Raw genomic sequence first — 247462 nt, 5'->3', positions numbered from 1 at the left:
ATTTCCCAAAAATGTTGAACTGTTGCTTTAAACATTTCCTTCATGCATCGTCCATGTTTAATGGATGTTAAATGTTCTGGAGCTTCGACACAAAGTTTTGCTTTGTTTTCTATATCATGAAGACTTTCTTCTTTCTGTCTGACATACCGTCCATTTTCAGGGCTGTGTGATAGAATACCAGATTTCAGCTGTTCACATAAAACTTTCTGATTCTTAGATACACGATATACATAATTCTCTTTTCCACCGCCCATGTTAATCTTTTCATTATTAAAAAACACCTCAGCAAACCCAGAGCTATAAAACTAATCGCATATGTCTCTCGACAACGATAAACATCCCTCTTGTCAGCATCTCTTGGCTTTAATTATCAGAGCAAGAACAAATATTCAACCAGCGGAGCAGGGATGGGATGAGGAAGATAAAGAGATGAGGGTATACAAGTAGTTCAGTATCATCTTACAGATCATGTTGACTCCCGTGAACCTGGAGTGGACGTGGCTTGTTGTTGCCCCTGTGGAGGAAAACGCAGCATCGCTCCCGAACCCAGCTCTCCCTGTCACCCCTCTCAGCCATCTCTGCCTTTGCCCTTTCCTCTGTGGAGCCAAAAACAGGCACCAGCCACAGGTGGTCTCTGTGCTTTATTGGTTCTGACACACATCTCTTGCCTTAAGAGCTTAGAGAGACAATTAAAAATTCATTAGGACAATGAAACGAGAGAGGATAAAAAGGAAATAGGACAGACAACAATACATAACCTTGCTGAGGCTCCAAAGTGCTCTGACCTATCGTCTACAATGTCTCTTGCCGGAGGCATTGTTGTGTGTGTGTGTGTTTTTTTGTGTGTTTCTGTGTGTGCGTGTGTGTGTGTGTGGTTGTGTTGTGGTGTAACTATAGAGATAGAGAGTCTGTCTAATATAGAAAACAAGGCTGCCCTGCTGTTACCCTGAAAATCACACGACAGAGGGACATTTATTTATGTCCTGGTTTGTTGTTCGGAGCCCTGGCACCACATCCACTTCAGTGCCAAACTACAAATAAGTTTGTTCTTATGCTCCTCAAAGCAGCTGGTTTGCTCTCTTCAAGTCATTTGACCATATGTAAATGATTCTGACTAACAAATAATCACCGTCCCCGTGTTTGGTTGCTTGCAAATTAGTCTTTACTGTCCATCTGTAGCTCATTTTTCCAAGACTGAATTTGTATTTTCCTTGTTCAATCTTTGTTACACTGCAAAACACCTGTGATCAGATCCCCACAAGTGTTTTCTGTCACCGACTGTTGCACATGACATTTTATTAACTAGTTTCATGGCCGTTTTTCTCTATACAACAGAGCTGTGGCAGCTATTTTTTGTTCCCCGAGTGCATTCAGTATGAAATGTGGCTTTCTAATGCCTTTGAAGTGGCTGTGTGAGTGGTTAACTGGGTTGGATGTCCTATTCTTTATCCCCTACCCACAAAACCTCTGTCATATTATCCCTGGAAAAGATTTCCTTATTGTTTAATTACTGTGTTGGAACCATACACACCAGGTCCTGTGATGTAAGGGGATCTGGTTTTCAGGTTGGGATCGGCGACCCTTAATCCCAGAATCCTTTTAGAGGTGTCAGCAAGATCTTCAGGTCTTCAATGCAAGCAACCCTGTCTTGTACAAGTTACCTTCATATGTTACCAATTTGTTTTACAGAAACATTATTACTGTGTAGGTTATGTTAAGGGCACCCTGTGGAGTTTGTGTGGAGCAATGTTTTCATGAACAGGTCCTCATTCTGTCTGTATCACACGTGAGCACCGGAGCACCTGGGCTGCATGAATCACATCCTGCTACTGCTTTTGTGCTACTCTGCTGGTTGATATTTGGTCACGTTTGGTCAAGGGCCAGCAAACATTGCAATGGGCCACAACAAAGACAGTAAAAAAGAAGACTAAAAACTGGCAAACGTGGACGTAAGTAGTGCATATTGTAGTGAAAACAACCGAAATGCATTTTCAGTGGACATTATGCTTATAAGTTCAGTAGTTCTTTCATTTCTCTAACACTTCATTCATAATGGTGGTTGAAAACATAATTCAAATGGTATATCTGTATAAATGTGTATTTGCTTTATCATTTCTAGGACATATTGCCAAGTCTGACCAAAATGTGCAATCACCTTGAGGCTGGAGAAAGCCCTGTTCATAGGACCTTACAATGACTCACTGGTCATATAGGAATGATACAGTAAGTGAAGCAACTTGGCAAAGACATCAGTTGACATTTCATCATCTTTGTCATTTTAGCTGTTTTTGTGAGACTCGTGCAGCTTAAAACAGGCTATATAGCTTGTTAGACAGTAACAAAATATTAAAAAAAACAACATTAATTGCAAACAGGCTTTGAGGCTTTAATACAAATCTCCAGATGTGCAACAGGTCAGCCTGCAATAAGATGTATTTTGGAAAGTTGCCGCCTCCCTGCAGCAAATTTAGTGATGTCACTATGATCCCATCATTCAGAGCTCAGGAAGTGATAACAAGGACTTTGAAGTGAATTCTGAAATCAACAAAGGGCCAAAAGCTGGTGCAATTTAGAAAATCTCAGACCTGGTGGCATGTGTGGCAGATGGTTGATGGATGAGGGACAGTCTACTACCACAGTAGCTGTGCATGAAAGCCTCTGGACAGTGATCAGCGCTGTCAGCCAGTAGCTTCCACAGCCACACAAGGGACACGACTCATAGGACTGTTGATGTGAGGATGTAATGGACGTTCTCATGCATGTGTGAATGTACTGCAAATGTATATCAGGCTGTTCAGATGAATATTCATTAAGTCATGACATGTTGTATAAGTGACACAAAAGCTTGGTGGTCATATACATCCATACTAGGAGCCATGATTTAGTCTCTTTCTTTCATTGCCTCTGCCTGTCTTCCCTTCTGTCTTCCTGACAGTCTCTTGTATCTCATTCTTGGTCTCGGTCACATGAGCAGGCAAACGTCAGATCATTTATTTCTTGGTGGGACTGGAGGTTGCAGTACGCTTTTATCACATCACTGCTGATGTTAATCATCAGCCTCTCGCCCATTCCACCACGCTCTCTAATGTCTTCTCAAATTGCAAGATCACTCTCAAACGGAGTAATTGTTTAATACGAACTCTTTCCTCGTCTCCGCAAGCGCACACTGCACAAATTACGATGTGGGTCACTCAGTTTCAAGATCCTGTCTTCTGCGTCCTTAGGCCTTTAAAGCAGTTCTGTGTTTGATGTTTCACTGTAGAGATGAGAACATGTGAGACCTCAATCTGCTTTCTTACCTTCACACTATCAAAGATTACCTCATGCTGGGTGTGCAGGTATCCTGCGGTGTTACTGTAGCATCTTTTCCACATTACATAATGTGATGAATATGATCCTGGTGGGATCCAGCCAGTGATACCCCGGAGTAAATGGAGAAACGCTGAGGTGGTTTTCCAGCAGCTTGTGTAACTGCTGAGGCTATGAATATTACAGCAGTGAGCAGAGTGCATCACTGTCACACTCAATCCCATTAAACACACAAATGTTCCCAAACACATTTATTTTTAGCAAATCTGTTGAAATCACCATTGATTAATTACGCACTACTGATACAACTCTGTACAGTGATTCGATATCAGCACAATAATGATCATTTGTTTTCTTACACAGACCCAACGACGATCAGGATGTTGTAGATTTCAAACTTTTCTGTGATTGTGACAGATTTTTATAAGATAGAAAAATAACAACAGTTTTTGCTGGAATGCTGAAAATGCCTGTAAGTTTGTACATGTAAAATATTCATTCACTCAGTGAAGTTCTCACATGACATGTTAACAGATTTATTTTCTTTTAGTTGACCATTAAATTCCCTGATGTTTGTTATTGGGTCAACTTGTGTTACATCACAGCACCCTTGTATTAAAAAAAATAAATCTTCCATGAACATGCAATAGATTGTCCATCAGTTGGCTTTAAAGGAAGAGTTAAACATATTGGGAAATGTGCTTATTCATATTCTTGCTGAGAGTTGAATGACAAAATTGATCACTTTCATGTCTGTATGCTAAATATGAAGCTGCAGCCAGGAGGTGGTTAGCTTTGCTTAGCACAAAGAATGGATGTCCATAGATAACAAAACCCACCAGCATTTCCAAAGCCCACTAATTAACACATTATATGTTTTTTTAATCTGTACAAAACAAAAAAAGTTAGTCACTTCAATACATTTAATTTTTTGTGCAAATTTAACAAATGAGATATCATTTATTAGTGATATTTGCTGGTAGGTGGACAGAACCAAGCTAGCTATTATCCCCTGTTTCCATTCTTTGTGTTAAGCTAAGCTAACAATCTCGTGGCTGCCCTGTCCTGGCCAGTCCTAAACTAAGATAATTGTCTCCTGGCTGTATCTTCATGTCATCTAACTCTCAGCAAGAGACCTAATAAGCACATTTTCTACAGTGTCTAAATGTACCTTTAATGGGCACTTCATGGTAAACAGGACAAAATTTTTTCACTTTCACTATCATGTTGACTGAGATTTAGGGACAGCGTTTGTAGAATCATAAAGTAAATCCGAAAACAATTTAGAGCGAATAATGGCAAGAAAAAATCCCTTTTATTGTGTTCATTACTTTTTCCTTTTTCTGTTGATTTTGTTGTTTAAATCAAAGGCTTGTTAATGATGACAGAATTACATGAAATACAACCTTTTATCATGACTGAATATCGAGTCATTTTATGCTGCCAAATGCACTCCAATCTCATTTATATATATTATTACTGTATATTGTCAAATATACAATAAAGTACAATACAGACTTCCAAACAAAACACAAGACTTCTAGCTGACACATCGATGAGATCATTTTATGTCACAAATACATTATACCCTGAAAAGATAGGCCGGCACAGTATGAGGGTCTGCTATAATGATAATGCTTTTCATACTAAATCTCTGTGGTTGGCATACCATTCATTTAGTCTATACTGATTGAATAAATACACACATCATTCTTTTCATTCACATTTGCTTAGAGAAAAATAATCAATATTATAAAACGCTAGAAATGAACCTTTACAAAATTAACATTGTCTGACACATAGCACAATGCAAATGACTCACATAATAACTGATAAAGTGCATTTCTGATACTTGAGGCAGATCATAATCGCAATAGATTGAAACTAGATGCTCAAAAATAAATGTACACAACGCCACAGAGTCAAATCTGTGGTATGAACTTTTCCCTTAACCGGCGCATATGTCCAAAGAGGAGGCAGTAGCAAGACTTCTAAACACAGAAACGACACCTCTTGTAAATGAATAGATGATAAACCCGCCAATGACATATGAAACACATTAACTGTGCGGTTATTGTGGCTGTCAGTGCAGATCCTGGAGATGCAGAAGGTCTGGTTCCTGAAGGTTTGGAAGGCTCATAGAAGCCCTCTAATGTAAAGCTTCAGGAAAGAGGTTTGATGATAGAGGAGGGAGAGACACGGAGACCAGAGGAGAGGATGTGGATCGCTGTGGCAGCAGAATGACCTTTTCCCTCAAAACCTACAGTAGGTGTTTTTGGTCCAAACCTGAAAACTGTTTCATCATGCAATGCATAGATATGGGTTTGTTTGTCCAAAATACAAATGTGGATAGAGTCAAAAATTGTAATGTGGCTTCCATTCACAATTCTCTGTAACAAAGACCTTCAGTGCTTTTACGTTTGCATTTAAAATTAAAGGAATAGCTCAAAAGTTTGGGACATGTGCTTATTCACTTTGTTGCTGAGAGTTAGATGAGACGATTGATACCACTCTTGCAGATGTACTGTAAATATGAAACATGAGCCAGGAAACAGATACCTTAGCTTAGCATAAAGACAGGAAACAGGAGCAAACAGCTAGCCTTGCTGTGTCTAAATATAACAAAATCTGTCTACCAGCACCTCTAAAACTGACTAATTAGCACAGTAGATTGCGTTTGTTTAATTTATATCCAAAGTACAATGACAGGTGGTGATGCAGCCGAGAAACAGACCAGCATATTTTTTACAAAATAAACGAGCTATAACATACTAAATACTCAGCTTTAGAGGTGCTGGTAGGTGGCTATGGTACCTTTGGTCAGAGCCAGGCTGCTGTTTTGGCTTATTTCCAGTCTTTATGCTAAGCTAAGCTAACAGACTACATATTTACCATTTACCATTTGTCGTCTCAGCAACAAAATATATGTTTCCTAAATTGTTCAACTATTCCCTAAAATCAGTCAGCCACAAACCACATGCTTGTTCACGTGTCTCTCAGGTCTTCTCGCCATGTGGGGGTGACTGGTCTCGCTGAAAAAGCAGGGTCACACCTTTCCTGAAGCGGTGGTCCCTGACACTGTAGATAATTACATTACAGCAACTGTTTCCTGTCAGGATCCAGAAGGCAAAAAAGGAAAAGTTACACCAGGTGTATCCCACCACATTCCCGAGCACAAACACTGCGATGGGAGAGAAAGATGCTGTGAAGGCAAATGTTAGTATGCCAATGGTCTTGGCAGCTTTGATGTCTGAAAAGGAGGGCCTGTGAGGACACCCTCCTCCTCCTCCTCCCCCTCCATCAGTCAGACTCCCCTCTGAGAGCAGTTTGCGTTTTCGGGTGTACCGTCTGATGCTAGTGAAAGACACAATGTTAACTGCTAATGTGCCACCCAGCAGTGTGAAGTCAAAGGCTGGGAATAAGAGCAAAATGTTGGCATCAGGTGGCAGCTGGCTTCCAAACAATAGTGGGGTGTAGTTGCACATACGACTGCACTCATTGTACTCCAAAGTGAAGTTGCCGCTGAAGATGAGGGGTGCAAGAGCCAGCAGGAAGCTGGCAGCCCAGGAAAGCAGGATGAGGAGCAGAGTTCGTCTCCGGGTCACCAAGGCGTCCTTGTGGAGTGGCCGTAGGATGGCCACACTTCGCTCCAGTGTCATGAGGAAGATGGTGCTGATGGAGACAAAGGTGCATCCAGCAAACACTGGGCCAATCAGCATGCAGGGCTGCCAAGGGCTCACAAGTTCCCCGAGAGAAGAGGAGGTGGCCAGGGAAGTGGAACTACCTTGGTACCAAATGGGGGGAGCGCTGGTTACCATCAGCGAGATCTCAGTGTAGACAGAGAAAGGGACCACGAGGACACCGACCATCATGTCTGCTATGGCCAGAGACACTGTCAAAGAGAGACAACAAGAAGAGGAGGGCAAGTTTTCTTGTCATTCACTTCCAGTTCTTTCTGTTAAAATTCCACTATCATATGGAAAAGTTCAGTGTTCTGAGTATTTTATGAAGCAGTGATGAGCAGTGCTTTTTTCAGCATATTAAATAAACTAGTGTTTTTGAATAAAATAGTGTGTGATAAACGAAATTAGAATTATATCTGGTATGCACAATATGGAAGCCATTTTAGCTAGACAATGCATTGTAATAAATCACCAAGACCTTCTTAGACATTTGTAATTAGACCCGAGAAGGTCTTTGGTGTTGGCAGATTGATAAATTGTTAGTTTTTCGTGTGAGTATTGAATTTCTGCTGCAAGGAACCCTCCCTATTGATTAGCATTGTGGAATGCATAAGCATTTACATATTGGTTAGTCTAATAACTCTCTAAAATGAACAACTTTCTGCACTAGTGGTAAGATGGTAAACAACACTTACCTTTCAGGTATCCCTGTGGTGTTCGGGACTGCCTCGTTTGCACAAAGACAGTCAGGGTAACCACATTTCCAACTACAATGGCAAAAGCCAAGCTGACCATGAACACCACTGCCAAGGTGCGATTGAGAAATCCACAGCAGCAGAGGGTACAGAGAGGGGCCAGAGACTGGCTTGAACCAAGTCCTGCCTGAGCAGCTGCAGTCAGGTTAAACAGAGAGTCTGCAGCCGGCAGCAGAACAGCTGTACTCCCGGGTACACTGACGTTGGGAGGCAGAGCAGTCATGGCCCAGGATAGACTGGTTTTACCCTTTGTAATGTGTAGGTGGAAGGGCTGCTCAGGAAACCATGCCCTGGACTGGGAAACTATCCTGATGAAAGAGATAATATATATTAATGGATGCAGTGAAATCATCCAATCTGATGAAAAGCAGCATGAAGTTATTAATCTGCATGCCATGCACATTCAGTCATAGGACCACAAGCTACTCTCGCCACAGAGTACAGCCACTAAATTTGCCAATTTAAAATCCTGCTGGGCTGCATTCAAATGACATCCCTCCAACTGCATTAATGTTATAATTATTCCTGAATGATTAATGACATTGCAAGTATAAATTTCACCTGAGCACACTTGCTATACGCAAATGTTACCAGATACCAGATAAGTGCTCCATTGGTTTGGTCTTTGGGCTCAGTCTTTCTAACTAATGAAAATGAACCCACAATCTGTTATCTTGGGTTTTCATTACTGAAAGAGACAAAACCAACGTTATCAATCAACAAAAATGTCCCTTTAAGCTTCTTGTTTATTTGGAGTGACCAGTTTGTAAAGAAACATCTGCATCATCTGCATAACAATGATCAGGTATGTTTAGTGATTATTAGCAAAAGCCACCTCAATTAGGACACCATGAAGAATATCTCACTTTCTTTGAATATCCATCTCTATCATACATTGATCATCTCTATAAAATACCTTTCATTTATAGTATAGTATATTAAGCCAAGCACATACTCCAATAATATATAGAGGGTTTGGAGAGCTCTCTGTGTGTTATCCTATGAAAAGTCTTGAAAACACTACACTGTTTGCAATGTTTTAAGGTGAGCAGGTGGTGTGTTTATGCACAGTTTACTCTACAAATGAGATAGAAGGCATAAAATAAAAAAGAGGAAGGCATATGAATGCTAGGTAGTGTTTTATCTAAGATTTCCAAACAGAGTACAGACAGTGCTTTTTTTAACTTGTGTGTTCTGGTTACATGCTGGTTTTTGTGCCCTAACACTGTCGGGAGCACCTCGACGCTGTCAGTACCCATGCAGAAACTCTAAGTTCAGTACCAAATGTCTTTCTCAGCTGACAACCAAATACAAGGGCCCTTCAATCATTTATGCTGTTCACTGGGCTGGAGAGCAGGAAGGTACAAACATCCAAGAAAACAAAGAGTAACAGGAATGGACATAATCAGACCAGAGCAAAACTAAACCAAATCCCATGTTCTCACTCTGGCTTTGGGTGCAGAAACACAGTCCACTTAAAACCCTGTGAATAGCATCAGCAGTAAATTAGACTCCAAATAATGAGATGTTCTTGAGATGCAAAGAAAAAAAAAAAACACTTGTGGGTGTGTGTTCCATGTTCAGCATGCTGTTGTGATGATTTAATGAAGAGTCAGATGAATTGTATACGATACAAAGTTCCTTGATTACGTTCAATTTGAGTATCGTCTTCCCTTCACAAATTAAATTTAAAGACACTAATGGTAAATGCACATGGGAGTTAACGCAACAGAAAGCCTACTCGACTACTCTACTAAGATTTAACATTATTTGACAGAGCTTTCTTGTTTTTCCATCATGTTCACATGCAGTGCTGACACCAAACAAAATTAAACAGATACAGAAAGTTGAAATTGTTCAAATGCAATCTCAATTTGCATGTACTTATTTGCATAATATATACAGTACAGTATATAGTACATCCTTTGAAGTTTTAATGAAAAGTCCTGTTAACATGGTGTATGTAAAGTATTTTTCTGGATATTCATTCATGCATCCATGCACAGAGAGTCCTCCTCCACAACCTAAAACTTGCTCTTTCATAGTGATTCCTCATTAATTAAACTGATTGAACTGAACAAGGTGTGTATTTCTCTCTTCCTGCATGCTTAACCATGTGCTGCTGCAGCCTGTAGTCATGAGTCCTACATGTGAAATTGCCATCAGATTAATGTAACAGGGTTCATGTCTGGAAGAGGCTCAACATAAAATCCAAAACACATGTTTGCACAGGCACTGCACCCCTCCAAGTGATTATTTAGTAGATGCACCTTTGGCAGCAATTACAGCCTTGAGTCTGTGTGGATGAACTTTGCACATCTGGACACATGTACATGGTAAAAATGTTTCAATGTCCATATACTGTGGTTGGAAAACACGTTTCACATTCTGTTGATGTTGGTTAGGCACGTTGGGTTACACGAGATGACAACATGACATTCAGTCTTTTCACTTCAGTGACTTATGAATTAATTTGTCATTGTCTGGGTTTGTACATACACTGTGACTGCTATCTGGTCAGTCGGTGACATTTTTGCTGCTTCCTGATAACAAGAAGGTGAAAAACAACCTCACAATAATAACACGAGCTTACAGCCACATCTCTTTCATGTTCAAATCTTTCAGGGGTCTTTCAGATTACAGCTCCAATAGAAATCAGCTGCCTTGTCCAATGGGGGCTTTCAGTCATTTCTGAGGAAGATTATTCTAACGCCTTCAAGAGTTGCTCTCTCAGTAATTTTATCTTGTTTAACATTTTAAACTATTGATGCTCACCAATTCAGTCAGATCACAAAACCAAATTATGCTTCACTGGTAAAATGGAAATCCTGCTTATTGATTGACTTGAATGCCTTCAGAGACATGGCAACCTGGCTTCTCCTCACCTGAGCCCACAAAAAGCAGGAAACATCCAGCAAGGCAGCGTTGTCATGAATAAACTCAAGAACCCACCTGAGGCAATGTGCCTCCTGCATGGCCCGATGTATGAACTGCACCTGGAGCACTGACGTGCATCAAAACATTTTAACTTTATTCAACAAGTGACGTTGAAGCTGGTCATGACAAGGTGTTTCCAAATAGGAAGAATTTTAGGATGGAAATACATCAATTGCATGCTATTATTACTGTATTATGATATTATTAGTGTGTGTGTCACCCACAAACAATGTGTCATAACATTTTACTGCACTGTGTGTTTATTGGTGAGAAACTTTTGAGTTTTTTCACATATTCAATTTAAATGAATGATGAACACCACGAAATGAAACTGGAAAATCTTGTAACTTAAAATGCTGACATCAATAGTTGGGCAAAAAGATGATTCTATATCAGACATGAGGTACAAAGAGTCCAAATTTTAGTGTATTGAACTTCTGGGCTATTAGCATTCATGTCAATTTTATCAATTACTTAAATCAACTCCACTGATAATAAATATCTGCTTATTCTGAATTTGATGCAGCAGCACGTTTCAAACAAGTCAGGACAGGAGCAACAAAAGACTGGGAAAGTTGTGGAACGCTCCAAAAACACCTGTTTGGATCATTCCACTGGTAAACAGGTTGATTGGTGACAGGTGATTGTATCATGATTGGATATGAAAGGAGCATCCTGGAAAGGCTCATTCATAAGCAAGGATGGAGCGAGGTTCACCACTTTGTGAACACATGATTGTATAAAGGATGGTACTACACAGGCTCGAGAACATGTAAAAATGTTGTCACTGTTTATTTGGAAATTATTGCATCCTGTTTCTAGTTTTGTTTAATACAGCATCCCATTTTTTTTTATTTTTATTTTTTTTCTGGAATCAGGGTGCCGTTTATTAAGCATATGCTGCTCAAACATGCTGAACTAAAAGCACAGCTGAGGCTCCCCAGGAATTCATCGTTGTGTTGAGAATGGCTTAACCTCCTCATCATGACAATGACAACTGCTACACATGTAAGAAATGATAGCAATAATTACTAAATCAATTGTATTTTTCCTTGCAAATTTGATGTAGGTGACATTATTTGTGTTTGGGGTCAGTTAGACCCCAGAGAGGTGTAACATCTGTCCTGTCCTAATCCCAAAAAACTAATTTTATCTAGAAGAAGGCTAATGCTGCATAGATAGTACTGTCAACACAATCACAGATGAACAGCATGTGAGAATCCACTATATTTAACCATGTTTTCCAGCTGGTGTGTCTGAAACATGTTATCAGTTCAAAAATAAAATTTCACAAGGAAAGGTCATGAAGCATTGAAATGATGACACAATTTTAAGTATGTTTTTTGAGCCAGTAAAGAGCTTAGAGCTAAGAAATCAGTTAGCTGTTGGCTTTTGTGTCTCAAAACAACAATTAATACCGCTTTTTTCTAAACAAAGGTGACAACAAGATCTTTCAAGTAATTTTAGTTGCCTAACCTTAACCGTACATTAACCACACTGCAGGCGCCATGCAAACATTCATTTAACACTTTAATATTCAGACATGCTGTAAATAAAAACTGGGTTTTGCAGAATCGTATTCTGTCGGTCTGTTTGGTGAAAGCAAGATTGTGAGAAAATCCATCTGTGACAGTAACACTCAGCTGCAGCAGCAAAGCTAAAATATAATGTCTTGAAGAAATCAAGGTCAAGATTTACAAAACAGTGTTTTCAGTGTTAACACTATGAAAGACTGTAAAAACCTGCAATAATTAGAATGGGTGGGAGGTAATGGCAAGATATCTTGACGTCAATCATAGCTTGCCCTTTGACTCTGCTTCAGCTTTTTATATTATCTATGAATCATTCAACTACATAGATAATTAAGTTAGCTCGATATCGTCAAACAATTGTCTCAATTCTACACATTCAGTGCCACTGGCTTGTAAAATGATGGGATTTTTAACAGCTTTAGGGAATTATTTTCACATCATAGCTGAGCAATTCCTTTACTTTTAATTTGCCTGATGGTACTGGTACTAAAACAAAAGAAAATGTATTTTTGGGAGGACAGAGGATGAAGCTCATTAAGGGGCTTTTTAGCTTTACCTTGAGTGAGGATGACAGGCGGAAGTATTCCCTGCGGCAAGACCTTGGGCGCAGTGAGACAAGCAGCTGACAGCAACGACAACATGCAAACACACACACACACACACACACACACACACACACACAGTTTTACTGTTAGAGAGATACAACAGCTTCAAAATCATTACAAATTGAGAGTTCTGCCTGTGTTTTGGGCAAGGGGAAAAATGCTAAATACTACACAGTCTAACATCTACTACATCTATCTGTTGACATTTGTTGAACAACAAGAAAAAGAAAATGCTGAAAGCTGGTTCATTATTGTGTGTACGTGTGTGTGTTCGCTTTTGTACACTGTGTTCCCATTTTCACCGCAATTTTCAATGTCAGGATAGCAGTGTTCATGTTTAACAGTATCAGCTCTGAATTATAAACAGTAAACCAGAGGTCTTCAAAGTCTGACACTGTGCCCCCCTCAGAAATAAATGAGAAAGCTGAGTCTTTCCAGCACCCCACGCCTACTCTAATGTCCAAAAAATATTGATAGTGCAACATAAAAAAAGTTCATATCAATGGATTTTGTCCTTCCTTTTAATATGATTTGTCTTACTTTGATTTGAGGGACAATCGTACTCTAAATTTTGAAATACTGGTTCCCATAATGCTCTGGGAGATGGAAACAGGAAGTGTGATGTTGCCATGGCGTTATCCGCGGGCCACAAGTTGAGCCCTGTTTTTTGCTTGCTTGTTTGTTTGTTTTAGCCTACATTGGCACCATTGAAAGTATGCCGTATAAGCTATTAGCAGTCTCTGTTTGCAGAGTACACATGGATATGCACACAACTACCACTGGACTACTTTGATACTGAGGAAAACTTCAAAACGTGATGATTCTCGGGCAAGATCTTGAGTTATGCGGAGCGGCTTTTTTATGCTTTCTAGAAGGAAATATGGACGTTTATTCACGATTTACATCGGAGATAATGGCATCCTCGGAACGTGTAAGTACACTGAATCTAAAAATATGTATGACATGTGTATGGGTTCATATTTGACTGAGGTATGACTCAGAGGAGTGTGAATTTTGACGGAAATCGCGATAATCCTGAAATCACTAAGCCGTGAGTTTTAAATTTTCCACACTGAGACGTTTTAATGGCGTTGTTTGACAAACGTTTAAGATAATATTGATATTATTAATCACAATAACTTGTGAGGTGTGTTGATAATATTGTAACATGCAGTTAAGGTGCAGCTGATTAGCTCATCACTGTTGAGAGGCACAATTACTTCCATTGAACGGAGACACCACTGCGTTTCACATAAATGCGCATAAATTGATTGGGAGGAGGTGGCTAATAGTGGCTAATCAACACTACACACAAGGTAAAAGTATTGCTATCATTATTTATGTAGGTTTAGTGTTGGATAAAAATAAATTTGATTTAAATTTGATTAGATGGTGGCACTAGAAAATACATCAAGTCATCTAGTGACCATTATTCTCTTTTTTGAAAATTTCATGGCAGTCAATCCAAATGTTATTGAGAGAAATGTCAGCCCTGCGGGGACTCAAGAGGAAAAGTCAGACCACCACCAAAGTCATTGAAATACATCCTCTTTGAATCGTGAATGTTTTTGTGCCAATCCATCCAGTACATTATTAGATATTTCACTGAAGAAGTGACAACTGATGGTGGTGCTATAGAGGAAAAGTCATTAAAAGTTACCCTTTAAGGATCTTGAATATCTGTAGCAGGTTTCATGGCATTCTGTTCAATAGTTGTGAAGATATTTTATTGTGAAGCACAAATGTCAGCCTTGTTGTAGCACTAGAGGAAAAGCTGGGGGGTCCTCGAAGTCAGGATTTATCCACTTGGGACCAAAGATACTTGTGCAAACTTTCATGGCAATACATCCAATATTAAATACTTAGTCTGATAACTGATTTTGCGCAAACAAGTGTTCATTGACTATATTTGACCTCCTGTGCACATATAAACCTGATATTGAATGGGGCCCCTTTACAGTCTGTCGTTCTCTGGAGACCATTGTGGTGGAATAGCTGCATTTAAGTTTAGGTTGTTGTTCATGCATGCAGTGAATTTCCTTTGACAGGGCTGTGTCCCTGAGGGACAGGTCAGACATATGTAGGAAGACCGTGGGGGCTTGGTCAGGGCTCTCAGGCCAGGTCGCTCGATGCACAGAAGGGTCGTGTGCAGTAATAATGGACAGGCTGGCTCAGAGTCGCCTGAGGCCGACTGCCACAGCACATGAGCGGAAAGACGAGTTTCTCTTCACATCTTGGCCTGTCATTCTGTCTTGACTTCTGTCATCCTTGTGTTTGTCAGATAAGTGCACAAGCAGCACATTCATACACACACACACACACACACACACACACACACAAAAACACAGATACAAACACATAACCAGTGTTACTTTCTTGTCATCGTTGTTTGATCTTTCCCTGTGTTAGTGTCTCGCTTACATCTGTGAGAATAGTTTAGTTCAAGTTTTTCTTTAAACTTTTCTCTGGTAGCATTTATTCTTCCTAAGCTTCTGCTTTCCAACAATAACTAGTTTTGCAGTTGATTGTAACTTCATCCAGTAAATATAGCATTGATGAAGTTCCCTGACTTAACTATTCCAGTTAAAATAGTTTCTACTTCAAGAGATATGAACCGTCAAAGGAATTATTTTCAGTATTTTCAAATGTCTTTCTAAAATTGAAGGTTATGCTTTGGATTACAGCCTGAATTAAATACCAATTAAATACTTACTGGGTACCTTTAAGTATGCATAAAGAAGCATAGGTAGCAAATTTGCACTTGGGGACCTAGAACTTAATTCCTCTGTAAGTGCTTTTCAAATTATGCTGAACATATTGATTAATAAGTGTACAAACAGGGTAACAGCAGACTTAGCATACAGGTGGCACAAAGAATGTCAGAATAAACTGTAATATACCATGCAAACTCACTGTCATTACAGTGAAAAAAGGGTGAGTAATGTAGCAATATTTATTAGCCCAGTATTTAACAATGCAATGGTTAATAGCTATAAAGGCACATGCTTCTTCCCAGGATAAGACCAATATTTTGTTCCCCAGACACAAAAATAATGTAAAAACAATAATTGAAACTATATTCAGAAGAAGTTTTCTCTCTCTCTCTCTCTCTCTATATATATATATATATATATATATATATTCATATATCAATATTTACATTGCAGTTTCTCACTGTCAATTTTTGTAAACGTATCATAAATAAATAATACAATAAAAATAAATAAATACATTCATTTTGATATTAAAACTGTTACCCCATTGTTCTGGTCTTGCTCCCTAGTAATATTATTATTTAATTAATACAGTAATAGTATAGTCCCTCTTAAATACAAAGTTGTAAATCCCTTATTTCCTAAACTTTTGTCTTCTTCCTGTGTGCTAACATAAAAGTATCCAATAAGTATTTATTTGATGCCCTGTATATGCTAAATAACTACAGTAACTTTCAGGCCGTAATCTAAACTGTCACAAAATTGAACAGATAACTGTTGAATTGATTGCTGAAACACATGCACTTCTTGCACATTCGTGTGTGTCCGTCTTGTCTGTGAGTCCCAGTCTAAATTACACACTGCTAATAGACGTCATAGCCACCTCACTTTACTCAGTCGACAGCTGCTGCATGCCTGAATGATCAAACACTCGACAGGGGTCCACCTGACGGTTTAATTCTCAATAAATGCAATTAACTGATTTATGGCTTGGAAATAAGAATTTGAAATTTGAAGGTTGAAATTTGACATTTCTTCTCATGGAATCTCTTATGAAATAAGTTTAATGAGAAGCATTTCCCCAAACTGCAATTTTAAACTTTGAATCTTAACAGTTATATTGACCGATTTTCTCCAATCCCTCCTATTGAAATTTGTGTATTGAAATGCAAAAACAACAACAAATGCAAAAAGTGTGATTCAAATTCAACACGACCGAACGAAGCATGTCTGTGTGTCTGCATGTGTCAGTCAGTGCATGTGTGCGTCAAGAGACAGCAAATGAAAAAGTGTTATTATAACATCTTCATGTTGTATGTACTGACTTTTCCAGGGATTTATTTTGGCCTATAAATGTGTCTCTTAGGAAAGCATTGCTCATTATTAGTCACTTAATTAAAGTATTTTGGCAACCAGCAGTGCTGTGCTTAGCAATAAGTACATTTGTTTAATACACCTGGAAGAAATCAGTCAATATAAAGTATTAATATAGAAACTATTTACTTCACAGATGAATAGTACTTAGTTTTTAAAATGTCACATACTGCAAATTTATATAATTCAAGAGCACTAACACTTGAGCATTCTAAGCAAAATGCAAATGCATATGTGCCGCCTGACACACATCCATTTTCAATCAATCCTCAAACTAAAGTTTGGCAAAAAAAAAAAAAAACAAGTGTAGAAATTAAATTTCTTGTGTGGTATTTACTATGGAAAACAGCTGCTACGTGATACCACACATAAACACATACAAAAAGAAGCAGAAGCAAAAATATATAATCTTACCGGCATTTTTGCTGTTATGGACCATAGAGCAGTTGTGCAGACAGAGGTTGATATATGGAAAACAATCCAGTATTAAAGTGCCATCTTAGTGGAAGTAAAATCCAGTTAAAAATCCTCCAATGAAGAAGAAAGTGGAGCTGTAGTCCTCTCATCATTCATTCTCCTGAGAGGCACACATTAAGCACAAAGCCTCTCACACACTCCAGCTCTCTGTCCCTGTGATTCAGCCTCCTCCCCTCTCCCTCCTCCGCCTTTCTCTCGCTCTGCGCAGCGCTCAACCTCCAGTCCCCATTTCACTGCCTCCGCCTCCCCTCTCCTCCCCTCACCCTCTGCATGGCTTTCAGTCCTTATCACATGCACACGCTCTTCCCCAAGAGCTTCAAGGTGAAGTCCACGGCAGCGGTTTACTCTCATTTGTCATCCTTTCCTTCCGCGTTCCTCCATGTGTGCCACCACCCACCCACCCCTCTCTCACCTTCTCCCCCTTGTTCCTTACAACTTCAAACATCGCTCATGCTTAAATCTCACAGCCTCCATCACTGTTGAACTCTTGCTTTCAGTCCTTTATCATAATCATTTAACTGTTTCATTAACTTAGGCTGTTTGTCTTCAAGCGTATTTTAGCATCCGTTTATTTTCTTTTGCTGTACACATTCACTCTTCACTCTTTGTAGCTTTCCTCTGTCCAAAGTGCTTTCAATGCTCTCTAGTTCTGTATGCTCCTATGCCTTGAATGCTGTAAAAAAAAAAAAAGGCACACAGAATGAATGAGAGAGACAGAGATGGAAATAGAGTCGGAGAGAGATACTACATTGCACTAATGAGAGGTGACCCTGATATAGTATCAGAGGGGGTAAAATGCATCCATCCTCTCGTGGGCATTTGTCCAGCTTTGCCCCCAATGGCCTTGGCCTGTGTGCATGGCTTTGACGGTGCCTGGCACACGGGTCATGTCCCATCTTCTTTGTTGCCCCCAGGGAGCAGGGACTACAGCACTCAAGTGAGACCCCCTGCTCTCAGATATGATTGGAAACACTGGACATCGCGTCACAGGACACATCACTGATTTGCCCTTGCCTTGAAGCTACCGTACAGAAATCTCCCTGAGACAGGCTGAAGTTATTCAATGGCAAAGACATTGAAATGAAATGGAAATTGAAGCTCACATTCTGATCTATAAATGCTGAAGAAAAGTTGATGAGGCCAGAGTGAAGGAATAAACAGAGATGTGTATGCTGGGCTGTATTATGTAATTTAATCCTCAAGGGTATTGTAAACCAAATAAATATATCAAATATGTTGGGTTATGTTGTAGGCTACGTCTAATTCTCCTTTCCAATGAGATATAATCTGTCCTCTGGTTGATTACACATGGGGTCGCAGTAGCCTGAGTGACTGGTCTGTAATACTACACTATGTAATAATAAACATGGCCCACTGCCGAAAAGTATAGACAAGCTTGAGTAGAGGTCATGCAATGAAAAATACAACACAAGCTAAGCAGCATTTGTATACCTGTATGGATTCTCCCTCAGGTAACAGTGGTGGTGTTTCATTTATCATGTAGACTGTAACTTATTTCCCTCTATGAAATCATTTCTGCAAGGGACTTACTTTATGTTAGGCTAAATTGTTTTTATTTGAATGCTACTTTTAGCAGGGGGCCCTGGTGGTCTAGGGGCCTAGCACAACTAATTATTGAAATGCAATTATGTCGAATAGAGGTTCTCAAAAAATGTTTTAAGACTTCTGCTTTTGAGGTAACCAAGACTTCTATAGCCATGCTACCTGCTCTGCGAGGCTCTACTTAGAGGTACAGCAGTGCTTTTAGCTAAATGGTCATCATGCTAACATGCTGATGTTTAGCACGTATGATGTTTACCTCATTATTACATTTAGAATGTTAACTTGATAACATTTGCTAATTAGCATGTTAACCTTAGCTGATTGGTACTAAAGACCAAGTACAGATTCATTGTGTAGGTCTTTGACTTGGGTGCTGCTAAATGGAAGTGGGACTAACAAAGTCATTATGATTTATCCTGAGGGAGACATGAATGTGTGTCCCAAATTTAATGGCAATCCATCCAATAGTTCTTGAGACATCTCACTCAAAACCCCATATGTCAATGCAACAGTGGCACTAGAAGAAAAGTCAGAGGATCACAGAAGTCACAAGAATTCGTCCTATAGGGACCAAGAATGCCTGCATACGTTTTCATGGTAATCCACCGAGTAGTTATCCAGTAGATATTTCTGTCTGGAAATGTGTTGAACCAACCAAGTGACAGACTTCGCCTTTCAGAGCCATTCTGCTGGGACATACTATTAAAAAAGTTATTTATGAAACTCTTGCACTGTTTCTAAAATACCTGTGTGTGATCTGTGTAGTCTGTACCTTCTGAAGTTATTATTTTTATTCTGGCTTTGTGTTCCAGCTCTGTGGATTCAAAATTAAATGACAACCATGAGGTTAGAATGCTGACTTTCAGAGAAGTGCTTCCTAAATAATTATCTTCTGTGTCTGATCCAGTAAAGAGTGCTCTTGCCACTAGGCACTGAGAACTTTAAAGCTTTTAGTAATATGCCACCATGAAATTACTTCATTTGAAATTAACCTTTGATTTTCAGGAATTTCATATCCAATTACATGCTTAAACTGATAACCGTCAGGAAATCGCTTCCTAAGGCGCTGAAGAACTCATGTGAAATCATGTCATACAATTAAACCAAACTCCAAGATACGAATCTGCAGTGCATGTAGTCATGCTTTTTACATGTGGGAACATGTGTTCTGCACACATTTTTACATGCGATATGTGTGCGTGTAAGAGGATTTTTTTTTAATTAAAATTAATAACGGAACACTGGTTTTCGTGTTAACCTGTAGTTTCTTTATCTGTTACACCGTGTGCTCAGTCATTCACTGTGGCATGAAGTTGATGATTTCAATCACTATGAACTGTTTCAGTACACTTACTTTGTCTTGTAATAAAGCTGGAAACGAGGAGTGAAAATTGTGTTTGCAAAATCAGCAAAAAACTGACTTCAGGCAAAACACATTAATGTGTGCATAATACTGTACCTTGTGGTAACACTAACCACTGTGTTTATCTTGACAGTTGCAGCTTTTTTAGATAATGGAAAAATATTAAGATGCCAAATTGATCAAGGCTGCAAACTCTGAAATTAAATCACAATTACAAACCACTGTAACCTCTCTGTTTGCAAATACCCAAGGCAGTAATGCTGGACTTTCCTCCCTGAAGCACATATCTGACTTAGCGCTGTCACAGTTAACTGTTAACTGCCAGGAATTTACTGAAATATTGTGTTTCTGTTCTCTGCAGAGAAATCTAATGAGGCAATATGTGCCTTAGTTTCTGTAATAACAAATGAATCAGCACAGTATTGCAAAAACATTACTTTATCATCCACAGATAGAGATAAAATGTTAGCGGCTGTCAGTCTTGTTTACTTTTAGTCAACTGTGATCCAACATTATGATGCAAACAGTACAAACAGTTAGTGACTCTCTTGCTTTGCAAAATTATGAAACACTGACTAGTGAAATAGTTTTATTTTGCAAAAGCTCCAATCCTATTACAATCACCACAGGATCCACAACTGAGCTACACAGTTCAAAATATCTGAAATTAATCATTAAAACGCGAACAGGATGTTTCATACTGCATGATCAAACTGCTGAAAACAGTCACAAGAAATCTCTTAAATGTTGTGCTGTGGTATCTTTCACTTTGACTTTACAGCGTAATTTTGCAGACTGAGCTGAATTCCAATCACCACTCAAGATGTTACGTATTATTTGTCCTGAATCCAGACTGTGGAGACTCTCCCAACTGTTTGAAAGTGAGATTTCACAACAATTTATTTCAGATTCCAGGAATCAATGTTTTTGTGCCATGCAGAAATTTCCAGGGCAGAGTCTCTGTCTGACAGCAGATATAAATACCTCCCGGCTCCAAAATGCTCAGTGCACTCAAGAGGAGAGAATATAACCATCACTGCACAGGATGGATATTATCAACAAAATGTGGTGAGTTGTTATTATATATATATATATCTATGAATATAATAATATTCTTTTCTTTGCCCTTTTTGAATTTCTTTAAATATATCTGAAAATAAAACTGTGTTCCAGTACCAAATATAATGTATAATGTACTTACTTTAGCTGTGCGTTATTACTTGTAACAAAAGTTTTCAATCTCTAAATCTAAACATATTTTTCCTTTTAAAAAAGCTGTCTATCTTAATTTTCCAACAATTATCAAGTAATGTTTTGTGAGCTGTTGTAAATCAGAGGCTTAATTATCTAACTCTGTTATTAAATAACTGATTTGTTAACAATTTGTCATTCTCAGTCCTTTAATGGGCCCAGTTTGTATTGATCCAGAGAGTTTGAATGTGTGTTTATCGTGTGACTCTGTTGCTGTTTGAAGGTTTTCTTTGACTTTGCTCCTCCTGGCTGCATGGGCCTGTCTGGCAGATGTGACTCACGCTGAAGACAAGATGAAACGCTCTGTGTCGGGTAACACACGCAGACACACACTAACACACACAAACACAAACAGTCAGTACTGATAAACGCATCGTCGTAATTCAAAGCCAATTTCTAGTTTTTGCATCAACATTTTTTAAATTTATAGTAAAAACCTAAAATACAATATATGTATATGGTTCTGTATCGATCAGTGAGAAGAAAGCATGACTAGAACAAACTTTGCTTTGGGATAAATGCTAATTAACACTATGCTAACATACTCAGTTGCCAGCATGCTGATGATGATCTTTAGAAAGATGTTAGAAAGCTAGCATTTGCTTATTAGCACTAATCACAGAGCACAGCTGAGGCTGATGGGAATGTCTTTAATTTTGCAGGTGTTTTGTTAAAATAACGCAACGATGAATGCAGTATAGTTTAAAAAATAGGATTAAAGGAATGAAAAGCAAATAAAATCCAAAAAGTAAAAGATTAATCAAGATCAAATAATTAAAAGAAACTTCAACACAATATATCAGTTAAGAGTAAGCCACAAGATAAATATTAGAGAATTGACATGTGATACTCTAGTTGGCCTGCATGAAATTCTCAGGCAGGAAGTTTCACAGCTATAATTCAATGTAGTGGTTGAATTGAAACTGTGACCTGATGATGGCGCTAGATGAAAAGTGCAGATGCATTTTACTCAATATCATCACTCCCAACTTCAATGTGGTGCAAGAGGAAAAGCCAGGAGATCATCAGTCTTGGTATCTTGTCTACACCATATTTCATGGCAATCCATCTGACAGTTGTTGAAATGCAGCATTTCAGTCTGGACCAAAGTGCTGCGTAGACCGACCAAAAGATAGCAAATTGGCTGATATTTGGTCCTTTACGGTCGGAATATGACCTCACATTTGACCATGATGACTGATCCCGAGATCTGAACAGCAGCCTTTAACTTCTGAATACATTCAAGTGGGTCCAAGCGACCACAGGCTCCAATTCTCCGAAGCTCCTGTTTTACACTAAAACCTCTTTGACAGCTGCTGCTCAGATAGATAACTCTGGCATGAAATGACATGGGCTTCCCTGTGGGATCTGAAGGCTGGGCTATTACTGCTCATTTCAGATATTGCTCTTCATTTGGCTGTAACGCTGCCATATCTGACAGGGAAATTGCCTGCTTCCCTGCTTCTCTTCAAACAATCCTTAAAAAACAACAATAAATCCAGGAATCAGAGTCCAGCGAGAGATTTGACTAAACTGCCTGGAGACTAAAAAAATTAAGGAGAAAAAGAGCTTATTTTCAGTAAAAAAGGTGAAATGTTTTTAAGCCATTGTTTACTGTGCTCAAGGCGCTTGAAATCATTGTTGGTAAATCACCCCTGTTGTGATGTAGAACCACAGCAGCCGTCATCTCAGTCACATGAAGGACACATTGATTTAAGCGCACAGAGTAGATGGATTCCCTTCTCCCTTCTGGGTGAAGCCCTCAGAGCTTGAAAGCATCACATGCCGACAACGAAGCTCCATTTAACAGAGCTCTCAGAAAGTGATAACAATATGCTTTAATGACTGTAGTGCATATGCTGCAATGAGATAACCCTGGTGTCGAGGAGGTCATATTTTATTAAGTATGTTTAAGTTCTCCTACAGGGGAAACAGGGAAGAACAAAAATGCTGTCAGCAGTGTTTAACACACAGAGGTAAACTACTCAAACTGGTGAAGCATTCTTAATATCTGGCCTCAACAGACATCTTGCAGAGGATTTAGTTAGCTGTGTCTTCATTTATTCAACTTATGTCTCATTGCGATCAAGAGAAATTTGATTTGAACATTAGATATGAACCAGAGGGAAACAAGACAGTTACACAAAAAATACAGTATCTGAAAAAATCCAGCAAATAAACCTTCAAAATATAGGAACATCAGAGGTTTGTGTGTTTGTAAAATGTATACATGTGCTCTTTTCCAAATTTACAACAAGCTTTAGATTAATAATGGATGTCATAAAAGAGCAGAGCATCATCTGGAGGAAGTCTGGTTTGCTGTGGAGTCAGTGACACATAAAATGGTATCAGCATAAAAACAGAGATGGAAGAGCACCAGAATATTTTACTGAAGTAAAGAAAGAAAAGTAAAATCACTTAAGTACAGAGATATAAGTGAAAAGTAGCTGAGTTAAAATGTATTCTGATAAACGCCTACAGCCAAGCCAACAATAAATCCCTTTTGTAGATGGACAACAACCTGTGCATATAACTGGTCATCAATCATGCAATCGCGCTCCTCAGTATAACCTTGACGACAAAACTCCGACAATTAAACAAAAACTATGAGAGCTACAGACAGCAAGAAACAAGCAATATTAGGCTGCACAAGATAAGTTGCCAAGAGCTAAACAAAACATCAACAAGGCAGAGACACAACACAGAGATGTAGAGACGATATAAAGAATGTAGAAGAGAGAGTTACATCCAGTGCTGTCCCCCTATAACCAGTCCACTCAGCCTCTCTGTCCCACTTTAACCAGTCCACTCAGTCTCTGTGTCCCACTATAATTGGAAATCATCAGCAACAACAGCCTGAATTTTAACAGAAAGACGTGACTTGAACCAGCTGCAAGCAGATCAAAACCCACTTAAAGTATCTTATTTAACAAAGTGCGTTCAATGGTTTCAAAAACGTTTCTAAATTTACATTGTTGGCCATAAGAGAACAATATGTGATGTAAAACACATAAAAAAAACAGAATATCCTTCACATACAAAACAGAAAAACACCTTATGTCTATGTTTATGTCTCAGCCTCCAGGTTAGCATCGCTCCGTTCAAGGCGAATGGTTGGGGGGAAGTTGGCTCCTCATGTGCCCTGGCAGGTCATGGTCTACATCGCTGACAGCGTGCTGGACGGAGGCTATGCAGGTGGTGCTCTCATCTCCGACCGCTGGGTTTTGACTGCTGGCAGGAACCTTTTTGTCAGGAAAAGTCGACAGGACATCCAGGGAAAAGATCCCGTCATTCCTAAAGTGTACTTGGGAATCTCACGACGGGCAGAAGCAGATGCCTCCAAAGAGGCTGCTGTGGAGAGGGTGAGCAGAAAGAATGCTTAATGTCGGTTAACAACACACCTTTACCTCGTCAACCATGTTCAACACCCCTGCAGCCGCTATGCAAATGCATGTTAGAACATAGAACCTCATAACGCAGAATTACAGGAAAAATAGTCTTGATTTAAGTCTTCATGATGATGAGACTTGTGGGAGTGGTGGGAGGACTTTCTCAAAGCATAAAGGTAATCATGTAATGTAGGTAATCATCAGCATGTAATCCTTGAAAGAATAATGCCACACCATGCAACAATGTTTACCTCAGCACCTCAGTAATCGCCAGACTTATCTAAAAGCATAAAAATCTCCAAACATACAGGTCAATGATTTGTACTGAACAGTGACAAGATATTTATACAGCTATTTATTTTATGCAATATGTTTATTTTGTGCTACTGCTTTACAATTGAAAGAAAATTGAAAGATTAAAGAGCAAACACTCAATCAGACATCCTCTCTCTGGTTTTTTGCCTTCCCCTTCTGCAGATTGTTCTCCATCCAGGCTTCCAGAACCAGTCTGACTGGGACAACGACCTCGCTCTGATCCAGCTCAAGGAGCCAGTGGTTATGAGCCATAAAGTGACCCCCATCCCCCTGCCAGAGGGAGGCCAGGACCTGGCAGACATCGTGAGAGGGTCAGGGGTCATCACCGGCTGGGGCTGGGGGATCCTCCTCAGCCCTGCTACATCACTCAAACACCTCGTTCTGCCCCTGGCCAATCACTCTCTCTGTAAGGCAGAATACAAACAGATTCCGCTCACACCGACCGTAGACGACAACATGTTCTGCACCGGACCTACTGAGTATCAAGAAAATGTTTGCTTCGGTGATGCAGGAGGCGCTCTGGCTGTCACAGATGCTGAAACTGGGGACATTTACGCTGCAGGGATCCTTTCCTATGACAAGTCCTGCAACAGGTACAACTACGGAGTCTATATGAAGATTTCCTCATATTTACCCTGGATCCACAGTGTGATCAGAGGAGATACAGAGAAATCCTCTGCTTTGCGCTCTGATGCAATGTCTAAGATGTACTCAAGGTAGCTGTAGAGCTTCAGGCTCTGTTCTTTTGTTTTTGTAGAGAAATAATTGTAATATATTAATCAGTGAATTGTAATGTAATGTAACCACATCAGTGTCACTTCATTGTTGTGATTAGAAAGGACAAAATACACTTATTGGATGGATTCTAGTCAATAAATCCAGTATTTGTTAACCTCGTTTTGAAACGTTATTATCTTTTGTTTCAGCAGATGGCTTTTGACTTGTCTGACAGAAATAATAGCAGACATGGTGTGTCATTATAGAGCAGGCTCTCTTTTCCATTCTTCCCATAATTATTTCTGTCACGTTTCATGTGTACAAACGAGACCAACACTATAAAAGCCTTCCAGGAAAGGCAGACAGCATGTGCTTGTTATTCCCATATTGAAACAATTACTGCGCCTCGCCTCTCTCCGCCGGTGTGTGGCTGTTTGGAACATCTCACAAACTAGTTATTTTTGAGCATACGATTAGATTAGATTACATTTAGTCCACAAAAGTTTGGTGTTTATCGGTCAACAAAGTTTCTTTGACACATGAATTTGCAGTTTGCGTCCCAACATCGACTGACTAACAATGGTGGTTTCTTTTAACCATGACTGTGATCTTTCCCTAACCTTCACAAAGTACTTTAATCCAAATCATGTTTTTTCCTGTGACTCTAAGCAAGGCCTAGAATCGTATTCATTTTTTTCTGAACCATTAGTTTTAAGATAGCTGTTCTGGAGGAAGCCTTTTAAAAATAATGCATTTTGTGGTTTAATTTGGATAACATCGATTTTAAAGAAAACTGCTGTGCACACATGTCACTGTTACCCTGAAAAAACGAGCTTCAAAGGTTGAGACGACATTTTATGATGAGCAAAAGTTGACAATAGAATAAAAGTGAATGACACAACTCAGAATTTGTGGTTTTCGAGTGTTGCCCGGAGATGTTTTTTCCCACCAATAGCAGCAGGACTTAAAAGATATTTTCGTCTGGTCAGTGTGTCCACACTGCCACAAATCATAACTGTCTCAACCACAAATGCTTTTTCTCCATGCCAGAAAAGTGCGATGATGACTGCTGCCTGTCCAGCCAGTACAATATGAAAGGGAAAGATAAGATGGAAGGAAAAATCAAAGTGCAAGACAGAGATGGCTGGTTTTATTTCTCTGGGTCTTTTTAAGTGGAATGTGAGGATATATACAGGCTTGGGCTGAGGGGATTGGAACATAGAGGCCGATATTCTTCATTATCTAAGTCATCATATCTAAGTCATGTAATTAGAGCTATGAAGATTCAACCCATAAAGAAAACCACAGCTGACATAAATCAATAAACCTGCTGCAAAGATGTAATCTCTTGATTCCCTTCAGCAGACAAGATTAATGTTTCATGCATTTACTCCTCTGATCAGCTGTTGCTGACTTCCCATGACCATCACATGCTGAATAGTGACCCTCACATATGGTGATTTTCATTAATTACTTGATCTTTCTTATAAATGTACACTATGACTTATAGATAGATAGATAGATAGATAGATAGATGGATTTTTTTCCACAGAGAAGTCCACACTCAAGTCCCGCAGAACAAGAACAACAAGAACAAGTAATGATGCTTTGCCTCCAGTTTGGCAAACACTTGCAAAACTCATCTGGTGTAGACACTTACACTTTAATGAATATCTTTTTCTGGACGAACAGAAGAGCAACTTGCATATGTGTGCTCAGCCCAGTCTTACTCCGAGGCGTGTAACAGACCTGCCAAACCACTAGAGGATAAAGTGTTGGTGTTACATTATGTCTTGTCAGGCGTGAAAAGTGCAATGCGTGTTTAAATGTGCAGTACCAGCAGGGGGCGATAATGTTCGGAGCAAATGACAAATGTAGTGTAGGGTGGGTGAAGGTCAACTTTCACTCAGGAGACCAGGACACGGCCGGTTGACACACTGGTGTGGTAATGTGATACTGGGTTGGATTGCATCATTCAAAGGTAAAGCAGCTGTAAACTGACAAAAAAAAAGAGATGGATCTCAAGAAGGTACAGTTAGTTAAAATTATTGCTGGGAAGCAAGGCTACCACTACGCATAACATGTATCTTTAGGTAGGTATGAAGTTGAAACTGGTTATGTGTAGGTCGTGATCAGAGATTGTTGGAATTAATAAAAAGCTTTGGTGTTGTTAAGGCTGGGAATGTAGGCATGACATGCGGTGTCTCGTAACTGCAGCGAGATCAAAAAGAAGAAGGGATGAGAGATGACGAACTAAAGGGAACTCCTGAATAAATTAATGGAGAATAACTCATGAATGCAAATGCTTTGATAATGGGCCTGAGGGGTTAAGTAACAAATGAGGTCAATCACATGCTATAGTCTTAGCGTTCACTACATCTCATCCCAATTGAGCATCTATGGAAGATTTTGGATTGGCGTGTTAGACAGTGCTCTCCATGGCAAAAGAAGGAATATCTTTTGGAAGAACAGTATTTATGTCGAGTCAGTTTTAAATCACAAATTTGTCTTTACAATTTGTGCAGCGTTTTATCCAGATGAGGAAAAACTCCTGGGAGAGTTCGAGACTTGTAGAATATATGACACGGTTCATATGCACTGGATATTATCGGTTTTGACACCTTGCAGCCAGGCTTGTTGGCTGTTTTTTGTTGACTCTCCTGCATCTTCAGCAGAGGTTGGTGAACCCTAACCACGCCAAAAATCTGTTTCATGTGGACACAAATAAGAGGGGCACCCTGGACCCAGACCATCATGGGCCTGCGCATGAATGTGTCTTACAGTCAGTGATATCATATTGGCAGAAGAACGAGAGACTCTGAGACAAAATATCTCTTTAGCCTCTTACTGAAGTGTACCCAATATCGTCTGATGACATTTTTGGGTAAAACAAAAATGGAGCTGTTGAAGGAAGTGCAGGTTACTTTTTAGCAGGTCTACAGCCGGGTGCAGGAGGTTTCCCCTCTCTCCTCTAAAATATTAATATCCCTGTCAAGGGCCATTACTCTCTACCAGTCTCAGAGTGTACTCTCTCTGGCTCCATCACTCCTGCAGAGCACTGACTGACGTCACAACACATACAGTCCCTTAAACTGCACTTTCAACCAGAATTAGCATAGAATAATGAATATTGTGTTATCATGTTGTATATGCACCCAGATTCATTTTTAGTTGAGTAAGGCTGTATGTGTTTATTTAGGCTTAATTACTAAGTGAGACAAAAAGGAAAATAAAACCATGTCAGGCAGTCACTAAATTTACATGTAACTTGTTGATTCAGTGCTAATGTTAATTATTATTATTATATGATTATTATTGTAGGCCTCAGTGCTTTATGTTTTATTGCATTAAATCAATGACATGTCCAGTAGTGAATATATATATATATATATATATTCCTGTATCAACAGATGAAGTTGGCCACGATGTTTAATGTGGAAATACTATATCCAGTCTGTGTTAATGTTTACTAGGCCCAATGGGAGCCCTGCATCTGTACTGTAACTTTTGTAGTTCTTTTATTTTACATTTGTCACATTTAAAAAACTGTGTGTATGTATGTGATGTACTCAGTGCAGTATTCAAACAGAAACTCAGCGTTGAGGCGAAAGCACTGCTGGTAGTGGCCGTCTGTAGATTCATCAAACACGAGAATGAGGCTTTGAGGCAGAAATGATACAAATTAATGGTATTTTCTGAACCAGTCTGCTGGTGCGCGCATGTTGTGTACTCAGCTGCCAGGTTATATAGTCTGTCTGTACTCACGTGTAACTGGGAAACTGAAGCTTCCTGAGCGTCATCACCCGCCTTTATATTTACTGTACTTACCACACACACACACACACACACACACACACACACATATACACACAGACCATGCTTTTCACAAAGAATCAATAAAAAAAAACATGGTGAACTGCATCACCTTAAGAACCATTTTCCAGTGCTTGCTAAAACAGAATTTACTGTGTCTTTTATTAGTCATAGATAAGCAAATATTAAACAGATAAGCTTAGGAACACAGATGGAGAATCAAGCATCGAAACAGTCATGAACTCAAAATATTAGGACATGCTGTCCTCCATCTTTTTTTATCAGGACCATTAAAGGAAGTTGAGCAATCTTTGTATCCACCCTCCTCATGAGCGTGTCATGTTCAGGCTCAGCTCTGTCAGATGTGCATGTGTTTATTGTGTTGATGAGAAGAGTCTATAGACTGTATGTCTATATGAATATGTACAGCACTGACGTTTGGAGAATGAAAAAAAAAATCATTTAACCATTTGTGAAAGGACACGGATGGGTCAGTTGCCTAGCAACAGGTGTCTCACCAGTCTAACCATGTGAATTAGCCTGGTCCACCGAATAGACATCTTATTAACATTTGCTTATTCAGTCTTTCAGACCTCTTTCTGTGGTGGAAAGTAACTCAGTACATTTGGTACTACTCTTTTGCAATTTTTACAAAACTTAAATTTTTCAGGTACTTACTTCTTCTACCTCTGCCTTCTTGTTGAGCATTTTCTCTTGTGGTAGGACTTGATTTTAACTGATCAAAGTGACAAAACATTTCAGTCTCCACTGAGGCCCTCAGCCCCTCATACAGCAATCAGTGTTCAGAATGCATGTTGTTCAGGCAACAACAATTTGCTGATTAAATAAGATATAATGTGCAATGTGATGTCATGATAGTTCCCTTTGAGTCCATTGTTGAGGGCACTATCAGTGTCACATGGACATGCACCAATATGATAAACTTCTCTTATGAAGGATCACAAAAATGCTACATTTGTATTTATTGGTTGCATGCAGTCGCATAACTAATGTAGAACAGTGGTTAAACCGTTGACTCTAACTATCGCGAAGATGTCCCATTTTATAGGGAATATTGTGTTTAGTCTCACCAATAAAGGATCTGATTGGCTCAGATGTTGCTCTAGCAAAAAAAAAACAGGACTTTGTGAGAGCAGTGCACACCTTTTTGATCTGATTAACAAAATTAGCGATGTGTGCTGCAATTCAGAGTTGTGGAAGCTGTCAGTATTTAATGCTACGCTTACATTTTGTCCAACTTCCCATATCAAAGAAAGTAGGATGCCCATCTAAGAGCTTGCTCTAACTAACTAACAGCAGCTCCAAAATGTATGTGCTGTCCTGCTGTGGCAACATGAAATGTCCTGTGTTTTACCACACAGGCACGGCTGTTAAAGCTTTAATGAAAAAGAGAAATAAAGAAGAGGTACAAATGATTCAAGGACGGACAAACAATAAAAGAACATTTTCAGGTTATCCAAACATTTTCATGTCAATGATCAGAGTACAAGGTTTTCTTTTCCGTCTCACACTTCACCTCACAAACGTACAGTCAGTCTCATCTGTGCAGTCCTGCAGTCCTCTCCAAATGTGGTGCAGTGTGTTCTTCTTTGATACCCGTGTGTTTGTGATGAAACTCAACTCCAACTCACTCCTCTGCCGCTGTTTGGTGCCTCCTCAAGTTCTGACACAGTGGGGAAGGATGATGGAGCTGGCAGGGATTAAATGCCACACAAATGCCACGACTGTCACACCTTCTCCTGCTTGGGGTACAAACTCCTGCCACGACTCCTTCCAGATCTCCTGGTCCCATTGCGAGCCTCTCATCGGGGAGGAACAACAGTTGCTAAAGCTGATCAGAGTAGATATGACTCAGATTTTTAGCAGATTTCAAGTTTTGATTTTTGTTGTACTGGGAGGAATAAAATCTCCAAACTAAAACATGCAAAAAAATAACTTACATGCTTAAGCACATTGCCAACATATTATATTATACAAATCACTGAATAAAATGCAAGCAGTTGCAATTCTAAAGTCGCTCAATAATAAATAAGGCATTGAATGTGTCAAAATAAAACTGACCAGATGAAAAGCATTGGTAGTTTGTATTTACAGTTTCAGAAGCTATGTAAGCAGTGTGTTCAGGTGCCTTATAAATAAAAAGATAGGTGCTGTTCCTTAGTTTAGACGCTCTGCTCTGTGATTTTGTGAAACTGTCCTGCAAACATGAGAATATAAATTCTGTGCTGTCATGTCAATTCCGGTGTCATCAATCGATGTAACAGTGAGAAGTTTACGGTGGGCACAACCCTCTCCAACAGTACCTTCTCATGGGTTGTCGTGTTACCACACCGCCGCAGCCTAGAAAAGGTCAGCACGCTTTGTAGAGCAGCTCTGTAGAAATGCACCCCTCCCTCCTCCTTCTTCTTCAGCAATAACAACAAGGGGACTGATGCAGCTTTGAGAGCTGCTTTTTCTCACATTAAACCAAAATTTATTACACAGGAGCCTCACTCTGAATTTGTAAAATAATTCAAATGTAAATCTGCAGAATGTGGCAGGATTCACCCTAAAACAAAAGATTTAAGGTCAGTAAAATCTAAGGGTTATTGTGCCTTTTGTAGTGTTGTCCTAACACTGGCTAACATGCTACATCTCTAAACATGTATTCCTAAAAATCCAACTCGTAGCATGTCACCCACCAGCAGGAGCGTTTAGTAGTCCGGTGTGGCCCAGTGCGTCTTGGTTATTGTTGGCTTTCTACCTTTTGAGCAAAATGGAATACCACAGCCCTTTTTCTCCATTTTCTCTTGTCATGGAGCACCGGTTTCAAAAAAATTTGCATCTCGTACCCTAGACAATCCAGTTTTCTGAAAAGAAAATCTTTCCAGCAATGAAATACTTCTTTAACAAAGCTCCCTCCAGAGCCGGAGAACAGGCTGAGCTGTACTCCCCATGATGAGTAAACTGACCTTCAAGAGTAAAATTGGCAGTCCACCTTTAAGACCCATTTTAGCCTACATAAAGGGTGATGCATCTGGACAGGTCAAGAAAACCTTGAACATTTTAACAACAGGGTGTCTTTTTCAATGACTTCAGCCTGCTAGAGAGATACGTGCTGGTGAAATGAGGCCACCTTGTGGCCAGAAGAGTCATAAGGTATGAAACCCACTAGTTACCCTCTTAGTCATGTCATTAACAATCAACAGAGAAGCTGTGAATATGTGATGATGCTGAACACATGCAGCCGTACAGTCCGTGTTCATGTTTGATGTCCTTACATTGTCTTTTGAAAGCTTGCTGGTAGTTTGTCCCAGTAATTGTGGAGGAAATATCGTAAATTGATTGATTGTGTTATTGATTTAAAGTTGCATGGCAGAAGCAGTTTAAATGTAAGTGTTACAAGGTAAAAAACAATCTGCAATATGACTTCAGTCCCATTAGAAATGTTGGCCCTGTCACTTTTATTTTTTTATTCTTATTGGTTCATAATGCTTCCATCTGAACCTGAGCAGAGGTTTGATTAGCATTGATTAGCAAAAGTAGAAGACACCTGTGTGGGTTTCTACCATATTTAAAGAACCTACATAACATTTAACTCATGATGGATGGTTTCTTTCAATCATTTAACAATACGAATAAAACTCACACTCAAAGTGTGTGGACTAAATTAACAACGGGATCTCATTCTTTGAGCATCAAATATCTATGCTTTGGCACACACCGCCCTTTCAGATGACTCCAATTGGCATTGGCATTTAAAGCTCTAGGAATGAGACCAGGCTGAATTAACAGTTAGTAACATCTGAAAATTTCCTCCCTGATTAAAGTAGGCTAACAACGCTAATAATAGTAATTTGAAAAATGTAAAAAGATCTCCATATTTGAACTTTTTTTTCTGTATTTTGTTTGAACTCTCGTGATCTGAGGCAATTAACACCGACACCAGCTTTACCCTTCAACCTCCTTCCCCTCAGCAGTCTGAAGCTGGATATATAGAGAGGTGTGAAGAGGCTTCTCACATGGCTGAAAAGTGTGAGGGTGTGTGTACGACAAAGAGCTCCAATGCTGCAATCGTGTGTGTGTCTGTGTGTGTGTGTGTGTGTGTGTGTGTGAGAAGCCATGCGTGGACTTTATTAGCAGCTGATACAGCAGCACATCGGAGCCCTTGTCAGCTTGATTATTCAATACACGTTTAACAAAAATCAAACAGATCGGTGACAGAAGGTGAAAGACGAGAAAGGGACAAACCACTTTTATAAGAAAGAGGTAACTGCGCATCATTGAAAAAAGAAAAAAATGTGCCTCAATTTGGTTTTACCGCGCTGTAACATGAATTTGCTTCACAGATCCAAATCCAAAATAAGAGCAATGCTGGTCAGACAGCAGAGGGAAGTAGGAAAATGAAGAAAGAATGTTTTCTTCCCATAAAAATTGTATTATCATATTGACAACGATTACAGGAAACATGCTGATTTTAACACAAAGCTGAATCATAATTGGTGGCTTCCAGATGAAAAAAACTGTTTGTTATCCTTTGAGAAACGATAGGAAAACATGAATTTGCGTGAAACCTCCAAAGTACTTTTAAATCCAGAGGTAAAAAAAAAAAGAAAAAGGTCTCAGCATAACAATCATTGAGTACAATGAACTTCAGTGCTCTTTACGCCAGCAATGCCCACATATGAATGATTGCAGCTGGTAGGAGAATTCATCTGTTTTGACCTCTGAATAACAGAAGTGAATTCTACAGACTGTCTCCATTGTGGGATTTGAGTTATATCATATAAGCGTGAATGTGTCCCATCAATCAGATGTCAGCTATGAGCCTCTGAGGATTAACGCTCATGTCAGCCTTTACCAGACCAGTGCCTTTCCAACAGTTCTCAGAGTGCATCCTTGCAGTCACAGAGTACAGTGTGTTCAGTACACTCTGTACCGTATGTTCACTTGCACACACACACACACACACACACACGCGACAGGATTTGATCAAAGCACTCCAGCGATGGAAACTGGAGGGGGAGCAACACCTTTCTTTGTGTGTGTGAAATGACAGGAAGGACGGCGCAGCCCTCTGGACGAGGAGCTTTATATTAAAACCTTTGACCTGTCCTTCCCCTTCTGCTTACTGTTGTGCTGCTTACATAACTCTCTTTATTTGCTTTGTTTGTACCGCACATTAGCAACCTTAAGTGCTGCTTGTTCTGCACCGAACAGCAAATAAGAGGAAATGATCCAATTTTTATTCATTAATTTATCCCGTCAAAACATTGCAATACATCATCATCAGTACCACGCCATGCACAGACACAGCGGTATACATAAGAGGCGATGAAGGGTGCTGAACATTGCATGTCACAAAGTGCCCCCTGGACTGTAGCTCTGCACATGGTATTAAAGTTTTACATCATGACTGTATTTACTGCAAGAAGGATTTAAACATTGAATATCATTTAAACTACAACCTCAAGAAAACCATCCATTAATATTCTGTCTCACAGGATACAACATGATTCTATCTTCATTTAGCTTTGGTCATTAGCCGTGTGTCTCCTCTTTATCTCGCTCCTCCCACACAAACTCTAAAGTGCAGTTGTGCATCTTGGACTTGAAGACGCTCGTGAAATATTGATTCTGCTCATCTGTGAACATGTTTTTCCAATCTCCAACCTTACCTGAATTGGAGGAAGGGAACAAGGAGTGAAGCAAAAAGGATGATATTTAATTTAAAGGCAAATAAGTCAGTTTTAAAACTATATCAACTACAAGTAAATGTACATGTATAATGAAAGCACAAAAACTTTTTTTTCTTCAGTCGTGATTTTGAATATCGGTCTGTTGATTCCTTTGTAGACATTTCAGATGTTAACAAACCTTTTAAAAGAATAGTCTGACGTTTTGGGAAATACCTGCCAAGGGTTAGATGAGGAGATTGATACCACTCATTGTCTGTATGGTAAATTTGAAGCTAGAGGAAGCAGCCAGCTAGCTTAGCTTAACACAAAAACTAGAGACAAGGGGAAACAGCTAGCATGGGTCTGTCTAACTGAAACAAAATTTGACTCTGGCTCACCAACCCCCAGTAAAAACCAAAGCTTATCTCATGTTTACACTTTAGCTGTTGAATGGATTGAACACGCTGCTGGTAGGTTGAATGTGTTACCTTTGGACAGGCCAGCGGTTTCCCCGTTTCCAGTTTTTATGCTAAGCTAAAGCTAACTGGCTGCTAGCAGTAGCTTCCTATTTGATATACAGCTATGTATATCAATATAAGTGGATGTTGCCACAAAAACCTATTGTTTCTAGTGGACTATCACCATCTTGGTTTTTGGAGCCAAAAGTGACCATATTTGGACGAGTGATTGTCAATCACCAGGCAGCCATGACCCACCTGTTTTACTCCAAATCGCACAATAATTAAGAAACATGACCATCATGCTGCATTAAAGAAGACTTAAACCTGGTGATCAACTACAGAAACCCATCAGAAAACCGTTTACTGAGCTAATAAATCAAGTGAGAAGTAGTGTCAGTTTCTCATAGACTCATATACAATCCGACTTCTTTTTGCAACCAGTGGAGTTTCCCCCTGCTGGCCATTAGAAAGAATGCAGGTTTACGACAATCCACATCGGCTTCACTTTTCAGACCCAGAGGCTCTGTCCATTTCTAGACGTGCAGTCTATGTGAAAGCATCAATCTTCTCAGTTACTTCTTGGCAGGAAGTGAATAAGCTTGTTCCCCAAAATGTGAAACTATTCCTTTAATTTATTAACATTTCTAACAGGCTCAGAAAGCACTAATGACTTCAATTCTGCAGTTGTTGATGTGTAGTCATAATTTTGTGCATTAAACCAATAGTTCCCAATGCATTGATTTATTTTGTGACTCGTTGAAATGAAACAGTGTTTACTTGTGACCCCCTCTTCATGGCCTTAATGTGGACATGAACTGTGAGCAGTTTAGCCAAACTAGAGGCCTGAAGAGATGAAAGTATCCACTATTTCATAAGAATTGTTTAATCTCTTTAATTCTCTTGTGACCCCTCAGGTTCATCGCCGAACCCTTTTGGAGGCCTGGCCCACAGGTTGGGAACCATTGTACTAAAAGACCTGTAAGTAATTCTTCTTTACATTTGGATTGCATATTGTGAGATATAGAGGCACAGTTGATCAATCAAGATTGATTTATCTGCATATAATAGAACAGAGCCCCACCTTTTCTCATGAAGGAGCCTTTGCTATGGTCCATTATCTCCTCTGCGATCAGGGTGTAGTTGACCATCTTGTTGTCCTTCATGCTGCTGAAGCTGCAGTGTTTCACACAGTTGTAGAGCTCGTCCTCCGCCAGAGGCCATTGGAGGAAAGAGCTTACCCTCTTTATGGTGCCCTGTAGGTCCTGGCAGCAGGATAAAGACAATAATGATATTAAAATAATCATAAAACAAAATTTGCAACAGTGAAAGGGCTTGCAGGTAAGCAGTGTATAATTGTTTTCTTAAAATACTAAATAAATCATCATTTCCTCTGATGTGAGATTGTGGTAGTTTGAAGAAGTGACAGCAAAGTACACAACAATTTACATCATGAACTTTGACTCAGACTAAACACAAGAAATTGTCTGCTCACCTGTCTATTTAAGAATATACATTAGTGGACATTTATTGTGATGAGAATGAGGAATCAATCCTCACTCACCAGTGACATCTCTTCATAGGTGATGTGAAGCAGATTGTTCATAGTTGCTGTCTGACTGGTCCAGTCTTTAACATGATCAAACCAGGAGCCGTAGGACACTGAAACACACAAGTGTGACAAAATACTGTACATCTGAACAAATTATACTTTTGGCCGCAGAGCTAAAGTCAGCATCTCGTCACAAAACGGTTAACATTTTGTCCTGACGTCAACTCACGTGTGCCCTCCAAGAACTGATTTAAAAACTCTGGAAATGTGCTGGGCTCAGGGAGGAAGTTGGCCATTTTGTGGAAGTGGTAAAAGGACACCACCACATCTTTAGGGTTTCTGCTCACATAGATGACCTGTGGGAGGACACAGAGCAACAGCGTCAGAATGTTTGTACTTGTACTACTATTGATATTTGGGATCTTAAAAAATTCTGATATCAATATTTTTGACCAATTGTAGTTTTATTTTAAGATAACGTATTTGGATCCCTTAGATAGATTTCATTTTATTCATCATTTATTTTAAAGAATTAGAACCAAGACACATACAGAGTGGGACATTTTACAGTCGAAAAATCAACTTTAGCGCTCTCTGGTGGACAAACTATGTAATGGTGGCACTCAAAATTATCTCAATCCCAGTTTGGCATTTCTATGCTGTAGTTTCTTGACACTTATCTGCCAACATGCGTTGTGTTAACATGCTCACTAGCATCCTGGTTTTAATAATGATAATAAACTGTATTAGTATAGCGCTTTTCATACAAGAAATACAGCCCAAAGTGCTTTACAACAAAGAAATTACATGCAAGTGCTTCACATAAAGAAGACAAAATGAACATAAAATCAGTGAGAGAAAATTAATGGAAAATATGATAAAAAATAAGCATGAAAATAGAATGAAGAGAATGTTTTGATGTCTTATCCCCATATGTATCCCTATATGTATACAGTTGTGCTCAGACGTTTACATACCCTGGCAGAATTTAGGATTTCTCGGCCATTTTTCAGACAATATAAATGATCACACAAAAACCTTTCTTTCACTCATGGTTAGTGTTGTGCTATAGTTATTTATTGTCAAACAACTGTGTTTATTCTTTTTAAATTATAATGCCGATAGAAAGTACCCAAATGGCCCTGATCAAAAGTTTACATACCCTGGAGGTTTGGCCTGATAACAGGCACACAAGTTGACACAAACGGGTTTGAATGGCTACTAAAGGTAACCATCCTCACCTGTGATCTATTTGCTTGTAATCAGTGTGTGTGTATAAAAGGTCACTGAGTTTCTGGGCTCTTGACAGACCCTTCATCTTTCATCCAGTGCTGCACTGACATTTCTGGCTTCTAAATCATGGGGAAAGAAAAATAATTGTCAAAGGATCTGCAGGAAAAGGTAATTTAACTGTATAAAACAGGAAAGGGATATAAAAAGATATCCAAGGATCTGAAAATGCCTATCAGCATTGTTCAAACATTAATTAAGAAGTGGAAACTGAGGGGTTCTGTTGAAACCAAACCACGGTCAGGTCGACCAACAAGAATTTCAGCCACAGCTGCCAGAAAAATTGCTCGGGATGCAAAGAAAAGCCCTCAAATAACTTCATCTGAAATACAGGAGTCTCTGAAAAAAAACTGGCGTGGCTGTTTCAAGACGCACAATAAGGAGGCACTTGAACAAAAATGGGCTCCATGGTCGAGTCGCCAGAAGAAAGCCCTTTCTACGCAAATGCCACAAAGCATCCCGCTTACAATATGCCAAACAGCACAGAGACAAGTCTCAAAATGTCTGGAACAAAGTCATTTGGAGTGATGAGACCAAAATTGAACTTTTTGACCACAACCATAAACGCTACATTGTGAGAGGATTAAACAAGGCCTATAATGAGAAGTACACAATCCCTACTGTGATTCATGGAGGTGGATCGCTGATGTTTTGGGGATGTGTGAGCTACAGAGGCACAGGAAACTCGGTAAAAATGATGGCAAGATGAATGCAGCATGTTATCAGAAAATACTGGAGGAAAACTTGGATGTACTTGGACGTTCCAACACGCCAACGATCCAAAGCACAAGGCCAAGTCTACCTGTCGGTGGCTACAACAGAATAAAGTAAAGGTTCTGGAGTGGCCATCTCAGTCTCCTGACCTCAATATCATTGAGCCACTCTGGGGAGATCTCAAACGTGCAGTTCATGCAGGGCAGCCCAAGAATTTACAGGAGCTGGAGGCTTTTTGCCAAGAAGAATGGGCAGCTTTACCATCTGACAAAATAAAGACCCTCGTCTACAACTACCACAAAAGACTTCAAGCTGTCATTGATGTTAAAAGGGGGAATACATGGTATTAAGAACTGAGGTATGTAAACTTTTGATCAGGGTCATTTGAGTAGTTTCTGTTGTCAATATGATTTAAAAAGAGTAAATACACTTGTTTGATAATAAATGGCTTCACCCAACCACTTACCATGCGTGAAAGAAAAGTTTTTGTGTTATCATTCATATTCTATGAAAAATGACCAAGAAATCATAAATTCTGCCAGGGTATGTAAACTTATGAGCACAACTGTACATGATTCTCACACTATCTGACTATCTGCTGCAGGTGTTTTTTGATTTCTCAGCATCTCAGCCTCAATGTTCTGTAGAAAGAAAGAATGTTCAGAAACCTGGATCAGGTGTTTATGTGCCACAATATCCTGGTTTCTATAGGAGGACTAGGAGGATATCCAGGTTTCTTAAAAAACAGAATAAGGTGTTTACATGCAGAACATGTAAGACATTTGATCATAACTAGCATACTCGTATAAACACAGTGGCCTTTATATAGGCCTGACCCATTTATTGGCCTATCTCTATCCTTAAAGGACCTCTATTGTCCAAATGCTTGTTAAACATGTACATTTTACCTTTGCCTTGGAGCCCCGGAGGGCGGGACCCAGCAGGTGATGAGGCAGGTGTGTGGTGATGACTCGAGGTGTGGTGGATGAGGCTTCCAGTACCGCAGCAAAATAATGTTGCTCCAGCCAGGGAGCCCGAGCCCAGTTTGGGACAGTTTGGGACAAGTGCTGGTCCCCTCTGCTGGATATGAGGGTCACAATTTCCTGCATCCATGTGGTGCCTGTTGAGAGAAGCAAAAGAAGCATGTATGACATTGACTTTCAGTAAATCCATTCGTAAAACCTTGACTGCAAAGCCATAGTATTACATGAACTTAAATGAAAAGCAGCATTTCGTCTGCACTGTGTTACTCTACATGCTCGTGTGGTTGGGTGTGTTACTCTTTAAGACACTGCAGGAGCTTTGTACCCGGACCAGTTTGTCCTCTCCTCTTACCTGACTTTGGATAGGAGACAATGAGGACATCCGTGTCCTGAAATGGAAATTTCAGAGCAAGTTGCAAGGAATCTTGAGTGTGCAGGTGTCCAGGAAACAAAATACCATGAAACATCTCTGTGACATCCAACCTGGCCATATCCAGCTTTGATATATATACGTATTTGTTGGCCTCTCTCTCTTTTAGCTGCCTCTTGACTAGTTTTCCTTTTGTGCTTTACCTTTTTGGAGCTCTGTGTCTGTGAGAGACACTGAGTGATGATCACACTGGCTTTAAGAGGAAATGCAACTGTGACACCTCAGATGGGTGTAAGTCAGTGGGTGTTTCTCAAAATAATTGCCAAATATGAGACTTCCGTTAAAAGGTTTGGAATCACCTGCCACAAAAGCTTGATTCAAGAAGGATGACTGAGAGGACCACTTGAGATTTTAGAAAGTTCTCTTTGCAAATAAGGGTTATTTTGAACTAAATTCTGTGTAATGGTTCAAACAGACTGGCAATTGAAAGAGCAGAAATAGTGGTCAGTTGAAATGATTGTTGTAACTAATAAATGCAGATAGATAAATAAATAATACATTTTTCATAGCTTTTTTTCTGATATATGTTTGTCAGATCTAAGTGTACAGTGCTCAAAATGAAGGCACTCAGTTCACTTGATTTCAAAGCTAAGTGTGAAATTTCTAATCTTTATTTCATACAAATGGAAAACACTATGTGGTCTATGGGGTCTGAAACTCATCTTATAGCACTCATCAGTAATAGTCAACCATATTCACTGAAATCTGAAGATCTGAATAATTCTCTTGTTAACGCAATGTGGGCCAGTCCCTCTGTGGAAATAATTGTACATAGAAGTTATCTTACATTTGCTTATACTGATTCAGTTGAGAGTTATGTGTGTGTGTGTGTGTGTGTATGTGTTAGTATGCAGGATGTTGTGCAAACTATTTTTCAGCCTCATATGCAGATTCAAGGACGAGACGCAGAAGTGAAATTACAGTGAAGAGGTCACAGAAACCTCAGACAAAGAGGAAAAAGAGGCACCTCACAGAAGACCATCTCATCTCATCTGCTGTTCTGTATGTTCTAGTGAAGATAAATAAGCTTCTCGCATATACGTTCAGGCATGAAAGATGTAATGATCATGTAGTAGTGTTCATTACACAAAGGTTTTATTATTTAATTATTATCCAGTGAAGTCAGCAGTGACTCTTTCCTGTAAAGTGCAGATTTTTTCTCTGATTGAGTTGATGTTCTTTGTCATATTGGGCAGTTTGATCTGTACACTCGAGGAAACATTAAAAATCACTGGTCAGTTCACCACCAGGTCAATTATGGTCCTACTATCAGCTGGAGCACATTGTGACAACAACTCAGCAACCGATAATATTATCAGTCCTTAAATCCCATTAGGTTAATACTTAACTGTAACCACCATCTGCCTCTGGTTGTTATATAACTTTCTCTTATTAACTATTATTAGAGAAGCAAATGGGAAAAAATGAAGTTTGCTATCACTACAGTATCCTGCACCAATAATATACCCAAAATAGAGACAAAAAAACAAACAAACAAACAGCTGAAATCATTAGTCTATTCATCAATTAATTGATTTACAGGAAGTTAATCTACAACAATCTTGATGGATCATTTAATTGTTTTGTTTCCGAGCAAAAATGGCAAAAAATTAACTCCAGTTTCAGATTCTCAAATGTGAAATCTTCATATATTTATTTATATATCTTTGTCTTTTATCATCACAAAACAATTTACACATTTCAGTTATAAAGACCCCTTTGTCTTCTGTCTCCTGAGATTCTATACAACAAAGAAATAATTTAGAAACTAGTTTGCAGTTTAATCTATGTATGTATTTGTATTGTATTGCATCAAATTTCCAGTATATCGTACGCTATTATTACCTCCAGATCTACTTTAAAGTAGATTGATTTGTGTGTGTCTGAAGTTTATGACAAGCTCTTACTTCACCCCCTGCAGTGATGGTGTGGCTCTCAGACAAACACACTCCACTACTGAATTAGTTTATTCAACTGTGAATTTACAGTAAAACACCTGTCAGATTACTGCGATGGAGCTGTATGTTGCTGTAGAATTACAGAGTGAGTGCAGTAAACTTCCACGTAATTTACTGTAAACACAGTAAACACAAATAATCATCATCATCAAAAAACAAACTTATAGTTAAGTATCAAAGTAAAAGTACTCTAATTTTGTATGAAGCCCACAATCATTCTTCTTCAGTGCTCCTGGCTGTTGTGCTGGTGCTGCTCAGCAGTTCGGAAAATGATTTTTTCCACGGTCACTGAAATGACACATGTGAAACTGAGAGACGTGGTTTTCCAAATCATATATGCTGAACTTTAGAAAAAGCAGTCAAAAGGTATATTATTCATTAACCTTACACGCATTTGCTAACAAGTACAGAGACTGTAGGAATGTTCAAGCTACCATTGCTGCTTTTATGACCCTGTAATGAGAAACAGACTCTCTCTGGAGAGGAGGAGCGATGAGCAGAGTTAAAAGTAAAAGCATCATCGAATGGACAGACAGAAAAACCGGAGTGAGGTCCTAACATTAAACTAAAAGATTGTTAGTTACCTAACCGAACAGAAATCTGTCCCAGCAGCAGTTGGTAGAATCAGGCTCACTCACAGGTTAAAGTAGGGTTAAGTGGTATAATCTTGAGATTGGGTTTAGGGACACAAAGACAAAGAAGAGAAACCCACATAACTGTGTAAAAGTTGAAGAAATGCTGTCTAAGCTTATCTCAGCTGTGTGTTCGGTGCTGTGGGTCTTCTCCTGTGCCGTCACCGCAGCCCAGGATCAACACCTGACCAAAGCTCTGAAGCTGATGTCTGAGACCCCGCTCATTGATGGGTAAGTGGTAACGTCTTTTGCATGAGGGATAACGTGTTTGAATGATGGCACCCTGTTTACCATATGAGCAACAGCAGCAGTGAACTTTAAACAGAATATTTTGAAGTAAAAGCTCATTTCTCATGCTGAACAAGCAGTTTTCCTCCCTGCTTATAAAGCCACAATTCAAGTTGAAAGGGGCTCTGTGTACGTGTGACCGTTTACTCTCCGATCTTTCAGCCATAATGACCTGCCGTGGCAACTTCGAAAGCAATTCAACAATGAGCTCAACAAAGTGGATCTTAACACCCTTAATACAACACACACCAACATCCCTAAGATCAAGGAGGGACATCTGGGAGCTCAGGTACGTACAGAACAGAATGCACTGGGAGATTAAAGGAAACTGTTCTTCCAAGGTCAAGGGGTTCTTTATCTGCTGGCCCCCATGTTGTGCTCACAGATAGCATTTCACAAATTTTCTTAAGACAAAGACAACAAAAATCAGGCCATATCACTGTGAGCTCTGAGGCACATCTCTCTGATCATGTTTTGACCAGTTCATCGTGCCTCGCAAGTAACAGCATCCTCATTTTCAAGCTGTACTGAGCAGCTCCGAGGGGCAAAGCAGAGAGTAACAAAAGGCGTAACAAAAGGTTTTAGCACGTGTTTGTTCTCCATGTTATTAAACACGACTGGATGAAACTTCTAGGGAGCAAAGATTAACTTGTATGTAAAGGACACAGTTATATTACCTGCCACACCTCAGCATGTCAGTCCAAATGAGGTCTTTATTTTGAATCCAGGAGATACTTTCCTCATGCAGCCAAAAGAAGTAATGGAAAGTAAATAAGTACATTTACTTGAGTAAATTCTGAGATATTTGTACTACCTGAGTATATCCTTTCCGTGATCGTGTATACCTCTGCTTCTGTGCATTTTAGAGGGTAATATTGTACTTCTCACTACAATACATTACAAAAGTAAAATGTTGAATAGAGATTATTGTGGACTTTTACCTCTAACAGTATATTTGCCCCCAGCTCACCAATGATTACTTAAGAATGACTCAAATCAGCTCTCTACAGTGAAGTATACACATTTAAAATAAGAGGAAAAGAGCACTTGGTATCGCACTGGTATTCTGAGGTGTGGCACTGGGATAGGGCGAGAAAGGTTGGATTGGTGCATCCCTGCACATGTCTTCATCAGATTCAGGGCTGTGACACTGTCTAACATTCATGTCTGTTTTATTTTGATACTGAATCATGCACTCCTCGCTGTGAATTATACGCAATGAATGGACGGACTTCGCTGAGAACACAGAGAAAGAGTCATCCAGTGCCAGTCTCAGTGAACTTTCCGCCTACCTCTATAAAGGTTTTCCTTCTGGCATTTAAGCACCACGTTGAAAAAAAATCTTTATATTGAATTAAATTGCTTAAAATGTGCAAGACAATGATCTCCCATGTCTTATTTGATGTGTTATGCATTTTTGAGAATTGCCCACATGTTATTCCATTTTAATTGTTTTTATGCAGCCATTTTCCAGGTCTATCTTATAAAAGATTTACTGGGTGTCACACGCCATCTTATTAAGCAATAAAGGGCGACAGAGTTCATTCATTTGCAAACAAACTGTGTTTGCAGGTGTTTTTAGAGCATTGCACAACTTTCCCAGGCTTTTCTTGCCGCTGTGCCAGCTTGAAATGTGTTAAATTCAGAATAAGCATATTTACAAAAATCAATTAAGTTGATGAGGTAAAACATTACATTATTGTCTTTGTACTGTACTTTGTACTTGTACTTTCAATTGAGTAGATGGCAAAACAAGATTAGGTAAATACTCACTTTCTCTTTATGTTTTACACAGCGTCCCAGGTTTTTTGGAATCGGGGTTGTAATTAGGAAGATGGCACCAGCTCCTTAAACTGTCCCTGGATACACAGCGGTGCTGGTCATTCATACATTATCCTCTGTCCCTCTTTCAGTTCTGGTCAGCCTACGTTCCCTGTGACACCCAGTACAAAGATGCTGTCCGACAGACACTGGAGCAGATAGATGTGGTTCACAGGATGTGTCAAAAATACCCAGAAACCTTCATGTTTGCCGCCAGTAGCCAAGGTGAGACTGTGCTGGTGATTCCAAAGACATTTAAGTGTCACCTCCACTCTCTTCATACCTGCTTCTGCTTTCTGGCTGAATCACCCATCATCTCTCATGTCTGTGCTGCACAGACATCATGACGGCCTTCAAAGCGAAGAAGACAGCCAGTCTTATCGGGGTGGAGGGGGGTCACTCCATCGACAGCAGCCTGGGCACCCTGCGCAACATGTACCACCTGGGGGTCCGCTACCTCACACTCACACACTCCTGCAACACACCCTGGTAAGAGCAAGCAGCGCTGCAGATTTATGACATCACACACACAAAGAAAAATACACACACATGACTTTACAACAGTCATACAAGCGTCACACAAGTGTGTGTAGGTGTGTGTGTAGATCTGTGTCCGTGGGCCAGTGGTGGAGGAAGTATCCAAAAGTAAGAATACCACACTGTAAAACAAGTGAAAGTCACAGTATGATCACAGGAGTTATATCATCATTTCTCATGCATTAATGTGCAAACAGCATTTCATTGTTGTAGCTGATTGAGCTCATTTTAAACTATATTGTATCAGGCTGCAGCTAATGATCATTTTCATTATCAATTCGTCTGCTGACTACTTGATTGATCGATTGATTCAGAAAATAATGACGAATGGCGATCACAGTCACCAAGAGCAGAAAGAAAAAGCTGCAGATCTTCACTTGAAGCTGGAACTATGAAATGTTTAGTGTTTTTGCATGAAAAAGGACCTAAAACGATTAATCTGTGAGCAAAATAGTTTTCATTTCATGTTAATCAACTAATTGATTGATCGACTACTAATTTCTAAAGCTATATACTGTTGGGTAAGTTAATCTATAATATGGCAGCGCATTCTAGAAGCTCTTCATATGTTTGGTATGCAAAATCGTCATTTGTGAAGTCACTATTGCTGCCAAATATGACATTTAAAACCACTGCCGCCCTGAGCACATAAATGCACATGCACACGTCCATGTAACACCTAAACAACATAAACAAGCTGTCCTGCATATTCAGTAACTTCATTTGACATAAAGGTTCGTTCAGTTGCACTGTTCATGGTAGCTACTACACCTGCAGACAGTTAAAAGACAAACAGAAAGAATACAAGCTTGACTGTTTCTCTGTATTACCAACCTCGGTAAGGCTCAGGTGTATCTGTGTGGTGTTCTACGATCAGGGATCATGGTCGCTTTAGGTTGTGTTGTGGGGAGTACGGGGGTTTCCTGCAGGCCTCCAGGCAGCAGGATCGGATTCTCTGGAAGAGCCGGTTTGGCATTGAATGTTTTCCCTGAGGACTTTAGCTGACTACATTTACTGAAGCTGTAGGCGGTAGAGAGGAAAACTGCACCTAAAGAAATAAAAAATATCTGACTGTAGTTTACTCCTTTGTTCAGTCTAAGTTCAGAACACTTAATGTATATTTGTAATAACATCCCATTGCAAAGTGCAGCATGTTGCCTTTGAGTCCTTACAGAGTTATTAAATGCAGTTTCCAGGCTAGAAATGTGATCCCTGCTTATTCTTTAGTACATCCAAGGAATCAAATCTCATTTTCTTAACTGACTTGGTTTCTTCCATTGTTGTTGGAACTGTGTTTTTTCCGGTCAGGGCGGATAACTGGCTTGTCGACACAGGATCAGAGCCATCTCAGCATAATGGCCTGTCTCCATTTGGCAAGGTCAGTGTACTGGCAGCGATGAGCACATGCCATCTGTAATAAGTTACGTATTAGCGTGTTAAAATCACTTTACTCCCGATGTGTTTTATTCAACCTCAGTTTATTACAGGCATAACCTAACATTACCTCTCAGATGTGAAATTATGCCTTTTTATAGTACAAATGTGCCTCAGTGATCAAAATAACGACATAGTGCTCCTGAAATATGAATATAACAAATACCTATATGTAAACACACTTGATAAAGTAATATTTTCCTTTCCATTCGTCCTGCTAGATACTGTGAACAAAAAGACAAATGATATCTGTGACCCTGGTCAGGTGAATCAGCAGTTTAGTGCCTGATAAATGTCTTTTTTCAAGATAAAACGTCACATTTCAGAGTGGCCTGTTACTGTGTTCAGCCCCAGGCACACCTGTGTAATAATCACGCTGTACATCTTGATATGCCACGTCTGTCAGGTGGATGAATTATCTTGTCAAAGGACAAGTGCTCACTAGCACTTTTTCAAATACATTTCAGAGAAATAAGGCTTGTGTGTACATACAAAAAGATATTTTATTTCAAAGGGAGCAAAAGCAAAAGTGTTTCGTTATTGTTTTTGTGTAGATTGAGGGCCTCTAAAAAGTGTTCAGCTCTCATGTTTTATTTTCTTACAACACTGAATCAAAAAAGATTTAATTTGGCTTTTTTCAAGCTGATCAACAGAAAAAGACTCTTAAATGTCAAAATACATAAAGTCTCTTAAGCAGGACTGACTGTTGCTACATGAAGGAGGTAAACTATTGACAGTGACGCTAGAAATGAAGTAAAGAATGCTTTTAGCAAGGTCATGTGTAGATCATGTAATGATCATAGTGCTTGCCTACAACAGCAAGTCATAGCTGAAATGAACCGTCTGGGGATGCTCATCGACCTGGCCCACGTGACTGTCGATGTGATGAACCAGGTGCTGGACATATCTCAAGCTCCGGTCATCTTCAGCCACTCCTCTGCCTACAGCGTCTGTCCACACAAGAGGAACGTCCCCAATGAAGTTCTCAAGAGAGTGGTGAGTGTGTGTGTGTGTGTGTGTGTGTGTGTGTGTGTGTGTGTGTGTGTTAGAGGTTCAAGCCCCGAAAGTGAAAGATGCAGAAGAAGGAGGTGTATGATGTAAGAATGGACACTCGTGGTGGAAGTAAGATCCTTCAGTTAGGTGAACGTGCCAAAACCATGAAATACAACTACTCCATTACAAGTAAAACAATGTGGCTTCAGTGAAAGTATTATCAGCAAAATGTATACAAAGTATATAAAAGTAAAGGTACTGCATGTAGACAAGTGGCCCCTGTGAGCTTTATGTGATTATATATGATGTTATTAGATAGTTAATATTGATCATTCGTATCTAAGCAGCAGTTGGCTGAGCTATTTTAACTGCTTTGTCTACAGTGGTGTGGTTTGGTCCAGTGGTTCCCAACATTTACAAACCAGTAAAATCATCATCCTGTTGAAGCTGTTAAGAACTTAGACAATACATCCAGCCTTTACTGCTCATTATCTCAGACAGAACGCAGCCATAAATGCTCTTTATTGCACCAAAGGGTTGAAATTGGTAAATCAACACCTACAGTTCAGTTCTACTGATACCTGCATAGTGGCAGCTTGCCGGTTTCAGGCAATAAAACAGTAAACATGGGAGTTATTGTGCAGCACTGTACAATAACAATGCAGATTAAAAACAGGCAATTTAAGATAAGATAATCTGATAAGAAAGCAGAGGTCAATATCCTTGTGTACTTTGTTATGCATCTCTTGGCCCAGGACATGTCTCTCTCTGTTGCTGCTCTGCACCTTCTGTCACTATAGACTGTCTCCCGCCTAACAGACTACAAGTGTCTCATTCCATCCTTTTGATCAGAGTTTCTAGTTTCACTGTCATGTAACATCCTGTCTATGTTTCCAGAAAGAAACCAGAGGAATCGTCATGGTGAACTTCTACAACGACTATGTGACCTGCAAACACACCGCCAACCTCTCAGACGTAGCTGGTAAGCTATTGTTATAACCAAGACAACTACAGTAAAGCTGGTTAAATATTAACATTTATCTTTTTCTGTGCCCATCTGTTTATTCTCATGTTTACTTTCATCGTAGCGCACTTTGACCATATAAAGACAGTGGCCGGGGCGGACATCATTGGTTTCGGTGGAGATTACGACGGGGTTACAAGGTGAGTACGTAACGTTCAAACCTTGACTTTAAGATAAGCTTCTGGAAAGCTGGGATGAAACAGTTAAAGACCCATTTCATAGAAAATGAACCATGACGTAAAATCTCTCTCAGACTTCCAGAGGGTCTGGAGGACGTGTCCAAGGTGCCCAAACTGGTGGCTGAACTGCTGCGGAGAGGATGGACTGATGACGAGGTCAAAGCTGCTCTTGGAAACAACCTGATTCGTGTCCTGAAAGAGGCTGAGGAGGTGAGGCACGCACACACGCACGCACACACGTTAGGTTTCCATCACTTTTGGGGACACAGACTTACATTAATTTCCTGAAAACTTACCCTAACCACAACCATAACCACTACTTGCCTGGCCTGACCCTAACCCTTACCTTAATCTCAATCTAACCTTAACCAAAGTCTTCACCCTAAAATTAAACGATTTACATTACGGAGACTTGCATTTTGTCCTCACAAGTAAGGCGAGTCCCTGCAATGTGACTGTGTAAACAGATTAATGTCCCCACAACATGAGTAATACATAGCCACACACACACACACACATTCCACTGAGTTTACATAACTCAGTGGTGTGTGTGTGTGTTGCAAACTGAGTGGTGTAAAGTTTGAAAGATGTGGGTGTTAACCAGGCAGGGAGGGTCTAATGCTCCACATATGTCATCTGGGATGGATTGTAGTGAACAGAAAGATTCCTATCGGGAAAATGAAGGCAGCTGTGTGATGGTCATGCAAGGATTTAAACACGGTCTCTTCATGAGTCATCAGTGTTTGTTCAGTTTTCTGGCCCTGGCAGTCATAAAAGGAGTAGTTTTGGTAAAACACCCTTATGTGCTTTCTTGACACCTTGCTAATGTCTGTTTGATAAATATGAAGCTACAGCCAGCAGCTTCTTAGGTTAGCTGAGCATAAAGTCTGGAAACATAAGTAACGAAAACACCTCTAAAACTCACTACTAAAAATGCTATATGTCTTTTGTTTAACTCGTACAAAAACTAGTTTACAACCCAGGTTTCCCAAAACTTAATGACAAAACAGAATGTGATAACATGCTAATCCTTTTTGACAGATCAGATACTCAGTATGCTCAGGAACACTCTAAAACTGTCAGTAAACACAGTTTGATAGTTTGTTCTGTTATCTACATTTTACACAGAGTTCAAACAGGGGGTGTGTGAATAAAAATTAAATGGTGGTTTGAGGGGTTATGTGACTTCTTGGCTGGGAGCATTTCGCTGATGATACTTCTATACTTTTACTTGTAAAGATGTATTTCTATATTACAGTATTTGACAGGAAGGATCTGAATACTTCTTCCACTGCAGCTAACAGCTAATTCAGCATTATGTTCTCATGGTGAAGACTGACCAAAATGTAAAGAACGTGCCAACAGCATGGTTATTTGAACCCTGACATTCTCCTCTATCCATGCACACGGTCTACAGATATTAATGGACATGAAGCAAAATGTCCAGATATTTTCCAGTTGTGCAAGACTTATCCTGACAATAGTGGTATATGGCACAAGTTGCTCACTTTTCAGTAAACAGCTCATTGTAGTTCTCCTGCACTTTCTGTACACGGTGGCCACAGTGATGACACACACCTGTCACAGTGCCTTTCTGTCCACCACCTGACCGTCTTTATCTCTGTGCGTCAGGTCCGTGATAAGATGGCTGCCACCCGTCCAGATGATGTGCCTATTCCGTATGATGCGGTGCAGAACCCATGTAGGACGAGCCACGGCTACCCCAACGCCGGAGTCGCTCATTCCCTCAGCACACTGGGCCTTCTGCTCACTCTGGCTCTCCAGGCTCTTATTGCATTAGCAGCTTTATAGGCTGCCTGCCAATGCAGCTGAGTGCATATACATCAAGAGATTGACCATAAATTCCAATAAAATCTGAAAATCTCTTAATAGTTTTACCGTTTAAATGTTTTTTTACAGCTTGTTTTTTTGTCCAGTTTTAAAGGTTTTTTGCAGGTTAAGTTAAAAATTGACCAAAAACCAGTTACTTACAACAGTGTTAAGGTAACAAAGACGGCAACACAGTGACCATCATGACAAACTGAGTTGAGTTTATTGAACTCATCTGGCTGTTTTTTCCACCCAGAAGACTGTCAGAAGGGACTTCCGTTGGTAAATATCACACAAGTGTAATCTGAACGCACATACACACAAAAATACTCCTCAACATCAGTATACTGACATTTTGACAGGAAGTACTACAGTACGTGTCCATATTTCTTGCAGAAGAGCTCCATCTAGTGTTGTGGGAGGGTAACACCTGAGCAATACAAAACATTCCTGTGGCTTCTTTACTTCAATTATGGTGATTTGCATGTTCTGAATTTAATTTACTTTGGGGTAGATAACTGCAGCTGATTGAGACAATGTCAATATTTCTTACTTACTAATGTTTTCACTTGACAACAACAACAGCTTACGTAAAGAGAGTTACGACACAAAAACAAATGGTAACAGGAGTTTCTCTGATAAACTGTGGGACCTTCAACTAACACAAAAGCACCTTTCTTTGCTCGCTGGAGGTGAAATTCCAAGTTGACTATTACACAATGGCACCTCCTGAAGGCCAATCAAGTAGTGTTTATCTCCTGTCAAACACGCACGCACACCAACCTTGAAGAGTTCAACATCCTTTCAGCAACAATGTTAAGATGTTAGCAGGCAGAATGTCCTCACTGTTTAACATGAAATATCAATTATGAAACAACATAAAGGAAGAAGACTCATATCAGGGAAACGTATCGAGTGCCCTCCAGTTAAATTCTGAAGCACTGAAAGCACAGTTTCATTTTGACATCTGTCTGCTACCTACAGTGGTTAGTACATCTGCAAATCCATCAGCTACTTTATTTAAAAAATAGCACCTTTAAATAATAACTTGTGACCTAACAGTGGTTTATAGAGAAGAGAAGCTTGTCAGCAACAGACTTCACCATCATCTGCTGTTAATTTCACATCCCAACATTTGGCCAAATACTTCTATATGAAATATTTGCAATGACAAGGTTCGGCAGAGGAGTATCCATCATCATATTCAATGACCAGTGCGTCATTTAGCGCCCTCTTGTGTGCTTCACAAGTGTAACACAGGACTCCACAACAACAGCATGAAACCAGTCTTGTGTGTCCCGCTGCTCCTCGGGATCCTCTCGGCACCAACACACTGCGAGTGAATCAGATGGACAGACTTAATGAAAAGTGCATGAGTTACTAATAAAAGGACGAAAGGCCGCTGCTCACATGATCGACAGACGCTGCACAGTTGAGCGAGCTTCTCTGGTCAAACTCGTGTCTGACGATGCGGCTCCACACAAACCTCTGAGCAGTGTGATCTTTTTAAAGGGAACAAAGCATACAACAAATAAAAATACAATTTTACAGCTCAAGGGGGACTTTTCTAGCCCTCGTAAAGTTCTAGATGACAAAAAAAGTTACTTAAATAAGGCCACTGCTGAAAAAACGCACAGTAACGACTTCATGTGTAAAACATAACAAGAAGAGATCCATTGTTAGAAAGTAGAGCGATTAGAGCCATCGCTGTTAACTGCGCAGCATCCAAACCGAGGTTCTTCGGCCAGTCGAGTTATGACCAACCAGACAATAATTAAATAAAGGATGTTGTAAACCGTCTGTAGAGGTATGTCTAGAAGCTGGAGGAGGAGGGATAATCCAAGTCTGTTCAGAGGGGGGTGAGGAAGCGTTAAGACACGACCTCTCTCAGTGTCTCATTCTCTTGTCCCTGTGTTTCACTGTCTGACAGCAGAGGGGGGTGAACAGCGATCCTGTAAGGCAAATTATCTTTAGTCAACATCTTCCTGGTGGCAGAGACCAAGCGGGAATAGTTATCGGGGTTGTACTCCGACAACGGGGGCCGGGTGCACAGCAACGGCAGGTTGTCCCTGTCGGGCCGGGACAGGAAGAGAGGAGGCCGGCGCTGGCTCTCGCCCTCCTTCAGGGAGTCTGGGAGCGGCTTACGTTTGCTTTCAGGGAGGAGCATTATACAGAGGACAGACAGGACAGCGAAGGAGGCGAAGATGACGTGGTGGAGGAAGTAGCCGCCGTTATTCTGGAGCTCCATCAGGGAGGAGGCGGCCATGCCAACGCAACCCGCTGCCAACACCAGGCCGAGGCAGCCGCCCCTGACAGAGAGAAGAGCAAAAATCATCTTGTGTTGGCGCATTTTCTGTATCTCTTTTCTTTCAAACCTCCCTACCCAGTCTGTAGCTCTTAGCGCTCAGGCTATTTGCTCACATAGAATAAATCTTAAAAAATGGCTAGCTGGGTATCCCAGTTTTTAACACACATTACACAAACAGGAGTTTGTAGGGAACTATTTTTAGCAGCGGACTAATACATATTCAAAATTAGCTATAACATGCTTTAGCTACACAGTTAACACTTCTCAGCGGGATTAATTAATTGATCCTTTTGGTCTTTTCATGGGACTTTGCTGACAATCAGAAAAATCTATCGACAGCCTCGTCACACTTACCGAACCACGGTCGGCATCACCTCACAGGCGAAGAAGATGCTGAGCATGGCGAGAGCCTGAGAGAAGAGCAGACCCACGACAGAGAGCACCAGAACCAGGCCACCACGCAGGTCTGACACATAACAAGATAACTTTTTAATGTTCTGTGCAAAAAGTCTAACTGCAGCACCATTTTAAGCATCAACGTTTTCTGGGACCCAAAACTGGCATGATCCCAAGCTCCACACTTGTTACGTGAATGGCACGAGCATTGTATTTTCAAGAGCAAGGGGGAAGCTCCAAATGGATTAAATACATATCAAGTCCCATGTTGCGTCCTGACATCAAGGATGAGAACAAGAAAAAAAGTGTTTCCTTCATATCTAAGCTTGCAAAAATAGGAAGATTCGATGCCAACAATCAAAGTATGAGTACACAATTATTGTTTTGGTGTTTTGAGCAATTTAAACAAGTTGTAATTGCCTGTTTGGATAAATTATACAAAAAAAGGCTCATCATTTCCAATAGCCATGGCAGAAGTTGATGGAGGATTAATTTTGTGGCACAAATGTTAATAAGTGAGACATGTGGATGTAACATACACTGAGTGAGGGCCAGCAGCAGCAGCGATGACAGTCCAGTGATGATGGCAGAGAGCAGAAGCATTCCACGGCGACCAAAGTGATTGACGGACAAGCAGATGAAGATGCAGGCCAGTGCTCCCATCATCACTCGCAGAAAGTAGCTGAAGTAGAAGTTGGTGGAGTAACTGTGCAGGTTTCTGGTGAAGCAGTACTGGACGCCTGTTCCAATGAACCTGGAAGAGAGACCAGAGTCAGACCACATGCACCGATGAAACCCAACACTTTGCATCTCACTTTTATCACGACATGGAAATTTCAGGAGGGATTATCAGTGAGTGGCAGCTGCCAACCATGTTGATTCAACAAGCCTGTCGATCAGGTCAGGTGAGCGTTGCTTTTTCACACCGGAGGACAAGAACTCACAGTGTGAAGCTGAGGATGAGGCAGTTCTTCCAGATCACACGAGTCCGTCGCAGCTCCAGAACTGAGAAGTACCTCGGCTGAAAGTCTTCTCTATACACCAAATCCATCTCTACGAACAGAAAGAGGGTGAAAAACAGTTCAGCATATCCCCATAGATCCAAAGGCTGTGGTGAACAATGAAGATATAGCAGGCTGGCACAGGAGAGCTGTGACAGGAAGGTTGCTCATCACCAGCGTGGAAAAGCAGCAATATTTTCTCATCTAATGTAGAGAACCAAACCAGACTTTGAGAAAGACAAAATGGTGTTGGTGAGTTGTATTTTTTTAAGTTAGTTTAGTTAAATTCAGTACAAAAGAGCGAAAGTTGTTATGAGGTGGTATCCTGACACAGGACAGGCCGGGGCTAGCTGGTTAGCATGCTAACGTCAGTGTCCTGTCAGACCTGTTACTTCCTCACATCATTCTGTTGATAATGTTGGTTCCTTTTTTGAATGTTCAAACTAAAATTCGCGTCATATCTTACACACTGAAGCTGTCAGGGAAGGGTTAAACTCTCTTTAAGTGTTAAGTGTATTATAATTGCAATGGATCAATATGGAAAAAAAAAACATATGCAGTAATGCCATAATGGCATTTTCTGCCATTATGGTTCGACCACAGCTTCCAGAATCACTATGACATTGAAGAGCAGCTAAATCTCTGGATTTTAGATGCTGCGGGTGACACTGCATCCACCACCTGGAAGACGGGACAACTCCTTGGGATCGTTTTTGGACTCACATAAAGACTGATGGAGATCTTGATTAGATTTCAAGAATAAGCAAGAACCTTCAGTGACTGCAGCAAACTTCCTTTCTTTCTCATTGCAGACTGAATTTCTTACTTCCATATGTAGAACTTATCTTTATTTACTTCATATTTTACTTGTCTGTTTTTTTTTTTCATGGCATGTCTCGGGATGTCAGGGTCTGACAGGAGCCTGAAGGGGTGAAGAGTTTGTGTGTATATACGTGCGTGTATATATATGTGTGTGTGTGTACCTGAGAGCAGGGTTTCACCGGGGTAAATTTCATCTAGCAGACAAACACCATTCCTGGTGGAGAATTCCTGGAGGCTCCTCTTCGCCTGGGGGATCTGACCTGAGGCCAGCAGCCAGCGAGGAGACTCAGGAAATAGTGATGCACAGCTGAGAAAGAAAACTCTGCTATCATATCATAGAGGGATACAGAGCTCGAATATTCTCTGACAAACTACTTATGAAAGAAGTTTCAGTGTGTACAGTCTTGATCTCAATGACGCTTCCTGAATAAATAACTAAACTAACTGTGTGGTGTTCACAAGAACTTCCCACGTAGGATCTTATTTATTCAAACATGCATGTTAACTCAGGTGTGGCTGTCAGAGGGGGTGAGCTCAAAACAGGAGACAGGCAGGTCAAACATATTATGTCACAATGTCAGCCTGGCTCACTGTAAAATAATAAACTGCCCAAACACACCCCGCATTTTGCCATATGACTCACCACCAATAGGAGAGCAGCAGGAGCAGAGGCAAAGTGGCCACAGCCTGGAGAACGGGCCAGTCGCGGCACAGCACGGCGATGCCCGGCAACAGCAGCTCTGCGAACACGGCGAAGACGCCGCTGACCATGGCAACCATGAGACGATGGGGAGGGTCACACAGCTCCAACCCTGAGAGAGCGAGGAATAATGGATAACATTAAAACAAAATTAATACATCTGTCAAAAACCAGTCCACTGTCTGTCAGAACATGAACCCATTCACACAGAAAACGGTCCCACCCACCTGCACAACAATCTGCCACCTGTTATGATGCAACAAATACTGCACAAGATATAAAGTTTGACTATTTTTTTTATTATGTTAAGAGATAACCTGAAACAGAAAAATCTCAATAATGAACAAAACAAAATCACATCTTCAATTTCACCAGACCATGTAGATAATATGAAATAAACAACATAAAAAAGGTTTTCAAGATTTACTTACAAGCCTTATAAAACTCAGCCTTATAAAAACCTCAGTGCATGCTTGAAGTCATGCTGCCAGTATTTTTTAACTCTTCCCTGCTCAGGGTAAAACATGATGATGCCATTACTTCAAACACAAAACACAACAAGCTCATCTTGAACAGCACGTTAACTGACTGACGCTTAATATTAGACGAGTCCTATGTTAAAATGTTAATGTTAGCGACACAAACTGACAATAAAGTTAGATCTTCCAGTAACACCTGAACATTTCACTCTTTGTGTGTCTGTCTTGGACTTTTATTTCCCTTTTTGTTTCAAAGAGGATACTGTAAGGTGTTGAATTAACTGATGAGACAGAAAGGAAGTGATGCAAACTCACTTCCCACTGGCTTGCAGATGTGGGGTCCCGAGACATGAGATCCACAGCAGGATCCTCTTGCAAAAGCTTCAAATGTCCTATAATGTGGAACCTCCCCTTTCTTTTTTTTGCTACAACCTCTTTGCACTGTGTTTGCCAGTTTAAAGCAAAGAACAATGCTAAATACCATCTAAAAACACAAATGCAAGGTTCAACAAGCTAGATAAAGCTGCCAAGAGATAAAATACTCTTAACTTCTGGTACTGATGTAAACTTGTCTGGGACTATGTGTGAAACTGCAAGTTTCTGCTGAACTTTAACCTCATTCCTCATTCATTCAAAGCTCTGAGAGCTCTCCGCCTCCTCCCCATCAGGATGGGGGGGGTGGGGGGTGGGGGGTGGGGGGGGTAATGAGGAGCTCACTTCCTGCTCACTTCCTTGCCTTTCAATCTGTCCTGCTATTGTTTTCAGTCTGTGGAGGAGCAGCACTGGGCAGGGCCTCGGCTCAACATCAACGTAATCTGAAAAAAACAAAATCTGGACTCGATCGTGCTCTGACCTCTCAGGAATGTGGGAGTATGTGTATATGTCAGAACAAAAAAGTGTGTGTGTGTATTTCAGATGAGACAACTTGAACGCTCCACTGCCTAGTACCACCTCCTCCCACGCAGGAACATGTACAGTTCCTACAAAAGCTAACATAAATACATTCCCATGCCGCTTCACTCTTGTTTTAGACAGTTCTAAGGGAGAAAACACGCTGTATTTGATACACTATGTATCCCTGCCGGCCAGTTAACATCACGAGATAGAGAAAGTCATACTGAAGACGGGCAGCTGAACATTAACCACAGAGGGGTTGTGCACTGGAGAGCCCCTAACGGACAACAGCTGAGAGGTAGAGGTAAAGAGAAACCAACCAGCTGCCTGCTATCAGTCAGAGCTCAGCACATCACACTTCAGTTTGTCATCAGCTCAAATTCCCCCACAACTAGTCTGTCATACACAAACCCAAAACAAATACAAATAGCGTAAGTCCATGTCTTTCATTTTAGGAGAGTAATTCAAACATGTAGCCTACAGCCACAGTCATCCAGTTTACATACATTCTAAAAAAACAGAAACAAAACTACAGCTTGTCCCAATCCCACAATACAAAAAACATTAATAAGCACAACTGTTTTCTACTAACAGGAAATTATACGACACATGCTTGTCAATAAAACAGCAACTGGCAATTAAAGTTATGATCCTTAAGATTTTGATGACATCATTCACCATTTATCTCTTCTGTTCCCTTTGTGCTTTGCATTGTGGCAGAACAGTTGAACAGGTTCTGTGATGGTGAAAATAAAGCTAATTCTGCTGATGTGAGCAGGAATCAAAACCACTGACTTTATCAATTTTCACTAAAAACCTGTCTACTAAGAGTATTCACTGGACGGGCATACAGCTGTATAACAGTTGATCATTCTCTTGCATGAAGAAACACTGTATGCCTTGTGTGATTCTTTGGCTCGACAACTGTGGTTTGCCGTTTTCACCCAACAAACAATGCGTTCTGTAAATCCTCTTTTATCTTGTTAGTATCATAATAAAATCAAATTAGACTCGTGGTTATGACCTGATGGAAATAATGAAATTAGTCTCTGTCTTATCACAGAGACTTAAGGAGATGGGAAGTGATTATACAGACAATCTCCTGAACATTATGTGGTTCCATCTATCTACAGCCTTATATAATACACTGTTCAAGCAATAATGATGACAAATGTGTGGAATGCATGCAAGATCTTTTACACAGATGCATCTATTCACTGCGTTGTGAGTCTTTAAGCCATCTCCTTTCACCCGACAAGAGCAGAGGTAGAAGGTAAAACAACTGACCTGTCCCGAATAAATAACTGGAGCATATACATTAAACTGACTTTTAACTGTCATTATATTGTCTTTCAGTTCTTCTTCTTGACTTCCAGACATCAGAAATAAAAGTGCCTGATTTTAGTTGTTTGTGTTTGCTGAAGTAAAGATAAGATGGCAATACAGAGATAGGAAGGATTTCCAATTTGCTCCTGCGCAGTGGGAATTTCCTTATCTTTGACTGATAAAATAACTCAACAGTTAGAATTCTTATTCTGTATTTATCTTGCAATGTGAATGTTTTCTTTGTTTTCGCCAAGTAAAGCGCTGAAACAAACTGTGACTGCTGACTGTGCAGTTGCTGCCACTCCGCTTGCACACAAACTCAGGAAATCTGCATGGATGCAACCAGATTTATACAGTGTGCCGGGAGTCACATGGCCACGACTCATTACATTAACATTACGCAACGATTATATAACAGAGCTCCTGCAAGAAAAGAAGATAGATCTATACTAACTTATATTAAATAATCATCAGCCAGTCGATGAGAGAACTCTTTAATACTGAAACAAAGACTAATGAAACCAACATAACGACAAACTGCAACACGTGTTGTGTCACTATTCTCCTCTTATTTACACATCGGCTTCTCATTTTGCTTATTTATTATCATTTTTGTGTCTATTTTGCTACTTTATGGGTTTCTTGTTGTACATCTAAATTCCTGTAACAAAAACAGAGAAATGCAATTTAACAAAAACATGACATTTGCATAAGCAGAGTGCCAGCGAATGAGTCAACACTGAAGTGCAGGAATCCTAAAGAGCTCCCTAAAATAAACAAAATGCGTCACTGCATATGAAGAAGCAGAGGCTGTTTTTTTTTTTTTTCGCAATCCCCCAGACAAGTCGATTACTGAATGAGGCTGCAGGATCTAGCGGTTTACGCTAGATAAGTGCGCACCAGTTAAATGTCAGGATACTCACTGGCAATGTACGAGGACAAAAACACCCCTGCGAGCATGGCGCCCTGAGAGAGACGCAGCAGCAGAAACACCACGGCACTGCTGGACAAACACACGGCCACCCCGAACAGACTGGACAGGCTGATGGAGAGGAGGAAACATCGTCGACGACCCAACCTGAAAACACACAAAGTCACACAGCCGTCGTGTCCAGGTCACAAAACAGACAAAAGAGAAATTATGAAGCCCCCAATGTTCAATTTTTTTTTAATTCATAAAAGAATATGAATGAATATGAATCGTACAAATACATTGTGAAAATAAGTACATGGATGAAACAACACCTTGCAAAATAAATTAATAATAGTCAGCTCATAACTCACTTTCAAAATTAGTTATTAAGTTATTTCTATATTTTATTTCAAAATGCTCCATTTGAAAAGTCCACTTTTCTTTTATAATGAGCTCATGCCAACTACACATATTAAACACAACTTTGTGTGTCATAATGTCACTTTTCAAAACGGTGGTGTTGTTTCAGCCGTCTCACTTTTCAGCCCGTCACATGTCCCCTGCCTCTTTAAGCAGCATGCTCAACAGCTGCTACCAGAATTAGCCGGTCAGCACCTGTTTGGATCATTCCACAGGTAAACAGGTTGATTGGCAACAGGTGATAGACTTATGATTGGGTACGTATCCTGGAGAGATTAGTCAGTCACAAGCGAGGATGGAGCGAGGTTCACCACTTTGTGAACACATGATTGGAGGATATTACTACACTGACTCAGGAACACTTTGTAAAACTGTCAGTAAAGACAGTTTGTTTGCAAATGACTGCATTATGTTTTTATTTATGTTTTACACAGCATCCAAACGTTTTTTAAATTGGAAACACAGTAGACAGGCATACTGCAGAAATTAACATCTCCTTTTATTTAGCTTAACAAGGTTGCACGTGCTATCTACCCAGCTGGCTAACGAGCTGGGGGTTGCCAGTTTGGTTTATCACTTAGTATGAACCTCTGCTGAGGATCATCATTAGAGTCAAGATCTAACAGAGACAGAGAGTCTTAGAGCTAGTTAGCCTAGCATGTGTGTAGCATTAGCAGCCCTTTTTAGCATGAAAGCTAAAGACCTTGATTTGGTGTGTTTATTAACACCAGTTTCAGGTTGGCTGAATTAGAATGACGCGAGCATTGTTGCTGCTCTAGTGAACAGGAGCTAACTGGCTACATTTGGTAGCAGTCGTTGAGCATGCTAGCTGAAGAGAGGCAGGGGGCATGTGATTGGCTGAAAGCCGATGGAGCAGGGCAACACCACTGTCATTAAAAATGCCATAATGAAATAAAAATGTCTCTAATGACATAAAAATTATATGCAATAGATGTTATCATTCACATGTAATGATAATCTAGCATTTCATAATACTGGGTCGAGGTTCATGATATATTTTACACATTTTATTGTTTATTCGTGTAATAATGTCATTCTTATTTATTCAATTTGGAACAACATATCAAGTATGACTCTTACTTACCAGTCGCACAATGTACCAAGGAAGATGTATCCTATAATCCATCCCGTCATGAAGCAGATATGCTGAAAAGGGATTTTCCAGTAGTCGTGGCAAACCAGGTTCCACTGCAAAGGAAGACAAACAAGTACACTGATGCTTTCTCAAACCAAAATAAAACTCCATATTAACTTTGAGGAAAAAGGCGTCTTAAACAGAGAGCACCGCTATTCCATTAGGTTAAAAAGAGACAAACTGCTTTACAACACATCATGAGCTTTAAATAAAAATGTTCCACGTGGTTCGCAGGCACAAAGAGTTCAATATACTGTACCAACGGGAAAACTTTGGTGCGTTCTTTTCACTTATTTAAAGGTTAAAGGATTATACCACTGTTTTTTTTATTTCATTGATTGTTAAGGCTGCCATTACTCTATATTTTTCTTCCCTTCTCTGACTATGGCTCTCAGCCCCAAGGCCATTGGTTCCTACTAAAAACGTAGATCTTTAAAAACAGGTCACAAATATAGTTTTGTTCTTTGAACAAAAAAGGCTCAGCAATATCCAACAAGAGCTGTAGTTTTTAGCATATATTAGTCAAACAGAAGTAAAGAGCACATTTATTGGGGACTATTTATAGCTGCGGATTAATACACATTTGGTGCTGTAGTAGTATTTAAAACAGGAGGATGATGCATGAAAGATCTACTAGAAATCAATTCTTTAGTTTTGTCTTTTGCAGGATTTGTTGACAATAAATAATATGGATTATAATCATCCTTAAACTATAAATTATACAGACTTCTAATCTTTCAGGCCGTCATTGGGTTCAGCAGATTTTACTGGTGTTAAAAAAGGCACATGAACAAATTGTTGCCAACAGGCTGCAGTCATCTAATCTGACTACGTAACATGCAGAGAATGGCAGGCGACCGGTCAAATCACAAACAGAGAGACTTCTGTGAGGAAGCGGGAATGTAGATCATGTTGTTTCTAACTGAGTTAAGATGTCTGCTGACAGTGTTATTACATTAGAACAAAGTAGTGCTCAAAGTAGAGCATGACAGCTCTACGCCTGGTTAGTACCAGCTGCTGCTTGTAAGAAAATGCTTCTCCACTCCCTTCTCTCCCTCCATCGCCCATCGCCTCTGCTATGTCCTCTGTGTTTAGTCGAGGTATTTCATGATGGTGAGCATTTACCAGATACACATGGCTGCAGAGTCTGGGATCAAAGCAACAACATGAATTTCGGTAGCATTCAATAAACTGAGAAGTGGGAGCACTGTGAGTATAAAAGCTAGCTCGAGTTTGCTGGATTAGGCCAGGCTGGGTATCAAACCTGAATACTTTGTAGCTACTGATCGAGGTGTGCCTGAAAGATGAAGGATCTGGTTTCAACGTTTGTTCAGCTTCAGAATTTCTTTCTCATTTATTGTTTAAACAGACAATTTGCAGTTGAAACTTGACCGGTTTTACATGATATATATAACTGTATTGCACAATTCAGTCCGTGACATTTCAACCCAACACAGCTGGAGTTTATTCTGATACTATTCCACGCATTTTTCAGGTGGTGAGGGTCTACTTGTGACTGTTGTTGCATTATACTGATAAGTTTTCCCTATGCTGAGCAGGCCATCGTGAGTTTTAAAACTTATTTTACAGTGTTGACAACACCAGAAATTCAGCCAGTGATGACTGTCCATTAAATCACAAACACAAAGCCGCTAGACAAGCAAGTCATCCTGCAAAAAACTGATTAACAGTATATCTCAGCTTTAGAAGAGGTCTTACAATTACCATTTTTCAAAGGCGACATAACGTAAAACAGACACTTTGCAGGATTCATTTGCCGCAGGGCAGCAAGCAAACATGAAATCCTGGACCCGCATTGACAGAGTAGGCATCTCCATCACAGCTTCGCCTACTTCAAGCTCTGTGGAGAAAAGTCTGAAGAGGTCAAAACTCCAGTTCCTTATGAAGGCCACAGGATCTCTTCAGGCCCCTCAGCACCACTGTATGCATTGTATCCTGCACCCCTACACTGGACTATTACATGCCACCATGTTTGCTTTGTGGCTATATGAATAAACACATGGAATATGTACAAAATAAGCACAATATGAAGGCTGTACAACTATATCTCAACATAGCTTCTTGAAAACAGGCTCCAGTAATAAAGAGAGACCCATCTTTAGGTCCCTTTTGTTATTACCAGACAAATTTACAGTCAAATCCCCCAAAAACAATGACCACACAGTGAACCTTTGAAGGCCCTTTAGAAGTCTGGAGCATCAGAGAAGTTGCCTGATTGGATACAAGAAGGCCAAATAAGTTGTTGTCTGAACTGCTGGTGCATTGGTCATCGGAAGAGAGGAAGGTTGGTAACAAGCAGACCCTCAACATCAACACTGCACTCAGAGAGGAGACAGTCCTGTCAAATCAACGCCTCCGTCTCAAAGAAAAAACAGCTTAATAGTTGAAAGAGCAGAACTACTGTCCTCGAAGCTGTTTCTGTTTCTTTGCCCAACCCGTGTACTTCAAGGTGATGAGCACTGTTACACTCAATTTTTCCTTTAATTAAGTTTTCCTTTGTCGCAGCGAATGAGGTCATGGAGGGAGGAAGCTGCTGATGGTAGAGGAGGTGTTCAGGGTCTCAGGAAGGAACATGGGAGCCTCACACTTCCCAGAGCCGATTTCTCATGGGGGGAAATGGAGAAAAAGCCTCCTCTCTGCTAGTATCTACTTCCTTGAAGCCCTGGTACACAGACAACACTCTGTATAGTTGCAGGGTGATTACCCATAATGTCTTCTCTATCCTGCTTGTCAGTCCCTGCTCTCCACCAAAGCCCATAACTCTCACCACCGAGGTTCAAAGTCTGCATCCAATACTCTAATGTGTGCTGCAAAATACTGCACAGACACAGACGTGGCGTGCATGTGTGAGGTGTCTGTATAAGGGTCACACTGAGAATTATTTCATGGTCTTTATCAATATTTGCAGACTGGGATGGATCATTTAATGGCTGAAGTCCACTAAAACAAACTGAGGAGCAGATAAACAAGTTCCTGCAGCTTATTTACACACGCGGTTGCACAACAAGATGCAACTGCACAGAAAGCCATCGTCTGAGTTCAGGCTCTGGAGGTATGCAAACCACACGACACCTCAGAGTCCATACTTCAGTTCATTAGCCTAAAGCAGACATATGTGTCTATATACTGTTTTCTACGTCTAGGTCTTAGTCTAGGTCCACTGCCCGGCTGAGCGGTGACTGGACCCTGGGACAAACTGAGCAAGACAGCAGATAAGTGAGAGTGTCAACGAATCTGAGCAACAACGAAGTTTTAAGTGTTCAACCTGAGCAAACAGTGACTTAATGCTGTGAACAAACATCTTAACGAGCACGCAAACTCCCAGCAGAGATAAACTGCTGTTACTGACCTGAGCCTGGAACAAACCCGGGTTGGCACCACCAACTTGCTGTAAGACCAAAACATTAAAAAAAGCTCTCAAAGCGACCAAGGGAATAGTTTTTCTGCAGTCTGTGAAATATTGTATGTAACAGTTTAGGTAAAAATAAACGACCTGCAGCCGAGCTGGATGCAGAAATGCTGTTTTTAAAGGAGCGCAGTGGCTCCTCTGTCGTACTTCAGCCTCAAAATGTGGATAAACTCCACCTAAAGAGGTCCGAACTTAAAGCAGGCACCCGCACAGACCTGGATGATGGCCCGCAGGCGTATCTTATTGTTATTGGTGGCATGACTTTGATGATGCAGGTTGTTGCTGAACTTGTGACTGAAGCACTTTTCTCCTATTCTTTAAGATCTCGTCTACATCCCTGAAATCTGAGCTGTCCCTTTGTGTGGTCTTTCTGTGGGACAAGTGTTTACTAAAAGACTATTAGTAAGCAACTTGATTTTTCCAACCTGAGACATTTTGACCTTGGCTCATTAATGTTATTTAAGAACAAAAAATAATAAGAAGAGAAGTGGTGTTGGGTGGGTTACCTCAGTGACAAAGTTGCTCTGGAGCCCGGCGACATGGGCGTACTCCCAGCCTTTGGTGCAGGAGACCCTCTCCCGGGGCACATTTTCGGAAAAGTCCGAGGTGTTGGATGTGTACTTGAACAGTTCACAGTGGCTGAGGCCGGTGCCGTTCACCCAGGGGATGGTGTAGTTCAGGTACCCCTGTTTGGTGAAGTTACTGAGGAGGAAGGTGGAGGGCAGGAGCTGCGGGTCGGGTTTGCAGTGGTACGAGTCCGGGATTAGGGTGTAAAAAACGTCGCTGAATAGATTCAGCATGACCGCGAAGTTGGGGAACCAGCTGAACACGACCACGATCCGGTTATAGCGTCCATAACCGCCGGTGCGGGGGAAAATCTTGGTCTCGTAATCCATGTGAAGACTAGTGTTTGCGGTAACAGACGGTCCTGTGGCCATGGCGCGGTGAGTGCGCACACGCGACAGCCGCGCGACGCAGCAGCATGTGAGGCGCGCAGGGAGGAAGAGGAGGAGGAGGAGTTCAGGGATCGACATATGAGACACCTGCTTCAATGACTCATGTCAGGATCCTGCGTGAGTCACCTGAAACAACTCCAGGAGCAGATGATCATATTTTTGGACAGGTGACTCAGAAAATGGTTGAAAACGTGGATTAATATCCTGACAGCTTGCGGTTCCGCAGTAAAGTTTTAGAATCACAGATCCACATTTCATTGGTAACAATCTCAACTTTTGACACCAAAAATGAACAAACTTTAACTTAAGCTCTTTTATGTAAGTGCCAATTGTTGCTTAAATTGTTTAAATAAGTTGGGAGGACGTCTGTCAAACAGAATAACATAATAATGCAGTAGCAGAAAATGAGATATCTTGCTTTTTATATATATCTAGCATGGGTGAAGCTAAAAAAAAAACCAAACAAACAAAAAAATGGATCCCACATTTCCCATAATGCAATTATGCAAATCCACACCTCTCCCTGCCTCCTACAAGGCCTCCAGTCTGAAATTGAAATTTTACATGTCAAGCCCAAACACCAGGTAACCCTGCTGATGTCATCAGGATTAGCTCGTGTTTGTCAGACTTTGGGAAACTTTCACCTGAGCCAGTTAAGATATTACACAAATGTTTTCACAGGTAAAGTAGTTGTTCCTCATGATGAGTAAACTGAGCGTCATGTGTGAAGTCGGTGGCGTGCACCTTTAAATATTTTCCTACTCTATTTATCAAATGAATATCATGTCTGAAAATCCAGTTTTAGATTTCAAAGTTGACATAAATTATATTTCTGATGTTAGGAATATTTTTTTCTGATATCACAAAAAAATGTGATATTAAAGGAAAATGTGAAAAGCTTGAGTCAGCTTTTATTACTTAATATTAATGTATATTAAAAATTGTGAAAAACATGAATTATTCTGAGAATTATCAGATGTTTTTTTTTCAATTATTCATAGTTTATTGTTGTGTATTTTATTATTTATATATAGCATTTTTTTGTAGTTTAAATTGCTTCATTTTTTACATTTGCAGTCCTGAAGTGTTCTCATTTTGATGTGAAGCACGTGATAACTTTATGCTGCTCAAAAACTTTATTATCCTCAGTTTGACTCAGTCATGTCAAACTGAAATTCATCCTAGAAAAAGGGTTTAGTGTTAAGTGATACTTTACGCTGTCTGGGGATCAGTTTTGGATCAGTTCCATCTGGCTTTGATAGGAAGCACTGAGTCAACACACACATTCCCAACAGTAGAGGGAACAAGTCACAAGGAACTGTTGACAGCACATCCAGGTGACGACCCACACAGAAATAGGCCCGTGACAGTGGCTGTCTATGCTGTTGATAAATTTGGGCAGTTCCTTATCATATGACAGGCGAGAGGTAAGAGAGGTAATAATGATATGAACAGAAATCTGCCAGAGACATTCAGGCTGAGTGACTGAACTCTTCGCAGCTATAAGATGAGCAGTGTCAGAGAAGGCATTTCAAACACTCAGACTGCCATAATGCCAAACATTTCCGACACCAAACATGGCCGCTATCAGTATAAACATGCTTCTTGGATGAAACAAGACCCCTATAATAATGTGGTTCATCATTATATTAGGATAATGTTCATCATTTAAACGTACATTTATTATTTCTTCTGAGTGGATATATTTTGGGTGTGTAAGAAATAGTCAGTGGCAACTTAATGATGCGGTACACATACATATACAGCTTTTCCATCACGACACAGACAACGCAACACTAAATCAAGAACCGGAGGACGGCTGGTAATATTTCAAAATTTTATTAACGAACATAATCTCTGAGGAACAACAGCAGTTCTCGCGCTCTCTGTACATGCAACTGTAGAAAATAACAATTTAGAATTTTTACTTTTCAGTTTTAGTCTTTTTTTCCCATCCATCCTCATTTTCAGTTTCTCGCATTTTTATTTTTTTTGTGTCTTTTTTCTTTATTTTTTTTGCAGGAAATCAACAACAGCTAGAGGTGAAAGTACTGGATTTCTGTTACAGCACTGACAATAGCATCAACAACCCCCTCATATATCCCTGCCCCCCCTCTTAGCTGCTCCAACAATATGTACACAAATAAACTACATTGTACAAATAAAAAAATGTTACATTGTTACATCATAATCACCTGCAGCAAGCGCACGCAGCTTGTTGCTGTTAGAACCCCACATTCTACGCAATTTTTCAGACTAGTACAAAGAGGAGGGTGCAAAACGTCCTGGGAGGTTTTATTTACAGAGCTATGTACAGTATGTCTCTTTCACGCATTACAAGGAGGAAAATTTACACAGCGGAGACCAACTTCAACTCAAAACATACCACAGGTGTCAGAAAAAAACAAAAAGATAATAAATAGGTTATTTCTCACCATTTAAAGAGTAGTTCTCCATGCTTTTTATTAGTCATTTTCCACTCTAAAAAAGAAACAAAGAAATAGCTACAGTCTGGGTTTTAATTAAAAAATAAAACAAAAAGAAACAAAAACTAGAAAAAAAGGCTTGAAATCGTGATTCTATAGATTGAAAAAATAGCAATTATGTATATTTATGTCCAGTAAGAAAAAACAACAAATAACAAATCTAAAATAAACATTATGAGTGAATGTGAGGAGAGTAGAGGTAATATGTTGCTGACTGAGGTGGTGTCAGGCTAGCATCTGTATCACCACGGCCAAGTGCTCTACTGTGCATCTGAGGACTGATGTGTGTTTGTGTCTGTATTCAATTTATTCATATGTCACTCGTTTGTTAGTTGAATATTCACACTGGAGAGTCAACGCGGATGGATGTGTTTAGTCTATTGCTCTGTGCAGCGGTGTACCGCAGACTGGGGGGAGAAGAATTCGCCTGTCAGTTGTGTCAACCATCACCATTTCAAGCCTTTGTGGTTCAAATAAATGACTGATTACAGAAGTAAAAACAAAGGCCGGGCTGAAACCGTTAAAAAAGGTGACACATGAAACGGAAACACACTTCGATGTCTTGTAAACAATAGTGAGAGGGTGTGGTCGGTCAGGGCATAGTAACGGTATACATTCTGCTCGATAAGCAACGTGATTGACATGCCACTGGTGTTTATGCTTTATACAGGAACAAAAACCCCTAAGATAAACACAACAACATTCAAAACTACATACACTGAGCTAAAAAACACACAAGGATTCTGTGAACTAAAGACACCCTTAACACTCCTCCCCAAAAAGGTGTAAGAAACCAACAACAAAATAAAAACAAAAAACATGACAAACAGGGGTTTAAAAACCAAATTTCTGGCTATTTGTATCCAAATATGTATGTATATGTATACCAACCAAGATGTGTGTATCTCTCAAAAATATCCAGGACTATACACCTAGCCACCTTGTCTGCACAGTGTAATAGCAACAACCATTGCACTTGACTAGACATACCATACACAGCTATGCTGACTGACAGTGTGTAAATAACTTAAGTTTCAGATAATATTGCCATCAGGATACATGAGCAGCTCTCACACACAGACAGGCAGCCTATGTGGTAGGTTGGGAAAGCTCTTCAAAACCCATTAAAAATAGAGAATCAATACAAGTCATCACAAATCAACATTTCAATGGGATTTTTAAATTGAGGACAATTAAAAAAATCAGCATGAAGCTATTTCTTTTCCCCTCCACTGTTTGTGTTCATGTCTGTCCACTTTTTGGTTCATTCTGAGGAGATTTAAGTCTCGTAACTGTCTGTTTGGGCCTGACACAAGAAAATGATTACGGCAAATGCCAACACACAACAGAGTAATATGAGGAAGTGACCTAACATTTAAAATCCCTGACAACACTAGCCAAACCCCTTGTAGATTAAACATTGATAAAAAGGCTGATGTGACTATTCAGCCTATCGTTATCCAACTAACTACCAAACTGATCTAGGTGTTGTACTGAAACCACATAAGGGAACTGAACTCCCTATAGGCTATAATAAAATTTCAATGTATTTAAAAACACCCATTCAATTGAAAGGCCACAGGTCTCATGCAAAGCCAAATACGGTTCGTGATTTTTCTGACACACTGGCGCCATCCAGTGACTAAAAGTTGGAACTGCACCTAGAAAATAAGCTGCTCTCCAACATTTGACAAGGGGAAGACTGACAAAACAAAGTTAAAAGTCAGTATGGAATGAAACCTTTCAGTAGCTGTTTGGACTCTTCAGTCCATTTACTGTGAAGACCAGACAAGCTGGGAGAACAGAGCATGTCTGAAAGACCCGTGTCCTGTTGGATTTAGACAATGATGCTTTGTGATGATTAGAAATGATTTCAATCCAATTTTTGTAAATTAAAAACATGGAAAATCAGTTTAAAACCATTCTACGTTAATGCGATGGTTTTGCTCGTGAATGACATCTCTCTAACTTTCATCCCACCCATATATATCTATGTGACTTTGCCCAACAATGAGTACATTTTTTTTTCACTGAAAAAGGCATTTTCTTGGTTCGAATTTTTTCAGATATAATTGTGTAGTAAAGCAATGAATAATAATCCTCTGTCTATTCTTTAAATAAATCCTCAACAACTATTCTGCTACATCTGAGGGACTATATGGTGATTGGCCGGTGGGAGGCCGGTTTAATCAAGAAGTGTTCTCTGTCAGCTATTTGTGAGTTGTGGTGATCCGCGCCCAGGTGAGTTGCCTTACTTAATCCTGGACTGAATCTAGACATGGGATCATACAACTGTGCACTGGAGTCTTTCAAATACTGACAGAAATGTGTACACATTTTGGCCCATGGATATGAGGGGGGGAAAGTGCTGCCCAAAAGTGAACTGTACATAAAAAGATACTTTTTATTTCTTTTATGTTTTTTCTTTACACTTAACTGAGTGATATTACAGTACATAGGTTATTTACAACTGTGCAGTAATGTGTGGCAAAATAAATTATCTAGAAGGCAGCAAGAATACATTGGTTAACGAATATAAAAACTGTACATAATTTACGGAATACAACTTTTTTTCATTTTTCTTTTGCTTTTTTCCATTAAACTAATATTGGCTCTGTAGTGTTTCAAGTCACTTCCTCAGAAACAATGAAATGCCCAAGTAAAGAAATAGACAAAAACAATATTTCTCTCCTCCTGCCAAACCACAATTTCTCAATAGTCTCTTTGAATTTCAACATTCGTTGTGTTTGTTTCTTCTGGTTTTCCTGTGGTGTTTTTGCAGTCCATGGCGGTCTGATGTGTTTGTGTTGGAGCAAGCAGGCTGGCTGAGGAACACTCCGGTCTGTCCTCAGAGATCCGTGCTTGTCCTCTTCTGTTTCGCCAGGCTGAGAAGCTGCGGGGTCAGTCTCGTCCTCTCAGACACTGGGCCTTGACGTGCACACACATCGCTAATCCTCTGCTGTACTCAAACCTGCTGCAGGCTCTGTTGCACTATTGTTTAGCTAGGCCTGGTGCAGTGTGAACAGAGAGGGCGTCCTCTGGGTTTATGGTCTTATAGCCCCAAAACCATCAGCGGCTGGTTCTAGCTTCCTGGTCTGTCCATCCCAGCTGTCTTGCTGTAGATTCACATTTAAGATCCACATGATGCACCACGGCTCCTTTGACTTCCTCTGGGTCAGCACTGTACTCGGACTAGTTCTCCTGGGCCACCAGGAGCCCTGGGTCAACAGGGGAGGCTTCTCCTCAGTCCTCCCTCAGGACAGGCACCACGCTGTTGGGAGAGCTCTTCTCTGATACCTCCTCCCAGTGGTGGTGGTGGGTCTATTGAAGCAGGGACCAAAAACGAACTCAGAAAATATATCTCTGTCCCCTGTCTCACTGTAACTGAGCATTGAGGAGCTTTGTCCCGATGTCAGAGCCTCAAAGCAAAAACTGTTTCTGCTTCTCACACTCTGATCAAACAAAAGCGTAAAAACTTTGAGGATGAAAGTGCAAGTTGTGTATTTTCTTTTTCCCCAGTAAAAACATGTTTCCTTCTTCACGGAAGGGAATCGAGGGCAAGTTTTTCTTTACTCTTTTTCTATAGAATATAATTTTTTCCTGTCTAAAGTCCTCTTTCAAACTTGCTAGCCCTTTCCATTCGTTCTATTCAACGAAGTCTCTTTGAGAAGAAGTGATTCAGACAAAGTTTGCTCTCCATCTGTGAGCACAGGTGTGTCACGCAGGCAGCAGGACGAAGTCGTCGTTGACATCGACCATTGGCACGTAGAAGGATGGCACTTCGTTGACGCAGAGGGACTTGTGCCCCGCTGGGTCCAGCTCCTGGACCTTCAACTGCCACTCCATCCTTTGCACTGCGTTGAGGGCTGCTGCCTCGTGCTGTTGCCGCATCAACAAACATGTCTGTGGGAAGAGAAGCCAAGCATAAATGAGCTTGGTATATATGCAATTTTGGTATTAACGCCTCTGACTGAAGACATAACAGCACATACAGAGTGCCGATATTTACCTTCATGCGGTCATATTTATCATCCACGTCCTGGATCCAGGAAATGAATTGACGAGCGTTGAAGCGATCTCTCACAGATTTGTTCTCATCACCCTGAGAACATACACAGAGTTACAATGTAGATTAAGCAATAGATTAGGTTTAACTGCCTCCAATAAATTCAGTTAGAATTGACTTGACGCTTAAGGGTATATTTGTACATTTCCTACCTGGCTCTCTGATGGCATATTGTATACTTCAGAGTCCAAAAGCATGGTGCAGGCGCTGAATGGCACAGCCTGATTGGCTATTGTCCTGGCCGCTCTGCAGTGGACCCTCAAAACCTCCTGCTCACAGGAAACAATAAGCTTCTCCTGTGAAAAGTAAGCAAAAGAGAGAAAGAAAAGAAATTTACATTTATTGTTGGCCATCGGGCTAACAGAAACGATCAACAATGCTGCTGTTTGTTTCACAGAAATGGTCGTCACTTAGTTAGGGAGAGAGATGAAACAGATTTGTGTCTGCATTTCGCTCTGGCTCAGCATATTACTAGGGGGTATGCAGATTTCACTTGCATTTCTATTAAGAATAGGCTTTGATGTTTCATCAAAGAAGTGCTCATAGCGTTCAGTGCATATGTGTGTAGCTGTATGTATGAATGCAGGGACAGGGAGTGAGCAATGCATGAATTAAGGATAGAAAATAAGCCTAAAAAATGTTTCAGAGAGTGTATTCCTTACGCGTTCTATGCTGTGCTGCAACCTGAGCTTCCCCCTCACTGCCTCCTGTTGCCTAAAGAGCTCCTTCAGAGGTTCTGACAGCGATGGAGGTGGGGCAATCTGATGAGGAAACACAACACAGAGTATTAATTACATTGACCCCTAAATAAACAGACCGTTTAAAAACAATCTTTGTTTCTAATTCTTGAATAAGAAATAGTATTTATGCATTGTATACATATGCATATCACTACACTGACTGTATGATTAGGGGAAAGTCAAAGACACCACAACTTACAACAGGTATGTGAAGCTTGCTGAGGGGCTTGCCATCCAGCAGGTAGGAGCCAGTGTAAGTCACATATTCAGCATAACACTGTGGGGCCTGTGGGGTGATGTAGCACAGAATCTTCCGCTTTTCCTCGATCTTCTTCCTGATCTGTAGGTACTCAAAGTAAGGGTTGGAACGGTCACTGTGGTAGGGCTCAATATCATCCAGCTTGATGGCATTGACTACTACAGCCAAAGTCTGTTGAATCATTTCCCTGGTCTGCTGCATGGCTGTGTTTACCAACTGGACCTGGACTTGCTGCCCAGCAGAACGTGGAAATTTCCTCTTCCGCGGGTGTTGGGTCTGAGATTCCTCTTCGTCCAAGGGGAGAGGGCGACCTTTTGTCGTCTTACTGAGAACCACTGGCGCAGACGTTGTCACAGACGAAGGTACAGACACTGCTGGAGTTGAATTAGATGGAGTAGAGGAGACACTAAGGACAGACTCTTTGTCTTTCTTAAGAGCTGTGAGGGAAGAGACTGAGGTGGGTGTCGGGGTTCTAGTGGGAACTGGATTAATGCTCACTGCTGCACTGGTTGTCACAGGGGTGGCAGTGGCAGATGAGGTTACTATGCTGGAGGTAGGGGGGACAACAGCAGCAGAGGGATTGTTCTTGGCGCGATTGCGGGTCATCCTTTGAGGGATTTCATCCACCTTCTTGGGGATATCTACAGTGGCGGACACAGTGGTCAGAGTTACCGGTGTTAGTTTGGTCTCCAGAGTGTCTTGTAGTTCCACTGTGCTAGAGAGGGTGGCTGCCACTGGGAGCTGAGGAAGAGGACTGCATGATACGGATTCTGCCACGGGCTCGGGCATCTCCTCCTGTCTCACCTCTGATTTGACAGCAGACACTGAATCCATGGGTAACTGCAATGACTCAGTGAGGGAGTGGATCTGTATGTGATGTTGCTGATTGGCATCTGATTTCACAGACGAATACAACATATTGGGATGCGACTCATCGGGTCCTCCGTAAGGTCCTTTTCTTTCCAACATGCTGCCCTGTTGCTGTGTCAGAGATAGAGAGCTATGGACTGGCACACTCTGAGGTTCTGGGTCCAACTCTTGCGGGAAACTGGCATGAGGTGATGGTACAACTAAGTCCTGTCCAGTGGGTTCCCCTAAACCTAGGTCTCCCGCAGGGCATGCAGTCTTAGCCAGGCTTGGCAGGTCCACTTCCATTATATCTGGGTCATCTCTGTCTGTAATGGTATGTCTAATGTGGGTCGGCACAGTTTTGTTGTGGTCAGCTAGTTCTGGGCCTCGAGACTCGGCTTCCTCTGACTTGTCTGGTAGTGGTAGGTCAGGCAAGGAGAATGGTCCCAGGTCATCCAGTTCATCTGCATCAGCTGAGAATGGGTCCGCCCAGGGCACTACAGGCTCAGGCCCCACAGCTGGAGCCATGTGGCCCTCAGTGGTAGCACTGAAGCTGTGCGTGGTCTGTCTGCTGTCTGGTTCTACACATGTTGACTCTGTGTCTATCTGGTGACTTTCCTCTATGCTAGGCTTGTTACATTCCTGGAAGAATGACTCCAGCCTGTTAGAAGATGATGAGGTGTTTAAATAGTTGGATTCTCCATCAATAGCTGTGTCAGGCCTCTCTGGAGAGGGGATGTCAGCCACAGCCTCCTTCTGCTCATCAAAGTCCTCTGGGTCCTCTTTGTGCCACCTATTCCAGGTGGCATACGGGGGAGTGACAGAAGGGTGTCCAGACAAGTGCTGCATGTCACTGTCTGAATGGGAGTAAGGACTCGTTATTTTGGAGACGGCCGCCTCTATCTCCCCATACGTCCTGTGGGGAGATTTGAGGTCCATATCAGCATTCCAACCCATGCTATGATCAAAACAGTTCTCGCCATGGTTGGGAGCAGAGTGTGTGGGGGAGAGCTGATGGACCTCTGGATCCTGCCGGTCTGGAGACTCAGCAGGCCAGCTCTTCCTCAGAGGGTCCTCAACTTGAGGGGAGAAGGAACATGGCTCTCTTGTTTGCTCCGGATCCTCCACTGCACAGTGGTCTCCATCATCTCTCTCATCCATATCACCCATATCACCCAAATCACCTTCTTCATCCTCATCCTCTTCTTCTTCATCATCCTCCTCTTCATGCTCCTGTTCTTCTGTGACAGAGGGAAGATCTGAGAGGACCAGGTTAGGCTCACTGTGATGAGGCTCAGAAATGTCATCAATGTCAAGAGGTGGCAAAGCAGCAGGAGCTGGGGTAGGTGGTGCAGCTATGTCGAAGCAGGGTTCCTGGGGGTCTGGCCTGTGAACCGGTGTAGACGGTTTGGGCAAGAAACTGTTGTACACATTTTCAGGAAGGTGTTCATTACCCTCTATACCAGCAAGAGTTGGTGCTGCCACATCTGGTGTGGGATGGGCTGGCTCCCGCCGAGGGGACAACATTCTTATTGGGGAGAAATAGGGAGATGACAGGCACTCCAGCCTATCCACAGTTGCTGATTTGTCTTCTAGAGTTTGGGAGGAAGGTGATGGATCAAATTCAGCTGTTGGATCACTCTGTTGTCGAAGGAACTTGTCAGCCTCAGCCTTGAACTCCTCCTCCAGAGGCCTGCGAACATCAGAGGATGCAGATCGGCTGACAAGTGGCAGCTGGAGGTTCTTTGCAGGGGTAGGGCATGTACCCTCCTGGAAACTCTGGGAGTTAGAGTACCTGCTGGGTGGACAACAGAGAGGCAAGAAATTAGAAAAAAATTAAATATGAATATTAAACAGTGAACAGAAATGACCAGACAGTAACCCATTGTACATTTAAATACCTTTCAAAGAAGGATGGGGAGCAGGCGTTCATTGACATAGTCATGGCTGATGAGTTCTGGCAGTCCAGCCCATCCAGCATAATGTCAGGGTAATCCTCTGCACTACAAGAGGGGGTGCGTGGAGTCTGCATTACTTCCTCAAAGCTGGGGCAGGAGATGACAGACGTAGGTGTGGGGACACCAGTCGGCCTGTTTTGATCTGGCCTGGGAGAAGCTGGGAGGTTCTCCTTCATTTGATGGCCAGCCAGCCAGTCCTTTGAGTTTTGACTGTCAGTAGGCTGGAACTTCCTGCCAGGAGACATCATTTGGGCCGGGAGACCCACATCCTTCAGCTTCTTCTCTTTGAGACCAGACTCCAGACTGTTGGATTTCTTCGATAGCTCACTGCGGTTTTTCCGTACTTCCTCTGTGGACTTGGTTTTATCCTTGAGTTTAGGGTCCCCTGTCTTGGGTCTCAGCTTCTCCATCTGCTTCATCCTCTCTTTATGTCTCTTGTGGCGCTCTTCAATCTCCTGGTCTTTTAGACTCAACATCTGACCAAAACTCGTCATTTGATAGTCACCATCGACCAACAGTTTTTCACGGGGACGGTTATCTTTACGCACTGTGTCTTTAGACTGAGAGAGCTTTTCATTTTCATCCTTAGTCTTGGATTTACTGTGGTCCATCCTGTTGTCTTTGTCCAAAGCATCCCGATTTCTGTCTTTCTTCATATCAAATTTAGGACTGTCTTCTTTTGACCTGTCTTTCAGAACAGTGACCTGTGGGCTATCTTTCAACCCTGACTTCACATCCTCTTTGGAGTGTTTAAATGACCCAAAGCCATCAGTGTACTTATTTTTCTCCTCCTTCATTTTTTCCTTATGTTTCTCCTTTTTCTTTTTGTCCTTCATTCTGTCACTGATGACACCAGTTGCTTTGTCTTTGTCCTTTTTGGACATCTCCTTTTCAAATTCCAATGTTTTCTCAAAGTCGTCTTCGCCGTCTCCCTTACCCCCATATGGAAATGTGTAAGGGTCTGCCTCTAGAGGCATGGGCTCTTTCTCAAAAGGTAGGCTCTCTCTGCGGCTGTAGGACTCTCTGATCTCCTCTGTCTTGTCACGTTTGTCTCCTTTGTCCTTCTTGACCTTTTCTTTCTCCTTGTCATGGCTTTTCTTGGACGAAGATGAGGAGGAATGTCGATGCCTCTCTTTCTCTCTGAACTTGTCCTGAGGAGTAGATATGGACAGGGAGTCTCTCCTGTCCTCAGACACATCAGTCAGGCTGATGGAGTCATAGTAAGTAGTGAGGACTGGCTCATGACCTCGGTCAGTGAAACTATCTGAGGAGATTTCACTGTTCTTGTCATTGGAGTCATCCTTGTAGTCATTCATTGCTTCCTCCTCTAGTTTTTCTAAGAGGGACTTTTCATTCTCACCACTGCCTTTTGATGGTTTCCTTTCTTTAGAATGGTCCAGCTTGTCTTTATATTTGCTCTTTGTCTTTTCTTCACTTGTGTCCCTTTTGTCTAACAGTTTCTGCTTATTCTTCTTCTCTTGATTTGAGTCCACTGACATTCTGTCTTTTCTTTCCTTGTGTTTCGCATCTACAGAATCTTTCTTATCTTTGTTGTGTTTCTCCAGGGAGCCTTTCCTCTCTTTACCTGTGTCAAATGTGGCCTTTTCTTTCTTCTTTTCTTTGTGGTCTTTGTCTTTCACCTTTTCTGCATTATGTTTAGCCTCTGCAGAAGATTTTCTCATTTTTTCTGATGGGAAGTGATCCAGCTCATCCTGATCAGGTGTTGAGTCTTTCCTGATGGAGTCAGACACGAGTGCAACACCACCATTGTAACTGTCCTCATCATCATCACTTTCATCAGTGAATATGTCAGCGATCTTGTACCACGTTTTCTCACGGATTTTCTCAGGTTTTCTTTCCTCCTTCTTTACCTCCAAGAAATCCTTCTCCCTTTCAGTATGTTTGTCTTGAGAGGCCTTTTCTTTCTTGTCCTTGGTCTGTTCTGAAGATATCTTTCGATCTTTGTCTTTGCCATGCGACTCTTTGTGTTTGTCTTTGGCTCCCTCCTTCTTGTCTTTGGTGCTGCGGTCTGCATCCTTGTCCTTGACAGCTTTTTCTGTTGAGCTTTTCTCACTCTTATCCTTCTCCTGATCAGCTCCTCTATCTTTTATTTTCTCTTTGTGCTTGTCAGCTTTCGTCTTTTCTCGCTTTTCCACTGCTTCACCCTTCTTTTCTTTCTCTTTTCCAGAGTGGTTTCTTTCTCTGATTTCACACGATTTACCGACAGCATCAATGTCTTTGAAGAAGGTATCATTGCCATATTCATCTCTTATAGATTCCTTGATTTTTATGTCCTTTCTTTCCTTCATGAACTCATATGAGTCTTTACGGTCTCGACTGTTGTCCAGAGAATCCTTGTCTTTCTTGTCTTTGACTACATCTGTGGACTCCTTCCGCTTCTTTTCTTTTTCAGCTGAGTGACCGGAGTTTAATTTTTGTTTCTCTGACCAGTCCTTTTTCTTTTCATTTGTCTTTTCTGAAGAGTCTTTGTCTTTCTTCTTAGAAGTGGCTTCTTTGTCTGATCTTTTCTCATTGTGATCTGATTTCTTTTCCTTGACTTTGTTTTCTTTCCTCCTGGTCTCTTCCTTTACAGTCTCAACAATCAGTTTAACAGAGTTGTTGGCTTTGTATTCCTTGTACTCTTTGACAGGAGCGTCCCAGCTGTCCTCTCCATAGAGGGAGGAGTCAGAGGACATCTCGGAGCCCCATCTGTCATGGTGGTCATCTGAGGCACTGAGCTTTGTGTCTTCCAGGTTGAGGAAGCGGTTGTTAACGTCATAGCCTTCATACTCAGACTCTTCCTTCTGTGCTTTGTCTTTTTTACATTTCTCCTTGTCCTCCTTGGTGTTTTTCTCCTTGTCCACCTTTAGATGCTTTTCCTCTTTCTGCTCACTCTTCCTGTCTGCCTTTGAGGATGACTTCTCCTTGGACTTCTTCTTTTTCTCCTCTTTGTGAGCCTTTTGTTTATCCTCCTTGGGCTTATCCTTCTCCTTGACATTTCTATCCTTGTCAGATTTCACAGGCTTCTCCCTCTCCTCCTTATTTGTCTTGTCCTTGGTGGAGTCCTTTGTTTTCTTATTTTTCTCCTCTTTTCCCGTTCTATGAAGGTCTTTTCCAGATGACCAATCCTTATCTTCAGACTTGCTTTTCAAAAGCCTATCCTCCTTTTTCGAATGGTCTTTTTCGTGTTTGGATAACTTGACCTTGCTCTCGGCTGGAGAGTCTGACTCAACAATTAGGGACTTCTGCCTTGAATCATCGAAATCAAAAGAATAGCTCTTGACAAATTTCTCATTCATGTCTTGATTAAGCACTAGACTAGGAGCTTTGTCCTTTTCCTTATTTTTGTGCTTGTGCTTCACTTTGTGCTTTTTCAGCACTTTCCCATCTACATCGGTTTTGGAAACCGCACTGTCTGCATTGGAGTTTTTGTAGAGCTCTGAATTTTTCTTGTCTACTGTGTTACTGTGCACATTGTTATTCTTCTTTTTGTTCTCCTGCACTTTCCTCTTAACTTGTTTTATTGACTCTACACTAGAATCAGCAGAGGAGTAGTCAGATTCGCTGGATAGTCTTGTTCTGACTGAATCTGAGAGAGAACTGACGTCTGACCATGTAGGAGATGACACAGTCTTCCAGCCATCTGTCCTCCACTGCTTTGGATGCTGTTCGGCTAATGATGGTACTTGTTTTTGAGAGTTCAAGTTTCCATGGGAAGAGGAGGAGGATGCGTTAAAGCCAGGGGATTCTTTTAGGCTCGTTGCAGAAGAGTCCTTTATACTATTTGAGCCCTTATCATCCTCACTCTCCATATCGCCACAATCAGAGTCAGATGTACAGAATTTGTCATTGACTTTGCCAAACCTGACCTCTTTACTGACATTATTTTTACTCTCCTTCTTCCGCTTCTTTTTGACTTTATTCTTGTCTTTCTGTTGTTTAGAGCTCATGCTGCCAGAGTCTCTAGTCTTGGTATTTGTTTGCTGGGCTTGTTGCCGCGGCGTAGGCGCTGGCGTGAAACACAACGTCCTATCATCCTCGTCTGAACTGTTACTGTCAGAGATGATCCGCCTGACAGTTTTCTTTGGTGTGAGCGAGTTGCTTTTGGAATAGGTTTTGACCTCCATCTTGGGTATGGAGATGAAGTTGTTGGCCTTGCTGATGGAATCCTTACGGAAGTCTTTTTTCAAGAGGTGTTTATCGTCCACAGGAGGGACACGTTCCTCCTCATCATCCTCATCAAATTCGTATTCATCTTTGACGGGTGTGACAGCAGATTTAGGAGGGTCTACGGTTTTCCCTTTCGACTTCAGGCCCTTCTCGAACTCCGAGTCTGTGTTATTGCCATCAACAGAGCTGGACGGGGCAAATGAAGGGGCGTCTTCCTCCTCTGAAGATTCTGGAGAGTGAGGAGAGGTAAAATCAATTAACATTGCGACACAACCCCATCTTCACGAATAACTTACATCATTTTTTAAAAAGTCATGTAATTAGGTGGCTCAAAGATTCAATTGTACATACCTGATGAACTTTCTTCACTTGAGGTGTAAGTGCCTTTCCCCAGCAAAAGATTCAGCATTGTTGGAGAGTTGGCAACCTTCAACGGTGTTTCACCTCTCCTGTTGCTTTGACGTGGGTCCCCTCCATACCGTAAAAGTAGCTTAACCACCTGAAACAAATGAAATCAAATATTCAATATAAATCCCAATTCCGGAGGTGATATTTCCAAGTTCTGATGTGGTTCAGAATTTAAAGGTCAAATGTTACAAAGTCATTAGCTTTACAGTCATTATTTGTTCATATGCATGACACATGAGTAAACTTGACAGAAAGTCAGAGTAAGACTAGATACTGTCAACTCGCATTTCCATTTTCAGAATCAGAATTTTGAAATATGACTTTGTTCTTTCCTATTTTGGTAATAATGTTGAGTGCATTCAAACATGAGATGGTTTTATTGACTAAGCATTTTTTTTTTTTTACCTTGAAATGTCCATTGTTGGATGCATCATGTAGAGGGGTGTCATCATCCAGACCCTTGGTGTTGACCTCTGCTCCGGCTGCCAGCAGCTGCTTGGCCACATCATAGTACCCCCTGTTGCACGCCTCATGCAATGCAGTCCAGCCTAAAAATAAGAAGAATTACTGTGTGAGAGGTGCATGCAACATATGAATGAACATTTACTGCTACATCCACAAAGCACAGGACAGCCTATACAAAGAGCCTCTCACCTGCAAAGTCTTTTACATTCACATCAGCTCCCTCGCTGATGAGCTCCTTAATGCGGCGTACCTCTCCACGGATTGCTGCCCTGTGCAGCCGAGTCTCGCCTCTCTCATTCCGTTTATTCACTTTGTCTTTGGTTTTAGATGCAGAGTTTGGCGTTCCCTTCTGACCCAGACTGGATTGTGACTGATGCTTTGGTGTTGTGTCTGTAGGTAGGAGATGGACACTTCACTTGAACACAAGAGCAGTTTCTTATGGGATATTTTTTTAGAATTTGCTTTTATTGTTACAGTTTTATGTACCCCTGTTTGTTTGAAGTGCTTACAGCCAGAAGGGGGCAATCTTACTCTAGCAATCAACAGCAGAATGGTGGGACCTACTTCACTTGAGCTCATTTCATCACATTTACAAGATTAAACCCAAGCCTTAATCACATTTACATTATTGAGTTTGCACAGCTATTGTCCCAAATGATATTTGAAACGCACTCACTTAATCTATGTCTCGGCCTTCAGGCATGCAAGAAAGGAATTAATATATAAAAAATAAAAATGGCTATGCATTGGTTCTCACCAATATAATTCTATGTCAAATAATGATAGTAAGAGACAATGTTATACATATAATTACAATGTTGAAACAATAATGCTATTTTTGGATTAGATTAGATTTACAGCCAAATGGCTTTGTGTACCAGAAAAAAAACCCCCGCACCATTTGAAAGGTAAAAGTAAGGTAATAATCAGGTAACAGCAGCGAGGATATCAGATAACAAATTTTAAAAAATGCTTGCAGGCCTTTTGCATTTTTTTTTGCTTGTTGTGATTTCACTCAGATACTAAGATTGCACCATTGGTTTCAGACTAAGAGAGATTTGGTTTCATTTCCTTTGACAGCCCCTTACTGCATTTCTACTGCTTCTAAGACAGAAAAAACCTTTTCTGACTGACAGCATAGGTTTACATTGCAGCTGCAATGAGAATTAACTTGGATTACCTTGTTTAACTAGATTAAAATTGAGCAAATGGTCCTGTTCAGAGGGAGATTATAACTAAGATGTGGCAAAACATAATGTCAGACGATGAGCTCAACCTACAGAAAATAAACAAAAACAATTAACCCCATGGCTCAGCCCCCCACCTCTTTCTCTTTAAGCCCACCTTCATGGCTCTTAAACACACACACAAACCGCGTCTACATAAAATGTACCCTCCCATCCCTCTTTCCTTGTCCAGCACCGTCCACAGAAGACGTGGTCTCCATGATAAGCACGCACCTGGACTGTTGATGGACTCCTCAGCTGTCATTTGCATGAGCAAGGCCACCTGCTGCCGCTCAGAGAGGGGGTACCCAGCCCGGATCCCTGGCATCCCCATTCCAAACGGCAAGCCCGCCTTCCGGGTGTTGGTGGGCTCCTTTTTAATGCGCTTCCGCTCTGGACCTGGTTTCTCTGTAAGGAAAGTGAGAGAAGCAAAGTTAATCTAATTGCTTCACAGAGATACACATGTATGCATGCACTTAACTACACATTTATTCATGCACACACAGAAAAAACCTAATTGACTGAATCTTTCTGAAAGGGAGAGTAATGGGTGTTTTCGTAGTGTTATACCAACAAAAGACATTCAATATTATTGTGTAACTCATTCATTTCTAAATTTATAATATATCCCACTCTTACTATGACTGCTTGTTAATTATCATTGGGTATTATCTTTAGGCCACATTATTGCATAGTGTTTCCATTAAAACTGAAGCATTTTTGGTACTTATGACAATTTTCAAAATAATTTTGAACATATGACAACAGCAGGACTAATTTTAAATGTTGTTTTGTTTTTTTAAAGTATCTTTTAGTCAATACTCAATAACAAAAGCACTGAAAGAATTAAATTTACAGTGATTTAATAAATGGTGTTCTCATTACCACACACACTTTTCCCTCTCGTTTAGAATTTCCATGGCAAAAAGTTAGCTAGTTTGCATGCCTATCATCTAAATAAACCTCTACAAGAACAACTAAATATGCTTGTTCACATACTACAGACTGTATATGTAGCCCAGTGTGTGAGGTTTGGTGGTAGCAGGGGGTGACTTTTGTGTTATTATCCAGCTGCTTCTAAGGAAGGGAGGGGCCAGCAAGCAGTATGTTTATGTCTGCCTGTCTGTCTCCAAGCCAATCAGCCCGAGTTGAGAAGAGAGGAAAGAGGGTGTGACTTGGCAGTACCACAGTTATTACGAAATAGTTGGTTTACATTTCAATTCAACGTGGCCTTGCCAAGGTCACCACATGCCTGCCTGCCTGCCAGGCTTACTGGAGACATGGTGCTACTGGACAAAAGCAGCTGCTCTCCAAAGACACACCCAGCAATTATTTTCAGTGGCAACATGCCATCTGATGACCCTTACAGAGAGTAAAGCTACACATGACCGTAACACTTCATCATTGAGGGGGAACAAATGCCACAGCCTACGGAAAGAAAATGCTAGCAACAACAGAGACTCCAATCACTAAGAGAGAAATAGAAACAGCAAATTGAAAAAAGCTGTATGTACAGAGACACCAGCAGAGCAGTAGATGTGTCTGAGTCTGATTTCTTTGGGACCTTTCAAGACTGGTTGCATGCTCAAGGCCACAAACACACAAGTAAATAAGGCAAGAAGGAAGCATGGCGGCCCAAGCTTCCGGTGGCTAAAGGCTTTCCAGGAAAAGATTTTTCCAGTCACTAGTACAGAGCTGATGAACTTTCACTAACATCTGTGAACACTTACAGCTAATGTGCCCCCACCCCTCTTTGATACACTCTCACGTTCTCTAAAGCATTTGCCATTTAGACACATTCCTTCTGCTAGGACTTTAACAGCAGGAACCACAGACGCAGTCCAAACATGTTTTTTGAGCAGCAGAACAGAGAAAGTGCTATGCTAGCTTTTCCAGGCTTAGTTTACAAGATTGGGAACCAGGAAGGCAGTTATTACCCTAATGCACACATGCAGAGGACTGCTACTAAACGACATACAAGGCCAAAGTCACTAATATAAGATTCGTCAAGTGACTAATCTCTGACATGGATCAAACCCCAGGTACCAAAAATCAAAAAGCACATGGGACAATTGGAGCAAGTATGACCACTGTTTAAAACTGACAATTTGTAAGCTTCAACTTGTACAAATGTCAAAAATGGCCTCTTCACCTGGCAACCACTGCCTGTACAAATGTGTGTGAATTTAATTTGACAGGATGTTGTGAGAAAATAGGACACAGCTTGTTTATTAAGGCACGGATATGATTTTGCTTTCATAAGGTTTGTATTTGGTTAATCACCCTGATAAGTAAAAGAAAGATACAGCTTAAAACAGTTAGGGCTTGATTAAACAAGACTGTGTCCAATGTATGACTACAATTATTCAACATCACTTGAATAAAAAAAAATACATACATGGATTATTGAATTACACAAATGAACAAATAACTGCACAACACAGTGTGCCTGCTCCCACAGTATGTACAGTATTTCTGTTGGATGTCTATTTAGGGAACACTTCAGGGGCTTTTTTATGTGTCTCAGTAAACCGATATTACTCAGCTTACAGACAGGGTTGAAACCTTACTCTCCTTAATGCCTGAAACTTGACAAACAAGATAAGCGAAACAGAGAATAAAAAAAGAAAGCAAGCTAGATAGATAGGGATAGCAGGCCATGAATAGACTGCCCACCTGAGCCAGGGGAGGCGACCACATCAAACATAAATGTCCGGTTATAATAGGGGTATATTTTAATACAGTATGAATAAAATAATAGAGTGTCCAATGCCAAAACAAAGAGGTTCAGTTAGCAAACAGACTCCACGACAAGTAGAACCACTCTAACCAGCCCAACCAGGTAGGTCTGACCGCAGCACGTTAGAGTGAAACAATGTTCTGCTTAGGGACTAATAAAAATTGCATAAACAGGAAGTTAAGGGAGACGAGGCAGGAAGTGGCCAACAGGATGTTTTGTCAATGCTTTGTATTGAGCAAGAGAGACTCATAAATATATAGTATGAACATAGTGGGGTGTATGATGCTCTGTCTGTCTTCTCTGTCTAACTGGCACATTTGTTGAATATTGCTTATATAAGTTACGCAGTAAGTGTACAGCTTCTGTTCACTGTGAGCCAGTGTGAGTCTGTGAGACAGAAAAACTAATCTGTGTGTGTCATAAGATGCCAAGCGGGAAAACTGAGTGGGCCAAAGAGCTGTGGAACCCACTTTACATGGCTCAGCTCACACCTTCTTTCAACTTTCACATACCTGACCATCATACCTGTGTCGCACAACCAATGGCGCTAAAATTACCTAACAATAAAAAAATTATCTTAGCAGGCTGCCAAAAAGAACAAAGTGACTCAGTCTGAGCACATTATAGTAAGCTACGAAACCATAGACACACAACAGAACAACTGACTTCTAAGTGGGCATTTTGACACCCAAAAACAATTCAACGTGCTTCCAGGGTGGAAGGTATGACACAGGTCTGCTCAGACATGGTGAGTTGCTGTGTGGCAGTGATGCTGAGAGGACGGCTTCTGTGATTCCTCATTTTAAATGGCAGTTTAGCTGATCACACGATATACTGCTGTTGTCTCGTTACAGATTTTAGGTAGAACTTTTCAGCCATAATTAAATCACTGTCTGATGGAGATGCATAAAAATATTGGTGCTGCAGCTTTTAATTATTTTCATTACCAATAATTTGATTAGTTGATAATCTCTGCCTACAAATTACAAAAAACAAGTAAACAAAAAAATACATCACCAGTAACTCTAAGTCTGAAATAGCTTGTTTACAAACAGAATTGTTTGTTTGGCTGCTGTCACACACAGTTTAAGTGATCAGACACAGCATGAGGCGACAGAATGAAGTCATCGGGCAGTTTGTCTCACTCCTAGTTAGATGATGTCTATATTTCATAATTTCATTGTTTGTCAACTAAAAGCAGAGCAGGAGCAGGAGCAGGAAGAAACAAGTGTTTTTTTTACATCGTTTTGGTGTTTCGGTGAGGATGGAGCTCTTCACAAAAACAACCTAAATGCGCCAGTTGTTTTCACATGTAAACAGAATTTTCAGAATGATCCTTGTTAGTGTGGGCGTAGTCTTAATCTGGTAAGATTATTCTTCCATCTATCCCTGAAGTCAGCTATGGATTGCGGTGGTGAGGAGGAAGAGGGGAGAGAACAGCGGAAGGAGATGACCTCAGGAGGGAGGAATGCTGCTGTCTAGCGCTCCTCAGGAGGAGGTCAAGGGAGGCTTGGCGATTCTGCGAAGGAGGGCTTTGATTAACTTCAACCTGAATGATCTGCAGTGTGCTGTCCACGGGCGTACAGCAACTACAGATTCCTTTCTGTCCTCTAGCTCACTTAGAGGCTCTTGTAATATTTGTAAACACTCAGCAGACAACTTGCGCATGCATACTAATTAGAGGTGGAGTTGATGGCAATGCATATAAACAACATCAGCATTACTGCAAAGGCCTTGTCTGCCATTATAGAAATGAGAAATGCTATGAATACCATATTCATAATATTTAATGTCAGCCCAAGCTCGGGCTAGAGTTGAGCCTCCAGATTAATTTGACATTCATCAGAAGATTTCCAACACTAGATTTTAACACAGGACCAAACTGTATAGTTGTGACATTTAATAGGGGAACCAAAGAAAGCCAAGTAGAAACTGATGACAATCACTAGATTTTGTTATTTCCCTTGTGCATGTTTGTTAATATACAGAAATCAGCAACCTAAAATATTAATATATAAAAGACAAAACCAGCTCATTTCATAAAACGCTGTATTATTCTTCGGTCTAACTTTACATTACTTTTCAGCAGAATTAAATATTTTACATTATTTTCCCTTTATTACTTTCCCTTTCCACTATACTTTCAATTCATGCTGTTAGTAGTTACAAAAAATAGTGGATAAAATATATGGCAATGTTTTTTCAAAGAGTTTACTTAGTTGGTGCCAAGGAGGTATATAATACCATACCCCGTGGTCATAGCTAATCTCCATCAAGATACAGAGGAGAGCTGGTAGTACGGTGGGGTTGAGTTGGGGGTGGGGGCTGTGACGTGCCAAAGGTGTAAAATCTTGCAGAGGGGCTAGACACTGACCCAGCAGGGTCAGAACTTGAAAGGGCAAGCAATAAAATTTTACAATAAAATGTGGATAAGCAGAAAAAACTTAATGCACAACAGAGAAAGGTATGCAAACACATCCTGAATAACAATGTGCATGGACATAGGTAGAAAGCAAATAACATTACTCCAACACTGATGAAACTATGCAACAGATACCAATAAACTTGAAGTACAAAGTTGACAGACAGATGCTAGCAACTTGACTGTATAAATGGTGAGGATTATGTAATGGCATGAGACCTGCAAACTTACTACAGTTTGTAAACAAAAGAAAAGAAAGACACTTCTAGAGAGATACTTTCATTCAGAATGTTGCAGAGAGGTAAGGTTGAGAGTTAGGGGCTGAAACACCATGTAGCCCAGCCCAATAACAAATCAAGCAATTAGCATGTTAAGAGACGGACTGTCAAGCTATTGTTTCTGGGATGAGAGTTCACACCTCCACTCACTGAGGGGGGGGGTTGGGGTTGACTGTTTTCTTGAAAAAGCTACAAGAGTTAGCCTAAGAAAGCCAACAAATAAAAAATATGAAACCAGCTAATGAGAATAAAGGAGAATAAAATTATTATCTACAACCAGCTACATTATTCAGTACACTTAATAGTTTTGCAACATAAATGTACGTAGGCAAAGACACAAACACAACAGGGATTCAAGAGTGCCAATTAGTGCAGTAACGAGGAAACAAGTTAGTTTCTCAATCTTTCCACTTATTTAAAAATCATCTTGAGCTACAGAGTAACTACAGACAACCCCATGGGTCTACAAAATAGATGTCAAATATTACTACAATCGACCCCAAACCACAATAGCCATCTGTTGCAACACGCACACTTTTAGCCTTACATTCCTGTAATCACAGAACATAAACCAATGTAGCGGCTCAGCCAGCACTGATGATGAAGGCTGTTACCAAAGCCTCTGAGTTGGACCATTATCAACAAACTAAATCCTGAACCCTTAAAGCCCAAAGTCAAACAAGCATGAGCAGTAGTCCTTCTCTCCCTAATTAAAGAAAACACAAAGCCGGAGCCTTACCAAAGCAAGACCTGGTCAGGCCTGTACGTTACACAAATTCCCATTTAATTGGATCATGATTTTGTGTGGTCTTCCTCTCCTTTCAGACTGCGATTGGTTGAACCAATTCCTCGGTTCTGCCACCGACACACAGCTAAGTTGAAGCTAGAGCTGGGAGCCCATTCACTAAACAAAGCCCAACCCCCTTTCACAGAGCACGCCCAAGTACTTCCTGCAAACCTGAGAGGATGAGATGTAATAACTCCTATTCCTCTTTGATTCCCACTTCAAAGTCACTTGGGGGTGGAGGTGTCAGGACATGGGAGTAAACAAATTCCAATATTCTCTTACCTGAATCAGAATCTTTCTGGTCTCCATTAGCTCCTGCAGTGAAGGGCAGCTTCCTTTTAGGGGCCTTTTCTTTCATCTCTTTGACCCCATCACTGCGATCCAATTTGGGCGTCTTGTTTGACAACACTTTTTCCTGTGAAAGAGACAAATCATAACACTAAGTAACATGATTTAGACAAACAGCTTTAATCAGAATAAAGAAATGACACTGTAAGCTTAATATCTATTTTCACGTGAACAACAAGTATGATGAGTTAAAAAGAGATACAGGCCAATAAAAGAATGAGCTAACTGTGGATCCTGCGGCCTCCTCCTGTAGTTGGTGCTATTCTCTGCCCTGACTCTTTTAGTTATTATGGGCTTCGCAGAGCAAAACTTTTCCATGGAGTTTCCTCCTTAGATTCCTGGCTCCCCAGCCACAGCACAAAGAGCCAGACGCAGAGAGAGGAGGCTAAGCTGACGCCTGCTCGGCTCTGTGGTCTTCAGCTGCTGGAAACAATCACAGGCCCAAGTGTATCTGCTATCAACAGATGTAAATACTTATGTGTTAGTCCAACTTGTTTCTTTGTATTTGGATCTGATAGTGACAGTGACTTGCTTATCCAGACTAGCAGCTCTACCACAGTTACAGCTGAAAACACATGGCAAATACTTATGTCTGGAGTTGTTATTCCTGAATTCTTGTAGGGTTACAATTGAGTTTTCCGTAGTACATATTTTCATATTAATCAACAATTAATTAACCGATCACTTGATTGGTCAGAAGTTACTGAAGCTCAAAATGATTGCTTAAAATTTCTTATTCTGTCTGACCAATGGTGAAAAGATTCAGAGCATTCCAAATTACAAAGAGAACAGCAGCAAATACAGAGAAGCTTTCACTAGCAATTACTCGTTATTTTTACTAAATAAAATGGTAGTTGAGTGAGGTGGAGTGGGTCGGGGGGAGGAAAAAAGCAGCCAGAAGGAAGTTTCAATGAATGACAGAACAGAGCATCACTGAACAAAGCAAGCAAAGCCACAGAGTTAAAACACACACACACACACACACACACAAAAAAAAAAACACTGTAGGACACTGCTCAACATGAGAGGAAATGGTCTGCAGAGGAAAGGGAAGAAGGGTGGGGGGATGGGAGGAAGGCTTAATTCAAAGCTATTCACACCAAACATGTTTCAAATTCTTTTCAAATTTTAATAGAAACCTTTATCCTAATTGTGTGTACAGTGTACAGATGTATGAATAAAAAAAGAAAGGAGGTAACGGCATTCATCCAGAGGTGTACATTTAAAAAACAGACGATGACTTTTAGTCGTCAATACCTGAATATTTCAAGTAGTGTCTTTGCGTGTACAACACGATGTGTGTATTTTACTGTAAGGTCAAGATGATTTTAATTGGTACAGAAGGTTTATGGTTTCATACTGGAAATGCAGGAGGAGGTCAGTTCTAATGTGCTGAAATACAGTGTGTATTTCACTTAATTTCTCTGTCCTACCTTCTGTCCCCTACTCATCTCTCTCTATCCTCAGGGCAGGTTTTCCATTATGTGTCGACTCTTTGAACTCCTCCCCCTGCCCTGCCCCAGTCATAAGACTATGATGTCATGGTACAGTAGAGACAAACAGTGTCAGCTACAGTTAGCTGATCTCTCTCTCTCTCTCCCTTCCTCTCTCCGGCTGCATCTCCACTCATCCACACAAAGGCTCTTACAAGAGAACACACACTTCATGTAAAAGCATGATGCACACATCTGGGCATGTGCATAACTTACGATACATCTAAGCATGGAAACCAAGATGCAAGGGAGTGATTTCCTTAAGAGAACATACCGTAAGTGTGCATCTAGGTAGAAAATGGTAAAATCACCAATGAATATCTCCAGAGTGAGTTGTTTATTGCTGAATTAAATTTAAAGAAAGCTTTTACAACAAGGGACTTTTTTCAGATCTGCCTTCATAAGACACCGTTTGATGGTCTCCTAGCAATGCCTGCTCTTTTCGTCTCACTCCGTTTTCCACCCACCCCTATGCGCTTCATTCCCTCCCTCCCTTCCAGAGTCTGATGCAATCCTTTGCAGAGGGCTGTAAATCCATGCCTGCATAAGCTGTACCTCTTCTCTCTTCACCTCTTGGTGCTGCTGCTGGTAGTTTAACAGTTGGCACCCACCATGACATCATCAAGCTGCGCCCAACACTTTGTTCTCCTGCAAACAACATGACTGTACCTGTGTCAAATTAAGGAGATGCTACGTTCACAGCCTGCATTTCCAGGCTGAATATGTCTTGACAAGCCAACAAGACTGGCTGATTCCAAAGGTGCCTCTGAATGTGGCTGAGAAGTTCAGCCTTCCTTTGCTTGAATTTCATGGACACAAACACTACATTCTTTGTGCCCATCAGTATCCAACAATCCGTTATGTAATAGTGTAATTGTGCATTAACATGGGCCTTAATTTCGTAGGCATTCAGGTGGTATTTAGTCACTGGTACATCACACACATGAATCTACTGACAAAGCTTCTGCAAAGTGTAAGTGACATAAGCAACAGTAATCTTGTTCATGGTACCCAGATATTTGTTAAGCACCATTAATTCACTCACATGGGATATTTTTGATGGAGGAATACTTTCTGTTGTTGTTCCCAGGCCTTCTGGTTGAAGGATAGTCTGGCTGCCATTCCAAACCAATTTCTTATTTATTCTGTCTTAGGTTCCTTTACTGTCTGTAAATCCTTCTGAGGTTTAATGATTGTTGATCAGATGTAGTGGTTTAGTGTCAGGTTTCAAGGACAAACAGCAGTTGAAGATGGGATTATATGCTGTATACAAACATTTGGTTATTGGGCACAGTGTGTGTTGGTAGGTTTTTAAGTCTTACCTTCTTCCCACCCTGCTTTTCCACCATGTCGGTGTTGAGTGGGAAGTGGTCCAGCTGGGGGGTTTTAGAACCCCCACCTTTGGGCATCGTTCAGCTCTCCCCACGCCAAGCTTCATTCACGCTGCCATTGCATCGTCATCAACCGTCTGGAACAAAGGGAAAGAAAAAAAGAGATGGTGGGGGAAGTTAGCAACTGGCCACTACGTTTCTTTGAAAACACATTTACACACTGCCAGACAATGCAGCCATTAGCGGTACATCAAGCACTCTATTTTCAACCATTACACCCCTGCTCTGGTGGAAGAGCAGTTGAGAGGGAGGACAGCAGGCTGGGTTGCAGCTGTGGCAGGCAGAAAGCTTATCTGTTTTCCAGGCTGGACCCAAAGAGCAAGCTAGGTCTGCCCAAATACCTTCAAACATGCTTGGCAATCTTTACTAATTTAACATAAGAGGAACTACGATCTGTCACAACAACAGAGGCACACACACTATTCATATCAACCTTATTACAACTGAAGAGCCATATAGTGGAACTTAGGAATGACAACAGGACAGACATTGCCTAACCACAATGTTGTGGGGTACTGAGAGAGCTAGGAACAGCTGAGGAATGTCTTCAGGAACGTGACTGGCACGTCTCAACAAAAACCCAAACAGCTACTTACCGCCATAGCTAGCCACCCCCTTGTAATTGTGGGCTTTACCCTGTCCTAATTCATGGGATCCCTCCCATAGCCAGTTAAGAAGATGGGCCGTAGCCTTCTTACAATAACAACAACAAATCTACCTGGTACCAGTGATCAGTCTCAACATGAACTAATGTATATAACAGAGAGTCCTGTACAGTTTAATGTGTTCTGTGTTCTCAATCTACTTTGACCTGTATGCAAGTGCACAGCAACAGCATGTGCATCACTATCCACTGCGTTCCGTCATGAAGAGAGGCCTTCTGCTTCACAAGGCCATGAATTAATCATATATTCCATCCCTCAATTCACTCCTCCATAATGCACTTTTTCTTCTGAGTGCGTCCAAGTATGATCATCCTTGTGACTGACTGAGTGAGTGAACAGATGAGACCATGGCTGCATCATTTTTTTCTTTACTCTGAGACACTGGCACTCCTATCTTCTCTGGCGCCACTTCCATCTCCCCTCCCCTCCCCCCACCCCCTCCCCTTCCCTCTGCAGTTATCCTATTCAAAGACTGCTATTTATATCCCTCCAGTCAAGTCAGTCAAGTCAAGACAGCCAGGCAGCCAACCAGAGAGGCACACAGCTACAGAGGATGTACTGCTCCCCTTCTACTGGTGTATAGAAAGAGAGACATGAGAGACAGAGCGAACCACAGCGTCTTTTCTCTCTCTCCTATAGCTCATTGTTACTCCCTCTTTGCTACTGCTCTGCACAACCTCCCCTAAACTCCCACCTCTCACCACACCAAACAAAGTGGCAGGAAGGTCGACTACCCTCAGTAATAAACAAACCTTGCAGCAGCAGCAGCAGCAACTCACACACACAGACACACACACACACAGACACACACAGACACACATCTGAAATTGGGTCAGCTGGGCTTCTGGAACAATAATCTCTGCACTATTTTGGGACTACTATGACGGGCGGTTATAGCAACAGAACATTTCGCTGACATGCGAAATACAGGAAAATGATGTTTGCAAGCTAGCAGTCACACAAAGGCACACACAGGGAGAGGAAACCCTGTTCAAAACCACAGGCCTCATTTCCTTTGTAATTCCATCCCAATCAAAGATACACAACATCTGCTAACAGTGTGAGTATGTTTCACTCAGTAAAGTATTGTTGCCGCTGAACAGTTGATTAATTTCTCATGTGTATTTGTGAGTACACATGGGTCTGAGTGTTTTAACCCATTTCGACAAAAATAACACCCAATATACGAAAACTCCTAAAACTTTCTCTGCAATGAAGTTCTTATTCAGGATTTGACTGTGAAGGTCATCTAGTTGACCTGGGTATTTAAACTGAAACCACTGTCAACCTGTTTTTTTGTTGTGTAGCTACAATAAAACAGCAGTGGGTGACTTAAGAAAATCGTAGCTTATAAACCCTAAACCAGGAGCAGAGAGTGTGGGCACCATACTTATAATTATGAATGTAGCAAATCGTGCTGGTAAAACATAATTTATGATGTTCTAAAACAACCATAGGCTGTCTAATTATTAATTTATTCTGCTATTGCCAATACTGCCAAAATGGTAGCCACATTTTAATTTAATTTTTAGTATGATGGTGGAGTTAATATTGCACACACACACACACACACACACACACACACACACACACACACACACAAACTTCTGTCTGAGATGGACGTAACCAGATACATTTACTCCAGTTCTGTACTGAAGTGCACTACTGAGGTGCTTGTACTTTCATAACAAAGTTATCCATCATTATCAGTTCTTGATTACAAAGTCCTTTACATGAACTGTGTCTCTAACAACTAACAGCTATAGATGTTAATAACCAAGTAAAGAAACATCAGTTTGATTTGGGGATGGTTTTCAAACACTTTGGGATGGTTAAAAAATGTTTTTTGGGACGATGGTGAAAAAAGTTTGTCTGGAGCTGTGCGTCAGTCAAGTTAGACTTGGCCACAGAGATGATGACTGCAGAAGGAAGTGGTGAGAGGTGAGCCAGAGAAGCAATCTCTTCCAAATGAAGGACAGGACCTGCCAGTACTACTATCCATCCCTACTTTACTAAACACACACACACACGCACACAACTTTCTTGATATGTCCCCCAATTCTTTCTCTCTCCATACTCTAGCATCCTCTCTATCCTCTGAGCCACTCCCTCTGCGGTCAGATAGAGGCCAACACTTCAGCATATTGCAGCATACTGTGTGCACACTCACAGATGCACTGACACATACCACAAGCACACTTACACTGGGATCTTATAGTACCAGTTTCATTGATGTGGGAACTGTAACAGTGAAGATCAATCCCACAAGTGAAACTGTCATGCAAAATGAGCACTGGCCATTTGATTAATAACTAATTTTAATTCTCCAGTTCAAACTATTTTGGTACAATATATCCAACCCATATGTCCAACCCACTCTGCCACTAGTACCTAACAAGCAGTTAGCTGATGTCATCTCAGTCCTTGAAACTATGACCTTACACCTGGAAGAATCAGGGACCAATTTCTACCAAACGAATTTTTAGCATGGTAAGCAATTTGCAACAACATGCACTCCTGATTATATACTGGGAAACAAGATACAGCAATGAGAAAACACAAAGGTGTAAACATACACACACACACGCACACACACACACACACACACAGCTGAGAAGCAGCGAAGGTGCAGGTGCAGAGATGAAAAGTAGTTGTTTGCTCCAACCCCATGCCACTCCTAACTCATGACTCCCATTGTACACACAGAAACACACCTCACATTTTCCACACTGACAGCTGAACAACACAGCAGCTGCGTACTGGGATGGGCATGTTGCTCTCTGTCTGTGCTCGTGTTTGTGTGTGTTGCGTGTGCACAAACCCTGTTGTCTATTGCACAATCAGATACAAAATCAGCAGCACCCTCCCTGGCAGTCAGTCAACTGATATCTCGGTGTTGGTTAACAGATATGCTACGGCTTACATACAGGAACATAAATAGTGAGGCAAGTGGTATACAGGTCAAAGTGTCCTCATACCAGAGATGTTTATGAGTCATAAAATGGAAGTTAAGTTTATACATCTCTGAAGCAAGACTTTACTCCCTTTGAAAGACATCAGCACTGTTGCAGCAACACAATCAAAATCAAAATCAATTAGGAGCCTGCAACGAAACAGATATTCATACGCTATTAAACGCATTCTGTTTTAGTGTGTACATTTTGAATACATTTTCTAGACAGTAACCAAGACACAATCTCTGACAAATAATGCAAGTGCCCCTGTCTTGACTAAAGAAATACATACCTGAAAAAAAAAGAACAGTAATCTGTGGTGCCACAAAGATATTTGGAATGAAAAATCAAACTTGTGCTAAAACATTGCTTCAACTCAGTTAATGAACATCTGATGTTACAGCATGAACTAGTGCCAGGAAAATTTCCTGGCAGTAGTTTATGGATAATGCTAACAGCTAAAAACAAATGACATGTCTAAATGCATTGCCAAGGGCATTCAAAGGCAAACGCAACACTGTTTTTTTTTTTAGACCAAGGTCTTTCAAGTCCCTTAGACTAAAGGCTACCAACATATAGTACCAAACCCATGAATGCCACAGACACTGACCCAACTTGTGTTTTGATTCAGCACCAGCCACCACTGTAAACTATTATCATAGATTTTAGGGAAGATGTAAAAATCGCAACTTTGCTTCGGAAGACAAGTTAATTAAGATAACCTGCAGATCAAGCATGAAGTCTTTTTTTTTTTTGTAGACTTGAGTCTCTAACTAGATTACCCATCTTTGCTTGAACCTCCCACCATGTAATTTTAGTTATGGTGACTGGACGATGCTTTCAGTGGTCAAGTGTCATTTATTGCTGCATCCCATTTCTTTCCCTAGTTATCTTCATTCTAATCACACTTCAACTGTAGGGGTGAAAAATTACTTTTTTCGCCCAACCTCTCTCTATCCAAACAGAAATGATCACCATCACAGATGCCTGTGTGTTTGTGATAAGGCTAGACAAAACCATCATTCAAGACCAATCCTTGTAAAAATATATTAAAGGATCTTATTTTCTATTACTCTGACTGTGGTGCAAGCATTTTGTTGTAGAATTCAACAATACAAAGTAATTACTTTTATGAAATACCAGAAAATGCCATCTGAAATTGCCCTGGTATATCTATATCATTTTACATATCTAAACAACCACCATGTCATCTCCAGCCCGAGTTTGTGCATATGTGTACCCCCTAGTGCCTATGACAGTCTATTGACATGCCAGGCAGGAAAATGATCTATAGGAGGACAGCAGCAGCAGCTAGCTAGCCTGTTTGGTGTGCAAATAAAGCCAGCCGGGCTCGGCTGCTGTATCCTGGCAACCAGAGCCCAGCTTCGCTGCTCAGTCCCTGACCTGGGCCCATTCACTTCATTATAAACCTGTATAGAGAGGGACTGACACATGAACGCACACACACAAACATGTGCTAACACATACAAAACACTGAAAGGAAAGATGCATTATACTAGAACAGAACTATGTGCTTACAAAAGGAGCTAAGAAAGGAGCAGAGTGTTGTAATTAAGAACAGTGATAATCTATACTGCTTAAGGGTGGAGACCAAGCTTCTACATGAGCTTTCAGTTTGTTTTTGCAAATATATGGGTTTAGTATGACAGCCTATATACTAGATTGCACCTTCAGCAAAATAAGTTTTGGGATAAAATAACACAGTATTAGATCCCAATCTTTCATTTCTGTTCCTTCTTAATGAAGGTCTCATGCTTAAATGTCGACATGAGCAGCAGGTGATACACAAGGGCATCTGGAAATGACAAAATATATTTGAAATTTGAGTGAGTGGGAGTGGTCCTATTATCCATAAGGCTCTAGGAGTAGAGAGAGCCAGAGAGCAAGAGAGGAGTGTGATGTGGGGAGGAATCCAATCACTCGGTCTGATTTTCTATTCTGAGCACGTTCACTCTCCCTTACACCTCTCTGTTCCATCCAATAACAGCTCAGTGCTTGCAGCCTGCCTGCCTGCCAGTCTGGTAAATCATGCCGTCTTTGCCAGTGACCTCGCTAAGATAGTGGCAGGCCTGTATATATATGCAGCTAGGCTGCAGGAAAGGCCAGAAACAATCTAGTGCTTTTTGGCTCTCTCCTCTCCAATCCCTCAGCTTCATCAGTGCTCTGACTCATTCTCATTTCTTCCCCCTCTCCTCTCTGAGTACTTCTCTCTCATCTGCCTTTCCCTCTATTCTCAACATCTCTCCCTCCTCTCTCACAGGCAAAAGCCTGACATTGCCACAGCAATGTGTGAGTGCACAGACACACAAACACACACAGAAAGCTTGTTGCCTAGCAACTCAGGGATGAGACAGATGCAGGCCTATCACAGAAGCTAGTGAAAAAGCTGTGAACGGAGAGAGGGAACCTATTGATGGAAGAGTGCTCCTGCATATCACCCTCAAGCAATGAGGATTCAATCACTTTCTGACCTTTGGATCACCGTCTGACCAAACAGAGCTGTTTCACTCATTCATAGACTCCTATGTGCTGTCAAACGCAATTTCTAATACAGGTGAATGCGTGCACACTGTAAAATAGCTAGGACAATGACACAATGGGTTGTGCAGTAAAACTATTCCTGAAAACATTGAAACTGTTTGAAGTGAACACATTGTCTAGAAATATAATCAATATGAGCTTGCATCACTACCACCATGATTACAGACACAAAAATGACAACCAAAATGGCACTTCAAACATTAGCTTAAGCCACATTATTTGCTCCAATTCTCTGAATAGCTTGTTGTTATTTTCACAAGTTCAACCCCCCTGACTGCGTGGTTGTTCAGCGGGACTGAAGGAAACAACAATATGTTTGGCAAACCCATTTTTCCATGAAGGAATTGTACCCTGGCTGATTAGGATCATAATCACACAGCCAAACACAAACGCATCAAAATAACAAGACTTTTTTTCGAAGGTGTTCTTGTTACCAGAATATAATCTTTAATGGGTGATTTGAAGGGTTATTTTGTTATTTTCAACTTAACATCAACACTTCTTCTCGCCAAATACTGTAAGGATTCCAGTTAGAAACTGTTTGGCATAAGCCAAGTCTGTTATCTGTGTGTGTGTGTGTGTGTGTGTGTGTGTGTGGCAGCAAGTATGAAGCAGATAGATGGCTAGCCACTTCCAGCCTTACCCTTAAACTGCACCCACACTGAGCAGCTCATTGAATTTAGATAACAAGACAGAACAGTTTTGTACATTTTTAAGGGCCTGCATGAGTAGTAAATATTTCATTACTTGGACATCTCTTACTTACAGTAATTCATGTCATGTAGTCTGTGTCTTTTCGAAATAACTAAGGAACCAAGTTCATCTGTTGAGTGTATTTACTGGTCAAAAATGCACCAAGCACTGCATAAGAGCCCTTGTTATGAAAATAACAAGTAATAGTTACAATCTTTCAAAATGTGTTTCTGAAATGGCTTGCAGAACATTTGGACTCAGGGTTTACAAATCAAACAGATCAGTTGTAACAGTTCATTTCATATAAGAAAATCTACCGTCATGTTTACACATCCCCAGGAAGATTTCAATGTCCCAGACAATTGAAATTCTGGTCAAATATTATGTGTTTATGGACCATATCTTTCCATGTTTTTTGCTTCCAAGTGACTAATTGGGAATACTGTTTTTTTAAGTTGAGAGCACCCCAGCCCATTGTGTAAATGCCCATAATTCCTTTGGGCATATATGTGATTTTATGTATGTCCACTGAAAGTGTTTTGCCACTGACAGGTCTGAGATTGTTGTGTGTCTGACAACATTATGGAAAGCATCCCTACAGAGATCCCGTGTAGTAAAGAGTAAGGTCCTATTTGTTCAACCAGAAACAGCCACTATTATTAGTCTCACCAAAGTCACCAGACTTGTTTACAGAGAAAACCATCTTATCATCCCAAAACGCACTTCATTCAAACTCAACAGAAACTAAATGAAACTCACCCAAACCGTCTTTTCCACTGTTCCACCAACAATCATCACCAACTCACGTTTGGTTGAAATAAATCCTTAAGTCTCAGAGTTTGATGTGAAAATACTGGGAGAGGAGCGAAAGGGAAGGGGGATCAAAGGGTCAGGGGGGGAAAACAGCGTGTAGGGCCAGAATATTTTCACATCTAACTCTGGAATTATTTTGACCGGACAGTATGACTGGAGAGATTGAAATATGTTGGACTGCAACATATTTTTCTGGTAAAAACAGTAATTACTGGTCTGGAGCGACTAAAGATACGACCAGTGGTAGTGCTTCACATTTACTTTGAACACAGAGACAACATTCAACTTTTAAACTGCAGATTAATTAAATATAATTGAAAAGGCAGAGGCAGCTCTGGCACTGTCTTGACCCTTCCTACATAAAAAACTAACTGGTGAATGACTTACCTAGCTAGAGATACAACATACTTCACAGCGGTAGAGTAACAACATGGATATACACTTAAAACAGACAACATAAGGTACACAGATTTCACTCAAACAGGAAAAGATGACCATGCAACTCTAATGTCACATTCATACACATAGATAATCAACATGAGTGTAATTAGTCGAGACCTCAATTAAAGCACCAAGGGTTAATGTTACAGCTTCAAGTGCTGTCCAAATCCTCAAACAGCATTTGCAGCCTCTTGCATTCAGGCTCTTACACTGATCATACTTATTCAGTGCTTATGGCTTAAGGTGGACAATGGAAGGGAGGCTCAGCTGGGTGAGTAAATAAGTAATCTATAAAAAAGGGTCAACAATTCAAAAAATAGAAAAGTCTCTGCTCATTCATTATTTTTATTTTGGACCATTTAGTAAAGGTGGAGAATAAGGGAGATGCCATGCATCAGGGGTCCCAGTCCAGCTCTGAAAGCAGGACATGATGGTTGTGTGAGCAATGAGGGCGACCCATCTGCCTATTGTAAAGTGTGCAGTGTGTTAAGTTGTGTGTGTGATCTAGATCATTATGCTGCCGCAAGAGACTGACTGAGAAGATAAATGATTGAATTTGTGTGTCTGCTGGAGAGAACATGAATGAGTGAGTGTGTATGTGTACAAGTAAGCGTGCATGGTAGTAGAATGTGAGGCACAGTGACTGAATCTACATTAATTAAGGATTACGTGAGGAGGTAAAAATAAATGCAGAGCAGAGGGAGAAAGCCTGGATGGATAATGAACAGAGCGAGAGAGGCAAGGGAGGAGAGGAACAGAGGGTGGATATGACCTTTCCACAGATGAGCATTATAATGTCTCTCTCCCACACACATACACACACAAACACACACAGCTGTAAAAACTGCCATCTTCTAAAAAGTATCCCAATTTGGAAGAAGACTGTATGCCATGAAGCAATTATGATAGAAGTTTTGGTCAAAAAAAGCAACAATGTCATACATAGGGACAGATCCCTCAGACATGCAACACTGTTTTTTGGCAGCTATTTGATCTGTCTGTTGTAAGCCTGCACATGGCTACGATAGTCTCATCATACATTCTTTATCTCTTGCACCAGGCATTTGTTCTATTACATTATGGGTAAAGAATATCTGTTTAAAGGCAAATTATCAGACTCTCAGCAGGCCATTTGTTTTGTTTTTTCTTCACAGAGCCTCTCTTGTACACACCTACTTCACACCATCTCCATTACAACCTGTGTGTCATCCCACTTTGCCGCTCTTCTTGGTTTACTTTTGTTTCTTCTGCTTTCTGCTAATTTTAGCATTTGCCTCATGTTCATTTTGTTGTGACGAAGGATGGCTAAATAATAACTATAAAACTTTATATTATTAAAGAACATGAATTTGTCCAAAGCAATTTACAATAAATACATCTAACCTCTAAGGTAACAAGAGCTAGATGACAAGAAAGAAAAAAAAAAAGGTTGCACATCACAACCTACCAGTTTCAAGATAACCAGCCAATCACAATAAATGCCATGAGGGGAAGGACCCCCTTCTTCATATTCATCACTCACTCTGAATATATTTCCTAGACATAACAGTGCTGAGTGATTATTATCAAAAAAGACAAACACATTTGTATTGTGGATAAACCTGGTCTTCATCAACTGCATATTCAGTTCTATGTGATGATTCATAAATTCTCATTTAGTGGGCACCATCAATGGTCCAAACATAAATGAAGGTTAAGTCCCAACATCAAACACAAAAGTGGAACCAAGCGGCAACCTCCAGGGCTGTAAAATAACACCAATGTGGAAGAGCCAAAAACTGCCAAGACGGTGATGGCCGGAGCCACTGTCACTGAGCTTCAGAATGGCTCTTCATGTACCTATGGCTGACATGTCCATGTTTTATATACTGTTTTTGAGTAAGCAAGCATCTTTCAGCTAAACAGCTAAATACAACAGCAGTCAGACAGACTAGCAAACATGTTATCTTATTAAAATGCACTGATCCAACATTTTGGCTAAATGGTAAACATTAGCCATTTTCCTTTTCAGCCTCTGCCGCAACTTGTACCCCGCTTCCTGTCCTGTGCGAGGACAAGACCAGCAGACATGAGGTCGTTCACACTTGTAGAGAAAGGTGACATGACTTCAGAAAAGGCAAAAAATGCTATGGCTACCACCAAAAACTTGAGCATTAGACACATGCAACCTCACTGTATGTATTGCATTCAAACAAATACTTGAATGTATGAAAATGCCAATGAACTAGAAAATGCCAACCCTGATTCCAAATAAGCTGGGATGCTGAGTAAAACACAAATATAAACAGAATGCAATTATTTACAAACTAACTGTATTTACCAACAAAGTGAACAACTAACCCTTTCGATGATGCACCTTTCACTAAGGTTTTCATAAAACAAAATACATACACTAAGTCTCAGTTTCTGTGAGGGCCTAAAAAACATTGAGAAACACAAGAAAAATGAAAAAAGCACAAGTGTTGGGCCGAATGTGGATGTATTCGCAGTTCAGATATTTGGATTGGTGCATCATTATCCAATACATTGATCTGGAAACCTGGTGATGTCTAGAAAACCTGTGGCTGAAATTCGTAATCACGTGCGTTGACATTAGCTTAGTGGGAGTAGGTGTCACATGTTATGAAGAAACTTGAAATTCTGGTGAAGACCCTTCTGAGACAGAACAGCAAATACATCACAACTGGTCTCATAAACATTCTGCTGCACTGCTGCCTGTTGTTACACAGGGCCCAGAAGGTGAAACAGGCAGCTGACTTGGCACATATGAAGACAGAGGAGACCGGGAACCAACAGTAGAGGCCAGGAGCAGACAGATAGCCAGACGAGCAACCTGATCGCTACACTGACAGGAAAGCAGGCTGAGCCAGACCAGAACTAACACATACAGCCATTCCAAATGGAGCCTCACTGGCTAGGCCAAGGAATCATTCCTCAGACACACACAACATAGGCACGTGGGTGCAGTGTAGCTGGGGACCAAACAGAATGTTAATGCTGTCCTGGTGCAGAGGGGTGGAGGGAGGCAGGATCCCAGATGAATTATAAATCACTGGGCAGGGCCGGATGGAGGGATGGAAGGATGGAGGGATGAAAGGCCTGCTACTGCAGAGCACAGCCAGCTGAGGGCTGGGGCGGTGCCTGCTTAAAGAGGGGGCAGGGAACTGATGCCAGACTGAGGCTGTGGTGAGGGCATGTGCATAATTTTAATAAGAACATACACATGTACATATTCTTAATAAGAATTGCTTGCATGTACACACACATATGGGTACAGGAACCAAAATGTGTGTGTGGATGCCATTTAAAAGTCCTAAAAAAAAAAAGAGAAATTCTCCTTGAGACCATGCTTCCATCAAGATGAGCAGGAGAATATCCAACTTGAACAAGTTCCACTTAAGTGTCTAATGCCCAGCACAAAAGGAGGTTAAATTAAGAGAGCTTCTGAATCTTTCTTGTACACTGCAGTGCCATCATCCAGAGCAGGAGCTCTCAAATCTGCCTCGGCTCAGATGCACCACTGCACTCATTCATAGGTGGCAGGAACCCTTAGGTGCAATATTGCCCTATTTTCAAAATCTCATTGTTGGCAATAACTTTATGTTAAAAATCATCAGAATTATGGTCCCAGCTTTGCAGTCTTTAAAAATGGAGAAACACTGCACCTTCAGGGTTTTGTTTGTTTGTTGATTAAATGTATCTAAACAAACCTCAACACTTTCTGTAAGTTTGATAAATTTAGACTGCATAACTAAAAGGCTACATGAAATTCTGCATTCCATTCATGAAAAATGAACACACTACGAGAAGAGATAGCACTTTCACACAACATTGCAGTGAGTCAAAGTAAACTACAGCTGTCTGTGTAGCTATCCATTAGTCTAGGCCAGCTACTTTAGAGCACAGCCAACTGGTTGGGCTCGTTGTTAGACAAGTCATTACACAATATAGCAACCTAAAATTATGTAAGAAGTTGTGAGAGTCATAGGTATTAGTCAGAGTCATTAGTCATAACGGGTGGAGGCAAAAACTGATTCACAGAAGAATCACGATTCTTACCCTCTATGATTTTTGTACGCTGTTAATAAAGTTATGCTGACGGAACAAAAAAACAAAAACAAAACAAAAAACAGTGTGGCAGCCAGATGATGTACATCACGCTCAGAGTTATCTTGTATTTCATCTTCAAAAATGGAAAGCGTAGTGTGCATGTTACGGATTTAACAATTTAACAAAGTGAAGTATTTTGTGGATACTCTGTTTCCCACCACCACAACATCAACACCAAAGTCCAGAACTAACACAGAGGACCACCTCAACAAAATAACCTGATCTTCAATCTATTTAATTTTAAAAGACCTGTCGTTGTGCAGCATTTTGGATGACGATTCTTTACCTGGTACCATTATTACAGCAGAGAGGTTGTTGTCCACTACTGAAGATAAAATGTTCAAAACAGCACAGCGGAGGACTGAAGACTCGATTTTGAATCAAAATCATATCAAATGATTCCCAAAGATTCCCACCCCTATCAGACAGTATCAGTTTGTGTACTTGCCTTCAGGTCAGAGCATGATTCATATTTAACTGAAGCCAAACTTAAATTTCAAAGTAGTTGCGCAACACATTGTTACACACACCCAGTACTGCCATTCACATGCATTCAATGCACATCCGAATACACTGTTGCCATGAAACAGTATTCAGTATTTTAGCGAACCAAAGCCAAACAAACCCTAACCTTACTGGAGTGAATACAAATGCTGAACAAACAAACAGGTAGCTAGACAAACTGACCACATAGTGTCTCTGACAGGCCACAGCCACTCATATCAATAAACTCATCAAATTGAACAGATAGGCTTCAATTAGTGGGTTGAGCAAGTGCTGCTGGACACCTAAGGACATTTTCACTGAGACTACAGACTTAAGAACACTCTGAAATCTACAAGAATACATTGTTATTAAAACCTCTCATTAAATATTAAATAAAATAATTTTTAATGTTTCTTTTCCTGGTAATGCAAAGAAAAAATGTAACCACATATGAGAAAAGATGGACCTTTGCCATCCAATTTTTGCTGTTTATTTCTTAAATTATTCAATTATTCGTTCAGTTTATGAAAAAAAAAAAAAAAAACGTCACAGGGTCCAAAAGTTCAAAACCCACAATATTTACTGTTAAATGTGTCAAAGCAGCAAGCCCGGCCATTTGAAAATCTAGAACCTGAGAACCTGTGTGGCATTTTTATTGCTACTTTTGCTGGAAAATGATTGAAACTATTATTGACTGTCAAAATAGTTGATCATTATTTTTGTGTTGAGCGACTAGAATGACTTCTTGTTTCACCTTTATACTGTGAAAATTTTAACGTATCAAGAGAACAATCCTTTGATAAGAAAAGCTAACAATATCACCTCAAACTGCCATCTACGACTGCAACTATGACCTTGATTCTAAGCTAAAAAATTCAGTTTAATCCAAAATTGTTTGTGGAAAACTGAAGTGATGACGCTGTAAGCTTGGATCATTAATGGCATCATATGACATATACTCTGTAAAAGAGTAACGTAGCTTGGGACACATGCTCACTGTGACCACACATCACAGGGTCCTCCTGTCAAATGGAGAAATGGACTCAATGCTACGATCTCCTACACCCTCGCATGTATGTTTGGCCGTATAAAGGGTTGTTCCAAACCTGTTAGGGAGTAGTAGAAGTGAAGAACAAAGAAAGTATCCCTCAACCTGGACTATAAAAAAGACTGGTAGGCAAATTCTTCTGACTCCAGTCCAACAACTCGATCAACAGTCTATTACCGGGCAGCTATGGCACCTATCTGTTAGGCAACAGAACATAATGCTAAAGGAAAGCAGCACAACACAACCAGTTTACGAGCAGTTTGGAATTACCATCTGTTTATCTCTTAGTATAAGTGTGTGTGTGTGCATACTGGCTCCCCATCTTGGTCCGAAATGGAAACTGCAATAATTGAAAGAGGCGCTACCCTGAGGGAATTGTTCTTCCGGTGTTCACAAGGTATCACTTCTTAGCATCTGAGCCTGCATACAGATGTGCACAAACACAAACACACACACAAACACACACAAACACACACACACACACACACACACACACAAACACACACACACACACACACACACACACACACACACACACACACACACACACACACACACACACACTTCCAGACAACAGCTATCAACATGTGTATGCAATTTAGCCAATTAAAGCTTTAACCTGTAACCCAGTGCAGCCCTACCGCAGAGGTAACACAAACCGTTTTCATGTGAGAGGGCAGGAGACTCGGAATAAAGACAGATATATTACAATAAGAAAGCAGAAAAGGGGTGAATCATAAACTAATAGAAAACAGCAGCTTTTGACTGCTTGGGTCATTTCCCTTTTCAATTCCCCATTTCACGGGACCATTACCCGATGCAAACCTTTGATATGAATTCAAGAACCAATACAGACCTTTAATGATAATGTCATACACGGTCAGCATCAACTGTTTGCTTGGTGGCAAGCTCTGTTGTGTTCTGACAAAAAACAAATAGGATATTCCAGCTTTGAAAGCAAATGTCTTTTATGTGATTTCGAGTACATACATAGATTCTAACACTATGTATCTAGGAAATTAGTTGCCATTTATTCGAACAATGGACATTGTTACCTCCAGAATGCTGACACCATTAAATCAATCAATAACGATTACGGATGTTAGTGATTAATCAATAATCGTTAAAAGTTACCCAACAACGTAGAAGAAGATGCAAACTATATTCAGAAATCATCATGTGGTTTTGTTATAGTAATAGGCAGTGCAAGTAGGGGGGGAGACATGGAGATGTAGCTGCATGCTGTTGCTCTGCATGATAACTCTGTTATCAACAAGCAATACTATGGAAATCCCAGCTGAGTTGCATTCTGACTGCTCTCTAAGTTAGCTAGGTGGCTTATGCTAATGCCATACTACCAGCGCCACTATCTCAGCGCAGCTCCCAGTGCAGCCGAGAAAGCAGCGCTACAGACATCATACCAGGCTTCGTAGCAGTACTGCTGCAACTATGATAGCAGCAATAGTCTTTGGAGACAAGCAGTTCTTTACACATGCTTCATACACTGTCGAAACAGAAATTAAAGACCTTCTAAGTGTCCTGGTGGAATGGAAATGTCATGAATTCCCCTGGCTGGAAAAGTTGTTACAACAGTATTTTTGCAGCCAGGGGACATTGTTTCCTCCGGAGCAGCTGGTTTTACCAACTGGAGTAAAAAGAAACCCCAGTAAGACTTAAGTGCGTTGTCAAGAGGTGAAATTAGGCTATTTTATGGGTCCTCTTGGTAACAGACACTAGCTCTTGGCTACAGCCCTTTTCAGCGATACAACAAGAATGTGATAGGCTTTAAATGTTATCTCCTCTTCTTTATATCTGCCAACAACTGTGAGTGACAGCATCATTTTGTGCTTATTAGTTCATAAATTCACTTGTTCACTTACATCATGATTCAAACAACTCACTCTCCTGGGTTGTGCTGCAAAATTGCTCATGTAAATTATAAAAATGCTTGAAAAAAATACATTTTGCCTTATATAAATCAACAATTAAAGATTATCGACCGTTAACATGCTCTGCCGTCGATTCAGTGAACTGTTTAAAATCTGTATCCCTAACAAGGATAAATACTTTGGTTGACAACAATGTCTGTGAACATATTATCTGGAGTTTTTAAGTTTTCAGAAACTTAAGAGCAGTGATGCAAAAAGCAGCTTAGTCATCTGAGCAACAATGATGATGCTGAACAAAGAATATGAGCACAAACAACAAAACATGAACAAAAACACAAACATGTGGAAAATGAAGGGACGCAAATAAATTAAGTATGATGGAGGGGTAATTATAGCAAAAAGAACAACACGCAAACCAAAGTTAAGAGAGTTGAGGTTAAAGTGATAAAAAAACAGCTTGGAAAGTAAAGTTAAGGAGAGAGGTGATGCAAAAATAGTATTGGGGACATTGTTTTTGTTTTCCCCATTGAACTGTCCAGAGGAAGTTCTCATGCAGACCAAACCAGTCAGACGCCTTTGGGTGCTCTCGAAAACTGCCAAGCAAACTCCTGATCTTCCTCACTTCTCTCTCAGCCATCCCCTACCCCCACACTCCAAGGCTGGAATTTCCTGTTGATGGCCCAGTGCAAACGCCCACTCTCTGACGGAAAACTTACTTTGAAGATGAGCATGAGAGACAGAAGAAGGAGAAAACTACAAAATAGAAATGCATGTCATGATGGTGCCTTCTGGCAAAATCTGGAAAGTTTACACTGCTGGCACACTTTTCTATTTACTCATGCCAGAAAGACAGACTATTACTAAAATTACACACAAACACCAGTGCAAAACACACAATGTAACTGAAGGGAATAGAAGTTGTTGACTAGTCTACAAAAAGGGGTTGGTATTTCAGAGTACTGGACAGAAAGGCAAAATTGGGCTGCACTTCACTGTATTGGAGAGAATAACTCAGAACTCAGAACTTGAAAGTGAATCAGTCCTTGCTTGGATTGTTTCATTGACAGAGGCTGTTGAAGAAGAGTCACTTGTCAAGGACCAGTTTCTGGTCTTACTAGCAGAAGATAGGCTGCAAGGGGGTCCAATGTGGTGTGGCAGTTCAGAGGACAAGGGGTACATTGAGGCCAGGGGAAAAGGGATAGATGATACAGGTGTGTGAATATACAGCCCCAAAACTCAGCCTACTCAGGTTTCCTCCACAAAGCTTCCATTTTACTACGGCACACCCAGCCCCCTGCCTCATCTTGCACACAGATGCACATCCCTCCTCAGCTTCTCCCCCTATTGTGCTTGCCTGGCAATTCATATCTGCTCTCAGGATGTCCTTTTATGTCATGGCATAATGTTGCATGTAACGGTTGACCACCATTAGGACTACTAAATAAACTCTTAACTGTCAGTCTTCTGTGTATGTGATGTAATATCAGAGTGTTTTCAGGAAGCACTAGAGGGGAAACAGGGTTGCAGGCCATTGTATTTTTTCATTAACCCCTCCTTCTGTTTTTGTTCGGTTGAGTGACTCATCAAAAAAAGCCCCTGTGCACTCTTTTCTCTCCATCCAAGGTCTGACCAATATGAAAGCAGCCCTGGAGAGAGGAGGACAAAAGGACACACATGTGACACACTAAAGCCATTTGGGATCTGGGTCAGGATAGTATACTGCTCCTCAAAGTCTGGCTTTCACTAGTAGACGCCTCCGACCGACCGCAGCCCCTGGCAGTTCACCATACCCTTTAAACACTCACACACACACACAAGAAGAAGATGCTGATACAAGCAACTAAGTTTCATCTCATCTCAAACTAAACATTAAAAATTTCAAAACAGTGGTTCTGAATTCACAAAAAAACTCATCCCCTTTGATAATGCAGACCCATGGATATGTGCACATAGATGCACACACATGTCAAGAGGTCACTGTGTGTGTATGTGTGTATGGAGAGGGGGGGCTCCAGAGTCAGAGCTGAGAAACAGAAGGCAGCATTCATATGCAGATATACTCTGCCATGTGTAGAAGGAGCACAGAAGAAAGGGCTTCCCTCCACACTAGAACATGGCTAAACAATCCCTCACAGGGATGAAACACATACACTCACACAAATACTGAGCTAACCAGTCAACAGGTAGCAGGCTGAAGGACTAGTAAAAGCAAGCACCACCAACAGATGTTCAGTGTGCACTGGCCTGGATTTGACCCTATTGGATTGTTAACTTGGTCACGCAATGGGTCTGGGCTTAAAAACAGTGAGCATGTGTGATATTAATCTAAAATAGTATGCCTTGAAGGTGCATAGCTGAATAAAGAATCTAAATAAAATTATGATTAAAGGCCTGCCTATAAGATAAAGCACAAAAAGAAAGTTAAGACAAGACGTTTAACTGTCACTCTGATCAAAAACTGTATATCGGCCTAAGCATTTTATTTTTGACGCACTACTAAATCTGCTTGCTGCAGCTGATGGATTCAGCATCTAGGTCAGAGTGAATGCAGTGTACAGAAAAGAGAGGCAGGCAGTACTGGTTGCTGTAATACATATTTGTTTAGTTTTTCCCTCTAAAAAAAAAACAGTATACTTAAAGTGAAAGCTATGTCGACTACCAGAAAAACAAACAAAATGTAAGAATTAGCACTCATGACATTCCAGAGCACAAATTAAGCAGAAAAACAATTTCAAACATAAAATGGTGGGTCTGTAGCTCCCTTCCCTGCAAACTCAAACACACTTCTCTTACACAACGCTGAACGTGAGAGGGCTCAAGATAGAGCAACTGAGCAGGGATCCGGCTTTTGAAGCATAAAGGAGTGAGTCATGATGACCTACATAGGCTGTGGGGAGAGAGTGAGAGAGAAAGAGAGGGGGGTGGGGGGTGGGGGGTGGGAGAGATTCCTTCCGCATATCAAAGTGTTTACTTGGCTCTGCATGCGCCTTCTCTCTGGGAGGGAGGGAAGGGAAAAAAGGAAAGCAAGAGGGGGTAGATAACATTAGGATGGAAAAGAAAATGAGAGGACAGGAAAGAGGGAGTTAAATAATACAATGGCTGTCACTGTTGTTGCCTCCCTTGATCTCTGCACTTCATGGCATATAGAAAGCCAAGCCAACACATTTCCCAAAACCTACCCTTACAGACAAATGCACAGCAACCTGGACTAGCACAGATTCATGCTCTGAGACAGTCCAACATCTCTATGGTCTGAAGAGAAACACAGCAAACACCCATATTCAACCAGCATGGATCTCCTGCAGTGTCTCGCAACAAAACGATAAGCATTGGGATTTAAATGTACGTGGAGGCAGTGCAGTGTCTCCATGATATATCAGCTAGAATTCACTCCAATACCGAGGAGACCAGCAATATTCCTGGCTGATCAATAAGCACTGCAGAGAGATCCAGTTCCCTTTGAAGCCGAGCCGTGGATCTGGTTTCCTAATCACCTTCACCACTGCACCCTGTTCCTCCTCCTCTTTTGTCCCTCCCACAGATTTTCCAATACAATGGAGCAGTTTTCACACTACATGTTGGCCTGAGCTGGGTCGGCCTGTTTGGGAGAAGGGGGGGGAGTAGTAGCTTCAGTGAGAGGCAAAGCTGAAGGGAAAGCAAAGGAGAACAAGGAAAAGTGGTAACACAGAGGGGAAAGCTATCATTCTGGAAATGGGACAACACAAGAGGCTAGTATTCAAACTCTGTGCCACATCATTTGCAGCTGAAATAGTTTTCAGATCAGAGTGGGTTGGGTTTTGAAAGTGTTCTGTGTTGTGGCCCCTTACTTTACCCAGGCTGGAATGAATGAGAATAAATTAGACTTAACTTTGGAATTAAAGCAGTGCTATGTGAGGAGAAATGATCATTTCAAAGAAATCCTTACACTTACGATCTCATTGGCTAACACTGAACAAACTTTGCATTTGCATATATACAAATTTTACAGAATAACCACCCCTAAACATGTTCCACTATATTTCTATAAGTATTCAATTCCAACATGGACAAACACAGCACTCTAAACAGTAAGTAATAAGTGAATGTAGTGCAAAAGATTCTATACTATGTGGCTATAGACCATATATGGCTGTAAAAAGTGTTACAGTGCACTGTGTGGCCCACTGCAGTAGCTACCTTTTAAGAAATTACATTCCAATTGATTCATACAAGTGATTGCAAAGGACAAATGAAATAACGAGAACAAAAGTACTGAAAAACACAATTCTGTAATGAAGAGAGAAGCAGAACTCCTCTCCCCCCACTGTCTCCTTTCTTTCTCTTTCTGTTTTGTGCTGCATCACCAGTAAATGCGGCCATGGGAGCTCTGCCAAAGAGCTGTAAACTGCCATCCACTAGAGATTGGCTGCAACCAAAACAACCAACTACGTCACCTCTCTGAATACATTTCTGTCCACTAGTTCTCTCGCTCACACACACATAAACAGGGATTATCTTGGGATGTGTCCCCATTATGACTCCTGGACCATAAACCTGATAATATAAGATACAGAAATTAGGAAGTGATTGTCTGCCTGACAAGGCATATGCTCCAAAAGTCTTTGCCACCAACTGTCTGTAAGTGCAAGGGTAGGGACATGGACACTGGCCTGTACTGGTTAGGGACTTCATTATACTGTGGTGGAGAATGGGGCAACAAGAGTATGGTGTGGTGTATATGTGTGTATATACTTTTGGGTTGGTGTTTAAGAGATGCTGCAAAGGGGGCATGAGGTTAGGGGAAAGAGGGGGGACAGAGGAGGCGGCTGGGGGAGGGGATGTAAGGAGGAGGGGAGACGCACTAAAAGGACTGGTGAATTATTGATGAGAGCGAGCAGGCTGGCCCTCAGTACTAATGCATGGACACACATACACACTAAAGGTGCACACAGGCATTTACACAGAGCACAGATATTGTTACACATTACATCACCTCCTCCCCTCTCTTCTTCTTTCTCAGCCACCACCCAAAACCTCAGCCTCAATTTAGCCTGTCTGTCCTCTTGTCTCTTTACCTAAACCTGTCTCTTGTCCTCTGTCACGCCATACCCATTACATCTTTCACCCTCCCCCTCCAACCCCCCCAGCACAATGTCTGCTACTGAATCCTACTGCTGAATAACAAATTTACATTAGCTCTGTCATGGAAACTACAAATTACAGACAAAGCAAAAGGCCTGAAATTACTTAAAATAAATTATACTCGTGTTGAGAGCTAAGTTCCACAATTCGGGGCATGCTAGCCACAATTTTGGAGTTCATGTAGAGGATGAACAATGCTCCAACAACACTGTCTGCAGGCCAAGCACGGCACATGGTGGTGGACACATCTATTCCACAAAAATACAAAGGGGGGACTGAACCAATGTGACTGCCACCCCTACTCGGAGCTCAGTGTGTGTCTTCGTTTGTGCGTGTGTGAGAACACAGAGCGAGTGTGTGTGTGTGTGTGTGTGTGTGTGTGTGTGTGTGTGTGTGTGTGTGTGTGTGTGTGTGTGTGTGTGTGTGTCATGGAGCCTGCAGGAAATGTTGTGTCTGAGACTGGAGACCAAGGAAAAGCAGAAGGCTGAAGCTGGACAGAGAGGTATAGAGAAGTTAGGGAAATAAGGAAAGAAAATATTAGTGGGAAACAGTGTTTAGCCAGCTCTGTTTTAGTGTATTCATCACAAAATGAAGGCAGCATCTTACTTTTTGATAGCACAATGTCGTTGGAATACTAAACTAGATCCCATAAGAGCCTTAGTAATAAGCTCAGTCGTCCAAGAAACCCTTCCACCCCAGCAAGAGAGAAATTAGACAAACACATTTATCCATATTTATGCATGAAATTTCCTGTTATACTACCTTTACCTCAACATGGACCATTTTTCATATACAGCATCTCTTTTCAAATCAGAACAAGAGTACAGGAGGAATGAGCAAAGACAAACAAGCATGCAGTGGTAATATCTGTTTGTGCCATTACTGCAATTGCTACTATGTACACGCAAACTAATGGAGCTAAGCAGTCAAATAACACATCTCTAACTGTCATAATAGTCAGAAATCACTGGTATATCTAGAGATTAAAGCAAAATAGGCAATTTGTATATAGTGTAAGAACAAATTTTTGCATGAAAATGTGGATAACATGAAAAGGAAGACATGTTTTATATGAATTTAATATTATTCTGGGAGGGGAATTGATTATTATTATTGTTAATTAGTAAATTAATACATTTCAATATCAGAATAATTGAATAGAATTAAGACATCTTCTTTGTGTGAGGGTCCAGCAAAGACAGACGATCTTTACCATCTGTAAACAGTTGCAGATGATACTGGTGCACAGGCGTATATTTTGGATTTCCGTATGCGCATATGCAAGCAGAGCACTGCATACTGAACTGAGCAGAGCAAAGCTGACCTGCATACAGAGCTGCCTAGCTCTGCCTCAACATTGTTGTTGCCTGTAGAGCTCTGGTCTGCCCTTCCCCCATTCCTCTCTCTCTTTCTCTGCTCTTGCTTTCCCCTCCCCCTGACTGCGGCAGGCAGGCAAGCAGGGCAGATGGTATCCTAGCAAGCAGAATGACCCTGGTGTTCCTGCCCCTTGTTTTGATCCTGCAGTCCTGATTGTCCAAGCCTAATCCTACACTAGCCAGAGCTGCTGGACCGCTGCCAGCACTCTTATTAAGCACACAAAGGCTTTTCATTACAGCTAGGGTGCTAGCTAGCTCATCAGCCTACACACACTACCTCTGTGCCGTCACTCGGCTGCTTTCTTCAATCCTTATTCTCTCCAGCTTGCCTTCTATTGCTCACCAACTTGCTCTTTAACCTGAAATATTCAGTTTCAACAATGAGCCTATCTCCTCCACCTCTTCCATCGCTCTACTTTCTGCTTGGCCTGCTTCAAACAGGCTCTACACATCCCTCTCCCTACCTCTCTAGTTCGTTTTCTACATATTTTTGATAAGCCTGTGAGAACATCATCCAATTGTTGACATTACAGAATGTGATACTATTTGTATAGTAGTAACACAGTAACTATGGCAGATAATATGTTCAAACCACTGGAAAGTGGATTTGAATAGCATTAGGTATTGGATGTGGTCTGACCATAATGCGTTTAAGTATATGGAGTGTAAAGCTACAAATGAAACCAGTGTAAACAAGGCAGAATAATACCACGATGATAAGGACTGAGAGTAAACACTTTATGGAATTTCTTAGCCAATCAAAATATGTGATTGGGTCCAGCTTGATATGTGATGAAGGAAGAGATTGTTGCTGTTCTGCATGAATGCATTTATTGTTAGCAGGGATTACTACAGGATAGGTTAAATTACTACACCCGTCATGCTCTAGGTATTGAGCTACACAACTAAAATTCCCCTTCCTCTGACAAGAATCACCTTTATTTCATGTCCCCTCCGACATTTATCCTTTCTGAAGCAATTATACATAGAGAAGTGGAGGTCAAAACAACTGACCCGAAAGCATTCTACTTGTTTCTAATAAATGCTCCTAGTCATGATTCGACCAAAAGAAATTATTAGTTATCTCACTGTTCATATAAGCAGCTGTTTCATATTCAAATTCAACACTGTTTGACTCCTGACAAAACTGTATTTAATAGCACAGAAATAAACAAAATCCTGAAAATTATAAAAGCAACCATTAATTCACTGTGACCACAGTGAGAGGAAGGTAGCTTGTTAAGGCACTGAATGTTTTTAGTAGGCTTAGCCATGTACTCTGAAACACTCGCTCATTCTTGCTTCCTCCTCCACTCGCTCCTCTCCGTCTCTCTGAGCTAAAATCAAAGATTATGACTGAGAATTCTACAGCATGTTGCCTAGCAACCTACAAAAGAAAGCCACACTACATCAGATCACATGAGGGACATGTGCATGCCCATGCACACCCACACACACAAAAATACGGGGTTTATGCTTCCCCGAAGCCAAATCCGGAATGACTGAAAAATAGAAACACTTTATGTAGCTTAGAATCTTCTATTTTCATAGCAGAGTAAAAATTAGAAATCCATTATAAGGTAAAGGGCAAGAACACATTCATTCTGAACAAGTCACAACTCTTTATTTCCAAATGGTATTCTTGCTATTATGAGTGACAACTGCAGTTTTCAAGGCCAAACTGTAGCAAGTCCTTTGAAAACTTCAACACTGGCATAGACAACTTTCTGCTAATGCATGTTGCTAGGAGAGGAGTAATATATCATGGACTGAAAACAGGAACAACAACAGAGAGAGATGGTGAGAACAACAGAAAGGCAAGCATTGCGAGGCAGACACTCCTCAGTTTGAAGATGGGTCATAAAGAGGGCCAGCTTTACACTTTTACAGCTGTCATGTTTACCAACACAAAAGGCTCAGTGCATAGTCCAGTGCAGCGTTGCTCAGCTCAACCACGCCATGTAGTCTGAGATCCTTTCAACCTTAAAGGTACAGCTTGTTTAAAAATTAACCTTTTAGTTGCCAGGACTTTTTCTGTCACCTTCTGCTGGTAGACTTACTATAGCTGGCAACCAGCCCATAATTCAGTGACTGTCAAGTGGCGGCCTGCGGGGCAGATCCGTCGGACAGACTATTAATGAATTCCGAAAATGCGTGCATCTTACATTACTCACCAGTGCAAGAGACCAGTGACTGTACATTAGTTTGCCAACCCCTGGCAAGGAGCCAAAATGTCTGTAATTCATAGTTCACTCAGTCAACAGAATCAGATTATTCTTCAACTCTATCCTCTCTATTCCATTGACCCACCATCAAACCTCTCGGCTCCCAGGCTGGACAATCCCTGGAATCGACACCAGCACCCTGTCTGGACTGTGGGAGGCAACTTGTCTGAAAATCACAAACCTTGTCTATTAGGCTCAAGAGGCGTCATTTAGGTTTATTTTGTTGGCCAACTGTTGTACTAAGTTTCAAACCGTACCTTTGTTTCTTGTGATCTGTGTGATCTTCTCGTGGGTTTTGTATTGGTAGAGGTCTGAGAGCATTTACTAGTTAAGTGTGTTGTTGTAATCATCGTTTTAGAGGAGTCTGTTCACACTGATATCGACTATAACTTTTGTAAGACAGTGAAAATGAACTTAATCAAACATGCATTATCATGCAACATCAAACAAATGGCTAGCTAGGCCCAAATACATGTAATCTTTTTATTTGAAATTCCGGCCCCCACAGTGTTCCCTTAAAAAAATTCTAGCGTTTGGGCAAATGCAGTTGAGGACCTCATGTTATGAATAGGCTACAACCCGTTATCAAGTGACCTTGAATACACAGTGTAGGTGTAGATCATTCACAGCGATCCTGTCCCCAGATGAATGTGGTTTTAATGTGGCTTATTTCCCTAGCATTGTCATGGCAACTGCTGGAGAGTGTTGTGTGTCGTTGCTGCCGTGTTCATACATTAATGCTACACCAGAGAATTTGCTATCAGCTCCTAAATCACAGATACAGAATGTGTCTCCTTTTCTCTCATGCATAATTTCTACAACTAGTGAAAATAAATAACAAATAAATATGGACTAACTGTCTGAGCCTTGTCTGTCTCTGTTTTGTCCAGGCCCAATCTTGAGAGATGTGACAATAACTAATTGATTAAATTTTATTTCGTTACCGCTATTGTTCCGGGCCTCTGACCTTGAATAAAAATCAGATGTGGACCTTTGGGTAATAAGTTTGAGAACTCCTGAACTATAGGGGATCCTCTAAAGGCAGTCCACTTATCAGCATGTACAGGTTCAGTCAATGCAGATGATGTAAGACAGCTTCAACCAGACAAGCCAACCTTCTGTACTTAAGAATTCATCAGGCTTAGCGATCAATAGGAATAGGCCCGGGCTTTGTGCTGCAGCTGCCGCATTGCAATAAAAGCCTTGCAGGGCCTGACCCAACAGAAGCGAACACTGATAAAAAGGCTGTGTTGGATTACCAGCAAACTCTTCCCTCTAACAGCTTCCACTGTAACACACACCTTAACTGTAAATTTCAGCCACATGCTACTCATTATGTTATACACTTCTCTGTAGCAGCTCTCATCAGTCCTGTGTTAAGGTACAGTTGTAGCAGGGAAAAGACAGAGGAGATTCTGGAATGTGTGTGCATGCACGTAGATACTGCTGCAGTACACCAAGCTGTCCCTGACAGTTCTTCTTTTTGTAACCCATTACAGGCGCTTTCACATTTCCACAGTTGTATCTTGCTAGAGACCTGAGAGGATTACATATTAGTGGTGTGCAACAAAGCTAGCCTCCCCAATATTAAGGGTGGGGTGGGCACGTCGAGAACCATCAGACTATACTGTATATGTGAAAGGCCCTCTCTTCTTACTGTGCAAATGAGCAAACTAAGATTTGTAACTCACAATTTCTGTTTGTACAAAGAATATCAACACTTAATCAGTGAAACAATATTACATTTAGGATTCCTGCTGTGAGAAAAGTCAAGAAGATTTTCCCCAATACATCATCAATGATATTACAAGGTACATATCATCAATAACGTGACACACATCATGCACCAACTCAGACTTAAATGCCATAGGAAAACCTCTAACATATTTCAAAATAAATATTTATTTATTTATAATAATAATGTATAATAATGTCATAAGGCAGACTGCTACCTTTCCTGTTGCTTCAGTAATATCTAAAACACAGCTCTTTGTGTATACTTTTTAGGTGAAAGAGTAACTGAGAGTCAAGCCATTACTAACTATCGACCTGTAAAAGTGACTGTTGCCTCTGAGCCTTGCAGTTCTTCCTTTTCCCCTGTTTGCCTCTCCTCTCTTCTCTGGCCTGTGACATCATCACCGCTCAAAAGAGGCGCTCTATATTTAGCTGCTCACACCCCTGCTGGGTCTCACTACTCTGTCAATGCCTCGGCCGAGCTCAATCTCCCTCCCTCCCTGCCTCAGATGGCTCATCTCCCTGTTAGCCGGGGAGGTTGTATGCTTTTTTCTTTCTTTTTTTTTTTCTTTAAAAAAAGGGAATGATGGGAAGGGGACAGAGCAGGAGAGAAAGGACCAGAAAGGACTGAAGGGAGATAAAGAGGAAGATGCTCAATGAGAAAGACAGAGGGGCGGGTTTGCAGGAACAAGCAGGTCGGTGTGAATAGCTGTGCTGTAAATAAGCCTCTCCATAAAGTCTCCCTGTGAGAACAGCTCACGTGTTGCCTCGTTACACCACACTGTTACAATGTGTGTCGGCATGCTCACACACACACACACACACAAAAAAAAAACAACACAAAAAATAAGCCCTGCAGAGCTCTGCAATACTACACTGCACTCTTCCACTGCTGCTCAACGGTACATTATAAAAGACTGTGTGTGTGGGAGAGAGCATGGGGGAGGGTGCAGCGTGTCTGTGACTGGCATTTCAAACATCCTCCCTGCACAAAATAACATCCTGGGAAGATAATCTGTGAGCGTGTGACAATTTATTCAGGCTCACGTTTCTGCAGAGCGTGAAAGCCACTGAGCGGTAGAGGGGAAGTGCAGGAGACCAATGAGTGCGTGCTGGTTACTTCTGCCTAGAGACACTCAGCTAACAGTTTCAGCAACCACATACAAAAAGGACACATTGCTTCATCTCATTTGCTCTTCCAAAGTCACTACCTCACTGAATAGCTAGAACTTCTTAATTTTTCTACCCAGTGCATTTTTTGTTATCTGCATCACTGCCCACTCGTCAATCCACCCATCCCCCTTTGCTGCTGTTGGGGCAGCTCAGTAAAACTCAAGAGAGGCTGATCGGTGTGTGGAATGAGCTAAAATGTGATGCAGAAGAGGAGAGAGGAGGAGTGAGCAAGAATGTACCATTTGATGGCCTAATTTCTACAGGTTTTCTCCGCTTCCTGTGGTCTGCAGGAGCCTGACGGGTGCAGACAAGTCATCAGGGTCACCATCGACTCTGCTCAACTGGCCTGACTAACTGCTAAGCTATGCTGTATGAGCTGGTGCTAACTTGTCTCAGATTCAGTTTCAAAACACAGCTTTCAAGCTGCACAGACAGCGCTGTTTTAAAACGGCCTATAATTCTATATGGTTTTGGTATTGGTTGATTTTGTGCAAAAACATTTTTAAAATTACAACTCATGAGTAGTATCCCCTTGTATGTCATATCTTGAGCAGGGTTGTGAAAACTACCCCATCCAGATAAGAGTCTCCTGAACAGAAAACACATGGAGGGAAGCAGCTGGTCAGCAACCATATTCTACACTCAACAGCTGTCAGACATGCTCACCAGCTACCACGATGATTAATTTATACAACTCATCTGCTGGTGTTTAAAACCAGACCACTAGGAATAAGACCTGCTAGTTGGTGGTGTGAACATTTCTGTTTTGCAGTCAAAACAGTGACTGGTTAAGTCGCGTTCCAGAGAAGTGGCAGTAAGTGGGACGTAGCTCAGAGGTTTGGTCTAACTATCATTGTACACAGCACTGCAGCAAGGTCCTGGAAGGTTTTTGGTCTTAGGAACACTGGACCTCCTTGATCATAACTCACCCACATAAGCCACAACCCTTTGATGGATCTGGAATCTTCTGACCAAAACAAAACATGTTTGAGAACATCCTCAAATCTCCAAATAAGGTTTAATCGGCAATGCATAGCGCACATGCATGCCACTATGCCTATATTGTCCTATACCCACCCCACCCTAACCAACAGTCAACAGTTTACTAACTTTACATTCCTTGACCCACATTTGCAGGCTCGTCCACACATACATACACCATTACCCCCCTCTCAGTAATGTGGTAGTGATTGAAGTGGGAACTAGGGGCTGTACAAACAGGTGGGCACACATGCTGCTCGGGAGATTCATCAGATTATCCCGCCAGCACTCAGGGCAGGCTTGCCTTGATACACTGTGTATGTGTGAGTGTGTCTGTGTGTATTACCCATCTCTACAGGACAGGTGAGGAGCAGATCTGCCTCATCTCATTCCTGATCACGTACGGATCCAGCTCCATTAGGACATGCCACTCTCTGCTCCCCCATCCACCCACTCACTTACTCACACAAACACACGAACGCAACACCCTCCCCTTCTCAAACTACAAATGTGGGCCGAACACAAGGCAGTTGCTATCCACCTTATGTTTCCCAGCAACAAGGATGCGCTCTACGGCAATGTTTTGTCTTCTGAGTTCCTGTCTGTGCCCGGAGTAGGAACATAATATTGCTGACTAGTTCACATCTAATTGTGACCACCATGCCACCATTCATGCATTGGGCATTATTGTCTGATTGTCGCCTTGCAGTCAAAATGAAGCAACTCTCTGCTCTTAAATGTATGTTATGTACTTTTGTATGCTAAATCTGATGTGCTACTTCTGAAGCAATGACATTTGCGCATATGTTGAATCACTGCTCTGAACACATGAACCTCCATTTGGAGGAGAAGGCTTGTTGTTTTCCTGCAAGCCTACAACTTCACAGTGAACAGTAATTAAGACCAGTAAGGCATAATCACTTTGCCTTTCAGAGGGGCACTATGCCTAGCTTATAAATCCTAGTCACACCATCACTAAAAATAGTCAAAGAATGTGAGAAAATGGACACAGTCTGAAACCTTTTACCTATTGCTATTAGCTTCCTGGTAGCTGTACCTCATTTAAGGTTTTATTTTAATTTTATGTCTCCCTAAAATGTATTTAGAAGTGCTGATAAGACGAACTGGTGCCCTAACTAAAATCAATACTCATCCTATGTTGGTGGCAAATGAGTTTAAAACTCTGCAAGTCAGGAATGGACATAAATACAGCTCCAACAAAGCATTGTAAACAAAGGAGTCAGAGCTTCTGGCTTTATAAATCTCATCTGTTTCGATCTGCAGCCTTCATGATAGTGGATTATAGAAATTCAGTCAAAATAATGACAAAAACATTGTGCAATACTCCTAGGTAAAGGGGTTATAGATGATGTAGAAATAGAGGCAGAAACATACAAAGGGTGCATTGCTGGTATAGTGCTGTCCTCCCTGTCCCCCTCAGGCCTCTGTGACAGGTGCTGTGCTTTTTTTCACTGCTATGCAGGACCTCATTTCTCTGCAGCTCACCCCAGTTGGCTACGTGAGGCACAGCACTGGAAAGTTGGCGAATACAATGCCAACTGGGCCACAGGTAAACTGAGCATGAGGTCACCATTAACATTTCTGCAGGAAAAAAAACAGCTCAACGATGAAACTGGAGCTTAACTGGTCTAAAAGAAAAACAATAAGCTTGTCTGATACCTACACCTTGGCTGAACTCAATGACCTGTTTGTGTGGGAGGAAAAACACAAACACACGTACAGGATTGAAGAAACTGGCTTGCAGCTTTGCCACGTTAATTCATGATGGTTGGGTGGCAACTATTTGTTGATGCCAAAATCTTCCACTCTGCTCTGGGCTAAAAGCAGGACTATGAAACTCAGGGGAGGGAGACAGAAAAGAGATTAGATTTCCTATTGTTTATTTCATCTTATTCCGAGCTCTACATCACACCAAATACTGGAGCAGTAGCTGAAACGAGCTCATGAACTACACGGCAGCAAAACCAAGAACATCCCACAACCAACTGGGTGCAAATGCAGTGCTTAAAAAATTTATTTTGCCTTCATTGTATCTTGGAAATGGAACATAGATCCATCCATTTCCATGTTTGTCATGGCACTTGTTTTTTTTATGTGAGAGCATAAATTCCCTTCTTTTTACAGTGTATGACAGGCATAAGCAGGATAATTTACTGGCCCAATTCTGGCATTCAACCACATGAGAGTGACAATTTTAGCAGCATCCACAGCCAACATCTATTGGATTCTGTCTTGATAGAGTAACAGCAGATTTCATGCAGTCTATACTTCAAAATGTAATTTCCATATCAAAGCGGAATTTCACGAAATTATAAGTTGGAACTGAGTCACATTACAATAAATATGAAAAACTGGAAAATATGAGACGGAATATGCCATGATAAACTGCAATGGACATCGAACAACCCTACTGAGATGATTCAAATATGAGCAGAGAAACTTCCCTTTGACTTCTCCTTTACATTTAAAAATAAAGCATTTCACAGCATTTCCACATTTAAGTGGACCTGAATTTATAGGCAGTAGACTGCAAGTAACTACAATTAGATACGGGTGCCAGGACTGTGACAATGATTGATAGATTTTATTTTGTTACTTATTTGTTAGTCATTGCTTGATAAATAACTACCAATTCATTCATTACAGATTGACTGATTAATCGGCTAATCATTTCAACTGTCTTCTTCAGCTCATGCACATTTATACAAATTTTAAAAAATGTAGAAACACTGTGTTGTTGTCATTTCATAACACAGATTAAGATACATACTTTCCTGGGAATTTGTTAAATCTGGTTGATGAATGATGTATTTGGTAAATTCAGTATCAGTGCCGATACCAATCCAGTGTTTCAGATCAGTGCATCTCTGGCTGCTTTTACAAAATGGTTCGGTATTTGTCACTTGATGCTTTGAATTAGTCTTGACAGGTAAATGAAAGTAAGAACTGATTGGGCATATTGTAAGTGAGCTGTTGTGCACTGGTGGGGGGGTAATCCTCGCAAAAACAAGTTATTCATCTCACTGGAGCATATGGCAAATGCTCAGGACAGTCAGGTGAAATGCTACAGGCTTTGTCTAGACAGCCTAACGGCCACAAACAGCTTAGTCAGCATATGAAACCTGTAAACTATGGAAATGACTGAAGCAAACTTGACGGGTTGAGCCCTGCTACCTGGCAAATAATGTCTTTGTCACATGAACTGATGTATTTACAATAACTCACTAATGAGAATATATTCACAAAAGGCGGCAAGAAGAACTAAAACCCCACATAACCTCTTGTTTGAAGACGTTCTCGTGCAATAACAAAAGGCAGGTACAAAGACATTATTGAACAAATTTAAAAATGCCAAAATCATTTCTTCATCAGCTTTAAATGTTTTTTGAATGAGCAATGAGATTTTAATGTTTTGTTTTCAAATTTCAAAAGATGAAAAGCAATACTTCACACCACCATGGATATGACTCAACAACTCTGAGACACAGTTTTAACAAAAAACTGTACGTCATGACCTTTGCAATGCTGGCCGCAAACTAGCACTGTCAAAATTAGCCATGTAGTACACGCAAACTACTACCCTAACCCTGCACATGTCCATAAGAGGGAAAACCAATAAAACGAGACACTAATTGTATTGTTATTTCTACATAGACAAGTCTTTTAAAAGATCTGCATACCTACACATTACAAAGTAAACATATAAAACAAAGTCATAAACTGTGTTGTTGAATTATTTGCACGTTTCAGCTTGCTCTAAATTTTGTTTTCAATTAATGAAAGTGACCAATTCCCAATTGGTCAATGTGTCCTGGAAGATTTCAGTGTTTTCAGTCAATATATAATCTGTGTTATTGACCTTATTATTATGTTATGTTATTTTCTCATGTTTTTGTGTTCAGGTGACTAGTGGAGACAGCAGCTTTTTAAGTTTTGTCATCAACGTACGTCCACTGAAACTGTTTGTTTTTGCCACTGACAGCCTCACATTGTTATTCAAAGTGTCTGACAACAACATGGAAAGGGTCCCGACAGAGAAATACTTTTTGTTACAGAATAAGATCCATGTTGTTTCACTAGAAACAGCCGTTATATTGCTCTCGCCAAAGCCACCAGAAGCCATTTAAAACACAACTTACAAGACTTGAATAAAACACCTTTCATTCAAACGCGACAGAAACCAAATAAAACTCAATGAAACTTTCTTGGTTCATCTTTCCACTGTTCCAACAATCAACATTATGTATTAGTTGAAATAGCCTCTTCATTCACCCAACTGGGAGACGGGCAAGATAGAGGGTGGACATCGGAGAAGTAGAGGGGGGAAAACATCGTGTAGAGCCAAAATATTTTCACATGTAAATCATGGTTAATTCTCATCGGAAATTATGACCCGAAAGATTTAAACATGTAGATATTAAACAGATTTTCCCAGCTAAAAACAAACAAAAAAAATGGTTTTATGACTCCTGTCCATCATGCAGTGCATTCTGTGCAATGCAGCGCTTGAATATCGCATATTAATTTTCACAGCTGACTGAATCAATTTTTTTTTTTACCAATTCCAATATAAAAGTAAAATTTTGCTTTGTTGACAGCCCTAGCACAAACTGCTATTTTTAGTTGTTTAATCTGAACACACAGACACAAACAGGGGTACCAGTGTAAAGTCTGGACCTTAAGTTATATTTCCATTCTCTAAGACAACATACAAGCACACACATCTAAATAACTTAAAGACTGGATTCACAAAGCTCTCACTCATTAGAAGACAGAAACAGTTACCTATAGAAACTCAAACTTAAGCGACTCAAAAATCCATCTTCAGGCCTAACATTGAAAGCAATACTTTATATAAATCAAGCAGTTGTATTATTATAGTGCAAACTATAGTGCAAAGTGCAACGCAAAAACACTACAGTGCATACTACTTGGGAAAAAATATATGTTGCAGAAGAAAATTGACAGGTTGAATGCTTTTGTCTTGGCTTAATTCCACCAAATAACATTGGTGTTTCAGGAGAGTATGGTTATTGCTGAGAGACAAAAGGCAAAAGATCCAATACAACATAAAGTCTTCAGTGGGTGAGTTTCAAGCTTTGTGATGTGTCCAGGAGCAGCAGATAAAGATGCAGGACAGAAAATAGACAGTCACTACACCTCTGATGTCTTATCTGAACACATCACTGTCACACAAACAAGCCACTGCTCCTCACAAGCACACACACTCTCTGAATGTGAGGGCGGATGAGAGTGAGTCACTCTCCCTTCTGGCCATGAAAAAAAAAAAAAGCAATCTGTGGCAGAGAGACTTGACTTTAACAAATTTGCTTTAAATACATAGTACTTCAATTTCTTCAAATATTTGTGAACCCATTAATTAATTGATCAGGATGGATACAAATGTATTAATAGAAATCTCTGGTTATTTACCAGGAAAACTGTCCATTTAAATCTCTCTGGTCATAACATCCAATTTCTGAATTGGATGTGAAAATATTCTGGCTCTAGATGCCATTTCCCTCCCTGCTTCTCTGATGTCTGCATTCCCTCTCACTCTCTCCAGATACCTTCACACTTAACTTAGTGAATTAAAGGTCCAGTGTGTGGGATTTAGGGGGATTTATTGGCAGAAATAAAAAATAATATCCACAGTTATGTTTTCATTAGCATACAATCACCTGAAAACAGGAATCATGTCTTCGTTACATGACAACAGTGCTTCTCAAATAGTGGGGCGATGCCAGGGGGGGCGTGTGTGACCCTGGGGAACATGCTTTTCTTTTGCCGTACTAGAATAAAGTGTAATAGCACATCCACTACAGTATACTATAGTATAGTATATGTCTTCTAAGTCCGCCATGTTGCACTGGCATGTTTTTACAGTAGCCCAGAATGGACAAAACAAACACTCTTGCTTTAGAGAGCAACCATCTTGTTTTTTTTGTGTTATTTGCAGCCACTGCAGGGGAGGGTGGGACAAGGGGGGTTCAGTTGGTTGCCAATCTGCAACCTCATCATTAGATGGCACTAAATCCTACTCACTGGACCTTTAAGGGTTTATCTTGATCAAACAGGTAATTGTTGTAAAACTGTAAAGGCGAACAAAGAAGGTTTTGGTTAGTTTCATTTTGTTTATGTCAAGTGTCAATGAAGTGTGTTTTATGAGGATAAAATGACTGTTTCTGCAAATGCAGTCTGGTGGCTTTTGTGAGAGCAATAATAGCGACTGTTTCTGGTTAAAACAAAAGGATCTTACTCTGTAACAAAAAGGTATATCTCTGTAGAGATCTTTTCCATGATATTGTCACACATGTTGAATGATAATCAGTGCCTTTTGGTGACAAAGGCAAACACTTTTAGTGGATGTTCATGGACGTTGAGTAAACATCTGAAGGGATTACATTGCAGCCTATTTGGTGGCTGCAGCACTTCTTGCTCAGTAGAGCACCAATTTAAAAAATTGCTGTCCCTATTAGTCACTTTTGTCCAGGACATTGAAATCTTACAAGACATGTGGCACAAGAAACCCTGCCACAAATATGTTACAAGCATACTGTAACAACACAAGTAGTTAGATAGTAGTAGTAGTTGCATCTATCCAGGAGACTACTGCTATCAATAACAATCAGGATGATCTGCTGGACATAAAGGCAACGTTTTTTACAGTTCAGTCTAGAATCTCCAGTCTAAACCCTCCGTTTTATCAACAACAAAGGGCAGAGAGAAGAAGAAAAAAAGAGATGCAGAGAGAGAAAAAGACCAGCTCTAAATCTGGCTGATGCAATCTAATGGAACATCATACTATGAGGAGCTGATGTCTAGGGCTGTCAGTTAACGCCATGTCCACACTTAGCCTGCTAAATTTAAAATGGCATCTTTTTCTCCAAGTTCTGGCCCTTCCATCTGCAGTCACACCCATAATGGTGCATTTTGAGAATAATCTCCAGAGCAGACAGATCTCAAAATGCCAATCTTGTATTGTGGTTTGGATGGGAAAATTAAGCTTTTACAAAATGGCGACAAAGGTCTTTACAGACATGGTCAGTTGCTGTGTAACATTTATCTGAAGAAACCAACTTTCTGTGCCATCAAACTCTTTGTGATTTCTCCATTTGATGCTGACAGAGCCACTCACACAGTACAGATTTAACCAAATGTCTAAGCGGAGCAGCGCGGGAATGATTGAAGTAACCAAAAGCAACAATTATTTATCCTACAAAAAACTGTTCTCTCTTGGCTGATATGTCCCTTAAGTACAAAAATTTACTGCAGATTTATACTGAAACACCAGAGACTGCAATTTCCATAGCTACATGTATGTGTAAGGCACATGTTGGTGCACATGCTCCAGGACACATTTGTGTTTACACCGATTTGCTAGTTTTAAAAGCTGAGAGAAATAAACTATGCTTGCTTGGGATAGACAGGATAATCCTGTGGAAGAAAGTATCAACAATGAGCAAGGCACTTATGCTTTTCAGATGTATCATGGTGAGATTCGGGTGCACAACAGCAGACAAAGACAAAAATAAGTGAAACATAAAGACATGTAAGACACTGAAGCTGCACTGTAGCTGGCACTTCAAAGAAGAGAATTTTATTGGTATCTTATTTTAATGGGCAAATAAATAGATTGTTTTAATGAACACTGAATGTGTAGGTAGATGTGGCTGCCAGAATAAGAGAGTGAAGAAGTGGGAAACAGACAACAAGGGAACATTGGGAAACGTATAAGGATGAGACAGGGGAATTGACATAAACAGAGCAAGGACAGGAGTGTTTAAGACTGAGGCTTTTGTCGACAATTTTTGAGATGCCCTGAGCTGAAATACGTTCAAAAGAGAAGAAAAAGCCACCGACCACATCGGTATACATTGTGTGTTGGTTTCCCCAACAACACTTCTAAATATAACCCTCCACAACCGGAGCAAATGTTGAATAATGAAGCGCGGGAGGTTTTGGAAAAGGAAGACCTCGCCGGGAAAATTTGGCCAATGAATCTAAACAAAGTATTCACCATTTTTCTGTGCAAGGCTCACAGCCAAACACATGGGAACATTAAATATGCTATGATGCAGCCTTACAATTTTCATGTGTACACCTTCTTTATTCATCTTTAAGTTTTTCAAATCTCCCAACTGTGTGTCTGAAAATAATAAAATGCTTTAAGTTTATGAACCACAGTAATATGACTTGGTCCTCTGGGTCTCTAGAATTATTGGTACATCAACATGCACCAATCAGTTACACAAACCGAAGGCACAGAGGGTTTCTTCTCAAAAATGCAATTTTTGCATTTCTGCCTTCTCAGAGGCCAAGTCAAACAGGAGATGTTGTGTCAGAGCTGGCAAGTACTGTACAACACAGACGCTGTGGGAGCCTGGCAGGCATCAGTGCAGCGGAAACAAATGAATTTCATCTAAAAAATCCTGCAACATAACCCCCACTGGTTCTTATTCTAAGGCTTCTGAAAGGTCATCTCCTGGCCTCTAATGTGCCATGCGGGGAAACCTGTGCCATCACCGTCTGTCTCAAAAGAGACTACTCACACTGACACTTCTACTTGGATATTTTAGGGAATAAAATTTGTGAATGAAAGCAATTTTGATTGAAATTCACTTATGATTTCAACACAAAACATTTGTGAAAGAGAGAACATATAAAACACTCTTTGTTTATTTACTTTGCTGAATTCGAAAACAAGTTTAGCTACCTGTTGCCCCTTTAAAAACTTCTTAACAACAACTGTGTTAAGTCAAGTAAGCAATCAGAGAGGACTTCTGCTAACATTCAATATAAAACCATTTAAAAGACAGCATTTGGTAAAGCAAGGAAACTCAACTAAGAAACTAGCCTATTTGGTGAAACGATGGAAAGGTTGTGAGGCTTGTGGGGCTGTCAATGCAGCGCCGTTAAGTTTTGGCCAAAGGTCACTAAAGAGGCCAACTCTACCCTGAAAGCAAGAGAGGCAAAATAGGGGATGTAAGTAGACCACAGTTCTGATGACCACTATGTTAAGAACAGCAAAACTAAGTCCTTCCTAGGGTATCATTTGGCATCTGTGGAATAAGATGATAGGAGGTGGAAACGAGGAGGGTGAACTTCACTAGCTGACAAAAATCCTAAAAACCTTTTTCAGATCAGAGGTCACCTCCATGAAAACCCTTGCTTCCCATCCCCCATACACTACTCCATAAAACATACACACACTACTGACCTGACACTTTTTTCCCCCAAACAAAAGCTGCCTCACAAAGCTCCTCCCCTTTGCCCCTTTCTCTACTTGACTGTGGTTCTCCTGCTCTCCTTCTGTTAGGGTTATCTACATCTCTGAGAACAATAGGGCTGAGGCAGTGGAGCCCAGAGAGGGCTGGAGAGGGCCGCAGATGTGTTGTCCCGCCACCCACCCCCATGCCACATTCAGCTCTCACTTCTGTTGTTAGACGGCAAAGGGGAGACAGAGTGTAGTGGATGGGTATTGGTTGTGGTGGTGGTAATGGCGGGGTGGTCAGAGGGAATGGAAAGGAGAACTGAAGCTATTGTTACCATATAGCAATATATGACATAATTTCACTGGCCCACAGCTGCTCTCTCTTCTACACAGACATGGAGGAGAGCAAACAAGATGTTTACAGAGAGAACAAGGTTTCAACTCAAGACAAAAAGACAAAAGTAGAACAACCTGCCCAGACACTCTAGGAATAAAATGGTGGCAAGTTTTTGGACAACATATGAGAACCTCTTCTGTATTTAACATGCCATGCATCTCTTCTATACTCGTTCACACAACGAGCTTCCCTACTCATCAACAGGAGTTGGTATTGATCTTCCCTCGGGGGCTTTCTTTTTACAGTCTGCTGGTTAGCAGAGAGAGCAGGGAGGGTGTCTTCCAGAAACTTTACTCAGCAACCATTGATTTGCAATTAAAACAGGACCCTGCATTCCTCCGCCAAATCTGTGACTCAAATGCGTCAAACTGAGGACATGCATACAAATAATATTTTCATGTGATTCTGTGTCTTAAACACCACTGAAGGCTAAAACAAGACCAAATGGTTGCTGCTATAATTATGGGGAGCTGTGATACTAAATGGAAACCATACAAATTTCTTGAAAAAGTAAGGATAGACCACGATGCACACAACTAGCTAGAGAGTAGTGACTTGTGGACACTATTTATACACTATTTAAACACCTATGTATATATACCTTAACATCCAGAAGACTATGTAACACTGAACAAAGCATAGACATCTGGCCTAATATCACAAAAAGAGTGTCAGCCTAATCAAAATTATAACGGCTTCAAATGATATTCTTTTTGCAAGATTTAGAAAACTATGCCTTGTTTACTTACCATTGCACAGCCCTTATAAAGTATCACATTTGTGCCATGTGTTCAGTGGACACCAGATTTTTACCAATGTAACAGTATTTTTTTCCCATGGCAGATGCAAAATGTTGCATGTTTGCCACTCAGGAGGGAGTGACTGTGACAAATTCAGCACAGGGTAACATCACTTACAAACCGTTTATTGAGCATGCTTGTAGACAGAATGGGCAGGCCACGCAACTGGCTGAGCACCATGGTCACATTCAAAGCACCTCTGAGCACACAAGTACTACTGCATACTAATGTTTAAAAAAAAAAGTCATAAAAGGACACTGCATGTAGTGACGGGAGTCTGTCTGTGGCAGAAGGGTTTTAACATGGAACCAACAGCAATTATATGTTTGCAGGTGAAACCTTTACCACTGAAAGACAGCCAGAGCAAGAAAGTAGGAGGTTGAGTGGCTAAATCAGTCAGCAGCCAGTGGATTTCACAGGGTGTGGTGACTCTGTATCCCAGAAAAGGCAAGACATTCCCGGGACAAACAAGCAAAGTGCTGGTTTGGCAGAGAGAGCAGACAGCAGACTGTACCAGAGGGAGAAAAGAGCTGAAGAGAGACAGCAGAGGAACAGAGCAGACCAGGAGTTCCAACATGTCGGCAGGAGCCATATGTCAGCACAGTTCAGCACACACAGGGTCTGTAAGGAAAGGACTGCAATGGCAAAGCCTCTCTCTCTCTGGTTTCTGTCTGTATTCCTGTTTTCTCTGCTTAGTACTAGTAGCATTACATGTACCTTCTATCCCATAAACCACACACACTCCCACTCTGCTCCCTTCCTTCTACTCTGCAGAGAGACATGCAGGTTGGAAGAGGAGGGCCAGGAGGATGAGGTGGCGTGGGAAGGGTTAAGTCCAAACAGATCCATCTGCTTCCTCGTCTGTCCTCCTGGCTGGCTGCTGGCCCCAGCCCAGCTTTTACACAGCCTGCAGCCTGACGCAAAGCACAAACACATACACACAACTGGACAGCACACATCTAAACCACAATACTGATAGCTTTGAGCATTTTACACACACACATATTTATTTATTTCCAGATGGCCTTCGACAAGGTACTCATGCCCTGGGTCAAAGACCTGGCTAATAAATTTAAGTTAACACCTGAGAATGTCTTCAGCACTTCATTGTATTCATACTAAACAAACTATAATCAAAAGCACCAATCTTCTTCCTTGGAAATACTTCTTGATAATTTCAAAAGAAAATTGAATGACAATATTATCATATTTCAATCTGTGTGTTTACATTCACAGAAATAATGTATTATAAGAAAATGATTTCCCTTGAAAAGGTCAAAAGTTTGACTGAAGCATCCATGTGCTTTGCTGTAACTTGAACACAGAATGTAAACTACAGCACCCATTGTCTTTCTAACAGACATCTCCTTATCTACAAGCATGAACACATATCTTGTGTTTTAGCTTGCTGAATGTATAGAGCTAGCTGGCTGGTCAGCTGTAGCATTTTGAACATCTTAACAACTTGCCTGCAAACCTTAAATGTTCATAAAAGATGTGAAATTGCGTGACTCATCTTTTGATATCTGTCCTTGGCTGGTAAACTACAGTTGTCAGGGCCAGTGCGTTTACATTGTGTCTGTGCCGCTGTACACTCACCTGTCAAACATGTATACTGGCCTGCCCACTCAGAAGCCTAGAGGCTGAAACAGCATTTCCACCATATCCAGAACAACATTTTTCCTCATTCAATATTTCAAAAGCATACAGTAGAGGCTTATATAGAGGTCAATGTAAACTGCATGGATGGACACTTTTTGCAACACTTATATGCCATTGACATGTCACTTTTGGCATAATTATGTAAGATAGCATAGGGAAGTTGAAAGATTGAGCAGCCAGGCTCACTTAATTCAGATATGCTTACTATGATAATGACCTTACATAATACACAACAACCTGTTTGCAGTGTTTCATAACACTTGGAATAACTGAAGGATTCCTTCTCTGATTATGATGACATTAAGAGAGCATGTAAACACTGAATGTCATACACAACAATTGTACCCACTAATTTGACCTCACCTGTACATTCAAAATAGAGTGAGAAGGCTACAATAAGAGAAATAAGCTTGATGGAGGGACTTAAAAAACCTCTTCATATGAACACTATTTCAGTTATGGGCCTTCAATGAAATGCATATACTGGTACATGTCTGGACCAATCCATGCACTATGCACAGCCGGACAGCTGCAGGGAATCAAAGGCATGAGCATAAAGGGAGGGGACAACAGTGTGCAGTGCTGCATATACCCTCATAAAAGACTAGGGTGTCACTGACAGGATAGGTTGTCTGATGAAGGAACACCTGGTTAGGGAGAGGCCCAAACCTGCTGTCCCCTCAGTTATTCCACCTTTCTATTCAATCAACACAACAAAGAGACCTGCTTCTATACAATAAACTGTACCAAATTTGCAATGGTGAAGTTAACACAGAAGAACTTGTTTAGGCTGCTGACGTTGTGAGAGAATAAGAGGGAGACAGAGAAAGAGAGACAGAGGGGCGTGCAGACTTACAGTATGTCAGACAACAAGGTCAGCCCATCCCCGGAGAGGTGTTGGCTTTCTAACAGAGTACAGCTACTTGAAACCAAGGTCACTGCTCTGTGGCTGTGAGAGGGACAGGAGAGTGGGGCCAGACAGGGACAGTGTTGCCACATGGCCTTTGTATAGGTCTGATGTGTTGGACAGGCTGAATGAGTGTGTGACTGGGTGTCATAGGCGTGCGTGCGTGCGTGCGTGCGTGCGTGCGTGCTCACCTTCAAAATGATGGGATTCAGATCACTGGCAGAAAATAAACAAATAAATGAACGAATAACATTCAGGGCCGAATTTCCTGAAACCAGATGCCTTCCTGACATAAACAAATCAGTCCATTATGGCTGCCATTATGGCCAGAAACTGTAGAGTAGGGATCTTGGTTGCTCTCTGCACTCATGCAATCTTTAATAGCTCTTTGCATGGTTTTGACTGTCTTCCTAGAAAAAAAGGCCTATTGACTAGCATTGCACTCTCTTACAGCGAACAACCAGAGCCGAGTTCCCTGAAGAAACTTGACACAAGGTCAAAAGTGGTTCAATTCAGCAAATCAAACTAGCTGCTAATCTAAAATGAACTCTTACACACTAAACTATATAAGGCAGAATGTGTCCCATTGTTATATCTGTCCACTGTCTCCAAGTGGATTGGGGCATTAGCAAGGCAAAGGTGAAATGGTGAGAAATGACGGATGCTTAGCTATTACCTTTAAATATATATATATATATATATATAACCACTTTTCAAAACCTGGGACCCCCTCAAGCAGATGGCTAATCTTCATTTGGCCCACTGCACTTCGGCAGATTCATTTTTTTTAGTTACTTAACGTGTTGTTAAAAATACCAATGGTACAAATGCCAATTTACTCTTGTGAACTACATTGACAGATCTGTGAAAGTATGTGTCTTTCTCAGTGAGATCTGAGATCAATTGAGAGCTGGAAAACATGAATAAGATTTGTATTTGTTCACACCATCAACAACACCCAACATTTGTATTAGTGCACAGCATCCACAGGGGCTGGATGGGGGCTGTTGGATGAAGGCTGGATGAGGGCTACAGGATGGACAAACAAAACCAAACTGTGTAAGGAGGGAGGGCTACTTCAATGTTATCTTATCCTCCCCCACCTTGGACAAGGGCCTAGCAGCTCTAAAATTAGCCATCACATCTAAACACAGTCTTTGGTGTAGCAACTACTCTTTGATGGGAACTTGGCTCATGGCTGATGCACTGAAAACAAACTCAAGCCCATCTCCAACTACAGAGATGAAGCCAAGATAGTATACAAATGCAAACTAGAGACAGAGTCCTTGATGGCCTACAATTTTACATTCATATTGGAAGCATGTGAATCAAGCTCTTGTCAAAAATGACATTGAAGGAGCTCACTGCAAACAGCAGAAAAGCCTTATCTATCACCAATATTAGGTTAGGGCTGGGCAATAACATATTCAGCAATTTTAGTCCAATATCATTATAATATTAAGAAACTGTGTGAATGTTTTTATCAATACAAAATAACTGCACAACAATAATATATAATAAACATTCATTACAAACACCCAATCTATAGTTTAGTGCTCAAGTAACAAAAAAACTAGACTGCCATCAGAAAGAAGGGAGTGGATATGACTGAAAAAGGAGACTGTGACATGAAACAGGATTTTTTTTTTAAATACAGGGTTCTAGTCAATGATGGAATAAGTAGATAGAGGAATACATGGCAATTCATAGACCACCAACATTATAAAGCAGCAGTGAGTCTAAATCAGTCTAACCATCAGGTACAGATCCTGTTTGTGCGTGCGTGTATTAACATGTACTTAAGCTTGTGGAAAACAGTGATTGGGAAGCAACCATGACCTCCCAGGAAGAGAAGAAAAAAAATTCTTGATGAAAGCAAAGCAACATCCTGTGCTCATGGCTGTAGAGTGTACACTAGACTCAATAGTAGATACTGGACTATTTTTATAAACACATGTTTAACCACATTATTTGTGTTTATATTTAGACAGCAGTAGGGCCTTACATGTAATTACAGTATCAAAATGTGTTGGCCATTCTTTTTCTTTGTTAACATTACCAGTTGGGTTTGCAATGATCGATGGCTTTTATGGTTCTTAAACATGCAAGCTTTGCTTAAAGCTGATATGAATAACCAAAACCCTGAAGAATAATAAACAACAAAAAAAATGGCCAACATAATTTACTGTGTGCAAATACAGTATGAACTACAATAACTGTTACAGAACTGTGTATTTGTGACAAGCATATATAAAAAAAAAAAAAAAAAAAAGTGAAGAAACAAGCACATGTTTTGGTCACAGCATCTACTGAACGTGGTAAATGGAAAATCAATATTGCTCATACTCCTAACAGCAAATGTCTTCTGGTCCCAAGTTACTTCCCTTCTTTATCATTTCTCTACTGAAACACTTTGTCGTCTCTCAGCAGTAAAATTCCCACCTCCTCAAACGGAAAAATAAAGAAACAAAGAGAAAACCTTGGACTCAATGCTGCACGATGTTGTACATAAAACTGCCGCCATGCACTGCTATTTATCCTTTTCACTCTCACGCCTACGAATTACTTCTAGTCACACAGAGTGCTAACTGGTCTGAACCTCCATTACACAGAGCACACTGGCCTCCCACTCCCACCCTACGAACAGTGGCAGACTGCCAGGTGGGGAAGAGCGTGTTTGTATGTGTATGTGTGTGTGGTCGAACTGCACAGGACACTGGTACAAAAACACAGAATTAGGGAATACTTACAAACCATCTCACAACCTGTCAACGTTCAGAAATTTGACATGGAGCTCTAACGCTCCTAAAAGGAACTCTAACCTTCTGTGTCACCACTGGTCATGCTGATGTGAAACCCTTGGGCAAGCCGTAATGCATAGTACTGCATTCCCTTGCTTCCCATCTCCCTGAAACTGAACAACTTACGGCAGACCTCAAATTCCTCTGCCTAAGATGTGAGCTCCCTGCCATTCAGCTTGCTATTAGAGTATTTCACCGCACTCCATGCCACAGTGCCTCGCCTGTTCCCTGCAAACAGACTCCTTCTATACGGCATCAGTATGCAGCCTGCCTGAGGGGGAGGAGGAGCAGCAGCAGAGGGGAGGAAGAAGGGAAGGCTGGGAAAACAAAGCCTCTATAGTCGTCTCTCCAGCCGGGCCAGGCCGAGCTGCACTAGCGGGGGCAAGTTATGTAATGTGACTGGCAGGGCCCACTTCCCTGTTCAGAGCTGCTGCACACACTAATCCCCAATGAGGAACAAGCCCTGCTTTGGAGGAGGAGGAGGAGGAGGAGAAAGAAGGGGAGCTGTGAGGGAACCAGTGGCGAAGGTGTGATTACAAGAATTTTAGCCTTTCATCTGCACCAAATCGAACACACAGTCGCCTCGCATCTCAGCTCCTTTGCTGAAAGACAACAGTCGGAATGATATCAGCACTGCTGATGGCTGGCGACAGCAAGAGCTGTGATGGTAGGGATTTTTTTCTTACGGCTGTGGAAGAGCAGCATATCCCTATGGTTTGGCTGTTTACAGGAGATTTTGTAAAATAAACCCATAATGATAAATTCAACACTGAATGTCTTCTGTGATTATGCATTTTTCTGTGTTGAAATCAGTTATTGGTGTTGCTGTTTTTGTTAGCCGTCCACTGTCAGTCCCATGATGCCTTGTGTTGAGTCTATTGACGAATCAGAGGCTGTGTTTCTGACTAGGCATTTGTGTGACACCTCTAATCTCAAATGCACTGCACAACGTAAAAAAAATATGAGCGTGATCCTATTCTATCAATAAATAAACAAATAAATAAATTGTAGTGATGACTGTAATGATCTCAACCTCCCAGATGGCATCACATGACCCTGGCCATGTATTTAATGTCATAGCCATAGTTACAGCATTAAAGGAGACACCACTTTCACACAAAAACCCTCTGTATGACATGCAGTGATGATATACATTCAACACACTTCAGCTACTCATGCCAGACTATTTGTGACAATAAATAAAAGGTGGTGGTCATAGTTCACACAAGGCTTGGGTCATAACACACATGTCACTGCTTAACTATACATTTATAACAGATATTGGTAATAATTCTATGTGCTAAACATGGATGTCCCATTTGCAGTGCTGATCTTATAGTAGAGGTTCAGTAAAGGAGCCAGTGTAAACGCTCTGGATCAGCGCAGTAGGACCTCTGTGTTATACAAACTTAATGCTTATAATACAACACCCTCTGCTCTAAGATCATATTCAAGTGTTTCTGCAATAGATCAGAAAACTGTATGTGTGAAAAGGCTTCTAGTCACTGCTAATGTCTGCCACATTAGTACATTATAGTGGCTCTATTCAAGCATTCATGCCAAAGCACTGTCAATCCACAATGAACCCAGAAAGGGAGCAGGTAGACAGATGTGGCATGAGCATAATCGGGCTGAGAGGAAGTGGCACCAAGGCAGTCACATAGAGAAATAGAAAAGGACAAGTGATCAACAGGCACCTCAGTCAGTTCAGCTAACCATGGAGACCAGGTGGAGGACTTAAAGCAGTTAAAAATAAAAGTCTGATTCTGATTTACTTAGCCGCTTGCCTGGAAACCATGTGACTGGCATCACAAGAGGACAGTGGCAGAGGGTTTGTGTGTATGAGTCCAGCCCGCATAGGCACACACGCACACAGCATGTACTCTACTCCTGGCACCATACGAAGCTTGGTGATCAGTTTCCTTGGTTTCCACAGACAGTAAGCAGATATAGGCAGCTGGGAGAGGTAAGCAGTAGCAGCTCTTGCTGTTGCACTGCCACAGGCACACAGACGCAACTGAGGCAGGTGGGAGGAGAGTACGAGTCAGAGACAGAAAAGAGAGATGAATTGTGCAAAATAATCAATTTTCCTGTTAATTGCAATGTTTACTTGAATGATCCAATATCTATTCTTTAAATCCCGAGATTGATGTTACATTTGTGGCTTTTCTCAGTTAATGTGCATATCTGTGCTAAATGGTATGTGGTTACTTGTAAGTGGTTCAGTTAGGGCTGCATAATTAACAAAAAGGTCTACATTGTGGAAATCAAGTTACTCCAATGAAAACGAAAAGGTTATTCTATGTTAAAAGTAAATGACAACTAGCTAAATTAGTCACATCAGTCCTGTAAACTATGACGTGTAGTTGCTGGCTATGTGGACCTGCTGCAATTCAGGCTTCTGTCGTGACAGAAGATGGTGTACTGCCTCTGGCACATTAAAGTAAGGTAAGGTCCCTTACATGATGAGGACTTTCACCTACAGTTACATTCACTGACAGATGTACTTGCATGTGTGCAATGCATGTGTGAGTGAGACAGAGAGAGTAATGGAGGGCTTTTGTTGGACACATGCTAGTTCTGCACAACAGAAATTGTGACCTACTTTTTACAGCCTCTAACACACACACACACACACACACACACACACACACACACACACACACACACACACACACACACACACACACACACACACACACACACACACAGCTTTTGACAAAGGGACAGGAAAGCAGAGGTTAGGCATGCACTAAGCCTCATTCTTAATACATGCATTCCAGTGGATAGAGTTCAATGCTGCTGCATTTTCAGCCTGCCTGTTGGTACAAGTAACTCCTGCATACAAAGTCTCCTGCATAACTGACAATAAAGCGTAGAGTCTGATACTTGTAGTATGTAAGCACCTATGCATACAAGTACACTCAAACACAGTCTTTCTGGTTGAAAAAGAAAAAAAAACACTCCACATAGGTTATTTGCTTAAAAAAGAGGTACTTCAGCCGCATAGTGCTCCATTATTGCAATGATGTCATTTACTAAGCTTAAGAAATTACAAATACGTGAGACCAAAATATAGGTTTCCATGTGTCACATGGCTGACACAAACATAAACTCCACTTCACAAAGCTTGAAGGCTTGAGAGGAGACAATATTCCATATATGGTAAAATCATGTTTACACCAAATGTAAACACATGAAGAATGATACAAATATAAAAGGTGCAAATCTGACATTTATACCTTGTGTTCTTGACACAAACACACACACAGACAATATTGTACAACACACCACATATAATGATGCCAGCACAAGCAGATGAAGAAAGAAATAGCCAAAAAACATCTTTTTAAGAAACACGTCCTTAACCAATAGCGTTTCAATGAAAACAGCTTTGTAAGGGCACAGCCTGATGGGTATATTTTCAAAAAGATGTTATTTGTCAACATACCGATTCCATGGCTGTGGGAGAATGTCAGTGGGCTAAAATCCAACTAGAAAGACACCTGCCGCTGCAGAGTGCACAGAATCCTGAAAAACAAGACGAAAAAAAAACCAAGCATTAGTTACTGGGACAGCAAAAGCAGTTTCACATTCCTTACGATGGGTATTGGGGTGGATGCAGAGGGTCATGTTTCTCCTCCCAGAATTGGTTCTCCCACAGTTCTCTGGCAAGCTGAAAAAGGCCTAAGGACAGGGTACAGGGACTCTGACAAGCAGTAAGGTGCTTGGTCCCCTTTTTGTACCCTTAAACTGGCACTCCAAACCTTGTCTTCATCCAAAGTGAACCAGCTCTGCACCAAGTCCCTGTGATCCTCTGTGATCATGGTGTATCACAAACCTGAACCTTGTCTCATCCTGAACCATACATACTGAGCCATCTCATCTCTCCTGCTCCCTGATTTTCAGTTTACCAATAGTGGGTTGTTTTGTGACTTAAAATTAAGATAACCCCCTAAAGAATGTAGACAAAACCAAGTTTTTTTGTGACAGAGCATGACAAATGGTACCAGCTGTACATTCTGTATACACAAAATACATTCAACTTTTGATTCAAGCCCAATAAACAGCCTGCATTTTTTGGTATCTGGCAAAGAAATGAAAACACATTAATTTAGTGAACCCAACAAGCCAATTAGCAATGAACAGTTGCTCAAGGCTTCAAGTACAATAGAAAAATATGTATGGTGGTCTATTTGTGTAGGCAACTTAACTTTAAAAATTATGCACTCTTTGTAAATTCTCAGCTTATTTGGGAAACCTTCATAAATTCAAAAAACTGTCAACAATGGACCAGTGCATAACTTATTCAACTGGTTTCATACTGGACTCATACCGCTTGGTCCCCTTTTTGTTCCCTTAAACTGGCACTTCAAACCTTGTCTCCTCCAAATGTAAAATCTGTAAAGCCATCTGTGAGGAACTGCTCAAAATTATTCTTATATAGGTAAGGTAATGCAAAGCTGTATAAAATAATAATAATGTCTGCAATATTTATCTGTGTCGTCATGTTAAATGGACTGGAAAAGTAGCACATACACAAAGGACTCTTTAAAGTCAGTGACTGACTCAGCTACACAGCAATATTTAGCTAGGTTAGTTAACATTATGTTACGTTAACATTACTAAGTGCTTCCAAGACAACCCAACCCAAACAGCTAAAGCCCAGCGTCCCAGTCCTGCTCATGTTCCTATCCTTCCTGGCTGGCTGCCCTTCCCCCAGTCCCCTCCCAACTATGAGGACAAGGATTTATCAGGATTTAGGAGGCAGGACATGGGGGGGGGGGGGGGGGGGGGGTGTTTAACAGAGGCCCAGTGTTGGGCTAAACTGGTGACATTCCAGTGATTGTGGGACCCCCCCCCCCCAATTTGAATCCACATTTGTTCCATCAATCTGCTTTTTAAGGCATCACAAGGGGAGTGCAGGCCAAAAGTCAATAGCAACTAGCTGTCAGGTTTAACACCCTTTAAAAAGACATAACTTACAAGAGAACTGCATTTTACCCCACAATCGACATAAATCTGTAAGTGCTTATTTAGTATATGTAAGTATTCACATCTATCTGGGCTATGGAATAATATCAGATAAGACCTGTGTGGAGGTTTTTAACGGATAGAGTACAAAGGCTGATAGTAGAGGCAGGGTGGCAGGTGGGTACAGAGGACAGGATTAAGGCCAGACCTCACTGGGTTGGCCTAAGTGGTAAGGAGGATGATGGTTAGATGCGTATTTGTGTTTGTACTGGAGTGGAACCTGTGGGGCTTTCCCAGCGGGAAGCACAGGATTGACGGATTGTAATAATCCAGCCAGGAAGCAGAACACTACCCTCCCAACAGTTTTGGAGACAGCATACAGATAATCCCCCTTGATGATCACCTACAAAAACTGTCTAGAGCAGGGATGTCAAAGTCAAATACACAGAGGGCCAAAGAAACAGATTTGCTACAAGCCGAGGGCCGGACTGGTTCAATGTTTATTAAAACATATTTTAATGATTGCACAAAGCCTATTTAACTAAGATCTAACACAATGTATATTACTTAATGATTAATTGACCAATCCAATATTCCTTTATGGCTCTGTCAGTAATTTCAAGTGTAAACATTTTTCAACAGGCACACAGACAAAAACAAACTTCCTTCAAAGAAAAAAAGTCCTGTGCATTAAATGAATAAAGCAATATTTTCTCATGGCTCTGTCAGTAACTAAGGGAAAACATTTTCAACAGGCAAGTTGAGTTCAACTGAAAAATAAATCTAAATAAATAAAATAAATTAAAATACAAAAATCTATAGGACACAGACAAAACAATACTTTCCTTTTTGGGGAGTGGGTAACTGAAAGTTAACATCTGTTCTGGCTGCTGATCAATAATGAAGCCGAGGCCCGTTTGCCGCGCTGCAGTGACTTGGCTACTGTTGCATTGTGGGGAATGTAGTATTGGTGCGTGCAAAACACCAGCGGGCGGCTGCAGCCAGTTCTAATACTAATCAAATATCATCCGGGGGGCCGCATATAAATCATTTGTGGGCCGCATCCGGCCCGCAGGCCTTGACTTTGACATATGTGGTCTAGAGACACAGATTTAACCAAGAATATTGTACTGTAAAAAGTTGGCTACACCAACAAGTTTAACACTGAGAGCACTGTCTCTCAACTAGGGATATACAAGGAGGCATAAGCAATATGTTACAACTTTGTTACAAAATTTTAATACACTGTTTTAATGGTATACCATTTCCTAACATAAAGACACGCTGGCAAGCAAACTATACAGCTGAAAGAAAAGAGAAAAAAAAAACAGTTAGGTATTACTGTGTATACAAAAATTTCAACAACCAGCGTCTTGAAGTGAAACTTCGATCACAACAGCTGATCACCTACTGTTTTGGTGACAACTTCACAGGTGTACCAAGGCTCTTAAGTGTGGCTGATGGTTGAAAATTGCACTTAAACTTTGATATTTAGTTATTAGAGAGAAAGAAGAAAGGCTGAGCTTATCCTCTGCAAGACTGACACTTCAGTTTACTTAAGTAAACTTTACAGTGAGTGCATTTCAACAACACTTCTCTCCATGGGAACAAGAAGACAACAGACAAGACACATTCCTCTACCCACAATAACAAAGATACTATGGATACCATTACTGATAGCCTAGGTGTAGAAATATGCATAAGGAGCCAGTTGCACCAGTGCTTCCCAAGGTCAGACTTAGCCTAGTTAAAACATACATGTTTACTGTTGCCAACATCAGAATTGGGCTGGCTGTGTCACACCATTTCTGTAACTTTGTGAAACACAATCTGACAAAACACCCACATAACACAGTGATTGGTCAGCTATGCAGAGGTGAGGGCAGCCACTGTATGAACTTCTCCTTCAAGTTCTTTTTTATTCTTTACACAAGACTTTATGTCAGCTTTCATGTGTACAACTAAGTGCAACTCTATGAATGCCGTCCGGCTAGAAATTGGTGCTGTTCTCCCCATATTTACAACAATATTGTGTCTCCCCCTCCCTATGACATCTGGTTTTTCAGAACATCTATGCACCCTTATGTCTTCCAATGAAGTTGGGCAAAACATTTCCCTAAGAATGTATCCTTATACTTATTCAGACGGTATTGAGCTCATTGTCAAACATTCTGTTAGTAAAACTAAGTTTCAACTAAATAAATTTACGTGCACATATATTAACTAAAAAAAATACTATGTCATTTTTTGTCTCTGGACTTGCATCTTTCATTTGTTTCCATCAGCATTACTGGTAGGAAGTGTCAAACAGAACTGTGTTGAACAAGAAATTTCCAACTAACCCAATATGTTTACAGAGCTGGAGTGGTTGCTCACTGGGTGGCATTGACAGGCTCCTTAGTAACGGCTGCTTCTTAGCTAATTAGCTTTGACTAAACTACACCAGGAGAGAATGAGAGGACAACAAATATGTGACAAAAACTGCCGAAAAGACATATTTACACAAAATATTTACACTAAAAAGGTGAAAAAAAGCATGTGCATGTGAGTACACACTGGCACATACACTTTCCAAGTAATCTATATAATCTTATATTAGTGGAAAGACTAATGCAGTGGAGCTGATAAAAAATTTCAAACTCCTGCCTAAAGTTGGGCTCCATTTAAGATAGCCTTATGTCAAAAGCACAGCATCCATACTATGTGGAGCATACAGCATGATCATTCATAATTACAGCAAATTCACGTCACCATGACAACATGTTCGCATATTTAATTCTTCTGCATGTTCACTGGACATGTCGCTGTTACCTAACAGCTGAAATATCAGCAGTGTGTTTTAGAGCACTTAACTGAGCTCATCACAACACTGGAGGTATAATGGTGAGGAACACAAAAGTTGCAACAGGTAAGCTAGCACATGAGTGTAGTCAAGGGAGCTGCCCTACAAGCTTTTAAAACATTGCTGTAAGAGAGAGCTGGAGAGCCCTACCCTGGTTTTAACCAAGACCTTCAAAAAGAATCAGAGGCTGTCTTTGATGCTGATGGACAAAACTGTAGACAGTGTAAAGCCTCTTCACTGGAGCTCAAGGAATGGCATTGCACTACAGTGACCGAAACATTTGAAACATTTAGTTGCAGCAAAGCAGAACCTATTGCAAATTGGCTTTCCCTAAATGTTGATAAAGCTGTATATGTATTGTAAATGTCCCACTATATTCAACTACTATGTCTGGAGCCACCTGTGTGCCACAGTGTCCAACCTGCAACAACTGCAGAGATTGGGGAAGGAAATGTTAAATATTAGGAAATGCATAATTGGTTATACAGACACCTGCACACAGCTAACAAGACCTCCAGGTGGGCAAAAGTAATTCAACGAGGAGACTGTTGGTTCCACATGCATGACCAGTGGTGACACGTGATTGTGTGTGTAATAGAGGGAGAACTCCCCTGGGCACTGTGGGATTAAGGAGGAGACAGGGGCTTTAATGCTGGTTTCAGGACATAGGCATCTTTTGTCCTCCTTTCTGTCAATTGGCATCTAATTACAGGAACAGCTTCCATTTACACAAACTGGTATCACTGCTGCTTCTATATGTGAAATCTGGACCATACAACACAAACACACCAGTGTGGCCCCAGGGCGACAGAGCACCTCCCCAGTTAGTCCTGTGTCTGGCTGTCCTATCAGAGAACAGATCAGAGCCAGCTGAAAGGCAACCTGGAACAACAGCACTGACCTCTGTCTGATTTCATAAAGCGTGGCCTCATACACATCATGTAGGGACATCAACTCATGCTCACAGGGCAGTCTTTGCAGCACAGTAGACCATCTCTAACAAAATTCACAGGCTAGCTGAATTTTGTGGAGTTCATATACACGACACAGTAAGCACAGCATTAGAAATGTTGTCACAGAATGTCAGCGAGACAAAACTAAGATGTAGTGCTGGTGGGTTTGGTGAAATAAGCATATTTACCCAAAGCAGTCTGGAGACAGACTTCGGTAATACTAGATTTGCTTAAAGTTGTTGCGGTCCAAGCAATGGCAGTGTAGTAAAAACAAATAAGGTCTAATCAGTCAAAACAGTATACGGCTTTGTTCACACCGACTTTAGCCCTGTGTGAAAAAAAAGGCAGTGTCTCTCTATCACACCATGCAGAAAAATGCAGGGTTGTTGTGACGAAAGATAAAATAACTGCTGCTGTGAGTGTTCCTAATGATGTTATAAACAAAATATGTGCAGCGTTTTGGCGTTTGATGAGCTAAACGGATAAATGGATAAGCTCAAACTCATGGATCTTGCCATTCAAACTGGACTTCCTGGATCAAATTTTTCTGTCTCACCCTTACCTGAAACAACACACATCAACATTGCTTACATTATTTTAACATAGAACTGTTTTTGCATCCGAATGCCACCTAGATCCTGTCCATATTCTTTTAATCTAAACCTAGAGTTGCAAAAAATGTTGTAATGTTCATAATAAGGCTTCAGAGCAAAAGCAATCGGTCAATCTACATTAAAATAAAAAACACACTCTTGTCATAATTCTGTCACATCAAACGTGTTTTTGATTCATTAAAACATTTTAGTTAAACTGATTATTGACATTTTTACACAACATTTATGAGAGTGTCCAACTTGGCCAGAAGAGAAAAAGAAAAGGGCCAATGAGGGAGTAACACAGCCAGAAAAAAATGGTGCTTGTAATGAACCAAATATATATAATGAAATGTTTTCACTTTGACAGAGTTCAGATTGTTTCATTTTATTGTGACAAACACCCTACATTAAAATACCATTATATGGTAAAATTACGTATTAAACACAAAAATTGTTAGTCTGATGGAGGGTAGAGTGCCTACAGTATCTGGGGGGTTGGCTGTCACTAGAGAGCTCAGTGATGGTTAGTGCAGTGATGTTGACGATGAACCCATCCCATTATAAAGTCTGAGCTCTAAACCAAATAAACAATAGGAAGCAACAGCAGCTCGATATAACAGCCCGGGTTCAGTCTGCAGTATGTCAAAGCATCAGGTATCAGAGCTTATTGTAATATCTTCACTAATTAGATTCAGTCATCTGCTCTTCTATGCTCAAACACTGGAGGGGAAATCTGACACTGGAGGGTGTGGGGAGACAGCTGGGGGTGGGGGGAGATGGGCCAGGGGGAGGAGAGAGAAAAAGAGATGCACACCACACCTCTCCTCTTCAAAAACATCTACATTATTGATAAAGCCTGGCTTCTGCAGGGCAGCAGCACACTGATCCTCCACATCCTCCATATCAAAAGCATGAGCAACCAACACATACAGCACATTGGCAGCTCTATCTAAATCAGTTTACCTGAAGACCAAACACACTAGTGGGAGATAAAGCATCGACACAGAAGATGGCAATGAGAGGTAATAAAAGGTAAATGCAGTAGAGAGGATGAGAAGGGGTGAACGAGGGAGTAGGGAGTTAGGAAAAAACTGTCGAGAAAACAAAAGTAAAAAGGTGAGTCTGTCAGATGGCTGGGATGGGTGGTTACTAGCTGAACAACAATCCTGCTAAATAAAAGCCTGATATTAAATGAAGGCAGAGAACTGAAAGGAGGAGGAGGAGAAAGGAGGGGATAAGGGCTGCAATGAGAAGGCAGCAGCAGCAGCACTCGTGACACAGTTAGCGACAGCGCTTGTTTGTTCGCACTGCCATGCCGCGGCAAGCTCAGCTCACTCGCTCAGCTCCACTTGCTACGAATCTTCTGCTGTTGTCAAGGTAACGAGATCTCTGGACTGGGGAAAAAAAATTCTTCACATTCAAAAGATGTCTTTTCAAATGCTGGCCTCAACCTGAAGCTTGCATGTGTTCTCAATATACAGCCTGCGCAACTGAAGGTATCTTCAGCTTGGCTGTGCAACTAAGACAAACACATTTCCATTTTCCATGGAATTCGAACATTAGCAGTACACAACACTGAGTGTTTTCTCTGATGTAGCTGGAATGAAAATGAAGGACGGCAATGACAACATTGTAGTTGGAACATTTATAGTAACGCTGTTTAGAGTTGGTTCATTAAGATTAATCAATTAAAAATAATCATGGAACTCATCAACAACACAAAGGCTAAAGCAAAAAGTCTCTTGCCAACTAAGAACAATTCTATCTGACATGGAGAAGTATTCATGGACTTGCACCCAGTTACTCATCACAAGGACTCATATAATACAAATAAAGATATAAACCAAAAAGCATGTGAGTTGTGCTTACATATCATGGTCAATTACAGCTTGGACTGGGAGAAAAATTGTGCACTCCAGCAAGAGCTGTTGCAGGTTAAGTCCCAAAGTCTGTTACGCTGAGATAAAGTCTAATTTAAAGGTTTTTTAAGATTATATTTCCACTCTTAAAATGAGTAGGTCCAAAATAAGGTCCTAAATGCATATCATCATACAGCTTTAGCACACAGTACACATAATATTGTGGCATTATACTCATGTTTAATATCACCACCCTACCCAGAAGCACCCAGGATTATTACCAAATCCTCTATTGCTATAGGACAACACTTTTCTATAATGCTTGAGATCACTGTTTCATTTGAATGTACAACTTCTTTTCTGCTCTTTAAAATCGTATTGTATATGATTATACCCTTTGTACATTAACAAGTAGCACTTGCAGCCCTGTTATTATAGCAACAAGGGCCAGAACTGCTGCATAGACAAAACGCGAGGCTGCAGAGGAGGCCAAGCAAGCAGCATGGCTTTGGATGCATTATGTAATTAATGTCAACGACTGAACAAACTCTAATGTTAAGACAAATCAGGTCGATATTTGCCAAGTCACATCAGCAGCCAATCTATCAGCTATCAGTGCCACACATTACGTCTACCAAATACTTTTACTGACTAGTTTTTTCAATATTTAATAAATCAGTCTATATCATTTATTGTGTATAATGTCAAAAACAATGACACCATCACAAGTCACCAGAGTCCAAAGCTTCAAACTGCTTATTTTGTTTGACAAGCAAACAAAGTCATCTTCAGCAAATGTATCTTTATTTCTTATGCAATGAATTATTTTGAAAATGTTCTTTCAAAATTTGATAAATTTGCCAATTGACTGCTCAAACAACACAGCAATCATTTCTGCACTCACGCGCTAGCTATTGAAATGGTAAAAACCATGGTACCTAACAGTTGCTCTAAGCTAGTGGTGCTAATGTCACCTATGCCCATGTCACACGCTGAACCTGCAACACTGCTGGTAGCAAATTTATGTGTCAATTCCAAAGCACCCTTGCCAGTAAGATGCACACCAAAACAGCCTGTCCTATTATTTTCAATATAAACCTACACATCAGTGCCAACAAGGTGTGGGTGGGCTTGCTGCCCTGCAACAGAATAAGCCACTGTCCTATTTTACAGCATAAACAGCAGTTGATGCTCCAAAAACAACAGCATTTCTCTTCAGACATGCTCTCTCAATCGGCACACATCCCAACTACTCTACCCTGGATATCTTCTCTTGTTAGGTAATATGGAAAATAACAAAGTAGAAGAACGTTCATATAAATAAATAAATGATGGATCTTAATACCCATGAGTTGTCAAATCCCCCATTTCGATAGCTTTGGTCCATGACTATTAAATATTTTCAGGTAAACACACACACATGCAACCATGCACAGGCGTTTAGTCTCTCCACCTCTCCATATCGTTTCATAACACGCACACAGAACTGAACACAATCACACAATCTTTTCTTTAGCTAAGTAACACCACCTGAAAAGAGTCCTATAGTACGGAACTAAGCAATGTTTATTGTTACTGAAATGTGCTTATTTCTTGATTACAAGTGTTGTACAATGTTCCTCAATGGTTGTGTACATACAATTAAAAAAACCCCACAGAAACAGCACATATTCTCCCTTACGCAGACACACACACAGATACATACAATCCTATCCTTAATCATGATATTGCATATTGAGCTGAAGACTGCGATGTGGCACTTCAGCCTCTGCTTCTTAATTGCCAAATGTGGGAAAAAAAACATAACAAAGCCTAGTATGGTAGATTATATTTGAGTACCAAAGTTTCATTTAATCATCTTCCATTTATTATTCAATGTTTTTAACAATGGCATTATACAGTAAGTGAAGGCCAGCCAGCCTATTCACTGACACTGATTTGATTTTCTATCAAGAAAGCTTGCTCAGTCATTCAGCCTCACACACAACCTGAGCATTTCCACAGTTCTGCCATTTGTCATTTTCCGTTGCCATGGTTGCAGGGAAAGACAGTGCTCTATGAATATTGGAAATGGAGGAGTAGCAGCACATGGTACATTATCGACATAAACACCCGCACATGCTCTAACACCACAAGTTGACTGTGTTGGTTCTGAATGCCTGCGGCCATCCATTCATTCACCCACACAATTCTCAACCAGTTAAAAAGTGGGCATTTAATAAATATCCAGCTGACATACATCGTCTCCACACATTCTAAATCATGCATCCAGCTACAAAGCCAGCTCTCCGGTTCCACAAAGGGATGTAAAACTCACACCTATGAATGCGTATTCTGTGTTCTTCAAAATACAACATGCTTCTTTAAAATACGTAGCCAATAAGATCAGAAAGATTATCAGACAGTATGGATCCAAATTGTAGGTGTGATATAGTGTAATTTTCCCATTAAGCTGACAAGCAGACACATGGGCTAGTCAATGTAACAGAAACTGCTTGGCACAACTAATCTAGCTTGTTCCACGTTCAAGTGTATGCACATCATGCAAGATGCCACTGTCACCTTGACGAGGAGCCATTTCAGACCTTCCTCCCATTCTGCTGGGCTTGACCGTCAGTGCCCTTCTTCCGTCGTTTAAAAGGCTTGCGCCACACACAAACACTCCTGAGTTTCTCTCTGAGATTGCTCATTTCATCCTCATTGGAAAGCTGTCTAAACGCCAGAGTTGGGTATGCATGAATTAAAGCAGTGTGGAAGTATTGCAAAGCATGCAGAATGGGGGGATTGCTACAGCAGCCTGTGATTATTCATGTATATGTTAAGACAAAACAACCCTCTAAAGAGTTGTCACTGACAATATACATGCTATGTGCCAACTGAGGCTTTCAGAGTATACTTGAGTTACTACCATGAACACAAGATTGCCAATGAAGGCTGTACACCATGAACATACACACACCCACGCGGTATGAGTGTTGTGTATCTTTCTTTTTTATCTCACTCCTAGGGGGGAAAGAAAAATCACAAGGGTCTGCTGCAGTGGGCTTTGATCTCACAGATAAAAAGCAACTGACAATGACTTCAGCCATGTGCACACTACGACACAAAAATACAATACTTCGGTCAATGTAATTTTTTTACAAACATCTACTTTACGTTTTTTGTCTGACACCAGAAACAATAAATAAATGTAAAAAAATGTAATTTACACAATGAGACCAGCACATTGGTGGTAATTTAACAACACAGGGTAGCATCTTCAAAGATGCACATGGTTTGCAAATACACGTTCCAAAATAGGGATGCCAGTTTCAGTTAATTTTGCTTCTTATAGCCCAACAGCTATTAAACCTAAAGCTAACCTGTTGATTTTGCGCTGAGGAGTACGCTGGACTGCATCTCCCAGACAGTTGTGTCCTGGAAGATTTCAATTTCCCAGACAAATGTGAGGAATTCCGGTCAAGTATTATCTGTTTGTTTTCCCAAGTGACTAATGGTATTGAGCAAGAGCGCTGCAGCCACAAAATGGGCTGCAATGTAATCCCTCCATGCCTTGTGCACCACAATGTACGTCCACTAAAAGTGTTTGGTTTTACCCTAAATAGGCTCAAATTGTTGTTCTAAGTGTCTGATGACATTATGGAAAGGATCCCTATAGAAACAGAGTAAGATGCTTTTTGTTTAATCAGAAACAGCCGCTGTATCACTCACACCAAAGCCACCAGACTCCATTTACAGAAAGACCAATTTTATCATCAGAAAACACAACACTTCATTCAAACTCAATAAACACAAACAATTAAAACTCACTTAAAACGGTCTTGGTTCATCTTTCTACTCTTCGAACAATCACCACCAACTCTGGTTTGGTCAAAATAAATCCTTAATTCAATTGAGAAAGGAGCAAGAAAGAGTGGGAACATCAGAGAAGCAACGGGGGAAACAGCAAGTTAAGTCAGAATATTTTCACATATAACTGGGGAATTTTTTTCACTGGACATTCATGTCCCACCAGTCATAAAATGTTGCACTTTAACAGAGTTTACCAGTATGGTTTGGTAATTACTGATAACAGAAACCCTGCTCCCATTCAACATTGATTAGGTGAGAGGTAGTTGTGATGTAGCTTTCGTTTGTGAGAGTTGTCCAGCAGGTGGTGGCCAGAGCTTGCTTGTCTGCCCTGGCTATCTTGACTTTTAGCTCAAGTGTTTTTGTTTTTCAATGCGTTTAGTCACATTAGCTATCCATGGCACAATGGACTCAGACTCAAGGTACCAAACAAAATATTTGAATACTTTGTCCTCTACCACAGTGACTGGCAGTCATTTCAATCATAGGGTACACCAACTGGGTGATGGCCTCGGATCAGAGTGCATCACAATGTGTGTGTGTGTGTGTGTGTGTGTGTAAATTAACCTATAGAGTGACATCTGACAACCGGTCAAAAATATTCTCTGTGATGAACCACATGACTGTTAACCATTGACATCCCTATTCCAAAATCATGTATGTTTTGGTTCAGCAGAATAAAAATTTCTAGCCTCACTTCTCCCCTTCACAGGTTTAATAAAAAAACAAGAGAAATGCATGGAGATGGTAAAGAAGAGCCTTCATGCTCTCAGCATTAAAAAAGGAGAGGAGTGGACATGTACTGATGCGCTGCACAATTGTACAAGCAGACAAAAATAGAGTATCTGTTCATGAGACAGATGACTGATATCCAAAATGAGCCAGGCACACTTAAAAATATTATTATTGCAATTATTATCTTTTACACAGAAGAAGGATCTTGATGAGTTCCACACAGTCAGGTATACAGATTCGTCTTTGAAAAATAAAAGAGCATTAGTATCATATTGGCACTCAATGTTGACCACATTGAGCTTAGGCATCAGAATCTATTAGCAGAGAAAAGCTACTTACCTACTATAAATATGCATATATTTACATTTGGCAAAACAGAAAAGGCATGGCTAGTTATCCTGCAATACTTTACACAAAAGTGCAGCACACTAAAAGCGGAAAAATACCAAGGCTGTTGGTGTGCACGGGTAGTTTACTATGATTTTTGTCAAAGGAGGAAACGAGGCACACAGTTAGGTCCAACGCCCTTAGCTTCCTGCAAGCAGTGCTTCCTGAGGAACCAGGGCTACTGCATAGAGGTGGAGAAGGGGGAGGAGACTGTGAGGGGAGAGGGGAGACAAGCATGTGAGGATGCAGTATGCAAGTGTACTGCTGGGCTCTGAGATTTAAAGATGGGAAGGGAAAAGGTGGCGGATAGAAAGTGGAAGCAGAAGAGGAGAGAGAGCAGAGGTGCCGGTGGGCGGACAGAGGACAAGGGGAGAGTCGAGCCAAGTGTGTGAGAGAGCAGCATAACAGTGCACCAGAGGGCTGAGTTCAGCAGACAATCTAATCTGTCCAAGACTCAAAGAGGGTGATATGATGAAATATAACAGATATGTTGCACGAGTACAATGAGCATGTGTGTGTGTGTGTGTTTGTGCATAACAGGTATGTGGAGTGAGTGTTTATTGCCATAGCCACAACTGGATAAATCAATGGAAACATGCAGGAAAAGAATGTTGGGATAGAAGGCAAAGGAGAAGTCCAAGGGAGAAGGGATCTTACTCGTTTGTATGTTGATGGACCCAAAACCCCATTGCCCCTTCAACCAACCAACCCAAATTTAGCCCAGTATAACTAAATAATTAAATAGGAAACACATTCATAATAGAACAGCTGTAGCTTTAAACAGATTCCAATTCTGCACACTTCTGCAAAGCTATTTCTCAAATGGTGAACAGGGGTGCCACATGATACTATCTAGCAGATCAAGACCTTGGGGTATCGAGCAAAAACATAACCTCTGACAAATATGGTGTAAAATGAAATGCTTATGGCAGAAAATGTGCACATTTAAATCTTACAGGATCTGTGTTTTCACATTATTTAGACCAATTAATGCTTCCCTAATATTGAAGACTTGAGAGCTGGCTCCAAAAAAAAGCTATTTGTATGCAAGTCCAACCCAAGATATTGTTTTTAAGTAGTCTTTGCTACCTAGACATTCATGATGAGATATCCCGTTTGCAAGGGTGATTGTCTGACTGCATTGACCATGAATGACTCTACTCATATGTCAAAGTTTCCCCCCAGCACTAGTTCGCACCAATGTGGAGGACTAAAAACAAAACTACAATGTAAAGCGACTTTCAAGCTTCTAAAGGTTAACTGTATAGTGTGCAGAAAGGAAAATAAAGAAATAGTACCTAAAGCTTAGAAAAACAGATTCAAAATCAAAAACAAGCAAACAAAAAAATAGCGAGGCTTCAGGAGAAGCACCAGCAGTAAAAAAGTATATACAATGTGTAGTACTTGTGCAACCATGCCAAAACATTAGTATGATACTTCAACTGCTTACCCTTTTCTAAGAAAACTGTATATTCGAAGAGGCTATGCAGTGATTGTGGGTGAGAACTGGCTTTGCATATGTAATGAGGAGGAATAAAAGACTGTCCTACATCCACACCAGAGATTACACTGCTGGCTGCTGTTTCTATAAAAAGATCCACTGCAGGGAGTATGAGTGACACAAGCACACACGCAGCCACACACACACCCTCACAAACACACAGATGGGCACAAAAACAAGGCAGTATATTTATAGGGAAGAACGTTCTAGTATCAAAAGAACTTTAAAGATCAGTGTCTGGTTAACTCTTGTCACCCAATCACAGATCTGTGACTATTCCAAGCCTTGGCAGACGTACACAGTGAAATGCTGGAAAGATTATTGGTAGCTCCGGGCCAACTTAAAATGTCTTCTATATTTCCTGTTCTCCTATTTTCCACTTCTCATTTAGACAGCTTCCGTAATGGGCAAAACAAATACCTCAGTGAAGTGTCTTCACAATGTGACACAGGGATAGAATGTGGATGTACAAGCCTCGATACAAGGGCCAAACACATACCAGCCTGTAGCTTTAAGAAGTGCTCCGTGCTGCCACATATTCAGGAGGGAAAGTCCCTGTGCAGGCTGACTGAAGATGATGTGATTTTCCACTCCCTGCTGACTGCTCTGGTTAAACACAAAAGCTAATTCCTATCCCCGCACCAAAAAAAGAGTTAAGACATCTTGCTTTCACCTTGTCTGAGACTTAGTAAGAGTATTCTGGACAATATTGAATAAAAAATAGTTCAGGGCTGCAATTTAAGATTATTTTGAGTTAAATTTAGTCGGTTGACTATATTTTAAAGATTAACCAACCAATTGCATTATTAGAAAATGAAAACTGCCAATCAAAATTTCCAGTCGTCCAAGGCAACATTATCAAATAAGCTAGTTTTGTCTTGGGACTGTAATGAATTACAAGAGAAAGCAACAAATATTGAATAAAACAAATACTGCGCAAAAAAAATCAGTCTCACTGACTGCAGCTGAATACATGCTGACATATGCAACATCTTTACTCATTCTCTACTAAGTTGTGTTTAAGATTCTCTATTCACAAGGGCTGGACATTTTTAGCCACATAATTGTTCATATGAAAACATCCTGTAAAGATTTATGTGCATATCTGAAATGTGCACAAGTGACATTAAGCTATACTGTCAGTTGATCAGTTTGACAAATGCGATGGGATCATGAATGTCATTCTTTACTGTAAAATTTAAAGGGCATCAAACTGTATTTACATTGGAGTAGCTTCACAAGCTACAGCAATGTAAAAAAATTAGAAAAGAAAAGCATGTGAGCTAAAATTGGTAACGCCTTGTGTCCTGCCATTTGGTTCCTTATGCCTTTGCTCCAAATTATCTACCTTTTTCTGTGAAAATGAAAGGCAAAAATGATCATTCCCACTACAATTTAAACTCATATCACCATCACAATATGTCAAAATAATCATAGCAAGATTTTGTGTGTCATTCAGCCTTTGTTGACAGGTAGTATACCTGCAATTACACATTTACAGAACATTTACAGAACATATATGAAAATAAAGGGTGCTGAAACTTTCTATATCAAAAGATAAAAAAGCAATATCATAGATTCAAAGGCAAGTTCTATCTATCCACCTCCCCGCACTTCTTCCTAGAGGTGCCAAGGTGCACAAAAATTTGTTGTTTGCCAACTACCATAACACACTTCAATACAGAGTCAATTGATTTTCTATTATTTGGTGGTATTTTGGTGTAGACAACAAACATTTAGAAAACAATATATATAGAACATTTATATAAAACACCTCTCTTAGGCCACAGAGACAATGGGATGGCTTATTTTGCCATCCCATAAGTGTATTCATAGTCCATGTGGTGGTGGAATCATAATCAACTCTTAAAATGCCATTACTATTGAAGAGTTGACATGCTCCCTAGAACTGTCCTTCCATGGTCCTAACCTCTTCTGGGTTGTCCCAGATGTTATCTGAAGCTTGATATTGACACTGGCAATCTCCAAGTGTGAGCACTTGAACAAAATGTCACTCTGGTCAACGTCAAAGCAATAGTTTTGTGAATCTAAGATGTAGATGGTAGATCTTCCCATAGATCTTCCCTAGTTGGTAGCTAGGCTAACATTTGCTTGGTGCACACTCAGATGGAAAATAGCACTTTAAGGAAATGCGTCCGTGTGGGCATTTTGTTACAGGTGCCAGTGAAAAGATGAAATAAGCCACAACAATAGCAGTAAAAGTGATAGATCTTATAATTTCAAGCTGTATCAGAAGCCAAATACTGAACAGCTGTTTATAAGGCTAGGAGACAGTCTTCAACTATTATGGAAAGTCCTCAAGGCAACAATCATTTATCGTCCATCTAAATGATCACAAGTACACAGTAGACGTAAACCATTTATTTTACAAAATATTCCACCTGGAAAATGAGCCTGACCCTGTTTGGCCGGCCAACACAGTATTTTTGCTACATGATTTTGCATTGTGATTAGTAAAAATTCAGCCAGATTCAAACAGACGTTTTCTATCAATTTTTTGCTACCAATGCAGTGGTCTCATTGAAATTAACGGGAGGGCTCAACATGACCTTAACACAGTCCCCAAAATGCCTTTCAATCAATGTCACATGCACACCTCTGAGGACATCCAAGTTATCCTAGAAAGCTGGATGAACTCAGAAAAATGACACACTGGCCTCATTTGTCTGAACTATAGTTTGTGTCTGAAGCCCCTAATGAGTTACAGAACAAGCTTCTTCTACCAGCCAATAGCACAATATGACCTCTATTACAGTGAGCCAGGAACAAGAACTTGAAACTCAACAGCCCATACAGGCTTCATAAATAAGCATTGATAAAGGACTCAGACAAGTAAATCATCTGTCTGAAGGCAATTACCCACAAAATAAGAAGAAGGCAGAGCACAAAAAGCAGCATCAACAATAACAGCAGAGTGCTGTTGAAACGGACACTGGGATGTATCACAACCTCTTTATAGTCACCAGCCTGGTTGTAAAGACAGAAAAGAGCTGAGTGGTGAAAATGCATGTACTGGTCAAAAAGGGTGCTTAGAGCCTTTGTGTTAAGTATACTGCCCCACAGCATGCTGGGGGGAAAACAAAGTATGGCTGCACGTATTGGTGAGCAGGGGCATGGGCCCCGACTGACGGACCTCATCTCTTTGGTATTTAGGTATGCCTTTGCTTTTCATTCACGTCCCACCCGCACAAGCACAGAGGCCCATCTCCCCACAGTCCTCCCCTCCCCCCTTCCTGTTGTTGCATTTCAATGTAAATGGTTGGATGAATGGCTGCAGCTGGCCCATCAAAAGGCCAGCCCCGCTGAAGCGCCTTGGTGATTGAGATTCAGCCAGGCCATACCACCTCTACCCCTCCCCCAGCCAACACTTTGTCCTAACACCCTTACCCCCTGTCTCATCTTATAGCTTATGCCCAACATGAAGAGGCTGGCTGGGCACAAGAGGGCTTAAAGAAAACTGATAAAGCTGTTTGCCTCTGAGCACAACAGTAGTCAGCATGAAGCAATTTCTCAAAGTGGCAATAAATCCAACACATATTTTATTTATCTCACGGTTACAAATGTTGGTTATGGACAAGACACAAAATCCTATTCCATCTTTACAGTGATGGGGCACAGAAAAGACAGAACTGCTTTACAGATATGTATATTACATTTTCCGTGAAATTGACATAATTCTTCTGTAAAGATGCCATGTTGGAGTATATACATCACATTTACCATCAAATTGACATCATTCTTCTGTTAAGATGCCAAACTGGAAGAGGGGGCAGACACTGCAATGGGGAAAAATCTGCTATGCAATCTGACAGCAAAAAAAACAGCATTGGTTCAGTTCCATAACAGCAATACTGCATAAACAACACTGTTAAGACAGTGCTTTAGGACACCCCAACATGGACACACAAAGCCTCTCATTTCCTGTAAAATTACATTGTTATTGGTGGTGTTGTGTACCCACCACCAGATTATTGCAGAACCTGCAATAAGTGCCTGTAGGTCTAGTCTAACCAAATAATTGTGTAAAACTGACCCCACAAACAATGGTTAAATTGTTCCAACATAGATTTTGATCAGCTCCATAACTTTATAATACCAAACTAACCTACCCTGTGGTTATGCCAGCAAGAACTGCAATGGTCACTTGACAATAAAAGTCTTGTGCAATAACACTTACTGAAGACTCTATAGCGGTGAAAAGCTAGAAAGCTGTAGGTTCAGAGATGAGCTAGCATGGACAGAAAAACTTTCAGACATATCGCTGTGATGTGTGCACTCTGTTTGGTAACACAGCTTATAAGGAGGTTTAAAAAAAACAAAACATATGTGGGGGCCACCTTATCTTATTGTCTATATAGGTATCTTAAGATAGGCAAGGAAAACCTTTAAAAGTGGGTCTTATGCTTGAGGAAGAGAAACAGAACAGGTAAGAAGTCCAGGTAAGCAAGTCTGCATAGTCTTTTTCCCTGTGTGTCAGCAACAGGCTGAACAGACCAGAACAGGCCAAGCCCTGAGGGACACACCACACAGACTGTCTTTGCCATCAGCTCCCAGACCTGGCCGACTAACCTCAGAACATTTCCAATGCCACGTATGGATAATACATCATCCCATGCAGCGTCCTGTTCAGCGGCACATTCAATCAAAACGCCAACTGCTGTCTCCAGACTTGCACCAGCCCTAATTCATGCTTACCCAGAGTGAGGTACACAGCCATTTGCCTAACAGCGTTACCTGCTCAGGTTCTCTCAGTGTGGAACACATGCATCGATGCGAAGATGCTTTATATAGCCAAGACTCTCACCTATTATCACTCCTCCTGAAGATATACTCCTGAGTCCTATCTTGAATCTCAAAAGTAGCATGTCTATGACAAATATGTTAGCTAATAAAGCTACAATGAAGATGTGTTGGTATAAGGAAACAAACTCAATCAGCAATTAATAAATTCACTTGTGGAGGCCACAGTGTGAAACAATCATGACTCAAAGTGGCTGAGAATCTTTGGGGAAATTCAGAATCAAACTGAAAGCATAATTAAACTGTTCCCAATAGGCCTACACAGATATCTCAGAAACACTCTTTTAATGTTACATCCATCAGAACTACTGCTTTTTATGATCTTCAAATAAACATTTGTATATTCACCTTACTGTAAGAAATATTATTTCTATTATGGGATTTTGAATACTTAAAATCCTTAGGGTAAACTGGCTAAGTTGCTAGTCAGCACATGTTAAAACCTATTTATGACAGAATGGGCAGACGTATCAAACTACTCGTGTACGATACAAGAAATTATGATTAAGCATATCAGTAAGTTTCCCTTGAGAACAAGAGCACAAAATATTCCTTTTCCAAGCTTCGATCAGAAAGATCAAAAGCCAAGTCTGTAAAAGGCACATTTCTTGAGAAGCAGCAGTATGCCAGAATAGAGAAACTTTCCCTTTGATGTGCAAGAGACTCAGGGAAGAGAAAATATTATCGAGAGCGGTGCAGCGGAAGGCTAGGAAGTAAGCACAGCCTAACACAAGTTAAAGACGCCATCAACCATCAGGACCTCCTATACCCCAAAATGAGGCTCTACAGTCCCCGAGGGAAACAGCAGGATTGGGGCCCGCCATTTTGTTCCATTTCGCTTCGAGGATAGAGGAGGGGGCAAAGGACTAGGCTGAATTTCAAAGGGCTTCAGATGCCATTTGAGTATCCGCAGAGATTGTGCTGGTGGAACAGCAGCTATAAAAGATTTACACAACTCGAACAGTATGGAAGAGTGGGAGTGAGAACGAAACCAAGACAGAGAGGAAAAGAAAGGCAGAGAAAGACAAAGACAGGCAAGAAACAGGAGTAGCCATGCTTGTTTACCTAAAAGGACCACACTCTCAGCACGAGAGGGGGAGGGGAGAGCCTACATGGACAGAAGGCAGGCTGAGTGGGTGCTGGAGTTGCAACTAAAGGCTTCTTTTCCCTCTTAACACTAGCACAACTAACTGTTTTACTGTTCCATTTGAACCTCAAGAAGGTTTCTCAGCCATGTTCAAGGAAGAAATTGCACAACATGCTGTGTGCTATGTCAGCCACCTACGTGTATTATTATTGTAGTACATCTTATAAAATCATAGATAAACAAAACTACAAAATATTATGTCAGTGTACGTCTCACATTTAGAATCCCTAACATTCGTTTCACAGAAGACAGAATAAAATATTCATAAGTATGTTTCATTAGTGTTTATAATCCCTCGAAAAGAAGAATCATTGTGTTTGTGAGAAGGATGAATGGCTGAAGAGTTGTTTCAGATTGCCCAGAGCAATGGTTCACTGTCTGTGTCGCGGCTTCAGAAACCAATCCACATGAATTGGCATTGCGGTCAAGTGGAGCGTCTGACTGGACACCTGTCAGTGCCACCGCTCCATTTCTTGAATTCTTAGGTCTACTTGCGAGAACGCCACCTCCTCCTGTACTCCTCCAGTTGTCATCATGGAGCGCTTGGCTTGAGCAATGCATGCTTTTGCTTCAATTTTTCTGGCAAACCATTTTCTCTTCATTTCAGATACCGTCCCTCTGCTGACACAGCATTTACAGCATCGCAAATGTTTTGCCATTGCTCGATTTTATTTATTTTTTTGCTCTTCATTTAATATTAGTACTGATGCTCTACAAAAATCATGTTTAGCTCAAGTGTATTTTGACAGTACATCAATTTCACTATTGCTAGTTCTTCTTCTCACAGCATTTTTTGGTGGCATCTCTACAGTTCTTGGGTATGTGCCAGGTGACACAACACCTGCCCTTATATAGTGTTTATCACCTTTGTTATTAACACACAATTGGCCATGTGCCTCCAATTTATGATCAAGTGGGATTCATCATTTAAAACACTTGGGTAAGAGAAGATGTGTATGCTTCAGAACGTTTGATACATCTGGAGCTGACTTCTCTTATTGTTTCTCTTGACAGATAATTAACAGAAAGAGAATGTTGCTTCATGAGGACCACTGAACAGATGTGTTGTTGAAACAAACGTGTTTACCTGAAATACTTGAAATTTGAATCAAATAAGGTCAGAAGAAGCACTGACTTTTTTCCCATCTTCATAGGTAGGTCATAAACTGTGAGAAATCATCATTAAATGCCTAATATGTTTGCATATTTTATTTAACAGCCAAAAATCCTTAGGACATACAATTTACAACACTATGAAAAAGATGAACATTCTCACATTTACGAGGCTGAAACCACCAGAGGTTTGGCATTTTTACTTGATAAATTACTTTAAGTACTTAATAAATGCTCAAAGAACTTGTGACGCTGATTTTCTGCTAACTCATTAAATGTTCCAGTGCTACATGGGGCCAGTCACATCAACCACTTTAGTCAAATCCAAACATGAACCCTGTAACCTTGCAAATATCAAAAACAAAATTTTAAACTAATGAGTGTCTCCAAATAAATTATTCCTCTTTAAAAACTTAAAAAATCGATTCATACACAGACGTCTGCCATCAAAAACAAAGAAAGGAAGTGGTGTGACAATTCCATACAAACCAGGGGCCAACAGTAAATTTTAAAACAATTGCCATGGGGGCTACCAGCAATCAGCTGTGGAGTGCAATGGATGACAGATGAGTTGTCTTATTTTAACCACATGTAACTCAACTCTAATGGTCCAGTGTAAATTATAAGCCACTGATAAATGCTAATGATAATACCTAAAAAGTTAGCCAGGTACACGCATATTAATTTTCGACAAGACAATAACTTAATGTCACTAGAACTGACAGAGATACATTAGTAAGATCCTTTAGTTAATAACAACAGGTTAAAAAATACTGCTTATGAGAATATAGTTAATCGAGGAGCTTTAAAGTTCATATGCAGAGTCATATGCTAAAGCATGATGTCAGCTGTGCAAATACTGCAGTGCTCTCTGCATCTGCTTTTTTCCCTGCCATTCAGTGATTCTGACAGGGTTATCAATAGACCTGGTCAAAACAATCATCGAGACACCCAAACACAGCAATCAAGAATATCTTGTTCTCTCACTTCCCCTCCTGTGTGTTTTTGCCATGATGCATGGACGCAGTTGTGTTTGCCTTTAACTCATCCATTTAGTCATCTTAAAAAAAAGGGGCCAAAGAATTCCATAGGCGACGAAATCCTGAAGTCGAGATAGAGGAGGAGAAACAGAGCAATCAGCCATGTTTACGACAACAGCACCGTCACAGTGGGCTGATGTGCAAGCAACCCAGAAGCTGATCAACTGTGGCATGATGCACAAAGGTCAGCGAATTTCCTGCATCTGGGTAATACGACCATTAATGGAGTCTGAAGAGTTGTAAGATACAAGAGCCACTGCAGTAGAAGTGCAGAAACATAGGAATGTTGCCTGCTTTTCTTTTACACAAAATGTGTGTAAAATCACATTTCATGACCTTTCTGAACCCAGCGGAACTCCATTTCCTGTTGCAGGCAGAGGGCATGTCTTAATTCTCTGCTACTACTTACAAGAACAAGGGCAAAATCTAGCCATCACTACTGGGAAACGGATGGGATGTACAGTTCACCTGTGTCAAGTAGCATGGAAATCATCCTTACTTATGACAAGATATATTTTGACTTCAAACTACAAGATATCTTAATAAGACTGCAGCTGATCATTATTGGTGCTTAGACAGAAAAAATGTGCTGCATTCACTGTAAACATCAGCACACCATTTCATCATCCCTCATTTAGAGGAACACACAACACTATAGGTCCTCATTACTAACTTGGATTGGCAACTTAGTCGGCTGCAACAAACTAAATTAAATTTAACACTAGTATTTGATTCCAATAGAAAATAAAAGAATATATGCATACAAGTGCCAACTACTAGGGGTGTAACAGAATGTGTATTCGTCAAAAACTGATTGGTACAGGGTGCTCTGTTTGGAATGCAACTTCCTTGGTTTGGTACACCCTGTGACACAAACAATTACTGTCAAAATGGTCTATTTATGTCCAGATACTGTCACATGTGGGAAAAAAACACAGAACTTTATGGCAGTGCATCAGTTGTTGTGTTTCCACTGTAGCATGCTCAGTCAAGCTCATGTAGTGTTGTTGCTCCACTCTATGGGAGCATTACAGCTTCCCGGTCAGTTATGGCAAAAAGTGGACACTGACTAATGTCAACTGTGTGCCAACATTGTTCATCATTAGTCGTGTCTGTCTGTGGAACGTTTTAAAGACCTCATTTAAGCATCACCCAAATGTGTCAATTAATGGCATGAGACAAAAACAGAGCCGAAGGCGAGTCCTTTCTCTCACTGAGTTCAGGCAGTCTCTCACTGCGGATTCAAACCAAAGCAATAACTAACACTAGGAGTGTTTATTTCTGTGGATGTGTGATCATATTCAGTCTGAGGTATACACGATGTACGAATACAGTCAAAGTGCTTGATCTCTACTACAATGTGCCTGCACGTGTGCAGTTAGTCTAATGTGCTGCCCTGCAGAAATGAGCACAAGTTGTTCAGTATTTCTCAACAGTCATATGATGGAGCATCACTGATATTTGTTGTTTTTTTTTTTTCATATTGACAATATGACAGTATTTGAGTGCCTTAACTGCTACAGTAAGAATCGTGGACAGACAGAAGCCACTGTTGAATGTTTACATTTTTCACACTAAATGACAAAAATGTTGTTTTCTTAATTTCTGGTTTTCCCTACTCTATTTAAAACATACTGAAGTGTGACCCTAAAACTGACGTACTTATCGAACCGTTGTCTACCATTACACCCCTACCCACTACAGACTGTAACAGACCTGTGAAAAATATGTCTACAATATATACTAGAGCAAAGAAATTCAAGTAACAAATTGAGTGACAGACTCAGTCACACAATGATTACACGTCATGTTCAAGAGAATCTTAAGTTTCAATGAGATTTTCATTTTGAATGTGGGTTATTTTGATAATGTAAACACATCAGTTTTAGACATATGGTAATGTATTTTCGATAAACTGTGCTAAGAATGCTGCAAAAATGCCTAGCTTACATCAAAATACAACAGATCATTGTCAACATGTATAACAGAAAATGGCATGTGATGCCATTTGATTTGAGGCTTTAACTATAGCACAGAGAAATAGGACCTACGCAAGCTCAAGGGAGACAGAGATATGCATCACTGCCTCTGCAGTGTAGTCAACATGAACGCCCCAACAAGCTAAAACACTCTCAGTATCTTGGTGGAAAACACCACAAGCGGCACTGCAGTGTTTTCCTCAGCATTGGTACTGCACCAAAGTGGAGAGCTTCACCTCCATATTCCATTTCCTCTACAGCTCATATCAAATCCAACCATGATGTGCCCCTCAATTACATGTTATTTATCACAGAAAACACAGGAACGCCACTGAACTAACTTAGGTAATTGTGACAGTTATCCATCCATTCAGCCCACTGTCAGTCTGCTAACTGTACACAGACACTTCCTGATGAATCCAGATAGCCTGTGGGCATTTCATAGCATATTTATTTCAGCCCTACAAAACACATTGATTTCCTTCATGGGATTTAGTTATGAACATTCTATTCATTGCTTTCCATATAGCCAGGCTTGCACATTCGTTGTGCTTTTATGGTGGAACAGACCAGCATATCGACAAGACATAGTGCTTCATGACAGGAATCTCTGAGACAGCGGACACTTCATTGGAAAAGCCAGCAGACTAGTATTGCTTTAAATCAACAAAAATAGATAATTATTTGGATGTTATTACTGCACTTCCTTGAAATATTAAATGATAATTGTTTGGGATATTACAAGTGCTCCTTCGTGCTAATCCTGAGCATTCAACGAATTTAAGCCTAACATCATTCTAAAACTTACTGATGACCGAAAGTGGAAGTTAATTCATTTTAACTGCCAAGACAAGCCTTCCAAAGCACAGGCTCAAGATCTGTTAATCTGTTAGCATGCACGCACGTATACGTGCATGCACGGTATCAATGTATGCAGCAGTGGAAGCTAACTCAAAACATTCAAAACTGATTATAAAATATCAACACACTGTCAGTGCTAGTCCCATCGCACACGGGCTGTGATTTACCAGAGCTACATTTCACTTGTTAAAACAACGTAAGATAGCTCACGTTGTCTCAGTGTGTAATACACGAAGTGACTGGCCTTTCGATCGGTTTATCAACATCTCAAAAAAGACAAAAAACAACAACTAAGTAGAACCATAAAGGGCTGCATTCAAGAAGTAGTGCATGCGATCTATTTATTTCGAGTGAGAACGAGGTAAGTTACATAAATATATAAACACGAAGCATATTCAAGCATTTCATGCTTTAAAAAACTGAGTAAATGAAAATATTGCAAGCTGACCTTTGTTGCAACAAGCATCAACCGGAGTCAACCACGGGGGCAGAAATAGTCAGTTTGTTGTTGTTACCGCGTTAGCTATGCAGGAACAGTAAAATGAGACTCACCTCTGTCTGAATTTCCACAAAGTCAAATAGTTTTCTGAATCTTTAATGTTTAGTCTATGCCGCGATGTTCTCGGCCGATGCTGGATGATCCCATTTGTTGCCGTCGGTTCAGTATAGACTGGTCCGGAGACATCCGCATAAACTCGCGACGACCATCGCAGCTCACTAGAATCGAGGCTAGCGCTAGCTTAAAACCGTGCAGACCAACAGACGTCCAAAGAAAAAAAACAATAAAATATCCACGAAAACTCGTTAACAGCGTAGCTATTTCATCTTCACCATAAACTATGAACCTTTAACACTCCAATTGTACAACGGCAGGCTTGCTTGGGTGAACGTAAACCATCAAAAGATCATATTTTGTTTCGGTTTAATCCTCTTTGCCAACCCATTCGAGCGGTTTTCGAGCGGCCTTTGACTTCAGTGTGTGAACGCTCGGGACGGAAACGCTTCGGGAATGAAACAAGCATCCTGATTGGCGCTGGAGCTGTGGGCGGATACCGTTTCCACGCAGGATGAAACAGACGCCATTTTGGATCCACACAGCATCCCGCTCCTGCTTTAGAGCAAACACAAGCGGGACTCCAACGTGGCTGACCGTAGTTCACGGTTTCAAACTCAAGAGACCACACTCCATTATATAGTTGGAGACCAAGAAAAGGAAATGGAGTACAGGCATTGGGTGCACTTGTTTTCCGCATTTGTAGAAACCTTAAATGTTGTTATTATATTTCTAGAAACATTAAACATTGTTCATTCTAAGTCGTTGTTAGAACATTTATATTTGTCATGTGTTATTTAAAATGCTAACGTACTGAGAGGTAAACTGAATATTTCCAATCATTTTGCAAAGCTGCTACCTAAGGCATTCACACAAATGAAATAAACACTAGCATTTGCTAACTCACGTCTGATTATATAATCACAGGTATCAGTATTTAACATATCTATCGGCGCATTTCATCGTAATACATGCTAACGTTTTGTTTGCGGTGGAGGGGTCAGATCTCAAACACAGGGTTAGAGGAGACGGAGTTGGCAGGCAAGCGGAGCACGCCGGTGCACAATCTGGACGCACCCACCGTCAAAATGAAACGCAAACGAATGAAAGGAAGGCATCCATTGGCTCAACGAAAACGTCTCTCCTCTTATTGGTTCAATGAATATGCCAATCAAACTGACCTGTATACGTCGCTTATCATGACATTATTGCCATGATTATTTACAACAGCGACAGGGATGTGAGGGGTAGAAATCTGCATGGTTTTATTCCTATTGCTAAGGACTCCACCACCTTCAAGTAGAGAAGAGGAAGTCATCATTAAAATGACTTCCTGAGGTGATTATTTGGAAAGAAAATCAACACTGTTGGCCCTATATTACACATAGTTCCACAATGTGTAAATAAGATAAGATAAGACTTTATAAATCCCACGCTGGGGAAATTAAATAACTACACAATATATGTACATAATATATGTATATATTAGTTCACTGGTTCACTACTCAGTGAAGCAGTGAAATAATAGCGCACTCTGCTGGAGTAGTCCCATATGTCAGTACAGTAAAAAAAAAAAATGTTTTAGTAGTTTAAACTTTTTTAAGACGTTTCAGAGACTGTAGTAAAGTTCAGAAAACCAGGCCAAATTTTCTGAAGTGAACAGGGAATCATTTGAGAAGATGAATATTTATTATTACGATATTACTACAACTATACAGATAATTGACAGATTGTTATTCAAGAAATTAGATTTTTCTGTTTTCTTTGTTTTTAAACTGCTCTTCACACAGGGCAATTATAGCATTGTACTCTAGTCTTTGGTATAGTTATGTAATGGACTGTATTGTCACATTGCATATGTATGGAATCTGCGATGTTTTGTGCGTTTCTTTAATACTCAACATAAGAAACGCACACCAGCATCCCCTAAAATTGTCGCTCAGCACAAGAGACACCCTGAGCCTAAACTTACTCGACAGACCAGTTCAAACCAACACTTTAATGTCAAGTGCGCAGTGAGTGTGCATCCCCTATCGTAGAAGTCGTGCGGATTTTACTTTGCTGCATTGTACTCCCGCAATCTCATCTTTAAAAAACGGGCAGAATTTTGCAGCGATAAAAATTCTGTTGTTCACTGCATAATTGACTGGACTATTATGTGAGACTGGAAATTGCGGCGAATACGTCGCAGCGCGCAAACCCTGCGCAAACATGTGCGCAGCTAGTAGCCGCGTGAAGAACACACCGAAAGGTTAAAGTTGAAAGTTCGACGCCAAGATGTTTTCAAAGCTTCGAGATGTGCCAAACTGCGCAGTTCGAGCCCCAGCACACATTAAGCGCAGTCTCGACAGTGTTAATTAGACAATGACGATAAAGTCAAATTTAAAGCAAATACGTGTTGTTGTTTTTTTGCCTTTTTTCCGTGCGCAGGAAGTCCGGGAGTGGATAGTTGCGGTGTTGATTTCGAGGTGACATCTTTGCTCGGCTGCACGGTTGAATAACATAGCAAGCTAGCTCTTAAACAGAGGTTGAGGTAAACAAGCGTGCTATAACACACAATTTTAGCTCAACAGAGAACTGATAGCTATGGCATTGCAGCTGTTTAGTTAACATATAGCACTCAGTGACATTATGTCAGCTTTGCTGTCGCTGCACCGTGCTGACCTTTGTAGGAAACACGGTAGAGCTTTGTTGTGGACGCTGTCAAAGCGAAACTCTCATTTGTTAGCAAACAAGCCGATATCCAGCCGCAGTGTCCAAAATGTGCTGTCCAGGTGGGATAATGCCAGAAAGTTTCTTTCAAAATCAGACCGGACCCTTACAAGTCAGCCACAGAAACTCATTCAGGTAAGCCAAAATCCACCAGAGAGTCAGCAGACATGACAGCTTTATGGTTTGGCTTCTGTTCATGACTGATAGCAGGTAGCTGTTGGTGAAGTGAGCTGTAAGAAAATATAGAAAAACTGCGAGAAGTGTGTATACAAGCAGCTTCTCATTGAGACGGTTTACCTTGGAATATAAACTATGCAGAAAAGACAATGAGATTCTGCCTTAGAGCAACAATTCACCCTTGAAACAGCAATTTCAGTGATTTTCATTAGTTATATCTATTTCCAAATAGATTTAAGATTAATGGTGAACTCCTTTGGATGTGTTTCTCAGTCTGTAGCCTGCCTGATGTTAACAAATAGGATTAAAGCGTTATTCTACTGTGGACTGTAATACATGTGCAAACTATAGCAAACGTCTTTACTCCCTCTCTGTCATATATGTGTGAGATTTCATCACGACAAAATATGCTGTTCCATTTCAGAGTCTTCTCCACAGACCGCTGGGTCCTGGAATGGTGGGAATAAGCAAAGAGTTAATCAGGAGCCACCTGCTGAGGAACCCTGTCGGTTTGGTCAATCTGTTAGGTAAACACTCAGGTTTAGGATTGAATAGAATGCCTTTATTGTCATTGCACCTTGTACAACAAAAGTTTAGACTGATCTTGGTTTGACTGTAAGTTATTCGGAGGTACATATGATGAAAATACTTTGATTTCAGGTGCAACAAACTTCTTCAGTACATCTCAGTCTAAACAAGAGAAAAATAAAAGTAATGGACCAAAGGGAAAAACTCCAGAGGAAGATGAAGGTAAGCTTGGCTGCCTGGTACATAGCTGCTCAGCGTTCTTTCTCTGATCTTTTTTATGCTCTTCTTCAATAATCTGCCTCATCTTTCAGAGGAGAAGAAACGTCGTGAGCAGGAGGACCAGATGTACCGGGAGCGCCTGAGGACCCTCTTCATTATAGCACTCATCATGAGCCTGCTGAACTCCATTAATACCAGCGGGGGTAACATCTCCTGGAATGACTTTGTCAATGAGATGCTGGCCAAGGGAGAGGTGTCACGTGTGCAAGTCGTTCCGGAGAGCGACATTGTGGAAATCTACCTTCACCCTGGAGCGGTCATCTTTGGGAGGCCTGTATGTCGTGCCGGATTTAATGCAAACACATAGTTAGCATCTGAGCACGTAGAGCAGTCGTTCAAGCTCGCCTCTCATTTCCTGCCATGTTTCTCGCTCTGCAGAGGCTGGCGCTCATGTACAGAATGCAGGTTGCCAACATTGACAAATTTGAGGAGAAGCTGAGAGCTGCTGAAGAGGAGCTGAATATTGACACCAAGGACAGGATACCAGTGTCCTACAAACGCACTGGATTCTTTGGAAAGTAAGGACATGCCAACCTTTCTGAAATAAGAAGAAATCCAACATGAGGGACCTGCAAATGTTTAATGAGCAGTTTGAAGGAATGCTATCTGAATGCAGAGTTAAATGATAAAATACTTTAAAGGCTCATTGCAAAGCTTTTCCATCTGTACACTTTGCAGCGCAGTCTACGCTCTGGGGATGGCAGCTATTGCCGTGGCTATTCTCTGGTATATCTTTCGACTGGCGGGCATGGGGGGCAGAGAGGGCGGTTTCAGTGCTTTTGTAAGTGAGACCACATGAACAAATTGCCACATGTGCATTTATCGTTCCTATTGTGTTCCACCAATTTAACCAGTGCACTAACTGCATATGACAACGTACTTCACAGAATCAGCTGAAGATGGCCAAGTTCACCGTTGTGGACGGCAAATCGGGTAAAGGTGTGAGTTTCAAAGATGTGGCAGGCATGCACGAGGCTAAGACGGAAGTTAAGGAATTTGTCGACTACCTCAAGGTAAGAAACCAGACTTGTGGTTATATGTGGTGGATCTTTAGCCCTGTTTTTTTCCGTCTAATCTAATTGATGGTTTAATTCACCCTTTGCTGCAGTGTCTACTTGATAAACTGAAGTCCTTTGTACCATCCAAACCTCACATGAGTGAAACTTTTAATTAATACCCATCGCAGTTTATTGCATACTGTACCACATTGGTGTTTTCTGTTGTCAGAATCCAGAACGATACCTCCAGCTGGGAGCCAAGGTTCCCAAGGGAGCATTGCTGCTTGGGCCTCCAGGCTGTGGGAAGACCCTGTTGGCTAAGGCCGTAGCCACTGAGGCCCAGGTGCCCTTCCTGGCCATGGCTGGCTCTGAGTTTGTGGAGGTCATTGGAGGTTTGTAAACGTAGCAACGGCAATTAATATGGCCAACAGCCGGTCAACATACATCAACAACAAACATATTTTTCTTTTTCTCTGATATAATGATTGAATTGCATTATTCTATGACATCAGCATTATTGTTCACCTGACATTAATGCCAGTAAAGTGTACTGAATTGAGCTGAATTGGTTATAGTAATATAGTGATTGAATTAATGTTGAAAAGAAATCTGACTTTTCTGGATCTATAAGAAAAATAATCATATACACATTACTAATGATAAAATTCTGTCATATCAGACGCATCAAATTATTGGTAAAAAATACGATATTGAGATATTTGATTTTAGGTGTCCTTGCTTGTCTCTATTTGACGGCCTTATTAGAAGGTTAATTTCTGACTGACTGACTCGGTTAAATTGTGTTTGTGTGTAGGCCTGGGTGCTGCTAGGGTCAGGAGTCTGTTCAAGGAGGCTCGAGGCCGAGCACCCTGCATCGTCTACATCGACGAGATCGACGCCGTGGGAAAGAAGCGCTCCACCAACATGTCAGGTTTCTCCAATACTGAAGAGGAGCAGACCCTCAACCAGCTGCTGGTAGAGATGGACGGTGAGTAGAACATTTCAGAGCAGCTCGCTGTCATCCGAGGCCGCCCAATGAAACTCTGAACTCTTATTCTCCTGCAGGGATGGGAACGACGGATCACGTCATTGTACTTGCTTCCACCAACAGAGCAGATATCTTGGACAATGCTCTCATGAGACCGGGACGACTGGACAGGCACATCTTCATAGATCTGCCCACACTGCAGGTAGTCTTGACGATTGGATGTACCTGCCTGTCCATACGCACTCTGCCCCTGCGCTTATCGCACAAGACCAGAGTCTTCAGTTTGTCTCATTTTTCATGTTGCCTCTCAGGAGAGGAAGGAGATCTTCGAGCAACATCTGAAGATCTTGAAGCTGACCCAACCAGCTAATTTCTACTCTCTGCGTCTGGCTGAGCTCACCCCAGGCTTCAGCGGTATATATACACCTTTGCTGTTTTACTTCTCATGTAAATCTGTGAACAAATGTGTCCATAACATCTTTGGACATCACAACATGGTTACTGACATGTAATTCCCCAATATGGCAATCACGAAATCTCTAATGCCAACTCACTTTGTCTCTGCAGGTGCAGACATCGCCAACATTTGTAACGAAGCTGCCCTGCATGCTGCCAGAGAGGGGCACAAGTCCATCGACACCTTTAACTTTGAGTATGCAGTGGAGAGAGTAATAGCAGGTACAATGATGCAAACAGTGCGTTGTGGGGAAGACGGTACATTTCACATGTCTCAATTGCTCTGGCAAAATCTGACAAGCCTGCGTTTATTTGCTTGTGTGTCCAGGAAGCGTAAAGAAGAGTAAGATCCTGTCTAAAGAGGAGCAGAGGGTGGTCGCCTTCCATGAGTCTGGACACGCCTTAGTGGGATGGCTGCTCGAGCACACTGAGGCAGTCATGAAGGTAACACGCTCCTGTATGGCTGCTCCTTGATGTAGTGTGGCCTTTTATTATTTATATTGACATGTATGTCCAATATATCCCATGATTACATGTCTGCCGTAGTTTGCATTTTATAATTTTATTGCAGAATAGAGAAATTTCCATCAGAATGTTACCATAGCTAAAGAAATCGTTTAAGAGGAGCACTCAGGACCAATCTTCTACCAAGGGTGTGCCACATGTGTCATTTCTCCACTTTATTGATATGAGTGGGTGTTTTTTGTGAATGTATGTCGTTGCAGAAACAGTTTATTACCTCGAGGTTTAGAAAATTACCCCAGGTGTCCTCTCTCTTTTATTTGCTGCTCTGCCTCATCAACTATTTGCTCCATCTGACTTTCACACGTTTGACTATGTGTCAAAGCCAGACTGACCAGGACATCAAACCAGGTGTTAGATGTTTAGCACTCACTTAACAAGTAGATTGTTAGTGGCTGCCAGATGACTCACCGTCAGTCTCAGCTTCAGTACATTTATGAATGAGAACAAATGATTGAGGCAGGATTACGAACAAGGACCACTGAGGTTAAAGGTCAATTTCTCTTATTGAGCAAAACACATAGCGCGCACACACATACAGCTCACCTTTGCTGGAATCACAGATGGATCATGTGGTGTGTTTCTCAGGTGTCCATTGCCCCACGGACCAATGCAGCTCTGGGATTTGCCCAGATTCTTCCTCGTGACCAGTACCTGTTCACCAAAGAGCAGCTGTTTGAGCGGATGTGTATGGCACTGGGAGGAAGAACTGCCGAGGCCATCACGTTTAACAAGGTTACAACAGGTACGCTCCATCTACTGTGTATCCAATGTCATCACATCACCGTCTTCCAGTCAGTGCCTCTCACTTATCCTGCTGACTGCTTTCAGATAATTCCCTCCTAGCTTTCCACTGCTCAATTCCTCCTCAATCTCAATCTTACCAAGTTATTTATTATTTAGTATTATCCTGACCTCTGCACTTTTTTTTCTGCTGATCAAACTCTGATCAACACTCAACTCTAAATGTTAATTTCAGCCAAATATATAAAACGCAAATTGCTGAACATCCAAATCTAAATCCTCTCCTATGCTGTGTGGTATAACCTATCCTTACTCTGTGCCCCCAGGAGCTCAAGATGACTTGCGTAAGGTGACACGTGTGGCCTACTCTATGGTGAAGCAGTACGGTATGTGTGACAGCGTGGGCCAGGTCTCGTTCCCAGACACAGAGGAGCAGGGTGCCGTCGGACGCCGTCCTTTCAGCCAGGGCCTGCAGCAGCAGATGGACCACGTGGGTTCTAAAATTAGAATAGTTCTCCGTTAGAGCACGTTAACACTCAGTGAATGTTGATATAATGAGTACTGATTTTCCGTTCAGCTTTGGCCAGAATATTATTAGGTTGTTCTGAAACAGAATTACTTCTCTTTACTCAGTGAGCACGGATTTGACAGCATTTGTTGTTCTTTCAGGAGGCTAAGATGCTGATAGCCCGTGCATACAGGCACACAGAGAAGCTGCTACTGGACAACAGAGACAAGCTAACGCTGGTCAGTTGATCGCTTTTTTGATCAGAAATTTTGTGCAAAATTCTGTGACTTTTTGCCATCATTGATCACAGCACTCGTGTGGGGTCTGTCTCTCCAGTTGGCCAATGCGCTGTTAGAGCGTGAGGTGGTGAACTACGATGACATTGAAGCCCTGCTGGGTCCTCCCCCCTTCGGGCCCAAGAAGATGATCGTCCCACAGAGCTGGCTGGAGGCTGAGAGGGACAAACAAGACACGGGAGAAGACGAACCTCAACCGCCTCGGCGCAAACACAGAGAAGAGGACATGGATCCACAGCTGGTCTGATCTTAAAACATATGTCTCAGAATTATTTTCCACCTGCTGCATTTTGTGGGTGTCATCAGGGGGCTGGGTGAATTTAGAAAACCTGGCATTGATTCCTCACTTTTAAGCTTTATATGCCTGAAAGTGAAATCATCAGTTTCTTGAAACAGCAGCAGTCCATGTAGACCTTTTTCAGGTAGCTGACGCATTTAAATAATCAGAAACAGGCCTAAAGAACGCAGTGCAACTTTGGCAATGATTATTATGGGAGGAATTCCACCATGTCTCTCATGTGCTTTCTGCACAGTCATATTATTATGCCATGGAAACACTAAAAACAAGCCTATTGAAACAAGATGTGTCTAACAAGCCTAAGGTCTAGAAAAACCCTCTAATTAACATTTACTGTACATGCAATCAACAATTATATGCTCCGTCTTTGAATTCCCAAATAGTGTGTGCTAATACATGAAACTGATGTGGGATCATGTATGTATGGAAACGCACTGTAGCATATACAGTTTATTCAAGTTCGAGAATTCATGTTATCTCACATTCGCAAACGACCTCGCAAAAGAGCAGCAAGCATCTGTAACTCAAGTCATTCGATAGGGAAAAAAGTTGACTTTAGGGGTGACTGTTTGGACTTTGTGCACCAGATGTATTTGGATTAAGGTCCTCGTATTGTGTTTGGTGAAGAATTGAAACAGACTGAAGTAGGCTGCTGTGGACTTTTACCTGTATACTTAATAGTGTGTACTTAATAAATAAGGAAACTATATTTGACATTTTGAAATACCCCTTTAAGGTTGACGTGTGTCATGTTGACGATAAAACAGCAAATATTCCTCCACACACCTGGTCCTTCTCTCACTGTAAGACATAGAGATTGAGTGAATAGGTGGAATAGGCTGAGCTGGTGTATTAGGGGTTGTGTATTGGTTTGATTGCCACAAGTAAAAGTCCTGAAGGATGATGTTGCTAAATAATACAATAAAGTTTTATTAAAAAATGACATGTTGCTCCTCATATAGAATTTGTTTATGTTTGAATTATGAGTAAATGTAGTGCAGCCTGTGAAGATGGGCTTATTTTATGACGAACAATACACACACTAAATAAAAGATTTACATTTATTCTGTAGACACCAGTAAAACCTAAATTCAATGAACATATTAAAAAAAAGCATCATTCAAAGTCTTCACCTCCAAACACTTAGATTACAGAATAATGTGTGGTACAGTATGTTTTTGTTGAGCAATAGTTTGTGCTGAGAGTCCAAAAAGATGAACGGAGGCTGGAATGAAGGATTAGTGATCAAAAAAAAAGAAAAACACAATCAATATCAAAGCAAAATTATCTTATAAAATAATCACTTATATAAAAAAGAAATACATTTAAAGGGTTTTTTTTAATATGTCAGGCTTCTCGTGTGCATCATTACTGAGCAATCCAAGTCTGAGCACAAAGAAAACCAGACATGGACAATCATTTCAGCACTGTTTGCCTTGTAGCATGCACAGCTCCTTTCCTCGTGGCTGATAGTGTCAACCCACGATTTTACCGTCTCATTCACCTCTCCTGAGCTAGCCACAACTTTACAACAAGCCATTTTGTCGGTTATGTCCCAATGATCCTCAATAAAACCCAAGGCACGTTAAGCCCACGGCTTTGCATAGCATTTCTTTTTTCCTTAGCACAATTCAAATCTCTTCCTGGACTAAAATCTTTTTTTGTCCAGAAAACACCTGAGGCATGATCTGTGTCCCTAACAGGTCTTCTTCTGCGGGCTGCTGTCCACCTTAACGTGGGTCATACATGTTGGCCAGTTTCTGAAAGCGTGGTCCCCAGTCGTTGAGGTAGTCGTAGTCTTGGTCTCCATCAGAGCTGCCTGAAGCAATGGAGCTGAGGCTGCCTGCCAGTGAGCCCTCTCCCTCATAGTCATAGATCAGAGCTGTGTCGTATGGAGGCACGTTAGGATCGTTGTCTGCAGCCTCCAGGCCCTGAGCGAAGAAAAATCAAAGATTTTTTAGTTGATTAAGATAATGCAAATGCCTGGGAATTTTATTTTAATTGTAACTAGATGGAAATTTACTAAATGTGTGTTTTTTTAATATTCAGTGTCTGAAATGCTGAACATGCAAATAAAGCATGATATCAAATATAGGAAGCAAGATGCCAAACAAGTAGTTAATCTGAAGTTACATATACGTTTGTTCACAGGGACTTGGGGAGGGGGCACGTCTCCATCACTTCACAAAATCCTTTTTTGTCCCTCATTTTTATGGTTAAAACCTCTCAGGAAATAGCGCACATTTTTGCCCTGGGTTTGGCCTGTCGTGGTCAACCCCAACCAACACTGACTCAAGTGACATCACTTGAGGCAATTTATCACACTTCAAGAAAGGCTTTACAACTTATTCACATTTACTGTAAAATCTCCAAAGACCTATAAACAGAAGTAATGCAACAGAAGAGTTTGACTTGAATGGAAAGACAAGCATTTAATGTACTTCTCACTATTGAAAATATAGGCATGTTTTTAGACTTTACAGGTCTAAACAAACCTTCAACAGCAACAGGACACATGCAAAACCTAGATTTAGTTGTCCCGTGTTGTCTGTCAGTAACTTTGGGAATGATAGTACATTCTGGTTATGTAAATTAGAATTTTGGTAGTGGTAGATAATGGTTAAAAAACATCGCAATGATGACTTTTAGGTAAAACAGTGTCATGGTAGAAGCAGCTTACATCATTGATGTAGTCCTCGATGTCAGTGGGATCTGCAGGGGGCCTCCGTGGGTAGGTAGGCGAGGGCAGGTTATGCGGGGCATCCTTCCTGAGGGGCTGCTTGCCTCGAGGAACACCAGATCCCGGGTAGTAGGACCCCGGGGTCGACGGTGCATCGTGTGGATTCCACAGCAGGTCGATGTTAAAGGCGTTCTGCAAGGTAAGAAGAAGAGGCTACAGATCGACTCTGCATGTACTTCAGGAATAAATACACTGAAACTAATAAACTGGAAAAAAAACAAAACCACAATAACAAAAGTGAACATCAATTGCAATTAAATCACGATCACTATTAAACACAAGTGTAAGTAAGTCAATAAGACTGTCTTGTCGTGTTGTACCACTGCACTCCTCGATCCCAACCATTCATAAAATATTCCAGATCCACAATTCCTGCTCCCCCACTGTACAAACAGCGTCCGCTTTAGCTCAACCACAGGATCACTTGGACCTCCTCTCTTGACTTGTGGCCTGTGCCGGCATACCTCATCCTCCTCGCCTCCTCCTTGCTCATCATAGTTGAAGACATTGTCACGGATGTCGTCTTCGGATTCCCCGACAAGCAGACCCGTTCCTTTCTTGATGTGGTGGCGCCTCCCACAGGTGGTCACCGCCACAGCCAGGAGGAGCAGCACTGCAGTCAAACAGGGAAACCATCAGGTTTGCTTATAGGTCTGCAACTAATGAGTTTTGTCATCTATTAATCAGTAGATTGTTTTCTCTAACTCTTTATATTAAGGTGCACAAATTCACCATTAACTAGTTGCTTGTTATCATGTGTATTAGTTCCATTTATGACCATTTCTTAGTCATTATAAAGCACTTATGAATCCCTTATTCTTAGGGTTATTAAAGGTTAGGGTTGGGTTATTAAGATCATAATTCGTGTCCATCAGCTTCCGTACTCACTATCAGTAAGCAGTAATTATGAGGCTATTGAGGGAGAATTCTTAGCTAATGACCTAGTAGTTGTGGTCGTGCACAATAAGGAAATATGTATGCTAAAGAGCAACTAGTTAATGGTGTGTACCTTCATATAATTGAATAATATATAAATATATATCTTGTTTGTCCGACCAACAGTCAACAACCACAATCTATTGAATTTACATTAAAATAAAACAGACAAAAGCAGGATATTGTTCTCTGTGACAGGCTGAAAACAGCTATTTTTTGAGCATTTTTGCTTGAAAAATTACTTAAATGATTAATCAATAATGAAAATAGTTGCTGACTATTCTTCTGTCAATCAGCTGATTGTTACAGCTCTATTTTGTGAGTGCATGATAAGATCTAGATGATCTAATGACATGCGGAACAGATTTTAAGAGGGCGCACTACATGTTTTGCCTATCCAACTGTTGAAGGCTCCAAAACTCCAAAAAAGTCCATCTTTAATGACATTTATTTTAATGTAGCGCCCCCTCTTGACAAAAGAAGCAATTTCTAATGTGCTTTTGATTTTCACTGGAAACAACTCAAACTAGGATCGTATATATATAAAAAAAGCAAGATTTTTAAGACATGTTCAAGGTGAGACTTACACAGTAAGAGTGCAATACAGGCCATGATGATGATGAGAGCGATGAAGCTGATCCCCACACTGGAGCCTAGGACAGCTCCCACCTCAGACTTACAGTCTCCAAAGGAGTCACAGAGGCACACAGTGACATTAACTTGAGCATAAGCACTCAGAACCGGACTGCCAGAGTCTGACACAGACACTGTGACCGCATACTCTCCTGCCTCCAGCTCTACGAGCGGGTGGAGCACAGCATGGGTATCTGAAGGGGGAAGGAGAATGGAGAAAGGTGTGAACTTTGGAGATTCATGGGAACACTGTTCGCGCTTCATCCTCACCCCCGATGCTCTTTCCTTACCGTTGACTTGAATAACAGTCCAGTTGATAGAGAGATCTTCGGGTATTTCAAAGGTGAAGGGTGCAGCGTGCGGAGGAAGGTCTTCATCCACTGCAGTTACGACCAGGCCGGACCTCCTCCGGCCTGTTTCCCTGCACACAGAGCCACTCAGCGGGAAGAGCTGAGGGGGGAAGTCATTGGTCTCCTTCAGCGTGATGGCCACTGTGGCAGTGGTTGACATACCATCAGCATCTACACAGGAGAGCATACACACACAGCAATGCCATTTTAAATTACAACAGCTGATTCAGCGTTTACGTCTGCAGTAGTATTTGACTAAAGTACAGATTAAGTAGATTGACTGACCTGTAACCTTAACAACAGCATTGTAGATATTGTTTTTAACATGTGGAGATCGCATATTAAAGGTTCTCCTGGCAGTAATGTCTCCTGTATCTCTGTTGATATCCAGCCACCTCTCGGGATCTCTGCTAATCTCATACCTGCCAGACACAACAGAGGAAATGCTATAGATGCACAAACTGTCTTAAAAACAAACAAACAAACAAAAAAATACATCTCTTGCTTTGCTGCTGCATCATACCTCAGGGCAGAGTTATCAGGGTCAGAGGCGATATTGCTTTTCAGTAAAGTCCCAGGAACCACAGACTCAGGGACCACAATCTGTATGGGGTCCTCCTTGAAATGTGGAGCTTCATTCTCGTTGACAACAGTCACCACCACCGTAGCGGTGCTCACTGGGAGGTTTGGAGCTTTGTTGCTCAGAGGATTGAGATTTTCCACTGTCAGTAGCAGGACGTACTCATCCTGTGCTTCAAAATCCAAAGGCTGTATGATCAAACAGAGCAGAGAATACTTTTGGTGGAGGGAATACTTTTCTGGATAATAAAGAATTAATAATAAACCTTAATGAAAATATTAGTAATTTCAAACTAATTTACCAGCCTGCATAAGATGTGAGGAAAGGCCAAGTATGCATATTTGTCTGAGTAACTTGTTGTTTAAAGCTTGGCCACTAGAGGGTGCTGTTGACTTGTGTCTGAGGGCCTCAAAGCACTTTTAGAATTTAAAGGACAATACCACCCATTTAAAAAAAATGAATTACTCCTGAGCCAAGAACAGATCAGTCAACATTAGTGAACACATACTGTCCATGAGGTAGAGTTTAGAAGACTTACGGGGAAAAAGTGTTTTTTTGTGAATTGGAAGGTCAATGGGATGTAAAAATGTAAAGGTATTTCAGATTTCTTATGAATAGTGTACACTTTGAAACAGTCCTGGGGCACAGAACTAACTCGTTGTTTCTTAAAACCTTGTTACACCAGTTTCGGTAATGGTCTTATTGTTGTTTTGCCAAAGGTCCACAGAGAAGGCTGTTGGTGGAAGAGACTCTCCTACATTCTACATTCACAGCAAAGTGCTACTTCACGGGTCTGTGAATTTCCAATGATTTCATTTACTTCCCAATTTATCTAACGTAATTGGAAAGTAATTATAGCTAAAATAGTGTTCAACTGGACCACTTCCAGTTTATTTCCAACTGAACTGCTATTGTGACAGTGTAAAGCAGGTCAGCTACTGCCAATTTCATTTCTAGGAAAACATATACGGTAATTCATCACATCCTGATATAAAATCATTAAGAAATGACTATTTATTTGGATATTAATAAAGAAGTTCTTTTATTGAAATGTCTTTGCTGACTGTATACACTCTACATAACCAACTAAGTTCTGACTAAAATCACTGTGTCACAGCTTTGCACTGTTATTGGGGAAATACTGGACCCACAAAATATGGCCAAACCACAACCACTTCAAAATTCATTAGACAAACTACAAAACACATTGTGGTTAAGATTTAAAAACATATATAGGCTCTGTTTCTCACCCATCATCAGGTTTGCCTTTTGGACAAAGTTTTGAGTATACAATATGCCACTGAGTGAATTCTTCTATGGGATGCCATTCCTTACTCTTACCCTTGTCTTTGTTTGAAGTAGAGAATATTGACAATATTGACAGAAGAGATTAGTGTGAAGATAAAAGAAGGAATCACAAAGGCAGGGTGAGGAACAAAGCTGATGGCAATTGACTCCTTATCCACTAAAATTTGTCAGCCTGACTTTGGATGCTCAGCATGAGTCCAAACATTTCATCTCCCAATCGAAATGGATGACACCAAAGTCGCTGCTGTCATCCTAACATCCCGCCACAACGTGTGATGGGTACTCAACAGTCACCACATCCCTCCTTCACACTCTTTCAGTGAGCAGCAGATCAGGCTGTACCTTCAGCACTGTCAGAACGCCCTGGTTGGTCACAGGATCTGTGCTGATGTCAAAGTTGCCATCGGGGTCGTTGGAAATGAAGTATTTAGCCTCCCAGTTTCCAGTTCCACGATCGTCTCTGTCCGTCACATTCACCCGGCCAATCTCATAGTCCTTCCTGTTCTCCACAGCTATCATACTGTACTACAGGCACCACACACAAAACACAGATCAAAAGATTTAAACCATTGTGACAGAACAGTAATATATAATTAACAAGTATTTAATTTAATGTGAGCCAAGCGTTTTAAATAACAGTTAAAAATATTCTTCACATATTGTCTGAGGCTCACCGAGGCAGGGCTGAACTGCGGGGCATGGTTGTTGATGTCAGATACATGTATGACTGCCACGCCTTCACTCGTCAGTCCCATGCCGCCCATATCAGCAATCTGCAGTTTCAATCTGAAACTTTTCACGACCTGAGACGGAATCCAGCACATTTTAAGTAAAAAGACCCACCGTGATCTGCAAAAATCTGCATCTTAACCTTAAACTGCATTTTACCTCTCGGTCCAGGCCTACATCTCTCGTGTAGATGGCTCCTGTCTGGTTGTTGATGCCAAACATCGTCTTGGTAACAGCGTTGGCGGGAATGCTCTCCTGGCCAATGATGGAGTAGCTCAGAAAAGCGTTTTCTGTCATTGGGTCATCTGCATCGGTGGCTGACACTGACATCACCGACGTGCCTGTCAAGAATAATCAAAAGCTTCGGTCAGCCGGAACGACCAGTCAGAATGAGTCACAGATATGTGACATATGTACTGAGGCTGCAGGACTTCACTGAAAAACTGACAAACTTTACAAAACACTAAACAAGAATTCTTTTGAATGGAAAGATGGTGCGCTTTCTGTGTTTTTTGGAGCAATGTGGTTCAAGAATAATGCAGTATATAATACACGGATGTACCTGGGATTGAGAACTCAGAGACAGTGCCAACAAACTGGCTCTGGGTGAAGGAGGGCCTGTTGTCGTTCTGATCCAGCACCACTATCTCTATGGTGGTAGGATTCTCTAGTCTCTCTCCGCTGGGGGACAGCGCGAAGGCTTTCAGCTGCACACAGATACAAAGATACAACAGACGAACGCTTCTGAATGAAAGCTGAATTCATGAGATGGTTGTTTCTGGCTGTTAATTACCACCACATTCATGCATTCCATGAAGGAAACATCCAACACGCCACTCAAGGTGAGCACAACAGATGCTAGAAATGGCAGAAAGAAATGCGCAGGATGTTTGGTTCAGCGTCACGGGTTACATCACAGTCATCTGGTTTGAAACATTTTGAAGTGCTTCCCAAGATGCCAATAAAGGCCCCTGGAAACTGACCTCTGGCTGTTTGGACTACCGTCTGAGACACTGATAAATGCCTTAAGACAAAAACATGGACCTGTGCTTTGGAACACATTGTGCAAGGTCTCATTGAGTGCACTGTAGCTTGCGTTAAGTACTTCTGTTCATTGTGCTTTGCAACACATTTTTAGTGTCTGGGTGATTTGAAATGTCACTCCCATAAAAGCTCTCTTACCGTGAAGGTGTTGTATTTCTCTCTGTCCAGCGGCCGCTTGCTCCTGATTACTCCCGTTTTATCATCGATCTCGAACAGATTCTTGGGCTCCTGGTCCACCCCCGGTCCCTCTAACTTGTAGATCACCTCACCTGTAAAGATTTTGTCCGATTTGATCTAGACGGAAAGATGAGAAGAAGCTGATGGTCATCGCAACCTCATGGGAGGGCGGCTGGAGGATTGTAAAGCATGTGTCGTAACACCAGATGTGAGCATGCTGACAGTCAGGGACCTTGACACAAGAGTGTTTAAGCTCAGAGAGGCCTTTGACTTATGGCAGGAAATGAGATTCTGAACTAATACAGCAAGGAGTCTATATTTTATTCAGTTTGCATTCATTTTCTGTGACATATGGCCTCTGCTGCATTTTCATCACCATGTAAAAGTGGCTCAATATTTCTCCTTGTACGGTAGATTTATACACTTACTGGACATCTGTAACAGCCTGAACACAACATTTACATTTCACATGTCTTTTAAACACTGGCCTGTGCTGTGTGATGAAGAATTACAAGCAACAGTGCATGGCTGCATAGCGCAGGCTTTAACTGGATTCATCATTGTATAGCTCTATACAACCCACCAGGCCCTGCTTTTATAGCAGTCTAATTTTCATCAAAGTCTGCGTAGTATTATTACTTGTTTTACTTACTTATTTATGCTTTTTTTCGGCAAAGAGTGGGCATGTGCTGTTCTTAAGTCCCCCTTTTGCTACCACAGCCACAATGGACGGAGCTGAACCCCTTCCTCATGCATTGATTGTCCAATCACAGCATAGCAACCGCAACAAGGCACGACAGAGAAGTGCTGTGTATGGGACTGTAGTAAGAAACACGCTCTGCATTTTCAGAGTTTAGATTTTGTTTGTTTTTAACCTTTCCGAATATGAGCTGTAAACATTAGCATGTCAGGCTAACTAGCTCATTATTCACAGTAGCAGCCAAGCGTCTCATACCACATTAATTTGTATTTTGTAAATATCAGTTTAAATGTGTGCTATATTTTTTAACATTTCCAGCTCTTAACCCTGCCATCACACAACCATTTCCTTTGGCACTATATTTTCTCAGCTGTTGAACTGTAGATGCAGACTGAACATACAGTTGTTTCATTTATTTGTAGGTATTTAGTTCTATATTACCTGATGGTTGAGTACAGCAGTGCTCGTCAGCAAGTGCCTATCTGGCTTATTTAGGGGGTGATCTGGACAAGTGTGAGGGGGCTGTTTACTGCTGAGAAAATATAATGCCAAAGGAAAGTGCTGTCTGACAACAAAGTAAAGTTGTGAAAATTGTTGCGTACACTTAAACTGATCTTGATTATTTTAGACGTGCTTTTTTTTAGCTGGATAACATATATTTTGATGCTGACCCGTCCACAGCACTACATTACTCAGCTTCTGTGCTGGTAGTCCCGTCTGCTTCTCCATACTGGGGGGGCATGCTGACCATCAACTACTGTAGGTAATGCAGTGACTATGGATACATACCTCATACAACCCCACCTCAAAACACCCAAACTATCACTTTAACACTTTGCCAGCCTCAGTTAATGTTCACTGAGATAGCTCAATGTTTGCCAAACACAAGCAGTTTCATGTAATCTTACATGTGAAACGTGCAGTTTGATTATGGTACAGGATTATGTAAGTGAAATGAAACAACAGCACGATTTCACATTATTCCTCATCATAGCTATAAAACCAGGACTAACTAACGTCCATCCTCAACTGCTATTGTGAAGGATGCTGACTTCTTGCACATTTAATGCCTTCGAAGAGTTCTTGTTTTAAAACCAGTCATCTGGAAATACTGAAAATTCATTCATCACATTAGCTTAATTAGCTAGCTAGCTACAGCTGATAAAATCTGTTAGCCAGTCGTCTTTTCAGCCAACAAAATTGATGGTCGTGGGCTATGAATGAGAAGCCTGCTGTCGTCTGTCTGAAATCAGGGATCCACTGTCTTGAAGATGAGAAAATTATCTGAGGGGTAAATTTGCCCCTTTTATTAGTCTGAACTGAATATGAATGTGTGAGAACGGAAAAGGCTGCTTTTTACCATGCACAGTATTTCTCTATTGAGTCGCAGTAGAGGCACAAAAAGAGGGAATTTTGTCCATAATAGATTAAAAATCCATTTGATTTGTCAAACTCAGCCTGCTGAAGCCTCATATTAGCCAGTCTGCCAACCATCACGTCTTTGGCTTGAGACCCCGGCTCTCAGTTTCTGTCATGCTCTCACGCTGCCCAAATCTCTGAGATTCCCCCCACCCACTAACACCACCACCGCAAAAAAAGACCACAGAACACAGAACGAGGACTGTGGATTTTTTCCCTCTTTACTTAGATTGAAAGCAAATTGAATGGGAGGAATGGTGACAGCAAGCAACCCGGTATTGTCTTTAACCAGGCTTTAAAAGATGTAAAGCTATACTTTAAGGACCATTTATACCAGAAATCACACACTGATTTATATCTAATGTGAAAAGATGTGGGCTAGTTTGACATCTTTACCTGGACAAGGTCTTCAGGGACCTGTTTGCTATTCTCCAGCACTCTGATTGGAGGGATGATCCAGTCCCTTTTCACCCTGACCACTCCTTTGCCTTGATTCCTCCATGGGTAGAGAGCCCGAGGATGCAGCTCTTCCTCGCTGTGACGGAGCTCCGCAGAGCTCCACACCTGAAGGAAATGACAGCAGCATGAAACTCACAAAAGAAAGTCTCAGGAACATGCAGTTAATTAGACAATAATACACATTGCACTCCACTAATCAGACATGGAGATTTAATGCAGCACGTCAGTGCATTTTTCAATTCCTGTACTTCTTGGCTTCATGGAAGACACAAATTATGTCATTATAGGCATTTGCAGCTGTTTAAGATCATGTCAGGAGTCTCCCTCAGTGCTCTAACATTCCCAGTGGCCTGATGGAATGGCTGTACGCTCGCTGCAGCTCAGAGGCTCTCTGTAATGTGGAGTCCATGGGATCGTTCCAGAGCAGAAGGGATGCAGGGCCGTGGCTTCAGGTTTCACACACTAATACACGTCTTTGTCAGCTTCCTTTGATCTGGGTGCAAATTCATCTCAGGACGAGGAAACACAAACACTCATGCTCATTTCACGAGCCCTCATTCACCACATCGCTGTCTCGGCCGCGCTCGCACAAACAGACGCGCACACATGCGAAGACCCACACTCACACAACAGCTGTCGTCTATGGATTTAGATCCTGTGCTTTCCCACCCGCATTCCCACTCACACTCACAAATTCCCCTTTATGCTCAGCTCTGCACCTGACTGGGAGTTTGGGGTCACCTTACAGATCTGCTCGGCTGTAGGAATTCCACAGACACACTCATACATACGCTTTCTCACACACGCAGGCTTATATACACGCATCAACAAAACACCCACCCACGCATCAGCATATACACACATTTCCGTAAGCTGCTTCCGGCTTCTCTGTGGGAATTCACTGGATTCAGCATTATTTCCCATATGTTTAACAGCTCAAAGGCACAGTCTATAGAACAAGACATAAATGTGTACTAAATTGGCAAAAAGCTTTGTCTGTTTTGTCTTTGTGTTTTCACTCAAACTGACTATTGATTAAATAATAGATGAGTGAATACATTTGTGAATATTTTGTGAATGGCCTGTGATTTCTGCCCTGTCTCTGGGCGGCTGATCTGATATACTGATCCTTTGGCACGCTGCTGGACAGTGCGGGGAGGAATGGCAACCATGGCTGGCATCTGCAGGCAGAGTCAGAGGGCAGGCTAATCTTAGACTGCTCTATATTCCCGACCCCTACCTATTTAGCTTTTTGTAGCCATCGTCATCCACGTTCTCACAGGGATGTTTACACTCACATTCCAGCAGTGCATGTCACCCGCACAAATTCATCCCGGTCGCCATCAACTTCCATACTTAAGACTTCTGCACATATGAGCTCTCAAACTTCCACCGGCATAGCACACATTCTGCATTGCTACTTAACCTCAACATCAATAACAGCTGCATCACAGTTGCATTTCCAAGTATAGCACTTTCTAAGTTTGCTTGATTTGGGGACACTTGGGCTAACGTGAGCAGCTTTTTCTGACTTTGAGAATGCACGCGCAGGGAGGTGCAGAGCAGCGAGAGCCTCTATGCGAGTTCATCAAATGTAAAATACGCATTGCAAAGCTCTTCTCCAGTGCGCCACGCTGTATTTACCTAATGAACAAAAGGAAGTTCAGTTAAAGGGTGAACATGTTGTGGTTAGTTAGGGTAAACCATCAATATGAAGAGATGAAAGAGACCTGAGTACATCAGAAAGAGTTAAGAATTTACTGTATGTGTTTAACAAGAGTCCACGGCCATGTTAGTGGCTCTGTTCGGCTGTACTAGACACATCTTACTTTAGTGTGTCAGCATGCTAGCATTTGCTAATTAGCAATAAACATGAATTATGGATGAGGAGGATAAGAGTATTATTAGTTTTGCAGGTCTTTGGTCATAAACCAAATGATGGTGCTGAAAAGCTTAAGAGGTCGCCAAAGTTATTCCAGTTAATCCTGAGGGTGTCATGAATGTGTGCACAACAGTCAGTTGAGACAGTTCACTCAGAACTGCAAATGTAAACCCCACAGTGGATCATAGGATACATCATCTGGGGACCATGAATGAACCCATCCATCCTGTATATGTTGAGATATTTCACAGGGTTTGTGAAAGTTTGACCTGCTGGGGGGTCACCACAGGAAAAGTCGCGGGGCCACCATAGCCACGGGACAAATCATCTGGGTACCACTGATACCTGCACCACATTTCATGGCAATCCATCCAATAGTTGAGACATGTCACTAAAAAACAAAAAGGTGCTACAGGAAAAATCAGGGGATCATTAAAGGCGGTAGGATTTATCCTCCAGGGATAGAACATTTGAACTCAATCAGTTGATACCAAACAGACAAACTGACTGACTGACCAGCTATCTGACAGACCAATATTACCATCCCAAGAGCCTGACCGCTAACATGGCTAAAAAAAGAAATTTAACCATTTTAGCCAATGGTGGCTAAAAAATCCATTTACTAAAGAATATTTTGAAACGTTGGCTGTAATTTTGAATGTTTTGTATTCATGACAGTTCATATCTCTCTTGTAAATTGCTGTATCCAGTAGGAGTAGATACTGCTTTATTAAGATGGTCAAGTTGTTTTGTGTATTTGGTATCAGCGGTGTTCTATTCATCACACAACTGATAAATGGAGTATGAGGAAACTGGAAACAAGCAGACACAACAGGTTTGATGGACTGTTGACTACCTTAACAGTGACGAATACACTGTACGTTAACTAAACAGCAGCAACAACAAAGTGTTCCAGTTTCAAAGCTTACAACAACTAGATAACAAACAACATCTGTTATTTCACACACTTCCTGGTCTTGTCCTGTGCTTCAGGCTCACACTGTGTTTTGGATAGTGGCCCCACTTAGTTTCAGCCACTGTTATAATGTCTTTACCAGACCAAGATGCGGTAACACCAAAGTGTCATGTTACCAATTAGACCATTGAGTGCCTCTTCTGACAGGCTGAGCGATGACACCACACACAGATTAACTGTTTTTGAGGCTTTTCCCAGAAACTTTTACAGCTTGGCCTTTCACCTCGGGCCCTCGCAGACGTATGGACAGCTTGTTTCAGGATGACATGCCCTCACAGCCAGAACCGCTAAGCACTCTGCTGCTGACGAGTGTTTACCGAGCACGACAAAGTTTGATCCCACCTCCCGGATGAGGATGAGAGTAGTGTGACATTGTAGATTGTGTTCTGGTTTACTTATTGACCTGCTGTGTCGTAGACAATGCCTTAAAATGGAGTAATCAAGGATTTGAATATATAAAGTAATAATAACTTGAAACAATAAGAACAAGAAAAGACAGGCCAGATACAGAGGTGTGACTGTCACAGTTGTATTAAAGAAAAGCTCATATGAAAACCTAAAGCATTGGGTCCTCTGATAAGTAGCATCTTAACATTTCTAAAGTAATGTTGTTCACAGTTTCACAACATACTTGTTACACTTCAAAATGTGCTGAGATGAGATGTGTGTCAGATATCCGCCATCTTCAAACATATAGTGTAAAACTGCAGTAAACACTCACACACTAATATTCACCATAGCTGTAAAATTAAGGTTTGCTACTGTTGAAAATGCATTAAAACTCACACATTCATTCACAAAACCCATTGGAGCTGTCCACCTTCTGAGCATTACTGCATTTCAACTGCATTACTTGTTGGACACGCATTCATGAACCATTAGTGCAATTTAATACAGCAATGCAAGTGCCTGTCACACGTTGCAAACCATGAACATTCATTTATATTTTTGTTTCAAGTGTAAATGAATGGTATAAGGTGTGGGGATACATAAACATGCTATTTGCCATCTTGAGACATTTGAATTTATGAGTAAAAGCAGCCTCCTGAGAGTCCACTGGAGCTGTGCATCTCTACTAAATCTCTATTGGCCTGAGGGTCTCCTTTCCAGATATGTCTGAGTGGAACAGTCATTGAGATGAATCAGAAAAAGACTGTCTAGCCGGTAAGCGATGCCTGCAGCATGCCTGGCTGTCCCTTCAGCCACGGGCTAGAGGTCGCACAGGTGTCCCTGTGGTCACTTCTGCTGCTGGTCCTCAGGCATAGACATTTAACCAGTCAGTCACTGGTCCCACACCCCTACTCTTTGCTAAGTCATGACTGCCTGGCATGGGTATGGACACCCTATTTATGGTGCCGCTACAAGTGTGAGTCCCTCTTGGAACAGATGTCTGAGCTTTAGGAATGCTGAGCAAGGTTATAATATTAAACTTAGATAAAAAGTGGGGCTCAGTAGGGGCAAACACATGGAGTCACTGTCATCTGATGGCTTAAGTGGTTGATTAAATGAAACATATAGTCAATAATTTCTTTATTTAATAGAGGATGAGCAGGAATGTAATGGACGTGAAAGAGGCACACCTTTGCTATCAATAAAGTCATACTGTCCTCTCCTTTTCCAGCACAGAAACATCATCAGACACGTTGTGTTAACTGGGATACACCAGAACTAAAAACAATCTGTTTAAAACATTAACCTCTTAAACTCTTTTGGACACATCAGTGGTGGAGGCCTCTTCACACACTCTGATGGGAGAGACACTGCTAAAACCCACAGTACTTGAAGTTTTTGTAGAGATCTTCAACTGACAGACATACCAACTACATCAGATTGAATTTGCATGAATGTAAATATGTGCAAAGTTCTCTTTATCAGTTTATTTTAAAAAAATATGCGTTGACTGTACGTTAGTGGTGAGGTGAATAAAGAATCCTGTTTTTTACTTCTCTACGTGGGATAATTAACTTACATATTGGGGATACCAAGTGACAAATCCATCATAACGTTGCTTCTGGCTTATTCTTGTGCTTGACCATTAAAACAATAACGGTCACACTTGCTCTTCATGTCTCAGTCTGTGAAAAATAACGAGGAGAAAAAAAAGAAGGACAGGAAATTGACTTCAGTAAACTGGTTTTATGATCTGGAAGTCGTCTCTCTGCCCTTCGCTCCCTCTGAAACCCTAGTCAGCGTAAAACAGCCTGCAGGTATCCACACCCAGCAGGACCTGCGATTCAGACTCTAAATCCTCTGACTGATTGTTTCCGATGAGTGAGACCTCAGCGCCAGCTGGCCGCTGCTATAGACTCTTGATTTGTACCCGATTTCATGGTCCAGGAGCGGCCCACTCCTCTTTCCGCCAGGGGGATTACGGAGCGGGACAAATGGCATCACGTATGCATCTGGGAACAGCTGTTGCTGCTGCCCACTCCTCACCACAACATGCACCCAGCGGGCCTGAACACTGCTCAGCTCAAAACAACAGCAGCCTACTGAAAATGAAAAGAGCACAACTGAAAGCTATCAGGTGACACGGATCAAAGCCTTTGACAGCTGCTGATGGCTAATTTCAATCTAAAAATAATTTATTAAAATTTGTGTCAGTTGGGAAACCATACCCAAAATGTTTGTGTATTTGTCCAACATAGGCATCTATAACCTTTGGGAATCATTGTACGGAGAAAATGTGAGTGTTTTGTGCAGAGATAAGGCATTGCTGCGATGGTGGGTTGCCTAACTAACACTGCTGTCCTGTTTGAAGTAGTCAGCTATAAACCTTTCACCACCGGGTTAATGCTTCATACTTAAAAGATAGATTTTTAGTGCAGCAGATTGTTTCCATTTAATGGAAATTTCAACTCAATAAACAAACCTTAAGAGACACTTTTTGTTATCTGGGTATCACCTAATGTGTGATTAAATTGAAGGTGCTGTATCAGCCTGACCACACAGGGCTTAAGCAGTTCTCTGATATCTACCTCCAGCCTGAGGACTGGCGTCCTGCACCTGAAAGGTTGTGTTCAGGGTGCTCAGGTCTTTCAAGCCATTCACGGCTTATCTACATATGTATATATGGAAGATCATAAGTAGAATTATTGCTGAGGTTCTGAGGATTTGACCAAAATATCTTTTGTTCAATCTCATTAGGGGCTTAGGCCTCACTGTGACAAAGTGGTTTTCCCCGTGGATGGGTCAGTGATCAATCACTCCCATGTTCAAAAGAGACAACATATATTTTAAGTGATTTTCTCCAGAATCAATTCGACATGGAATATGAAAGCAGCATAAATTCACTGTGAAGACTTCCAACCACACAGGCACCGAAACTTTGCAGAAACTTTTAACAACTGACAAGGTCAAAGACACTTCAGCGACTGAGAAGATCTGAATTATTCATTTCCACCGATATACAACATCTGCAACATTTACAATGAATTATAGAGCTCATCATGGCCAAGACTTCCCTCAAGAATCACCGGAGGCCGGCTCACTCACCCTCCCAACCTGCGCTCCATTACTACTCCAAACAGAGAGAAAGACTGATGGTGGCTGGAAGTGCTGTTGGTAATAAGTCAGCTTACTTTGTCATCCATTTTAGATCTCACAATGGCGTCTGCCGACAGGGGCTACTAATGATGCCCTGAGCCCTCGGTACACATCTGGACTCTAGTCCTCCTCAAAACACTTCATCATCCTCTCTCCAACTAGGATGAAATGTTTAGATCAGCCACAAGCAGAGCCAGTTCAGTGCCTCTATTGATGAAAATCAGTTGATGTTTGGTTGAGGACATCACTCAGGTAAAAACATAAACTGTATATCTGACGAGCAGGGCAGCTAAAGGTCATTCTCCAACTAAGATCACACTCTGAAGGGGCAGGAAGTGAAAACTCTGGGGCTGAAATTTGGGGGTAGGCTGGATCTAGATGCATGTAGCTGAGGAAGAGAGGGGGTCTGTTCCACATAAAACAACTCAAGTGCAATTGGAGTATCTTTACAGCAGCCATTGCAATCCATAGGTTCAATTACTTGTTACTGATATTTTTGTATTGCTCAGGCACCTGTGCTCTAAGATCTTTTATAGGATTAAATCAAATCAACAACCTAAGATTACATTGTCCAAAAAACTGCCATTAGTTACTGCCATCTCGCTAACTTGTTTCATTTGAAGTCTCCTTTCATCCACAGACAGCTCACACTGGTTATAACAAAGAAAACAGACAGAAAAGTACTTCAGCGCTTAACTAAGTATATATATATATATATATAAGTATATATTTTGTTTTTGCTAGTCGACCGCAGCTATAAAGAGAGGATGATCTTTCTTACCTGACAAAGCAGAGCACCCAGCACACACACTGTCAACATCTGTGCCGCTATCCTCAGTACCTGCACTCAGAAGCTCAGTATGAACAAGACCTCCGCTGGCTGAGAGATCTGAGGCTCCTCCACTAAGATCTGGGCTCCTGAGAGGCTCTACAGTGCAAAAAGGCCAAACCCTCCACCCCTGAAACCTGTCCCTCTCTTTCCTTCTCGCTGTCCTCCTGCACTTACAAGCTCTCTCTCTTTCTCCCTCTCTCTCTCAGTGTCTCTCGCCCTCCTTTCCTCTCCCAGCGTTTGTCTCTCACAGCTCCTCCCTGTCCATGGCTGGGGTATGTCTCACAGCAGTCGTGGGGTAAGGGGCTAGAATTTCAGCAGCGGCCCTCCCATGTACCCCAGCAGCACATGTGCTGTCACTCACAGGCTGAGAGAGAGAGAGAGAGAGAGAGAGAGAGAGAGAGAGAGAGAGAGAGAGAGAGAGAGAGAGAGAGAGAGAGAGAGAGAGACAGAGAGAGAGACAGAGAGGGCAGCTGTTAGTGGTGTAGACAGAAACAGTGTCCACACACCAGTTAAAGTCAGGAAAAACACCAGGATACATAAATAAAACCTGGACGCACAAAAAAAACCCAATCTACAACCCAAACATGTTCATTTTACAATGATATAAAATGAAAAAACAGAAACAAACAGGAGCTGAAATCAAAGAAAGTTTAACAATTTTCTCAATTATCAAACAAAAATTTGTAATGATTATTTTTCTATTTTCTTTTAAACGAATCGACTAATTTCTAACCAGACACAGAACTATTCTACAATTCACAAATACATCCAGAGCATAATCACTTTAGATTGAAGTTTAATTGTTTTCCTGGCGATGGAATTCTACTTTTAAGAGTTGGAGGCAAACATCTCTCGCCACTTGCCCGTGATAATAAGTTACAACTATGGACTATTTTCAGCTTGTGTTGAAACTAATGTTGCAATTTGTAGATGTAAGTTGCTACAAAAATCAATGGGAAAGTCCCCACTCCTCACTCTATCTCTTCATAAGTCTTCTGACATCCGTTACTGTCACACTAAGAGGAAAATACCTCAACATTTTTTTCATTTATGGCCCTTACTTGACAGCAAAACATGCTGCTCGCTTGTGTTTACAGGCTTAAGTAGCTTAGCGCTCTTTTTCTTCTTAAATCCTTCTCGTCCGGATCAACCTTCATGTCATAAGGCCGCATACGTAACCCCCCTGTCCAGTGTCGTGGCCCCACACATTCACAACATTCATCCAGAACTCTTAGATCTCCTGCTATTTTGAACACTCTGTCAAAGCAGAAGATGAAGATCTATGGTGCTCCGTGAGCGATGTCAAAGCAGAGTTTGCCATGTCTGCGATGCTTAAAATTTGAGAGAAATGCTGCCATGACCGATGAGTGTTTTAGGCAACCGACTCTGCCGCAAGAGGAGGTGGCTGTCCACCTTAGATGGAAAAAAACAAAACAGAGTGAGAAGTTTACCTTGTTGGTCCTCAGGGGAGACGCAATCAGCAGGAAAGATGTTTGGTATTATGGGGCGGTTAAATGAGGGTGGGTGTTGGGGTGGGGTGGGGGGTCCTCCTCAATGCTACTTTCAACACCCTATCAGCAAGTCTGCTCACAGGTCAAAGGTTGATATGGATCTTTAGAAAGCAAACAACTTCGAACCACATTGGCTTCTCCTTCAACACAGAGATGCTCCTTCACTCCCAGGACTGTAAATTATCATGCTAGAAACCAAAAGTGAAGACTAACGTGGACATTAAGCACCACAGTTATAAACCAGGAATCAGCTGCACAAATGAAACTGTACGAGCTGTACACAGGAAACCCTCGATACTGTTGATACTACAGTCCAGAAACCCTCGTGCTAGAAAGTAGAGCAGTGAAATAATGGAGCGTGTTGGCAGGCCGACTGTGCGTGCTGGGTGGGTGTCACCATGCCTACATGTGTCACTGTGTCCATGAGTGTGTGTGTGAGAGAGACGGTTCTGGTATAAAGGGGTGATTTTACAGCACCTGTCTCTGTCATTTCAGGCACAGGCAGTTGGCAGGAGCCGCCCTGATGTTTCCTTTCCTTCTACACCCCCCTGCTCCCCTACACACACACACACACCAAACAGGCTGTCATACTCGAGTGCATGCAGACATTTTTCATGAGGTGCTGCAAGAATATAGCTTGCCCATCAGCCCAGAGTGCTCTGTAAAAGAGGTTTAGGTGTGTTTTCTCAAAAATAAGACCAGATCCAAAGGTGAAGCTGAACTTTAAAAGCTGAAGCGGTAACTGAAACCCCATCCAAACAGCCTCTCTACAGTTTCAGAGACAGCGCTCTGCTGCCCACTGTTGGCAGAACTAACAGCTCACAATGACTCCGAAGTGGACAAGCCGCATCAAGAGTGCAAGAAGAGCGTACAGACAATGGAAACAACTTTCAGTAATCCTGAGTTGGGGATTTTATTACTGCTCTGACTGAAATGTATAAATTCTCCTCTTTGCTCTCGTTGTTTTATAATTAAAAGGATCCTCTTAGTATTTAGAGGCCTGTTAATTGATTGTCTGGCCACTTGGGGGCAGCAGAACACGTTGTAAACACAACGTTGACAACACTGATATGTAACTAAGTACATTCACTTATATACTGTATTTCAGTTTTATGCTACTTTATACCTCCACTCCATTAAATTTCAGAGAGATAATATTGTAGTTATTGTACTTAATGACAAGTCACTTTTCAAATGAACATTTTAAACATCTGAGGGATTTATACGACACAGTGCTTTATTTTCAAAGGAAATGAGTATTTCTGCATAATGAGTACTTTTACTTCTCATACTTTAAATACATTTTGCTGACTTTTGTACTTTTACTTGTGTAACACTTTGAACACAGAACTTTCACCTGTAACAGAGTATTTTTTGACTTTAGTATATCTACTTTCACTTAAAAGCAAGATATCTAAATATGTCTTCCACCACTGCATATTATCTCTTTATGGTACTGCTGTTTTGGCTGATATGCTTGCAAGCCAAACCAGTCAATCAGAAGGAAAGGAAAGCCCACAGTAGAAGTTCAACAGGTTCAGACAATACCATTGCATATTGATGGATATTACATAGCCAGATCAACTTCAAAAAGTGTGCAAGTTAATTATACAGGAAAGAAGATGACATGCAGAAGCAGCATTTCCACACTGCGCCACATTAACAACTTTGAGTCACTGAAGAATATCAGGCCCAGCAGAACACGCTGAAATGAGATTGTGAGTTTCAAAGGCTTGGTCGTGCAGGGTCCCACTGAGGCGGTAATAGCGAGGAAGACTTGTGGTGCTTTTGAAGTTGCAGTCAGATCACTGCACAATATTCGTCTGAACACACAGGAGGAGCCCCGCTGATCAGGAAATAAGGAACCCAACCTGGTAGCTGTCTGGCTCACCAGGTGGACAGTAACACTATTAATGATGAATATAGGAGGGAGGCAGAGGGAACCTGTACTTGGTTTTCACACTATTTCACTGACGCCAGTGGCGGGCACAGTGGTGAGCCATTTGGAAATTTACTGTTGATGACACGTTGCATTTCAACGTGTCACATGTTAATAAATTTCCACCTTACTAAAGGTAAGGGATAATATAAGGCCAAATATATGATTATTATTCAATATATATTATATCACTGAGTTTCAGCAAATATCTCCTCGTGATCTGATAGCTGTCTGTTCTGTGTGCACTGAAAACAAAACAAAACACGCACTGTAAACAGCCCTGGCTCTGTAAATGGGAAACAAACAAAGTGGCTCGGACCGAGGCACATAATACCATTCTAGCCAATCAGCAACAGGTGCTGTCCGTGCTTGTGCACAGGACGAGGGGAAGGTGGAGAGGAGACGGCAACGTCAGCGATCTTTCTCCAGAATGACTCACCCCACCTTTAAGGGTTGATTAGAATTTCACAATTTACAGGATGAAATTTATATTGGTCCCATATTCAGCTTAACAAAGCATTTTCATATAAATACTTGCTTCATATAAATACCTGCTACAAGGGGCAGCCCGTAGGAGTTGGAAACATATAAGCACTTTGGTAGCTTGATACACAGTAAGTTGAATTTTAACCCCAACACAGAGATGCTTTGCAAAATGGGCCTGCAACAACCGCCTTCATAAACACAGTTCCACGTGGATAAGACCCTCATGACCCTGTCTTAGTCTGTCTCAACATGATCTCCAATTTGCTGGTACGGCAGTCTCAGCCAAACCTGGTCTTTCCAAAATAGAAGAGGACAGCAAAGTAACCTCACTACCCCGTACCACAGACAGGCAGTCAGCACCCAACCCCTCCAGAGTTCCCACCGTAAAGAACAACAGATACAGGCATTCATTCATTGTCACCCTTTACTCTTGGAATGCTATGATTGTAATGGTCGACCGGGGACCCCCCACCCCCCCATAGGCTGGTTGTATTTCATTGTCTTGTATCTTGTTGCAAAACCAACTGGGGACAAATAAAGTTGAGAGTTAAGGGAAGTGAAGCTTGTTTCGCCTGACCTTTTTCTGGGAACAAGCAATCCAATCATATTTCATATTGGTAATTCATTAGTTCATGCTAGTCTTGTAATTTTGTTCGATAATAACATAAATTGAAAAGCCCCTTCTACAAGAAAGCTAATTGCAACTGAACTTATTTATTACTTTGATTTAGGGTGATTATTATTTCGCCTGCTTGCCTCCTCGACAGGAAGTCAATCCCAGTGCCAACAAAGTAGTGACAGCCTCTAAGTAAACAGCTAATTAGGCCAAAGCTGGAACACCATCGAAGTGCACTGCAAAGCACTAACATCATTTCTGCATGTATAATGTATAAGTGATCATCCATGTGAGTCACTGATTGTCTGCAAAAACATTTGTAAGTTGCAATTTTTAGTTGGATTTTCTTTTTGCAGCGGGTGTTGTGACTTTGCTGACCTGCAGAGGGCAGTGTTACACCATGTAAGCAGTCAGCCGGAAAGGGGAGGAGAGTTAGAAAACTTGTGAGGCTTGAAGGCTTGTCTAATAAGAGATGTGTTTGAGGAATAGAACAAATAATGACCCTGAGGATGGAGAGCAAAATATTAAGCAGGGAAAAAGCAGCAAACACTGACTCACAATACAACAATCAGACAGCTAAGTGCAGTCTGCTAACCAAAATAACACAATCGCCTACACAAAAGCTTTGCAACATGCACAACGATACACCATACAACCAGAACAATACAATACAAAACATTATAATGATGTTATACATATTATAGTCAGAGAGTCACATTGGTTGCTATAAAGCTGCTGAATATGTATTTACATCCAACTCATTTACAAATCTGTAGTTTCTTTGTCAGCATCAGAACTACAGTGGCTTGAAAGCCTTGAACGGCACAATGTAGCATTTCCAAAGGCAACAGCAAAGGGAGGTGAGTGTGCGAGAGTGGGAGGTGGTTGGGTTACTGCAGCTCTGCCTTCGCCCCAGTCAGCCTCCACCAGGGTGGGTTGCCAATTAGAGCCAACACATATGACACACTTGACTCCCCCGCTTGAACCATGGCTGGAGATAATAGGCCTCTTCCTGCAGCTCAATCGATGACATACTGTCCCAGGGTGGATGTCTGCCTCAGTACACACACATACACGTACATGCAACAACACTTCCCTCTCCTACCTCGTCTCTGTCACAGAGTAAAATGTCAGCTTTCTGTTTCTTACACAGAAATATACAAACAACACACACACACAATGTCTTTCTGCTCTCTTTCTCTTCAAAACCGCAAACAATAACTCCCAACGAGAAAAAATGAGCCCATTATTCACAGTGAGATAAGAAAGTCATGAAAAAAACCTTTGATGCACAATGAAGTTATGTGTCTATACTGCATGTATAAATAGCTAATCCATCAGTTAAGTGTGTTCATACGTCTGGCTAACCCTGCAGGAGGCATCCGGGCTGTGTGAGGGCACCTGAGTCATGGGGATTACAGACATTACGGTAATGGATATCTGCTGTGTACAGTAATAGGCAGACGGCTTGCGCGAACTTGCTCTCAGTGGTCAGGTCTCCACGTTGTTGTTTCTGACTTGCATCTTGATTCGGTGGTTAGGCCTTGGCTGTCAATACAGCTGGGTACAGCAAAAGCATAAACATTGCATCAATGCAACCCCATCACAGCATCTCCCCAGCGCAGAGCGTGTAATGCTCAGTTTCTCAGGAAAAAATGTGTGTGAAAGTTGTGTGTTGTTGTGTGCATCTCAGTGTTTTTGGGGATGTGCACAAAGGGAGGAGAGTTTGGGAGTCAGTGCTGCTCTTTGCGTGGGAGGGGAGGAGGAGAAGCGGTGGATGGAGAAGAGCAGAGGAAGGCCTCTGCATGGCTTTTTGGATGGGGGGGGTATAATTGAGGAGGGGGGTGGCTGTGGGGTGGGAGATAGTTGACAGTTGTGTGCATGCGTGAGCCTAATCTGCCTCCATCAGCTGTCAGAGTCGGGGATGTCAGGGCTACCGAGGCCCCTGGTCCTCCCTCTTTTTCCTCTCTCTCTCTGTCTGTCCCTCCCTCTCTTCACTGGCAATGTCATGTTGTCAGCCCACATATGCTCGTCTGCAGCGGAGGGGGGTTTGGGTTGGGGGTGTAGGGGGGCTCTGGTGGAGGGGACATAGGCACATGGGCAGCCTCCGTCTTTTTCCTGTCGCTGTCGACACTTGTCTTGTTGCCTGTGCGCCGCTGACATTGTTCCCTTTTAACCCCTGCAGCTACGCCTGTCCTCCCTCCCTGCTGTCTCCCCTCTGCCTCTGTGAACGGAGAACATCAGAGGTGCCGCTTAGTTGAGCTGAGAATTACGCTTGCAGGGCTTTTTCTTCTTGCTCTTCTGGCATGATTGCGTCTCCCTGCCGCTATCGGTTCGCTCAAAACCACAACAGATTTTGGTGCCTCTTTCATTCGGACAGCGGGGCGGTGCACTGAGCACAGGGACGGTCTTTCAGAGGGTTTGGACTCTGTGACCCTGAGATCTGACCTTCCAGGGAGGGGCATGGTGCACTGGGTTCTGTGCTCACAAAGTCAAAAAAATACCTTTAACAGTTTGGCAGCAGCATGTATTTCTAGTAACAGCAGTCATTCATGTGGTGAGACTCAGTTTGTCCCTCTTCTGATGTCTGACCACTATACGTGTCACAGAGCTCAGCATCCGATTTGCCATCTTTGAAAAACCCGTAAGGTTGTTAATCAGCAGTTACTGCTGCTCTGAAGGTATTTCAGAAATCCTCAAAGGCTCTTCACACTACAAGGTTTTGCTTCTTTGTCCTCATCCAAACGAAGTTGCCAACCTGAAATGTGACTTTTTCTTTCCCTTATTGAATATTTTCATTCAAAATGAGGCATTCATGTTTTGCTTTTACAAAAACACTAGAAATGGACATGGGTACATTGAAACATTTTTTTAATTTAATCCAGATGGTTAGAAGAGTCTTTGAGGATTATAGAAATACTACCAGAACAGCAGTAGTTGCTGTAAAATGACCTTCTGATTTTTTTTTTAAAGATCTCAGAGTATTTATTTTTCAGAAAATCAGATACTTCGCTCCGTAGCTTGAATGCATTTTTTTACTTACGATGGCAAAAATCTTAAAACCTGGGCAAATAAATAGAAAATCTGATTGGCTAGATAACACTCGGGCTATTTGGAAAAAAAGAGAGAGAAAAAAAAACTAAAGCTTTTCATGAACCAGTCCTTAAAGAACCTTAACTTTACAGGTTTACACAAACAATCCAGTCTGCAGTTTGTTTCATTACTGATCATTTCCTGCTACTTTTATCATTTTATTTTTTTTAAAAATGGTCGTTAACATTTTGATAACATCAAAAATGCTGTTTATTTGCACCCTGCATGTGTCCTGACCAACAAGAGGCCTGTATACCAAAGACAGCAGTCAAACGTTTATATCTATATGGGTAACGGTGCTCTCGCCCGAGTGACCTGCCCCTGGCACCTGCCACAGGGGGCTTAGAGACTACCTGTCACTCAAACTCAGATGACACCCAAACCCCCCACCCCCCGTCATCCTTTCCTAGGCCTCACGATGCAAGTCCTGACTAACTCATCCCATCCCATCCCCCCATCTCCGACCTCCAGTTTCCACACAAAGATGATATCTCTATACGTGCCCACTGGAGCACACCGCCTCCCTGTCTCGGCATGCACATTGCATGTTAACCATAAATCCCACATACAGCTCAGTATGTCTGCATGAATGGATTACTGTTCTGTTACACATTCAGCTACAGGCTGCAGTTGTGGTTCCTTATTGAGCGGAGCTACAGCCCCCGTCTGAAGATGTCTAGTCTGTAAGAAATTAATGCAGAGCAGCTTTAACCAGGAGCAGGTCAAGGCTCACGTTAAAGCCTCAGCAGACTGCTTGTGAAAAGAGTGATTTGTGTTAAAGAATTAGAGTGCTGTGCTTCCCTCTAGAAACTGTCTAGAAAGGTATTTTTAATCAATGCTAATATTTAGCCTTAGCGATAGTATGTATGATTCATAAAATGTGATCAATGGCATGAAGCTTTCATAAGCATCTTCTATGCGTCTAAATTAAATTTTCACATCCAAACCTGCACACAAGCGCAGAAAATACAAATGGGCACAATGCAAACTCTATCACACACCAACCGACACACACACACACACACACACACCCCTCCTGGCTATGAGCACCCTTGCCCCGAGTGCTCCCTTGCTGCAGTCTCCATAGCAGGCAGGGAGACTGTCTGAGTGCTTTATGTTTGCTGTAACACAGAATCATCACTGTCAGAGCCATTGATTTGTCAACAACATAGTGATACACTGTAGATGGATAATGGCCCATCTTGTGCACAGTTGCTGCATTTTTCTGGACAGCCAAGGAGCATCTGTTGTTGTTCTTTTTTTTTCTTTCTCTCTTTCCTTCCTCCTCCTCCTTTTAAACCTCCCTCTACCCACCCACCCACATGCACGCACACACACACAAATACACACGCACGCACGCATCCTTGCAGTTTGAAAACAATACAAGAAAAGCAATGTGTCTTGTTCAGATACTAAATAGCTGTCTGGTTTGTGTCTCCTGAGGTGGTTGCACATCAGTGGCTAGCCCATCTATCAGGCCAATGCATGGCCCTCAAACCTCCAGGTATAGAGATGATAAATACCCCTCCTCCTGAAAAGGGCATGGAAAAAGATGGATTGATATGGAAAGAGAGAGACAGTTACAGATATCGAAATGGAGTGATTGAGGGGAGGAAAACCCAGGAGAATCGAAGGAGAAAAATGAGAACAAATTCAAGATGAAAGAAACTAAAGAACAAGGAAGAAGAAGAAACAGACACAGAAAGTAGAACCAAAATTACCTTTAAGCGCACCAGGAGCTAGCTGCACCTGCTCCACGTAAATTCAACTTTAGCCTTGTTTTAACTTGTGTTTAGTAAGTGGAGATTTAAAAATAACATTAAAATGAATTGAACCACAAAAAGTAATTCTTATGCTGAGATTAGTTGTTGCTAAATAGTTACACCCACTAACTGCCAAGTGTAGCCTGTTTCGTACTAGCGTGGCTAACTGAACCAACTGGCAAAGCTAGCGTTAGCTTGCTAATACTGTTGGCAATACGACCAGTTCAGAGTGAGGGGTAACAGTTGTGAAACATGGTCAACATATTTGACCATGTATCATAATTTGATTAAAATACTGTTTAATAACATTGGAAACTGCGATGAATTTAAAATACATTTTAAAAAAAGACCAAAACAAATGGTCAAATTACAAAACATCGACTTAATGTTCGCTGTGTTTTACCCAAAAAGCTGCTTTGCAGCATAGTACATAAATTCATGTTTAAGGTATTGTTTCAAGTGTCACAGTCATAACTGTTTGACAGATTATTTCGCACTTGAATGCACCCTGAAGTTTGCCTCGTCAGAGTTTTTCAGGATAGACGGCAATTAACAACCTCTGTACAGCTAAGGCATTCGTTAAGTTTAAAGGTGCCACACAATTTAGGAACTGGCTAATTGAAGCTAGCTTGTAGTAAGTAAGGACTTAAGAAGGACTTAAGACACAAACTTAGTGATGGATTTATGAAAAGCTGGTACAACCCAGTCCAGGCACTCTGCTCTCATCCCCTATTCCCTCCACTGTTTGATTAAACAGTACTTTCCCCCCATTCCCCCTTATCTGGGCTGTCGCTGCATGAAGGAGCTATCTGCTGTGTGACTGGCAGACTACTGCCTGCTGCTTCTGATAGCATTCCACTTTGGTTAGGTAAATAGGAACTTAACTCAACTGAGACAATTTAAACAGTCTAAATGTAAGGAGATTAAAACTGGCCAAACAGTGGCTGAGCACAGGGATGCACTGCTAGTTATGCACTGCTGCAAGAACGAGAAACACACATGCAGGCTTGTGCACGGCGCACGCAAATTTCACAAAGTCAAACAGAAAGAGAGAAGCATCGGAGACGCTCAGCAAAAGACACACAGGACGAGAGGACAAATAGAAGCAGCCTTTAGTTGTTTTTGATGCCTTGGCGCCCTCTGACCCACAAAATCACTGTCTATGCTTGCAAAATCTCCACACACACACACGCACATACACACACAAACAGATACAAATGGCATGAGGCAGGCAAAGCAGGATGGACCTGGGGACAAGTTTCCGCCTGGACGCCCTCATATCCAAGCCAGTCCTGCCCTGCTCTGCCCACAGGCCTTTCCAGACTGGCCAGTCGAGTGAGCGACCTACCCTGACTCTAACACTGTGTGGCAGGGGGACCTAGAGACAGATGTTCCCTGCCACTGGCGTGGTGCAGACGAGGAGATGCTATCCCGTGTGCACACAGTATATGTGTCTATGAAGATAGAAGGAGAGGGAGAGAGAGACTGAATGCTTGACTGGCGATGTTGGGAGGAAAAAAAGGAGGAGCAGCAGTGGGTGGGTGGCGGTGGTGAGGAGGGGGTTGTAAAAGGAGAAATAAATCAAGTCAAAGCAATTTGTGGCAATGGCTGCTGCAGTGTCATTAGGAATCCCGTCACGCAGCAGCTCCTCTGAGCAGTCAGCAGACGTAGGTTGACAGCAGGCCAAAGAGGAATTTTAATTTTCCCCCTCTCTCTCAGCTCCCACCTCAGACACATTTTATAACTACTGGCCCACCCTGCCAATAGCATCCTTCAAACTCCTCCTCAATGCTGGCGGCCAGTCCTGAAAAAAAGCCTCAGTATCAAAACACATGATCGCTGAAAAAACATGATTCCTGTTAAAGCTATTTTTCCTTTTAATTCTACTCAAGTTTCAGTCAAAAATGACGAATGGAACCAGAGGTAATTAATCTGGTTTGCAGTGCAGCTTCTGAATCAGTAATTGTTACTATTCAACAACACAGATCATGTCATTCAATATATTGACAACAAAAGAAGATTTTTTTTTTAAGACAGATTATTTGGTATAGAAGCAAATCTCTCTGCTCTTTTCTGTATGTTTTACAGTTAAGGTCTAGATTAATTATTCACTACATTAACTAGTTGTTGACATCAACACTTCAGCAGCATATCCTCATCAATGTGCCTGCAAATGTGCATGAATATTATTTAATTTTTTTATATTCACCTGCCTTTACTTCGCTGTGCATTTCTCGTAAGTCGCGGTTTTCAGATGTGAAATGTAAAAGATAACGTGACAGTATAATACATACATGTCACAGAGATGTGGTGGAGAAAGCAACTGAACAGGGCAAGTTTCTCCATTTGAGGAAAAGAAGCTGCACTGATTGGCGGTGGCGGCATCGTTGTTACGACCACGATAAGCAGAATGAAATAAACAGTCCTTTCAACCAAATCTCGCACAAATGACTAAAATTAATGACAGAGTTGAGGTGAAATAATGAAATTGATCACATTATAGACGACATGATGCGTTTGACCTTTTGAAGAAATCGGTTGTAAGTGATAGAGATAGCCTCTCTTATAGAAGCAGCGTACGAGTGACACAGTATAGATGCGTGTCAATCACAGAACCACCACATCCCAATCAGTGTTACGAGAGGATAAGCAGCACAAAGGGAGAGTGTGGTAATAACGCTGCCTGAGCAGAGCAGAGTAATGCTGCACATTTCTCCTCTCAGCTGCCACTTTAATGAGCAGACAAAATGGCCACCGTTGAATAATTAATATGCGGGTCCATTAACAAGGCATTAGAATGCATTCTATCTCTTATTGATTTTTTTCACATCTTTTTTTTCTCTCTTTTCTTCAGTTGAAAACTTTTACTCCGTCCGTAGACCACTCTGCGTCCGGCACTGGAGAGAGTGAAATATGGCTGCTGCTGTTTAAATGTCAGCTTTGTAATTACACATGGAGCCACGAGCTGGGCAATCCCGCGGCCTGAGGGCCTCTGATTTATGGTCAGGAACTGATGGCAACGGCACAGACACATACAGACAAAATGCACATAAAACATGTCCTCACACGCACACACACACAAACACACACACGACCTAAACTCAGATTACGACCCCTTTCATTTACTGTATAGAGTTTACTGTATTAAGAAAATGCTTTCGAGTATTAACAGTAAACACAACTGTGGGAATGCCTTCTGTTGATCTAATACTTATTACGAGTGGTGGATGAAGCTTTCAGCTCCTTCGCTTAAGTAAAAGTACAAACACCACACTGAAAATACTCCACTGCAAGTTAAAGTCCTGGATCCAAAACCTTACTTATTTAAAAGTATATAAGTATCATTAGCAAAAAGTACTTCAAGTATGAAAACTCCAGTAAAATGGTGCCTTTCAGTGTTTTACTTTTATATCTGATGTTTTTATATTAATATCACTGCTGCATCAGTGTATATGCTGCATTTACTGCTATGGATGTTTAAGGTTGAGCCGATTTTAACTACCTTACACACAGTTGGGTGGTTTCATCCAAAGAAAGGCATCATATTCTATAAGATCATCATATGCTTGCAGGATCACTGTCCTGTGAGAACCACGTATCTCTAAAAAGTCAACTTTTGTCAAGGTCAGAAAAACAGCCTGTTTTTCGGTGACGATGCATTTCCAGCTCATCAAAGAGGGTTTTTAAATAAGAGAACTTTCTCAACCCATAAAGGAGCTTAATCCTTCAGGTAATCAAAACAAACATTCACATTCGAAATCAATACATTTGGAGATGATTTTCACTGGACAGGAGGGGCATAAAAAATTAACTAACTAACTCAAAAGTAACTAGTAACTAAAGCTGTGGGGTAAAAAGTACAATATTTGCCTCTGAAATGTTGTGGAGTGGAAGTATAGGGCTGCATAAGATGGAAATACTCGAGTAAAGTCCAAGTACCACAAATTTGTACTTAAGTACAGTAATAGATTAAATGTTTTTAGTTACACAATCTGTCCAAGTGTCCTGAATACTTTATCCACAAACTAATTTTTAGCAATTTTTGGGTCACAGAATGCAAAAAATATACATATTTAATATTACTGTTTTATTTGCTTTATTTCTAAAAATCTTATGTAAGTGTGTTTTTTTTTAGACTGGGATTAGCGACTACATGCTGACTGATTTTTGTTTGGTAAGTCACTGAGCAGTTACAGTAACTTATGTGTAACACAAAGCAAATATGTACATAAACACAATATAAAACAGGCTATGTTAAAAGATGTAACATAGTGGACAGTTTTTGATATGTATAGGTTGTTGGGGAAAAAAACGGCAAAAACATGTTTTTGAGGGGTTGTTGTTGTTTACAATATATCTTTTGAAAAGTTTAAGCCCCCACCCCCCATTATTGATTAATTGACACAATAAGTCAATTAATCTTTAATAAGAAAGATAATGAACAACAATCTGGTTGAAATTTGACACCACATCTAGTTCCAGCCTCTCATATGTGATGATTTGCTGCTTTTCTGTGTTCATTAAATATCTTTGGATGTTGTGATGTTGGCTGGACAAAACAAAGTCAGCTTGGACTTTGGGAAACTGTGATCACTATTGAATGACATTTTATAGACTAATATTGATGAAGCAATAAACCTATAAGCAATCAACAGCTTAATTGATAATGAAAATGGTTGTTGCAGCCTGACGCACTTTTACCTTTATATCGACTCAGAAACTGATGAGAGTGTCACTACTCTTCCCAGGGTCCGCTAGACTTGTATGAAGCGTAACCTCCCCCCACCTCCCTCCTCCAAGTGCTTTTTGCTCAGCGGTCTAACACACTCTAGTGGCATGTGGGACACCCCGGTTCAATACACCCTCCCTCATACACTCCGCCCATCAGTCAGATTCTAGGCACAGATACCTGCTGGGAAAACCAATCTATATCTGGACGAATGGAGGAGGAGAGGCGAGGCCAGATCAATGTAAAGATATTGATACACGCAGCCATGCAAGGAGACTACTGAACTCATTCTCTCCCTCGCTGCAAAGATTGGGAATCGAGATGAACTGCTGAGTAAGGCGTGTGTTTGTGTGTGCGTGTGAATGACAAAAGAGACACTGTAACACACTGGCAGATACTACAGATAGAGCAGGGAGAAAGAGGAGAGAGGAAGGAGGGAGTGGAGATACGCAGTACAGACACAGATTACCACCACAGAGCTCAGTAATGGTGTGAGGGGAGCACGTCAATAATAAATACCTCCCATTACACCACGGTGGACTGCTGCAGCAGCCTGTACAGCACGACACCTGCTGACTCCCTGATCTACCTCAAATTACACTGATGCTCTCACACTGAGCTTATGTGGACTACAACACACAGTTGTGCAGCACAACTATGCACAGAAGCATGCATAAAATCATACACGCGGCTCCAGGGCTGCATTCGTTTTCCAGCACAGCGCAGAGGTTGAGCTTCAGGGTTTGATCCCCTCTCTACGACAGGCTCTCTCCCCTTCCTCCCTCCCTCTCCTCAACAAGACGAGGCTTGACATCCAGGTGTTTTATAGTATTTGTGGCTCTGATCATCCATCAAGCCGATCGATCACTCTCCCAGCAGCTTTTATTAATGATCTTGTCAGCCAGCCCGCTCTTGGGTGCAGCCGCTTGTCCAGAATGATAGATCATTAGCTAGTCTGCCTGCTATTTATTCTCTCATGACCTTGTCTCTCTCCATTGTTGAGTGGGCCGAGTTATGAGAGCTAGAACATGATAATTCACTATTGATTCGGTGTTTTTTTTTTTTGGCAAAAAAGTTTTTTTTGGCTGTGTTCAACTGCAGTGGCACAGACAGTGGTGGAAGATGTCAAAAAAGCATTTATTTGAGCAAAAGTGGCAATAACACAATATACAAATACTAAACACACGTAAAAGTCCTGCATTAAAAAGTTTTAGCAACAAAATGTATCTAAAATCTCAACAGTACTCACGATGCAGAACGGTCTCTTTCAGTGTGACATTTATATTTATTTGATCACTATAAGTGATGCATTAATATGTAAACATTACTCTGATGTTGTAGATGGTCTTATTTTAACTACTTCATATACTGTTGGGTAGTTTAATCTCTAACAGTGCATCATATGTACTTCAATGATCACATTTTCTATGTAAAATCTTAATCTGAAAAGTAGCTAGTAACTGTATCTGCCAGATTAATTTAGCACAGTAAAAAGTAAAATATCTCCCTCTGAAATGTAGTGGTATAAAAACTGCTAGTACCATAAAGTTGTACTTAAGGACAGTAATTGAGTACGTTGTATTTAGTTACTTTCCACCACAGAAGTGCTGCAGCAGTGTTCAGTCCACTCGTGAATATGCAGAATCACTTTGTCATCGCCTTCATTTAAAAAAAACATGCCGTGGAACATCACAGACAATGAGACAAACATAATCATCACACAGTAATGAGGGAAAGAAAGGAAGAAGGAGAGTGATAGAAAGAGAAAGAGGGAAAAAGGTCAACAGGGAAAAAGGCAAAGAGAAAACAGAGCGCGAGTCAGCAGGAGCTTCACAGAAGCCCGAGGCCCAGCCAGTGAGGTGTAAGCAGCTTTAGAATAAACATGAGCTCCATGTAAACAACAACCTGCCACTACAAGCATCGGTTACGCACCCACACAGACCTGCTGGGGTTCACTGATGTGTGTTTGTATGTGTCTGTACTGTATACTCAGGGTGTCCCTGGGGCTGAAGAGCCTTGCCTGTCATCCTCCCATCACTCCTCTCTCTACCCACTTACGTCCATAAAGCCTGTCATGTTGATCAAGTAGCTGCAGTCCCGAAGCCTTTTGTGATTGTCAAAAGTGTGCCGTGTGAATATCTGACTGTATAATTGTAGCCTGACTTTCTGTTTGTGTCTGTGATGTAGAACAGACCAGCAGCGTACGGGTGCTCTGCCGTGAATTGGGGGGCTACTGTGTTTCTGTGGCTCATTACTTCAGTCTGAGCTGACCTTCAGTGTTCAAAGGGAGGAAGGAGGAACTTCTGTCCTTTCCAGAGTCATTCATGATGGACGGCTTTTATGTTCACAGCAGAACTGCAGGCCGACTGAGACTTTCTGGGAGTCAGAGCGACAGAGGAGGGGTTTCAAAGTAACATGCTGTATGCACAAAATGCAAACTTTCAGAGTGCATTACGACAGTGCTGACCTCCCTGCTTTGGCTGCATTGTGAAGTTTAAATGTTAAATGCTAGTTGTTGCGTGTCAGGCGTTACGTGGTGAAGCCCCTAAGTACTTTTTGCTGTGTCCATATAGTAACCTAAGACTTTCCTGATGGATTTACCCAGGGCTCGACTTACAATGAAGGCAGACTGAGCGTTTACTGTCTGTGCCCCAAAACATTGGAATAATTTATAAGTTACTATTAGATAACCCCATTCAATTTACAAGAACAACACTTACACTCGCTCGATTTTCTTTAATGTACTATGAGGAGTTTTTATCCGGTTATGAAACAGTCTCAGGTTAATACTGATGCCTCTATATGACTTACATAAGCAATCGAAGCTATCAGTGAGCCACCAGGTCCCATTCCCTACAAAATCAGACAAAACAATTCAGAAGAGCCTGTGTTTGCATTTTCCCTGGCAAGGTTTTGCAGTGTGCAGCGTGGTAGCCAGCTAAAAAGAAGCAGGAGATTTTTCTTCTGAGAAATGTTTATTTGAGCTAAAATTTTGCGGTTATGGCTGATGCTGGGGCATCGTCAGAAGAAAAGAATTGACTGAAGAGAGAACAGAGAAAAGCTGTGAGGGACAGTGACAGAGCATGGGTGAAAACATGACTCAAGCCTGGTCAGTCATTCAGCAAGAGGAGAGAATTGGGGTTTTTGAAAGGATTCGATCCTGAATTGGCCTCTTCCTACTAGACAGGTACTCTTAGTTTTTGCACTAAGTTTAGTGAAGAATAGTTCAACACTTTGTGAATTAGGCTTATTTGCATTCTTGCTAAGAGAACCCTTAGAGGACTGATATGACTCCCATGGCTGAGCAGTAACTATGAAATTACAGTCAGCAGCCAGTTATCTTAACTTTGCATTAAGGCTGGAAACGGGGGGAAACATCGAGCCTGGCTCCGTCCAAAGGTAATAAAATCTGCCCACTAGCATCTCTAACACTCACTAATTGACATGTTGCACTGGGTTTGTTTAGTCTGTACAAAAAGCTGAAGTGTAAAAGCAACATGTTGTGGTTTTACAGGGTGTCACACTATTTCTGGGCCATAACTTCGAGTTTCTCCGCATTGCCTGGCAACCTCACAGTGATGTCTGGACTCCAGGCTAGCTGTTTCCCTCTGTTTCCAGTCTTTATGGTAGGCTAAGCTAACTGACCACTGGCTCTAGCTTCATTAATATGCATAAACACGAATGTGGTACCAATATTCTCACCTGACTCTAATTAAGAAACAAATAATCCTATTTCCCAAAATATGAATCTATTTCTTTGGCATTGCACGTTTCTTTTCTCTATTTTGTTGTGCTCGTGCCTAATGGAAGCCTGCCTCTGTTTTGTGCTTCAAGACGCATCTGACTCAAAGTTTCAGGTCTGCTGCATATCTGACCTTAAGCAGCATCACTGACGAGTGACACGTCTACATCACTGCAGCAAGGTGAGAGGTTAAACCACTGGAGGTCAACTGGTGCTCAGCTGCTCTTTTATAGCTTTTATTTTGAAGGGTGTAACATTTGTTTAAAACATTTCTAAAAAAATATTTTTTGGCTTCATACCTGTCCTTGTGTCCATTGTTCTGTTTATGATGACTTAATTGACTGTCCAGATGTCGCTGTCAGCCCTGTGACAAAGCAAACTCTCTGTCTACCAGGTGTATGCCAGGATATGATTCTGAAAAGTGGATAGAGAAGATGAATCAATGATTGAATGAACTGACATTCAATCAGTGTGCTTGATGTAATAAAAAATCTCTCTTTGGAATGTAATACCGTTTCAATTCTTTGTTAGCTTGCGATGCCAGCTGGTTCCTGTTATAACCTAATGCGTCCATCGCCTGACGAGGAGACTAAATGAAATATCATCTTGCGGCCGGCCTACATTAAGAGTGAAACTGCGACAAGGTAAAAAGACACCACAACAACATGACAATATGAACTTCCCTGTCATCTCTTCTTACCATCACCTGCTCTTTTAAACCTTTGCCATTCTACCCAAACTCTCCATGTGACTCCCAACACATAAACAACCTCATCGGTGTCCCCCAAAACCCACCCTCAGGGACCCAGGGGCCCAATAAGCAGCCATCTGCAGACAACCTCTTCCCACCACGCTCCAGCAAACACAGGCGGGCAGTGTTTGAATGTGTGTGTGTTCGAGAGAAGAGGGAGGTGGATGTAGTTCAAGGGCACGAATACTCCATCAAGCACGAGTCCAGGGAATATCCATCAGCTTCCCCTCCCCCTTGTGTGCACCAGGGAGGCACTGGAACCCGTCCTGAGTGCCCCCATGCACACATACACACACACCTACAGTAGATTGTATCTATTACAGCACACCAGCTCGATGCTCTTCAGTTTTGATTTTGACCCTGCTGCGAGCTGCAGCCTCAGAGTGGCAGCCCCAGCCTTGCCTGCCCGTGGCCCTGGCCAACTCCCAGCTCTGGCGTGGGTGGTTGGGTGGGGCGGCGGGGGGATTTGGGGGCACTGAAGTTGTCCTCTGGTGCTCTTGTAGCCCTGCCTGCTCATCCATCCTGGCCTGCCAGCCCACAGATCGATAACTCTGCTCTCTTAATCAGGTCTCTGGTGACTGTGGGTGGACGAGTGTGTGTGTGTGTGTGTGGACAGGAGGTTGTATCGGCTGGGGGTTGCACTTATGTTTCTTTCTATCTTTAGTTCTCTGGCTGTTCATCACGACTGTTTATCTCAACTGTATTTTAGTGCCTTCTTCTCTCTTTCCCCTTCTTGTTCATCTACGAATCCTTTGCATATCACGTGTTCAAATCCCTACACCGACTTTTTTCCCCTACATCCTCATTTCTGTCTTCCTCCTCTCTTCTATCAACTCTCTCTAGCCAGCCCTTGTTAAGGCTCCATCTCTTCGACAGTCCTGCTCTATAGTTTTTCTCCTCTCTGTGCCCTTTCTTTTCATCTCTTCACGAGCTCTCTGCCTATTCTGGCAGCACGCCAGGGCTCATTCAAAAGGAGTCTCAAAGTCAAGTTGGTCCCGGTGCCACTGCAATCTGTTTTGACTTGTGATGAAGACAAAAGAGGTAGCAGTATTGGAGAAATGGAGATGAGAAAGGATGAGATGTGAGAAGAGCGCGCGGAGCGAGAGGGTTAGTCAGATGGAGTGTGGGGCATCCAGCTGTGGTGTTGTGCCTTGCTAGAGAATCCGCCTTCAGGCTCTCATCACACCTGTGTAACCACAGCTGCGCACGCACACGCACACACACGCACACACGCACGCGCGCACACACACACACACACAAACAGAGATCATACCAGTAACAACACTGTAGTTGATGAGAACGAAGCAAGCAAAAATGACTCCAAAACACTTTTTAATTCAACTTTTAGAAAACTTTTTTAATTTTCAGATAAACATTATCTATAATTTCAAGTGCATCAGTGTGTGCACAGTGCCTAGGACCTAATACTAACATTGTTTTCTCACTGATCACTGATTTCATGTCTATTGGTCTACTGGCACATTATCTTATATTTTGTTTGGTAAAGGGTTTAATTAGCCATGACTTGAGATTCTAGGTACACCACTCTACCACCAAAATTGTCATTCTGTATCCCCTAATAATACCATTTTCACCAATAAAACATCAGAATATACCAATAATAGCATTCAAAACACTTTTTATTAGGAGGTACCGTTGTGTTTAAGTATTTGTACTGGGACTGTTGAACATTCAGTTCATGGTATGTGCTAGTATTCATCTGGTGCCACAGCAGACTAAGCATCTCAGTACTGCTGGGTCATAAAGGAGACTGACATCGAAGTAACTGTATCACAGTTTTTGTCCCAGTTCTATACAACATACTAGTTGTATAAAGTATTTTATATTTTATTATTTTTTTTATCTTTATAGTCAACTGTTTTTGCAGTGAGTATACAAACTGCACCAGAAGTACCACAGTTAAATGAAAATCCTTCATTTATGTTTTTGTTTGCAGCAGCTCTTCCATTCGTACAGTACACTGTGGCTAGTGTCACTGCACTAAGAAGTGTTTTCAGTCTGCATTGAGTGTTTTGAGCATTGTGTGAAAACATACTACATATTCTAAAGCTGCTTAGAAATTATACTGTATGAAGTATGGAACCAGGAACAATTACAAACCCTACAAAAGTGGGTCATATTAGTCGTATTGCATACCAATTCACAGTACTAGGCAACTTCTTATACACTGTACGTTGGTTAGTTTAAACCGTCACCACTATTTTTGAAGGTACTTGAGATAATTTAGATTTTTACTTGATAAATTCAGTTGTAATTTGGGTAACTGATCAACAATGCTTGGCATGATTTGCAGTGATTTGTAGCAGTGATGAAGTTATCTCAGAGGTCTCCATGAGGTGTTTATTCAATACTTTTGTATTTCCTCTGCATACTTGTCTATGATGTTTGCGTGATCCAAGGACCAGATGGGGAAAGCAAGAAACTACACCTGCTGTTCTTTAACCAGGAACTTGCATGTTGTCACACATATTGAAGTGGCCCAGTCATAGGAAGAAGTGTTGCAGGAGGTCCTTCTTGTTGACCTTGCCCATCTGATTCCTTGGCATCTCCTCCACCAGGACCAGGCCAGTAGGGATGCTGTAGGGTGCCATGTGCTCCCTGCAATAAACCCTGATGTTAATACACCACAGACTGTTTACTGCAGAGGGGGAGATAAACACAGACTCAACTCAGACAGGCATGCACAAGGACACGCACTACACTGATCAATGTGCACACATGGATGGGAGTATGCACAAGCAGACGTGCGACAACAAAAAAGACAACAAAAGCAGAAAAAAAACAACTGCAAAACAAAAGCTAGCCCTGTGGCAGAGTAGTCGAGATAAGGAAAGAAATGTCCTTCATACACTCTGCAGCTCTCCTCCCTAATATCCACTATTCGCCTTGCAGACACAGACAGTTCCCTTCGTACAAAACAATATAATCACTGTGAGATGAAATAAAAAAACAAATAATAAAAGGCGAAACAGAAGGCTGGGATAATTAAAAGTGTTTTATTTTTTCTGTTGCAAGTGCATGGTTGTTACGTCAAGTCTTGAAGCCTGGAGCTTTTCTATTATCTTCTAACCTAGTTTGTTTGTTTGTTTGTGCCTGAGTTTGTGTGTGTGTGTGTGTGTATGTGTATGTGGTGCGAGTGAGCATAATGACTCATACTGCCGCCATCAAACACTCCTTTCAGCAGATGTCGCCGTCTCTCGCTCGCCCTGACTCGGTGAGTAAAGTGTGAGTGTGTATATGTGCATACATACACTGTCTCTGTAATGGGGCTTCCTCGTGTCACCAATTTCTCCAGGGCTGTGTGTTTGTGTGTGCATGAGGGATGTGTGTGTGCGTGTGTTCAAGGCAGTGTGGGGCACAGAGGGTGTGATACAGATTCAGACTGACAGCTGAAGCCAGGGCACTGAAGAGTGAGCATCCATCTACTTGTTTATGTCTCATTTTATCTCCCTCTCCCTCCCCTACACCCTGGCCTCAGCAGTGGGCTGTGTGCTGGCACTGTCTGTCCGCTGGCAGCACTCCTGGCTGCAAACACTGTGTGTGTGTGTGTGTGTGTGTGTGTGTGTGTGTGTGTGTGTGTGTGTGTGTGTGTTAACCTGGGTCACAGGCAGGAGTAGTAATCCACCATGCTGGACCAGCAGGCCACAGCAGTAGGACCTAACACCCCCACACCATATGGAGCCCACAGCCCTGACACACACACACATACACACACACACACACACACACACACACACACACACACACACACATACACATACACATACACATACACACACACACACACACACACACACACACACACACACACACACAAAATGCACTCATACAGAATTCAGAGATGTGAATAAATGATAGCAGTTGGGGAGTAGAAAGACAGTGTAGACGACAAAAAACAGATGGTGGGAAAGTGAGGAAAAAGGTGGACAAATGAGTTAGACTACATTCTGTGTAGAGGGTGAGTAAAAGAGGAGGAAAATAAAAAAGGAATGTTTGTGTCTTCAGTCACTCCAAAGCAAAGGGCTGCATGTCACCAACAACTGTCTGCGTTAGATAAAATAAACTCCACTGACATTTAGAAAGGAAAGAAAAAACTGTTAGCACGTAAGACAAAGCCCTCCGTAACAATCATGTGTTCGCTTCCTCCACATCTTCCTCTTTTTCATCTCGTCTTTCCTTCAGTTCCCCTCATTAGTCCATCTCTGGCCTCTCTTTCTCTCACATCCCTTCATATTGATCGGAGGACTTCGGGTCCGCTCACTGGGGATATGTGTGCTGAACTGCTCGCAGAGCTGCAGAGTCTGCATCAGGAGCCTTCATTTGTTTACCACAGGACTGACAAAGAGCTTCTCCTTGAATCAGCGTAATAAGATTAAACCAAGACAGGGTCAGCTCTCATTTGCATTAATGGGATACAGTGTTCTTTTTGTGTTTTGTTTTTTGTGAATTCAGGATGGTGGATTGGTTGCAAGTTATTAGTTATGCGCTAATTTTGGTGTAAAAGTGGCAGAAATTGCCCATAGGTGACTTCAGGTGTGAATGATTGTCCATCTCTATGCGTCAGCCCTGTCACTGACTAGTGACCTGTTGAGGGTGTACCCCACCTCTTACCCAGTGCCAGCTGGGACATAGCAGGTACAGCTGATGGATGAAACGGATGGATGGATGGATGAATGAATGAAGGAGCTGAATTTTTTCATGCAGTGCTATTGACTGAGCTATTATGTTATCAAGCTGAAAGTCACAGTACCTCGCCCAGGTCTTCAACTCTGGCAGACTCATACTCTGCCCCTTCTTCAGCTGCACCACTGCAGTGACTTTCTGACCCCAAGTGGCATCTGGGGCCCCAATCACAGCCACATCTGCAAGGTTAAGATCACACAAAGAAGACATTGTTGTTGAGTTTTAACCGCTCAAATTCTTTAATCTTGCAGTGCGGTGCTTAAGTATTAGGACGCTGACGGCACTCAGCACATTTGTTTTCAAACGCAACAGTGATTGAGGTGGCACTGGCTCTTATCTTTAATTAGAAGGTGTTTACATGCACATTAGATTAGTATCTTTTTCTACATAGTCTATTAATTTTAGGGGATGGTCAAGAACATCCAACTATTTAGTTGGCCGTCTTGTCTGTATGTTTAGGATCATTGTCCTGCTGCATTGTCTTAAACTGGGGGATTATATACTGCATAAAAAGGGCTATAGTATTCTCCTAATATTGATGTGAACGTCCCCAAAATCCTTGACACTTTAACCTGATTGTGATTTTGTTTAATAGCCAATGTGCTACAGAACAGTGCTACAATGACAAATGCCTCCCTTGTACTTAAAGACTAAACCTGTACAGCACACTTACCTATGATGTCTGGATGAGCCAGTAGGTGACGCTCCACCTCGAGGGCACTGATCTTGTAGCCGCCACTCTTGATGATGTCAACGCTGCTGCGGCCCATGATCCAATACACACTGTCTTTATAGACCGCCGTGTCTCCTAAAACACACGTCCAAACAAGGAGAGAGGCAGTACAAATGGATTAAGAAAGTGCCACCGTCCATTATTGATCAAACAGTTTTTCTGCTTATGAGCTGGTTAAAAAAATGGACGGATCCATAATGGAAAAAATCTGTGAATTTAGTGGTGTTTATCATTAAACAAGACGAGGGGTCTTCAGTCATGCCAGTTGAGTGATGCTCAACTTAGAAACAATGATGCTATGAGCTAAATGCTAATGACAGCATGCTAAAATGCTCAGGATGGCAATGGGATAGGACACCTGCTGGTGGCACTACAGGACAGGTCAGGAAATCATTAGGAAGTCACGGGAGTTATCTTCTGGACCCCATGGATAACTGTACCAATTTTCATGGTAATCCATCTAATAGTTGTTGAGATATTTCAGTTCAGTAAAAAACTAGCAAAAAGTACGATTTGGAGCGTAAACATACTTTCGGTTTCACCATGCCATGTTTTTTAGTTACAGTGATGAAGCAAAAGTAAACTTAGGTGTGTGTGTGTAAGCATGTGTTCGAAAGATTGTGCAGTTGAAGTGTGACCTCCCCCCACATCATCCTCCAGGCACGCACGCATGCACGCACGCAGATGTAGGTGTCTGGTGGACAGGTGTGGGGGAGGATGAGTACAGTATGTGGGATGAGGGGCTCAGCTGGGCCTGGGGATGACGAGCAGAGGAAATGGGTCAGTATGGATGAGTAGAGAGAGACGGAGGGGGAGAAAAATGGACAGAGGAGGGAAGGAGCGGCGAGGAGAAAAGAAGGAACAGGAAGGTGTCCTTTTGGATTATTACAGGTGCTGTGTCCACAGCTGGGACCGAGGAGGGAGTGGATGTGTGTGTGTGAGAGAGAGACTGTGATGAGGTTCAGCTGATGCTGTAGTTATGGTTGGGGGGCTGAATAGAGGTGGTGGACTGAGAGGTCAGCAGAGGTCAAGGACAGGGACCATGGCTGTAGCACTGCTGAGGACAGGGAGGACAATCTGCATCTGTGCCATCTGTGGAAATCTGAGGGTTTAATAATCTGAGGGGAATTTCACAAACAAATATACACAGTGAGTTTTAAGTTTTAAGGCTAATTGTGAATTTGTTTCGGAGTCAGTATTCTTAAAACAGACAGCTTTTATATTCAACATTATAAAAGAAAAAAAACTTGTGCACGAAATAATCTGTATATTTTATTTAACTTGAAGAGCACTTGGAGAGTGCAGACCTCCACCGAGGCCGACAGTCCACTCTTCTGTGATATGCAAATGTGCAAGTGCAACCACCGATCAGTATGTGTCAGGATATATTTCCACAACTATTAGAATGATGTCAAAATATGATCGTGCCTATAGTCTCGTCATCTCAGCTGTGCATTTACTATGTACTTGTAAATTATTGCTTGTTCTTGTGAAGCATTTTAGATGCAAAATTTTAGTTATAGACCTGCTTCAGACATACAAGAAAATGAATCAAAATACAATAAAATAAAGGCATTAATATTTTTCCACCAGCATTCAATACCTAGCGTTTTGGAGAGGCACCATTGTGCAGTGAGATGAGATTTACAGACATGATTATATAATGGTTAAATTAATACAAAAACAAATGCTTATTCACCCTTTTGCTGAAAGTTAGATGAGAAAATCAGATGAGAAAACTGAGTCCAGGCAACCAGCGGCAACTTCAGGAAGTTACAGCTCCCAGCCAAGAAAAAGTCTGGTCCATAACACCCATAAAACCACAATGTTGGCTGATTTTCAGTTTTTGTACAGATTAAACAAATAAGATATAACGTGTTAATTAATGTGCTGGTAGACAGATTTTGTCAGCTTCAAACACACACAGGCTAGCTGCTTCCCCAGCATTGTCTTAATGTTAAGCTAAGCGCTTGCTAGCAGTAGCTTCATATTGAACAGATATTTGAGTGGTAGCAATGTCCTCATTTAACTCTTGTCAACACAGTGAATACGTGTATTTCCAAACTGTGAAACCATTCCTTTATTTCTTAGTCGTGGTGGAGTTGCATTAGGGGAGGTTGGACTCAGCATTTGTAAAATCCTGGGTACAGCCCTGCTCGGCACATTTCCACCAGATTCAGCTGAGCGTGCTTGCTGACACAAAGACTACACCTAAAATATGGAATCGATTAATGAAAACAACTGGATCTGTCTTACCTGGAATCAGCACGATGAAGCATTTTAGGAGAAGGATTTTATTTGGATGGTGGTCTGTTTTTACTGCCATCTTCCTTCTGTCCTCTACTCCATCATTTAATGTCACTTGTGCTCTGCTCTACCCCTGCAACCCTCCATCCATCTTACATTTGTGTCTACTTTCTTAGCTTCTACTGCTGCACACACATAACTATTTATCTTATTTTGTTTTATTTTATTTTTTTAAACTTTTTTAGTCCCATCCTTGCCCTCCATTTTTTTTTTCCACTACCTCTGGAGCATCTCTCATCATATCTCCTGTTTCCTTCTCTCCACCTATCTCCCGTCTTGTCTTCCCCCCTCTTGCCTCTCCGCTTCAGCATCAATAGAGGGCCCATCTGTTCCCATACATCACGCACTTCATTTCAGTTTATTAGCTGGGATAAATCATAAATATTTCATTATACATCACGGGCGGCTGTCGCCTGCACACCGACAATTTATCACCGCTGCCCTCTCTGCCGGCTTGCCACGGCAGCTATAAGCTTTCCAGTCTATTAAACAAGATTGATACAGTGTGTAAATTTAGATATTGGGAATTTCTTCACAGACCACTGCTCCGCACTGATAGGCCAGGGTAACAGGGGAGGGGAGGAATGGGAGGATGGAGGGAGCAGAGGGGGGGAGCTTAGCTTGGTTGGGAGTTAACACCGCTTAAAGAGTAGTTACAGTTTCCCTATTCTCCTCTTTTGTGGGGGGGGGGGGGGGTAAAGTGTAGGTATAATTTGGTTACAGCCATGTAGTTCTTTCGTCTTATGCAAATAGATATGGGGAAAAGAGCAGTTTACATGCACGCAGATAAGCTGTTCCCTGTCCTGTATGTGTACACACGGCCTGAAACAGATAAAAACACCATAAAATTCATCCATTTGGCTGCAAATGTTTTAGCGTGGAGGAAGGAAATGGCATTAATGAGGCAATGTTTGACAAAGGGGTTGAAAAGAAACACTCAGACAACATACTTGAATTGAGTTTGAAGTACTTATACAGGACTCTTTGACCTTGTCTCTTTGAGGAGAAGGAAATAACGAGGGATAGAACAGCATGTTTGCAGAGAGGCACAAGTGGGAATAGTGATTGGAGAACACAGACTGATAAAAGAGGAAAGAAGGACGGGAGAGAGATTGTTGGGAACTGTGTTACTAGGACGTGCTCACAAGCTTGTACACATACACACATATGTACTGTATGTACACACACACACAGTACATACTTAAACACACACACAAGCCTACAAACACAACTTCAGGCATCAGAGACTCTCTGCCATTATGTGTTATGGCGTCAGAGGCAGATATGGCCGAATGGCTTTCTTAATTAAAACGATAAGAAGCCTAATTGCACTGGGCTTTCATCTCATTCTGAGGCATTAAAGAAAGTGAAGGCACACAGTGTGGAAAAAAAAAAGAAATAAAAACAGATCGAGACTTAAACTGGAGGACGAAGGGCAGAGAAAACTTCCATAACGCCTTTCAGAAAAACCAGAAAATGACATTAGTTGCCTTCGCAGAAAACTTCATTCTGTTGCAGCGTAATTGAAATTTCAGACAATCAACACAAATTCCTTTTTAAGCCATTAATTATACTTTTCTTAACGGGAAAAGCAACATTGTGAGGAGAAGTGTGTAATCAACGTTTCTTTTTAAAATTCCAGCTACAGCAATTTTTCAGATTAATACAAAATTGCCTGAAGAGGAATTTGTGCTGCATTTGTCATTTTAACATTCTAACTGAACTCTGGTGATTGGCCTTCATTCCTGCTCTCATTTTTTCGCCGCTCAAAGATGTCTACATTGGTGTAATTCTTGACAGTTTTCCATGGTAAACCAAGCACAGTACATTGGAAAAAAAAGAAGAGAAATATGAATTGTCTGCAGTGACGGGGGAGCAGCCAGCTGTGAAGGTTACTCTGAAAAATGTAAAAGCGAAATTAGAAATGATATCTTACAAAACATGTCACCTCCATACAGCATAAAACAGCCATATATTCCTTTACTGTAACTGGAAGGTAATATTTCTAAATACTGCTTAGCAAAAAACATACATGTCATCATGCCACATGATTCTGCTCATGCAGTGTCTATCAGTACATGTGAGTGCTCAGGTTGTAGCTTAAATGTGGCCCAGACAGGGCAGGTATCCTCCTGGCTGCACCAGGCTGTGGGTTCTTTACCCATCAAACAAACTGTTTGCCTCTCACCCTGAGTACCCACTCAACAAACTCTCAGAGCAGGCAGGAAGGCGGCACGGGGGGGCTCCACAGTGATGCTGCCGTTTCTGTTACCTCAGAAAACCACGATTTTCGAGACTCAAAAGCAGCTGTGGGGTATTTTAAATGATTTTCCCCAAATCATTCATCAATGTTCTGAATTTATTTCTGACTGGGCGCACACATGTGCCTCAGTCCACACAACTATTCAAGATTACTCAAACAGTCCGGACATGCTGCTTTGCTTTGACGAAATGTGCGAGAGAAAAGGGCAGAGTGTGACATATGACAAAGGCCAACATCACAAAAACACTTCAGCCTGTGTGCCACTAGTGTTGCAGCTGGAGGTGTCGGGGAGGGAGAGACAGTGTTTGTGGAGGCGACAGAAGTCATCTACACATTTCTGCTGTTTCTGAAATAGACAGAAATAACTGGTACGTGAGTGTTTCTAATTGAATGTCATCTGAGCCTGACCTTGATCTAAGCACCGTGCACTTGTTTTTGTGTGTACCCCCCCCACTCAACCCTCGAGATGTGGCTGGCATGTGGCCTTCTGTAAAGTGCACTCTGAGTGATGAAATGAAAACATGTTATCACTCACAATATTTTCTCACTGTGGCGTTGAGATGGTGCTCACTCAAACTCAGACTGCAGCAGTTTAAAAAATAAGAAACCAGCTTTCATCCATGAGTAAGGTGTGGCTAAAAATCAAATAAAGTGGTCAAATCTTTTTTTTGCACATCTCGCTCTGAAACCAACACATCTATGATTCCCACCAATTACTACGGCAAATGAGAAATTTGAGTATCCAGTCAGTGTTAACGACTAAATTATCAAAAAGATCTAAACTGCTCAGCCATTAATTGCTTAAAAAATCATGCTGAAGCAGTTAAAAAGCAGGAAAGGACAAAGCAGACATGTCCTTTCTTTAGTCTGAGCATCTTTCCCATTCATTTCTCTTCCATCTTGTCTTATATTCTGTTGTCATGTGAAATCCTCATTAGCTCCTTTTTGCTTTTCACGGCATTTGAAGGTTCAAAAAATCGTTACTGACTAAACAAAGTCTGATCTTTTAAGTCTGAAATACACTTCTGTGTCAAGGTGTTGCCATAGCTACAGTTATCATTAAGATTATTATACTGCTCTAGGCTTCTTCTATGAACAAATAAAACCAGGTACTAGTCTGATGCTTTAAAGTGATTTCAAACCTTCAATTCAGTCACATGGCTCTCCTCACAGTGTGTAATCAACAGTGGTGAAATGCAGCTAATTACATTTACAAGCTCTGCACTTAAGTATAAATGTAAGGTATTTGTACTTGAGTATTTCCTTCTCATGCCATTTTCTACTTAAACTCCACTACAATTCAGAGGGAAATATTTTACTTTTACTCCACTACAATTATTGAACAGCTTTAGTTACTAGTAACTTCACAAATGATAAATTTGCAAAAGTACAGCTGAAACAATAGGCTGATTGACAAATTGACAAAATTGACAAAAAATAGTTAGCAAATATTTTGATAATTGTAAAGTCCTTTTTCGTGATAAAACGTTTCATGGTTCCAGCTTCACGAATGTGAAAATTTTCATTTTAATATTTTTAATAATTTTCCGGTTTGGGCTGTTGGTTAACCTAAAACTAATAAAAAAATAAATCAATCACTTTAAAAAGTATGCGTTTCTGCTTCCAACCAGAGATGTGGGCTTTTGTTTTGTGTATGTGTCTCTACCAGCCTGTGAACTGTTGGCTCAGCAACGTACAGAGCTGACCGTGAACGCACAAGAGGCCGTGTGTTACAAACTGTGCTAAAAACCCCAACTGAGACCCATATTCTGAATGCGCTGTAAACATGTCCAAAGAAATCTTCTACAACTTGAATAACAACAGCACATCCCACAAGTCTTAATCAGAAAGTGCTATAGCTGGAATAAGGCCTAATTTTTAAGCATATCTTCCTGACTGAATGACTATACTCTCCCCAATGTTACTGACGTTTTCAATGCAGGACTTTTACTTGTATTTTTTACAGTGTGGTATTAGTACTCTTTGACCTGTTACTGCAGTAAATGTGCTGCTCTCACAATCAGCAGTCACCACTCAATCCAGATCACTGCTCTGAGCTGACCAGCAACAGTTCTCGTGGAGGTTGCATAAGCTGTGTAAGATATGACTGTATTTTAATTTTGGAATAGTTGCACTCAAGCCTCTGTATATTGCAAATGCAGACATCGAGTCAATACAAACTTTTTTTAAACCCATGAATAGTTTTGAAAAATTACTTTTCATCAAGCAAAACTCAAAAGTTTGTTTTGAGTTGTGTTTAGCCATGTCTCTGCACTAGCATCACTGAAGTGTTTGAAGTGAGCCTGACGAGGAGATGCTTCTCCTCTGCGAGTACGAGTGGAGTCACGCTCTTTCACCACATTCGGCACAACCTAAACTCTCACACTCTGGGTTGAAGCTGAGTGTCCTCCATCGCTGAGGAGAGGGCAGCGTTATCTGCACAACGACGAGAGAGGTCCAAATGTGAGTTGTGCCTCTTCTCGCAGTGACTGTAAACACTTAACATATATGAATATTAATGTTCCACATTAAAGCCCCGATGACTAGATGGAAGAGTTAATGAGGATAAATAACAGACAGCCGAGCAGTGGAATCTCAGCTTTGACATTATTCATCATCCTTAACTTTTGTCACAGCGCCTTTTTTTAGTAATTAATATCTTACAAGAAAGCACTTTGCACTTGGTTGAGTGATCTAATTTGTTCAATATAATGCAATTAAAGTGGCTTGAATTGCTATAACATTATGTTAATGTTACTGATTATATTCCTCGCTGGGTTGCCTCTCCACCAGCAGATAACAAGCTGAACTTGGGGATTGATGTCAGTCTCAGATCTGCCATGTTCATCAAGCAAACTACTTAACCGCAGTTTACATGCTCCTTCTCTGCACTGAATCACACAAACCTGATAGTCGACCGAGACACACTGACTCCAGAAAACAGCAGTCGATTATAAAGGCTGAGCACCGAGCAAACCAGATTTCAAAACTCAGATTAGTTTGGCTTTTGGTAATATTTGAAATCACAGTATCTCCTGTGTCTTTGCTTTTGAGCGGAACAGATGAAGGTTGGAAGAAAAGAAGCAAAGGGTAAATAGACCCCCCCCCCCAAAAAAAATAGTCTCTTTTAATGATTTCGACAAAAAAGACAGAGAGAAAAGTGACATCTTCCTCTTTGCCACAAACTACTGGAATTTAGTGGCTCACATGATGCAGTGTTTAACTACCTGCAACTGGTGTTAACAGAACCAGGACCACCACACACTGACACCTTGGCTGTAAATGTCACAGGGATGGCTGGTTTGAAACTAAGTGCTGGGAGGGCGGGGTGTTGGTGGATCCCACAGGGAGATCTGACATTGGAGTTAGGAGGACACAATGTGACTCGGGGTGAAACATGACATTGGGAACACAGAGAGGGATGGAGGCAGCGAAGAGGAGAGCACAGCTGGGAGCAAAAGAGCGATGCACAAATGACTAGTGATGTCTCTGCAGGATATGAGCCACACTTCTGTCTGTCTGTCTGTCTGTGGAGAGAATTTCGCCTGCAGACCTGAAGCTCACCTTTACAGCTAGGGTTACATCTCTCTCGGTCACACACAGGCAGACACAGAGAGACACAGATGCCTCAACAAGAGGCCGCGCACACACAATCTCAACTGAATGTGTTTTAACATTCACATATGCACCGATCCACTTCTATTCAGTTCTGATCCGATTCTGACACCTGAATTTGCCAATACAGAGTACCAATGTGACACCAGTGTTTCGTTAACAAGCTGTGCGCCTCACAGTGGAAGAGACTGGGATCATTCTTTTATGTGTAAGGGAACATCAGGCTTGAATTAAACCCTGCTTTCCTAACTTTGTAAAACAAAATGTGACAAATAAACAGTGATATAAATTTTATCAAATAATAATAATCGTGCACCAGCATCTTGGTGATCACATTACAAATAAGTCACAAACTAATGCAAACAAACTTGATAAATTAAATCAGAATTCACACAACATGCCTTAAAATAAATGACAATTCTTTGTAAAAGCTTAGTGCAAACAGGCCCATAGAAAGTATTGGATCGATTTCCTGTGTCAGAATCAGATGGGTGCCTCCCTACTTGAGACTGAAAAGCCTCTGCAGAACATACAGTTTGTTTATAAAATAAGTAAGGGATCATGCCCGACGAGGTGTCCATTATCAGAAATGAATGGACGACGCGGAGGGGTGAACCGTCGATGTCCATGTTTTTCTGAGCTAGGAAGTCTCTTAATGTTTTAACTGCCCATTTCGTGGTTTTCTTCATGTTTACCTCGTCCTTTTCATCCTCTAAATTGTTCAGTTCCTCCGGCGTCACCTCCTTGTGTCGCATCTCCTTCTTATATTCTCTTCTCTCTTTCTCTTCTGCTGCATCCCAGTCTTCAAAATTATCAAATTCACCAAATAGGTTACATGAAACTATAAAATCACTCATGTTTTGTCTACTGTCTTGCTGTTGTGATAAATAAACTGTGAAATAACGTATGTTAACGTATGTTCTGAGTTTCTGTTGCCACGGTTACCAACTAGCATTTGAGCCAGCGCAATAATTTGGAACAATCAGGCTATTTGACTGGAACTTCTTTTATAGGTGTCCTATAACACTTTTTAACGGACACCCTGCAGCCAATCAGAATCGAGTATTCACCCAGACCATGGTATAACACTTTTTAACGGACACCCTGCAGCCAATCAGAATCGAGTATTCACCCAGACCATGGTATAAGTGGCAATACAAGCCTGGCAGGTGAATCCTGAAACACTTGTGGAAATGGTTTTAGCTGCAACGACAAAATTCCAACTTGACACCAAAACATATTTTCCACATTTATTGCCAATTCTGGCTCTTACAGGATCCAGCTGGTTCTGTGAGAATAAGCCACTAAGAGTGTGAAACTGTGGTAAAATGACAAGAGATTAACCCCCTTATTAACTTTCCTGGCCGTGAGTCTCCGTCCCTCCAAGTTAATGAAATAAATAATTAAACATCAGATAAGGCAGGGCTAATAGTAAGACCCCAAACACAGCTTCCTCTACACTGCCTGCTACAACTGAGCCTCCATTATTCATCGCTGAAATGCAAAATTTAAAAAATTGCTAATGCCCAAGCTTCTCTCTCGTCCCACAAGTCCTTACTAATTTATGTATTCATACATTTATTTATGGTTTATTTCAGAACATCATAATCCATTCCAGGAGGAGCACTGGGCTCTCTTGGTTGATAGGCACAGACTAAACCCAAATCTACTGCACCACTTTCCGGTTTTTCATCTTTGTTGCCTCTTCCGACTTGCTGTATTTACAAATCATCAAATCCGACAACAAAAGCCCCTTGCAGTCCTTGTTCACTTGAGCTGAACTCATACCGCAGCTCTGGACGGCAAAGAGACTGTAAGGCTAGCACTAAAAGAGGGTTAAAAAAGGCGAGAGGGCATCAGTGTGCTCACAGACGTTTGTGAAGATGAATGGAAAGAAGAGCACTCAGGAGAAGGTGACAGCTTCCCTATAGCGCTGCCAGTCATGCTACCCAGCGCCCGCTCGCACTGAGAAGATACCTCTCGCCAGCTGAGAACTTATTGATCCAAACTCTCACACTCCTTTCTCCACTTCTTACACTCCACTTTTCTTTGGCAATCTCCCCTTTGCCTCCTCGTCCTATTGGCCTGTCAGTCTGCTCTATTAGCTTTATTTTTTCTCAGATTTCATCTTCCACTCTGAGTCAGTCACACAGTGCAAACAGGATGGGTTTTCGAATTAATCTGAAACCACTTTTTTTTCCATTTCAGCTCAATGCAGTTCTGCTGAATGATCTAACAAAATGTAATTTTTAGGTTATAAATATAGTTGCCTGTTATGCCTGTTACTGTTATGTCTCTTATGCACAATTTCAGCTTGTGTGTGTATATATATAGTATATATACACACACACACAAGGAAATCTGACAAACAAAAACATCAGATCTGTGTGAAGACATGAGGAGGACTGTAACCTTCCTCAAATTAATACATGAAACAAAAAAAATGCAACATCTTGATTGCGTTTTCCTACGTTGTTTTTCACCTTTTCAGGGTTGATGGCGCTCATTTAATTCTGTCATCCTGATTCGCCCTCTTGTTCAGCAATGGTTCACTTGTACCTGGCCGGAGAATTAGCACCAATAACTGTTTATCTCAATGCACCCTAATATTTGTATAAGTAGTGGATGGAAATGCACACTAATTTGCATTATCTTTTGCCAAATTTCTGAAGATCTATTCCAAATTTGCACTCCATTTGAATGGAATCTTGACCATTATCTGACTGAAGACACTGTACATTACTTCTGTTTTGCCTTAACTTTCCATACAGTAGATCTTGCATACAGTGTGTCTGAAGAGCCATCAGATAACTTTTTCTCACCCTCTATGTCTCAGCTAAAATGTCTCTCAGGCTGCATATAAATCCTGCCTCCTTCACCTAACTGGCTGAATGATGGAGTTTGGGAGCGTGGGAGAAGATGGAGCTCAGGACCTACAATTCAGAGCAAGAAGAGTCCCTTAAACACTTCACTGCAATCAAGTTAGTGGATGTGTCAGATGTGCGTGTGCGTGATATTTTACTGCATTAGCATTTCATTAAGTTAAAGATCGACTTAATAGTTAGTCAAAGCTAACACACCAATTACGACAGCCTAAGTCCAAAAAAAGCACATCTTAGTTGGGTCCCTGAAAAGCTACTGCTGAACGCCTTTCATTTTCCCTCCCTGACCTGAAGGTCAAATCCTGGAGGATGTAGAAAAAGTGAGATGTAGAAAGCTCGGTGGGAAGGTGACAAGAGATCAGCGAAGAGTTAGCAAGTCAGAGATGGAGTGTGAGGACGAGGCAGAGTGTCAGAGAGAAAGGTGGGGTGTAAAAAAGAGAGCAGGTGTGAGGGTAAAAAGGGTAAGAGTGTGAGAGCGGAGCATGGAAGCTAAGGGGGGGGTTAAATGCATGGAGTCTGCAAGGAGCCTCCATCTAACACTTCTCCCCCACAGATGTACACACTGAGAGGGTTTGTGTGGAAATGGCAGAATTATGTGTGTGGACAAGAGTAACTTGTGTGGGAGTTTACTGTCCACATGAGCATGTGTTCATCTATAAATCAGCTGTATGTGTCTCACTGTGTGCATGGAGCTGTGAAGTGGAATCAGCTGCTGGTTGCAGAAGCATTCTTTTCCCTACTGCAAACCATAGATTTATGGTCAAGAGTTTAAATTAATAAAACATCTTCTTCTGCTTTTCAGAGATATTCAGTTTTTTGTCACTCTGCTAAGAAGAAGCTAGTCAGATTTGAGAATTGGAGTTGTAGCAAACACTTTCTCATTGCAAACGGAAAAAGAACACTACACCCTACTTGTCAAATTAATTTAACATTGACTGGGAATGTGTTTATAGCTTTCTTGCTGAGAGGGATGAGATAGACCGGGCAATTATCTTATCTTAGCATAAAGATTGAGCGGAGGAGGAAAACAGCTAGCCTGCTTAAGTCTAAGGCTCAAAAATAAACCAGCCCCTGGTCTAACTATTTCGACTCGTCTCTGCTGGTTGTCCAGCGACTTCACACTGATGGAAAGATTCCACAAAACTGTTGTTTTTAAGAGCTGAACATGTTATCATCTTTTTACAAATCCAAATTTCCAGGTCCTCCTCACCGTTAGCTACGCACAAAGCAGAATTTTAAGCTCAGCGGTCGAGTATCTCTCACTGAAATGATCTTTGAGGGTTGACTTCCTGAAGAGTACTCCACTGATTTAGCATTAGGCTAAAGTTTTTTTTTATTATTATTTTTTGTTGCAGTCTTCTTCTTTCCTTCCTGATGCATGCATTACCCACAATGCAACTCAACATCTGCCAGTTTGGTCAGAGATTCAGGTTATGCTAGCAGCTGCTAATGCAGCCTCTAGCCTTGAGCAGAGATGAAGAGCTAGCTACAGAGGTTGGTAAGCTCACTTCTTTCCAGTCATCAGCCCTATCCGACACTGACTCACGTGACATGACCTGAGGGAAGTGATCTGATCTGGCGCAGCTTCCTCTCTAGCCACAGAAGACTTTTCTTCCTTCCTACAGTGGACCTGTAAACAAACTTTGATGTGTAAAATCGCTGGCGTTTCCCTATATAAACCCTTTAGAACCAGACATTTTCTAACTCAGTCACTCATCAATTGAACCGATAATTCAACCATAACGGTTGAGTTGTCTAAGCAAAAATAAACCGAACTTTTACTGCTGGTAGACTGAAAAAAAAGCTCATCCCACTTTACAACTGCGTGTGTGTGTGTTTTTATGTTGGCATCAGGGAACACAGGCAGGTGGGTGGGCAAGGAACGTGTTAAATAGCTTCCTATAGAGTAGTCCAGTGTGTGTGCGTGTGTGCCCGTGTGGCTTCGGGGACCGGTCTGTGGGGAGCTGATTGCGCGGGCTCTCATTATGTGGCCAGTGGCTGTAATGGAGTGTGACAGCAGCGTGCTGTGCTCTGGATCTCTGTCCTTCCAGCCTGCAAAGCCAATTAAACACACTCTGCCCTGCTCTCCCACTGCCTCGCCCTGCTTCGCTCTCCATCACTCGCTCCTTCCGTGCTTCTTTTCACCCGCCCTCCCCCTCCCCCTCCACCATCACCACCACCTCCTCATCCCTACCCTGTCCATCCCTACCCTCTCAGGAGCCTTACATGCCACCCTTTGTAGCTGACTGTTTCTAACCTGTCCACCACTACATTTCAAAGCTCAATACTTCCAACTCTTTCCTCACTCTTTTGCTTCGGCTCTTATCTCCTGTTGTCTACATGACAATTAAAAGCTTCAAACTGCTTCAGCCCTCCCTCCTGCACCCCCAAGCCTCCCTTCACACCCCCAAAGACAACCGAACGCCTGTCTCCTGGTGGCTTTGCAGCAAAGCAGAGCTCCTTTGGGGGTGCAGACAGAGTTGCTGGGCTGCAGGGAGAGAGAGGCTCTGATGACAGCTTCCCTCTGTGCTGCCACACAAACACACGCACGCACGCACGCACACACACTAAAGAAAGACGGAGGGGGAGAGAAGAGCGAGAGAGCAATACTTGGTTTCTCAAGACCCAGAGCAGTCACAACCACTTAGGAGGAAAAATGCCCTGCAGCACCAAAAACACACATAGTCCATTTATCACTCCCTCATAGTCCCCCGAAATGTGCACACACACACACACACACACACACACACACACACACACACACACACACACACACACACACACACACACACACACAGACTAAGCGTGTGTGTGTGTGTGTGCTTTCCTGAACTAGACTCCTGGTTTTTAAGTGTTTAAAGTCAAGCCCTGAAAGTGTCTCCAGCACAGACGAAAAAATCTTTTGACATCTTTCCTCCTCCTGTGAATCCCTCTGACAGTACAACTCATGCAGATGCAATTAGTGGCAGAATTCACTCCCTCCAAGGGAATGTGTGTGAAATGCATGCGTGCATGTACAGTGCTGAAGTGTGAGTTAAGAGAAAAGGGAGGAGGAAGAGGAGGGAGGAGAGGGGCGTTTGGTACCTGTTTTGAACCAGCCATCATCAGTGAAAGACTCTCTGGTCTCTTGAGGTTTGTTCCAGTACTCCTTAAAGACAGATGGACCCCGAACTAGGAGCTCTCCTTCTTTCCCATCCAGACCTTGACGCACCTGCCATATATTCAGAGAGAGAAAAGAAAAGACAGAGGTGGACAGTTTAAAAGACTTGAGTGCAGTTTAAATTAGCCCAAATAAATAATAAATGACTATCACCAGGCGCTGTCTGATGTACTACAGCACGACAACACACGCTAATCTGAATCCAACCAGCATGCAGAGTTATGAAGCAAAATAATGTCTTTCCATGAGCAATAAATACTACAACAATGAGAATATCCTATATGCTGTACAGATGTCTGTATTCTGGCTTGTACAGTACAGTTTAGGGTTTGAAATTGAACTTGACATAAATCGGCTTACAGCTTATTCATTCATTGATGACCTGCAACACTGTTTCAAGGCAATAAACATGAAATGTCCAGTTAGACTTCTAAAATAAAACTTCAAACACTTAATGTGATGGCCCCACTTTGGTTAGGGTTAGGCACCAAAACCACCTGGTTAGGTTTAAAAAATCATCATGATCAAATCGATCATGTTTTTGGGTTAAAATAACTCCCTCCTTAAAACTGCTCTGATAACATCTCTTACCTGAGTCTCTCTGTGATTGCCCTCCACAATTGTAATGTTGGTTGTGTTGTTCACGACAATCCGAACTTCAACACCTGGAAGTGGCAACCCCACAGCCCCTGTCAACAAATAAAGCAGAAACACACAAATGACACAAGAGTACAAAGGGAATATACCAACTGAGAGCAAAATGGGATGATTTTTGTCAGAAGTTGAACGGTTATATGGGCAATGACCAGTGGGACGATTGCCATCAGTCTTTCTAAAACAGTGCGAGTGCTCTTTGCCAAGATGGCATTAACCTTCGTCTGCTGGGAATAACTGGTCACTAAATGGTTTGCCGAGCTTGTGAAATGCTAAACTGAAAGCCATTTGTTTCAGTCACCAGTCAGTAGACAGCAGTGGGGGTTTCTGAGGCAATGGACTGATGCAGCTGTTCTCTTTAACATCAAGTAAACTCCAAAAGAGAACTGTTTTTGGACATTTGTCTCAGACTCTTGCAAACAGATATGAGGCCAGAAAACATTTCAGGATATTGCGATCTATCCAGAGCATTGTCTTTTTAAAAATGATGCTGATCTGCAGGATACACGGCATTAAGTCAACCCAAAACTCACAAATCACAACTCTGACACACACACTGCCAATAACACTCCACGAACCTCCATAACCATCCACTTAAATAACAGTCTCTACTTCAGCATCTGTTTTACGTTGCTTCTAAAAAGAAAAAAAAAAAAAGAAAAAAGTACTGCCTGTACAGTAGAATTCTGTCCTTCAGCACTAACTACTGCTGAGTGCTTGACAAGGCTCTTTATTGTTGCACAGCTGCATAAAAAAACGCTTTAAGCGAGCTGACAAATTGTGAAATATAATAAGAACTGTCAAAAATACAGTAATTGTTCATAACTGTGAGCTGCAGTAATGTTTAAGTGAAACGATTAATAAGAAATGTGTAAAAAAAAAAAAAGTGTTAAAGTGAAACTTCCCACTTGTACTGACATCACCTGCAGTCTCCATCCTTGTGCACGCGCAAGTGTGACCTAGTGTGAGTAAGTAATTATAGCAAAGAATGCACAGGGGATGCACAGGGAAGGTCTCAGTGGCTTTTTATCTGTTTGTGTGTGTGTGTATGTGTGTGTGTGTGTGTGTGTGTGTGTGTGTGTGTGCCTGCCTTAAGGCTATCATGCCATTTCACAGACCACTGCTCTCCCAATAAAGAGCAGGTCAGGTCCTGATTAAAGAGTGATTCTCTCACTTCATATTGATCTAATCCACTCCAGTCCTGATTGGCAATATCTATCACACACCCTCCATCAGTTGCACTCCAGTCCAGCTGGGAAAACCAACTGACCACAAAAGTAACTAGACTGTTTGTCAGTGGACGAGCAGGATGAGAAACAAGCTCGAGTCAGAAGGTTAGACAAGCTGAATCTGGCCAAGTTATAACAATTATTACGTCCTGAACTGGTGTGGACGGTGTGGACGAGGTTAATTGAGACCTAAAGTAGGAGGTGGTTCTGGTGTCTTAATTTAATTAGAATCAGTCTGGAGTGGATCAGGTTCGACTACAGCTGGAGGACATTCAATATCTTGCTGAGGGACACTTCAGCAGGGTTAAACAGCCAGTATGCTTCGTCTGAACGGATGGTCAGAGGGTCGAATCTCTTTGGAAACCTCCTCCCCGGACACCTATGGGTCTTGGTTTGGAGCTGTGTCCGACTGTTTCTGTAATTTTCTGAAACCGACGGTCCGACATTGACACCAACTTCATGCTGCAATTGGCCAGCTGTGCAGAGGTGAGACAGGAGCCAGGGTTTGAACTTCTCTCGCTTGCTTTTTTTTTCATCCTTCACGCAACTATTTCTGTGACTTTTTATATGAACAGAAACACTGTGAAGGTCTTCCAGGAGAGGCTGAAAATGTGTTATCATCATATTTAAACAATATCGTGTCACTTTGCATTCAAGTGTGATAATTTGGGTTTAACCTGTGTCTTATTTTTATTACTCAACAAATACCGGATGAGAGCTGGGAACATGGTGATATCACAACATCTGATGGAGCATGAACGAGCGGTCAGAGGATCAGACAGCTTGTAAACTCACCGTAATTTGGATAATAATTCTACCATCTTTGCTTTATTTTCCAAATATGTTTATCTGATGTGTTTTGTTTAAAGCCTGTCAAATCATGTGACAGCTTGTGTTTTTGCCCTGTAACACTTTTCCCATTCCCAGAGCTCAGAAGAGAACATGATGAGCAGAATATAATGAATGACTGGAATGATGGCCAAAGCTATGAGAATAATGCCAAAGGTCTAAAGGAAGTAAAATATCCTTCAGAACAAATCTGATAAATATGAGATTACAAAAAAGAAAACAGAAAAAGGTTAGTCTCTGAGCCTCTTGTTCTCTTTTCTTCTGATCGGGGTGACGAAGTGTAGAACGAGTAATCTTCTGTGAGTTCTTCGCCTTGTCCAGCAAAAAAACTGCCATCTACAAAATGACAAAAACACACTCCTCTCCCTCAATGACAGTGTCTTCAAAATCCATTTATGGTGCAATTCAGGGAATCTGTCTCCCCTTTTACACCCTCCTCTATCATCATTTTTTCCTCTTGGGTCAGGAGCTTTAGAAATCTTTGTAGCATTCGGGTTTTGATGATTCAACAAGCCAGAGTGCCATTTTGAAGAGCACAGGCAGGTTAGAAATGCTACTCGCTGTGTGGGGAAGGATCTGTGCGGAATGGAGAAGCAATGACAAAGGTCAAGAGAGGATTGGTCTACAGTTTCCCTTCCAAGACGTTCATAAAAGGCTACATAATTTTGGGCTTCAGATGACATAAAGCTTCGACTGGGAGACGTGCTGTAATGCTGCCTCTGCTCTCTCAATTGGTAAAAAGGGCGAAAAAGTAGGAAGAAAAAGAATCAAGGCGACGAAAATGATGGCAGAGTGAGATAATAATAAGATGGAAAGAACTAGGCTGAACTAATCTTACATATTTTCATCTCAACAAGGGCAATATGACCTAGAAAGCCACAATGCTGTTCATCTGGAATGCTCCAAAACTGTAAGCTACATAACAAAATCAGGCCAATTAGATGTCCTATTGGAGTCTGTTACTACCTCCGCTGCCTGCTTAAAGGAACAGCAATGCCCCTCCATTCCGTGTTCATACAGAGAGGTGAGGCGGAATATCGGCGTAACATTCCCACCTTGAACAGGCTGTGTAAAAGAGGCCAGTGACTCCACTCCACTTCTCTTCTGAGAGTGTTTCCTATGGTTGCTATTGATCCATTTTAACCTACTTAAAGACAGGAACACACTCACTCAAACAGGCACGAGCTCACGCCTGCATACACACACGCACAGACATGCACACAGACGTACACACATCTCCCACAAAAGTCTCTGTGCTGCAGTGGAAACATCAATAGAACCACAGACCTCTTGAAGCCATTCTTAATAATCACCTGAGAGGAATCAAACACAGCCTGCTCAGTTTATGCCAAGCATTACCTGACAAACAAACAAAACAATACCCCAACAACACAGCCAGACAGAGGATTACTCAATCCACTTGCAAGATAATTAGCTTTACCTGTAAAGAGGAAGAGCTGGCTGGGGAACAGGAGGGAAGGAGAAGGTGGGGGGAGGACAGGAGATGACAGGAGAAGAAAGCAACCACCACTAGCCTGACCTCATTTTCAGACCTTGCCTTTGTTTCTGCATGCAAGGGAGGTGTAGTGGGAATCATGGGGTTTTATCTAACATCACACCAGAGAAAACGGCCTACGATCAAAACACAACACGTGATGCCGATGTACTGGATCAAAACTGGAGAAGGAGGTAGAACAACCAGAGATATCTGAGAGATACGTGATAAAGGGGATAACGAGGAAAGTTACTGAGTGTGTGATCACACCAACAGTTTGGTTTCTTTGGTCAAAAATGCAGATTAATCTGGGCAGAATTTAACAAGCTGTTAAATGCTGCAGTGGCATTTGTAAACCTTAATATTGGCTAAAAATTGCACTTTATTACCGCTTTTGTACACCTTCCTCCATGAAATATGTCCATGACATCTTGGAATCTGCCACATATTGAAATATAGTCATCAAATTTATGTTGAAACAATGATTATAGTGTCTAAGATCTAGATGTCAAGAAGCTTTAATCAAATATGGCCCAGTTTTAATAGATGCCCAGTAGATTTCATCAACAGATCAGCCAAACCGCAGTTAATGGGCCGTGCTATTATCAGCAGCTCCACAATAAACGTCAACTTTGGGAAAGAACAGAAAGCAGAAACTCTTCTGCTCCATGAAGTCATTTTCCATTCTAATTAATCTCCATGAAAGCCTCGAGCTCTGTCTAAATCCATAGACATAGCTCTGTCCTGCCCATCTTTCCAGGACGTGGATTTTTAGAAATATATTTAATGTGATTGTAGTGGAACCAAACTCTGATTACAAGTTTGTTGACTGATCATCATAATCTAGCAAATTCTGAGGAGTAATGCCAGTGACATGCAGGGCTTAATTACTACACCACAACAACAGACAAGAAAGGTAACACATGTTATTTTTTTCACAGAATGCCTCTGAAAACAAATTTCAGGCATTTTCAATGTGAATGGCATCCAAATTCACATGGGCTGCCTCCACCCAACGGAGGGGCAGACTGTGATGGACTCACACAACACCTGCAGTCATTTACCTCGACTGGGGTTCAGATCAGTTAAGAGCACGTGACGAAATGTCGCCCGTGGTTTGTTTTGTCATGAAAGGGTTTTCAAGCTCGAGCAACTGCTGATTATCAGATGTCAAACCTGTCTGTAGAAAATGTTTTGTTCTAGCTTCATTTCCTGCCGTTAATCCAGCAGTTGGCTTGTAACCTCACTGCAGTTTGCTTGGAAGCGGACCAAGACCTCATCTTTTAGCTGCCTCAGTGCTGTTAGTGTTTTTGACACCTGAGGTTGATGGATATTATGGTTAACTACCAGAATGAAGGTGTTAGAATAAACCACTCTGAAATATAGCTGGTCTGAGGCTGACATTGAAGGACCAGTGTGTAGGATTTAGTGGCATCTACCAGTGAAGTTGAATACCCCTTGCATCACCTCGCCATTGCCTCCCTTTCCAAGTGTGTAGGAGGACCTACGGTGGCCATGAAGGCAGTGTTTTGTTTGTCCATTCTGGGCTACTGTAGAAACATGGTGGTGAAACATGGCAGGCTCGGTGAAAAAGGATCCGCTCCCTATGCACATATAAAGAGCTCATTCTAAGGTAACGAAAATATGATTATGATTATGAACTAATGAAGTATTATTTATTATTTATGACCATATGTGTATATATATTCAATTTATACCATATTCTTATCCCTAAATCTTACACATTGGTCCTGTAAGTTTACTTTTATCTTTCCTTTACTTGTTTCCCCGTATATGCTTTTCCATACAAAGTAAAAGTTTAAGTGTGTGTGTGGGTGGATGTATAAGCGAATCAAGTCAGTCCAACTTGTTTACCTGGGATGCGTGGGCCCCTGAGAGGATTGGAAAGTGCCATACCGATCTCAGTCATGCCGTAGCGTTCCAGCAGTGTGTGTCCTGTAATCTCCTCCCAGCGCTGCAGAGTGGGCAGGGGGAGAGCAGCTGAGCCCGAAACCATTAGCCTGCAGGGAGAGGGCTGGACGTGAGGGAAACACTCTTGGCTCCAAATAAAACATTCCTAGATTATATTATGCCATAAAAACTTTATGAAACATGTCACTTTAAAGTCGATCTGCTTTAAAGTCTATGAAAAGCCTGTGAAATTCTAAAAAGGGATGTTTCAGATAATTAGGACCATTTTTGCACAGCCACATTATTTGTTGCCTTCACGTGTGATGTGTGATTTGTGATGTGTGATTTGTGTGGTGAGTAGAGGATTTTGTCCACAGTGTGTCGAGTAGAAATTTTGAAGTAGTAGAAAATATAAAAAATATCTATTTATATATGTTATATAAATAACATTTAAAAACATAAAGAAATGAGTAAAAGATCAGCAACATTCATACAATGTGTTATTGCATTATCCGTGAAAAATGGCAGACTACACCTAGATAGACAAATGTGTCTACCCATGAGTAAGCCGTCTGTCATTGATCCCACAGCCAGTACCTGATCCTCTCTTTGCAGACCGCTTTGACAAAGTCCTTGACATGAGGCTGTGTGAAGTGCTGATCGTAGTACTGGATCAGCTTAGAGTAGATAGTTGGCACGGCCATGAACACGTTAACCAGAGGAGCCTTGGAGCTCAACAGCATCTCCCACACCTGGAAAACAGAGAGAGAGAGAGAGAGAGAGAGAGAGAGAGAGAGAGAGAGAGAGAGAGAAGCACAACACATAACTGAAAAGAGAGGGAGATAAGGAAAGGCGAAAAGGAAAGTAGAGCATCTAACTGACAGGGCCATGCAAAACTAAATTATTACATCCAGATTCATTCCATTAGTGCATGTGCAAGAGACACTTTTTCTTCTTTCATTCGATGTAAATGGCAGAGTAAGGTCCAGGCAGCTTCCTCATATTAAAACTGTCAACACGACTCCAAAGAAAACACAAGAAAAAAAAAAAAAAAAGTCAAGACTTGTAAAGGTCAGACTGCTGTAGGGCAGCACTGACACGACGGCCAGTAAAAAGGCCTTCTGCACGGCTACTTTTGACAAATGTGCTGTCTCACTGTTACTCGTGTCCTCTGCTGCATCAAGCATGCTGCTTTAAACACACACACCGGACGTTAATGGACGTAAACACGCATTCAGGACTAAATGCACATATAAAAATACTGTTCAAATATCACATAAACTCACTTGTTCAAGGACAAAGCCATTCTACCCACACCTCTCCACCCACTCCATCTCATCCCTCACTCACACACACACAACCAGACAGTCTGGGCACATCACAGTAGACGATGGGAGGATGGGACGACAGCATGAATTAAGTGAAGGTGAACGACAGCTTCTCTAAGTCCTGTCTCCCCCCTGGGAGACAAACGCTCCTCCCCAGCTGTCTCCCCTCCCCTCCCCTCCCAGTCTACTTATCCTCCCTTCTTCTTCTTCTTCTTTCATTCTACCCCCATTACCCAAGTGCTTCTTTTTCGTTCTCCACTTTCATCCCTGACCCCACATCTTCCCCTCATCTTTCTTTCTCCCCTCTCCCCTTTGCTCCCTATCTCACATTCACTTACCTTCTCTCTCCATTTCGTAATTTCCTGCTTCACTGCCTCTGCAGTCTCTCTCTCTCTCACACACACACACAAACACACACACACACACACACACACACACACAGAAAGAAGCAGTCTTTCTCATCATCCCTCTTACCTGCAGTACTACCACATCTTTCTTAATGTGCCAACAATTTCTAAACTCTTCCTTCCACTTCTCCTTTGAGTCACCTCGACAGAGACTCACCTATTCTATTATTCAGTAACTTCTGCTCCGACCTCCTCTGCCTCTAATAAACAAACATAGCAGAAATATATAGATAAATAGAGCTGAAGTGACTAAGACTTGTCAACAGTCTGATTGGGCCCTTTCCCATTTCTCACTACATCATTTCAAGTCGAAAAATTGTGGGCGCTCATAGGTCACCTGTGCGCATACAGAGTAAAACTTTGTGCAGAGACGAGGATTATTAACTGAGTGTGCCCTGACCATTCTGCGTGGTGTCTGTCAAGTGCAGTGGAGCGCCTCCACCAAGTCCAGTCTGGAGGAGAGAGGAAGGCAATTTATGTCCGTCAAAGAGCTGGCCTCCACCTAGGGGACCGGATGTGGTGAGAACCCAGAGCCACGGCCTGCATCCTAAACAACTCAATGAGCTGCTCAGCCCTGCACTCAGAACGGGACTCCAACACAATTACCAATTCTTCCTGAGAGAGACTGGATGTTGAACTCCAATGTGTCCGTAGCACTGAGTGTCGAAAACTCTCAGATGTCAAAAGTTGGCATTGATGCTTGGTCAGCTTTTTAGCACACTTAATCTTTGATCAGCTATCATAATATTGCTAATTCCAGGCTGTGTTTTACTAGGACATTTTTTGTACAGTATATAAAAAAAATTAAAACACTGACGTAAAACATGTACCAATACTAAAATCCTGTAATACTGGTAGAAAAACCCAGATATCATTCTTTTAAAATAAGAGTCTACAGCTATGCTACCGGCTTCGCGAGGATGTAGTTTGGCTCAGCGATGCTCTGAGCCAAATGTGAGCATCAGCAAGCTAACAAGCTCACAATGACAATGCTAACATGCTGATATTCAGCAGGTGTAAGGTGTACCATGTTCATCATAGTTTAGCGTATGAGCATGCTAACATTTGCTAATTAGCACTAAACACAAAGTACAGCTGAAGCTGATGGGAATATCATTTGTGTTGCAGCTATTTGGTCATAAACAAAGTATTGGACAAATTGACATTTAGAGCTGATGGTAGAATCAATTCTGAGGGAAACATGAATTTCGTGGCAAGCCTTTCAATAATGAAATAATAATCGGTCGGACATTTCAATCAAGACCTCATTGTGCTGCTAACAGGAAAAGTCAAGGGATCACCAAAGTCAATAGCATGTAGCCTTTGGGAACCACAAACGCCTGTCCAATATCCCACTGAAACCCCCCCCTGCCACCCTCCCCCAGTCTTGTCCCATCCAAACCATTGGTGAATTTGAATTATAGGTACAGGCAGAGGTGAGTGCGTAAAGATACCTTTCAGGTAGCACCTGAATCACCCAGGTTACTTATTAAAATTCCATTACCTGTTAGAACACACTGAATTGATGCGTTATCCTTGCCTCCTAACAAATATCTAAACGTCTGTGTTATTACGTCTGAGTTTAACATTTCTTCATGGGTTAATGAATTATTTTCTCGTGGTTAATCTCAGTATACCACAGGGATTCAAATAAAGAAACTACATCTGACCAGTGCTGTCTGAACCCCAGAAGAGTATCTGCCCATGTCAGCTTGCAGTAACACACTTGAAATAGACTTATCTGCGATTTACAGGATCACAATTCCTGCACCGAAAATTTCTGTCACTATCTCCAGGCGAAATCGGAAAAAATCAATGGCAGCCTCTGCTGCCTAGGCTACCCTTCAGAGATCTAAGGGGATAGAAGAGACAGCCTATCGATCACTTCATCAATGTACTGTAACTTCAGCAGGAGGAGAATAAAGGCTTTTTTTCTGAGGGTGAGAGGAGGGGTTCTGTGGCTTGGTGCACAAGGTCAGGGATAACAGCTGAATACTGATAGTTATTACAGTGCGGCAATACCCATGTTGACAGATACATATGTCCTTTAAAGACCTTTCCTTTCCATCTACCTTTACTGCCACTGAGCTGCAGAGGGCCTGACATACAATACAAAAACACACATATGCTGGAAAAAATGTGCATTTACACTCCTATACTGTATGCTCCAAAGCCACATACCACATATACACACACACACACACACACACTTAGCACCCCATCGTCCCCTCCCTTCTCAGGGCCAAATAAGCACTATCATCCTTCAATGTCAGCTCATCGATTGATCCGCTGCTTAAGCCCCTGCCGTGAGTCGGCATTGGTCAGATACAAAGCCACACAGGGCAATTCATCACTAAGCCCCAAACACTTAGTTTGACAGTCAGAGAGGGAGGAGGAGGACAGACTGATAGAAGGAGAGGAGATGAAGCGAGGAGAAAGGAAGGAGGAGAAAAGTGGAAGGGGAAAGGGAAACACTGATAGAGGGACTGAAGTGGAAATAGCTGAAGGTCTTTTCCAACCCAGCAGCACCTTGTTCATACATCCGAAATACTTCTCAGCTTCACTGTCAACAATAGCTTTGCTCTTGCAGTTGATTCCAGAGCCTTCCTGCTCTCTTTTGTTCAGGGGTGTTAATGAAGGCTACACTGTACTAAGAGAAACAGAACTAAAAAGAGACAGAGCGCAGTCTAGACCTTCTGAGGCTGGAAATCAGGCAGCATGACGCAGGTGGCGCCCACCCAGAGCGGGCACAGCAGCTTGTTAACGATGCCATGCACGTGGTGGAGCGGCAAGGTGTGGAGGATGATGTCATCTCTGGACCACGCCCACTCTGAAACCAGACACTGGATCTGAGGGACGAGACAGGGAGAAAAGGGTTGGAGGAGGGATGCATTTTATTTGTTCAACGTTTTGTCCCTACTTTCATCCAAACCTGCTGTATTCACACCTCAATTAGTAATTTCCTGCTTTTGTAGTAATTTCCTGCTTATGGAAAAATTACTTTTGCCTGGAACCCCTGTGAACAATGAATTTGGTTGCTGCTGGAGAGCATAACAATAACTCATTAACTTAAATTAACTCAAAATTATTATCATCTAACTGGTCTGCTAAGGTTGCTGTCGGTCTCTTCAACAATTAATTTCTCCCTGTGTGATGTATAAACTGAGTATAAATAATATTTAGTTTAGCAGTAAGAACACTAAAATCTGATGTTTATCCTTCATGTTATGAAAAGTAGATTGCTGCTATCATTATAGCTGGTGTGAAACAGTGCATCTCTGCGTGATGTCACATTATCATATGTTTATAGCATTTAGCAGGAATAAAAGCCAACAAACGAATAAAATAGTCTCAGAAATGTAACAGAAATCACCAAAGACTAATTGTCAACAGTGTTTGTATTGTTAGAATCTTTCATTTATCAGTTTTAAGAAGCCTCTAAGTTTGGGATGCGACATTAAACATTAATAAAACAGAAGGTGATACTTAACTAATCCTTTGTGGCATATATTAAATTAAAAACAGCACAAAGATAATTATTCAAATTTTTGCATAATCAACTTAATTGATTTCTTGAAATATATGCTTATTCTGAATTTGATGCCAGAAACACGTTTGAAACAAGTTGGGACAGGAGCAACAAAAGACTGGGAAAGGTGTGGTGAACAGGTGTTTTTTGGAACAACAGCTTCATTGGTAACAGGTGATGATATCATGAATGGCTCGTTCAGAGTTGCAGCAGCCCTGAATCGTAAAAAAGTTGATTTCTCGCAGAAATTTAACTTCTAGTTATTTCAGGAATTAAAGATTTGAACATCTAATTTCTAAGTCAAGTCAAGTTTATCTATAAAGCTCTAAATCACAAATTTATCTTGCAAAACATACAACACCCTATGCTCCGACCCTTGATTCAAAGGAAACTCACCATTAAGATTTATTTAGTCACCAAAATTAGATTAGGTGATTATGGAGGGCATAGAAACTTTATCCTCATGCTCCTGAAACCACGTATGACTTTGTTTAACAGTATACTGGGGAAACACCTGAAATATGATGTGTTACAGTGGGCTCTGTTAAACTTTGAAGGTGATTTGTAATTAGTTGCATTATATTGAACAGGTGTTTTGGATATTGTATCCTGTTCACTGTATGTTTGTGTAAGCAGATAATAATGTACAACCATGTTTACAAAAGCGAAGCTTCCACCTCATGCTTCTGAATGTACATGTAATACAACTGAACAGATCACAGTTAGAAATTGCTGACACTGTTGCAGAAAACACACACATGCAGAGATCAGACGTCATGTTAATGTTTCGCTCTAAGAGCCGGTATTTGAAATCACAACACCAACAACTAGGCCATGCAGGTGAGCGTGGAGTGGTCTTTTGTTACAGACGTTAGTGCAGTGTCTGATCACTCACATGGCATTCAGTACCCCTCTGACACTGTTCATGACGGCAAACATCATGTACAAAACACACCACAGGCTCAATAATCAGGTTATGGGATTGGTATTCAGTGATTCACTGGGAAAAATTGCAGCATTGCTTTTTGTGTAAGACAATACGGCCAATTAAGCAAAAAAAACATTCAGTGTACATTTACTATAAACACACTGTCAAAGACATCAGAAGTGGTGGAAGTGGAAGATGGGGATCAGATGGTCATCTTACATCCAAGTTTAAATTTGGAAGTGATTCTGCGAATGAATTTTCCTTCCACGTTTGTCTCAAATCTTCATTAACCTGACAGAGGAGCATTCCAGGAATTCAGACAACCTGATGTTGCTGCCTTCCAGGAAAACACAGACAGACTCACTTAATCACTCACTCACTCACTCACTCACTCACTCACTCATGTCCCTGAGCCAAGCAGAGACAAATGCAGCTCTGCCGTCTTTCACAGTGATTTAATTTTCCACACCATTGGACATGTAGGTCAATTTCACCTAAAAACATACTGGAAAATCTTCAGGAGATCTTTAATGGCATAAATTAGTGATTATTCAGAAAGCTCGACTGGAACAAAAGAGGAATGATGCTAGGAAGGAAGTCAAATGTGGGTGTGGAGGTTACTGAACAATCAAAAAGTTTTGTGGAGCTCTGGATAGTTGTTTCTTAATCTCTGCCTGCACTGTATGAAATATACAATAGAAAGATTTGAATAAAGAGAACTGTGATTCTTATCACATTTCAAGCCATTGTCAGATATAGGACTTGTGATTTTTGTCAATATAAATAAAACTGACTTGAATATTTAAGTTGAATAATTTAAGAGAGACTTTGGAAGGTGTTTGAATAACGTACTGGTCTTGCATAATTTAGCCCATGAAATAAAGTGTATTAATATTTTACTATGTCATAATACTGTGTACTTCGTGGATGGGGTAAATTGTGTGAAACTACATGACAAACACCGAAGCTTGTGTGTGTACTGTGTATATGATGGGGACCATTTACCAAATATACCACATAAGTTTTGATATGGATTGTCTGACCACTGTACCTGATTTGTACTGGTTTCAATGCATTTCAGTAAGGTATGTAGTAATGACAGAATGACAAGGGACCATTTTTAAAAAGCATAGCTTTCAAAGATCATGTTTTAGGTAACTCAAGCTCACAAGTTAAACACAAAAAAGATAATGAAATATAAATTTGTCATTTCCTTGCATCACAAAAAGTAGAGGTCTGACATTGAACACACCAACAGGGAGGCGTTTAAAGGCCCCTCCCAAAAATACTTGGATGCTAGGGCAAAACTTTCAGTAGTGTGTTTTACAGCCAGTCACATTCAAGTAAACAAACCTCCTCCCCTCTCTCTAGAGAATATCTAGACAGGACACACAGACTGAGCAGGTGTAAGGAAATGTCCATACTGCTGTTTCTTATTATATATTGGTCAACATATACACCAACAGCATTTTTCTGCCTTAATCTGATTACGGTATATATGAGCTTGGAGCCAATTTATTGGTCCAGCTTCGACATCAAAAGCATAAACTCACTGTTGAGTACAACACAAAGTATAATAATGCATTTGTGATATTAAATGTGAAAAAGGTTTAATAAGTTCTCTTGTCTAAATTTAATACCAGCTAATGCAGAAATACCTAGGGCTATTATAAATTAGGTAAACAACTTAAAAAGGGATTACATAAAGACTACGGTCAAAAGGAATGAATTACTCTGAAACAGTGTTATGTTCGCAGACAACCCTCGCTGCTCGTTATTTTAATTAGCCACAATTTTGTAGGCCATTAACATCAGCTGTACCATCTTCTGCTATGTCAAAGCTGTGGATCAACCGTTTTCCCTGCTGATAAACATGTGCTGCAGTCAAACTAGAAACTTAAATGTAATTTGCATAGTCTCCAATGTAAATAGGGTTAAAAAGACATTACTTACCATGGCTTGGATGCTGCTGTGCGTGTGCAGAACTCCCTTGGGTTTTCCTGTGGTACCACTGGTGTAGATGATCATCGCTGGCCGATCAGCCCAGTCTGAGATGGCTGTCTCCTTCTCCTGGGAGTCTGCCCCATCTAAAGTGACCAGGTCAGGAGTAGGGGGAAGCGTCAGGCATGGCACCCCCAGCCTCTGTGCCAGAGGCTCGAGGGTGTCAGCATAGGGATGTCCCGCCACCAGCAGCGAACTCTGGGAGTCAGAGATGATGTACTCCAGTTCAGACTGAGGGTGTTTTCGGTAGAGTGGCACTGCTGTCCCACCACTCATCCAAGCCGCCCACTGTGCCACTGTGTAAGAAGCATCATTAGCACACAGGAAGGAAATTCGTTTGCCTTCCAGACCCCCAAAGTTAGAGTTGAGAGCTGTGCTAATTCTACCTGCAAGACCTAAGCTGCTGCCATACAGCTGCTTGTAGCTGTGGCTGCCAGAGCTGTCGATGATAGCAAGCCTATCTCCAAATGTTGGAGCTCTGGCAAACACTGGTGTCTGGTTTTTCCTTGATGATGGTGCTGTAACCCACCTATGAGCCCCTCTTTGAGCCACAGCTCCTGGTAGCCATCGCCTTGGCTTTGACAGGCAATCAGTTCTGTGAAGAGTGGCTTTCCAGAGAGGCAATGTCCACTTCAAAGAGTGGCAGGCAGCAGCAACTAGTCCTGACAGCATGTTTGAGACTCAGCTGTTGAGACCCTCCAGAGTTAGGACCTCAAGATGTCTCCATCTTCATTCTTTTGCATCTGCTCATATCAGACTGTGAGTATATCTGTGAGTTGACAGGGGGGAAGAAAATGCATGTGAGCTGAGTTGTATCAAGGTACCAAAGTTTGACATCATCTCCTAAAACATTTAAATGTAATGATCCTCCAGAGTTCTGCAATATTCAATTTAACTGGTAATTACTTCTCATTCGATTTAATTCATTTAGCATTGCAGAATTTAACACCAACTCATTGCAAGCGGCTTAAATGTACTTGCAGATTGACAAAAAAAAGAAGAAATGACTATCTGATTAATCGATGAGTTGATTGAGGGACAGATTAAAGCAGCACAAATATTCGTCATTTTCCATAATACAACTCATTACACTCAACACCTCCGGTTTAAAACGCAGGCAAATCGAAATCTTCAGGATTATTTTGTCACTCTGGAAAGCTTCCTCCAGAAAACATGCAGCTGTTCTCACAGGCAGAGCAGCACTGTGTTGTATGTGATAACTGTTGGTCAGACAACTTAACGATAAAGATAATCGTCTGTGTCAGCAATAGAGGAGAGTGTCGGTAGTCTTGCTGCTTCAACCTTTTTTTCAGAAACTTATGATAGCATGCGAGCTCAGAGTGACGCCTCTTTTAGCTACTGTCGCTAATGTAGTCGCATTTCGTAAGTTTACAGGTAATGCTGAGCATTCTCGACATTTCACAATATTTAGGTAACTGAGAGCTGAACACGATATTGACCGGACTTCAGACATAACGCGGTCAATAAAAATCACCTTTCTACAGCGAATATGATATACTAATATTTCTAAAGTGATACCCGCGCTCCACTGTACTCACATGTACTTTTATTTATTTTCACCTTACCTAAAACAGATACCGGCACGTCTTTTAGTGAAGGACGGCGCAACGGCATTGATCTTCCGGTATGAAACACACGTCGCTTGAATGGTTCCTACCTTGTAAGTCCACACAATAAACCCGGTCTTTAAAAAAAAAACATTTTTATTGTCCAAGAAATTGTGTTTAGTTCCTTAAAATAAGATGTACTTGCTTCTTCACCACATTTCACTATACAAAATGTTTTTCACATTCTCATCTGTGCAGATAATTATTAAGTAGAATTAATTTAGTCTTTTTACACCAATTTCACTGTTTTTCTATTTTGATATTTTTCAGGTTTAAATGTTACACATGATGTGATTTAGTGCTTTGTACCAGATGCAAGGAGTCCATGTAAAGCTGAATTCAGATAAATGTGTCATTGATTATGGAGCTACTAAAGCATGATTTCTGTTGTCATCCTGTGGTTCTCAACTCAGCTTGGTTGTCAAGATCCACCTCTATTTTTGTGCACCTGCAGATCCAGTGGAGGGTCTGCTCACCGGAGACGAGGACAGGGCAAGGGAGAGTGCACCATGTATGCAGCTACCCCACACAGAGCTGTTTGGCTTTAGATCACATGCCAGTCCTGCCACTCAGTGTGCCAACTAACTTGGCTGGCTTCATCATCACAGTGCAAGTGGGCACATT

At 41.3% G+C, this 247462-nt stretch overlaps 9 protein-coding genes across 11 annotated transcripts; 3 read left to right on the top strand and 6 right to left on the bottom strand.

Annotated features, from left to right (window-relative positions):
- Positions 1–6305: 6305 nt before the first annotated feature.
- LOC121608450 (trace amine-associated receptor 13c-like) lies at positions 6306–7970 on the bottom strand. Its single transcript, XM_041939735.1, has 2 exons — positions 7688–7970; positions 6306–7201 (listed from the first exon to the last, which is right to left on the bottom strand). Exons 1-2 carry the CDS (start codon positions 7968–7970, stop codon positions 6306–6308), a joined length of 1179 nt encoding a protein of 392 aa, XP_041795669.1.
- A 13361-nt stretch (positions 7971–21331) lies between these two features.
- Positions 21332–26195, top strand: LOC121606342 (haptoglobin). The gene is made up of 4 exons (XM_041936598.1): positions 21332–21380; positions 21787–21875; positions 24642–24925; positions 25430–26195. Exons 1-4 carry the CDS (start codon positions 21358–21360, stop codon positions 25985–25987), a joined length of 954 nt encoding a protein of 317 aa, XP_041792532.1. The 5' UTR covers positions 21332–21357; the 3' UTR covers positions 25988–26195.
- A 9143-nt stretch (positions 26196–35338) lies between these two features.
- sult5a1 (sulfotransferase family 5A, member 1) lies at positions 35339–40963 on the bottom strand. The gene is made up of 6 exons (XM_041939723.1): positions 40825–40963; positions 40398–40609; positions 37715–37841; positions 37498–37595; positions 37018–37198; positions 35339–35475 (listed from the first exon to the last, which is right to left on the bottom strand). Exons 1-6 carry the CDS (start codon positions 40961–40963, stop codon positions 35339–35341), a joined length of 894 nt encoding a protein of 297 aa, XP_041795657.1.
- Positions 40964–43595: 2632 nt separating this feature from the next.
- On the top strand, positions 43596–51623 carry dpep1 (dipeptidase 1). The gene is made up of 10 exons (XM_041940852.1): positions 43596–43723; positions 43943–44069; positions 45694–45826; positions 45940–46090; positions 47447–47516; positions 48392–48568; positions 49463–49547; positions 49654–49729; positions 49843–49978; positions 51401–51623. Exons 1-10 carry the CDS (start codon positions 43596–43598, stop codon positions 51578–51580), a joined length of 1263 nt encoding a protein of 420 aa, XP_041796786.1. The 3' UTR covers positions 51581–51623.
- A 243-nt stretch (positions 51624–51866) lies between these two features.
- slc22a31 (solute carrier family 22 member 31) lies at positions 51867–66390 on the bottom strand. Its single transcript, XM_041938618.1, has 9 exons — positions 65950–66390; positions 61963–62066; positions 60448–60602; positions 56769–56937; positions 56287–56432; positions 55247–55355; positions 54842–55056; positions 54261–54372; positions 51867–53907 (listed from the first exon to the last, which is right to left on the bottom strand). The coding sequence occupies exons 1-9, from the start codon at positions 66379–66381 to the stop codon at positions 53469–53471; spliced, it is 1881 nt and encodes a 626-aa protein (XP_041794552.1). The 5' UTR covers positions 66382–66390; the 3' UTR covers positions 51867–53468.
- Positions 66391–68222: 1832 nt separating this feature from the next.
- Positions 68223–166167, bottom strand: ankrd11 (ankyrin repeat domain 11). Of its 2 annotated transcripts, none has more exons than XM_041960785.1 (14): positions 165768–166167; positions 140010–140089; positions 92417–92562; positions 89536–89668; positions 83261–83434; positions 81990–82190; positions 81741–81883; positions 81279–81426; positions 76701–81156; positions 73891–76597; positions 73614–73712; positions 73104–73247; positions 72895–72987; positions 68223–72788 (listed from the first exon to the last, which is right to left on the bottom strand). In XM_041960785.1, exons 3-14 carry the CDS (start codon positions 92501–92503, stop codon positions 72603–72605), a joined length of 8571 nt encoding a protein of 2856 aa, XP_041816719.1. In that variant the 5' UTR covers positions 92504–92562; positions 140010–140089; positions 165768–166167; the 3' UTR covers positions 68223–72602. The 2 variants fall into 2 exon arrangements, with proteins under 2 accessions (XP_041816719.1, XP_041817534.1); XM_041961600.1 differs by having other exon boundaries at positions 73891–76594.
- A 1905-nt stretch (positions 166168–168072) lies between these two features.
- On the top strand, positions 168073–175198 carry spg7 (SPG7 matrix AAA peptidase subunit, paraplegin). Its single transcript, XM_041933837.1, has 17 exons — positions 168073–168615; positions 169082–169184; positions 169318–169407; positions 169497–169738; positions 169843–169982; positions 170143–170245; positions 170352–170477; positions 170692–170854; positions 171277–171450; positions 171528–171652; positions 171762–171864; positions 172018–172128; positions 172235–172350; positions 173017–173173; positions 173499–173662; positions 173842–173919; positions 174017–175198. The coding sequence occupies exons 1-17, from the start codon at positions 168400–168402 to the stop codon at positions 174221–174223; spliced, it is 2418 nt and encodes an 805-aa protein (XP_041789771.1). The 5' UTR covers positions 168073–168399; the 3' UTR covers positions 174224–175198.
- A 195-nt stretch (positions 175199–175393) lies between these two features.
- cdh15 (cadherin 15, type 1, M-cadherin (myotubule)) lies at positions 175394–192712 on the bottom strand. Its single transcript, XM_041940231.1, has 14 exons — positions 192535–192712; positions 185287–185454; positions 182733–182888; positions 182113–182257; positions 181710–181891; positions 181496–181624; positions 181164–181346; positions 179457–179701; positions 179219–179355; positions 178874–179104; positions 178538–178777; positions 177479–177627; positions 176955–177146; positions 175394–176205 (listed from the first exon to the last, which is right to left on the bottom strand). Exons 1-14 carry the CDS (start codon positions 192571–192573, stop codon positions 176005–176007), a joined length of 2397 nt encoding a protein of 798 aa, XP_041796165.1. The 5' UTR covers positions 192574–192712; the 3' UTR covers positions 175394–176004.
- Positions 192713–212627: 19915 nt separating this feature from the next.
- acsf3 (acyl-CoA synthetase family member 3) lies at positions 212628–246834 on the bottom strand. 2 transcript variants are annotated; one of them, XM_041936356.1, is made up of 10 exons: positions 246797–246834; positions 245163–245979; positions 241446–241601; positions 237615–237769; positions 236982–237127; positions 231471–231568; positions 230804–230930; positions 216593–216727; positions 215987–216098; positions 212628–213834 (listed from the first exon to the last, which is right to left on the bottom strand). In XM_041936356.1, exons 2-10 carry the CDS (start codon positions 245880–245882, stop codon positions 213720–213722), a joined length of 1764 nt encoding a protein of 587 aa, XP_041792290.1. In that variant the 5' UTR covers positions 245883–245979; positions 246797–246834; the 3' UTR covers positions 212628–213719. The 2 variants fall into 2 exon arrangements, with proteins under 2 accessions (XP_041792290.1, XP_041792296.1); XM_041936362.1 differs by lacking the exon at positions 246797–246834 and having other exon boundaries at positions 245163–245506; positions 245740–245829.
- Between the last annotated feature and the right edge of the window lie 628 nt (positions 246835–247462).

The sequence above is a fragment of the Chelmon rostratus genome, chromosome 1 (assembly GCF_017976325.1).
Source record: "Chelmon rostratus isolate fCheRos1 chromosome 1, fCheRos1.pri, whole genome shotgun sequence".
Taxonomy (NCBI): Eukaryota; Metazoa; Chordata; class Actinopteri; order Chaetodontiformes; family Chaetodontidae; genus Chelmon; species Chelmon rostratus.
Note: the sequence above shows the minus strand (reverse complement) of the source record. Positions and strands in the feature narration are given on the sequence as shown.

What these genes read in the sequence shown, in the direction of transcription:
- acsf3 (XM_041936356.1), bottom strand. Translation starts at nt 245,882, where the DNA reads ATGCTGTCAGGACTAGTTGCTGCTGCCTGCCACTCTTTGAAGTGGACA. An exon ending in CTGATTTCCAGCCTCAGAAG is followed by an intron (nt 237,770 to 241,445) that starts GTCTAGACTGCG and finishes TCTGTTTTCCAG; the next exon opens with GTGTGGGAGATGCTGTTGAG. An exon ending in GGCTCATCCAGACATCATAG is followed by an intron (nt 216,099 to 216,592) that starts GTAAGTGTGCTG and finishes TTAACCTTGCAG; the next exon opens with ATGTGGCTGTGATTGGGGCC.
- slc22a31 (XM_041938618.1), bottom strand. Translation starts at nt 66,381, where the DNA reads ATGGCCACAGGACCGTCTGTTACCGCAAACACTAGTCTTCACATGGAT. An exon ending in TTTGTCCTCGTACATTGCCA is followed by an intron (nt 56,938 to 60,447) that starts GTGAGTATCCTG and finishes TCGCTCTCTCAG; the next exon opens with GGTTGGAGCTGTGTGACCCT. An exon ending in GCTGCTGGCCCTCACTCAGT is followed by an intron (nt 54,373 to 54,841) that starts GTATGTTACATC and finishes GTTATGTGTCAG; the next exon opens with ACCTGCGTGGTGGCCTGGTT.
- spg7 (XM_041933837.1), top strand. Translation starts at nt 168,400, where the DNA reads ATGTCAGCTTTGCTGTCGCTGCACCGTGCTGACCTTTGTAGGAAACAC. An exon ending in ACACTGAGGCAGTCATGAAG is followed by an intron (nt 172,351 to 173,016) that starts GTAACACGCTCC and finishes TGTGTTTCTCAG; the next exon opens with GTGTCCATTGCCCCACGGAC. An exon ending in ACAGAGACAAGCTAACGCTG is followed by an intron (nt 173,920 to 174,016) that starts GTCAGTTGATCG and finishes CTGTCTCTCCAG; the next exon opens with TTGGCCAATGCGCTGTTAGA.
- LOC121608450 (XM_041939735.1), bottom strand. Translation starts at nt 7,970, where the DNA reads ATGACTGCTCTGCCTCCCAACGTCAGTGTACCCGGGAGTACAGCTGTT. An exon ending in ACCACAGGGATACCTGAAAG is followed by an intron (nt 7,202 to 7,687) that starts GTAAGTGTTGTT and finishes TCTCTTTGACAG; the next exon opens with TGTCTCTGGCCATAGCAGAC.
- sult5a1 (XM_041939723.1), bottom strand. Translation starts at nt 40,963, where the DNA reads ATGGCCAGGTTGGATGTCACAGAGATGTTTCATGGTATTTTGTTTCCT. An exon ending in TCCGGGGCTCCAAGGCAAAG is followed by an intron (nt 37,842 to 40,397) that starts GTAAAATGTACA and finishes GTCCTCCCACAG; the next exon opens with GTCATCTATGTGAGCAGAAA. An exon ending in CCTATGAAGAGATGTCACTG is followed by an intron (nt 37,199 to 37,497) that starts GTGAGTGAGGAT and finishes TCCTGCTGCCAG; the next exon opens with GACCTACAGGGCACCATAAA.
- dpep1 (XM_041940852.1), top strand. Translation starts at nt 43,596, where the DNA reads ATGCTGTCTAAGCTTATCTCAGCTGTGTGTTCGGTGCTGTGGGTCTTC. An exon ending in GAGACCCCGCTCATTGATGG is followed by an intron (nt 43,724 to 43,942) that starts GTAAGTGGTAAC and finishes CCGATCTTTCAG; the next exon opens with CCATAATGACCTGCCGTGGC. An exon ending in TCCTGAAAGAGGCTGAGGAG is followed by an intron (nt 49,979 to 51,400) that starts GTGAGGCACGCA and finishes TCTGTGCGTCAG; the next exon opens with GTCCGTGATAAGATGGCTGC.
- LOC121606342 (XM_041936598.1), top strand. Translation starts at nt 21,358, where the DNA reads ATGGATATTATCAACAAAATGTG. An exon ending in GATATTATCAACAAAATGTG is followed by an intron (nt 21,381 to 21,786) that starts GTGAGTTGTTAT and finishes TGCTGTTTGAAG; the next exon opens with GTTTTCTTTGACTTTGCTCC. An exon ending in GATGAAACGCTCTGTGTCGG is followed by an intron (nt 21,876 to 24,641) that starts GTAACACACGCA and finishes TTTATGTCTCAG; the next exon opens with CCTCCAGGTTAGCATCGCTC.
- cdh15 (XM_041940231.1), bottom strand. Translation starts at nt 192,573, where the DNA reads ATGTTGACAGTGTGTGTGCTGGGTGCTCTGCTTTGTCAG. An exon ending in TGGGTGCTCTGCTTTGTCAG is followed by an intron (nt 185,455 to 192,534) that starts GTAAGAAAGATC and finishes CATTTCCTTCAG; the next exon opens with GTGTGGAGCTCTGCGGAGCT. An exon ending in CTGTATTGCACTCTTACTGT is followed by an intron (nt 177,628 to 178,537) that starts GTAAGTCTCACC and finishes GTTTGACTGCAG; the next exon opens with TGCTGCTCCTCCTGGCTGTG.
- ankrd11 (XM_041960785.1), bottom strand. Translation starts at nt 92,503, where the DNA reads ATGCCCAAAGGTGGGGGTTCTAAAACCCCCCAGCTGGACCACTTCCCA. An exon ending in CCAACAATGGACATTTCAAG is followed by an intron (nt 81,427 to 81,740) that starts GTAAAAAAAAAA and finishes CATTTGTTTCAG; the next exon opens with GTGGTTAAGCTACTTTTACG. An exon ending in TCCCCATCCTTCTTTGAAAG is followed by an intron (nt 76,598 to 76,700) that starts GTATTTAAATGT and finishes TTGTCCACCCAG; the next exon opens with CAGGTACTCTAACTCCCAGA.